General features: G+C 45.4%; 3 protein-coding genes across 6 annotated transcripts; 1 reads left to right on the forward strand and 2 right to left on the reverse strand.

Annotated features, from left to right (window-relative positions):
• Nucleotides 1–264: 264 nt before the first annotated feature.
• TOGARAM1 (TOG array regulator of axonemal microtubules 1) lies at nt 265–84,495 on the reverse strand. 2 transcript variants are annotated; one of them, XM_074956584.1, is made up of 22 exons: nt 82,711–84,495; nt 63,963–64,119; nt 62,171–62,305; nt 60,623–60,913; nt 52,631–52,896; nt 50,222–50,451; nt 48,545–48,648; nt 47,974–48,141; nt 45,493–45,591; nt 44,646–44,821; nt 42,718–42,886; nt 42,257–42,391; nt 39,571–39,724; nt 38,039–38,144; nt 37,433–37,668; nt 29,554–29,712; nt 29,120–29,246; nt 25,087–25,205; nt 13,518–13,707; nt 7,614–7,833; nt 6,048–6,134; nt 265–1,430 (listed from the first exon to the last, which is right to left on the reverse strand). In XM_074956584.1, the coding sequence occupies exons 1-22, from the start codon at nt 84,493–84,495 to the stop codon at nt 1,177–1,179; spliced, it is 5,367 nt and encodes a 1,788-aa protein (XP_074812685.1). In that variant the 3' UTR covers nt 265–1,176. The 2 variants fall into 2 exon arrangements, with proteins under 2 accessions (XP_074812685.1, XP_074812686.1); XM_074956585.1 differs by lacking the exons at nt 265–1,430; nt 6,048–6,134; nt 7,614–7,833 and adding an exon at nt 9,971–10,100.
• A 409-nt stretch (nt 84,496–84,904) lies between these two features.
• KLHL28 (kelch like family member 28) lies at nt 84,905–104,361 on the forward strand. Of its 2 annotated transcripts, XM_074956586.1 has the most exons (6): nt 84,905–85,044; nt 89,168–89,273; nt 91,096–91,994; nt 95,971–96,414; nt 99,324–99,532; nt 100,250–104,361. In XM_074956586.1, the coding sequence occupies exons 2-6, from the start codon at nt 89,232–89,234 to the stop codon at nt 100,411–100,413; spliced, it is 1,758 nt and encodes a 585-aa protein (XP_074812687.1). In that variant the 5' UTR covers nt 84,905–85,044; nt 89,168–89,231; the 3' UTR covers nt 100,414–104,361. The 2 variants fall into 2 exon arrangements, with proteins under 2 accessions (XP_074812687.1, XP_074812688.1); XM_074956587.1 differs by lacking the exons at nt 84,905–85,044; nt 89,168–89,273 and adding an exon at nt 89,660–89,765.
• Nucleotides 104,362–113,241: 8,880 nt separating this feature from the next.
• Nucleotides 113,242–132,827, reverse strand: DORIP1 (dopamine receptor interacting protein 1). Of its 2 annotated transcripts, XM_074957231.1 has the most exons (6): nt 132,703–132,827; nt 130,137–130,240; nt 124,261–124,785; nt 121,483–121,572; nt 117,923–118,057; nt 113,242–113,672 (listed from the first exon to the last, which is right to left on the reverse strand). In XM_074957231.1, the coding sequence occupies exons 2-6, from the start codon at nt 130,175–130,177 to the stop codon at nt 113,477–113,479; spliced, it is 987 nt and encodes a 328-aa protein (XP_074813332.1). In that variant the 5' UTR covers nt 130,178–130,240; nt 132,703–132,827; the 3' UTR covers nt 113,242–113,476. The 2 variants fall into 2 exon arrangements, with proteins under 2 accessions (XP_074813332.1, XP_074813333.1); XM_074957232.1 differs by lacking the exons at nt 130,137–130,240; nt 132,703–132,827 and adding an exon at nt 128,548–128,615.
• Between the last annotated feature and the right edge of the window lie 155,531 nt (nt 132,828–288,358).

Here is a 288,358-nt window from a genome sequence, read left to right on the forward strand (position 1 = left end):
TTGAGCTCACAATTTGAGGCGGAAAATACAGTTTTACACTTTTAACCATCTTACTTTTAGCACTACTGCCCATAAAACAGAACCTTGCTTCATGGTAACATTCATCCTCTCATGATACCCAGTGTAAACCAGAACTTTACAGATAACACTAGTCTTTGTTGTATGTTTAGTTGTCCATAAATGATTTTGTTTTTGCATCCAACAAAGGGAGAGAGTTTTTGAGTGAAACATCATCATGTCACACTTTTACAGAAATAAATCCATTTATTTTTTATAACATTCCTTTTTCTTTTTAAAATGAGTACAGTACCTGTAGCCGGAGAACTCTGAAAAAAGCTATAGAAGACGTGGCACTATGTTGTTGAGAATTACACACCTGGGCTGAGAGATAACACCTTTATAAATATTTGACAGATAAAGATTAAATTTAGTGTTTTTAAACAAAACTACGGAAGTTACATTCACCACCTGGAAATTATTTTTTAAGACAAATGTGTATTTCAAAATCTGTAAAAATTATTTCCTAAATTTTTTTGTCATCATGCTTCATTATAACCTGTTAAAATTTTACATCTGTGCAGCTGATTATGCCCAACTGTCGAACAAATGTTATATCAATGTAACAGGAGCAATAGTAAGCTAATACTGCACAATCATAAGTGGACTGATTTAAGAAATACATATTTTTCACAAATGTCACACAAACCCCTGTGCTTGGTACCATATACATCACTCAAGGATTTTTTTCCACTTACGTAAGTAAGGCTAAGTGAGAAAACATGTCAGAACATGATTACATAATAAAAAGTATATTATTCATTACAAATTTCATATCTATTATTACATACAGGGTACTGTGCTGTAATTTCTAAAGAAGAGTGCAAATGAGCAGGACTGACTTCTCTTTAAAGACCTTAGATACTTCCATGTGGCCTGCAAGCAACACTGGTGAGGACAGTTCATGAGTGTTATACTGATTTGGTGTACATGTGCTGGGTCAGGACAGTGAGGTGCTCTACAGGTTGTCAATAAAGGCAGCCATTCTAGTTTTCTACATGAAAGTGCAGGCACTGTGAAAAGCAACTTTAGAATTGTTTCACTTGTGTTCATGTAAACAGGTATCAGTCTGTCATATAGTGTATGTATTGACTGAGCTACACACACACACCGTTTATTTTAGGTAGCTATATCAAGAAATTCTTCTAAATTCTTTTTGATGTGTGGTGGCTGAGATGCAGCCTGGATTAACAGGCTTTGACCCATTTGTGCAAAAAGTGCTTTTGATAATTTAGCTGTAGCTGTCCGAATATTTCCTCCAGCTCCCGGTAGCGAGCCACTGTTTGTCATGTTTCCTAAGAGATGCCATAGGACAACTAAAACTTTCTGCTCTATAGCATGAGGCTTCCGTGGGTATAGCTCCATAACAAGATCTGAAAGAATTAAGAGAACACAATACAACTGTAATTACCATGTTGTAGGATATTATTTGTATTTTCTTTTCAAATACCATGACCTCTGTGAATCCAATTTAAATAGTATCGCTTGACAATCATCTCCCCCTCAGAGGCTTTTTAAAAGTTATATCCATCTAGCACAAGTTAATAATTGTAACCATTCATTAAAAAATGTCAGATAAACCTAGAAAAGGAGGATACATTTTGAGGTTGGGTTATTATATCTTCCTTTTCTCATCATTATGTATCAGTATTGCAGTTTGTGTGTTAGGATAACTGACAGAGTGCTGGACAACAGCAGCTGTACCAGCACGCTGACCAGTGGATCAGCGATTAAATCACTCCCACGTAAACCTCAGCAGTAAAGTTGGGTCTAATTGATAGATTGGGATGGTCCCAGGAGAGCCCCAACAGATGTTTTACAAGAGGAAGGTCTCTGAGCAGTTTGTGGCTAGAAGACAGAGGAGTGAGGTGATGCTGTCACTCTAACCCACTTGTTCTGTTCTAGGCCTGGGAGGCCTGGCAGGGGTGCTCCAAAACAGCGAGGCTCAAACGCAGCAAAGTGGCGAATTATTGGCTTTATTGAAGGTAAGGGACTCCAAGCGTTGCTGTCATGGAGGCAGAGAGCCCAGTGCACCGGAGCAATGCCTGGGACGGAGTCCCACGAAGGGGTGGATAGCAGGCATTAATATACACTTAACATTATTAGCTCATGTATAATTACTAAGGGGTTGTGCTCCTCTACTGGCAAGGGGCCAACACAAGGCAGTCAAGGCCGGTTGAGGACTGGTTTTGACCGGTTCCTCATGTCCGACACTGACTGATAGTAACTGTCTGCACGAGAAAGCGTTCGTCCCTAGCTAGACGGTCACAGAGTCTTCCGCAGTCCCTTACACCACTCTTCTGAGAAACCTGACACAGTTCCACATGTTCTGCAACACTTGGGCATAACAGATAGAACTAAAAACACTGTGGCAGTACAGAAGCCCTATAATATAAATACCCAGAAATAAAATAATTTCCCTACTTAAGATTTAACAACTTCAAAGCATAAATATTACAGGCATATTTTCATCTCGTCACCAGAATGGAGAGCTATACAGTGCCATTAATTTTACTAGATCACCATCACCACCCTCACGGGGAAAAAAACACACAACCTGATACACAAATGTGCTGGAAATTCAGCTTCATATGTAAAATGTATAAGAAAGGCCATACTGGGTCAGACCAAAGGTCCATCTAGCCCAGTATTCTGTCTTCTGATAGTGGCCAATGCCAGATACTTCAGCGGGAATGAACAGAACAGATAACTATCAAGTGATCCATCCCCTGTCATCCAATCCCAGCTTCTCACAGTCAGAGACTAGGAACACCCAGAGCATGGGGTTGCGTCTGTGACCATCTAAGCTAATAGCAGGGGTCTCAAAGTTCTGACAACAAAAATTACTATATGACCCCAGGAGGGTGGACTGAAGCCTGAGCTCCACTACCCCTAGCAAGGGGGCCAAAGTCCAAGCCAGCCTCCTGGACAGCGGGGCCAAAGCCAAAGACACTTTAGCAAAGCTTTTGACATGGTCTCCCACAGTATTCTTGCCAGCAAGTTAAAGAAGCATGGGCTGGATGAATGGACTATAAGGTGGACAGAAAGCTGGCTAGATTGCTGGGCTCAACAGGTAGTGATCAACGGCTCCATGTCTAGTTGACAGCCAGTATCAAGTGGAGTGCCCCAAAGGCTGGTCCTTGGGCCGGTTTTGTTCAATATCTTTATAAATGACCTGGAGGATGGTGTGGATTGCACCCTCAGCAAGTTTGCAGATGACACTAAACTGGGAGGAGAGGTAGATGTGCTGGAGGGTAGGGATAGGATATAGAGGGCCCTAGACAATTAGAGGATTGGGCCAAAAGAAATCTGATGAGGTTCAACAAGGACAAGTGCAGAGTTCTGCACTTAGAACGGAAGAATCCCATGCACCGCTACAGACTAGGGACCGAATGGCTAGGCAGCAGTTCTGCAGAAAAGACCTAGGGGTTACAGTGGACAAGAAGCTGGATATGAGTCAACAGTGTGCCCTTGTTGCCAAGAAGGCCAATGGCATTTTGGGCTGTATAAGTAGGGGCATTGCCAGCAGATCGAGGGACGTGATCGTTCCCCTCTATTTGACATTGGTGAGGCCTCATCTGGAGTACTGTGTCCAGTTTTGGGCCCCACACTACAAGAAGGATGTGGACAAATTGGAGCGAGTCCAGCGGAGGGCAACAAAAATGATTAGGGGACTGGAACACATGACTTATGAGGAGAGGCTGAGGGAACTGGGATTGTTTAGTCTGCGGAAGAGAAGAGTGAGGGGGGATTTGATAGCCGCTTTCAACTACCTGAAAGGGGGTTCCAAAGAGGATGGATCTAGACTGTTCTCAGCGGTAGCAGATGACAGAACGAGGAGTAATGGTCTCAAGTTGCAGTGGGGGAGGTTTAGGTTGGATATTAGGAAAAACTTTTTCACTAGGAGGGCGGTGAAACACTGGAATGCGTTACCTAGGGAGGTGGTGGAATCTCCTTCCTTAGAAGTCTTTAAGGTCAGGCTTGACAAAGCCCTGGCTGGGATGATTTAGTTGGGGATTGGTCCTGCTTTGAGCAGGGGGTTGGACTAGATGACCTCCTTAGGTCCCTTCCAACCCTGATATTCTACGATTCTGTGAAAAGTCTGAGCCCCATCATTCAGGGCAGAAGTCCTTGGACTTCAGCTTTGATCCCAAGCAGTGGGGCTCAGGCTTTGGTTTCCAGCCAGGGTGGTGGGGCTCAGACCTTGGCTTCAGCCTCAAGCCCTAGCAAGCCTGAGGCCAGCCCTGGCGACCCCATTGAAATGGGGTCCTGACCCACAGTTTGAGAACCATTGGATTAGTCTAATGATCTCCCATCTCCTTTAGAGTACTGATAACAAAAGATAATTCAGCCAGATATTCATGATTATACTTATGCAACACCCATCTCCCCCCTCTCATTTCGTATTAAAGAATATAATCTCAAACTGTAGTACAAGCTTTAGGTGTTTTGTTATAGGTGATAGGAAATGTATAGCCAATGAATTTGAAACTATACTCCTAAACTATTAAACGTGATGTGGGACCACAATGAAGCTACAAGAGACATTATCTGCCCAATTGGTATATGAACACTGGGGGGGCAACTTTTAAATCTGATTTTTGGCCAAGTTGAAAATCTGGTCATTATGGAGAGCATAATTAATGAATCTTAGTTAGGTAACAATTGGCTTGGGTGTTGCTGTTATCGCTGCTATTGTCATTTATCTTCCTAACAATATTTTAATAATGTTAGTGAGAAGATCTAGAAATGTGAATCCAGCCATGCACAAGACAACTGTTTCCAGGGTGAGGTACGCTTACAAGTCTATTCTGTCTAAATCATCATGTCCAGGGCATCTATCTAATACATTCTTTTTAAAACAATAATATGCTACTAGATTAAGATCCAGTAACAGAGTGTGCTGACCGCTTTCAGAGGAAATGCAGCCCACTTTGCCTGTTACTGGGCCTGGGTCTCCTGTAGTGTGAGGCAGTGTGATATCTTTCGTCTTCAAGGACCGTGCAATAACATGCTGAGAGCAAGGCCTGCTGTGAAAACTAGTAAGATATAAAAGCCAAACCACTGTGTCAATGGGAGAAAGACTTGGAAGAGAGAACAGTCTCTCTGCAGGCAAATCTAAAGAGGAACAGCCATGGATGCAGTTTTCTCCTGACAGGGGCCTCAGGAATAAGTCTACAAAGGGCTATGGTCGGAAGCTGGTAAGAGGGCTAGCCATGAGGGGTGGAAGGACTCTTCCCATACCCTAGTGAAAGGACTGTGGAGACCCTCTGCAGCTAAGGGGTAGAAGACTGTTGCAAACCTGATACAAGAGAGGAAGGAAAGTTACTCACCCTGAGCATTAATTGTAGTTCTTTCCCAGCCAATGGGAGTGCAGAGCCAGTGCTTGGGGCATGGGTAGTGCACAGAGTCCCATGGCCTCCCTGCCTAGGAGCCAGACCTGCTGCTGGCTGCTTCCAGGGCACAGCATGGTGTCAGAACGGGTAGGGACTAGCCTGTCTTAGCCGGGCAGCACCACTGACAGGACTTTTAACAGCCCGTCGGTGGTTCTGACCAGAGCCGCCGCAACCCAGTGCCTTACATTCTGCAGTTTCTTGTTGGAGTCTGTTTTTGAAGTTTTTTTGGTGAAGAATTGCCACTTTTAAGTCTGTTATTGAGTGTCCAGGGAGCTTGAAGTGTTCTCCGACTGGTTTTTGAATGTGTTAATTCTAGAATAACCGTTTAGGTTATTATATGGTCCCCTTTGCAGGAGTATCTGACCAACTAATGTGTCTGCTCCTTTGGCTTAAAAATACTATTTCTTCTGACAGACAACATGCGGCATGAGAATCACTGCATGGGCCATGCGCATCATTTCTGTGGCTGCAGGGCATTTGTGCCAAATGCGATACTCTTGTTGTTGTGACAAACATAACCACTTGCATCAAGAAGTGAGTTTGGCGAATGAAAATGGAATACAAGTGAATTTGCAAAGCAATATGTAACTTTACCAGCAAGCTTTTCAGTCATGTCTTGTTTTGCTTTTCCATTCAAAAACTGGGCCTTTGTGCAGAATGGTTGGAGAAGCAAGTAATTATCTAAATTCAAAGAATAAAAAAATGTTAAAAACCATCAGAATAATCACATTTATACAACAGTAAAGTATGTAGGCAAGTTAAAACGACTTTATAAAATAAAATCTTCAGTTCAGAATTTATTAAAATAAAACTGCTGAACCAAAGTGACTTAAGGTAGAAAGTTTCTTTTTTCACTGAAGATCAAAGAATTATTTTAACTTGTGAATTTTTATGAATAACTACAAGAGAACTGATTTCTTGTAAGGACTAACTACTACATTACTGCAGAGTTAGAAATGTACATGACAGCTAAGTCCTCAAAGTTGCTTAACACTTTTAAATGCTATAAAAGCCATTACAGTTAGGGGCACTCAGCCATCTCAGCAGGTGTTCCTCAATTTGCAGGACTGGGCCCTTCCTGACTTATATAAATTGACTTACAGCAACATTGTTGCATCATTTTATGTGCTGTGTAGGACTGATCAGGGCAAACAGCCTAAGTGATGTGAATGTGCAAAGTGAAAAAGGTAATGGATAGCCTCTGTTTTTTCACACTTCTTAACAGTCACCAAAGTCAATCTATGCTTAGCGTATCAATATACTCAGGCCTTGGCTACACTTACAGATGTACAGCGCTGAGAGTTAAACCCACCTTCGTACCGCTGAGTAGGGAAAGCGCTGCAGTCTGTCCACACGGACAGCTGCCAGCGCACTGTGGTGTCCACATTTGCAGCTGCCTTGGGAGCGGTGCATTATGGGCAGCTATCCCAGCATCCAAGTGGCTGCAACGTGCTTTTCAAATGGGGGGGGTGGAGTGTGACAGGGAGCGTGGGGGGAGAGAGAGCGTGGGTTTTTGGGGTGCTGAGAATGCGTCCGCTTGCTGTCCTGTATGTACAGGCCCCGCTCCCTCCCCCGCCTCTCTCTCACTCACTGAAAGCAAACGGCATAGATAGATGAGATAAGCAGCCGCTTTCAGAAACAGAACATCTCCCCCCCCCCCCGCAGCAAACATTAGCTGTCAGCACTTCAAACGGAGCCCCCCTGCCTGCCTCTCACTCATTCAAAGCAAACAGCAGCTGTGTTTGGTTTTTTTGATAAGCAGCCCCCCCCCGAAACTAAGCTTTGAAATGGCACTTCCGCGTCCGGAGTTCACAACAAAACAAGAGAGGACGCTTCAGTTAAAAGGATTATGGGGAGTTTCCAGAGGTCAATCAGTGTGTAATAACGATATTCCCCGTTTACACTGGAGCGTCTCAGCCAATGCGCAACAGTTGTTAATCCTCTCGGAGGTGGAGTACCAGCAGCGCTGTAGCCGCGGAGACACAGCGCTGTATGTGCCTTACCAGTGTGGATGGGGGGTGAGGTACAGCGCTCTGGGTGGCTTTATTGCACTGTAACTCGCAAGTGTAGCCAAGGCCTCAAACCTCCTACCCACCACACATATACAATGGCTTGGTAGGAACAGTTTTATAAAGACTGGCAACTTCAACAGTTAATTACCTAAATGTTGACAAAGAGCTTGAATAACATTTGTGGCAGCAGCATAGATCCCTGGATTCTTGGAGTTCAGGTTGTTGTCTACCATGGCTGGAATCAACATGTTGATAACAGGTGATAAGTTATCTTTCAGCAAAGGAATCATCTTGTACATCGTCTCTAGAGCTACCTGATTTACTTTGCTGTTGGAGTCATGTAAGCGAGACCTGAAAGCGTCAAAGATCTGAAAAAAGCGTACAAATATCACAGAAGTTAGAGAAGTTTCATGTTTTCTCACACATTATATGAGTAACTTGAGTGGTACATTTTACCCACACAAAACTTTGATGTGCAGTCATCTGGGATTTTATCCTTTTTACCAAGGTAAAATGGAGTTTGATATTTTTATACTGTATATAGTTCAATTTTCTCTCAGTTCATATGTATTCTAGTCATTCCCAGACAACACAATAAGGTTAAACTAGCCTTCTGTAACTTTTGATCTGATAGCCGTATTTTCTGTGCTACTGTTGTTTTTAAACAAGGCTACCCATTGAAATAGACTGAATCCCTAGATTCTGCATGAGAAGAATAGAGCATCCCCCTCCCATAGCATTTCAGAGACATGTCTGTGCAGTGTTAACACCATGGGGCCTTGATCTATGATTTCAACCCCTACGTGCTACCACAACACAAATGATAAAGAATAAGTACGCCAAAGGGGTTTTTGCCTTCCTGAAGCAAAGACAAAACAGAAACAATAACTATTTCTATTTATAGACTTTTAAGGCCAGAAGAGACTATTATGATCATCTAGTCCAGTGGTTCTCAACAAGGGATGTGTGTACCCCTCGGAGTACACCAAGGGCTTCCTCATCTAGATATTTGCTTAATTTTACAACAGGCTACATAAAAAGCACTAGCGAAGTCAATACAAACTAAAATTTCACACAGACACTGACTTGTTTATACTGCTTTATATACCGTACACTGAAATGTAAGTACAATATGTATATTCCAATTGATTTATTTTATAATTATATGGTAAAAATGAGAAAGCACGCAATTTTTCAGTAATGTGTGCTGTGACGCATTTGTATTGTTATGGCTGATTTTGTAAGCAAGTGGTTTTTAAGTGAAACTTGCGGGTACACAAGACAAATTACACTCCTGAAAGGTGTACAGTAGTCTGGAAAGGTTGAGAGCCACTGTTCTAGTCTGACCTCCTGTATAACACAGGCCATACACAGAACCTCACTTAGTAATTTCTGTATCAAACCCACAATTTTTGTTTGAGCTAAAACATCTCTGAGACACTGACAGAACAGCCAACCTGTGGGTGACCCATAACAACTTAACAAGAGGCACTGAAATGTAATCAAGACAGTCTACTTGTATGTGGATTTCAAAGAGATGTGCTAGACCAGAATCGTTAACCCATTTATTTGTAGTAATAGAAATCAAGGGTAGATGCTAAATGTATGTGTCTGTGTTTACCTGTATCTTGTTAGAAGCTCAACAATGTGATCTAATTAGCTTTAGATGCTAAATCCTGTTCCTGTCTTATAATTAGGGCTGTCAAGCGATTACAAAAATTAATTGTGATTAATCGCACTGTTAAACAATAGAATACCATTTATTTAAATATTTTTGGATGTTTTCTACATTTTCAAATATATTCATTTCAATTACAACACAGAACACAAAGTGTACAGTGCTCACTTTATATTTATTTTTTATTACAAATATTTGTGCTATAAAAAACAAAATAAATAGTATTTTTCAAAAAAAAATAACAGGAGTACTTGTGGCACCTTAGAGGCTAATAAATTATTTTTCAATTCACCCCATACAAGTACTGTAATACAATCTCTTTATGATGAAAGTTGAATGTACAAATGTAGAATTATGTACAAAAAAACCTACATTCAAAAATAAAACAATGTAAAACTTTAGAGCCTACTAGTTCACTCAGTCATACTTCTTGTTCAGTCAGTCACCCAGACAAACAAGTTTGTTTACATTTTCAGGAGATAATGCTGCCTGCTTCTTGTTTACAATGTCACCTGAAAGAGACAGGCATTACAAGATATTTACGTGCCAGATGCGTTAAAGATTCATATGTTCCTTCATGCTTCAGCCACCATTCTAGAGGACGTGTCCATGCTAATGAGGGGTTCTGCTCGATAACTATCCAAAGCAGCGCAGACCGATGCATGTTCACTTTCATCATCTGAGTCAGATGCCACCAGCAGAAGGCTGATTTTCTTTTTTGGTGGTTCGGGTTCTGTAGTTTCCGCATCAAAGTGCTGCTCTTTTAAGACTTCTGAAAGTATGCTCCACACCTCATCCCTCTCAGATTTTGGAAGGCACTTCAGATTCTTAACTTTGGGTCGAGTGCTGTAGCCATCTTTAGAAATCTCACATTGGTGCCTTGTTTGTGTTTTGTGAAATCTGCAGTGAAAGCGTTCTTAAAATGAGCACCATGTGCTGGGTCACCATCCAAGACTGCTATAACATGAAATATAGGCAGAAAGTGGGTAAAACAGAGCAGGAGACATACTATTCTCTCCCAAGGAGTTCAGTCACAAATTTAATGAACACATTTTTTTAACAAGCATCATCAGCATGGAAGCATGTCCTCTGGAATGGTGGCCGAAGCATGAAGGGGCATACGAATATTTAGCATATCTGGCACGTAAATATCTTGCAATGCTGGCTACAAAAGTGCCATGCGAATGCCTGTTCTCACTTTCAGGTGACACTGTAAATAAGAAGCTGGCAGCACTATCTCCCATAAATGTAAACAAATGTATTTGTCTTAGTGATTGGCTGAACAAGAAGTAGGACTGACTGGACTTGTAGGCTCTAAAGTTTTACATTGTTTTGGTTTTGAGTGCAGTTACATAAGAAAAAAAATCTACATTTGTAAGTTGTACTTTCAAGATAAAGAGATTGCATTATGGTATTGTATGAGGTGAACTGAAAAATACTATTTCTTTTGTTTATCTTTTTACAGTGCAAATATTTGTAATAAAAATATAAAGTGAGCACTGTACACTTTGTAGTCTATGTTGTAATTGAAATCAACATTTGAAAATGTAGAAAAACATCCAAAAATATTTAATAAATTTCAATTGGTATTCTATTGTTTAACAGTGCGATTAAAACTGCGATTAATTACGATTAATTTTTTGAGTTAATCGTGCGAGTTAACTGCGATTAATTGACAGCCCTACTTATAATGCTTCATTACTGTATTCTATTGACTCCAAGATCAGAAGGGGATATTAGCATTTAGATGGAACTTGTGGTATAGTAATATTATTGTCCTAATCTCTCCTTGAAACCTGTAATTCCACATAGTAAACCACTTGTGATCTGTCTTGTTAGTTTGAATGGCTAATTGCCTTATGTGAATGAATGCAACTAGTTTCCCTGTGTATGCACAGGAAATACAAGATTAGCATCATAGTAACAATCTGCACTGCTTTTTCTTCCTTGGGAAAGGTCCTGCTATGATAAAGGTCATGCTTGTCAGCTTGGTAGGGAGTTATAAAGAAAACTCATGTTCAACTGGTTTTCTACCTTAACCCCCCAAGTCCTTTTCAGAGTCACTGCATTCCAAGATACAGTCCCCATTCCTTGTTCCTAGATGCTTTACATTCTTACAACTAGCTGTATTAAAATCCATATTGTACAAATGCATACTGTACAAATGAACTGTGGGAATGAAGAAAAATATGTGCTTTGTAGTTTAAGTAACAAAGGGTTAAATTAGTTTAAAAAAACAAACGTGTTTATGTAGGTCATGTAAAGTGCAGTTGTGGGAAAGCCTTGAAAGTACGCAGCTTAATTGAAAAATAGGACCTGAGAGTTAACTGATAAGATAGAAGGAAGAAGAGGCCCAAATTATCAGGAATAGTTAATAATAAGGAAAGATTGGTTTCAGAGTAACAGCCATGTTAGTCTGTATTCGTAAAAAGAAAAAAGAAAAGGAGTACTTGTGGCACCTTAGAGACTAACCAGTTTATTTGAGCATGAGCTTTCGTGAGCTACAGCTCACTTCATCAGATGCATACTGTGGAAACTGCAGAAGACATTATATACACACAGAGACCATGAAACAATACCTCCTCCCACCCCACTCTCCTGCTAATTGTGTGAGTTGAACCAGCAATGACCCCAAACCACCAAAACCTGGGTTTTAGCTAGTTAGCCGTTAGCAGTGACCTCACTTATTTGTTAATGGCTATAAAAGGATAAGCTCTTGAAGGGTTCACTGCTAATACTTGACCAAGTTGAAGCTGGCCATGGCTTAGCTCTTTTGTAAGTATTTCGATCAAATGTTATAAATGTTTTGTTACAGTTTGAATGCAGTAGTTGCCTACTATTTAGGCTATTAGATGTGTTTAGAACAATTGTATAAATATCATTCAGACTTTGGATTTAACAGAGGAATTTATGGTTCAGATAGTAATACAGGGTACCACCAGACACTAATATCTATAATGATAAATTCCAACGAGAACCCACCTTACCAAGCAATCCAGAATGATCTGTATAACTGACCTAACCCCATCATTATTTACCATTCTAACCATTTTTATGTCATTTGCAAATTTTACCAGCAATGGTTCTGTATTTTCTTCTAGATCACTGATCAGGATACTGAATAGCATTGGGCCAAGAACGGATCCATGTAGGACTCCATTAAAAGTAAAGGGATTCTGCTAGGGTTTTAACCTAATCTATTCTAGGCTGCTATTTTCCCCCTAAAAAATGGCATTCCTGAGAAAGTAGACTGGATGCAGCTACCGCATTGATACTAACAAATTAACTCTTGGAAAAAAACAGAAATAGACCTCTTCTCCTTTAAGTCCCCAAACAAGAGTGAGTGAGACTTTCCAGAACTATGCTGAACAGATAGTACAGAGGAAAGCTGAGGGAAGTCTGGCAGTTGCTGATGTGGAGGAATCTGGGGGAAAGGGGTGGTGGATGGCTGACATCTTTACTGAGACAGATTAAGGTTGTGGAGTGGTGTCTTGTTTGGTGATTGTTCTAGTGATGAGGTGGGCGTCTTTGGGGGGGGATGTAATAAATGGTGTGGCATATCAGATGCATTAACTTTTCATTTCCTTGCTTTTTGCATTTTGTATAAATTATGCTCTGTACAGAGCAACCTTAATTCACACACAACACAGGGTTTTTGGGGTACTAATTTTGATTGTATGTCTCTCTTTTACCTTTTATGTTTTCCTTACTTTTTAGAGTTAAGATCTTCAGGCAGGTATCATGTCTTCCTTTATACAATGCCTAGCACAATTATGCCCTGATCCAAACTACCACAATCGAAATAAGCAAGCCACTGCAAAGATTGCTTAAGCTACTCAGGAGTTCTTTAGACTGATGCAGTCTATGGCTTCCTAAAATAAGATTTGGTAAAAGGCTCACACAGTGGTGGTAGAATTGTAATAAAAAGAAAACAAGAGAAAATCCAAACTGGGCAATAGATTTTTGTTTAACTCAAACAAAGATTTAACATGGAATTAAGATAAGAATAAAACTGTAATAATTGGAAAAAATACTCCAGGATTAATTCTGCAATCAGGTCTTTGGCCTTCCCCAGTCTTTCCAATCCCTTCTTTTTCAACCTCTACCTAAGACATAGCTCTAAGTCTCTCTCTTTTCCATCTGTTTCCAACTATTTTTGGACCTCGCCATCTCCTCGTTAGCAAGGCCTGACCTACTCCCCACTTGCTCTGGGACTCTCCTGTTTGTCAGATTTTCATAATAAAAGACCAGACCAATGTTTTTAGTAGTGAGAATCTCTGAAGCAGTACATTCTTATTATCAAGGCTTTTCCTACAGAGAATCAGGATGAAGCTTAATGGGCCTTTGAAAGAGAATGTTTTTATATACAGTTACCTTCACAATGTTCGCAACAACGAGGTCTTGATTGTTCTCCGTGTCTGATAACAGTTGTTTAATTCCATTAATTCTGTCCCGAAAGTCTTTTGCATTCAGTAAGCTTGTAATGACCTTAACATATTCTGCACTTTCTAGTGAATTACGAGCAACTGGTTTTCTTGTCATTTCACGTACTTCTGTAATCTCTCTGTTGGGGGGGAAAAAAGGATTACTGTTATCTGGTTAACATTCAGACCAGCTGGAACAATAGCCTGATGTTAACGGGTAGTCAACTTTCTCAGCTATACAAACATCAAAAACTAAATAGAAAAACTTCCTATCAAAGGCATTTGGGCATTTTAAAGTAGGTTATTTAAAATGAACCATTTCTTACCCTACCCGAACTGTGGCTCTTCAAGATGATGTCAGGGTGGATCCAACTGTAAATGCACATGCAAGCAAGATCAGCGTCTGCTGGGGCTGTGCATGCACCCTGTGCTTCCTCGTGCTCCTGTACGAGGGCATAAAGGTCAGAGCACCCAGGGACCTCTGCTCAGTTCCCCCACAACTCATAGCCTGTGTTTGCAGAGGAGTGGGAATGGAGAGCCAATCATGGGATCTGCACTTACGACACCTCTTCAAAGAACCAGAGTTATTGTAGGGTTAGGAACTGTTCATTCTTCGAGTATATGTCATTGCTGATCCCACTGTAGGCAACTGGCAAGCAGTGCCTCTTCTGGGTGGTGGAATGAGGAACATCAGCTGCAGCAGGCAAACGGGGATTGTAGCACTGTTCTTTCAAACTTGCCTGGCAGCTAAGTCTAATGCATAATGATTGACAAAAGTCAGTGGATTACTCCACATTGCCGCCATGCCGATCTCAGAAACTTAGCATATTTCTGAAGTAGGCAGAGGATGTTGCTGGAGCTCTGGTGGAGTGAGCCTTGATCTTCACTGGGAAAGATGTCCTAGCTAATTGGTAACACAGTAAAATACATCATGTTACCCACTTAGATATTCTTTTGAACATCAAATGAAAGTGAGGTGCCTCAGGTAAAAACTTCATATGAATTCATTTGCCAGTAGAAACCAGAGCCAAAGCCAAGGTAGATTTTATGCTTATTTAAATACCACCACAGACAAAAGAACTGATAATGGAGCTCAATGACTCCTTGCTGGCAATGGCAGTGAAATACCCCTAATGTGTCATCCTGGAAGATTTCAATACTCGTATTGGCAAGGCTGCAGATGCAAAAATCCCAAAACTCATCTCCTCACTAACTCACACTCAGACTGTCACAGGTCATCTCTGGTTCAACAACCCTCACAGCCATTCATAACCTGGATATGATCTGCAGCCTAGATATCAAGATGGAAGACATTATAACCCAGCCACAGTCTTGGACAGACCCTCACCTCATTAAGGCAGTGATCAGAGACCTAGAATCCATGTAACAAGAAAGACCAATGATCTTAATTCAACCATGAAGACTTATGGAGTCCAAGAAATTCCAAAGCCTATTATAGAAGACCAGCACCCCACTCACAGGACAAGGAGTTGAAGGGTTCCCCACTCCAGCCTGTTGGCTCTTGCTGCTTGCAGATTTGCTGTGGCAGGCTCCTTTGAATGGGGGGTGGGGTGAGGAAGGGCTCGCTATCTGACCATCCATGACTACAAGGGTTGGGGAGTGGAAGGGGAAACGGTTCACCAGCCCTGCAAAACAATCCATAATAAATATGGGATGCTGATGCCAGGGCAAAGGGGGTGAGGGGCAGTGTGGGGGGTGGTTCCTGGGTGAACCATAAGGGACTAGAGCAACAGAAGGAAGAGGAGGTTTGGGGCAACCAGCAGCTGGCGGCATACGGGCTGATCTATTGGGCAGATGGACTTGGGTGTTGACAGCAGCAGAAGGGCACTGGTGGGAGCAAAGGGTGGTGGAGCAGCAGGAGAAGGGGTGAAGAGGGAGTTTGAGGGGAGGCGATGGCGAGTAGGGAAGGTTTTATTGGGGAATGGGGCTCGAGGGGATGGGGAGAAGTGGTGGGGAGGGTTGGCAGGGTGATGTTTTACAGGTATTTATTTGAGGGTTGTGTGATGGTGTGGGTTTATTTCAGGAGATGGGGGTTGGTGTGGCAGGGAAGAGGGATGAGAGGGGGCTATGGCAGGAGGTTTTGTGGGGTTTGGATTTATCTGGGGGGATCAGAGAGGTTGGATGTTTATTTTGGGATGGAGCAGCAGCGGGTTGGATGAGTTTAAGCAGGAGCTGGGTGGGGAGTTGGAGGTTATAGGGGGGCTATAGGACAGTGGTTGAGGAGAGATGGTGGGATTTGAGGAGAGATGGGCTGGTGGGCTACAGTAGTATAGTATAGTAGTAGGGGATGGGCTTTGGGAGGGACAGGTTGGGGGGCTACAGCTGGGAGCACAAGGAGCTGTGGGGCAGTGTTGGTGTCCTCAGCTGGCTGTGTCTGGCTCCCTCCACTGCAGACCACCCCCACTTTCTCCCCTCCCTGTCTCTCTCATTCCTTCCATCCCTCCCTTGCTGGCACCAGCCCCAGCTCCATGCCAAAGTGCAGGGAGGGATGGACTTGCCGCCACCACCACACCAGGGATGGAGCTGGCTCACACGGCGTGGGCTGCACTTAGGATGGAATCTACCCCTCTAGCCCTACTACCCAGCGCCTATACCCCTTGGATCCCTCCCACCCACTCTCTCCTCCAGGGCAACTAAGCAGTTGATGCTTCAGGGAGGAGCGCAAGCCTCAAAGGAAACCAATGGAAGAGGGGAGAGGAAATGCTAGAATGCTGGAGCGTTGCCCCATCCTGGATTCCAGGTGCCAGAGTGACACTCCAGACTGCTCCGGCAGCACTACACACCTGAAGATGAGGAATCATTACCATTCTGCACTGGCCTCGACCACTGACATGCTGGTCCCCAAACAGCCCCTTCTTCCCCATCACCCATACAGGGCTCCTTAGTTTTCTGACAGCCTGTGCCAGATGGAGAGAGAAGGGTAGAAACTCAAGCATCAATGGCAGAAAAAAATTCATTCAGATAGGATGAAACGTAACGAATACCTCAAAGCCTATCCTGAGGTTGTCTTACAGGCCAAGAGAACCTTCCTATCAGCCTCCACCAAGGCTGCCAAATCCTGCTCCAAGGAGCAATCAGTGGTGGTAAATCACTTCATCAATCCTCAATGCCTGCATTACAGCCAAGCACCCAGCTCTGTGAAGAGTTATCATCCTATTTCACTGAAAAGATCACGCACATTTGGGAAGCCTTCTCAAACAGCATGGATCTCTCCGCTTGTACCCAACAACCAACAGCCCATCTGTATTCCCAGAGTTCAGTACATTCACTCATCAAGAAGTTCTGGATACCCTAAAAGAGTCCCAACCCAAGACCTGTGAATCTGACTCATGCCCTTCCTGGCTTCTGAGTCACGAACAAGTGATGCCACTCCTGACCAATATAGCCAATGCCTCATTCAGAGAAGGAATCTTCCTCTTTCAACCATTGAATAGTCTGAACAACAAAAAAAAAAACCCACCATGGATACTTTAGTCCTAGCCAACTACTGCCCAGTGTCAAACCTCTCATTCCTAAGCAAGCAACCAAGCAAGCAAAAGGTAAACTATAAGCTCATCTAATGGAAGCCAACATTCTAAACCCAGCACAATCTGGATGCAGGCCAGGACAGGGAATTGGAACTGCTTTAGTTGCATTGACAGGAGGAGATCATCCATCAATGAGTAAAGAACAGACATCCATTCTCATCCTCCTGGACACCTCTGCACCAATTAACATTGTTGACCACAAAGGTACTGCTGTCTCTCCTGAGTTAGGTAGCAGGAGTCTGAGGTAAAGTGCTAAATGGTCTGAACTCTTCCTGGAGGGATGCACCTAAAGAGTCATGATGGGAAACTGCACCTCCACCACTAGACCCCTGTCTTGTGGGGTTCTACAAGGTTCAACTCTTTCTCCAGTTCTTCTCAACATCTAACCACTAGGTCAGACAACATGAACTCAAATGCCAGCAATATACAGATGACACAGAGCTTTCTCTATCCTTCACCACATACGGACACAACTGTACTACAAAGACGACCCAGCGCTTGGGTGAGATCCAGAGCCATAACTAGACATTTTAGTGCCCAGGGCAAGCAAGCATATTTGCGGCCCCACCGTTTTTCATCATGTTTCCACCCCTGCAGCTTTGCACTCTGGGTGGCTTACCTGCTGGGGCCACCCTGGTTACAGCCCTGTAACTCTGCCACTTGCCTCCTTTGTGAGCTTGGGCAGATCATATGTTTTGGTGCCTCAGTTTTCCCTTATACAAAAGAGGGATAAAGATACCTACAGAAGGATGGTGGGAGGTAGAATTCACTGGTGAAATGAAAGGGATTATAAGAGTTCGAACTATAGTTCATCTCTCCAGAACGTGTATATGGGAAAAAAGGGGAAGCTTCCCCCGTAAACCAGAGATCACAAGTTAGGAGCCCTTTCAGAAAGCAATACTGCAGTGCATTGCAATCAAGATCTCTAAGGCTAGAGTTTACAGTGGAGTCACTACAGCCTTTGGGACCAGTGTTGTAGTATCTATTTTATAAAGAAAAGGAGGACTTGTGGCACCTTAGAGACTAACCAATTTATTTGAGCATAAGCTTTCGTGAGCTACAGCTCACTTCATCAGATGCATACTGTGGAAAGTGTAGAAGATCTTTTTATATACACACAAAGCATGAAAAAATACCTCCTCCCACCCCACTCTCCTGCTGGTAATAGCTTATCTAAAGTGACCACTCTCCTTACAATGTGTATGATAATCAAGGTGGGCCATTTCCAGCACAAATCCAGGGTTTAACAAGAACGTCTTGAGGGTGGGGGGGGTAGGAAAAAACAAGGGGAAATAGGTTACCTTGCATAATGACTTAGCCACTCCCAGTCTCTATTCAAGCCTAAGTTAATTGTATCCAATTTGCAAATGAATTCCAATTCAACAGTTTCTCGCTGGAGTCTGGATTTGAAGTTTTTTTGTTGTAATATAGCAACTTTCATGTCTGTAATTGTGTAACCAGAAAGATTGAAGTGTTCTCCGACTGGTTTATGAATGTTAGAATTCTTGACATCTGATTTGTGTCCATTTATTCTTTTACGTAGAGACTGTCCAGTTTGACCAATGTACATGGCAGAGGGGCATTGCTGGCACAGATCACATTGGTGGATGTGCAGGTGAACGAGCCTCTGATAGTGTGGCTGATGTTATTAGGCCCTGTGATGGTGTTCCCTGAATAGATATGTGGGCACAGTTGGCAACGGGCTTTGTTGCAAGGATAGGTTCCTGGGTTAGTGGTTCTGTTGTGTGGTATGTGGTTGCTGGTGAGTATTTGCTTCAGGTTGGGGGGCTGTCTGTAGGCAAGGACTGGCCTGTCTCCCAAGATTTGTGAGAGTGTTGGGTCATCCTTCAGGATAGGTTGTAGATCCTTAATAATGCGTTGGAGGGGTTTTAGTTGGGGGCTGAAGGTGACGGCTAGTGGCGTTCTGTTGTTTTCTTTGTTAGGCCTGTCCTGTAGTAGGTGACTTCTGGGAACTCTTCTGGCTCTATCAATCTGTTTCTTCACTTCCGCAGGTGAGTACTGTAGTTGTAAGAATGCTTGATAGAGATCTTGTAGGTGTTTGTCTCTGTCTGAGGGGTTGGACATTGACATTGGTCAAACTGGACAGTCTCTACGTAAAAGAATAAATGGACGCAAATCAGATGTCAAGAATTCTAACATTCATAAACCAGTCGGAGAACACTTCAATCTCTCTGGTCACGCGATTACAGACGTGAAAGTTGCTATATTACAACAAAAAAACTTCAAATCCAGACTCCAGCGAGAAACTGTTGAATTGGAATTCATTTGCAAATTGGATACAATTAACTTAAGCTTGAATAGAGACTGGGAGTGGCTAAGTCATTATGCAAGGTAACCTATTTCCCCGTGTTTTTTCCTACCCCCCCCCCCGCCCCCCAGACGTTCTTGTTAAACCCTGGATTTGTGCTGGAAATGGCCCACCTTGATTATCATACACATTGTAAGGAGAGTGGTCACTTTAGATAAGCTATTACCAGCAGAAGAGTGGGTTTGTGGGGGGGGAGGGGACGGGGGGTGAGAAAACCTGGATTTGTGCTGGAAATGGCCCAACTTGATTATCACACACACTGTAAGGAGAGTGGTCACTTTAGATAAGCTATTACCAGCAGGAGAGTGGGGTGGGAGGAGGTATTTTTTCATACTTTGTGTGTATATAAAAAGATCTTCTACACTTTCCACAGTATGCATCCGATGAAGTGAGCTGTAGCTCACGAAAGCTTATGCTCAGATAAATTGGTTAGTCTCTAAGGTGCCACAAGTACTCCTTTTCTTTTTGCGAATACAGACTAACACGGCTGTTACTCTGAAACCTATTGTATAAAGATTTCAAATATACTTCTCTGGAATTTAATCCTCCCCAACACTAAACTCCATGGCCATGTGTGGCTTCCAGAGAGAGAATCTTGCCTGCTAACATGTCCCAGTGAATGGGATCCACCACTGCAGCTGGACCCCTCCTTGTCGGTCAATAATCTGCCTGTCTTTCCCTAGCCCACAGGAGCTGTGTTAAACTGCTCTCTTCTGGGAAGCATTCCCGTATTCATGTCCAGCAGGCATAAACATCTCTTCCATCAGGCAAAATTAGATCAGTGTTTTGTTTCCAGCAAATAAAGTCCAAATTTTATGGTAAAAGCAATTTCCCTGTTTCCTGATTAATAACAACAAACAAAGGCCCACAGGCTAGGGAGGAGAACAGAGTTTAACTGACACTGAGTTTTGAAATGGGGTCTTAATGACCAGGTTCAAATTAGCCATCATCACCTTTTCATCCTGGGGAATGGAAATGAAATATGATTCTCTATAGCAGGATATGGCTAGTCCAACTCCCACCACACTCACAGCCCTTTAAAAACATGTCTCAGATAAAGTAGGTATCTTGCTCTTTCACAGGCTCTGTTATTTTCCTCCTTCTGTTGTCTGAAGCACAGATTTTAACACACACACCCCCCCACACACCTATCTAAGCCACCTGTGTTCCACCTGCAAATCAAGAGGACGACGTGATCTGGGGAAAGGACAACAAAAAAATGGCTTTGTGCTGTTTTGTTTGTCCAAATACTAATAAATGCACAAGTGGGTATGATCCTGTGCTGGCAGGGATGACTGGATGGTCTAACTGGCCTTTTTAATCTCCAGAGTCTGTGATTTACAAACACTGACTCATGAATCCACAAGTGTCCAGTGTCAGTAGATGTCTGGCGTTTGAGGGACATCATCCTAGTGCAGACTCATTTACTAAAAAGCTTGGGTACTGCAGGAGTAGGCAGTGTGGCTGCACAGATTGGCCCGGGAGTCAGCAGTGGTGAGCTCAGTTCCTGGTCTATCACTGACCCACCATATAATCTTGAGCAAATCCCTTAAAACATCGTGCCGCAGTTTCCTCATCAGAAATTACACTTACCCATGTTTGTGAAGGGCTCAGAGATCTTTCAGAGACAAGTGTGATCTCAGGGCTGAGTATATCTAGGTAGATAAAAGAAGACGGGAGCGCTGCCCCGAGGAGCTTACAGAGTCAGTCTAAATCAGAAGCACAATAAAGATGCCAGTGGGGGATGGCCTAGGGAGGAGGAGGAGGACAGCAAGAGGCTGACACAGAGAACAAACCATGCTTGTTGCACTTACTCCTTGCATATTACCTCTGTTGCACTAGATTCCTGTTAGCCTGGGTGTGCTTAGCAGGTGAATTCACAGCAGCCCGGCACCTCACCAAGGAAAGAGCCTCTTAGCTGTGGTGTCCCCGGGCAGCACTTTCCCTATGTCTGAGACAAACAACAGCCCTGTGCTGATCAAAATGTTACATACAAATCCGCTGATTCTGGTGATTTCACAACCAAGACATCAATCCTTGCTGCTTTTAACCTCACTCGAGGACATGCAGGTATCAGTCCATTGCAAAGTCCACAAGTAATGTTTTCTACCATCTCCACCTGGCTAGGAGACTCCATGCCATTCCTGGCAGAAAAAGACCTGGCCTCAGTTATTCAGGCCTTCGTCACTTCTCACCTGGACGACAGCAATGTGATATCCCTATGCACAAAACTTTCAATACTTAGGAAACTCCAATTAATACAAAATGCTGCGGCGCATCTCCTAGGCAACATGGATTACCGTGAGCTCATGACACCTCTCTTCTGCTCTCTACTACGGCTTCCCATAGAATTTTGAATCAAGTTCAAGGTGTTGGTCCTTATTTTCAAATCACTCCATGGCTTGGGCCCAGGAGATCTAGAAGACTGTCTAAAGCTCCATTGTAAAGACCGTGGTTGACAGCTTCACTCCTTTGGTACAATGGAACTCTTAACAATAAGACTAAAGCTCGTCTGTGTGGGAGACAAAATCTTCTCCAGGGATGGTCCGAGACTAGGGAATGAACTTTGTCAAGAACTAAGGACCATCACAAACCTCACCACTTTCTGATCCAAGGTTCATTTCTCTGACCTGCCTTCTCTAATAATCACGTAGCAACAGGTATATTTATTTAATAAATACATTTTAATAGAAGAACAAAATCCCACCAAAACAAGACATTACACTGCACGTGCTTCTCACTCTGGAGAGAGGAAAAACACCACATGACAGATGCATAATCACTTTGCATATTGCTTTAATAGAGGACGCTCAAATACTATGGTGACGAGTTTGGTATAAAAACCTATACAGAACAGAATTTGTGATGAGATGACCTATCCCTTGGACCATCCAACTATAGCTAGGAATAAATGGGGACACTGCCCGAATGGTTTGGTTCTATCAACATACTAAACAAAGCTCTGGAAATGTCCAGTAGGTGCAATTTCTCCCCCAGTGAAGAGTGGGGAAAAACAGGAGACTCATGAGATCTTCTTTGTAGCCCCTTTCAGAATGCTCCTTACTTCATCTCACTCTGAAGACAGTCTTCCTTCATTTCAGCCAGAAGAGTGAGTGTGTTGAGCACTTAAGGCTGACCCTCCTTACTGACTTTCAATAGGGTCATGGTGGCGTGGAAAACTCAGGCCAAATTCTGAAACTGACACATTCGCCAAATTCTGTGACTGAGACGAAAGTATTAGCTGTGGTATTGAGGCTGTAAGTGCCGAGGCTACGAGTGCAAAAAGCATCATGTCAGAGTTGGTGCAAGTTTTGACAGCGTCCTCTTTGTTGCCTTTCTTCTGCTGCCTGACCCCAGAGCATGGTGCCTGTTCGAGGGAGTGCTGGCCAATGCCAACTCTTTCATAGCCACTTGGGTGGTTGTTTCCTCTGGATCCAAAGTGACCAGTATGAATTGTTCAACCAGATGTAACTTGAGCCAGGCATCCCTGGACTGCGGGTCCTGGAGGAAAACTATGAGCACACCACGCACTTTGGGATACAGCACTCCCACAGGAGAATAGGCAATGGCTGTGTCTGTCCGTGAGGAGAATGATGCCAACGCACAGTTTGAACCCTGATGGCTTAGAGCCTGTCATGTTAGCACAAAGAGGCTCACCCCCACCGTACGGGTGTGGGGAACTACTCTTTTCTTCCTGCAACATCCAAAGTAAAGAAAATAGGGGATAAGAGTGAAGATAAATTCTCTACACCAAAGTAATCAAGAAAACGATGAGTCTGAAGCTCTACAGTAATGAATTAGACACTTGCTGGGCTCTATCTCGCTGCCACAGGCAGTTCAAGGGAACAGAGATGTCTTCAGCCACTCCACCCTTTATGACCTTGCACTTGTGGCTCCAACGGACAACGCTATTCAAAAGACTCCAACCTTGTGCACATGAGGTGCATGCGCACCTACAGGGGGATCCACACTGACACATACTCAAAGAAGAACTATATTTAACAAAGGAACAATAAAACGTTACAAATTCATGTGCAATTCCTTTTACTCGGTATACTTTTAATATTGCTTCTTGGATCTCTACCTTTCTTCTCTTTTTTCAAAATAGTTTCTAATGGTATGTCTACCAAGCAAGTGAAGGTGTGATGGGTCTGCACTCAGGTTCTAGCCTACGCTGAAGGCCACACTGTCACATCTTTAAAACTATTGCTACCCACATGGCTAGACTAAAGCTAGCGTAAGTATGCCTACCTGTGCTACAATCACACCTTCATCTGCTGTGTAGACGTATCCTAAAAGAGACAATTAAAACAGGAAGGAAAACTATTGTACTTTCCACACGAGTATCCAAAGTATCAAACATCACATTTCAATCCAATGTGGAGTCCATGCTCTGTGTATTATATAAAATCTATTTACATTTCAAATGGTTATTCTTCTACATGGCCATGTTTACAATTAGGAAACATAGATTAAAGGCAAAACAGCTGTTGAATATTTGATACACAGATAACTTTGCTGTATCCAAAACATGTGCTATCTATCTAGAGTATGTAATGCAATTTTCCATAAATAATTTAGTACACTGTATGTGTGTATTAGCTCAGGATCTATACTGCTTTACTAGGTGCTCAAGAGTATGGAGTAATTGGTTTGCTGCAGCTCATATGCTCTCAAAAGTCCAGAAATTGTTTGCTTCTACTTGCAATTTGTTTTACGCCTGTAGTTTTAAAATTTATTTAGCCACACCTTCAATATAAGCTTGTTTGTGACACATTTCCTAACAACTATCAGTATTTTGAATAAGTATCTGTCTTCTCAATGCTTGGGGTAGTAGCTCCCAGAATGTAGCATTCCCATTTGAATCTAAATAGTTTATACCAATGACAAATCTGGATTGTCAAAAAAACAAGGGTCAGTATTATGATGATTAATATAACAGTTGTGTAAACTTGAGACATACTCCTCTATTTTTATCGTATGACAATACTGCCATTTAGTGATTTTTATCAGACAAGTTATCCACTGACCAGCTCCATTACTTGGTCTAGTAGGGTATAATCAGAATGCTGTTGAAAAGATTTCAAAGAGCCCATTGTAGAATTTATATGCAACTTATTTTAATTATTTTGTATTAGTCTCCCAGCCAATAATTTAATTTTTCCAGTGGAGTTTAGTCATTATCAAATTAACGATTAAACACTATAAAACATATGTACTGATATTCTTACTGATATGGTCCAGCACTGAGTAAGAACTTCAGTTACTCCAATATCATGCACAGAAAAAGTAAAACCTTTAAACTACATTTACAGTAATAGTGAAGCACTGTACATGAACAAAAGGCACTACAAATGCTCCTTCATAAGATACATGTGTGTTCATAGGCAATCGGTGAGTTAATTTACACCTAACTGCACAAAGCAGTAAGCTAGTTATTAGTAAGGAGTGACAGCCTAATTAAAAGTATTTACTTGAGATATCTCAAGTTCCACCAACTTTTTTTTTTTTTTTTTAAGTTCCATTTAAATCTGACAAATATTGCTATGAACATTGTACAATCTCTCCCCAGCGGTACTGCAAAGAATATTCCCCAGAGATGAATTACTAACAGAGTCTGCAGTTTAGCAAGACAATTCTACCTTTCAGTGATATTGAGCACATCTCTCGAAGTAGATGATGACCTGGAATGTCCAATGCTGCCAGTATGAGAACGTCTTCCTTTGGCTGACTGTGTGTCTAGAGGCATCTCTCCTAGGCCCTGCAAATATATGACCATAAATAAGAGGTTATCCAGTACTGTGCTGTGGCGTTGGAAGCTCTTTAATAGCAGCCTAACGGTTGATCAAACTACAGTAGCAAATAGTTCACTTGTTGCAACCGAAGCAATTACAGATTAGATTCACTTTGTGTCTTTTCATAGGCGCAATCTGTTCACAATGCAATTGTATTCCAAAGCAATACAATAAAATGACCATTTATCCCTAGTATTAACATTATTCACCATAGCCAAGATGCAAGACTGTAAACTCACTATTTGTTTATATTAAATTTACATAAGTAGGAAAGATACTTAAAAACACTGCCATTTCACCTCTTCATTTCCTTTACGTTATCCCCTCCTCCTCCAGCCTTCCTGATTTATATGCCAAAGCTACATCCATTGGTGACAGCCAAAACTACCCAAAGCTAAACTCCATCAACTGCCACTGCTCGATCCCTGTCCAGGTTTAAGTCTTCAAAGGAGAAAGTCACAACAGACTTTTCCCCTATGCAATTTATTGAAAGTGATGAGTCAAACTGCCATCTTCACATTTAGAAGCTCCTAATGATTCTGCAATTATTGGGTTAAATGTCTGAGTTGTGCAAATACCTAGAATACGGAGTTGTTTCTATCCCATTAAATATGTTAGTTACAAGTTTCGGCGCCAATTATCAAATTTCTAATTCTTCCTTTTGGGAAGTTGTTAACTACTTGGTTTTATGGGGCAATTTTAAATTAATCCGCTTGTCTTAAGAATACCTGTTGTATTCTTTGAAACCCTTTCGAAATAGTAAGTACAGTACAGTCATGTCTGGTTGCTGAAAGGGATGGACTAATGTTGGCTGTAAAACTAGGTTCTCAATGCTGAGCTTAAAACTCTCAGTGATTTAGTTTGTTCTCTCAGCGTGTGACCACACTGGCAAAAACTGGACATGCCATTCACCACTGCTGCAGCTGCTCAAATGTTGACAATGGCGAAAACTGTAGTGTAAACATTATTTAGGACTTTTTATTCCCTGTCATTTAATCTTGCTCCATAGTACTGAAACAAGTACTTACACCAAAACACTGAGGGACAGTTACATCTCTTGCAATCTTATTGTAAGTCACTTTATGCTCCTCCCTGTAAATTATTCATTTGTTTTACATGTAACTTCGCTTTTCAAGTCATCACACAAGGTACAGAACATTGGGCAGTCACAGGAACTGACTACCACAAGTCCCTTAAAAGCAGCAACCTACCAGTGGTTGCACCCCCCAGGGTGCATCAGCAAGAACAAATGTTTTAATAATAAATTATAAAAGATTTAACTACATATTTTTCTAGCTAATAATTTATTATTGAATATTAAAGTGCTAGCCATGTGCTAGGAGCCATAGAAGACAAAGATAAGCCCCTGAACACTAGTAATCAGAAATGTGAAATACAACATCTCTCAAGGAAGTTGCCTAACATGCTGAGACACCTCTTGGCAGCAGTATTTCTGAACATAGTAAAGGGTTTTCAGTGCGCTGGATGATGGACAATGGTAGCTCTTGGGTCCCACAGATTTGGTCTTCACCCTGGACAGTGTCTGGGTAATAAAGCCAGCTAATTGTGCTGAACCTACCTTATCTTAAACCCTGGCAAAATGAAACCTGTCCTGTTCGGTGGAGGCTGTTGGTAGGAGGTTTCAACTGCCTGTTTGTTGAGGAAACTTGTTCAGAAGTTGTGGACCAGATTAAGGAACCTGGAGAATGTCTAAACCGCAATTAAAACCATGTGGCTGACCCATGCCAGCTGACTCAGCCTCACGGGATTCAGGGTTCGGGGCCATTTAATTGAGATGTAGATATTCAGGCGTGGGCTGGAGCCTGGGCTTGAAGACCCTGCAAGGTGAGAGGATCCCAGAGCTCGAGCTCCAGCTCAAGCCTGAATATCTACACCTCAATTAAACAGCCCCTTAGCCTGAGCCCTGTGAGCCTGAGTCAGTTGTGGGTTTTTAGCTGAAGTGTAGACATACCCCAATGTCCTTTTTGATCAGGTCCTTTCCAATGAAAGCCATGGGTCAGAGGTGATTTCCAAGTGCCTATTCTGGTTGTGTAATCTGTGCAACCTACACCCTTACTTATTCTGACGTGCCCTCGGCAAAGTAACACGCTCCTTCCTAACCATGAGGCATGATTATTGTAATTCCATTTTAGCAGGTCTCCTCTGTCATTTGTTCCTGGTTCAGAGGCAGCAACACATCGACTCAGGTTTAAGCAACGTGAGCATATTATGCTGTCTCTGTATTCTTTACACTGGCTGCTAAAGTGTCAGACTGACGATAAAGATAACTGGTTTTAAAGGTTGTCCTCAAAACTTTGAGCCTCATCTTGCCCATCACTTAAGGGTCCCAACACTGTCTGAAGCCAACAATCATGCCTTAGCTGCAGTGGATATTATGGTGTGGGACTCGTCCCAACCACAGATCCAACTCAATCCATCTCTTTCCTACTTATAAAAAAGCACCTAAAAATTACTTCCATCCCAAATGTCCTCTATTGGCCCCTTATTAACTATTTTATTACATTATACCCATATGTTTGCTCTTTGAATTTAAAGAGGATTATAATTTTGTTTGTGTATTTTAACTTACTTTTATGTTGTACAGAACTATGTCTTGCTAAAAGTGGCATTTAATAAATAATGATGAAAGTATTTCATGGTCTTTTCCTTTGTAAAAATTGGTATGCACATTAGCTGTTTTTGAAGTCTGTCAGACTGACACCATTGGATACTGAAGTCTTACGAACTTCCCCAAGACTGCACTGTGAAATGTATGCCTCCGTTCTCTTCAGAAGGGAGTATCTCTTGCAGAGAGAGGACACAGCAATTTTTAGGATCAGTCTTTGGCCTTGCCACTGAATCAGCCAACAAGCAATTACTCGGTACCAACTGCCATGGTGCTTTGTGTGATGTGGACTACTCTCCACAAGGAAAATGGCTATTCATTAGGCTACGCAGCAGTAGAGATTGCTGTGTACTACTGACCTTGGCCAGATTAGAAACAATGACCGGCAGGTTCACAGATTTTTAAAGCCAGAAGAGACCATCATGATAATTTAATATGACCTGCTGCATAACGCAGGCCACAGAACTTCATTCAGTTATTCCTGCACTGTGCCCAATAACTTGTGTTTGAACTAGAACATATCCTTTAGAAAGATATCCAACCCTGACTGAAGGCATTAAGTGATGCATAATCTATCGTCTCGCAATCTCTTCCAATGGTTAAATACTATCACTGTTAAATTTTTCCAGCGGTTGGATTTGTTACTCATTTGTCTGCTCAATTATATAACCCTCTAGTACGAGATTACCTGCACAGAGTGAGGGTCTTTTTAGACCACGATCAAGTCTTCTTTCAACTTTCTCTTCAATAAGCAAAGAAGACTGAGCACCTGAAATCTCCCATTGCAAAGTGTTTTCCAGACCTTAAATAATTTTTGGAAGCTCTTTCATGAACCCCTTCCTGTTTTTCAGTATCTTTTTTCAAGCGCAGATACCAGAACTGAACACTGTATCATGTAATGGTCTCACTAATGCCATATACAGAGGTAATACCACCTCCTTACTGCTATATCCCCATTTATACATCCAAGGACTGCATTCACCCTCTTAGCCACAGCACTGCTTTAGGAGCTTATGTTCCGTTGGTTATCCAGCATGAACCCCAAGTCCTTTTCAGAACCACTGCTTTACAGGAGCGGCTCTATCTGGAAAGTATGGCTTACACCCTTTGTTCCCAGAGGAATGGCTGTATTCAAAAGTACATCTGACCAGTGGCTTACCAGTGGCCTTGTATCACCTTACAGATCCCGTAAGCCATTTAGTCTCCCTACATTTATTTTTTTCTAACCTGTTAGACAAAAGCTTTTCCATATACCTTTTGACGTAGACTGCTGACAGACTCCTTAATGTAAGGTAAATCCTTAGACGGCACATACTTTTCAAGCATTTTGTCAAAGTCTGGATGAGTCATCATACTGAAGAGCATCTTTCGACCATAGTACCTAAAATCGTAGCAAACCATTTCATATTAACCTAGAAATATTAGGGAAATTTGGCCCATTACCACCTGTCTAATTGATCACAATAGAACATATCTTAAAATGAAATTTTCTAAGTGCAGAAAGACCTTCAGATATTCATATGCCCTCACCACCTCCTCCAAAGAAACCACACTCAAGAGAAGCTAATTTAGGCACATGAAAAGGTGAAAAAAAAGCTAGTTTAGCAAGTTAAAGAATGAAAATCATCTTTAGTTTCCACCTGGAACAGTTATTTGCTATATATAACGTAATACTACTACCTACTGACCTTGTTTCTTGTGAGCCATCCTGTGCAAACTTGGCTACGGCAGGTAAAATCCTGTCAGTAACATCCTTAATTCCAGATAATATCCGTCCTGGTCCCATTCGTTCCACCACATCTGATAAGTGCTGGGCTGTGCATCTTCTCACTGCAGTGTGCAAATGACTAGAGAAAAAACAGTAAGATACAAATGGTCACTAACAACCCATGGAAAGGGCTAACCTATATTTTCTCACTCTTTCAATGTTTATTGAAAGCCAAGTGTTTTAAATTCTTCCACTCAAGCTGCAACTCTGCTCTACTGACCAACTGCTGAAATTCGGATACTTATTTTAACTTTGTACAAAGAGATGTCCATTTCACTCCATGGCACCAAACGTTTTAAAGGGAGACTGTTGGATTAAAAACTTCATTTTATTCTTACTCATATACATACCACATACACACTAGAATGCACAATTAAAATAGAAGAATAAATTTTGCTTTTGTTTCAAGTTATTTTTACTTTCTAGCCCTCCTATATTGGCACAGCGCTACAACAACCAGGTTGCAAATGCTGATGGAAAACATTACTTTTAAAAGTATCCTTTTTGAGCTAAGTGAATATTAATTTAAAAATAACCTATTTTAAAGATGAATAGTAAGAAACCTACCTTCCAACATATAGTCACTAATTTTATTAGCAACAAATTATTGTGCTCTGAAACATTCTACACAAGGACACCAATCTATAGAGTCATTTAAAACAAAACAAATCAGCATCTTTATTATCCTTTAAAAACTCCACTCAAAACTACCAAGTATATACGTGGAAGTGCAACCGCAAATTAGACGCATGCAATTCTGAATATTCAAACCGCTCTTCCCCATTTTGTTATTTTAGCCTCCAAATAGAAATTTGATATTGGGGCTAGTACAGCACTTACAAACCTTAGCTGTGAACAGAGCAGTGCGACATTCTAACAATACATATATAACTTGTCAGTCACATGCTAAAGAGAAAAAGAACGTTTAGAAGAGAGACTTAAAGGAAAGAAGTGACTTGTGGGCTTGGCGGAAGTAAAGCACAAGTAGAAGAGCAATTCCTATTGCTTGGACTGGAGGGGAAAGACAAAGACTAGATCCAGGCTGGAGAAACTTAGCGAGCAGGTAGGAAAGGGAACAGATCAAGTGACAGATTGGAGAGAATCTATGGAATGCTATCAAGATTAAGAGGGCAATTTTTAAGTGGATTTGGCACTTGATAGGAGTCTCTAAGTGACAGAGAGTTGCAGGGGATGATGCAATATGTAAGAGCAAGAGCAATGTCGCAGCACCAGCAAGCAAAAAGTCCTATGGTCTGGAAGACCAGGCTAAACAGAAGTGCTCCTAGACAAGTAAAAGCATCATTCTGCCTGTCAGACAATGTAGCAATGGAAGAGATGGGCTAAGTGATATTAGGCACAGCAGCTGAGCTGCCCATCATCAGAGAGGAGAGTGGGAGTGGTGCAAAGGGCGGGGCGGACTGGCACAAAAGGACGAGAAGTGGCTGAGCAAAGCAGTAGAACAGAGCCCCCAGTCAGAGTGAAGGTAATGGACCTAGTTGATGGCAGTTACACAAGAAATGCCCTGGGGCCTGACTGAGGCTGAAGCAGTTTGAAGGCCCGGTCTGTTAGTGCTTGGATCAGTGGTCTGTGGTGACTGAGGTGAGCTTTTCAGATAGCCAGATGGTTCAAAAGCGAGCAACAGTTTAATTTTCCAGCAACAGTAGTCTGTGTAGCAAGTTTTCAGGTATATTTACATTGCAATAAAAACCTGCAGCTGTCCCGTGCCCAGTGACTTGGGCTTGCAGGGCTTAGGGGCTACTGAATTGCAGTGTAGACATTTGATGGGCCAGCCACAGGTGTCTAATTGCAGTGTAGAGTCTTGCAAACTTGGCAGCAATGCAGCTGCTGCAAGACAGAGTTTCTTTGATTTTATGAGGAAGCGCAAAGACTGTAAGCTGCAGTCACATAGTTCAAAGATCATTATGTTTGCCAAAAATGTAAACAATAGTGTAAACTGCCTAACCCAGACAAAACATACTACAACTTGATTACTTACTGAAACTGCAAAAATACAATTTGATTTGATCTTAAGTGGGAGATGGCCTCCTCTAAATTAAGCAGGTAACCCTACAATCTTGTAATTCCAAATTTAACTGCTGATGCCAGAGCCAACCAAGATTAACAAATATATCCTTGATTTACACACTATTTAAAACACGTTTTTATAAAATTATGTAGACAGACTTCATTTTTTAAAATTGGCAATATTTGGATCAATTGCTCTTTCTGGGGGGCGGCGGGATGGGGTGTTCAAAATTCCATCTGAAAGCCTGGCCAACTAAATGTAAAGCACATGTTACAGAAGAGTATAAAGAACATGAGAAACTTAGACCTAAAACGCTTCCCCAGCAGACATGGTTTTCATGTCAAAAGATTTAATGTTTTGTTTTAATTTGCAGAAAGCATGAAAAGGTTTGTGATAATGGCAATGCTCTTGCAAGGAGATGTAAAGCCTTTCTAGATTCCCCTGTATGTTCACAACTGCTCTGCTGCTTGGGTGAAATGCATGGTAGCAGAAAACATCACTCTGTTCTCAAGAAGCTCCAATTACTCTCTATAAAATGTAGCACAAGGAGATTCCAAGGGTGGCTCTTGTTTAACCCTGTTTACACAGATGCTAGACATGATTTTAAAATCTCCAAAATTGAAATACTCCAACTCGCAAGGCACAAGTGGTCTAACCATGGATAAACACCCACTCACAGAGGTACCCACAATGTCTTTTGGCAAAAAATGTCTCAGAAAAAGTATACCAAAAAGTAGATTTTATTACTGTGCTTGTTGATATACTGTGCTGAAAGCTGTCACTGAGAAAGCGTCAGCATATATCAAATTTGCTCAGGATAGGGAACCTTATACTCTCTTTGCTGACATAACAGACTTGGAATGTGGGCAGCTAATAGCATCATACAGGGAATAAAAACAGCCTTCCGAGTTGTGGATCAATTGTAACTTGACCTAAACTTAGATGGTGCAGTAGTGAATATGTACTGTTCAGACAGTTCAGAGGCCAAATTTAGACAAGATATTCATATTACTGTGCAATGCATCATCCACAACCATGAGCTACCTACTCTGGATGTTAAAGAATTCTTGTCCTTATCTTAAAAGTGCTGAAGATTACGTTGAAGGTTATATTGAAAGACATTTTGTGAAATTTTACTGTGTAAGTCTTGAGGGGATGACAACTCCAAGTTTTATTTGATGCCTTGAGGCTAATGATTTATCTGGGAAGTATGCACCATGTAGACTGGGTTGCCATTCAGGTCAGAACACATTGAAAGCAATGATAAAAATAGGGACTATTACTCATATTGCAAAAACTCTGTCACAGCAGAAGTCAGAGTCGGAGTTCAAGGCCAGAAGGGACCACCAGATCATCCAGTCTAACCTCCTGTACAACACAGGTCACCGTCACCACCATCATCCCCCCAGTCCCTCCCCCCACACATTAAATCCAACAACTGAAATTAGACCAATTTATTACAGCCCACAGGAGACTAGACTATTCTGTGCCACAAGCAGGCAGGGAATAGGAGGGACTGAGGTCCTCGCAATGGCCCGGAATTGAGATATAGCCAGATAATCCTGGAAAGTGACCTGCACCCACATGCTTCAGAGGAAAACAAAACAAAACAAAGCAAAGAAACCTAATGTCACTGACAATCTGACTTGGAAGAAAATTCCTTCCCAACTCCACACGTGGTGATCAGTTATACCCCGAGCATGTGAGCAAGAACCAGCCAGCCAAGCACCTGAGAGAGAAAATGCACAGTACCACCTCAGAGCCCTGGCCTTCCCTATCCAATCTCCCATCTCCAGCTATGGCTATCCCTGATGATTTAGAGGAAAGAGATAATATAATGCCAAACAAACCCAGAATACATTTGGGGAATGGGGAGGGGCCAAAAAAAATCCCTTCTGACCCCTGCATGTGGCTGGTTGAAACCCTGAAGCACATGGGCTTTTAGGAACTTAAGTTATAAACCAGCACTGAGTCTCAGGGATGTTGAGCCCTACGCCACCCCATTACAAGCAATCCTATCATACAATAGCACTCAGGTTTGTCCAGCTCTCTCTTAAAACTAATTAAGTTGTTTCCCCCCCGACAACTACTATTTGGAGGCTGTTCCAGAACCTCATTCCTCTGATGATTAGAAACCTTCTAATTTCCGGCCTGAATTTGTTCATAGCCAGTTTATGCCCATTTGTTCTTGTGTCATCATTGTCCTTTAGCTTAAATAGCTCATCTTCATCTCCCTGGCGTTCGGCCGCTAACGTGTTTATAGAGAGCAATCAGATCCCTTCTCAACCTTCTTTTTTGCTGAACTAAAGAAGTCAAGCTTTACTAGTCTCCTCTCATCAGACAGGCCCTACGTTCCCTGATCATCCTAGTAACTCTTCGCTGCAGCTTTTCCAGCTGGAATTCATCTTTATTGCACATGGGTGACCAGAATTTTACCCAGTATTCCAAATGAGTGTTACACCAGTACCTTGTACAATGACATTAATACTTCTCTATCTACTGGAAATGCCTTGCCCGATACATCCTAGAATTGCCTATGCCTTTTTCACAGTTGCATCACATTGATGGCTCATAGTTATCCTATGATCGACCCACACACCCAGGCTTCTCTCCTCTTCTGTTGCTTCCATCTGATGAGCCCCCAGGCTTGTTGCAGAATTCATCCAATCTTACATGACCTTGTACTACTGAATTTCATCCTGTTTCTGCCTCTCCACATTTTCCTATACAATATTCCAATCCCCTTCTGTTCTGACAATAACTCCAAATTGTGTAGCAGCAAATTTCATTAGCACACTACTACTTCTTGTGCCAAAGTCATTTAATACAAATATTGAATAAGACTGATCCCAAAACCAATCCATTAGTAACCTCCCTCCACTCTGATAACACCTTTCAGCACAACCCATTGCTTTCTCCTCTTGAGCCATTTCTTCATCTGCCTTACAGTTCTTGTACTGATTCCCATCTTCCCTAATTTAACTATGGATTTCCCATGTGGTTCCATGTCAAATGCTTTACTGAAGTCCAAGTACATTAGAGCTCCTGCAATTTCCTTATCTAAAAAAAAAAAACAATCAGTTATTTTCTCAAAGACAGCAGTCAGGTTAATCTGGCAGGATCTACCTTTGCTAAACCCATATTGCATCATATCCCCTTTACCGCCATTAATTTAATTATTCTTTCCTTCACAATTTGTTCTAAAGCTTTGCAAACTACTGACGTCAGATTAATGGGTCTTTAATTGCCCAGACCAACTTTTCCCCCTTTCTTAAACATAGGTACAACATTACCTATTCTCCACCATATGGTACTCCTCCGGATACACTTATTAAAAATTCTTGTTACCAGAGTAGCAAGTATTTCACGATGAGTTTAATCATCACTGTGACTGAAGTCTCCTTTAACTTCTGAAGAACTCGATCTCTAGTTTAAGATGCTATGCTGGAACTCTCAGCACAAACAGACAATTCTGACTTAAGGATCTGAAAATGTATCAGGGATGGGCAAATTTGATGGGGAAGCCTTTACAGGCCTCTAAAAGCAAAGCTGTAGAATGGTCATTCTATATTCTTGAAATTGCAATTTTACATATGGATGCCAGATTTACCAAGCTATGGCAACAACCAGTGACATAATTTCAATGCCTGGACTGAGACAGCAGCCTAGTGTTTTTGGTTCTTTTTAAAGGCTCATTATGTCAGTGTGTAAACTGACAATCTGCCGCATTAGTCTGTAAAGGTACTAAGCAAAAGCAAAGTGACCTATATCAATGGTTGCCCTCTAAAATTAAAATTATAATGAATGACAGTTTAGAGGTATGCAGTAGAGTTGTAGCCATGTTAGTCCCAGGATATTAGAGAGACAAGGTGGATGAGGAGGTATTTTTTATTGGATCAACTTCTGTTGGAGAGAGAGACAAGCTCTCAAGCCACACAGAGCTCTTCTTCAGGTCATGGTCCTTCCTCTAATCAAAACAAGCCCATGCACATATATGCAGCGCAGTATATTCCAAGACTTGACATAGGCAAGGAAACCACTCAAGTGAAAATGCTTTCCAGAGCCTGCAATCTATTTTCTACTGGCCTGATGGATGACCAGGAACAAAACATACCTGTGACTCTGTCCACCAGTATCACTCAACAACAGGCAGCACTACTGCAAGACTAATCTAGGGCTATTCTGTATGCTCAGACCTAGCTTTCAAACTAAAATGATTTTCTTTTTTTGGGGGGGGGGGGTGGGGGGGGGTGGGGGTGGGGGGGGTTGTATTATAAACTTTATCTGAATCTGAAATGCCTGATTGCACAGTCTCAGTTCCAAGTAACAGTAGGAAACAGATGGTGCAGGGGCATTTTCTAATTACATTAAAGCAAGGATACAACTAAAAATAAGATCAAGCGAAAGTCAAAGAGACACTAAAAACAAGAGAACAGAAATGAGAAACTGTCACAGTAGCCCAGATCAGGGGAAGCAATGCAGAGCAATGTCTTTAGGCAATCACAGCAGATACCGTGTGTTATTTTAATTTACCAGAGAGAACGAGATCACAGACCAAATTCAGGGACAAACCACATTTTCTTGTTGGACACCAAATTACAAGTCTTAGCTTAACTGAGGGATAAGCAATTGGAACATTTTTCCCCACAGCCTGGGAGGCAGTATTTTGTACCCCAGAAGTTTAGTCAGGGAATTACAATAGTCCTATGGGAAGTAATGACACAGAAATAAGGATTCCAGCAGAAAAAGAATCAGATTCTGGCAGCGTTCTGGAGATTGTGACAGACCAACTTGCCAGGAAGAAAAGTAGGGGGGGAAAAGGCTAGAATCACGAATAAAGCCAAGATTTTTAACGCTGGAGACAAAGTTAAAGTTTGAGTTAAGGAGTGTGACTGTCAGAGACACTGGAGAGGGAGGACTTAGCATTGAAAAACTCATATATATCCAGAAGCAGGCAGAGAGATCACAGAATGAGACGAAAAAGGTATACATCACTAGCAGGGATGTCTAAGACTGAAGCTAACTATTAGAAGTCCTACAGATGGAAGATGCATAGAGGATATAAAAGGTCAGAAGATAATATGCTTAATGAAAAAAGGAACGAGTAAACTTTCTACCAAAAATGTGGGGGGGGGGGGTTGGGGGTGGAGGGGAGGAAGTAGGATTCAAATCATGAAAAAAGAGATGGAGAGAAGTTGTCTTGTTTAAGGTACTCAAGAAAGAATGACTGATAGCATGAAAACTCATGCCAAGACCAAGCAGGAAGTCAAAATTCATGTGCAGAGACAAAGAGCTGCTTGTCAGCCACTCGGAGAAGTGTAGTCTTAGTACTGTGAAATCAATCAAGACACATGTGTTCAGAAGTAGAAAAAGAAAACCACTTTCCCAAAACTGCTGAAGAAAAAGGTTTATGACAGCAAAATAAGTGACAGAGGAGGATGAATTAAATAAGCTCTGCCAAAAGACAATGAGTGTTATCAGGCTTCTCAAGAATATGGCAATGAACACTACTACAGATTACTGCAGTCTTACAAAACTATCATAAGATGTACCAACTAGGCACAAATTTTACTAATCTACCTTTTACCATGATAATGGAAAAAAATCTTACATTTCACTTGACTGCCAAAAAACATTACTCTGGATAAGCAGGGTTTTGCAAGGCTGGAGTATTTCATTTTGAATGTTCTGCTTTGATAAGAAAAATTAAGTGCCTTATGTGATGCACTGAATTTGTTCTTAGTTATTTTATTACAAGCTCTTTATGAATTACCTTTGACCTCCATTTATAAGAGAACAAAGTGCTCGTGCTGGAGTCACATTATTAACCATAGCCTTCAATGCTTTGTCTACGTCTTCCCTTATAAAGGTGTTGGATTCTCCGGCTTTGTGCAACAGGACTTTTACAGTACTGTCTAGTTCTTGATCCATGCTCTTTTTCAGGTAGGTGAACAAATCCCCTAAACAGACCACAGCAGCTCGGGAAACACCAGAGCGTAAATTCTTCACCTGCAAACAAGAAAAACCCAAACAAACAATGCGTAAGTAGTAAAACTTAATTTTATTTTCCTGTTTGTAAACTTTTAGTCATTTAGAAAAAGAGAAATTCTCATTTTGATTCCTGATGTGTGGGAGTTAATATGCATAAAATATCAAAATGATATCAGATTAGATCTTAACTTTCACAGCTTTCAAGCAAATTTAAAACTACTGAATATCCCAAATACAGGCTGCTTTACAAAACTGCACCCATCCTTTCAAAGCTGGCCAACATAAAGAAAATAGCAGCAACTGAACGTAACACCTCGCCACTCAAATGTTTACCTCACTCCTATCAAAACAATATTTTTGGCATAAGATTGTTATATCAAAATTTAACCTCTTGAACTACAGCCAGACTTGTTTCATGCAGCTTTCCAGTCAACACATCAGCATGGTAAGCAGACAAACATCGAACAAAGTTCAGTCCTTCAATCTTCTTCTCCCTATATAAAATAAATAAATAAATTAAAAGCAGTATCTCACAAAAACCACAGAGAAGGGAGATAACTAGAATGTCTGGGGTGACAGTGGATCACAAACTGAATATAAGTCAACAATGTGCTGCAGTTGCAAAAAAGGCTAATATCCATATGGGGTGTATTAACAGGACCGTTGTATGTCCTGCTCTACTCAGCATGGTCAGGCCTCTGCTGGAGCACTGTGTCCAATTCTAGCGGCCACACTTTAGAAAAGACATGGACAGACTGGCGAGAGCCCAGAGAATTTTATAAAAATTATAGAAGGTTTAGAAAACTTGACCTATGAAGACGGGTTAAAAAACCTGGGCATATTTAGTCTTGAGAAAAGACGACTAAGGGGGGGACCTGATAACCGTCTTCCAATACTTTAAGGGTTGTTATGAAGAGGATAGTGATCAACTGCTCTCCATGTCCACTGAAGGTAGGAGAAGCAGTAATGGGCTTAATCTGCAGCAAGGGAGATTTAGAAAGTTTCCTGATATCTAACCTAACTATAAAGACAGTTAAACTCTGGAACCTTCCTAGCGAGGTTGTAGAGTGCCTGTCATTGGAGGGTTTTAAGAGTAGATCAGACAGGGATGGTCGAGGTTTACTTGGTCCTGCCTCAGCATAGCGGGATGAACTAGAGCAGTGTTTCTCAACAACTGGTCCTTGGACCAGTACCAGTCCCTGAGATTTCCCTGACACAGTTTAGGAAGGCAGAAAGCCGGTCCCTGCTATCAAAAAGGTTGAGAAACACTGGACTAGATGACCTCTTGAGGTCCCTTCCAGCCCTGCCTTTGATTCTGTGTCTAAGTAGCACAACCATTGGGATCATTAAGGAAACAAATAGTGAATACAAACTTTGTTTCCAAAAACAGCAATAATTTAAACTAGAAGCTCTCGCAAAAATATTCCGTGGTACAGACGGTAGCAGGGCTGGATTAAGACAAGACAGGGCTGCAGGTACATCACAATGTGCCCTCCCTCCCCCGACTCCAAGAGAGGCAAGAAAGGGGCCAATACGCCAGTGCCGCTACTCATCTCTGGAGTGTCAGCAGGGGCCCATCCTCACATCTGGAACAGTACAATGATGTTGGTTGGGAGCTCCGCAGCACACTGTGTCTTGGAATTAACAACCCACTGAGAGGCCTGTCCCACCTCACAGAGCTGTTGTCTCAGGCTGTCTGCAAACTCAGGCAGGCATCACTCCGATGGTTATGCCTGGTTCACTTTTTCAATATTTTCTTTGCAACCATGAGGACTTGCCCTCTTTTCTTATGTTTTACTAAACAGACTTAACTTTTTTTAACCAAAAAGCTATGTTCATTTCATTTTTTTAAAATAAGTATTAACATAAATGCTGCAAATTATAATCAATCAGACTCCATATATATGTGTATATACACACCAGTCATCATCAGCTAAAAGTCGCAATGCTTCTGTCAGTGCTGTTTCAGGTTTTGAAAAGGGTTGCAACTCTGATGGATCCATTATCTCTGGACTATGTGTGACTGATGGGGTCCGATCCTTATACTGCCCTCTCAGTCCAGGAGATGTTTCATCTGTCAAGTCATGAAGTGTTTAAGCAATAATCAGTGACTAATCTTCAGAACATGAAGAAAAATGACTAGCAGTAAGACATGAATGTAGTTAGCTACACTAAAGCTGGTGTCTGGACAGATTACTATTGCTAAAGGGCTGATTTTTCAAAAAGATCACCACAATTACACCCACAACATTTGCAAGTGCACCATTTGGTGCATGTAAATGAAAATTTGTGCACACAGGCACTCCTTTGAAGACCGTAACTTGAACTGCACACACAAATGCAGGGTTTTACAAGGAGAAACAGATGCATTCAAAGATAATGTGGGCAAACCTAAGAAGGCTACTGCCTGCATTTGAATTTATTTAGAAGTCTAATTTGAAAATTATTTATATACCTGTAGCTCAGAATTTTTCCGGAGTTCAGAAGAAATGATGTGCTGTTTCTCAATTACACACTTTTCTGATATAAACAGGTATTTGGTTCTATAGTTTGGAGAGGCAACAAAATCTTGGCCTAAGGATTGAATAGCTCCCCAGAAATCTCTAATGTTCCAAGCTATGCTTTCATAAAAATACATGAATTCCCCAATTAAATGTTCCCAGCAGATATAATTAACACCACTGAATCATTCCTTTAAATTTTACTGTTAGTGAATCATTATTTTAAATTTTAATGAGCTATTGCTCAAATTCAATTTATCTGTATCACACTACCTATAATTGCAAAGACAGCTGTAGATTTTCAATATGTTTTACTAGCAAACTAGAAAGAAGAATTTCTAAATTATTTCATAATCCGAAATGCATTTGTTTGTTAGTTTCTGTGTTGCTACTGTTGTAGCCGACTGATAATGTCTAAAGAACTAACAGCATAACAACTATAAGCCTCCAGTTTGAAGGGCTTTCTATCAGACATTTTAACTGTATCAGAGTTAAACTTTCCTTAAACTGACATAGTATCTAGGGTTTTTTTTTTAACTTTGTTTTTACTCCATTAAATATTTTTTGAGTCACTGGGAGGGGCGGGGGGGAGTGAAATGCCAGTAGTGTTTTAAATGTCACTATTTGCCAAACTCTAGATGAAAAACATTTCAAGGGAGCAGCGACCAATTTAGTGACCCAAAAATAACTTGCCTAAAATTTTATTTTCCTTGCAGGTCAGACATCTAATCATCTTCAACTCTTGCTCCTTCGGTAAGGTAATCAAAAACTAGTGACCCTGCACACTCCCTGAATTAGAGCCTCAGCACCACTCTGCTCACATTGCAGTGCAAACGGAACAAACTGCAAACGGAACAAACTGTAGTCGGGATAGTCGGTTCCCATGCCACCTCTCCTGCAGTCCACTGTGCACCGCACTCTGACTATCCATACTTACTGGAGGGTCCCTGGGGACCACTGACAGTTGGCAAACACTATAGAATCTCCCAGCTTGTTGTAACCCCCAACTGGGCTGGACTGGGGCAGAATTTTGCAGAAATTTAGGGAGCTGACAGCAGCAGAATTGAGTTGCAGCTGCACCATTGCTCTGTCTTCATCGTGGCATGTTAGGAATGAGATAATATATGAAGAGCTAAAAACGTCAGGATGGCAGGCCTGCCCTGCTCAGGAACAAACACAATAAACTTTAGGAGAAAATGGCGGTGTGCTGTTCTGGAAGAAGTTACTCAGACTGAGCTTTGCCATGGAAGTCCTATCACAAAAAAAAAATCCTAGAACCCTCCACCCAATAATGATTCTTACAACCTCTGTGCAGCTTCTCAGGTATCTTGAGTAAAGAGAGTCAGGGACTAGGGAGCTAAAGTGGCGGTTATGTTTTTAGGTATATTTATTCTACACTCATAAGTATAGCATCTAAGGCTTCAGTCGCATGTGCTTAATTTTTACTGATTACATGGGATTACTCATGTACTTAAGTATAAGCAGATGTGTAAGTCTTTGTAGGAGCAGGACCTGAGTGCCTTAGCTGGTGTCAGGGATGCAACTTTAGCATCTAAGCCTTAGTGCTGTTTTGCTAAATCAGCAATTATCATATGATAAACTTTGGGTGAAATCCTAGCTCTATTTGAGGTCAGTGGGAGTTTTGCCATTCACTTCAATAGGGCCAAACTTTCACGTGATGTGTGTGTCTTTTTCCCTCCATCCGGTTAACACCCACAGCATAAAATTCTGACTCAATGTTATCTCTTTGGGGATAGAGTATTTTAACGTGGGTTTCAATCTTTTAGTAAAAACTGTATTTGTAACTGCTTTCAGTTTTGGGATATGTATCTGCCTCTTCCACAAAGCAAGATGGAGATGTGAAAAATGCATTAGAAGTGTTGTTCTATACCTGCAAAATGTAGGTTTATTCTCTGTAACGTTAGTAATAAGAAGTGGTAGCAAGCACTGAACTAAAATGTAAGGGCATACACAACTTTGCACATTATCCCTTCAGTTTTAAAATAAATCATATTAAGACTGATTACACTATGGGTTTGTCTCATCTGCCAGCATCCGAACACTTTAATACGGTGTTTTACATTTAATTAACTGTAACAGCTTACCTGAATCTAGCAAGACCGAAGACTGTGTCTGCCTTAAACTGGATGTTCTTTTTAGTGGAGTACTGAAGGCAACATCTTCGAAAGATAACAACTCATTCTTGGATGTTATTAACACATCTCCATAAAAACTTAAACCTACAAAACAGAGAAAGAACAGGAAAATCAGAAAAAGGGAAGAGGTCGCTATTTCTTAGTACTATGCTGTACTCTATAAAGATCTCAGAAACAGTCAACTTATCTGTCATAAATTCCTTCCTTATTATTGTTAGTATTTTATACCCAACGACAAATAAATTCACGAAGAAGATTACATTGTAGCCTAAAATTTCAGTAATACCTGATGTCATTTTGGGCAGTCATAACCTTAAATAATTAGTGTTATTATACCAGATTTAGAACATATTTTTTAGTCAACACCATTTAATAGTATGCCATTAAATTGACAAAATACTAAACATTACTTTCTGTTGCCATTTTCTCTGGTTCACTGTGTCTCAGTCGTTCCCAGGGATTTCGTTCCTTTTTTTCCACATCATTGACTTCCTGATGTTCTTTATGACTCTGTTCTTTTTCTTCTTTCTTCTTCTGCCTCATCTTATCCCGGGCAGATTTTGACATGGCAACTTTCATCTGCACAAAACAGGAAAAGTCCCACTGTAAAATGTAATTGAACTGAAATAGTTCAGTCAATAACTTAGCACTGGGAATCTTCTTTGCTAAACAAAGGGGCTCACAATTTCTACTACTACTCCACAGTGCATTTGGGAATTATTTATGCTAATTTGGGACCCAATCCTGCAAAGACTTGTGCATGTGCTTACCTCTATGCACTGTGAGCAGTGTGGGGTACTTATACCATGTAAAATGAGTTCAAGACTCTTTGCAGCACAGAAATAATCCCTCGTGGTAATATGAATAATTAAGTTATTAGGGGGAGCAGGACTGTGAACCCCTAGATTTCATGGTACTACGTGTGAATAACTAGTTACTAATTTGAGTAAAGGGTTTGGAGTCCGGCCCAACTTCAATTTTTTGACTTTTTTTAAACTATCAATTTTTTGATAGAGCAATCTTCAAAACTGTGTGACCTGATTATTTTAAAAATCACTTTAAGGGTTCTTGTGATCCCGTTTTATGTTTAAGGGTAAATGGTGGATTCTCTGTAACTTGAACTCTTTAAATCAAGATCTGAGGACTTCAGTAATTCAGCCAAAGGATATGGGCCTATTGAAGAAGTGGGCAAGTGAGGTTCTGCGATGTGCAGAAGGTCAGACTAGATGATCACTATGGTCCCTTTTGGCCTTAAAGTCTAGGAGTATTTTCAGTTTGTAATTTTCTCCCTTATCTATAAGGAAATAGTGAAACTGATTATTAAAAGTGCAGTCAAGTGCACAGATTAAACAAAGTGAGAAAAATAAATGGTCATTTTTTTTAAATTTTAGCAATCTTAGAGGTTACTTGACATGCATTTTCAGGAAGAAGTGTGATTTTCCTTTTGAAGAAGTATCTTTACTTTGTGTTATTTTATACAAATAAATATTAATGTTCAAAGTCATAGGAAAGTTGAACAAGATATAAGTAGCAGCACAGCTCTTCATAAAATCTCTCCACAGTGCAGACACTGAGACAAGATTATTTACAGAGAATGTATGGTTTATGATGGTGTTGGATTAAAAGTCTGCAAACTGCAGTCCTCTCTTTGTCCACACAACAGATGATGGTCAGTAACAGCAGCTGGTTCCTCACACTGCCTTGCCAAAATATCCTGATCATGAAAGGAAGGGACTACCTTAGGGGCTAGTGGGAAATTCATTCTCCATGTCCCTTCAATCCTTGGTCTCTTTGCTCAGAGTGTTAACAAAAAATGCTAATTAGTAACAATTTTAATGGCTATTTTGTGATGTTGATACATTTCAGTACCTGCTACAGCTGAAAAACAACTGCATTGAATTGAACATTTGCAACAACCAATTGAATTCCTTCACCAAATTTAGCCCTTTAATCTGTTTGAATAGTCATAAAAAGACTGAAGAAATAAAATAAATCTCTATTTCAGGTCTAAAGACAACTTTGTGTGAATATTTGTACAAACAAATCTATTCACATAAATGTTTACTAAAAGCATGCAAACTGACAAAGCAATATCTTGTTCAGAGGTCATCAGGATATTGACAAATGATTCCTCATTATTCACTCAGCTTTAGTCTCCAGCCTGTGCTGGAATTAGACCAGAGACCTAGAAATAAAAAGCTCTGTATTCCATTACCAGCCACCTGAGATATCGATGGCTGTACTTTAATCAAACATTTATTTACCAGAATCTGGAGAACATAAAACTATATTCACTAGTGACACTTGAAAAACAATCAAATCTGTTTTACACTCTTACATCTTTCTCATTTTCAGTATCAAGGAAAGGTGCACTGTTCTGCTGGACAGCTCTCCCATAGATCCCTGATAGAGGCTCAATGCCTTGTTTGAGAGAAAGGACGTCTCCGTTCTCCACACACGATATCATGGACTGGCTGTATGTTAATGGCGCAGATGGGGGGCTTCCAAAAACACCTGAAATGGTTATCATATTGTAACCTCACCAAGAGGTCATTTTCACACAGCAGAAGTCACTCAGTAACACACTAAAGCAAAGCAAAAATAATTCCAGAAAATAAAACTTGGGTTGCTATCACATTAGTGCCAAATTCTACTCGAAGTTACATTATGCATGTCCACTGTCTGCAATGGGACTTTTTCTGTGTGCGGGTATACGTGCAAAATTTGGTCCTCATATGTTCTTACTGTTCTTTGTTATTTAATGCAAATATTGTAGTACAGTGCACTGTTCCCTCTAAGCTGTGAGCGTGTGCGCACGCACACAGATCCTAAACCCTGAGCACACGGCGAAACCGCTCGCGCAAAATTTGCACAGAAGCAGAACAATTTGCACAGAAGAAATTTTTTGCGCACACGGCCTCTCAAAAATTATATGGAACATTGGTACAGTGTATCTTACCTTTCTCATTAAGAATGTAAAAATATACGGTAATTCCAATACTTTTTTTGAACTTTAATACTTTTAATTTATTTTAAAAATTGGGGATTGTTTACTCTTTAAATAATAAACATTTGAATGAACTCATTTCAACTCCCCTTCTCCTGACTGTCAAAAAATACTATACTATTGTTTCTATACTAAAATTTTATTGCATATATAGAGAAAAAAAGTTTTTTTAAAATACCTTTTCCAACAATTACTACAGAATCTTCAGACAGGGCACTCGGTGAAATGAAGTCTAGGTTGTTAATTTGCTGTAAACTAGATGTTGACCCTGTAAATCCTAAAAATTACACACAAAGAAGAGCTAAATCATGTAGTTTACCCATTACTATGTATTGCACTCTTCCAAAGTATCATTTTACCAAACTTAGTTTTACCAAACTGATTAATCACTTTTATGCAGGACTGTACTTCTAATTTACTAGAGTACTGCGAGGCTTACTTAACGCTGAAATTCTCAGAAGTACTATATCACATATACTAAATATCATTACTTTCAAATACACTAAATACCAACTCGCTTTACACAATTATTTCCCACGCACCTAACTATTTTTCCAATAATTCAGCACAATTGTGCCAATTTAGCATCAATTGAAAACTACTGATTTTCTGTTCCAGAGCACTTCATGTTGATTACTGCACAATTTAGCAGTTCGTCAATTTTTCATTTCATTTCAAACATACATTTTATATTTTAATTCCGGTTACACTGTTTGCATATATGGCAATGTCAATCAGTAACAATGGCAGACTGGCATTACATTCTTTAGCATTAAATAATTCCCATGGAGTTAACATTTTCAGCTTGAGGAAAGTCAGATCACTCACTGGAAAAATCACAAATAAGTCAAAAAATGTTATGGCAAATAGATGCTGAGGTGCGGCAAGCCTGACTTTATCTTATTGTTGTGATTATATCTGACAGTCTATAACAAAGACTTTTTAGCACAGAGGACTGAGACCAAGCCAGGACTACACAAACTGGAGAGTCAAAAGAATTCTTAAGCCTTTTAAGACTCTATCCCAGGAGAGCTGTTCTGTTTCCTGACTCAACCTCCATCTAACTCCTTCCCTATGGAAAGTTCACCGGAGGGAGATGGGGCTGATGCTGTTGAAACTGACCAGCAAATGATTGGTTTTTGCTTCTACTCCCTCCCCACCCCCCGCTTTTGTGTGTGTGTGTGTGTGTAACATAATAGAAAGCCTGGAACTGGTTTGTTTTGGGGGAGTGGTTAATGTCTCCTCTGCTCTCTCCATCCCCTACTTCATCCTCCACCCCCACCCCAAAAAAAAGGTTATTAGTTGCTGGTTTTTTTTATACCAAAAAATATCAGGTACATCAAGCCTAGTCTTCTCTGCTTTTACTGAATAACTTCTTGAGGTTCTAAAAAGCTGTTTAGTGCGAGCTTTTATCCCTTAACTGAACAGCCATGGTTCTTTACCCAGAATTGTATCTTTAACCAAATATTACTTATGTTACAGTAGCAGCTACGAACCTAACCAAGGATTGTCCTACATGTTGTACAAAGAAGAAAGAAGCCGGTGTCTGTTCCCGATGGCTTACAGTTAGGGTGACCAGACAGAAAGTGTGAAAAATTGGGACGGGGGTGGGTGTAACAGCAGCCAATATAAGAAAAAGACCCAAAAATCGGGACTGTCCCTATACAGTCGGCACATCTGGTCGCCCTACTTACCGTCATGGTGTTTCATAGGCAACAGGAATTAAACTGGTGTTAACAAACAAAAGTGTTAAACAGTCTGACTAAAATCCCTTTCCCCCACCTTCACTCCAATTGCTCAGATTTCAGTCTCTTGTAATGGCATCATGTCACTATATCTATGCTAACTGGAGAGTTTGCAGGATAGATAAATCCCCATATTTTTAATGTTAAAAAGAAAAAGGAAAAAGAGCAGAAAACCATACTCTTTGGGGACAGATTCTCTTGGAGACTCTCTTTATACATCACACATGTCTATCAGGCTTTGAGATAAGGCCACTACATTTCACATCAGACACTAAAATACTGCCACAGGATATTTACTTTAGCCACTACCAATCAGCCAGATTTTAAGTGATGTAAAAGGTGAAGACTGTATCCCTTAATCTGACTTTCATTTTTAGCTTTCTTGGTCAAAAAGACACACTATCATGGCTGTATGCTAACAATGGCCAGAGACAGAGAAACACATAGAAGACAAAATCCTTTAACCATAGGTAAGCTAGTTATGATGCAGGAAGCAGTAGCTTTTGTATATTACTAATATGTGCCTAGTGCTAAATCAATGCAACTTTTCAAGACCTCATTAGAACTTAAACACAAAAGCTTATGATTTATCTGCCTGAACTTTACCAATAATGATGGCTTAATTAAGAAAATGAAACATATATAGCTATATCCATATTTTGGCCGAGAAAAGTGAGATTCTGATCATTCATTTCAAGTCTTTTCCTATCCCTGAGACTTTAACAGTTATCTAACACTTGTTAATTAACAGCTTGTTAATTTCACAAATATATCTTATTAAGCTAAAAGGAGACTGTAATTATAGGACCAAGTTGAATTCCATGAAATATTTGATTTATAAAAAGCTAACAAATGTTTGGGGGGGGGGGGTTTGCCATAAATAGGAGGTCACAAAACATAGGAAGCTCACTAACCTTTTGTAGGTTTACAATGCCTTTGATGCTCTTTGTTCTGACCTTTAAAAACACAAGGTGACACTTCTCTCTGCTTGTCATCTTCATAATCACCAGATCCATTTCCGTAGTTCAGACGTTGGCCAATTATGCTCACATTAGAGGTTGATTTATCATGAAATGTTATCCCTGCACAACAGAATCCATAGTGAAGTGTTCAGTATGTATCACTGAAATGGTGCATCACTATTTCATAAATAAAAAACCCTCAAATCAACTTTTTGATATCTCTGCAGGGTTGAGGCTAGTTTTAACATGCCCTAGCTGTGTTACAGGAAAAGGGAAAGAAACAATCACAGAAGTTTCCTCTCAAAACCAAACCCACAGTATGATTTCAAAATGGTCAATTAAAATCTAATAGAGTAAAAAAAAAAAAATACTTCTGGGCTAAGATTTAATAGGTCAAATAAGACCAGAGAAAATTAGATACTAAAGTGGGGCTTGTTATGAAAATATTGGACAGAGCCTTAACTAAAATGGTTTCACTTTGACCGAATTAGTTATATCTTTCTTTTTCTGCACAACAAATTACCTGCACTGGAGCTCTGTTCTACTATGTTAGTACTTCTATTCCTTGCTGAAGACAGTCTTGCTGGACATGATTTGCATCCAAGTAGAGGAAAGATGTCTGAGCTGCTGCAATACAAAATCATTTCTATAAATATATTTCTGAATGGCACTAGGAGCCCTGCCTAAGAACATTTTTCACCTAAAGTGAAAACACAAAATGTTGGGTACAAAACATTTCCAGCACATCACCAGAAATGGTCACGTTTACTACAGATTAGAGAAAGAGAATTCATTTGGTAACGATCAGGTTCACCACCCCCTCCATTCTGAGTAGCTCCTTCTAAGAGCAAAAAATTACATGAGGCAGATATATGGGAGAAGTTTCCATTTCTCCTGCCCATGCTGTTATTTGTTCTGTGAACGCAAAATTTCAACCTCCAATGCTGGAAAGCCAGCCGTAGGCCTAACTGGCACCCTAGTACCAGCTCTTGTGGGCATTTGTTTATGAAGTTATTTGAGAACTCTCGGTGTTCTTGTACCATCCTCTCAGGTCATGAATGTGCTAACTTGGTTAGCTGACACCTAGTGTATTACTATTTCACCATGTCCAGGCCTACTTTGGTTCAGCCTGTCAGCTATGCCTAGGGCTCCAGCAAGGCCTACAGCATCTGAACTAAACTCTCTTAAATATATAAAGAAACTTCAAGGTATTTAATGACTCCTGGCATGGCATTCTGTCACTCTTGCACAAATTCAAACTTCCTTATATAGGTCATATCTTCCCTGGTGAACTAGACTTGCATTAGCTGTGAGCACTGTCATACATTAAGGCTGCAATGTCGGGGACTAATGGAAATGTTCTGTATTACAGAATACTGTTCCTATCACTCCTGGTCAGAGTTCATGCTGCAACAACATGGCAAGCCAGAGGTTTTTTCTGTTGAATTTTTACATTACTTTCTTCAGGCCTGAGCTGCAAGCAGCTTGGCCACGTGCCTAGGAAGAAGGTAAGGAGAGGATGTACTTGCAACACTCAGCAAAATATTTCCCACTTCATTTTGCAAAATTAAAAATAAGTACATACTGCAGCTAATTGCTCAACCTTATTGCATCATCAAAACAAATTCCATCAATACACTATTTCTTTGCAAAGGAGCTGAGAGAATAAAGGCATTACATAGAAAACAATTCTCCGCAATTAATATTACAACGGAAATGCTGCATTAGTGGATAATTCAGGTTTAGCAACAATGAAAAAAGTTTAAATTATTTGTTTCATCCCCACCCAAAAATCTGTTTAAGAAAATGCATTCCTGATTAACTTTCCAGGTTGCAATAAGAAAACCTCTTCCTCCTCCTCCTGATTCATTCTGTTTTACTCATTTATTTAGCCTGTGGTTCAGCTTCATTATAAAATATTTAATAGCAACTGCAGGGCTTTAACAGCTACTTGATGTTACTATAGCTAGAGTTTGGCACTGGGTCAAAGAAAAAGCAGGAATGAATTAAAACAATATTAAACCACAGCAGCACAGCACAATGTATTTTAACTGGGAATAACTCTCAGATAAAATCTAGGCACTAAGCAAACCAATGTCATATTAAAAATACAGGTTTCCCACCATTCAATATTTAACTAACCCTAACAGCGATTACATCAGAATTCTCAATGTGGGTTTGACATAGAAATTACACTCACGTTATCTTTCCCTGAGGGGTTGTGGACACTGGCGAAGTCAGAGACTCCTGACTGTAAACTCCACTTTCACTGTAAGAGCTCACATTTGGAGAGGAAGTGCGGGAAGGGGAGTCCATAGTCAGATCAAGTTTAAGCGCAGAATCGGGGCTCTCGAGATCTGAAGTGCTGCCACTCAGTTTTGCCCTCTTCTTAGCTGCACTATTACGGAGAGACCTAAGTGAACTCTGCATCTAAACAGAATCGAAAACAATGTCAGAGTTTACATGCTGCATGTATAATTCACAAACACAGGAACGAGTTGTCAAATACAAGCCTGCTTCTAAAATCTTAATTTTTATTCACTGTACGTTGACAGGGCTGTGTCTATGCCGCCTTTGGGCCAGGTAATCTATATGGACTCAATGTATCAGTATGTTATTTATTTTCTTAATGTCAGAGATCATTATTATTCTTATAAAGTGAAACAAACATGCACAATTTAATAGTACAACCAATGCAAACCCAAATGCTGCATGCACATCATATCTAGTTATGTTCTGCAAAGCTTAAAATGAAAGGTTCCTCACACAAACACACTATCAATCTTTTTAAAAAAAATAATTTTCTTAAATAGGCTCATGTTAAACAGAAGAGTTAACTGGCTCAATGGCAGTCTGTAGAAGGGACCTCTGATTTTTGCTCCCCAAGCTAGCCAGTGCTGGGAGAACTGCAAAGGTGAATCTCACCCCAGTCTACCAGTGAAGGCTGCTACCCAAAGCCATGAAGCTACAGCTACTACAGCCCCATTCCACTGCATCTTCTCCCCTCTCCTTGCGGGAGATACTCAGAGTAGGAAACAACGGCACTGGAAGGTGGTATTATGAGACAGGGTTTTGCAGGGGAGGAGCTGGAAGGAGGTTGGGACAAACTACAATAAAGGGTGGGATGGGAGAAAACAGTATTTCTACCTGGGACCCCCTTACTGTTTTGTCCCATTCACGGTCTCCTTTCTCACATTCCAATCTCTCACTAGTGACTTCCACCAACTCAAGGCCCCCACCCTCATGCACACCAATCCACCATATTCACACCTTCATTTGCCAGCTCACCCCATTCTCCCACAATCAACCCTCCCAACCCACTTCTGGGTCAGAGCTCCCCACGTTCTCTTGAGCTTCCTCCAATCAAACCTCACTGCTCAGAAACCCCTTACTCCCCAACCTACCCACCCCACCCATAGGCTCAAAAGCACCTTCCCATCAAACCCAGCAAGCTCAGAACCCCTCCTCCCTTAGCCCAAAAACACCACCTTTATGGGTTAAACATGGGGACCAACCAGTGGATTTTTCAGAGCCACAGGAAGTTAAGTAGAGAGCTAGGATTAATTTGAATATGGGGTACCTTGGCATGCATCTGTGCCTGTTCACTAGTGACCCTTTGTCTGGGGTGGTTTTTTTTTGTTTTGCTTTGGTTTTTTTGTTTTTTTTTTTAAAAAGATCTTGGGAGTAAAAGATGCAAACTGAGACAGCCGCCCCACTGCCACCCCAGCTTCAGTGACCCCTAGTTTGGTAGGTATATTTATGGATTGCTTTCATCTCTAATTTAATGTACTGCTTTTCTTTCTTTTTATACATGAGTTTGTGATTTTCAGAGGATGAAACCCCACTGGATAAAAATTTAAAAATGATCATTTATTAATATAAAATGAAGCTTTAACTTAACTGTATTGAAGACGCATTACAATTTTCCATACAATGTGTGTTTGTCCATCCCCTTAGGAGAGCCAAATCAGGCATGATCTATACCTACTCTCTTATATGGATTCTGTATTACAGCTGTGTTAACATCATAATGGCTCCACATTATGGAGTGAGAATACAGTGGAACAACTCCAGAGGTGACACCCTAATTCATACGTTAGATCAGGTTTTCTCATTTCACTCCATGGAAACTTAAGCATTAAATAAAAATAAAGGATTAATTATTTAAGTCCTACATTAAGGGTAGCACTGTGGTTTCACCTTGGACAAAACCAAAGAAAAAGTTCAGGCTGCGTAAATGTCTAACTCATGCTATGGTACTATAATGGAGAATGTCAACAGCGTGATTTGAGAACCTCAAAATAGGTAAGTAAAATGAGCCTATGCCCAGAACACGGACAGTGTCCTTCAATACTGACTTTCATTGCTTTAGTTAGTTTCTACCAGACACATAACATCATCTTAATGGAGTCTTTTGGTATCCATGACATGGTCACAGAGTACAGCAGTGAACATATATATATTTTTTTCTTCTACACCTGAGGTTTTAAAGGGGGTTGGGTTTGGTGTGTGTGTTTGGGGTGGGGGGGGGTTGTTTTTTGTTTGTTTGCTTATAAAAAGTATATTCTAGCATCTTTTTAAAGTATGTAAAATCACATTTAAATCCAACCTCTTCCTGGTCTGACTCCTTATCATTGACATTTAATTCTGAAAGATCAACTGCAAGTTTCTTGTCTTTTTCACTCTTCCAAATATCCTCAGACTCTTCATTTTTCTGTCCCGCTGTGTTTAACTCAGATTTATCAGGCAACGGGCTTGCCCCCCTTGGTATTGGGGGGACAGGTTTGGTCCCATTCAATCCTCTCCGTGAAGCTGGCGACCTCACCAAGGCTGGTTTAAGCTGAATTGGAGAATGCTTTTCCTGTGCATTTTCCCCTGGGTAAGATACAGACAGATGTCACCATTTCAGAAGAACAGTGGAACACATCACTCAATAGGATAAAATACATATTCAATTTTCACGAAACACAGCAAAAATATTTTTAGAAAAGGTGATTTTCCCCTCACTGAAGGGGCGCACTTGTGACGCAACGTTTAGTCATGTAAATATTTTAAGGGTACCTTTGGTTGAAGCAGCTCATTTTTCACGAGGAAATTCTACCCTGTAATTTTGTTGCACACGGAATATGCCAATAAATAGCTCATGACACAGGTGAGGTACAGAAACCTAATGACACCAATAAGATGCATACATTTGTTTAGGCCTGTCCTTTGAGATTTCATAATTCTATTTATTGATATACAGTAAACCCTACTAAATCACACTTATTTGTTCACATGCTTTATAACCTTCACATAAAATTGGCCACATCTAACTGCCTCTCTGGGGGGAAAAAAAAAGTCTCACATTACTAAGATGTCATTTCTACAAAATATGCTAAAGTATGTCAGCATACCATGAAGTATCCAATAATTAATACTAAATTATAGTTAACAAAATTAATTGAAGTACATTCTGTGATGCATAATCCTCACTTTTTTATTCCAGGTTTTCAATTACTTGAAAGTTTGCAAAATTCAGTAACTCACAATGGGTTTTGAGTGTGAATTCCTGAATTAAAACTATACACGTGGAGAAAAATAATAATGCTCACATGACTAATTTTTTTTTTTTAAATATAATAGCATGCTGTTCTTTTTCTTCAACTTCTATACAACTTTACCTGGTAAAAGATAGTTCATTGATTATTCAAACACTATTTTTAAAAGATTAACAGTATTAGGTACTTTCTGTTTTTAAAAAATCCAGCCTTCTTCACTTTTCTAGAACAGCTACCAAAAGCAGTTTTTGTTTCAAACAATAGAGAGTGGGAAGAGTGTATGCATACAGAATACCTGGCTGGTGTCTTACAAAATTTGTCTTTACTAATGAGAAGGCTTAATATAACTCAAGAAGATACATGTCAAAGAAACTAGCTTTCTTCAAAACTTACAGATCATCCAATTATCAATTGTTAGGTAAATTACTTATGATTAGGGCACTACCAAATTCACAGCCATGAAAAACATGTCACCGACCGTGAAATCTGGTCTCCCCCGGTGAAATCTGTACCGTATAGGGTAAAAGCACATAAAGGACCAGATTTCACGGGGTGAGACCAGTGTTTCTCAAATTGGGGGTCCAGACCCAAAAGGGAGTTGCACGGGGGTCACAAAGGGGGGGGTCATAGTATTGCCATATTTTAAGGGGGGGTCATAGTATTGTCACCCTTACTTCTGACCTGTCTTCAGAACTGTGTGGCCAGAGAGCGAAGCTGCTGGCCAGGTGCCCAGCTCTGCAGGAAGCAGTGTAAAAGTAAGGGTAGGAGTACCACAACACCCCCCACCCCCAACTCCTTTTTGGGCCAGGACCCTAAAATTACAACACCGTGAAATTTCAGATTTAAATAGCTGAAATCATGAAATTGACCATTTTTAAAATCCTATGACTGTGAAATTGACCAAAATGGACCATGAGTTTGATATGACCCTACTTATATGTGAAAGGTCATAAAGAACGGCCAAAGGTAAGCCTTTGATATTTTAGTTAACAACATCCATGTTTTTCAATATTGTATTTTAGTTTGCTTTACAAAAATATGTTAAGTGATACTATATTGAACATCTTCTGGTTCCTTACTCAGGTATTTTCATTGCTTGCCAACTTTCTAGTATCTCTGCCCTACACTCTGCCATTACAGTAACCTTATTACACTGGCAGCGGCTTACAAAAATGTTTCACCTTTGTCCAGGATACTTTCTCTTAGGAGATGTAAATTGGTCTATTCTACATATGTTTTGAGGGAACAAAATGTACACATTAAATAGTGCTCTAGATTTATCTTTCTGAATCCAGAATAAGTAAAAGTTGTCTGGTTCCATGATAAATGCTGTGGAAACTGCTCCGCTAAGAAGACTATTCTAGTGAAAGAACAAATGGCACAGCTACTGCAAACAACAGGCTAGGCATGCAAAAAGTCAGCTATTAATAGTTGTGCTCCATCAGGACAGTCACTTTAGGGGGAAAACTGCCAAATAACTGACTTAGGGCTTTTCTACAAAAGAAAGCTGCACTGGTTGAACTTAAACGTGTGATTTTAACTTGATTTACTTAAACCTCTGCAAAAAGCTGTGTGGATCACTCTTGGTTCGGTTTTAAGCAGGACCGTTTTGTTTTAGCTTAAATACATTAAGGCTATACCTACACTACACAGCTTTTAGTGACGTGGCTGTGTAGCTACAGCCATGCCGCTAAAAGTCGGGCAGCATAGCTCCTGTTTATCAGCTCTCCTGCCGACAAAAAACTTCTACCCCCAATGAGCGGCATTTGCATCGTCGGCTGGAGAACGCTCCTGCCGACAACGCGCTGTTCATGGTGGTGCTTGCCACTGGCAAAACTCGTGTTTTTCAGAGGGGGCTTAACACTTCACACAGATGTCTACATTGGCAACTGAACAACAAAACTTTTGTCTTTCAGAGGCATTTAAAAAAAAACAAACCTGAAAGATAAAAGTTTTGCCATGTAGCTAAAAGCTGTGTAGCGTAGACATAGCCTAAGAATCAGCGCAAGGGCTTGTCTACACGGGCACTTTACAGCGCTGGAACTTTCTTGCTCAGGGGTGTGAAAAAACACACCCGCGTGCTGCAACTTTCAGCGCTGTAACGCGCCAGTACAGACGGTGCAGCAGCGCTGGGAGCTGCGCCCCTTGTGGAGGTGGTTTTTAGAGCGCTGGGAGAGCGCTCCCAAGCCGTGTTAAAGTGTTGCTGCGGCAGTGCTTTAATGTTGCCAGTGAAGACGTGCCCTAAGAAACTGAAATAAGCTGCCCTTAAACTAAAATAAGCGTGTCTCGACAAAGGTTTAACTAAATCAGTTTAAAAACAATTTCAGTTTAAGCCAGTGCAACTACCTTGCATAGACAGGGTCTTACACCGAGCATTAATGGCAATGACTGATGTTGAAACTGGAATGGAATTAGCATAAAAATTCCCATTATAAGTACATTTGGCCTTAATTAGATTTTAAATAGGTGTGAAAATGTGAGGACTGGTCACTGAATACAGAAGTTTCCAAATAAAGGTTAAAAGGGAAAAAAGACAAAATGCAATGAGTATCATTTTCTCATATATTCATTCATGAAGGTATTTTATTGCATTTAAGTCTTTTAGAGATTGTTTTTCTTTACAAGTGCTATCTTCTTTTAATCAGAAGATAGATGGTACACTAGGGCATGGCTACACTTGCAGATGTAGAGAGCTTTGAGTTAAACCCGCCTTCGGAGAGAGCAGTAGGGAAAGCACTGCTTCTGTCCACACTGACAGGAACAAGCGCACGGGTGTGGCCACATTTGCGGCACTTAAGCGGCACTGGGAGTGGTGCATTATGGGCAGCTATCCCACAGAGCACCTCTTCCCATTCTGGTGCTGTGGCTTGTGGGAAGGGGGTGGGAGGGCAGGGCATTCTGGGTCCTGTCCCAATGCCCTGTGATGCATCGGTTCGCATCCCAGCAATCCCTGTGCTTCCGTCCACATTTGGCGCCATCTTTCAACATTTTTTGTACTGTGCGCTCTGTCTTCCCTTTCGGTCTGCGGGAATGGAGCCCGAACTGCTGAGGAATATGCTGACGAGTCTCGCCAGCACGTCACGTTTGGCAATCAAGTTATTCCTTATGATTTGATTGGGGATTGGTCCTGCTTTGAGCAGGGGGTTGGACTAGATGACCTCCTGAGGTCCCTTCCAACCCTGATATTCTATGATTCTATGATCCAAAGTGACAGTGAGGGCTCCAACGGTTATATCGACTCGAGTAACGCATATGACGCAAGTTTGTTTGGGGGCATTCACGGACTTGCTCACCACCGTGGAACACCGCTCTTGGGCTTGGGAAACAAGCACTGAGCGGTGGGATCACATCGTCAGGCACGTCTGGGATGACGAGCAGTGGCTGCAGAACTTTCGGATGAGAAAAGCCACTTTCATGGGACTGTGTGAGGAGCTCGCCCCCACCCTGCGGCGCAAGGACACGAGATTGAGAGCTGCCCTGATGGTGGAGAAGCGGGTGGCTATTGCAATCTGGAAGCTAGCAACTCCAGACAGCTACCGATCAGTCACTAACCAGTTTGGAGTGGGGAAGTCAACCGTTGGAATCGTGTTGATGTAAGTTTGCAGGGCCATTAAGCGTATCCTGCTCAGAAGAACCGTGATTCTGGGTAACGTGCATGACATTGTGGCTGGCTTTGCACAAATGGGTTTCCCTAACTGCAGAGGGGCAATAGATGGTATGCATATTCCAATTCTGGCACCAGCCCACCTCACCTCCGAGTATGTTAATCGGAAGGGGTATTTCTTGATGGTGCTCCAGGCGCTTGTGGATCACCGTGGGCATTTCATTGACATTAACACAGGCTGGCCCGGAAAGGTGCATGATGCACGCATCTTTCGGAACACTGGCCTCTTCAGGGAGCTGCAAGCCAGGACTTTTCTCTCAGACCAGAAGATCACCGTAGGGGAAGTCAAAATGCCCACTGTGATCCTTGGAGACCCTGCTTACCCTTTAATGCTGTGGCTCATGAAACCCTACACAGGGAGCTTTCACAGCAGCAAGGAGCAGTCAAACAGGCTGAGCCGGCGCAGAATGACTGTGGAGTGTGTTTCTGGCCGTTTAAAGGGCCGCTGGCGCTCGTGGTATGGGATGCTGGACCTGGCCGATGACAGCATCCCCGCGGTTATATCCGCATGCTGTATCTCCGTAACATTTGTGAAGGGAAGGGTGAATGATTCACTCAGGCATGGAACTCAGAGGTTCAACACCTGGAGGCTGAATTTGAAGAGCCAGAGAGCAGGGCTATTAGAGGGGCCCAGAGCAGGGCTGCAAGGGTTAGGGATGCCTTGTGGGAGCAATTTGAGGCTGAAAGCCACCAGTAATGTTTAGTGCCCTGCCTGAGAGTGAAGTGCAGTGGTTCCAATGTTAGTAGGAATCTGTGTTTGCTACACTGACTTGCGGTGCCTGTTTCTTTCCTGGGCTAAGGTATCTCTTTTACTTTATGCAATAATAAAGAATATTTTCAAAGCCAAAAAATCCATTTATTGAAAACAAACAACTGCTGGGGAAACAGAAAGGGCAAATGGGTGGGGTGGAGAACCGTAAAAATCACAGATTTGTATATGTCCTGTTATCACACTCAGCCTTCCTGTCTGGATTGCTGTGCTGCACTTCAAGATGGCTATACTGCATGGTGATGGGGGTTGAGTGCAGTGGGTAAGGATCGTAGTTTTCAGGGCGGGGCGGTGAAGCTACAGGTGTTGGAGGCAGCTGGTGGCAATAAGAACCCGGATGTTGGGGAAAGTGGGTTAGAGGTGACATGGGGGCACAAGGGAAAGAGTTTTGGGACAAGGGCGCGGGGGGGGGGGGGGGGGGCGTTGGGCACGGTAGTGCTATGCCTGGATGGCTACGAGTGCCTGGGTCGAGTCCGCTTGGCGTGCCATGATGCTTATCAGCTGATCCGTGCTTTGCTGCCAGAGCTCCTCATTCTGCTGGCGGATCCTCCTTGCACTGTCCCACCACTCCTGCACTTTTCAATTTTCATTACTTGAATGCTGCATTAGTTCATGCAACATGTCTTCCTTGCTTCTACGTGGCCTCTTTCTGATTCTTTGGAGTCTTTCGGCCAGTGGTAACACGGACAGCTGAGATCTCAAGGTTTCATCTGTAAAGGCAAAATGCAACACTTAATAGAGTCAGCATTGTTCACACCAGAAGGAGCAATGATTCCCCTGTACTTAAGGGCAAGCACAGTCTACACAAGAGCATAATTTGCCCGTCTGAAAGCGAGCACACACAACCCACAGGAGCCCAAAAATGGTGAGTAAACACAGGGTCAAGCGTGACTGATTGTTTCACAGCTGTACTGTCCTCTGGGTTTCCGTGCCTTAGGGAGAGCCAACAGTGGCAGGGGGCCCCCTATACCGAACACTATCCCCACATTTTCCACAGGAGTTCGTCCTGGAAGATATCTCGCTGCTGAGGGTGACCTGGGAAGCAAAGGAGGGTCTTCTACTGCAATGCAGCTTCCGCCCTGGCCCATATGCAGGTTGCCTGTGTGCAGCAATGGTCCCCACACCCCTCACGGCACAGTGGCGTGGACAAGTTAGCCTTACTGGGACAAGGAACACAGTGGCTCTCCTGAGAAACCTGCGCAAGCGCATTGCCCAAGTTCTGGATGAGACCTTTGAAGAGATCACTGAGGCCGATTACCACGATGTAAAAGAGCACATTAATGCCCTATTCTGCATCTAGGCATGCATGCAGCCCATACTCTCCTCACCCCAAGAGCCCGCACCAAGTAACTTCCTTCCCAAAATAAAAGCCGCTTACCGGGAACCACCTCTGGTGTTTGTCCTTCCCCAAGCACCGGCCGCCGCAACTGGCTACCTTCCTCCTGGCTTGAGAACAGCTCCTGGCTGCATGCATCTAGGGATTCCGGGGTGTCTTCCTCCGCCTCAGCACCCTCGCTCCCGCTTTGCTACTGCTCCTCCTCCTCTTCCCGCCTTGTTGAACTGGGCTCTGAAGTGTCCATGGTGGTACTCGGAGTGGAGGTGGGGTCGGCCCCAAGTATCGCATCCAGCTCTTTATAGAAACGGCAGTTCACAGGGGCAAACCGGAGCGGCTGTTTGCCTCGCGGGCTTTGCGGTAGGCATTCCGCAGCTCCTTCACTTTAACCCTGAACTGCAGTGCGTCTCGGTCATGGCCCCTTTCCAGCATGTCCCTTGATATCTGCCTGAAGGAATCTTCATTCCTACGGCTGGAGCGCAGCTGGGACTGGACAGCTTCCTCCCCACAAACACTGATGAGGTCCAGCACCTCGCCATTGCTCCATACTGGGGATGGCCTGGCGCATGGAGGCATGGTCACCTGGAAAGATTTGCGGAGAGCACTCCATGCCTGGCTGAGCAAACAGGAAGGGGATTTTCAAAATTCCCAGAGAATTTAAAGGGCGGGTCTGATGATTGGTCACCTGAGGGCAGGGTAGTAGAGTTCAAAGTGATGACCAGAGTGGCTAGAACAGGCATTGTGGGACACTTCTGGAGGCCGATCAGAGCGCATGACCAAGGCGTCCACACTGGCGCTGCGGCGCTCCAGCGGAGGTGCACAAAACGTTCTTCCACTCGCCGAGGTGGAGTACTAGGAGGGACCAGCTGCAGAGTCAGAGCGCTGTACGTGCCTTGCCAGTGTGGATGGGTAGTGAGCTAGTGCACCCGGGGCTCCTTTACTGCACTGTAACTCACAAGTATAGCCAAGCTCTTAAGTGTGTTCCAACTGAGACAATTCTTGCCTAGTACATTACATATTTGTGCACTTATCTGGAGTATAAAAGCAAAAACAGTTAGATTAATCTAACTGCAAATATATTTTTTTTAAATGTATAAACAAAAGAGCCGAATTTTCAAAAGCTGGGTCTTGACCATGTGTCCACAACAGTGCATATGCAAAACCCAGTTTACAGACGCAAGCAGGATAAGTGCACATTTCCCAATGCATTCACACAGATGCAGGTTTTGCATACACTTTTTTGAAGGCCACTTTCAAAGTGTGACCATAAACTTATTTTTCTGCAATATTTTTACCTGCATTGTCTCCTGACTTTTGATTGAGAAGCTTCTGAGGACTGGGCTTGGACAACCCTTCAAAGCTTTTAAGAGGCCAGGAATTTGAAAAGTTAACAGCATGATCTTGAGACTTCTTTGGAGATTCAGCAGGAGGGGAGGTGTGCTTTGGACTGTTTCTAGGTGATGAGAGTGGATAAGATGGAAGAATGAAGGCCCCTTGGCTTGTGTTACAACTTGGAAAGGACAAAGTACGCTCTGCTGGACTGCAAAAAGTTCGTTGGGTCTTGGTAAAATTTAGGCTGGCACAAACTGATATTAAAAGGAATGAAAAAATATTATTTATACTAATTAACCTCTTTAACAACCAACAACATTTTAATTTTACTTCTCTTTCTAGCCAACTTGTCCTTCAATTAGGTTTTAGGCTTTAAAATACTCTGAAAAAAACTAATTTTAGGAGGAATCAAGCATTATTTTGTTAAGGACTTGTCTACGCATTAGAGTTAATCCAGAATAAGGTAGGGTGTGAATTTGAAGTGGATTAACTATTCCTGAGTAACTCCACATGTGAATGCGCTTATTCCAAAGTAAGAGTGCTTTATTCCAAATTGGTTTACCCAAAATGGATTAAGCCAATTCAGAATAAAGGCACTTTTATTCCGGAATAAGAGCATCCCCACTTGGAGGTTATCATTAACAGCTATTCCAGAATTATTCTCCATGTAGACAAACCCACAGTTGATAATCAAGTCCATGACAATCACCATCTTTAAAGTATCAGTCTAAAACAGTCAAAACGCTAGATTCAATAGGATACCATTACGAAGACAGTGGCATTTAATTCTGGTTGGGTATACTATTACAGCAATAATTTGTAGCAAAATAATACATTTACCCAAACTATTATAAGTGAAGGTCAGAGCTTTACTTGAGCGAGAGATGCAAGCTAATAGATCAGTGGTTCCCAAACTTGTTCTGCTGCTTGTCCAGGGAAAGCCCCTGCCGGGCGGGGCCAGTTTGTTTACCTGCCACTTCGGCAGGTTCGGCTGATCGCGGCTCCCACTGGCCGCGGTTCTTTGCTCCAGGCCAATGGGAGCTACTGGAAGCGGTGGCCAGTACATCCTCGGCCTGCGCCGCTTCCAGCAGCTCCCATTGGCCTAGAGCAGCGAACCGCAGCCACTGGGAGCCGCGATCAGCCGAACCTGCGGACATGCAGGTAAACAAACTGGCCCGGCCCGGCAGGGGCTTTCCCTGCACAAGCGGCGGAACAAGTTTGGGAACCACTGTAATAGATGAATTGTTCGTACCATCTAATTTCATGTGTTTAGTACAAGCTACCTGGTCTCTCAAAAATTCTACTTCCATGTTTGTGTTTGGTTATACTTTGACTATAAGCTATTTGTTTTTTCATCTCATCTATGTTCTTTTACTAAACACAGAAAATTGCCAGATCATATTTCATCCAAATAAAAATAAAATATTTACTAAGAGACCTGACACAGGACAACATAATAATGCTCTCAAAGGGGTGTGCACAAATGTGGAGTATGATTATAGTCCATGTACCTTTATCTTGCCGATGGTTATTTAATCCTAAAAGTTGTAAATCAGAACCCACACTACCACTCTTTCCACGTATCTGTGAGTATCCAAGTTGTCCACATTTCCCTGAAATATGTGGCTGATGAGAGCCCACAACACCTTACAAAAAGGAAAAAAAAAAGTCAGCAAGTACCTCCATATGCACTTTAAAAACACAATTAAAACTGAAACACAAACTTAAAACCCTTTTTGAATAGTTATAAAAATAATATATTATTAATTAACAGTGATTAAAAACTCTTTTTTAATTTGGATAATAAAACCTAAATGAAAAAAGTTTGAAAGTTTTCAGTGCTGCACTCATGAGTTTCTAAGCAACCTTATAATGTTCTTCATGCACATAAGCTAGAATAATGGCTGGCACTCATGCAAAGAAGCCTGTGGTTCTACCAGGGCATATTACCAACAATGGGATTTGTAGTAGGTGAAACAAAAACCAAACAAGTAATTTCTTCTTGGAATATGGAAAAATAAAGGGGAGAAAAATGCCTTAAAAACAGAAAAATATGAAGTTTTTCTTTAAAATGACATCATTCTTAACAGAATAGTAAAAACGCTTGGAATTCCAAATATGTCAATGCTCCCCAATGGGGGCTGAATATAAACAGTGCACTGCCAAGAAAAGGGAATGAAACAAGTTTGGTCTTGCCCAGCGTCTCCACGTGCCTTTTCACTATTGGAATACAAAAGATAGCTATCGTAAGTTAGGCATTGCACTGAATGCCCAATCTTTTATAGAATTTATCTTTAAAAAGGTTCCCACTTATTTTAAAAGGGAAAAAAAAAATCTCATTCTTCAAAACCGTTCTCAAAAGTCACTTTTCAGCACCAAAAACTATTCAGGCACTTTCTAGTTTTATGTCTATCGCCGATCAATTATTAAAAAACAACAGAAAAGGGAAAATGTGAACATACGCAATAGAAAACCATTTCACTGCTGACAAAAACATATTTCTGAAAAGGATACATTATATAAATGTAGCCATTGCGGCATGTTGCCCAATTTATAGTTCAGTGCTCCATTTATTAAGGTTACTATTCAATAAGGCCTTTGCTAGAACAGTTTCCATGGCAATAAATCACTATTTTCTCAAACTGTTCCCATTGAGACGTTGTCTCAAACTGTTCCATTGCTCTTTCATTCACTATTCAATCTGAAGTTTGAACTGTATTTTACACAATGCACAAGAACTCTGGTCAAAACTGTTTCCTTGCTGATCTACATAGAAATTGTGATACAGCATTTTTTCTACATTTTAAAATCAGGAGAAAGGTCTTGACTCAAGGTCACCCTGAAATTATGTCATTCATTTTAGCTGTTAAAAGACTGAACTATTTCCTATTAATCATTTCTTAAATAGCCAAATTAAATTGCATACTTTGAAACTAAGGGCATGTTTACACACAAAAGCTAAACTGATTCAACAAAAGGTGTGATGTTAAACAAATTTAGTTAAACCAATGCAAATTTCTGTGTAGACCAGGATTAAGAATCTGACTGTAGTTCTTGTAAATCAGCACAGTGCCCATGATTTCAATACAGCTATGCCAATTTACTGCAGCTGAGGAAATAACTCTGCTTTTATCTACTCAATAATGGAGCCTTCCTGTTTAAAAAAACAAAAATCACCAAATGATTAAACATTCTCAAAATGCTGTAAATGAGCATAGATGTCTTACCAAGTTTTCCTAAATGCACCTGATCACTAACAGATCTTCTGCTTATTTAAACACAATTATCTACAATGATACTTACCAGGACAAACAGGAGAATGCTCAGAGTTAAGATCTAGACTATTCTGAAATAAATTCCTTGAAGCTTTTTTTCTGCTAAAAAATAAATCATCACTGACTGGCATTCCTTGAGACGATCTTAATTTTGGAGAATGAAGGAAATCATTGTATGGACAGAACTGTAAGAAAATGGAAATGTAAAGAAACATTTATTCATATCAATAATGTGCCCAATTTTTTTTTCTTTATAAACAGTGGAATCCATAATGAATTACTGTAACACGACATTTAGAAGCCACCCTCAAATAATAACTGTCTTCATTTAGGATCTGCACCATTGCCAAGCTAGACACAGAGGACGTATTTTACTAGAAACTGTGGTGTCAGATGGAGGGGAACAGCACTGAAACCAGCAGCCACTGCTGCAGTTCACAAAGGGGGCAGGATAGGAATAAGAATCTTACCCTGGATACTCTCAATGTACAACTGTGGAACAGTGTTTGCATGCAATTTACAACTCCCTGTACCCACGGAAATTAATCTGGCCCATAATGTGTACATTCAAGAACTAGCTACGCTGAATGAAAAGGGGGGGGGGGGGGGGGGGAGACGACCACCTCTGCTCTGACCCTTATATGCAACTCTGGTGGTGAACAGGACCCACAGGAACAACATAAGGCTGGCATAAACCACTACCCTCACAAGCCCCAGTGAAAGCACTATAATTGTGCATGCCGGGGAAGAGAAGAGAAGGGACGTGTCCACAACATACTGACACTTGAAAATTCTGGGCTCTGAGACAGCTCAGAGAGAGCAGTCAGGAAGCTGTCATATAACAGCAAGCTTTGGGATGCTCTAGTTTACACTATGGGCTGCACCAGCCTCTAGCCAATCCAGAATCTCTGTGCACACCTCTAAGAGGCACACCACAGAATCGGACTCAAAGTCACAGCTGATTTCTCTCATTCTGAAACTTGCAAATGTCATTTTTCCAATTACCTTACATTTAAGATAAGCTTTCCTGAAGTTACCCAGATAAGATGATTCATCAGTATAAAAGCAGGGATGAAGCAGGAATAAAATCTTTTATGCAAGTAAAGGTACTTCAATTTGTTTCAGAGTAGCAGCCGTGTTAGTCTGTATCCGCAAAAAGAACAGGAGTACCTGTGGCACCCTAGAGACTAACAAATTTATTTGAGCATAAGCTTTCGTGGGCTACAGCCCACTTCATCGGATGCATGCAGTGGAAAATACAGGAGGGCGATTTTATATACACAGAGAACAAGAAACAATGGGTGTTGTTATACACACTATAACGAGAGTGATCAGTTAAGGTCCTAATCACATCAGCCACACTATCAGAGGCTCATTCACCTCTACATCTACCAATGTGATATATGCCATCATGTGCCAGCAATGACCCTCTGCCATGTACACTGGCCAAACCGGACAGTCTCTATGTAAAAGAATAAATGGACACAAATCTGACGCCAAGAATTATAACATTCAAAAACCAGTCAGAGAACACTTCAATCTCTCTGGTCACTCAATTACAGACCTAAAAGTTGCAATATTACAACAACAAAAACTTCAAAAACAGACTCCAAAGAGAGACTGCTGAATTGGAATTAATTTGCAAACTAGACACCATTAAATTATGCTTGAATAAAGACTGGGAGTGGATGTGTCATTACACAAAGTAAAACTATTTCCCCATGTTTATTTTCCCCCCCCGTACTGTTCCTCACACGTTCTTGTCAACTGCTGAAAATGGTCCATCTTGATTATCACTGCAAAAGGTTTTCTTCCTCTCCTGCTGGTAATAGCTCACCTTAACTGATCACTTTTGTTATAGCGTGTATAACACCCCCCATTGTTTCATATTCTCTATGTTTATAAAATCGTCCTACTGTATTTTCCACTGCATGCATCCGATGAAGTGGGCTGTAGCCCACGAAAGCTTATGCTCAGATAAATTTGTTAGTCTCTAAGGTGCCACATGTACTCCTGTTCTTTTTTCAAGTTGCTTGTAATTTTAAAATAAAATTTAAATTCTAATAGAAAATCAGAGAGTAGGGATCCAGATGTAATTCCCCACTTTTATTTATTTATTTTTAATATTGATGTTTCAAATCCTGCTTTCCAAGAGTCCTGCTAAACAGAAGAAATCTCAGATAATCATTTACTGGAGGACTAGAAGGCTCAAGGGATTGATAAATGGGATATGGAGCCTTTTGCTGGCCTTAATGCAGCACACACTGGTTGCAATATTGCCAGTCCAAAAGTATTATAAATCATAAATCAGAGCACCACACGCACACAATCATGAACCCCTACAATCTAAAGTTGAGCCTCTATGCATCATATTTTCAAGGTTTCCTCTGCAAGCATAAGGACTAGGTCGGGGTGGCCAACCCGTGGCTCCGGAGCCACATGCGGCTCTTCAGAGGTTAACATGCAGCTGTTTGCATAGGCGCTGACTCCAAGGCTAGAGCTACAGATGCTAACTTTCCAATGTGCTGTGGGGTGCTCACTGCTCAACCCCCTGCTCTGCCCCGGGTCCTGCCACCACTCCACCCCTTCCCCCAAGGCTCCTGCCCCTCCCCTCGAGCCTGCCATGCCCTCAACTCCTCTCCCCTCCCCAACAGATCCTCCTGCACACTGCAAAACAGCTGACTGCGGCGGGCAGGAGGCATGGGGAGGGAGAGGGAGGCACCGATTGGTGGGGCTGCTAGTGGGCATGAGGTGCTGGACAGAGGTAGCAGGTCGGGGGCTGCTGACATATTACTGTGGCTCTTTGGCAATGTTCATTGGTAAATTCTGGCTCCTTCTCAGGCTCAGGTTGGCTACCCCTGGACTAGATTAATTTTTTTAACACAGTATGAGATTCTCATGTAATTTCAGGAGTGGGGGCTTTAGGAAAACACTAAATATGAGAATTGCTATAAAATCACAAGTTGGCAACACTGTGTAGTGACCAAAGGCAGTCATTATGGAGAATAAGGTGGTCTCAATCCAGTTCCCAGTGGACATGTGTGTCACAAAAACTACTATAACTGGCACCTTTGACTTATCTGCTGAGATGTGCGAATATAGAGACTAAATTATTCATTCAGCCCTGAAGTTCACAGCACTGTTTGGGATGAGATATTTATTAGAGGGGTAGGTACCATCAGAAAGCACTCTATTCAATGTTTTTTGGATGGAGGACTTCATTCTCCAAGTCCAACAAGCCAGCACCTTTCTCAAGCAATAAGTTCACTTTAGGAAAATCTTGACTTTTAATTTCACTGCAAGTATCAGTTTACCCTTGGGTTTAAATTCTGAAAGCAGGAATCTCAACTCAAATTTTTTCAAAAAGTCATAGTGAACACATGGAATTTCAATTAGTCTGATAATTCAACTTCTCTGCAATTTACAGCCTAGAGTATACATTATAACAGACACTACCTAATAAAATCTTAAAAGGCATATCACTTTGACTGGATAAATGAGCTCAAAATGAAGCTAAAAATAGAGACCGCAACCAAATAGTGACAATTGCAGTATCAAACTTTTACATGGAGAAACTGATCTACTGAATACCTAACTACATAAGCTGTAAAACCTTACTACAACTGAACAACAAAAGATGCAGCGTAAACCACAAGACAGGGGCCAATAGTAAAGATTATTAAATGTGTTATGTTGCAAGTACTACTGCTGTAATAATTTGACAGGTTGAAAGTTAGACCATCTTGGCCAGCATACACGAGGACACGTATGTGTCTAAATGAGGACAAAACAACTCTACTGAAGGCAAGCGGGGTTCAGAGACATGGCAAAGGGCAGATTTTTCTAACAGATCTGCTCTAGGAATTATTCTGGGGAAGTTCTATGGCCTGTGTAACACAGGCGGTCAGACTAGATTATCACAATGGTCCCTTCTAGCCTTGGAATCTATTAATTTGGCCCATAATCTTTTCACACAGTGGATGACTGTACCTGAAGTGGTGTAATTATGAGATGTACAGTGTGACTGTGAGCATGTCTTGAATTTTAAAGTTAAAATATTTAATTATGTTTCATAAAATGTCCTAAGAAGCGGTTCAGCTTAATTTCTGCAGCTATAGCATGCTATCAAAAGTTATTTAAAAAGTTTAAACAAAAGCTTGAGGGCTGTTTTTGTAGTTCAAGAATATCTGCAACACACTTTAAAAAGCCACAACCCTAACCAAAACAACAAAAACAAAATTATGACACCTCTCTGAAATGGAAAAAATGTTTGAATTCTGAAGTTTATTAAGTTAGCCATTTTAAATTGTGCTGTCTCTAGTAAGCTTCTTTTCCTCAAAATGAAAAATCCGTTACAGCCTGCACGTGGTAAGCTGCCAGCGAATTCTAGTCTCTCTAAATTCCAAAGAGTCACTTACCTATTTTGGTTTAAAATGGAACAAACAAAACAATTTTTTCAACTGGTTTATGGGGGAAGGTTGTTCGCTTTTGTGATACTATTCCACGTGTACACATGCAAGCATAGCAGTTCTGAAACTGACATGGTTTCTACATTTGCTTTTGTCTTTATTAGCCAAAAAACCAAAAGCCCAAATTTCATTTTAATTTTATCTTTTGAATTTTATGCACTGCTGCCACAAAAACTATATTTAAAAGTTAATCCATAGATCAATTCCAAATCTCCATATTCAGGGGCTTAAAACCAGTCCATTGAAAAAACACAACAGCTTAAAACCTGACTTAAGATCTTTGCCCAGGAATGAAAGCTTTATAAATAATTTATAAGAATTAGTTTCTCTTTTGTTTAACTTGTAGATAATCATCTGGTTTGAGATGTACATCACTAAGATTAGTCTGTACAAGCCCAGATGCTTGAGTCTTCCACTGAGACTAGATCCATTTCTAATGAAAGTCTATGGGGAAACAACTTGCTACAAATCTTTCGGAGCCACTGATCCAAAACAGAATTAAAAACAAAGTAAGAGACACCTCAATTTGCTACAGGTCTATTGAAAATAATGGCATGAAACCCTCAATAATGATGTATAATAATGACAACACATAGCATTATATAGTGCTCATCTTCAACATTTTTGTATTAGCATTATTTGACTAATGAGGAAACTAATACAGAGAGGCTAAGTGATTTGCCCAAGGCTACCGAGAGTCTGAGTCAAATCTGGGATGGGAACTCCAGAGCCCTAGTTCCCAGTCCCCTGCTCAGACTACTAGACCAGACTCTTATCTGGATGAATTTACTACTTTTGAAAATTGTTAAACAACTTTGGAGCTTGAAGTTCAGATAGGAAGTACAATAGTGTACAGCACAGGACAAGCAATAAACCTAGAGCTGCCATGGCTGCCAGCTAAACAGAAGACATAGCTTGAAGAACACAACTCAAGGCCTTCAGCTCCAATCACAAAGGCATCCACTCGTAGTGCCAACCACATAAGTAGAGCCCTGCGCGGATAAAAATTTTCATCCGCATCTGATCCTCAAACATGATCTGCAGCTATCTGTATCCACAGATATAGAGTAGATATCAGCAGATTTGCAGAGCTGTAGATAAAATTTTGATCTGCATCCATCTGCAATCCACAAACCTGGTCCATGGATGCAGATATCGGTGGATATAAAGTAGATATCTGCAGGTTTGCAGGGCCCTACACATAAGGATACTGGGTTCCATACTCCATGAGGAAAATTAACAGGGTTAGCAACCCCTTTCAACCACCAGACTGTGAAAGTATCAAACTGACAACTGGAGAACTAGCAGAGAAAAACATATCCTTACTCACATTGTCCAATCTGTATGCCTCAACTCTGACTAGAGGAACAAGTTTTATTATCATAGGGATAGTTCAGCCCTTGTTCCCATTTAATCTGTGCTCTCTTTGTTGAGAAATGGCAACCAGGATGGTGGTTTTAGTGCACAGATGCTTTTTCTTCTGAGAACAAGATACAAGCTTATATCTAAAACTAATTTCAGAGGACACTGAACAGCCATCAGATGATGTGTATCATTACTGCCCTCACAGGACCCAGTCACCAAGACCCCCAAGGAATTCCCCAACTTAAGAAAATCGGAAACGGAGGAGAGTTTCAACTGTATGTATGAACAATGAAGCTACATGAAAATTAAATATGTCTCATGTTTACTTCTCTTCTGAACTGCTGCATAATGTTTAGGGCCCTACCAAATTCATGGCCACAAAAAACGCGTCATGGACCATGAAATCTTATCTTGTGTATGCTTTTACCCTATACTATACAGATTTCACGGGGGGAGACCAGCATTTCTCAAATTGCGGATACTGACCCAAAAGGCAATTGCCGGGGGGGTGTCGCAAGGTTATTTTAGGGAGTTACAGTATTACCACCCTTCCTTCTGCGCTGCCTTCAGAGCTGGGTGGCTGGAGAGCAGCGGCTGTTGGCCAGATGCCCAGCTCTGAAGGCAGCACCCCGCCAGCAACAGTGCGGAAGTAAGGGTGGCAATACCATGCCATGCCACCCTTACTTCTGCATTGCTGCCTTCAAAGCTGGGCAGCCGGAGAGTGGCGGACGCTGACTAAGGGCCCAGCTCTGCAGGCAGCAGCAAGCAGAGCAATACCATACCATGCCACTTTACTTCTGCACTGCTGTTGGCAGTGGCTCTGCCTTCTGAGCTGGGCTCCTGGCCAACAGTCACCACTTTCCAGCCTTGAAGGCAGTGCCGCCGCCAGCAGCAGCTCAGAAATAAGGGTAGCAATACCGCACAATGCCCCCCCGCCCCATACACAATAACTTTGTGATTACCCCACAACTCCTTTTTGGGTCAGGATCCCTACAATTATAATACCATGAAATTTCAGATTTAAATAGCTGAAATCATGAAATTTACAATTTTTAAAATCCTATGACTGTGAAATTGACTAAAATGGACCGAGAATTTGGTAACGCCCTAATAATGCTGCTGTACACTATTCGACAGTTGTTGTCTTCCACCTTCAAGGCAGCTGCTTTTCAGAATTGGGTGAAGTGATCCATATTCTGTCTTTTACAGAGCAAAAGCTATAGTAACTTTATATTATGCAAGGTTCAGTATACATGTTCTCCCACACAACAGATTCTTTAAGCGCAAGTTCAGGTGACAACTACCAAAAATTAATTTTCCGGAAATCCCATAATGTAGTGTTAACCTCTTTAACCGTGACTGTGCAGCTAGAAACAAGGAAAAGCAGATCAACTTGGATCAGTGGGATTTATGAATCAGTAGCAGTTACTCCAGAAACAGTGCTATGCACATCACAGTGGAGGTCTTGGTAAACTATATAAACAGAAGTCCTAATTTGGAATTGCAGTGGGCAAGAAAAATGTGCCAGCTTTTGTTAGGGAAGAATAAGGTACTGTGATGATTCAAGTTTCTCTGAACATCCCTGCAGGGGTTGTTAAGGCTGTGTGGTTGTTCTGTCTGGAAAGTCACCATTTCTACATTTCCTGGTTATGCATGGTGACTTTGGTTAATTCAAGTCTCGCTTTCAGGAAGGATATGGAAAACAGAAGGCGAATGGGCAGGTGCAGCCTTAAGTCCTCCCTTGCCATATTTTGTGTGGTTGAATTTTCTTGGTTTATACAGACAGCGGAATTTCACAGGAATGAGACGAAGAGATTAAGTCGGTAACTGCCCAATGCTTTATTAAATGACAGATTTGTAATATCCTTGCTGTGTTTGCAAGACTTAGTAACATTTGGTTATTTGTAGAAATGCAGTTAATTCAGAGGGATTTCACATGCATAATGGCTATTTCTGACATTCCTCAGGAGCCATGTGATACTTGTTCTAAATGCTCCTTCTCATGCCCAAAAGCTTCCCCACCTTTACTGAAAGGTGCACTATGCAAAGATTAATTCCCCAAGACCAGGAACACATTTTTGATTTGCATTACTGGGGCTGCCTCTGGCTCTAAGGAAGCCCCATGCCTCCTTCAAAAAGGGTTATTCCACCAAGACAATTGCACCATTAGGCCAGGACTTTTGCTTAGGACAGTTAATTTCTGCTTCCTGCTAGATGGGTAAAATTCATCGGTGGATGTAACTCATTTGTAATCCTTCGTGGATTCCCCCAGGCACGTTGGTTCTGGAGGCGTGCCCATCCCTCCAACAGTGCTTCAGGACCCCAGGACATACTTTCTCTCAGATCCCATCCCCCATCACAGCTTTACTTTCTTCCCCCAACTCTTTTTAATTATGAATGAGCAAAACACAGTTTTCAGACTGAAGGCAAGAGCACCCCACTGGGGATTTTTAGGAAATTACAATTCAAAAATTTCCAACTCATTCCATGCATGAAATCTGGTGGAAAAGTCCATATGGATCCAAAGGCATGTTACTAATTTTCAGCCTCTAAACAGGGGTAGCATTTACTTAGTATTTGTATTATCTTAGCACCTAGGAGTCGAAGTCATGGACTAGAACCCCACTGTTCTAGGCACTGTACAAACAGAACAAAAAGATGATCCCTGCCCTGACAGACAACAGATGGACACAGACAGATGGCGAATACAAGGAAACAATGAAACAATGTTGGCCAGTATATTAGAAGCTGATGGCTAGACATCAATGAAATGTCTTCAGAGACAGGCCAAGATTTTAGTTTGGACAGAAGGAGACATGTCTGGAGTAGAGAGGTAGATATGTATATCAACCTATTGACTGTAGTCAAATTTGTGTTTGCTGATGGGATTACGTAGAGAAAAAAGTGCAGCGGGCGAAGGAGAGGATGGAGAACAGAGCCCCCACGAAAAGTTGGGGCGGGGGGGAAGCAGATGAGGAAGATCCACTGAAGGAGCAATTAGAAAAAGGAGAGAGGACAGGACAGTCACAGATGCTAAGGGAAGTCAAGATTCCAAGAAGAGCATGGTTGACTGTACCAAAGACAACTGCAGGTTGAGTGTGTTTCTGAACTTTGGCTCGGCAGAGGTCAGAGACTTTGGCAAGAGTGGTTTCGGTGAAATGCATGGGGCAGAAGCTAGATTGGAGAAGACAAAGTTGAGAAAAATTGTAAACAGTTCATTCACTGAAATGAAGAGGCGGTAGCTGGACAAGCAAGTTGGGTCACGGGTAGGTAGTTTTTTTGGTTTGGTTTATTTTTTAAATGGGAGAAGCTAAATCCTGCTTGTATTGTGAAGGAAGAGAGTCAGAAGAGTGAAAGAACAAGGAGACTAATAAGGGAGGAGATGACAGTGGGCATGAGAGTGATCAGGAAACGCGTTAGGATGGGGCCACTGTGGCAAGTGGAGGGGTTACAGAAGGAAAGCAGACTTCTGTATTTGACAGACAAGGAGGAAGAGGAGAAGGAGAGAGCTGTAGGAGGGCAAGGAAAGGCAAGCCTTTAAATCAAGACTGGATTGGTCTACAACAGAACTCTAGGCTAGCTCAAACAGAATGTATAGGCTTAAGTCAAGAATTATTGGGTAATGTTCTCTGGTCTGTATTATGCAGGAGACCAGACCAGATGATCATAACGGTCCCTTCTAGCCTTAAAATCTATTTATAGGCCTTGCAATGGGAACTGGATTGCAACCTTAACTATGGAGCAGCTGACAATGCTCTACAGCAGTTAAGATATTTTATATTCTTGGTGAAGAGTTTTGGTGAAACTGTGTCTCCTTGCTTCATGCCTTTTTTGGCTGGAATGCAAAGGAGAATGTCAGAGTTAATCCGTCATGCAGTCAGAGTTTGCTTCCTTTAGTAGTCTCATGTAGTTTGTGTCAATGCCCTGCTCTGCAAGAGCTTTCAGCACTGCATTGATCTCCACTCTGTCGAATGATTTTTCTTAGTCAATGAAGGCAATACATAAAGGGAATTTGTATTCCCTCGAGTGATCCAATAGCTGGTTTATAGTGAAGATATGGTCTATTATGCTGAAATTCCTTCAAAAACCTGCCTGCTCTTCACAGCCTGCCTCAAAATGGTAATGAGGTAGATGAACCGGAAGGGTGGAATCAGAGTCAACAGAGAGCAGTTACAACACCTTAGATTCGTGGCATGCATCCAATGAAGTGAGCTGTAGCTCACGAAAGCTTATGCTCAAATAAATTTGTTAGTCTCTAAGGTGCCACAAGTACTCCTTTTCTTTTTGCGGACAATGCTGTGTTGATTGCCGAAAAATCCAAACTACAGAAAATGCTGCAAGACCTCAACACAAAAAGCAGCCAAGTTGGACTGAAAATGACCAGCTCTAAAACGAAATGTATGTGATCTGATGCCTTGCCAAAAGCCCAAGTAATAGTCAAGGGAGAACAGACAGAAGAAGCTGAACAATAAGTCTATTTGGGCCAAGAAATTAACATGCGTCGTGATCAGGAAGGTCAACTCTTGCGAAGAAAGCAAGCTGGTTGGTGTGTATTCAATTCTATCAAGGATGTCTTCCAAGGAAAAAACAACAAGGCAACCTCTTTAACTCAACAGTACTACCGGAAATGTTGTACATCAGCGAAACATGGTGCTGACAAAGATAGAGGAGCAACAACTGTCTGTCACAGAAACAGTGATGGAAAAAAGAATTCTGGGGATTTCAATCTGCGACAGAGTCCCCAGTGAAGTGATCAGACAGCAGAGTGGAGTGCAGGATGTCGCTGTCGAAAGCAGGTACAGTAAAATGCGATGGGCATATAGGTAGGCTCACTGACAATCAATGGACTGCAGCTGTCCACGAGTGGTCCCCAGGGGAACTGAAACAACCACTCAGCTGACCTCCAAAGAGATGGGAAGATTTTATCGTGAAAAGGCATGGTCACACATGGAGAAGGAAGGCCAGGATAAGACAAGAATTGAAGACGTGTTGTGACTGGAGCAATCTATATGAGTGCTGAAGGACTGATCGATCAAGGTGATATTCTTGGTGTAAAATATTTTAATGGCATCCACCTAAATAAAGCAGCATATGGTCTTGGATATCTTCTAGAAATAGGCAACATCCTTGGTTATTCTAAAAATAAATTAACACCGTTTGCAGCTTTAAAACCAAAATATTTTGGCTGAGTTTCTCCTTTTTTACTTGATTGTTCTATGCTGTGTGGCTCCGCATATTTGAAATAACTGATTAGAAGAGGTATTTGTTCTTGAAAACATGGTCAGTACTGTACCAAAGAGAAGAAGCTATAGTAATAGAATATTAAGTTTATCTAGAGTCCAAAAGTGTGCTTGGCACTTTGCAACAATCAAAACTAAGTTGACAAAAGCGCAGATGGCTCCCCTATACAGTAATGTCACACAAAGACACAGCAGTTGGTTTTGTTATCTTAAGGGCAGTAGGGTAAATTTCCCTTCCAGACCCTGCTCCTAACACCAAGTGTGCTGCTGCACTCAGCCTGGTACAGGGCCTGGATAAAAGATGCTGTTAGAGTGTTAGCAAACACGTTCTAACTAGTATGTTTGTAGAGTCATGTAGACAGGTCAATAAGCTCCCCTGTAGGCTTTAACTCAACCAGCTTCAAATGTGTTAGACCTGTGCTGCTCACAAATTTGTATTCATGTAATTAGAGGTGTAATTTTATACTGATTTAGTTTAAATGTTGTAACTCATGTTACCCTTCTTAGCAGTTTGAACCTGACTTACAAGAATTTAGCTTGAATCTGTATATTTACAGCTGCAAGTTGAACCCAACAAAAGTTTTAAAGTGATATAAGTAATCCACAAAGAAAACCTGCACTGGTTTAAGTAAAATGATTTATCAAACTGTGGCAACTTGTGCGCAGGCAAGCGCTTTAACACAGCCTACACAACATGCCCTGGTCTACACCTAAAACGCTGAACGACCTAGCTACATCACTCAGGGCTGTGAGAAATTTCACACCCTGAGGGATGTAGTTAAGCCAACCTAAGCCAAATGTAGACACTGACACATCTATGAAAGAATTCTTCTGTTGACCTAGCTGCCAACACTTGTAGATGTGCAGGTTTACTTCAGCAACAGAAAAAACCGTTCTGTGGCTGCACTAAGTGTCTATGTTACAGCAGTACAGCTGCAGCCCTACAGCTGTGTCAGTGTAGCATTTGTAGAGCAGACATACCCTGAGAACACATTGATTTACACATTCCAGAATCACATCTTTTATCCTAATCTACACAAGTCTTGGGGGTTAGTAAACACCAAAAACGATGTAATGTCTCCTAAAAACTTTACCAGAGAGCTATGTATATTAAACATTAAACTGATTTCGTAAGTTTTCAGCTACTAAATGGCTCCGAAAGTTAATTTTTAAATGAGCTCACCTCAAAGGAATGTCCCCACATTAATAGTTAAACATTATATTTACACAAGAGGTCAGATACTCTAAATATTTTTCTATGATTTTTGTAGTTTGCAGTTTTATTTTTTATAAAATCAAAACCTAAGAATTAAGATTTATCCAAACCTTTTTTCTTTTTGGTTTTCCAAGTCCTGAGAGAGTCACATCATAAAGAGCTGATCATCTCTTTCAGTTAGCAGACGATGTCCCCAAGTACAGAAAACAAATGGTCAATTCAGCAATGGCATGAGCACATGCCTCTTCACTGAAAAGCATGGAGTTCATGTACTTCCATCAAAACTGAATTTTCCCAAAGGGCATGAACTCCCCCCCCCCCCCCAAGCATTTAGGACCTCATTGTGTCAGGTACCAGAAAGCAAGTAATAAAAAGAGTCCCTGCCCTAGGTTTCAGATAAAATGCAATTCAGACAAGAACAGGGGGTTGGGATATGAAGATGAGCTAACAATAAAATTAACAGTTTAGAGCAGCAGAATTCTTAGTTTATCTAAGCAGCCTAATATCTCAATGCTTAAAAGCAGCCTAGCAAAACTGGCAGTGTGTCAAAAGGTAAAGGTCCATCTACATTAGGAAACACTTTTTAATGGCAGTGGTTATAAAGAGGTTAAGACCCATCAGGTTTGAGTGAAATTAAGCACGGCTGTACTGATCCGCTCCTAAAAGTAACCATTACATAGTCTAACAGGAAAGAGGAGCTCATGGATCTCTCAGTGAGTGGTCTTCCTAGTTCTCTCTCCTCTAAAGACCTGCCCTCCTCTCTCTCTCTCTAGGCTTCTCCCTCAAGGGGAGACTTGTTATTTTCTTGCACTGGAAGTCCAAGGAAGAGGGGTGGGGAGTACACAGCTACCCTTCACAATAAACATAAAGGTTAAAAATAAAATTCTACATTCTTTACCTATTCCAAAGGAAAACTGATACCGCCCACACTTTGTCTTTAGGAGTATTCAGATACAAAGGATTTATAGGACAAGTTTAAAGAGGAATGGCACACTTCTAATGCATCAGACATTGATACCTTCTGTCACCAAGTGAAGCAATGGTTAGGTGGGAAGGGGTATGATTAATGACTATAAACACAAGCCTGGGCTGAGTTAGTCTAATAGTGGACAAGTAAGACGGCTACTCCCAGAATCAGGGCCTAGTCACATTTTGCTTTAGGTCTATCCTGAGAAAGTCTGTCTAGTTTTTGTCAACAGGCGAGTTGGGAGTTTGTTTCAACAATTAAAACATACTAAATACTAGGTACAGAGTACAGTGTTAGTCTGTATCCATAAAAAGAGCTACAGCTTAGGCGCTAATAAATTTGTTAGTCTCTAAGGTGCCACAAGTACTCCTTTTCTTTTTACTAAGTATAAGCATGTAAATAACGTTTAAAAACAGTAACCGTGTAACCGATTAAAATTCTATTCGTTACACGGTTAAACGTTTACCCAGGGAACTAGGCACGCGGGGGGTGCTGCAGCACCCCCCATGTTTTACGCAGGGCTCCTGTGCTGCCCCCACGCCCAGGGATCCCAGCTGCCAGCCCCACATCTGGGTCTCTGCTGCTACCCAGCACCCGAGCTTTGGGCCCCTCGGCCGTGGCTCTGCTGCTACCCAGCATCCCCGCGCGCCTGGGGTCTCAGCAGCCAGGACAAACCACGGGTGCAACAGGATGCCAGGCAGCAGCAGGGTGGCAACCAGGACCTCGGGTGCGGGGCCAGCAACCAGGATGGACCTTGGCGGCCCAGAGGGACACCGGGCACACGGGGCGGAGTTTAACCATTAACAGAAACCAATAAGCATCAGGATTATCGGTTAACCATTTAATACAGTTCTTAGTAGAGATGTGAGAGTTTAATAATGGGCACTTTCCACAGACGACAATTCCAAAATCTCACAAGTATCAACATACTCCCCTTAACCCGCACAAATAGTGTTGGAAACTATTTGCCTTTTAGTGCAGACTGAGACAAACCCTTTTCAAAACCATTACAAGACACACACAAGACATCAAGCTCTATCAATTCTAGCACAGTTTCTGTAATTGTGTGGAGAACAATATGAAACTTTCTATACTAGTGGTTGCACTGTACCCAGCACTTCACTCAGAAAGTGGCTAAATGAAGCAGATCTGGCTTGCATGTTGTGATTACGTGTATCTAGTTTAGAAATAGACTTTTTAGAATAACCAGAATTTGGATGCTAACTTTTATTCTGGCAAGTACTTAGCAGTGTATGGGTAGAATGTTATGTGGGGAAGAGTTACATTTTAATGTAAAGGTTATGATTAAGGAATTTTCTGGTTATTCAGCCACCCTTCAAGTAAGAGTGGACAAGGGGCACATGGGGTTACCAGAGGCAGAGTGCGACTGACAAAATCTTCAAATTCAAACACCTCAAAGTCATCACTCTGCCTTACAGACAACTAAAAAATAAGAATAGACAAGACTATAAAATGGAAGTGAGGCAGACAGTTCTAAGTCACAGGTAGGGGAAAGACAGGAACAGAAAACACTTCCAGAGGGGACTGGGTGTCTCTGAGAAAAGTTTAAAACAAAAATGGAGTTCAAATACAGTCCTACAGGCTGCATCTTCACTCCGGAAGATAATCCTGTCACACTAACCACAGAAATCTGAACAGCAATAGTGAAGGCAAGTAGAGTCTTTTTATTTTCACTGAACGGCTCCTTGGCAAAGCCTTGAATAGCAAAGGTAATGGAGCTGTCTGCAAGCTCATGAAAGAGATATAGAGCAATGTAATATCATGTTCAGATTTTGCAACCCAAAGGCTAGAATTTGGATGCCTAAATCGCATTATGGATCTAGCCCCAACTGCCACTTAGCAACTAAGTCCAAAATTCAGATCCTCAAAACCCCCACTCAGCTTCCAGCTAACCCTTGTAGGTACCTGAAGTCCCCAGGCACCCATGTTTCCTTTAGGCATCTAAAAATCTGCCACTGGCCACGCACAAAGCGACCTCAGTCCTGATGCCCACGTGCCTCGCTCACACCCAAGCCCCGACAGGACCTCCAACTAGGCATTCCTCTGCCTATTTCACCTGCAGGGCCCAATGCAGAAGGTATTCTCAGAAGCTACCTAACAGATCAGGCCCTAAACCAAGTGACAGCACTGGAGGAGGAAAAGGTGGCCTCCTGATAACCTTTAGCCCAGCATTGAGAGTGTTCATCCAGAATATGGAAGTCCTGGATTCAAATACCCCCTTTGCCCAATTTGGAGCTGGGATGTGAACATACCTGTCTGGAGAGTGCACTAACAACTGGGCTATGAGATATGCTGGGGTGGGTCCCTCAATATTCTGTTGAAGCCATTCCACTCCATGTAAAACACTTAAATACTCACTGGAACAGAGAACTGAAGGTGGATCTCCCACTGGCCAGGTGAGGGTCCTGACCACCCAGCTAGCTACTGAGTCAGTCTCACTCTGTCTCTGGATCAGTGAACATATATGAAAAGTGAAATGGCTTCAGCAGGAGAGAGAGAGACCTCCCCACACCAGAATATTCCATAGGTAGGCTTGGCAGAATGTTTTGGTTTTTTTTAATAATTTCAACAAATATTGATATTTTATAAGCACATTTTCTATTTGTACCATTGAAATTTTCAGTTGGGCAAAATCATGGGGCTTAAGTATTTTTTATGTTTATCAATTTACATTTTCACTGTTGTGGGAAATTATAAGGGTCAGACAATTATTTAATGACAGCAGACGTTGAGATTAAAAAAGTTACAGCTTTATAACCATTAAAACAAACTGACAACATCACATGTCCAAATATACAGAGTAAATATAATTAAAATCAAACTCAAGTGCTCGCAGTTATTACTGATAGAAATATTTTTAACGAGTCTGTATGTGTCCGACAAAATTGACATTTACAATAACCAATAAAAATCTAATCCTTCCAAGCCTATCCATAAGCTAGTGGTTAAGACACTCTCCAAAGATGCGGGTTCAAATCCCTGTCCACATTAGACGGGGGGTGGAGGGTATTTGAATCCAAGTCTCCCACATCTTGGGTGAGTGATCTGAATGCTTGGGTGAATGTGCTAAAAGGAAGAAGGGGGCATCACCTGTCTTTTTTCTTCTCCCTAGCAAGAAAGGTCTTAGGCACATAACTCCAGGAGATGTGAATTCCAGATGGAGGCAGGCCCCTAAGTCCCTTTAAGAGACCAAGCTTAGGCCACATCTCACCCCAGTATTTCCTATTAGCTACCTTAGGCAGCTCAGTCTCCACTCAGCTTGCTAGCTTTTGTTGATCCCATTCTTAGGCACCTAACCCCGCCACCTCCCCCATGCATTACACAGAGAAGCTGGGCAGCTAACTCAGGGCTGAGGAGTCCATTGGCAGAAGGGTGCCTAAAATTACACACTGCAACACTGAGCCTAAGCCTCTTTGTCAATCCAGCCCATTGAGTTTTACATAAAAACTTATGTTCTGCAAAGATTGTTGGTGCAGCTGTAGGTTCCTCATCTGACACACACTTTTTCAAGTTCTAGTCTACACATATTTTAGGTGTGCCAACACCAAGAGGAAAACAGTGCATTTAGCATGGTACAAGATGACATTATTGAGAAGGGTGGGATAAATATAAGAGGAAAGTTTGTGCTAAAAAATTAAAGGTTTCCTGCGCAAGTTCTGTGTAGAAGAAGAAATTGTAGTGAACAATTCGCTACCATCCGAGGCTGTTTCTCCAGGTCAAAGCAAGCACACTGATGGGGTGGTTTGCGAAAATTTTACACCATTCCCGCCCATACTTTATTGATTCTGTGGTTAAATGGAAGTCTCAAGTGTTGTCAATATAGCCACTTTTGCCCATTGTTTTTGTGAGTGGACCTCCCCTTTGAGGTCTCCCCCCAATCTACAGGCATCAAATATGTCCACTTTTGAAAGCACATTCACTTGAAAAAAATTGGAACCATTTCACAGCAACCAGTTGTGATGTCACGGAGAGGATTGTCTTTTCAAGCAGTGAACAAGAGGTAATTTCTGAAGTTCCATATTCATAAAAAGTTTCCTAATGTTAAAAAAAGGTGAAAGATTTGTGACACTAATGCATACCACAGTATACAACTTGATTCAGTTTACAAATAGTACACTGTCAATTAGTAATTACCTACACAATTAGCATTAATATAATTGTTAGTCTCAGAAATGAGGAAAAGAACTGAGTGAAATCTCTTCTAACCCACAGAGATGGCAGGCCAGCATCGAAACCCTTACCTAGACTATCTGTTCTGTGGATAAATATATGCCAGTAGTGCCCAGGACTGCCAATCTGAAAGTTTCATCACTTCAGATATTAGCACAAATATATACACACTGATTAAGGAATGTGCTTGTGCATAATCAATCTCCCCCTTTTTCAATTTCTCAGTGGTTCTATATCCATTATGTGGGGCAAATTAGTTCAGGGGAAAGCTCAAGGTACTGAAACATATGAGCAAAATATGGAGCTTAGAATAGCTCCATGACTGAAAATTAACTTTTAAATGGAAAACATATTCAGTGGGGAAAATTGTTTCAGTAAGACTGATTTTCTAACCAGCATTCATTATGAGTTAGCTTTCTAGATAGCAACCCATGCTAAAATCAAAACAACCTGTTTAAGAAGTTTTAGCAGAAATGCAGACTTCTGCAGTTTCCACGATATGCTATGCATCCGATGAAGTGAGCTGTAGCTCACGAAAGCTCATGCTCAAATAAACTGGTTAGTCTCTAAGGTGCCACAAGTACTCCTTTTCTTTTTACGAATACAGACCAACACGGCTGTTACTCTGAAACCAGACTTTTCATGAACATTCAACAAATCATGAGAATGGAGGGCTGCCTAGTGCAGAACTAGAGGGGACTTCAGATGACCTTGGATAGGTCACTAATTTATGGATAAGCTCACATTCAGGGTTTGTCTGACAAGGAAAAGTGGTCAAATTTAGACTATGATTAGTGGGAATGTATTAGCTATGTCTGACCTAAAACCTTTTCTACTCAATGCAGGCTCTCATAGGGTCAAATGCAACTCAGGTAACTACTGACGTGACCTACACATTTAAATATTCTGTGGTTGAGCCTACTGACAAAAGCATTGACTATAAGAGCACTCCAGAGCTCTGTATAAAGAGCCAGAAGCGAAGTAGTTTATTTTGCACTGTAGGATCACAGTCATGTTCCCTTTTCAGTTTATATGTGAAGAGCTTTTGCACTTAGAAGGAAACTGACCAGTTTCCTCTTGAGGAAAAAAACAATTGGTTTTTAATGACAGGAAATCTGTTTTTTACTACTCCTAACTCTACCATAGACTGTACTTGACTTTGGCAACTCACTTGGCTTCTGCATGCCAGCTTCCTTATCTGACACAGAAGCAATATCACCTAGATCAAAACATTCAACTTCTTTCATTAAATGTTTACAAAGAGCTCTGAGATCGTTGTATGGAAGGACCTTTAGGGAAAAAAGTGTTAAGTGAAGTAGTGTACATACCTGTTCTATGCCCTTTGTAAAGGGTGTCTGGTTTCCTGAACAGCCTCCTGTGCCTCCAGCTCGCTCATTTTCCCAAGGCAGTTTGTTTTTTCCTTTACCTGCACTTAAAACCCTTCTGGGACATATCCCTTGATCAGTATAGGGGCTGTGAGAGCCATAGTTTTGGGTAGCATTCCTTGTATGATCCCCACAGTAACTGTGTGCACTCTGAGTCCTGTTGCCTGCCAGCAACCAATCTGTGTCTGCTCCATGGGGCAGATGGACCCCCCTGCCATGGGCAGAGGATGGCATGGGCACAGCATACTCCACAAACCCCTGGTCTGTTAACTTAGGCAAGGTTTTCCTGGCCAGCCTGGCCTGTACAGCGTGCATCACCCCATCCCCGTTGTCCTGCAATTCAACAGCATCCACAGCCTTAAAGAGGAGACTGGTTTTGCCTGAGCCCATGGAAGAGGCCAACACCGCAAAGGCCTCCAAGGCAGCATGGCGGACCCGCCGCTTACTGTCCACCAGGGCTGGTGCTAACCCAAACGCCAGCTTGGGCAAGTCAAAGTCCTCACTAGGGTATGTGAGCAAGGATCCAATGCAGATGTTCACCACCTCCTCCCTGACCTTGGAGTTCTTGTGCTGAAGATGCTCTGGCTGCAGTAGCAGGCACAATATCTGTTGGGGACCCACAGCCTTCATCAAGCACCAGAAGAGCTGACTGTACTCCTGCCGGATGGCCAGCTTGTTGTCACCCAGCACCTTGGCAGCGGCCGACACAAGGGGTCCCAGGTAGGCCTGAACCCGCTCGCCCAGGCGCAGGGCCAGCAGGTGCAGCACCTCCAAGGTGCCATGTACCACCTTGAAATTGGAGTCGTCCAGAAGGGTGTAGAGGAAGCTGATGAGCCCCAGCAGGCTAGGGGCCGGCGTGGAGGCCAGGCTGGCGGAGGCGGCATCTGTCAGCACCTGCTTGAGCTCCTCCACGGCCTGGGTGCGGTTCTTGTAATCCTCCTGGTCCAGCAGGCGGCCGTGCAGCTCCTGAGGGATCAGCCCGAACTTGAGGTTGGTGCTCAGGGGATCCTGCTCCGCGGGCCGGGCCCCCGCGGTGTCCCCGCCGCCGCACAGGTCCTCGCCGAGCCGGGCCTCCAGCAGCCGGTTGTAGTGGGCGCGCAGGGCGGAGGGCAGGCGGCCCAGGTAGCCGTGGAAGCGCTCGGGCCCCAGGGTCTCGCCCAGCTGCCGCAGGCTGCTGAAGGCGGCGGCCGCCTCCTCCCCCGGGCCGCCCCCGGGCCGGGCCGGCGCGCCCAGCTTGCGGGCCAGGCTGAGGGTGAGGTCGCCCAGGTCCAGGCCGCGGGGCAGCGGCGGCCCGAGCAGCGCGGGCAGCAGCAGGGCGGTGGCGGTGCGCAGCGCCGGCTCGGCGCTCTCCAGCCCGTGCTCCACCAGCGCCCGCAGCGCCTGGGCGCCGGGCCCCGGGCGGGCGAGGCGGCGGCGCAGGCCCCGCAGCGCCTCCCCGCGCAGCGCCGGGCTCTCCCCGCGCAGGCCGCGCACCAGTTCGGCCAGCGGCAGCTCGCCCGGCCCCGGCCCCGGCCCCTCCCCCTCCTCGCCGCCGGCCGCCGGCAGCGCGGGCAGGGCCGGGCCGGGCTCGGGGCCCCGGCGGCGGAGCAGCTGCTGCAGCAGGGCGGCCTCCCGCTCCCGCTCGGCCGGCGAGCCCCGGCCCTGGGGCGCGCGCGTGTCCCCGCCGGCCCCGCGCTCACTGGCCTCCATGCTGCCCGCCTGCGGGGGAAGGGCGAGGGCCGCGGCCATGGGGCGGCGGCGGCGGCGTCCCCGGGCAGCGGCTGGAACCGGCCTGAGAGGAAAACATCGCGGTCTCCAGGGGCCGCCCTGCGCCTGCGCGGCCTCAACCAAGCGCGGCCGCAGGTGGAGTGGGCGGAGCGGACGGAACCAACGCGTCTCCCCCCATCCCCCCGCAGCGCGTGGCAAAATGGCCGCCTGCCAGGGGAGGGCGTCACGTGACCGTCCCAAGGCACGTCTCGACGCCGCTTGTTGCCGGAAAGGGCAGTGTAGAGCACTATGGGATTTGTAGGCTCCGGGAGCTCGAGGGTGAGGCGCCACTGTCCCTCCTCGGGGGCGGGGCGGCGGGCTAGTGTCACGTGACCCACAAGATGGCGGCTGTACCGAAATGGCCGTTGGGAAGGCAAAGCTCCGGAGCCGTGGGTTTGGGTGCCCGGAAGTGACGCAAGGCCGCTGTGTGTTGGTGTCTGACAGGAGGCGACGGGGCCTACTGCTGCTGCCGCCGCCGCCGCCGCCGCGGGCTTCGGTCTCGTCCTGGCCTCTGCCGCCCTCATGACTCAGGTGAGCCGAGCCTGCGGCGGAGCGGCCCCCGGGCCCCGGGGCGGGGAGGAAGAGCCCCGTCTGCAACCGAGCCCCGTGTGCGGCGAACAGCGCCCCCCGGTGGCCGGGCCGGGCTGCGGCCCCCCACCGCCCGCCGGCCCCGAGAGCCCAGCTCTCCACACGGGCGGGGGGCCGCTCCCGGAGAGGAGCGGGCCGGTACGCGGCTCCGGCCCGCCAGAGCCCCCCGGCTTCGGGCCCTGCCGCGGCTCCCCTCGCCCGTCCCGGGAGCGCCCCTGTCGCCCCTCGGGTCAGGGACCGTCCCCCGGACCTCTGGGCCGCCCCAGCTTCGCAGCGCCTCATGCCGCTGGGCGTCAGCCTGACGCCGCCGCCGCCCTCGGAGGCGCCCGAGCGAGCCGGGGTCCCAGGCAGGCGCTGCCCGCCGAGCGCGCCCTGGGCCAGTCCTCGGGTTTGCAGACCTGCCCTGCCTCGGCTCCCAGAAGACACCCAACTGATGGGTAGTAAGAAGGCAACCTATAAACCAAAGCTAGATCCCGGGTCCCAAACCAAATTCCTTTGCCGTGGGACATTCCAAAATAAATGAAACTTCCTGCAGAATGGAAAGGCCGAAACTTTATTAAGAAAAGTCAAAACGGTGCTTCAGTTTGACTTGCTTGAAACGTTTCCAAGGCTCCCCCAGCCCCCTGGAGTTGCGGCAGCCGGCCAGGCTGGGACCCCAGTTCTGGGGCAAGGCCCCTGGCAGACTGTGCTGGGAGCCCCTGCTCCCAAGGAGCCAGGAGGGTGAGCTGGCGGAAAATGAGGCAGGATTCCACTGAAAACCTTTCTGGTTTCTAGCTGTTTTGTCAAAATTGTCTCATTCTCATGGAACATTTTGATGAATCGGTGTTTTCTGATGAAAAATGTTCCATGGGAAAATTGCCACGTTACCAGTGAGGCTTTTTAGACCAAACCCAGCATTTTGTATTATACCCAAAAGTAGATGGGGAAGCAATGCGGAGGTGGCAAAACAAGTACACTTCACCAAGTAGGTAGGCCTTCTGTTATAATTGAATTTTCAGAGTTGTCTTTAAGAATAGCCCTAAGTAGAGAATATTCAGTAATCCAGTCTGGAGGGGACAAACATAGTTCTGTCTTTAGTGTCCTATGATTTGTTCATAGAACCTAGAAATGGAACAGGCCTGTCAGGTCTCAACTAATCCATAGTTTGAGGAGATTACAATACAAATAATATCTCTGTATTGACAGTGGTACCCAAAGGCCACGTGTGTCCTTCTAGCATATTTTCCAAAGCTGTGCCTCTGGAGAGAGTTAAATAAGAGGCTAACCCAGCCTGTTAATTTCTTCAGCAGTAAACTTGTGTGAAATGGTGGCTTATTTATTGCATATTCCCTTTTTTATATTATGGTCTATATCAGAGTTAGAATAAAATTAAGAAGCACAAACAAGAAGGTTTATGCTACACAGTGTTGGGGATGGCATTTTTTTTCATTGTAATTTGACACACAACTTGTGGTTGCTTAAGAAATTTAAAATTAAACTTGGTGAAGCTCTTGAATGTGCCAATAGGGAACAAGCCTCTACTGGACAGGAGAAGGCCTTGATGGTCATGTGCTGTGATTCTAGGGTTTTATGGTACAAATGAGGATGTGGGGGAGGCATTTCAAAGCTCCCTTGATCTGGAATAAGCACCTGAGCCCTTACTTCCTATTATTCCCATGTAAAGAAAATTGTATATAGATAATGGGGATCATTATATAATATTGTTTGTGAAAAGGGGATAATTTATAGGTCAAACAAATTTAATATAACTTTTCCAAGATAATCATGACATTCCTAACAATAATTCTGTTGGTATTTATTGTACTCCCGTTTTAATTTTTGTCATTAGAAGGGACTAGAACTCAACAGTTCATCTAAGTGTTTTATAGGAACAGTACCACGCTTTGCTAAGTGCAAGTTATTTGAATAGGCACATTTCTCTGACTAGTGTATTTACCTTGTTCTCAAGTAGCAGGGGTAGCCGTGTTAGTCTGTATCCACAAAAATAACAAGGAGTCCGGTGGCACCTTAAAGAGTAACAGATTTATTTGGGCATAAGCTTTCGTGGGATGCAAGTGGGTTCTAGCCCACGAAAGCTTATGCCCAAACCAAATAAATCTGTTAGTCTTCAAGGTGCCACCAGACTCCTTGTTTTTTTGTACCCAGGGCTTTGGAGCGGAGCCTGTGGAGGTCCGGAGCAGTGGAGCTGCAGGTTTTGCCTGGAGCTGGATCGGAGCCGGAGCACAGCTCCAAAGCCCTGTCTGTACCTTGTTCTGACTTCATGGCTAACAAACTAAGTAAAGATGTGCACAGAATCTGCATTGTTGTTTATTTGAAGATCACTGGTTTTGTTATGTGTGGTAAACACAAATGTGAGTAGTCACATTTAATTCTGTGGGACTGCTCGCACGCAAAGTTACGTGCACACGTTTTTGCAGGATCTGGGACTTATTCCATATCACACTAATGATTCTGGTTCTCTAGCCATAGTCTTTCAGGATGTTGTTAGCTTCGTGTGTCTGTTGGATTCTGTATACTCGTAGAGTAAAATTAGGAAGTGAGGCAAAGAAATATAATCTCTGTAAACAAATACACTTAACTAAAGGAAGTAAAAAGAAAAGAAGCAGGGGTTTTAGCTGCTAGATTGCATCACTAAGCTTGTGAATACTGCAAATTCAGTGACCAGTTGTCACAATCTTGTTTTCAGAGAATTGTGATGAAGGGTTTTCTTAAAAACTTTATACAATATTATAATAGGAAAGGGGTAAACTTGTGTATTTTCCTGCACAAAATTGTTTTTACTTTGGTTGTAATTCTTCACCTCTTTGCTAGCGACTGCTATGTTCTATATTTAAACATTGTCAGATAATTGTCTCCCTCCAGATTCAGCACTTCATCGGTGCTCTACTGTGCAAATTAGGTGTCAGGGAGTTATAAAAGTGATGAAGAGAAACTTGCCAGTGACCACAAGTCCTTACTTTTTAGTACCAGTTTACAAGAAGTAAAATGATAATGCATTGTAGTCAGTTTAACAGATGAAAAGCTGATTTATTTAAAATTCAGAAATCTGATGGGCACAAGGTTCATATGTATTTTATCTGGGGTCATGAACAAGAGCGGATCTGTCAGTTGTAGTCTCTGCCATTGTATTTAAACAAGCTGAACAAGCAAGAGGTGAAAATGTGTAGTATAACAATGGGGACACGTTAATGGAATGCTTGAAAAGTTTACAATTTAAAATGTTGTTTCCCTCTAGTTTATTTATCATCCTTTCTTTTGCACAATATCTAGGTTTAGAAGTCTGTTCTTTCCTCTGTGCATAACCCCTATGGCTGATGCTGGGGGCAGCTGTGCATGAATAAGTGGATAATGATGGCGAAATCAGAATTTAAAATGATTTGGCCAAATTTTGCCTCACAACCCATTGATTTCAGTGGGCTTTCAGAGTGCAGGGCTAGGTCTGCACTACAGGTTTCTGCCCGAAGAGCTGTATTGGTCAGGGGTACAAAGATGTGTGATTCCTGACTGACCTAGCTTGTGCAACCAGAAACCCTTAGCATGCATGCAGCTGTGCCAGGATATGTGCACTTTTACCAGTTTCTTTCATTTGTAGGGGATGGATTTATTATACTGGTATAAAGCTTGTATAGTTGCATCCTCAGTAGGAGCACTTTGCTGGTAGATAGTGCTAGTATTCCTAGACTGGTAAAGCACATCTGGATGTAGCCTAAAAGGGTAGAATCTGTCGAATCATTATCTGAGAAGGAAATTCCGTTGCCTCAGTTTTTAGCAGCCTGACACTTTTTCCCCACCACAAATTTAATAATTCTGGTTGCGATACAAAAGTAAACAAAAGAATTACTTCTGTGGTTTATGAACCAATAACTATAAAAACAACAAACAGAATTATACTCAAGATAGAGTCTAGGGGTGTTATATTTATTTAATAAATAATAAGTGTCACAGTTCAGTGCAACTGCAGCTGTATTTCCCCTCAATGGTTCAGCCTGGGCACCCACTCTCAGGCTTCCAACTCCCCAGCCATTGCCTTTCTCTGTGGAAACGTGTCTCTTTGCCTTCTGACCAGGGTTTTGCCAGGCTGAGCGGTTCCCTGCCTACACCGTGTTATCCCCAGCACAGACAGGCTGCTGATGGACACCTGCTTACTTCCTATTCAGAGACGGTTAACACAGGTACATTTGCTACAGTTATAAGGTACCACAAAGCACTTCCTATGCAAGCCTTCTTTATTCTTAAGGTAAAAGGCACTACCAAGAAAACATATGACAAACAATAAAAGAACCTACACACAGCTAATAAGCTTACCAGACATCATCCTAACATGGATTCTGGCAGGAGCAGTCCTCCAACCTCCCACCCAAGGGGGGATGTCTGGTGGTTACAAATTCATTACAACTTCAGCTCAGAAAAAGCACCCAGTCCTTTCAACACTACGCTAAGGATTGAGGTTCTTTGTAGAACGGGGTCCCATCCATTTGTTGATTCAGGAAGAAAGCCCATGAGCCAGTTTAAAATTAAGCTAATTATTCAAAACCCGTTTCTTTGGCCTTTGGTCCCAGGAGAATCCAATCTGAGCTAATATATGTGAGCCTTTCCAAGGTGGTGGCTTCAAGTGGTTGATAACAGAGGAAGTACATTAGCATCCCCTCTCCCTTCTAGAGAAGGTATGTACAATGCCAAAATAACACACAACTGCATTTTTAATACACAGTACCTCAGAGGTATTAACCCTAATTCAATAAGGTTTAATTTAATTCAGTAAAGTTTATCTTAATTCCATAAGGTTTGTTCAAGATATTGTCAGTCTGTCACAATAAGAAAAATAGTTTTGCAGGCAGAATGGCCCCTTATAATTGTTTGTTAGAAATGATTTTGAAATAAGAGATTCTGGAATAAGCACTCCCGTTCTTTTCTAAAACTACAATAATTTAATTTAGTAATGTTTGAGAACTTTTCAAAGCACGTTCGAAATGTTAAATAATGAATCCTCCCAAGTGCTCCTGGGAAAGGAGGAGGAAGATATTGAACCTCCTTGCAGAATATTAAATTTTGAAGAGCTCATGGCACCTGCTTTCCTCCAAGGACATGTGTAGTAATTGTTTCCTCTTCACAAGGTTTGCTCAGTACAGTAGGACCTCAGAGCTATGAACTGACCAATCAACCACACACCTCATTTGGAACCAGAAGTGCACAGTCAGGCAGCAGCAGAGACCAAAAAAAAAAAAAAAGCAAATACAGTCTAGTATTGTGTTAAACGTAAACTACTAAAAAATAAAGAGAGAGCAGCATTTTTCTTCTGCATAGTAAAGTTTCAAAGCTATATTAAGACAATATTCAGTTGTAAACCATAATGTTTTCTTCAAAGTTATGAACATTTCCGAGTTATGAACAACCTCCATTCTTGAAGTTATCATAACTCTGAGGTTCTACTGTATTCACTAAAGAGAATTATCAGTTCAGCTCATTGACTTTGAAGCGTTCAACTGGACATTAGGCAGGTTTCTTCCAACGAGGGCATTTGTGCATCAACCTGACCGAAAAGGGCAGTGATCTGCATCTCATATTACTTTGATAAGTTCTGTCCAAAATGAACATGGTCTCTTAATTGTTTTTATTCCACCACTGTGGTTGTGTTGAGGGTATATTTGATGCAAAATCCCAGTTTAAACACATTATCAGGTACGTAAGGCCCAAAATATAAGTTCTGTAAAGGAAAGACTTTTTTAAAAATATAATAAGAATACCTTTGACATTAAATTAATGTGCATAAAAAAAGCACGTTGCTAGTTTGTGAAAATCAGAAAGAAAAACATTTGTTTTATTTGTCCAATTGGAGCATAATGCAATAATTAAAATAACAGCATGAATGATGAAAAATAAATTTGATTTTTTTAAATGTTGTCTGTTTAATGATTTGAGGCCTAAGTAAAATGGATAACGAAACCCTTTAAAATAAAAGGCTGAGTAACATATTTAAAATTTTGTTTGTCACAGATGGACCAGTCGTCTCCAACCTACATGCTTGCCAACTTAACCCACTTACATTCTGAACAGCTTCTGCAGGGCTTGAACCTCCTTCGCCAACATCACGAGCTGTGTGACATTGTCCTTAGAGTTGGCGATGTCAAGATCCATGCACACAAAGTGGTACTTGCTAGCATCAGCCCGTATTTCAAAGCCATGTTCACTGGAAATCTGTCAAAGAAAGAGAACTCCGAGGTAGAGTTCCAGTGCATTGACGAGGCAGCACTGCAGGCTATAGTGGAATATGCGTACACAGGGACTGTATTCATCTCGCAGGACACTGTAGAGTCACTTCTTCCAGCTGCAAATCTTCTTCAGATCAAACTTGTACTAAAGGAATGTTGCACATTTCTTGAAAGCCAGCTAGATCCTGGCAATTGCATTGGGATTTCTCGTTTCGCGGAGACGTATGGCTGCCATGACCTCTACTTGGCTGCGAACAAATACATTTGTCAGAATTTTGAAGATGTTTGTCAGACTGAAGAATTTTTTGAGCTTACACATGCTGAATTAGATGAAATTGTTTCAAATGACTGTTTGAATGTTGTCACAGAAGAGACGGTTTTTTATGCACTGGAGTCTTGGATCAAGTACGATGTGCAGGAGCGACAGAAGTACTTAGCACAGCTGCTACACTGTGTCCGGTTGCCACTGCTGAGCGTTAAGTTTCTTACTAGGTTGTATGAGGCAAACCATCTTATTCGTGATGACCATACTTGTAAACATCTGCTGAATGAAGCTCTGAAATACCATTTTATGCCTGAGCATAGACTTTCCCATCAGACTGTGTTGATGACACGACCACGTTGTGCTCCCAAAGTACTTTGTGCTGTAGGAGGAAAAGCTGGACTGTTTGCTTGTTTGGAAAGGTAAGGAGTATTGGTGACACTAAGTGGTGTTAAGAAGCCATGCATTAACATGTCCTCCAGGTCAGGGTTGAGACAGTCTTTGGGTTGTAACTGTTTACTTTGTAATTAAAGGGCTTCAGTCTTGAGGTTGTCAGTGTATCAGCTCCTTTCATGAGCACCCAAATGACTAAAAATCAAATTTAAAAAATGTCAGAGAAACAGGGTTGAGCATACCGTGCTCTTTATTTTTATATATGATCTTCCTTGATACGTGTTCTTTATTTGTGCTGAGAACTTTTCTACAATGTAAAATATTGCAAAGCCTTAGTAGATCATTTGGGTTGCATGTATTTAAATATGAAATTTGTTAACCGTACAGTTATTTTCACTCTGTTTTTGCCTTGGTAGCCTTTCATGTTTTTACTGTGTATACGATTTTTGTTACTCTCCCCAATCACCATTCTAGACTGCCAAATAGTAAAAACTGTAGCTTAGGTATCATAGATGTGTGCCCCACAAAACCTTATTGATAAAACAGACCTTGCACTTAACCAGAATGTATCATTGGGACTGGTAACTCTCTTATTTTTCAAATGATGTTTGAGATGGTATAACTTTTTAAGTTACATTTTTCGTGCTTTGAATCCTTGATTGTAAGTAGTATGGCTACACCTTTAGTTAAAGTTGCTTTATACTTATAATCCTCTGTTTTCAGTTGCTTAAAACCACTTAATCTGAAATTTTCCAAACTTCGTGTGCATTAGCAAAAACAGTTCTGTTTTTTCTAAGAATGAGATGGTGTGGGGGGAGGGAAATTAGGCTTGCTAAATTCAGATAAATGGTTGGATAATCTAAGAGCTGTAGTCCCTCAAATGGTTGGAATAAGAACTTGAAATTTCGCAGTGGGATGATCTTGGGGCCAGAAATGTGCCTTTTGCTGTCCCCATGAAAATCCAACAAGATTTAGGATCAATGTTAGCCTCTGAAGTATAGCTTATTAGAAGCATGTTGCTACGATATAACGTTCTATCTGCCCTGAACATGCTCCAAAGCACAGTGCTAGAATTGGATGAGAGTGAATGCTTGGAAGAGGGAGGGGAAGATTATTCAGCACTAATAGCAACAGCTGCTGTCACCCCCCTGGCCTAGGAGAAGCCAGATGTGCTAGTCTCACTTGTAAATGATTGATTATGTACACTACACAGCCTTTCTTTTGAACAAGGGCTCATATCCTTACCTAAGGAGGGAGACAAATGTAATTTCCCACCACTTTAGAGACAGGGTAATTGAGAGCTTGCACAGGTCCTTTGTTATGAATAGACCCCAATGGTCATATTCAATATACATCTCTGAGTTGTGTCAGATGCCGAAAGCAAATTGTATTTAAAAAAAAAAAAGAGAGAGAAACATGACTTCTTTTGGGGTGTTTTCCAGTTCTGGTATTGTTCGGGGTTGCTTATAACAGTGGTTCTCAAAGCCGGTCCACTGCTTCTTCAGGGAAAGCCCCTGGCGGGCCGGATCGGTTTGTTTACCTGCTGCGTCCGCAGGTTCAGCCGATCGCAGCTCCCACTGGCCGCGGTTTGCTGCTCCAGGCCAATGGGGGCTGCGGGAAGCGGCGCGGGCCAAGGGACGTGCCAGGGGCTTTCCCTGAAGAAGCAGTGGACCGGCTTTGAGAACCACTGGCTTATAACATTTTCAGACAAATGTAATGTGGTGTTTTGTTTTGTGGTTCACAGTATACCTTTAACACTAAACATTAAGCCTTATTATACTGTTGACTGATAGAGTATTCATGTCACAGTTTATTGGTAACTGCACCTGTATTCCCCCTCCATGGTCCCTTGAGGATACCCACATATGGCTTCCAGCTCCCAACTGTCACCTGTCTTTAATGGAGACCCATGTCACTGTCATTCCTGACTGGGGTTTTAAGGCTGCACAGCTCCCTGCCCACGCTGTGATATCCCAGCAAGCCAGTCTGCCCAAAGGCTGGTCCTGTGCTTTGCTTTCTTTCCCAGGGCTATGAACAGTGTGTTGTCAGTTACTGCACAGCTCACTCTGTGCAAAACATGTGTATTCTTAAGGTAAAAGCATTACAGAGAAAACAAAAACAACCAAAATTCTGATAAGCATGCTAAAATCTTACCAGAGGTTACTCTTCAGTCTTCTGGGATCTCTAGTAGACCAAAGTCTTTCCAGCCCTTCCTCAAGGATTGGGGCCCTTGGTCAGGAGGTCCTGTCCATTTTCTGGATCAGAGAGAAGGTCCTGTAGCTCAGTTCCAGGTCATCCTTTTATACCAAAAGCCCCTTCTTTGTCTTGTCTTTGGAAAACTCAGCTTCAGCCAGCATATGCAAACCTCTCTAGAATTGTTTAGTCTTAGTGACTGGCCTTAATCACCCCCCCACTGTTTTTATTTCCTGTATGAGCTCTGGTAACCCTCCCCCATGGAGTAGAATGCAATCATACATAAATCATTTATAAATTTAATACAATGGCACTTAAAGATACTGGATGGGGTTGTAATATCTGTCACAATTCAGACCATCTCTTAGAGTAGAAAGGTTCGGTTAGTATCCTGTTAAATAACTTGAAACCAAACTCCTACAATTACATGACTTAAAGAAAAGTTTAGCATGTCATTTGAAGTTTTTAATTTTTGAGGTAATTATTTTTTCTTGATATATAATCTGTAAATCTACATATGATTTACTGAAGATACAACTGTATTTCTTAACTTTCCCAAATTTGATCTGAAAACATAGCTTTCCTGAAGCAAAGTGATGATTGAAAACCACTATTGGCACAGAAGATAGTCGGGGGTGGGAAATTGTCAGTTCCTCAGATTTAAGGATCAGAGGTATTTTAATTGAGACTTTGTGGCTTTCTATTAAATCAAATAGTGTACTTTTCTGATATTCTCTCTGGAGCTGTTCTTCTGCAAACTCCCACATTGAAGTACGGACTGTAAGACTATCCCTTCCCAATATTTTTGTCGGAAATCCATTGCTTTCAGCTGTTCTCAAGCCTTTAGCAAATGCAGTGGAATAAGGAGCTTTTCCTCTTCCCTACTGTAATTGACTAAACTGAAGTCCTTGAGTTTAAACAATCCATCTGGACATAGAGCTATTTGTTTATCTATTTATTTTAACTTTTCTAATAAATTCAAGGTGAAATGTAGCTGGGGGAAGAGCAAATGCAGATATCTGCTCCACAAGCAGCTAGTTGAAAATGGGCCACACCACTCTGCAGCATGGAATGCTTTCTCCTGCAGGACAGCAGAGTTGTAATATTTGCTGTTGTATCTGTATCAGCCTCTGCCTTGAACCCTTCTGAGAAGACTGAGGTTGCTGGACTCTGTAACTGTCAAGGAAATAAAGGTCTAGGAAAAATCCAGCTGTGATCACTGAGGTCTCATTTGGGGTCTGAAGCTGTCCCAGAGACTGTTGAAGCTGGATTTCCCATGGCAACTTTAATGCCAATTGCCAGCAGATTTCTGGTCTTGGTGACCATACAGTGATTGGGGGGGGAGGGATAGCTCAGTGGTTTGAGCATTGTCCTGCTAAACCCAGGGTTGTGAGTTCAGTTCTTGAGGGAGCCATTTGGGATCTGGGGCAAACATTGGGGATTGGTCCTGCTCTGGGCAGGGGGTTGGACTAGATGACCTCCTGAGGTCCCTTCCAACCCTGATATTCTATGATAATATATTTCATGGTGACTTTTGGGAATTTTCTCTTCCTACCTGTGTATATACAGAGGAAGAGTTACCTCACCAAATAACTCTCTCATACACATTAATCAACGAGTGTGAAATACCCCATATTCTTGGATCTGGATCACTTAAGGCCTGATCCAACTCCCATTAAAGCCACTGGAAGGTACATGGGTATGGAACATACATTTCAGTCTTTAACAAATAAATACTACTTGGTGGGACTTAGCAAAGCTTTAAAGAGTAAAGTCTGTTCACCTAATCCAATTTCTCTATTTCCTCTCCAGTGTTGAGATGTATTTTCCCCAGAAAGACTCCTGGATAGGTCTGGCGCCTCTTAGCATTCCCCGTTATGAATTTGGAATATGTGTCCTGGACCAGAAAATATATGTTGTAGGAGGGATTGCAACCCACATGTGTCAAGGCATCAATTACCGAAAACATGAAAGTTCAGTGGAATGCTGGGATCCTGATACAAATACCTGGACATCTCTTGAAAGAATGAATGAGAGCCGAAGTACTCTTGGAGTCGTGGTTCTAGCAGGAGAACTGTATGCCTTAGGTGGCTATGATGGGCAGTCTTATTTACAGTCAGTGGAGAAATACATTCCAAAGGTCAAGGAATGGCAACCAGTGGCCCCAATGAGTAAAACAAGAAGTTGTTTTGCTGCGGCTGTCTTGGATGGGATGATATACGCCATCGGCGGCTACGGCCCTGCCCATATGGACAGGTACGTACTCGTGAGGTCTGCCGGATGAAAACAATGTGAACTTGGAAAACCAGTGATAATATTTACCTTGTGATCAGCAGCCATCTGTAAGTTTCTAAGCAAGATCAGTGGTAATCCACGGTGGGCCTCATTAGTTATTGTTCTGCTGCATCAACATGAGAATTCATTTGGGGAATCTTTTTTCAGTATACAACTGAAGTGTTCTAACTAAGAGCTCAGCTCTTCTTTTATACAAATCTTAAGAGAAAAATATGCTTAAACTTCTGATGCTAACAATATGAAAATGTAAGTCTATATAAAGGCTTGTACTTAAGTATCTTGCTGAACTGGAGCCTTAGACTAGTTTAACAATAAAGTTCCAGTACAAGGGGATGAGCACAAAACCACACACAGTCACAGGCCCTAGTCCTGCATTCAGATCCCCGTGGATGGAATCTTGCACCCATAAGGAGTTCCATTGAAGTCGTCAGTGCTCCATTCAGTTGCCAGCTTCTCACCACATGGATCTTGGTCCATGATCCCTTCTGTCCGTGAATCCCCGCATACATTCCCTTATTTCCTGGGCCATGGCAAGAACAGGATTGCCTGCATTGCCCTCACCATGCTCATAACACTTGTAGTTCAGTGTTAACACACTGACTATAATCAAATTTCGTGCTTCAGCCAGTCACCTGCAGGGTCAGGAAGATTTTTTTTTTTTTTTCCTGATGCACAATTGACCAGATGTGTGTTGGTTTGTTTTGCCTTCCTCTGAAGTATCAGATTGGTCAACTGGAGGCCGGACAGCAGATTGGGTGGATCAGTGCTCTGATATGATAGAGAGAATCTCCTTTCTAGATGCCTGGTGTGTCTTACTCATATGCTCAGGCTCTAACTGATCACCAGATTTGGGCTCAAGAATAAATTTTACCCCAGGTCATGTTGCCAGGGACCTTGCGGGTTTTTTACCTTTATCAACAGCATGGAGCAGGGATCACCTGCTGCTGGGCATCTCCCGTCAGATCAGTTCCCAACCATTGCAACAGTATTGTTGACACCTCAGTGTCCCCTGTTCCCTGCCTGTGACACATGACAGTTTAATCTCCTTTGGACTAACATCATTGGGCTCAATTTAGGGGTGTCTGGTTGAAATTTAATGGTTTGTGTTATGCAGGAGGTCAAGACTCTGTGATCTAATTGTCCCTTTTGGTCTTAAATTTTTTGAAATCTGTGATCTGGCTGCAGGATTAGGGCCATAGGATGCAGCTTACACAAACTTTCCTTCATTAACAATGGCAGCAGAACAGCTGGGCATTTCTCTTCAAAAGGCAAGCTAGCAAAAGAAGACTCACTTAAAACAGCAGGATAATCAGCAAAAAGATGGAGAATCTGGCCATTTGTGAACTACCAATATTTAAAATTATTGAATGTAATATATATAAATAGACTAGTTGGGCAGTGCTGACCTGGCATTTGGTTCTACTGCTGTTGATGTTCTTGGCACTGAATTAAATGGTGAAAGGATCAGACCCCTAGTTTGTGACAAAGGAGGTGCTGTTCAGCTGATGAACAAATGAGACATGCATAAGTTTCTTAGAGGTGAGTTCTGTTAAACGTTGTTGGGCGGGGGGGGAGGAGACTACTACATTCATTGCTGGAGTAATGTGAAGTATACTTATTTAATTACTTATGTAATTGATAACTACCTTTATTTAAGTATTAAACCAATGTAAATTTTAAAGAAAAAACACTAAGAACAGACCTCAATATTGAACGGTTATGATAGTCTTACTCTTCTCTTATATTCGTAGCTTGAACAGCTCTTCCTTTGTCACAAAGGAATTGTTAGTATCACTCACAGTTGTGGTGTTACTGAAATTGTGACAGATATTTCTAGATTCCCTTTTTTAAAGCTTTTTATTGAGTGGCTTTGTTTTTCGCTATTTATGGACCCTGTTTATGACATGGTCATCAGGCTCATACAAGCCCTGGAAGATCAAGTAAGCTGGCTGATGTTTAAATAAGCTCCTTGCCTTCAGTGCACTACTACTCCTGGATCCCTGTTCCTCTCTTTCCTTCCCCCCCCATGCCACGGGCGCGGCACATCTGGTAAGGGATGGCTGCATTCCTATGTCTGTAGTAACTACTGTCTTCTGTACAGCTCCAGTGCTGGAGAGGTATGTTTCGTGGGGCTGCATGTTACTTTCAAATTTACCCTGAAGTGAGGACATGTCCCATCCTCCGTTACTGTTCAGTTCCAACCCCTGTGTTGCCATTCTTGACGAATACTCCTTTCCCGTTTCCATCCCCACCCCCTTCCAGTCTCAGATGGTGGTGTGGCAAGATGGGGAAATCTTGAGCCTGGTAGACTTTTCGGTTAAATTCCATTGCAGAGTTGTGAAATGTTCAGATTACCTGTTGGTGGTGGTGGTGGTGGTTACTTGAATTATAGTTGCACTTGTCCTTCACAAGAACCCTCAGCCCCGCACTCTGTCTTGTTTCATGTCAAAATGTATCCTGTGGTTATGACCGTAATCTGATAACCTCAGAACTATACAGGCAGAACTATATTATTTGGCCATGAGGGAATATTTTTAAATTGTTTTTGGCAAAGTTGTGGGCTGAATCTTCAGTTATGCCAATTCTTCTTTGCTGGAGGATCCTAAGAGGGGCTGATCCTTCTGTTGTTGAGTATGTTGGCTTCAGAGCTTCTTTGTGCCAGCCTTGGTGAAAAGAAGCTATACTGCAGAATTTTTCCATTACCCTAAACATTTTTTCTTGTTGCCTTACATAATTGAGCAAACTTTTTAGTAGACAGAAGCAAGCTAGGAATCCCTGATGAATGCAGATAAGTCTCCTGTGGTATAAAACTCGGTGCAAACAAATGTCATTAAACCCAAGACTTACAAGTTGTTTGTTTGTATCTGCAGCATGGAACGTTATGATCCAAGTAAAGACTCCTGGGAGACAGTAGCTTCAATGGCAGACAAAAGGATAAACTTTGGTGTTGCTGTCATGCTGGGGTTCATTTTTGTAGTGGGCGGACACAATGGGGTGTCTCACTTGTCAAGCATTGAGAGATATGACCCACATCAAAATCAGTGGACGGTGTGTAGACCTATGAAGGAACCCAGAACAGGTAGGAATGTGTAAAGTGCTGAGAATGTCAAGGTTTTCCTGGTGTCCTGAGAGACACAATTGCCATTTGACTTTATAGAAGAATGCAGGACCTGGCAGTCAGAGTGTTGTCTCTTTTCCCTGAGTAGACTAAAGATCGCTGAAATAATGTAATGTCATGTGAAAAAATGACTGACTAAATATTGGATTTAACTTTTGTGTGAATACATTACAAGAGCATTTATTTTCCTAATCTAATTATAATAAAAGGCCCAATTCTACTACTTTTACTCACATTGAGTAGTACCTTATTCACAAGTAGACCGTTTGAAGTCAGTGTGGACTATCTGGGGACTCAGATACTTTTCAACCAAAGGAAGGCAGAATCTTGACCAAGATTTATAAAAACAATAACTACTACTGATATGTAGAAAATGTCATTTTTTAATATCTTTATGAACGAGGCTAAAAATGGGAGTAGAACTATCCTAAGCAGCTGGTTGTGGACAGGCATTTCAGTTTCAGCAGTGCATATCCCTTCCTCCTGGTCTGACTGGGAAAAGGGGGTCAAGTGTTGAGGGAGGGTGCAGGGTGATTCAGGAAAGGAGACACAGATCTGAAGGGGCACAGATTTTTCACCCACATGCAGCCTTTTTTAAAAACACCATTTTAGATGGTTAAAAATAAAAATATTATTCAGCAAAAATTAATTAATTTTGCATCTTTTTCCCTTTAATAGGAGTTGGTGCAGCTGTAATTGATAACTACCTTTATGTAGTTGGAGGTCACTCAGGGTCATCCTATCTGAACACCGTACAGAAATATGACCCTATCTCAGATACTTGGCTGGACTCTGCTGGAATGATGTACTGTCGATGCAATTTTGGTTTGACTGCACTTTGATGAAAAGTGTGAACTCATGGACCTAATGTGAAGATGGAACTTTTTCCACTTGAAAAGATGCCCAATTCATGGAGACCATAAGCTGCATTTTCTGGAGTTGGAGGAGTGGGATGAATATTTGATTGACAGAGTTGGATTTTTTTCTCTTTTCAAAAATTGGCCTTGGTTATTGTTAATTACACAAAACAAAACAAATGGAAACTTGTTGCCAATCTAGGGTATGGACTGCATCCTGTGACTGGCATGAAGTGGTTATCTTAACATTAGGGTACCTGGGATAGGGTTAGAAAACCTAGTGTATCCTTTCACTTTTTAGAGCTTTTACCTCTTCCTACTATGAAACATGCAGTTTACTGTGCGAGGGATGAGAGGCCTTTGAGTGTGTCGTATGAGTGGGTTGTTCGTTAATAGTTGTCTGGCTGTGTCTTCATATTGAGAAAATGCCAGTGCTTCACGATCTTTTTTATGAATAGTAACTAAAGGGCTGCCTTGTTTCTGAATCTCAAGGTTTGTAAATAATAAATGCCATAGTATGTTGCCTGTAAACTCCTTCGTTACCTGCTTAATGTGTTTTGGGCTGGGGATAATTATCATGGGTGACTATTTAAATTAATACATTTGCAAGGTAAGTTTAATGCCTTTTATTATAATTTTGAACCTATTAAAACAAATTGCAATCAACTGACTTGTTTTAACCTTCCCCTATATTTTTGTTGTGGACGGACTAATGCTAGATGAAATTACTTACCTGGTCTGCAAAGTGCTTGTAATCATAATACAAAGACAATTTTAAATGGTTAATTCATCAACAATGTCTTGGTTTTCTTAAGTAGCACAGCAGAGTTCACAGTGTAGGTGTAAATATTTAGAAAGATGTGTCCATCCCATCCTTGGTCCTAGCAGACTTGTGTTCATATTTCCTTGTAACTTTTATTTTTTTAAGAATGTGTGATTGCTTTTACAGAGTGTTCAGGTATCAAAATGGTGCTAAATGTAGGATTTACCACAAGGCTGTTACCAATCTAGTGCAGTATGCATAAAGCATGATTTGTTTTGATTGTTCTCTAGTGTATTTGTTTCTCTCTATCTGCTTTATTAATTTGTGCCTATGAAAAATGTCAGTAATAACACAACATACTCTAATTTTTTTCAATTGATCTAGTTTAATATTCCTATTTTCACAAAGTTTCTAAATATGGACTGGATGAAGAGTGAATCTCTGCCTCTTTAGACAAGTTTTGCCTTTAAAAGTATCACATTGAATAAAAAGCACTAGGCATGGTTATTTATACTATGCACATATCTTTGTAACTGAACCCTGAAGGTTGTTTCTTCTGATAAACCAGAATCTGAAGAAGTCTACTTCAGTGATGGCCCTACAGTTAGTTAAGCTTTGGGTGGATAAATAAAAAATTGAGGTGGTTATGTGATGACCATTTATTTAAAATAAATAACTGAATAAATATTTATTTTGGGTTGCAAGAGTATGTTTTACAAAATGTTTCTTTCTGTTTTAAACAAGGAATCACGTTTATCTTGCATTCTGTTCTAATATTTGTACTTATACTTGCCAATTCTGGTACTTGATACATTTTTCTGCTTCTGGGATTATTTCCATCCACCCCCCCCTTCCCAATTTTAACATAATAATCCAATGTATGTTTCCCCTCGCTCTTAAAATCCACATACTATTATTCTTGAAAGTGCAATAATGTTAGACAAAGTTGTTTAAAAAGCCATTTATAAGTACATAAAATAAGGTGTCCTGGATATACTTAAATTTATTTTTCTGTAAAACTAATTGCAACCAGGCAAACTGCAGTTTTCCTTGTTCTTCCATAAGCTAGCATTCGGATTTAAACAATGAGAGAACTGTCTTTTAACCATAAAAAAAAATCATGTTTTACCAATGTTTGCACAAATTATGACATCCTGCAAATAGTCTTCATGCTTTACTAACTTGGTAGAATTCAGCAGGATTTGTAAGCAAATACAGTGGACAAATTTTAGCATTTTATGTGTTGCTTATTTGAATGACCTATTGCTTATTCTAGTTACATAGCAATAATGCATAATTGAATGATTCCAGTTGATCTGTTGATAGAAGACAGGTAGCTCTATTGTTGTACATGGAGAGTTTGTGCGGAGAAAAGCAATTTTAGGAACAAGTCACAACCAAAATCATGTTAGTCTGCTGTCTAGGCTGCCTTTTCATTTTGTTCAAGTAAGTACCCAAGCTGAATGTTTACATATGCTGTTTTGGTTTCCAGTTACAAGTTCATAGCGATACCATTCATTTTTGTGAATTAAGGAGTATCTTATCCCCCATCTAAACAAGGAGATAAAAATGCTCAAGAACCTAGTTTGCAAAACAGTGTTTGTTTGAGTTTATGCCTTGAAGTGGCTACAAGTTTTTTCTGTAATTCAGTATGTACTGAATTTTTTTAGGAGTTTGATTAATTACAAGAGTACTCCATGAATGCAGCTTTTTAAAATATAGACTTAAGTCTCATTTTGATTCATTAGTAAACAAAGTTCATGTGTAGAAAGTGGCACAAGATACAGACATAAGTGGTCTGGCATCAATAAAAAGACAACAGTGCATACCTAACAGGTATGGTGATGGTTTGTCAATATTTAGCTAGCGCCTTTCGTTTAGTGATCTCAAAGCATTTTACAAGTGCAATGTACATTATTCCCTTTATTTAGGCTATAGTGAAATTAATTTGTTAAATAGACTTACCACTTTACATGACACTGAGGTTAATGCAGCCTATTGCTAAATTTAGAGTACTACTAACCTAAGTAACGTTTCAGTATGCAGGTTTGATGTTACGAACGGAAGAAGTAATAGTTAATGAAAAATCCTGCTGTTTCTAGATGCAGATCTGTTTAGATTGGATATTCATAGAAGTGGATCAATGTAAGATGCAGAATACTCACATATGCTGTACGTCTATCAAGATTAGAGATCATATAAACTAATAAATATGGCATATTCATTTTCTGTTTTGGGCGCTGCTTGTGCTCTTCACCGAAGTGCTCCATTTTAGGGAGATCTGATGCAACAATCAGTTTAGCAGTTAAAAGAAATAAACCTATTGCAGCCTGTACCATCTTTCATGCAATCTAAAAGTTAAGACCTTCAAATAAGATGTCATACAACTTTAAATTATCATCCAGTTCTATTTCTTAATCACTCAAAATTATTTTTTTAGAAGCACTTTGAAATAGGTGTGAGTTTGTATATGCATAAGTCATTGGATTTTCATTCACATGTTTAGAAGAAACTTAATAAAATGCCATATGCAAGTTTCCTGACAGTCATTGCTATCAGACATGCTTTGATTTTGGAATATCCTGTTTGAATCTCTGAGGGGACAAATGTGTCCAATATACATCTCTGATGTTCTAAATAGCTAACTGTTTTACGGAGGTAGTTAAGTGTTGCTTTTGTGAATTTGTCATCTGTAAGTCCTCATTTATTTATATGAAACAATGCAAAAATTTCCAAGTTTGCCTTAAATTCCTGATGTTTAATTAAAACTCAAAGAACTGGATGATAATTCCTACATTTTGCCTTATGTCCTGTGCTGTACTTTAAACCCAAGGAGAATTTTAACTTTTAGCAGGATTTGGAACCATTGTAGCGTGAGTACTGTATTGTACTCTGACTTGTGAGGAGTGATTTGGTTGTGAGTTTCAGATGAGAAATGTAATTCTGTGTATGTACAGTGTTTTTATGTGTACACCTTTTTTAGCAGCAGGATTTTGTTTTCATTATTGTTTACATAAGTGGCATTTGAGTTCAAGAAAAAACTGCTGAATAACTTGCAATCTTGTTCTTAATAGTGTTCTCAATATGTGTTCGCTATTGTGATAATGCTCTGTAACAATTTGTTGTAACAGTATTTCATTTAATGTGAAATGTTTACTAAATAAATCTGAGGGAAAAAGGATTTTATTTTTACATTTTGGCTGGATGGTGGATGGTGAATGCAAATGCACGCTGGCTTTAATCCTACTTTTAAATACGACATCCATGTGATTTGGTCCGTTAAGGGGGTTTGAGACTTAATTTAGGTCTGAGGTCCCAGTTCCCAGTCATGGATTAAGCTGAGAGAGAGAATAATTTTCAGAAATCTGCTTCCTGACCTTTGTCTGCTGGGCTACTTTTTGAGTCCTTTCTCAAAAGCCACTTCAGAGGGGGCTTTTATACTATAGTCTTAAAACTGTAACCCCTCCTAACACATATGCATCACTCACTCAAATGACACTGTGATCTCTGTGTGTGTACATATGCACATAAAATACAATATTTGATATGTCGTGTGAATAACCAGGCATCCACACAAGGCAGCAGAGTTAAAAAGTTGTGCATTTTCTTTGTATGTGTAAACCTTACAATTAACATGCTCAGTTGACATTTTTAAAATATGAAAGTTTTTTTAATCAGAGAAAAATTCTACAGTCTCTGCTTGTCTTGTCCCATTGTAATGCCCTGTCCCACACACTTCACAAGGTGCGTAGGAGTAAGCCCCACTCCTGTTCTGTGTAGCAAGCACACACCCACCTGTGAATGTGTCAAGAAGTACAAGAGAGGGATTTTCCCTCCTGTGCTCCATAGCAAGGCTGCAGACGTGAAGACTCCTACCTGAAACCTAGTTTCAGGAAGAACTTTACGTATCCTGATAAAGCTTTCTGTGATGCAAAGTTCATGCTCTGACAGGGTGGATAAAAATCAATGATTTTTTTTTTAAAAAAAAAATTGATTTTTTTATTTCAATCTGATTTTTTTGATAAAATGCTTTTTTTGAGGAAAAAACCTATCTAAAATTAGTTTTAATTAAGATACATTATAGCTCAAAGATATCTCATCATGGAATAGGGATTATAAATTCTAATTCTATAATATGAGACAATATATTCATGTAATGGTTAAGAAAGTTTTGTAAATGAGTTCCAATGTTTCATGGATTAGGGACCCAATTTTATGGGGTTCCAGGGGCTTCTGTATGGATTATTTCGGTTAATCTTTCTGTCTATGCAATGGGACTCAGTGCTCAGTCTAGAAGATACCATCAGAGATGCTTAGTTCTGCAGTTCTCAAACTGTGGATTTGTGTCTCCAGAGATAACATGCTTGTTAACAGCAAAAATGTTTTTAAATAAATAATATATAGAGGTGAGAAATAAGACTTCAACCCTATCGTCCCTCTGCAAATTTGTGTACTTGAAGATGATGAAAGGAACATGTCTGAACATGCAGGATCTTCAGGTTGGTAAACTTTTTTATTTCATACTTCTTTCTTACGGACTGCCTGTCTTCTGGACTATTCTTGAATTCTCATGTTTGAGCAAAAAATATAGTTGTTACTCTATGGTACTGTCATTTTAGATGCAGTTGTGATAAAAAATAAACAGCCAAAATAGGCAGAGCTTCCTTTTACAATTTCACCTTTAAAGTAAAAAGAAAAGGAGGACTTGTGGCACCTTAGAGACTAACCAATTTATTTGAGCATAAGCTTTCGTGAGCTACAGCGAGCTGTAGCTCACAAAAACTTATACTCAAATAAATTGGTTAGTCTCTAAGGTGCCACAAGTCCTCCTTTTTGCGGATACAGACTAACACAGCTGCTACTCTGAAATCTTTAAAGTAGTACTGCGTGTCAGTGAATGTAATGACTAATACTAAATGAGGAGTATGGTAATAATGAAATAACTGCATTGACTTACTTTGTTTAGGAAAATCCATCCTCAACATACAGGATTCTGAAGACTATCCACCTTCAAGATCACCATCATTTTCTATAGTTTCAGAGTTATCTGCCAATGATAGTGTTTCAGTCACATCATGTATGTCACATAGCAACAGTATATATCACCTGTAGCAAAAAGAAGAAAAAAAAATCTCCATCGTCCAGAAACAACCTTAGTTTGTGATAAGAACCAGCAGATTATAAAAAGAGGTAACTGATGAAAAAATTGCCCAGTTTGTTTATGCAACAAACTCTCCTTTCTGTATGATTGAGAACCCACACTTTATTAACATGGTTCAGTCATTAAGACCAGGATACAGTCCACCCAACAGAGGGGATGTTGCAGGCAAATTGCTGGATAAAGTGTATGAAAGCGAAACTGAGCAGTGTGCAAAGGATTTAGAGGATAAAATTGTTAACCTGAGTCTTCGTGGGTGGAGCAATGTCCACAATGATGCTGTTGTGTGTGCTTGTGTGATAACAGAAGAAAGGAATGTCTTCCTTACAGAAACAATTGCTACATCAGGAAATGCACACACAGCAGAATACTTACAAGAAGTAGCAGTAAAAGCTATGACAAACTGAAAAAAATTTCAAATGTTTAGTACGCAGCTTGGTCACAGACAATGCTGCAAATGTATCCAAGATGAGAAGAAATTATTTAGAAGAGAGTGAAGAGAGTCCCAAGCCAATAACATACAGTTGCAGTGCTCATTTGATGCACTTCCTAGCCAAAGACTTCAGTGTTCCAGAAATAAAAGCTTATGTTGTTGAAATTGCAAAATACTTCCCGTAACAATCACTTTGCAGCAGCTGCTCTGAAAAAAGTGGGAGGAACCAAGCTAACTCTCCTACAAGACATGCGAAGGAACTCAGTAGTGGACTGTTTTGAGCACTGTATCAAGAACTGGCCTAATCTGATGACAGTTTGTGAACAAAATTGTGAAAAAATAGATGGCACTGTCACAGCCTAAGTTCTCAACATTGGGCTTAAGAGAAAGGTTGAACACATGCTGAGTACCCTGAAGCCTATTTCCGTAGCCTTGCACAAAATGCAGGGAAATAGCTGTTTTATTGCTGATGCTGTTGAAATTTGGAAGGAACTGAGTGCGATCTGAAAAAGAGAAATATGTAATGACAGAGTTAAATTACAAGCATTAAAAAAACGAACGGGACAAGCACTATCTCCAGCTCATTTTCTTGTAGATATTGTCAATACTCGGAACCAAGGTCAAACCTTAACTGCTGAAGAGGAGTTGGCTATGATATGGACATCCAGCAATCATCCCTCCATAATGCCAGCTATATAAACTTCAGAGCTAAGGGTGAACCATTCAAGAAATATGTTTGCTGCTGATGTTTTAAAGAAAGTCACAGCAGTGAACTGGTGGAAGTCACTTAAGCACTTGGATTCAGAGACTGTTGAAGTGATGATCTCACTTCTAACAGCAGTAGCTTCTGCTGGTGTAGAAAGAATATTTTCTTCCTTTTGGACTAATTCATTCCAAATTGAGAAATCGTTTGGGACCTGAAAAAGCAGGAAAGCTTGTTTTCCTTAGCCAGATTATGAACAAACAGAAAAATGAAGGTGAAGATGACTGAGTTAGCTGCAGAAGCCAATATTTTAAGTTTCTGATGTTGACCTGGTTGACAGTCTATTTAATTTTTGTTTTAAAAAAAAAATATATTTCATTTAACTATTTTAGTTTAAAACAATTGTAACAAAAACAAACCTGATTTTAAAAAACGTGAATGTTTAAGTTCAAAAATTCATATGCTTGTTTTGTTAAAATATTATGTTTGCTGTTAAAGAAAAAAATCCAGAATACATAATGTTGTTGTTTTAGTTAACTAAAACAATTGAAATGTTTGTCTGGTGATGTCCTCATAATACAGCATGGCAAGAAAATCCTCCAAATATTAATGATTAACCTGTTGAATTGGAGATAGTTCACCTCTCAACGACTTCATAAATATCTGCTTCAGTTACCTTTGTTAAATGAATAACCAATCAGTCATTTTCTGATATAGTGTAAAACTAATCTGAAAAGTTTTCAAAATAAATCACTTAAAAATGTACAGTGTGTACCTTCTAAAAATGAAACCTACATCTATCTCGGAGTTGTGAAGAATATGTATTAAAGTTACAACAACCAACAAGAATGCACTTTTATGTAGAAATCCATGATTAAATCGAGTCTTCCTGACTAGTGATTTAAATAGATTTGATTTAAATCAAATCCACCCTGGTATCCTGCCTTCCAGCAATAGCCAGTGCCAGATGCTTCAGAGGGAATGACCAGAACAGGGAAATTTTTGAGTGATACATCTGCAGTCATCCAGTAGCAGTTTCTTGCAGTCACAGGTTTAGGGACACCCAGACCAGTGGTGAGCTGGAGCCGGTTCACGCGAACCGGTCATTAAAAATTGTTACAGCTCCCTGAGCTCCCGGCTGGGGAGGCTCCCCCACCTTCCCCTCTCTCACAGAGCCTCAGCATGCCACGCCGCCGGCTCCAGCGCTCTGGACTGCTTCTGGGCAGCTCGGCAGCTCCTGCCGCTTTGAGCAGCATGGTAAGGGGGTGGGCCTGCGAGCTCCAGCAGGCTGCGCAGCATCCATACATGCTGCCCTGAGCAACATGGTAAGGGGGCTGGGAGGAGGGGTTGGATAAGGGGCAGGGAGCAGTTGGAGGGGGCGGAGGTTCAGAGGGGGGGCGGTCAGGGGATGGGGAACGGGGGGAGGTCGGGTAGGCATGGGAGTTCTGGAGGGTCTGCTGGGCAGAGCCAGTGCAACCACTAGGCGCCCTAGGCGGCTGCCTAGTCCGCCAAGTGGTTGGGGGCACCAAAAAGCAGTGCCCCCCAAACATTTTTTGAACAGCTGAGCACAAGGCTGCCGCTGCTCTCTGCCTCCCGGTTCCAGAGGAGCCACCCTCTGCGCGGCCAGTCCCTCCCGCAGGGAAGCAGCCCGCAGCGGAGCGGGGAAGGGGAGGGTCTAGCACTAGCAGTTGCACCTTCTTCCCCGCGCCGTGAGCTGGGATCCCTGTGGCTCTCAGCGGCAGCTGCCACTGCTGAGAGCCTCAGGGGTGGCAGGGAGCCTGGCTCGGGCAGGGGGGGAGTGGCGTTGGCTGCCTGCGCTGCCCCTGAGAGCCCCGGGGGCGGCAGGGAGCCCAGCTCGGGGACGGGGGGCTGGCTGCCACCACCGCCGCTGAGAGCCCTGGGGGCGGCAGGGAGCCCAGCTCGGCCCGCGGCATGGGGAAGAAGATGCAGCTCCGCTCTGCTCTTCGGGCGGAGAAGCTGGGTGTCTACTCTGCCAGCAAGGTACCTAACCGGGCCGCAGGGAGCTGCACGGGCCCGCGGAGCACCAGGGGGTGGGCAGGTCCAGTCCCTGGCCTGGGGAATGGTGTATGTGGGAGCAATCCGGGCATCCCTCCCCCTTGCCAGTGCCACCCCCTCCAATACCCACTGACCAGCTACCTTCTCCCCTGTGCACCCCGTACCCCAACAACCCACCCTGTCCTGCCACTTTTGCCTTTGGACAACTTCCACCTGGCACCCCACCCCCCCAGCTAGCCACCGTCACCTTCACCCCTGCATCAACCTTGCGGACCCCCCCCCCCACCTGCCATCTCCCTCCTGCCCACTCCTCCCTTGTGCAAACCCCTCCCTGCCACCTTCACCCCCCTGCAACAACCCTGGGCGCATACACACCTCCACCTGCCAGCCCCTTGCAACAACCCCCTCCTGCCCATTTCTCCCTTGTGCCACTGCACCCCCTGCAACAAGCCCCTTTTGCCTCTGTGCAATCTTTTCCCTGCCACTACACCCCCATCCCATCCACCTCTTGGCACATCCCTTAAATCAGAACCTTTTATAGGGAACCGATTAAGATTTTGGCAGCTCATCACTGACCCAGACCATGGAGGTGTGCCCCTGACCATCTTGGCTAATAGGCATTGATGGACCTGTCCTCCATGAACTTATCACATTCTTTTTTGAATCCAGTTATACTTTTGGCCTTCACAACATCCCCTGGCAATGAGTTTCACAACTTGACTGTATGTTGTGTAAAGAAATACTTCCTTATGTTTGTTTTAAACCTGCTGCCTCTTAATTTCATTGGGTGAGGACCTGATTCTTGTGTTATGTGAAGGGGTAAATAACACTTCCCCTCCTCACTGTCTCCACACCAGTCATGATTTTATAGACCTCTGTCATCTCCCCCCTTAGTCGTCTCTTTTCTAAGCTGAACAGTCCCAGTCTTATTAATCTCTCCTCCTATGGAAGCTGTTCCATACCCCCCATCATTTTTCTTGCCCTTCTCTGTACTTTATTCCAATTCTAATCTACCTTTTTTGAGATGGTGCAACCAGAATTGCATGCAGTATTCAAGGTGTGAGGGTACCATGGATTTATATGGTGGCAATATGATATTTTCTGTCTTATCTATCCCTTTCCTAGTGGTTCTTAACATTGTGTTCGCTTTTCTGACTGCTGCTGCGCATTGAGTGGATGTTTTCAGAGAACTATCCACAGTGACCCCAGATCTCTTTCTTGAGTGGTAACAGCTCATTTAGACCCCATCATTTTGTATGTATAGTTGGGATTATGTTTTTCAGTATGTATCATTTTGCATTTATCAACATTGTATTTCATTTGCCTTTTTGTTACTCAGTCCTCCAGTTTTGTGAGATCCCTTTGTAACTCTTTGCTGTCAACTTTGGACTTAACCATCTTGAGTAATTTTGTATCATCTGCAGACTTTGCTACCTCACTGGGAGTGTGTGGCAGATCTAGGAATTGAATCCAGATCTTTTGAGCCCCAGCCATATTTAAACAAGAACATCTTTCCTTTCCATCTTCCATGTCTTGACATTTGTATCTAGTGACCTTGTGACAATTAAATTGGAAAAGGAAATGTGGTCACTTTCTAACCCCACTCAAGGCTGTGAATATGTAGGACTGATTGGGAGAGGTCAGCTCTGGGCACACAGTTTTCAGCAGTCTCAGGCTCCGACCACTGCATGTTTGAGAACACTGTGCCCCAACCCAACCTCACCTCAGCAGTATGGGAAACTTTGTGTACTCTAGCTGTACAATTTTTCATGTAAGCCACATTTCAATTTCAGAGTTTTTCTTCCAGGATCCCAAATTCTCAGATGTCTTGTAGCCCTTGCAACGTTTTTAGGAGAGTAGCTCTGCTGTAGTTACTTGTATCACAGCAACAACTAGGGACCTCAACTAAGATCCAAGCTCAGTTGTACAGAGTAAAACAATGCTTGCCAGTATTTGACTGAGGTGGGTCACCAGCTTTCTGGCTGTGCCATTCATTCCACTGCAAACCCGAGGGATGTGGCAGAGCCAAAAAGCGGATGAATGACATTGCTCTTATTTCCTTTGCATGTGTAGAACACAGAAAGCAGCTTGTATTGTGGCATTCTTTTGGTGAAGGTTCAGCACATGCATTAAAGGGGCTTTGACCTTCTCGAATGGTTTGTGTTTTTGCAAAATATTTTATTGGAAAAGCTACTGTGGAAGAAACGTATGTCCTTGGTCCTTCAGCACAAATAGTCCCAGTTATACTGATGAGAGAGTGAGTGCATGAGAGGTAGAATTCAGGTAGAGGTGAGAAGGTCAGGGAGCAGGGAGATTAGTTTAGGTAACTAAAAGTGTCCCATTAAACCAGTACAAGTTTAAAACTTAGCCCCAGATACACAGTATGGCTAACTACAACCGTAAAGAGTTAAGGACAGAGGAGTCTATTCTTGCAACCACCATCTGACATAAGTGTTCCAGACCCAGGAACCTTCAGAATGATTTCGGCTGCCCTCTCCTGGAGAATCAGGAGACTACCAGCAACCTTTCCCCCGTAGTAAAATGTATTTCTTAGTGTTCGGTTGTTTGATAATTCTGCCTCTACCTTGAAAATCTGTTTTTGAGGCTTACATTTGTTTGGTTTTTAAATGATCTAGCCGTTACTTTTACTGACTTCCCAGTAAAGAGCAAAGTACAGAGTCTGAGTTAGACACTGTGGAAGTGAATAGGTAAAATTTTGCAAAGGCCACTTAATTCTCATATAGTTTCTTAATCAGCATATTCAAAGCGGACCGTGCAAAACTTGAGGTTTTATGTACAGTGTCTCTCAACCTTAGTGCTATACTATGTCATTTACTGGCCTTTTTTCCAGAATTCCATGACTTGCAACGGGACTTTAAATTTTGGCAGAGAGCTAGTCCTTTTGCCACAAACTGCTGTTTACTGGGTAAGTTATTCGCGCTTCGAAATCCCCATGTCCTCTGTATTTTGCTAACATCTCATTTGTGGCATGCTGCCAGAAAACAGTGACCATTGAGTTAGCCTGGCACATGCACTGCCCTGTTTTTGTGCACCTCCCCCAGCCCCAGTCAGGCCAGGCACAGCCAGGTAACATAGATCCCACTCCCCACATCGGCACACTTTTTGGCATATAACATGGTGCACTGGGCAAGGAACCAGCCGTTCAAGTCTGTCTCATGCTGATGTGGTGTTAATTCAGTACCCTTTCAAAATGTTTATTTTTTTTAAGCAAGAGTCCTACCCCACTGAAAGGTTACACAAACTGGAAGGAGAATCCAGATCTCATATGGCAGATCCCACTCAATCATTTAGCCACACTATGGTTCAGAAATAATCTGCCAAATTTAACTGCTCAGCCATGCTGTCTGTAAAGTGGGGATACTCATGCATATAGAATCCACCCTTTCAGTGAGTGACGGGTGTTGCTCTAGAGGGCTCAGATGCTACTGACGACAGGTAGATTGGCATTCAATAACTGATATTTATTTCTGTTGTAAAAACTTAGCTTTGCTTAGCTTTTTTTAAAATGTATTTCCTATGTTAAAATGTTTTTAGGCCATGAAGTCAAGCACTCATGAAATGCCACAAGTAAGATTGTCTGAGCAACCTTAATTCTACCTGCCTTGTTTGTGCATTATGATAGGTAATCCATGTAAATGAAAGACTGATTTTTCTATCACCTACTTTGAAATATTAATAAAGAAACAAAGGATACAGCCATTCTTGGTTTTTTGCCTGTTTATTTTAGCATAAAAATTTGCCTGTATAAAAATAGCTCAAATGTTTTAAAAAATTGCATAGTGTTTCCAATTTCAAATTTTTACCTAGAGTAAGCATTGGATGATACAATACCAGAACTACTGTAGTTCTACTCTTTCCTTGGATACCAAGTATACATAAAATATAGACCTCCATTTGGGATGGGCCAGCTTTGGTGGCAGAGAAGGGAACGTGATTTAACTTTGTCTCCATAGTCTAGATATGCCATTTATTCTCTGCTGCTCTAATATAAACTAGAGATGACAAAAGAAGAAATTCTGGAGGTTTATTTAACAAAATTAAGTTGACATTTCTGAGGCCATCATAGTGCATCCAATACCCATCAATCTGGAAAGCTGCAGAATAATGATGCTCCTCTTTATTGAACAACGTGGCACCTTCCAGTAAGTACCTGCAAATTAAGGCAAACAAAGATGTAACCATCACAAACATGCTCTTTCTGGAAGTAAATGCTAAAGAAGAATGTTACTACAATGGCAGGCATTTAGTTTTCTTATAAATCGTTGTAGAGAGGAGCCAGCATTGCCCTTGACTCCTGTAAGTGAGCTGCTTTCTTGCCCTAGTTGACTGATGTCCATCTGAGCAATTCCTGGAGCAAGGGTGACAGGCTGTGGCAAGATAACATCATATTGCTAGTCCGACCTTTCTTCAGAAAAGGCTTATCTTCTGTCCCCTTCACTCCAAATTAGTATAAGAAAAAGCATTAAAATAACTTTCAAAATCAATCTGGAGCGTGTTGCTGCTGAATGATGTGGCAGAGGAAAGTTGTGCATTGGCAGGGAAGAAGGAAAGAATGAGCTAATAGAAATGGGGCAGTCTAACACCTATGACTCCACTGAGCATGGCATTTTAATACAGGCCGGCAACAAAAGTTAGTGCTTTGGTCCCAGGTGGCCTTTAAGTGATGCTTACTCCAAAACTCAGGGAAAGTTTACGATATGCTGTGACAGGGCGGCCTGCTTCTTTGGGGCCTGGAGCCAGCCAGCCCTGTTCAATTATCAGATTCAGCTGACAAGGGATCAAGGCTGAGAAAACTCAATTGCGAGGAGATGTGCTTCTGCAGTAGGCCCTGAAGCATAAGGATGGGAGGAGAGGTAGGGTAGTGTGGGGGTATTCTCTTTTCAGCACCGAGAAAGACAAGGAAGAAAAGCCTTTGGGCACTGTAGCCCAGGGTCAGCAGAAGAACTTATGATGTTTTTGATATTTTTATATTTGAATAAAACTGTGCCCAGAAAAAGACTTGGGTGTGGCAGTAAATCCTGCCTGGGAGGGTCTTGAGATCCCACCTGAGTGAGGGGAAACTGAGGAGTGACTAGCCCACAAGCGGCCTGAGTAGGTGGTGCTGTGACAGCTATGCACACAGGAAACTCTCAGCAGGACCATGACCTCGCAGCAATTAGTTCTACGTCTTCTATTAGAGATCAGTCTGGCTAGCAATCTGCCTGACTTGTGCCCCAGTCAGAGAACCTTTCCTTGGCCCACAGGCGAGCTGTCTGGGGTTTTGTTATCAATGTTTCTAGAGCTATTTTTATGTTTCTTTTAAGCTCTTGATATAAAGCTGCACTATTAGTCATGTTAGGTTGCTTCTGCAAACTGTCAATTTGCTCCTATAAGCCAGCCTGGTTTTTGTCTGTGTGTCTCTTTTTCCAGTAACTGTCCCCTTATTACTGCTTTAAAGTACTCCCTGGGATGTATCGTACAAGGGATTTTTCTTCATTATAATCAACAGTTTTGCATTTTATTCACAAAATATGTCTTAATAAATTTCTAAAACTCCAGCTTCTTTCTGAGTTGTGCTTTCTTTTCACAAAGACAGACATATGGTTAAGAGATATTCTAACACTAAGGATTATAATAACTTCATTAATGTTTAAGATTTCATTCAATCTATTTAGCATGTTATAGCAATTTCTGAATCAAAAGTAAAGTCCCTGAGGGTGTAAAAACCCCAAACATTCATCATGTCCTGTTCTTTAGATCCTGGTGATGCTATTATTTGATATTGTTTTTAAATGGATCTTATTGCCTACTTGGCAATCTATCCCCCACTGGGTTAAGACAAGAGTTAGTTGCATGCCACTATTGCACACAGGGTTACCAACCCTTCAGGATTGTCCTGGTGTCTCTAGGAATGGAAGATGAACCTTTAATTAAAGATAATCATGTGATGAGACCTCCAGGGATACATCCACTCAAAACCTAATTGCCCATGACTTCTGACCCACTGCAATAATTCAAGTGTTACTGAAGAAGGGAGTAGCCTCCTCATTTAGGGTATGCTACATATTGTAACATGTTTACCCCTCAATACACCTCTGTAACAAACCCATCTTGCACATCCACCTCAATGCTGATCATTCTTAAGTCCACATCTAATGGCTGCTGCTGGTTCATTTGACTATCCACAGTGTCCAGTTTGTGTTAATTTTTCTTCAAACTTGCTGATATAGGTTTCCAGCACCACAGCTAAGCTGGAATTAATCTGTGCCACTGTTGTACTTGTCGTCCCCATAGCTGCTGATTCTCCTTCGGACTCAGATTCCTTCGTTTGCACGTTGCCCTGTTCCCCCTTCTGGGTAGTTTTTGTCCAGTGACCATCCATCACCAGTGTTTGAGACAGAAACTGCAAGGCCTGCTGCTGTTCCCCTCTGTGCTGCACTCTAACTCTAGCTGCTTCCAGGCTAGCTTGACCCAACCTTATACAAGGCCAGGGAGAAGAACACCCTCTACTCCTTTCACCACTGCCTAGGATCAGAGATTGGGGGGGGGGGGGGAAGCAGGAGATGGGGAAAAACACCTATCCCTTCCACTCCCCTCAGCTGTATTGCTATCCTTATGCCCAGTGCTGCTCCCTCCACTTGCTAGGACTTCCACACAGAGGGAAGGGGATGAGGCTCTAATTGGCACAGCTGCTGCTCTGTGATCCTCCAAGGTCCAATGTTCACTTGATTTCTTAGCTTCCCAGCAGGTCTCCCACTACTGCACTGCCAGTGAGTTCAGAGGGCAAGAGGGGGGAGCAGCAGCCCACAGTTCAGCTGACTCTTGCAGTCTTCTGGGGAGGGATGGGGGCATGGATCACCCCTTAGCTGCTTAATGTCAGAAGAGGAAAGCTAGTCCCCTCCTGCTGTATCAACAGTGCCTTTGGGGGGTGGCCCAGCCCACAGCTCCACCACTCTTCACAATCCTCTGGGAAGGGAAGCATGATCTGCTGCTGGTTTGCTTCTATTCTCCTCGCTTGCCAGGAAAGATGCACTTATCTCCTGCTACCACATCATCAGGGAGGGGGTGAATCCACCATTACAGACACACAGTACCTTGTGGGGGTGGGGCTGAGGCCCTCAGTCTATCCCCATAGTGTTGGCTACTAACCCATCTTACTCCCACCTGTCTTCTGGGCTCCCCCCACAATCTGAAGGTAGGAAATGGGGCCTACCTGGGGGCTCTGTTGTGAATCTTATGGGTAAACAGGTTTCAGAGTAACAGCCGTGTTAGTCTGTATTCGCAAAAAGAAAAGGGAGTACTTGTGGCACCGTAGAGGCTAACCAATTTATTTGAGCATGAGCTTTCATGAGCTACAGCTCACTTCATCTGATGCATACTGTGGAAAGTATAGAAGATCTTTTTATACACACAAAGCATGAAAAAATGGGTGTTTACCACTACAAAAGGTTCTCTCTCCCCCAACCCCACTCTCCTGCTGGTAATAGCTTATCTAAAGTGATCACTCTCCTTACACTGTGTATGATAATCAAGGTGGGCTATTTCCAGCACAAATCTAGGGTTTAACAAGAACGTCTGAGGGGGTGGGGGGGGTAGGAAAAAACAAGGGGAAATAGGCTTGAATAGGGACTGGGAGTGGCTAAGTCATTATGCAAGGTAACCTATTTCCCCTTGTTTTTTCCTACCCCCCCACCCCCTCAGACGTTCTTGTTAAACCCTAGATTTGTGCTGGAAATAGCCCACCTTGATTATCATACACAGTGTAAGGAGAGTGATCACTTTAGATAAGCTATTACCAGCAGGAGAGTGGGGTTGGGGGAGAGAGAACCTTTTGTAGTGGTAAACACCCATTTTTTCATGCTTTGTGTGTATAAAAAGATCTTCTATACTTTCCACAGTATGCATCAGATGAAGTGAGCTGTAGCTCATGCTCAAATAAATTGGTTAGTCTCTAAGGTGCCACAAGTACTCCTTTTCTTTTTATGGGTAAACAGTTTCCTTCTTTGCTCCTCTATGACAGTCACATCACCCTTCACTGTCTCCTTGTCAGGGAAGCTAAGGAAGTAAAATTTGGATTCAAAGTTCTCTGATGCTTAACTGGGTCTCAGCTAGAGCCCTGTATACCAAAATGCTAAGTCCTATAATAATACATTTGAAATATCTGCAGTTAGATGTATTTACAATAATTTATTAATAGAAAATAGGAAGGTGGGTTCCAAAACAACTGCTCTAAAAGGGCTTTGACAATAAGTTAGCAGAAACGGACAGTGAGCATGACTCTGTCAATACTGCTTCATGATTATTGACTCTAAAAACACCCTTTTCTTTACAGATTATTCAAAAGGATTGTTGGACTCCTCCTGAGAACATGAAGTGAAGAGAAGTTGTTTGCCTCATTAAATATAGTTTTAAAATACTTACTTGTGATCAGATAAATCCAAATGATATGGTACATATGCCAGTTCTTCTGGCTTCCATTGCTGCATATTTAAAACAACAAAAGGCGGTGCCCCATGGCAGAAAACTCTCTGGGTGAACTCTCTTAACCCATTACATCTGCAAGTAGAGAAGCAGAAATGGCAAATATTTCACTTGGCACGCAGTACAATTAAACAGTTTTTATTTCACATCCAGACATGATTGTAAGTTTACACTTTATTAGGGCAGGTTTTGTCTTGTTGTAGAATTTGGTTTGTTTATATTATGCAGGAAGGTGTTAATGGCTGTCATCCGATGTGTCTTTGATCCACAGGTTTCAGAGTAGCAGATCTGTTAGTCTGTATCTGCAAAAAGAACAGGAGGACTTGTGGCACCTTAGAGACTAACACATTTATTTGAGCATATGATCCACAGGCAATCACAGACCTGTGAAAGCTGATAGATGTGCTTGCTATCCCTCATTCAGGCTACAGGGAAGCAGCAACTCACCTCCTTTATGGAGTATGACAACTGGACCCAACAGAAGCTGCTGCCCAAGGCACCGGGACACAAAAGGCCAATCAGCAGCCACTTCATGCAGCCCAAGAAGTTTCCTAGGGGACTGATTGGCTTTCTGCCTCTGACAGTTGTGAGCATGGCTCAGAGGGGAGAGAGGCAGAGCTCCTTTGGGCACAAGACTGGATGGAGAGGCAGCCTTGGAAATAGTGAGCAAGGAAATTGGTGGCCATTTGTTCCTGCTCTGCTCAGGAAAACAGGACTTTGGGTACATTCTTTGTGAATAAAGACTGCACCAAAAAGATACCAAACTCATGTCAACACACTCTCCTAAGAGAAACAACCCAGCTATGTCCAGAAGAATGGCTAACTGCTCAGTCCAAGGAGCAACAATAATTCGCAGTAAATTTAGAGGACACTAGCCAGTTTACTCTTTGCTTACCAACTTACTGCTTGAACCAAGCAGTCCTTTGGTGGAGGGACTTTCAGGTGCCCAGGGGAACGAGGTGCCACATCTCACTGAAAGTCAGCAGGAGCTGGTCACCTTACTCTCTTAGGCACCTTTGCAAATGCCACTGTAAGGGTCCAGAGCGTCTCTTTTTGGTAATCTGAGGCGATACTGCTGTTAAATGCAACGGTGACACTTGGGGCAGCAGGGGCCCAGATCCTTCACCGTTGCTAGTTACCCCCTTCAGCTGGAATTTTTAAATGGTCCTCTGGTACTGGTCAGCAGTGATGTATGCAAAATACACAGCAGACACTACCCCAAATTGGAGGTGTCTCAGTGGAGGAAGACAAGGGAGGACTATGGCCTGGGTCTACAAAGGGACTCAAGCATTACAGTGACGTATCTCCTGTACTGGGGTGATCTGTCCCCTAAAAGGTAGTGGTGTGAGGGATCAGCTCCCCACCATCACATCATGGTCCTTAAGATTTTTGGGAGGCTGGATGTGCAAAGGCCTCAGATACTGGAAGAGAGGACATGGTCCCGTAATAAGTAGTGTTTGGGAGGAAATCCCCATTATTGTTTCATCACAGGCCTGGCCCAGAAGCCTTGAAGAGTGGGCAGGGCAAGGCTCTGCTCTCTCCCACCCAACAGGCACGACCTCTAGCAGGGGAGCCAGTTTATATGCTGCCTCTTCCTTCATAACAAGGGAGTCATCAGCAGGGCACGACTGCTAAGCCATCGGAGCCTAGGGACTAACTGGGGACAAGGGGGAGCTGAAAGAAGGTGCCTAAGGCTCTACAGCTGGCCTAAGTTACAACCCTGGCTCCAGGAGCGTGTGTGTGGAGGGCAGGGGAGGCAGCTGTGTCATCTCCTGTTTCGGGGAGGAAATTACCAACCTGAACCATAGTCCCAGATCCAGAAGCAGAGTTGAGGGGACTCCTCTCTGAAGGAGGGAGATACTGACTGCTTTAAGGGGACAGAGGGACTGTCAAACACAGCCCCAGCTCCGGAAAAGGTGGTGGTGGTGGGGGGAACCTCTTGTCTTAAGGAGGGAAACCAGAAGGATGGTTTGAAACCCAGCTCAGTGGCTGCTAGAGAGATGGGGAAGCCACTGAGAGCAGGCGCCTATAGAAACACACTGGGGACAAACTGCTCAGGAAACCAGATCCTCTAAAAGAGAAGACCCCTCTCTCTGACTCAGAGGCCCCATAGGAAACAGGCCAGAGAAACAGTGAGAAGGTGAGAGAGCAGTGCCAACCACTTCATGCCATGGCCCTGGCCTGGAACCCTGAGGAGTGTGCAGACCTCACTTCCCCTTCAAACCCAGCAAGATGATTTAGTAAGGCCTTCAACATGCTCAGAGAGGCCAGGGACCATGCGCCCCTCATCTAGGGCAATGGGCCGCTTGAGGTATATAACTAACACTCAGAGTGGAAAGGACTACTACTAACCTGGTCAGAGCGCTGAGGTCATAAAGAATCAACAAGTGGCTAGATGGCGATGGGTCTAGCAGAGGGAAACCGGGGCAGAATTATAGACTTGAAGACCAGAAAAAATCACCAGCTCATCTAGTCTGATCTTCTGTATATCACAGGCCACCAGCACCACTCAGCACCCGTACACTAAACCCAACCACTGAAATTAGACTCAAGTCTTACAACCCACAGGAAACTAGCCTATTACATGCTGCAGGCAGAGACCAGAAGGAACCAAGGGACACCAGTGCTTCAGGCCTCCCCGCTGGCAGGGATAGGATTGAGATATACCCAGATAATTCTGACAAGTGTCTGGCCTGAGATGTCTGGTTTTGCTATAAGGAGGCATTCTGGTGGTGAGTGTACACTATAAGTACACTCTGAGTACCAACTCAGAGAACAGTATTGTGAATCTGGCTTGGCATGCTTCTTCCTAGCCCACATCCCACCCCATCCTGGGCTCTTGGACCAATTTACCTGAACCAAGTTGTAAGAATATCATAGAATATCAGGGTTGGAAGGGACCTCAGGAGGTCATCTAGTCCAACCCCCTGCTCAAAGCAGGGCCAATTCCCAACTAAATCATCCCAGCCAGGGCTTTGTCAAGCTGGACCTTAAAAATATGACAATGTCTCTAGCATTCTGCTGACTCAATCCCCCACTGTCTGTTTTGCTCTTCCCATTCTGCAACCTCTTCCCTCCCCGCAACTTAGTCCAAAAATTTCCCCCAGATGTTGCCCCTGGATTTTTCCCTTCCACACAAGCCTCTCAGATTTGGAACCTCAGATTTTCTTTTGCCAACTAATCCTTACACCATCATTGTTTCTCCTCACCCCCCCCCCCCCCCAGATTGTTCGGCCCCCTATATTGTACAGGGATAGATCAGTGTGTTTGGTAGGCAGGAGCAGCAGGTGTGGATATAGCTGCTGGTTCTGGGTTTATGAAAGGCAGCCCCCCTGCAGGAACCCATGGAAAATAGTGCGCTGTTTGAGAGGTCCAATGTCATCTTTGGGCTGAGACCAAGCACAGAACATTTCAATCCAAGGGAAAGGTTTTGTTTAGCTGTGAGCAAGTGCACCCTCTGGGATAGCAAATACACACTTTAATATCTATTATGCACTTACCCATACTGTTCACACAGCTCTATCTTGGAACAGAATAATTCATCTACTGCCCGCTGAATCAAGTCTCCATGAGGAATTTCTTGGGGAGGACTGAAATAGTTAGGGACATTTGATCAGATTTATTCTGTACTTACACAGTATCATTTAACCACAATGCTATATAAAAGAGTAATGCCTAAACTCAATACAAAAAAAAAAATCCATCATCCCATGAAAAAAGTCTTTTGAAGGCTGTTTCTCGTCCAAGAACCCAGCTACTTTAACTCAAATAGTGAAAACATTTTGTCTAAAACTCTAAACCAACTTTTCTTGAACATGACTGTCATATTGAGAACTCTGCTACTGAGAGTCAAGTCTTTCAGCTCTGCAAACAGTCAGCTAAACCTGATCTCATCTTGTCAGTGTTACGATACATTTGTTCATGGCATGTATTCCATAATAAAGCCAAAAGGCTCTGTCCTATTCTGTACTCTAGGATCACCCACAAGATTTTCCATCAGACCTTCCTTTCCCTTCCTCCCTGGTGTTTGTGTAGAGTCAGGTAGTCCAAATACCTCACTCAGAAGAAATGTATGAAATACAGAACAGAGTATAGACAGGAGGGCTGGTGCTTGGTTGATACATCACATATTTCAAATATAGACCTCAAAAGATGTCTCTACATACTGTTCAGCACCATGTTCATTTTCACAGTACAACCATTGAGCACAGGGATTTCTATGTTTTTAAACCAGTCTGAGAAAACCACCTTAAACCCACTCAGAAAGGCTTCATTGATTAGCTGGCATGCCTCACTGGAGAAGCAGTGTATATTTAGAAGGTAGTGGTCTGTTAGGTTGCAGCATTAATGTTTTAAGAGTCCCCTGTTAAAGAGTCCATGTTAAACAGCAAGCCCCTGAAAGTCTCTCGTATGGAAGGTATTAAACCTAAACTGCTGTTACCTCGGCGCACAGACCCAGCCCTTAAAAGCTCATACGTGACATGAGGGATTAAACAAATTTCTCTTCTACCTCTAAAAAAAAAAGTTTAGAGCACCTGTTTTGGAATGTGATTTCTCATCCAACTATTAAATCAGACAAAGAATGGTTGAAACAAAGCCTTAATTGCTACACTTATTGCTGTATGAAATTAACATCTTGAGGGTACAGCGCTGTAATTCAAGCACAGGACAATTACATAGCATTGGGGTCACCATTAAGCAGAGTAAGGTTGACCTGACCAGCTAAGAAACTGAACACTACAAGTTGGAAAAATGCTTTCATTGATGCACAATGCCTGTAGTGAAAGGGTAAAAATTCAAAATCTGAAGTATTAAGTCCAGCAGATTTTCAAGCCCATGAAAGCAAACACCACAATCTGCAAGAGAGAACTTACAAAGTTGTAGCAGAGAGCCCTGTGCCTTACCATGTGGTCAATATGCTGCAGTTGTAACTTTAACTCATCTGCATCAGCTGCTAGTATAAAAACCTCATGGCAGAAGTAGACAGGATTCCAGTAGAGGAGGGTGAAGAATCACTGATCATGATTCATACTGGTACCACTGACGCAGCAAGAGCTCTCAAAGTTTCTGCTAGACAGATTTGAGAGTCAGGTAGTAAAACTACATTTCTAGCTCTTTCAGTGATCATTCTGAGCAGGTCAACAGAATTCATAACCCCAGAGATGTGTGTTTTGGCCTAATGTACTTCATTTAAGAAATGTAGGCCTTCCTGCATCTTCACTTCTTAGCCCCCCTCTTGTCAGACTTTGTATGTGTTTTAGTGTAATACACTCTGGACTTGGGTACAAGCTGAGACTACTAAGAAACTAGAGTAGAGAGTGCAACAACTTGCTTAATAATGTAATTTAGAGTTTCAACACAGAAGCACATTACTCCAGCATCTGAAGTATCCTCAGTGGTTTGGGAACTTGCTGCCTGAGAAAGTAGCTCTCCCCCAGCAACCTATTGCCCCAGTTCCAATCAGAGGTGCTAGAGCCCCTCCATCTGAGAGCTGGAGCTGCCAACAGAAATTTTTCTGTTAAGGATGCTCAACTTTGAGACTCCCTCTCCCTGCTGCTTTTGTCGATTTGAACCTCCCTCTGTTAATTTCTAGGTATAACTTCAAAGGTCAACTCCACCAAGCCACTGGGGACACATTTACTAGGGTTAGTATTGGGACAGGGCAAAACTACTATACTGTTGCTCTTCTACTTTTATTCTTTACTGTGGAAAAACCAATCCATTTTAGGCAGGTAATTTATTTTGCAAGTGTTAATCTGTAGCGAGGACCCCGCATGAATGACAGGCACCTCTGGAGAGTTCTTAGTCACAATAAGTCAACAGCTATGAATGCAAGAGAGCAATTCTCATATCACATGCTCCAAGCAGAGAGGGAAGAAAGCCCAACCCAGCAGTATTTGTTGAACAGCTCTCCAAGCCAGCACGCTCACTGATTCAGTGAGCATCAAAAACAATTAAAAACTTTAGCACTGCCGTGTAGAATATTAGAGACATGCTCTGCTGCAATTAATGCAATATTCTTTAAAAAAAAAAAAAAAAAGAAAATCACACTGTTAGCCAACCCTAGGCCAGAAGGGCTCGTTTCTAAGTCTCCTACAGCAAGATCTTAAGAGGAATGATTTGAGTACACAGGATGTACGCATTTGCTACAGTTACATACAACCAGAGTTGTATTCTAGCACTTTGACAAATACAGATCTTTTTAAAAGGTGAGTTGCAGCCCCCTTTGAAGAAGTTTATTTTATCACAGTTGCATGCCAGTATGTACAGCAACTTACTTTATGTTAATTGTTCTCTGTGGATCTTCCTGCGTACGAGTTGGACACCTCGAATTTGAACAGTAGCTCTCTTGAATGGTAGACATGAGACTTTCTAGATTCTTTGTAAAGTTATCATGCTCATTTCCAAATAAATCGATTTCCAGTGAAGCTTTGTGAACTTCAGATTTGTACTGTCGCTTCTCCATCTTGTCCCAAATCCAAAGCAGCTTCACCGTTGTAAAATTATAGGTGTCCATTAAGTAAAGAAAGTAGTCGACAAACTCTCTACCTAAATGAAGGGAGAGCTCCTTGGGGAAGTGTTCATTTTCATGCAGAATGACATACAACAACATCAAGAATCCATCTATAGTGCAAGTATTTTTCAGATTTATTTCAACATAAAGTGGTGTGCAAGATACAGCTTTACGGCCAGCTTTGATAGTAAAAACCCCTCCCCAAGGGAGCACAGGCCTCCAAAATGAGCGGTCTGGATCATAATTATTTTTAATTGATGCTTTGATCTCCTCAAACAGTGTCTTCATCCTGCAATTAAGAGAAAAAGTATGACTATATTGTACCAAAAGCATTCAGTTTTGGAACAGGCACACACTTAGAATATACAGCGAGTGGACCAGAACTTAAACAATTCAAGGGCTATCAGTATACAAGGCTTCCATGAACTGTCAGGAGCAGCCCCTGCTAAGAATCAAATGGCTCTGAGATTTCCTAGTTTAGATATAGGTTTCTTCTCATTTGACCCAGCTAATTACTGGTCTTTAAAATTAATCACTAAGACTTTCTTTAGTAAAGCATGAGTGGGCATTGGAGGCATTAAGCTGTACCTTGAGAGATTAAGTCTGCAAGAAGGGATGAGTCACTCACATATCAAGGATGCTGTTATCTCCCCTAGAGTCCAGGCGGGCTGACTGGCTGGCACAAGACGTGTTTTCTTGCTGAATATAATCTGTGGTTAGCCACTGCCCACTGTTTGTCACCCAGCTATATAGGTTTCAGAGTGGCAGCCGTGTTAGTCTGTATTTGCAAAAAGAAAAGGAGTACTTGTGGCACCTTAGAGACTAACAAATTTATTTGAGCATAAGCTCTCATGAGCTACACCTTACTTCATCGGATGCATTCAGTGGAAAATACAGTGGGGAGATTTATATACACAGAGAACATGCAACAATGGGTGTTACCATACACACTGTAACGAGAGTGATGGTAACACCCATTGTTTCATGTTCTCTGTGTATATAAATCTCCCTGCTGTATTTTCCACTGAATACATCCGATGAAGTGGGCTGTAGCTCACGAAAGCTTATGCTCAAATAAATTTGTTAGTCTCTAAGGTGCCACAAGTCCTCCTTTTCTTTCTTCCGACTATATAGGTTACTTTAGAGGACAGTTACCATAGAGAAACGTGAGGCAGTTATACTCAGTTTAGCTTAGTTAAGCTGAACGTAACTTGAAATCAAGGAATCCCTGAATACTGTGACATATCAGTCTTAACCACTACAGAAAGGGTCTTTTTGGCCCAATGTCCGATTTTTACAACATGCTAGGTAATGCTGCATTTGAATTCTGAACCATTCAGTGCTCTACACAGTGAAATGACAATACATTATTGATAAAGTATTAGTCCAGAATGAGCTGTGTTTAGGGTTTTGTTACTCTAGTGCTGCAGGAAGTGTTTAGGCCCCCTAGTTTTAGGAAGCACTAGCATTCGCAGGAGAACCTCAGTGTTATGAGCACTTCGGGAATGGACATTGTTCATAATTCTGAACAAAACATTGTTTGTTTCTTCAAAAGTTTACAATTGAACATTGACTTAGTACAGCTTTGAAACTTTACTGTGCAGAAAAAAGCGGATTTCCCTTAATTTTTTCAGTTTACGTTTAAACACAGTACTGTACTGTATTTGCCTTTTTTGTCTCTGCTGCTGCCCGATTGCATACCTCCATTTCCAAATGAAGTGTGCGGTTGACTGGTCAGTTTGTAACTCTGCTGTTCGTAATTCTGAGGTTCTACTATACTACATCAGTATTCAGATATAAGGCTCTCTCTCCGGGGAAGAAAAGTAGTTAATATTTAGGCAATAACTACTGTAAAACCTAAGGCTTTTTGTGGCTCCTTGCAAGTTAAAACTTAAGACTTCCAATCTCAAAAGCATTTTAGTCTTGTGGACTGTGTTCAGAGACCTCTATTTTTCATATGGGAAGAAGTTGAGCCCCTATGCCACCATATACAGTTTCTAGCAAAGTCATTTTCTTTGGGCTTTTATTTCAAGTTATGGCCCTATAAAGACAAGAGAAATATAGATCATAATTTCTGGCTTCAGCATAGGAAAAGAATGCGGACTAAAACTACAGACTACTTAAACAGTAAGGCATCAGTTAATTATAACCAAGAAACTCAGCACAAGTCCATTACTCTTCAGTCCATGAACTTTGCTTGGTTATTTAGACCCTACGTTCTCTGCCATTACAGCTTGAATAGGGTAGAAAGTACAGGCCAAAAGATGACAAAGCAAAAGACATGAAGGAGAAACGGGGGGTTGGGGATAGAAAACAGAGAGAACACAGGGACTTGAGACAGTTCAAAAGCTCAGACACAGTGACAGAAACACTCCTAAGTGTCACATCATCTCCCCTATCACTACTGCTCAGGAGCAACTGCTTGTTTCTGCCAGAAGAAAATCTGCAGCATTAGCTCTTTGGGTCCCAAAGGGCAGGGGAAGCTGCTGCTCTCTCTCCCTGGGGTTCTGCTCAGGGCCCACCACCTCACTTGGGCACAAGCACCATGCTGCTCAAGGGGTGCTAACAATGCCAGGAGGGAGCAAGCAACCCGCCTGCCTCCACCTTGCCCAGCTCTCACCACCAGTGCCCTTCGGCAACAGGTGCACACCCAGCGCTCCTCCCACTCGTGGGGCACTGCCAGGCCAGGCTGCGACTCGAATGAGAGGAGCTCTGCAGAGCTGGGCCCATGGGATGGCCCTGGGCTCTGCCCCAGGGCCAGGGCCGGGTCACCTATTGTGGTGGCCTGGGGAGAGGATTAGGCACAGCGGAGGGTCCATCAGGGTAGCAGCCACCTGGCCCAATGGAGGCAGCGCAGGGGGAAGGATCACAAGGCTCTCCCCACAACAACCCCTGTGGTAACCCCACCCACCACCAGCAATTGTCCCCCCACAGCCCTCATGGATCCCCCACACAAGCCATCTGCACCCCACCAGGTGCCACCAGCACCCCCCCCCCAACCCCTACGGGTCCTCCTTCTCCTCCCCCCGCCGACCCTCTGCTCCCGCAGCAGATTCCCCCGCACCAGCCCCCTGGGTCCTCCTCTTCCCACCCCAGACCCTCTGCTCCCCCAGGAGGTCCCACCCACCACTAGCCCCCCAGAACCCCCATGGGTCCTCTTCCTCCTCCTTGATCCTCACCCCCCCCCACCTCCATGGGTAGCTCACAGAACCTCCCCCACCACACAGGCCCTCCACCCTCCCCAGCAGGTCCCACCCACCAGCACCCCCATGGGTCATCAGCCGCCATGGGTCCCCCACAGATCCAACCTCCCCCCCCATGGGTCCCCCACAGGCCCCACCCACGACCAGCTCCCCCATGAGTCCCCCACAGATCCAACCTCCCCCCGCCCCTCTGCCCTCTGGCAGGTCCCCATGGGCCCCCCCCACAGATCCAACCTCCCCCCCGCCGCCCCCCGGCAGGTCCCCATGGGCCCCCCACAGATCCAACCTCCCCCCCCCGCCCCCCGGCAGGTCCCCATGGGCCCCCCACAGATCCAACCTCCCCCCCCCGCCCCCCGGCAGGTCCCCATGGGCCCCCCACAGATCCAACCTCCCCCCCCCGCCCCCCGGCAGGTCCCCATGGGCCCCCCACAGATCCAACCTCCCCCCCCCGCCCCCCGGCAGGTCCCCATGGGCCCCCCACAGATCCAACCTCCCCCCCCCGCCCCCCGGCAGGTCCCCATGGGCCCCCCACAGATCCAACCTCCCCCCCCCGCCCCCCGGCAGGTCCCCATGGGCCCCCCCACAGATCCAACCTCCCCCCCCGCCCCCCGGCAGGTCCCCATGGGCCCCCCCACAGATCCAACCTCCCCCCCCGCCCCCCGGCAGGTCCCCATGGGCCCCCCACAGATCCAACCTCCCCCCCGCCGCCCCTCTGCCCCCCGGCAGGTTCCCATGGGCCCCCCACAGATCCAACCTCCCCCCCCGCCCCTCTGCCCCCCGGCAGGTCCCCCCCTCGACCAGCCCCCCACACTCTCCTGCCCCACGCCGGCCTAGGCCGCTCCCCGTACCTGTGCCGGCCGCGCCGAGCGCCCCCCCGGCCGCCACATCGACCCCGCGGCCCGAGCGCGCCGCGCCACGGCCCGGCCGTGCCCGGCCGCCGCTTGTTATTACGGAAGGGCCCCGCCTCCGGCGTCACGGGGCCCGCCTCCCGGCGTCACGGGCCCCGCCTCCCGGCCCCGCCTCTGGCGTCACGGGCCCCGCCTCCCGGACTCACCAGCCCCGCCTCCGGCGTCACGGGCCCCGCCCCGGAACGGGCTGCGGGGCGGGGCGAGAGGGGCGGGGCGGGGCTGCAGGCTGAGGGGTCCGACTCTGGGACCAAGGGGCAGAACATAGCAGGGCCGGGCGGGGCTGTGGGGACGGGGGGCTGGAGAGACATGGGCGGGGCTAAAGGGTGAGGGGCGGGGCTGTGGGGATGGGGGGCTGGAGAGACGTGGGCGGGGCTAAAGGGTGAGGGGCGGGGCTGTGGGGATGGGGGGCTGGAGAGACGTGGGCGGGGCTAAAGGGTGAGGGGCGGGGCTGTGGGGATGGGGGGCTGGAGAGACGTGGGCGGGGCTAAAGGGTGAGGGGCGGGGCTGTGGGGACGGGGGGGCTGGAGAGACATGGGCGGGGCTAAAGGGTGAGGGGCGGGGCTTTAGGAGGGTGTGGGGCGGGGCTGTGGGGACGGGGGGGCTGGAGAGATGTGGGAGGGGCTAAAGGGTGTGGGGCGGGGCTGTGGGACAGGAGCAGTGGAGAGACATGGGCGGGGCTAAAGAGGGAGGGGCGGGGCTGTGGGGAGGAGGGGCTGGAGAGACATGGGCGGGGCTAAAGGGTGAGGGGCGGGGCTGTGGGAGGAGGGGCTGGATAGATGTGGGTGGGGCTAAAGGATGTGGGGCGGGGCTGTGGGGACCGGGGGCAGGACAGACGTGAGCGGGGCTAAAGGGTGAGGGGCGGGGCTGTGGGGACGGGGGGGTGCTGGAGAGACGTGGGCGGGGCTAAAGGGTGAGGGGCGGCGCTTTAGGAGGGGGTGGGGCGTGCCAATATGGGAGGAGCTGAAGAGCCAGGGCATCACAGGGGTGTCTGTTTCCCATAGGGGTGTTTATTATTATCATTATTCCCCCTCCAGGGGTGTGGAGCCTGTCATTTATTTTTTGCATTCTCATCTGTCTCAGAGGACAGGCCGTAAATCTGTGGCAGCCTGCTCATAATACCCACTGCATGTGAGAGGCCTGGTCATCTGCAGAATCCTGACACGGGGCAGGTGATTGGGACCAGGCAATATGTTTATTACGAGCAGACAAGAATATTTTGTGCTTCGGTTGGTGAATTCTCTTGAGAGCCAGCTTTCCCTAATTGGGCAGCTACAGGATAAAATGAGTCTGCTCTACAGCCTTAGCTAACAGCTGGTTGGCTTTTAGCTCAGGCAGTAGAGGCTCATGCGTTAAGCTCCAGAGGTCCCACCGATGACTGGGGTCTGTCTGCGTTACACTTGCAGCATGCACAGTTCCTCTAAAATCCTATACAGAGAACCTAAGGAGGAGGAGAAGTTGTATCCATTCATTTTTCCCGTGAGAATAAACCAAAGCCATTTCACTGCTGGCATCAGGCTGGAACAACATACCCCAAAATAAACATGGCCAAAACTCCCACTTCCAGTTCCATCGCTGCCGACCTCTCATGTCCTCTCTCCGGTATCAGCCCTCAGGTCCCCAAGGCTGCCCAGCTCTGAGAGATGGAAGAATTAAGATTTTATCCCCTCTCTCAAAACATGAGACAAGGGAAGGGATACAAAACCCTCTCACTGCCAAGAGAGAGGGAAAAACAGGGACAACCCCCCCACTGTTCCTCAGACATTCTTGTCAACTGCTGGAAATGGCCCACCTTGATTATCACTACAAAAGGTCCCCCCTCCCCGCCCCCTGCTCTCCTGCTGGTAATAGCTCACCTTACCTGATCACTCTCCTTACAGTGTGTATGGTAACACCCATTGTTTCATGTTCTCTGTGGAAATAAATCTCCCCACTGTATTTTCCACTGAATGCATCCGACGAAGTGAGCTGTAGCTCACGAGAGCTTATGCTCAAATAAATGTGTTAGTCTCTAAGGTGCCACAAGTACTCCTTTTCTTTTTGCAAATACAGACTAACACGGCTGCTACTCTGAAACTAGTAGTTGACATAGATCCAGTTGTTTCTTATGGACGCTGTCTTCCAGATAACCTACTGAATGGACAGTAACCAATTTATCAAATATTGCTGTGTCAGGATGGAGGACTGGTATCCAGACACTGAACAAGATTGTTTTGAATAACATGTGCCTTAGTTAGGATGCAGTGTCAGTAACCCAAATTCTGACTGGTACTAACAGGGAATTTGTTTAACCAATTTGTAGTTACTGTGTAACTTAATTTCTTTACCAGTTTGTTTTTAACTGCCTTCATGTTGTTTGCTGCCCTTCGTTTGTTCATTTTTACCTGGGTGTTGGTTAAACAGTTTAGCAAGGTTGTGCACATTGTAAATGTTGTACTGCAATAATACAACAGTACCGTGATAATACAGTAGCACAGCGATACGACAGTTGTTTTTACACAGTAACCGAGTTGAAATTAAATGACAGTTTATCCTGGTCCCGCTAATGGTTTTTAGCTGATTGTTAATTGTCCACATATGGTAGACAGAGGTGTATTTGACCAGTCTCTTATTTATAAAGCACTTCATTTTTCTTTTCTTGATGCTTGGGGCTTTCTTCGCTGTATACTGATATTTTCTGGTGTCTTTGGTCTGTGGGACGCAACTTAAACAACGTTTGTTAGTTAACATAGTAAAGTTTTTTGTTTGTTTTCCTTTTTTGTTTTTGTTTACTACAAAGTTTAAATTATTTTTTTTACAATGTAACAGGGACCGAGTCTTTGATAACACAAGCTATACTTTGGCAATTGTTGTACAGACATTCATTTTCATTTGAGGTGCATTACAAATATTTTATACTAAATGTGATGCTTAATTGCTGAAATAGATGCTCACACTCTTCTATGAGAAGGTGTATTGCTTCCCCTTGCTGAGCACTCTTTTTTTGCAAAAGAGTTAATAACAGAATTTTTACCAAGCTTTTTAGATTTAATTTGCTTGTAATACCAATTTCACTCTTGTTAACTGTTTAGAAGCACAAACTTTAACAACTACTGCTTCCCATTAAGATAACATAACAAAAGAAAAGCCTATCAAATTAAACCAAAATAAATTTTAAATACAGGTCCATGCAAATACTTTGAGGGTATTAAACTTTCATGATGCTTTGTTGTGTTTGGGATCCAAAGGTGGAAATCTGTGGAAAACATGGAAACCTGTTGAAATTGTTTGGTTATCTTTATGCATAAATTATTATTTTTAAACATTTTTGCTATCACGTTCTTATAACTCTATTTAAAAGTGGAAACAAGTTTATAAAAACCCAAACAAGTAATTGACATTTTGTTAATATTATCTTTACCTTAATGTTGAGGTTTCCCCTTACATTTTTTCTTTGAATAACAAATAAAAAAACTTAAAAAACAAACCAGTGATTAATAAAAGAGAATTCTTTTTGTTTGCCATTGCGTTATTTGTTGAGGCAGAAATATATATACCCCAACCATAATATTAAAATAGCGTGGTACCATTTATATCTATTTAAAAGGGTATACAATCGATTTTTGTTGCAACAAAATAAAAATAATAAAAAATAGTCACGTGACACACACAACATACAACACAGGACACCACACATGACATACAGGACAAACTTACAATTAAAAACAAATGGCGCCAGAATTCTATATATAGAATATATATAAAGGCAAACAAAAATAAAAAGGGTCAAACATTTAAATAAACAAGTTATTACCTTATTTACAGCTTTTAACGTACATTGATAAAAATATATTAATATTTGCCACATGTATTGTATTAATTTGCTAACAAGGCATTTTGCATTACTTTATATTTAACATGATTTTTAAACTCTGCTATATGGAAATAAGAAAAGCCCATGTTCCAAATATTAGTGAGTGGTTAGGATTAGAAGCAGAGTGTACATTTCTGTTGCTTGGCAACCATATCTTCAAGAAAGTTAGGAATAATTCCATCGGTTGCATTCCTGAAGGGTTAAAATAATGAATTTACTGGATTTATTTAAAGTAAAGTTTTTACCTTTTCTTTTTGTTTCTTGTTTTGTTCTGTTTTCAATTGCTTTTATCTTTTAGAGGTTTCTGTAAAAACTATAACTTTTAACACAGAGAGAGAGAGAGCGAGAGCCAAAGTGAGGCGAGGCAGGGTAAAGGGGGGGGTGAAGAGCAACCTAGGAAGGTAGCGAGACCTGAGCCAAGAGGGATTAACTCTGTCAAGTTTCAGAGTAACAGCCGTGTTAGTCTGTATTCACAAAAAGAAAAGGAGTACTTGTGGCACCTTAGAGACTAACCAATTTATTTGAGCATAAGCTTTCGTGAGCTACAGCTCACTTCATCGGATGCATACTGTGGAAAGTGTAGAAGATCTTTTTATACACACAAAGCATGAAAAAATACCTCCTCCCACCCCACTCTCCTGCTGGTAATAGCTTATCTAAAGTGATCACTCTCCTTACAATGTGTATGATAATCAAGGTGGGCCATTTCCAGCACAAATCCAGGGTTTAACAAGAATGTCGGGGGGGGGGCAGGAAAAAACAAGGGGAAATAGGTTACCTTGCATAATGACTTAGCCACTCCCAGTCTCTATTCAAGCCTAAGTTAATTGTATCCAATTTGCAAATGAATTCCAATTCAACAGTTTCTTGCTGGAGTCTGGATTTGAAGTTTTTTTGTTGTAATATAGCAACTTTCATGTCTGTAATCGCGTGACCAGAGAGATTGAAGTGTTCTCCGACTGGTTTATGAATGTTATAATTCTTAACATCTGATTTGTGTCCATTTATTCTTTTACGTAGAGACTGTCCAGTTTGACCAATGTACATGGCAGAGGGGCATTGCTGGCACATGATGGCATAGATCACATTGGTGGATGTGCAGGTGAACGAGCCTCTGATAGTGTGGCTGATGTTATTAGGCCCTGTGATGGTGTCCCCTGAATAGATATGTGGGCACAGTTGGCAATGGGCTTTGTTGCAAGGATAGGTTCCTGGGTTAGTGGTTCTGTTGTGTGCTATGTGGTTGCTGGTGAGTATTCGCTTCAGGTTGGGGGGCTGTCTGTAGGCAAGGACTGGCCTGTCTCCCAAGATTTGTGAGAGTGATGGGTCATCCTTCAGGATAGGTTGTAGATCCTTAATAATGCGTTGGAGGGGTTTTAGTTGGGGGCTGAAGGTGACGGCTAGTGGCGTTCTGTTATTTTCTGTGTTAGGCCTGTCCTGTAGTAGGTGACTTCTGGGAACTCTTCTGGCTCTATCAATCTGTTTCTTCACTTCCGCAGGTGGGTATTGTAGTTGTAAGAATGCTTGATAGAGATCTTGTAGGTGTTTGTCTCTGTCTGAGGGGTTGGAGCAAATGCGGTTGTATCGCAGAGCTTGGCTGTAGACGATGGATCGTGTGGTGTGGTCTGGGTGAAAGCTGGAGGCATGTAGGTAGGAATAGCGGTCAGTAGGTTTCCGGTATAGGGAAAATATGGTGTTTATGTGACCATCGTTTATTAGCACTGTAGTGTCCAGGAAGTGGATCTCTTGTGTGGACTGGACCAGGCTGAGGTTGATGGTGGGATGGAAATTGTTGAAATCATGGTGGAATTCCTCAAGGGCTTCTTTTCCATGGGTCCAGATGATGAAGATGTCATCAATATAGCGCAAGTAGAGTAGGGGTGTTAGAGGACGAGAGCTGAGGAAGCGTTGTTCTAAGTCAGCCATAAAAATGTTGGCATACTGTGGGGCCATCTGAGTACCCATAGCAGTGCCGCTGATCTGAAGGTATACATTGTCCCCAAATGTAAAATAGTTATGGGTAAGGACAAAGGAGAAAACCTGGATTTGTGCTGGAAATGGCCCAACTTGATTATCATACACATTGTAAGGAGAGTGATCACTTTAGATAAGCTATTACCAGCAGGAGAGTGGGGTGGGAGGAGGTATTTTTTCATGCTTTGTGTGTATAAAAAGATCTTCTACACTTTCCACAGTATGCATCCGATGAAGTGAGCTGTAGCTCACGAAAGCTTATGCTCAAATAAATTAGTTAGTCTCTAAGGTGCCACAAGTACTCCTTTTCTTTTAACTCTGTCAATGTATTTGAAAGTACAGGCAGCAGCAGCGAGTTTAGCCAACTGGGAAAGCCTAGAAAGGGAAAAACTTAATCGGTATGTGAAAATATTTGAGAAAGAAGGTTCTATTTTTAGATATGAGCGCAGAGTGTGGTTCCGTGGGTCAAAGTAGTTGGGAACCCGAATAGCTGTGAACCGCACCCCTGGTTTTTATCCTGGCTTTGAGAGGAGAGTGCGGGTAGTTACCTCCTCTTGTAAAACCTGAATTTGTTCCCACAGTGTCTGTTGCTTTTGTGCGCATGCCAGACGGATGGCGGGAGTGCCCTTTTTTGCTGCAGTTAACTGTTTTGGGGCAACTCCATGTGTTAATGCATCAATTCTAGGTGTTAACCTGCTCAGTTTTAGTTTTTGACTTTGAAATTCCTTTTTATTCACTCCCCTGTGATCGAGTCGGAGCTCCTGTCTCCTAATGTGCTCTGTGAACTGCTCCATTTTTTCCTTCATTTGATTTACCAATTCAGTGAAAGCATTGTGTGCTTCTTCTTCCACCTGTGCACTTACTTGTCCCGTTCTGACAGGCACAGTCTAGGTCCTGGGTTAGGTTTTACCAGAACCTGGCTTTTATCATGAGGTAGTGGTTGCACTGCAGTGGGCCCTGTTTCATCTTTTAATTTTACTAGGGCCACCTTTTTCCACTTCTGTCCCCATTCTTCAGGCACAGGGGAGCTACCTGAAGCCTGCTCTTTGCCACCAATATTTATAACAGGGGACGGTGCATGTATTTTTTGGAGGTTTCTTGTAGCTGTTTCCAAGGTTTTATTCGGTTCCTGTGCCGGTTGTCTCTGGGCTGCTTGCTGCCTGCGAGGGAGGTGGGAGCATTCCAGGGCTGTGTAGCTCCTTTTGATTCTTTTAACTCTTTCTTTGTTTCTGTTACATCCCCCGCCAATTTTGTGGCGGGCTGTTTTAACCATTTAACAGCCATGGTTATAGTTTGCAATATTTTACATTTTAAGGCTTCGATCTCTACCCTAGCTTGACAAAAAACATTACATGTTTCTTCCCCATTATATTTTTTAAACTCTGTGGGGATTTGCAGGAAGGGGTTAAGGGGGTTCCCTAGCTCGTGGTTTTCTGTCATGTTAGATCGCGATTCCTACAGCGGACAGCTCGCTTACTCACCAGATCAGCGGTCGGGGTCACCAGTGTCGCCAGACGCCACTGGTGTGGTGCTGTGCTCTATCCAATGTTGATAACAGTCAGCTGCGTGCATGTGTTCCCTCTGTGTGCTGCCCTGGCTCTGCACAGATCGCTGACACAGCAGACCCAAAGAGAACCCCCAATGACCACAGACCCCGATAAGGTACGAAGGCACCCGGCCAGGTTTATTGCCAAACGAAACACAGTCTCTAGCTCCCCGGATCAGATGTCTACAGTTCTGCAGTACATACGTGCTCCCTGACAATGGACACAGCTCCGTCAGTGGCGGGACTTTCCACTGCCCCCTAGGCCGGACAAAGACACCTCCCCAGGGACCATCACTCCTGAGGTATTGAGGTGCAACTCCTCTACGTAGCAAGGTACAACCCCTCTATGCAGTGAGGTGCCGCCTCTCACCTTGTACATGTTGGTTCGAACAAAACAACTCTATCCCTCATGTTACCCTTTTGCCCCCGTCTTTAGGATGGGTCGGCCTGTCCTTGGTTATCTGCGTGTAATGTGCAAGTATCGGAGTGTTCTGGTATCTCTAATGTCCAGGACCTTTCAGGTGGGTGTATTTTTGCAACATCAGCCCTTTCCTTGCTAGCTTCTGTGAGCAGGGCCTGCCTCTGGCTCACAGCTTACCTTTGCTTTATGTCAGCAAAGTCTTGACCATTCCTTTAGCCCAGGCCTTAGGCCTCATACCGGGCCTCTGATACAAGGGTTTATGTTCCAGGGCCTCATCTCACTACACCGAGCAGGTCAGAAGAGGACACCCAGCATCCTGCGGATAGAGCTAGGGAGAGATGGAAGACAAGGGGATAGAAAAGAAGGGTGGGGGGTGAAGGATGGAGGGGATGAGGGGTTGAAGGGTGAAGAGGAACATAATGGGCAGAAAGGGTGAGGCTGGCCGATGGGGTAGTGTGGAAATAAGAGAGGGATGGGAGGAGATTAGAAGAAACATCCAAGCAATGACTGTACAGGCATCTATCCAGAGAGGGGTCTAGTCATAAGGGAAAGCTGTTGCGATGGAGAAATCTGCCCCTCATGCTGCTGTCCCCGCTGTTGAGGTGGAGCTCCTCCTGCGAAGGCCATGTGGAGAGGTGGTGAGGACACTGGTGGGACCTGTTGCGTCTGGGCAGCTTTTAGCTGGTCCACTCAGGAGTGGAGCTGTTGTATCCTGACTTCACCCCGTGCTCTCTGTCCTATGGCTGCTGCTGGAGCGAGGGAGAGGCTGTGGGGGCCAGTCTGAAATGCTACGTGACATTCTGCGCAGAGGATTTATTATTATTGTTACAGCACCAGGAATGTGCATGGTGAATGTGAATGCTGTAGCATGGCATGTGGGTTCTTTTGCTGCTGTGTATGCTCTCTTCCTTCCCAGCCCCAGAGGGTCTGATGGGTTAATGGGACAAGCTGGAGTGGATAAACAAACACAAACCTTTGGCATGGGAGTGGTTTGTCTGAACATTTGGCACCATGTCGGCACTTAGAAATGGAACCGCCCTGGATATCAATTGATGAAGCTGCTATTCACAACAAAGGCAAGGTTGCACTGTTGTAAGAACCTTTCAAATAACACTTGCAAGTCGCAGAGCAGCAGCCGTGTTAGTCTGTATTTGCAAAAAGAAAAGGAGGACTTGTGGCACTTTAGAGACGAACAAATTTATTTGAGCATAAGCTTTCGTGAGCTACAGCTCAATTCATCAGACTTGCAAGTCGGTTGCCCAATCATTCATTGAGTTACGTGGATTGTAGCAGATACCTCTCAGATAGCTTGCCTACCTTGTCAGTCAGAAGCAAGTTCCTCTTGAAGTGGATCTTGATAATGAGCGCACTGCCATGGCAAAAGGAAAAGTCCCAAAATACATACTTAGCCTTTACTCACTGAGATCTTATGAAACCACTTCACTCTGGTGAGAAAGAGGCATTGAAAAAGCGAAAACTTCCTCTCCACTTAAAAAAAAAAAGTACAAAAAAACCCATTAACCTCCTATGTACTGCAAACTGTTTAATAAAATAATTACCATAATAAATCACATCCTTTAATGTACCTACCCACAAATAGCAATCCCTGCATCAGAATAGCCAGCCAGTTACTAAAGCTACATTTCCCCAAAGACCATGGGATGGGATTTTAATCCCTGTGTTGGGGACACTGGGGCATGGCCACTAGGTAACTCGAGGGGATGGAAGACCATGAGTGTTGATGAAGCCCCCTCGCACTAGGCCCAGGGGTTCTTGCCCCCCCCCCCCCCCCCGCCTGGAGGCACTCGCAGCAGCTCTGCGAACTAGGCCCAAGTGTCCTTGGCCCCCCCGACTGGAGGCACACACAGCAGTTATGCTGAGAATCTGCAACAATATGTTGCAGAGTCAGACTGCCTGAAACTAAGCAAGGCCACACAGGGCAGATATGGAAGAACAATGCTGAATAAAGCAGCTTTATGTATAGTTTAACAAATAATACAAAGAACCAGGGAACTAGCTGGGAACTGGATTGACTGGCTATATGGATATTTAGGGCAGCTTGCTATTGAATAAGTATGCTAAAAAAAATGTATAAAAGCCTGTGTAACTTCCTGCTCTGGGTACAGGATTTGAGATTCAAATCTCCCTGTACCTTTTTGAAGCTTCAAATAAACTTTTCTGCTTCTCCACCCCGTTGTAATTATTGGGTTTAGCACACCGGGTAGCGAACCAACTCAAGCTGTTGTTCAGCCTCTCGGCACTGGGTGCCGGCAACAGCTTTTGGCGTCCCTGGGTGGGCAGAGGCTGCAATTTAGCCTTGCCTGGACCCCTCCTGGAGGTCGAGGATTGCGGCGAGAACCGACGCCCAGCGCGCACTGGTGAGTTCATCGGGGGCCTCGGAGGAGACGCAATTTGATTGACCCCGGAGGGCACAACGGTGCAACGCACTCATATAGTGGAGAAGCAGCTGTGGTGGACGACGGTGAAGAACTGGTCCCTTGCAGTTGTGGACGATGGTGAAGAACTGGTCCCTTAAATAAGGTAGGAACCTTTTGAAATCCGGATTGTATGCTCTGTTAAAACCTGGGGACACCCAGAGTTACCCTGTAGGTATGGGACAGGGACAGAGCTCAGGGGTTAGGGCACGGTGTATGCCCCTAAAGTGCATTCTAGCAAACTGAAAGGTATTTGGTGCGGATCCAATGACTAGGAGCCAATTAAAACAATTCTGTACAGTTGACTGGCCTCAATATCAACTAAAGAACCAGGAGTGGTGGCCACCAGGAGAGTCAATTAATTACAACACGATCCTTCAGTTACTCCTATTCTGTCAGAGAACAAGGAAATGGAATGAACATATGTATGCGCATTTGTTTCTGACTTTATGTACTCAACCAGATATTTTACAACACTGTAATCTGACTCCGACTGGTTCGGTAGCAGCTAATGTTAGTCCCCAGACCCCCACCCCCACTGTAATGGCAGAGCCGGTGTCCCCTTCGGCCCCTATACCCACACCTTGTAAGTCCCCAATGGTTGGCCTATACCCCTTAATCACCAAAACTAAAGTCGCCCTGTCTGGATTGGACAGGCGTCCGGCCACGACTATGCAGGTTTATAATCATGTGCCCTTTAATCCTGTGGATTTGGCTGCTTTCAAAGCACAGGCAGGAGAGTTTTCCACCAACCCAAGCAGGTTTATATCAGTCTTTGAGGGGTGCCTCAGTAGTCACAAGCCGGACTGGAATGATTGTAACATCCTCCTGCGAACCCTATTGTCTAAGGTTAAAAGAAAACAGGTTGTGTCCAAGGCAAGGGAGGAGGCGCAGTGACGGTACGACCAGGATCGTATTAATGTCCCTGACCCGGATGCACAAGTCCCCCGAGCAGACCCCAGGTGGAATCCAAATGATCATGGGGATATAACCCGCCTTACCTCCTATAAGGAGTTGCTTTTGCATGGACTCCGTCACTCGGCTGTCTGACATAATAATTGGGCAAAGCCATATAAAGTAATGCAGGATTTAAAAGAAAGCCCAGGGGCCTTTCTACAGCGTATTCGGGACACCATTCGACAGAATACTAATGCAGACCCCAATAATCAGGCAACTGAGTCAATTATTAAGGGAATTTTTACAAGCAGAGCAGTCCCTAATATTAAAAAAAAGTTACAAAAAAAAAATTAATGGGCATGACCATGGCACAAATCTTAGAGACTGCAAACCGAGCTTATAGTCTAAAAAACCCAAAACAAAACAAAAAAGCAAGTAAAATTAATGGTAACAGCGGTACAGGCTGGCACTAAGAGAAGTGGCCGGGGAGAAAGGGGCCGTGGACGCGACTGTCCGGGCCCGCAGAAAAGACGACTGGGTCGCAACCAGTGTGCCCTGTGTCGACAGGAGGGACACTGAAAAAAAAAGTGCCCAAAAAGAAAAGAAAAGGGGGGTGCCCCTATGATGGCGATGGCGGAGCAGGAATAGGGGTGTCAGGGGAGACGGACCACCCTATCCCCGGAACCCCGAGTAAAAATGCGGGTAAAAAGCTCAGAAATAAATTTTTTAGTGGACTCTGGAGCGGCCCGAACAGCCGTAAATCAACCTCTTCAGTTGCCAGTAGCAGATTCCCTTAGTGTGGTGGGAGCCACAGGCAGGGACACCAAGTGCCCAGTGTATGCCCCAGCGGAATGCGCTTTGGGAAACAGGACTATATCCCACAAGCTGGTATACCTCCCTGAGTGTCCAACGCCTCTGCTGGGACGGGATCTGCTTTGTCGCCTTGGTGCCACCCTCCATTTTACTGAGGACAAAATAACCCTTACCTTACCCCCTGAGAATGCATGGATCATGACCCTTGCAGTTGAGCCCTCAGCCATGCAAGTCCCAGAACGGAGCCCGTGGGAAGACCAGGTGTACCCCCCTGTGTGGGCATCAGGGATTCCAGGAAAGGCCACCCACCAGACCCCCATTACTATTCAGCTCATACCAGGAAAAGGCCCAGTGCAAGTAAAACAATATCCAATAAAAAAAAAGCCAAAAAAGGTTTACAGGAAACTACAAATCAATTCCTAATGTATGGTATTCTCCGAGAATGTCAGTCAGCCTGAAACACTCCCATTCTACCCGTACAAAAGCCTGATGGCACGTATTGGCTGGTACAGGACCTAAGGGCAGTCAATGAACGGGTTAAGACTCTGCACCCTCTTGTCCCTAACCCGTATACCTTATTGGCTTCTATAAGGGGACAGTATACCCATTTTTCAGTTCTTGATCTGAAAGATGCTTTCTTTACCATCCCAGTTGCCACCCCGTCACAGGAGATCTTCTCCTTCGAGTGGGAGGACCAAAAAAGGGTTAAAAAGCAACTTTGCTGGACAGTGTTGGCCCAGGGATTTAAAAACTCCCCCACCCTCTTTGGCCAGGCTCTGGCCAGGGACCTAGAGGAGTGGGATAATGAGAAGGCCCTCCTTCTGCAGTATGTAAATGATTTGTTAAATTGCCACTGTGGCCCAAACCCCCTGCCTTAAAGCCACCGTGAGCCTCCTGAATTTTATTGGACTCCGGGGATATCGGGTAGCACGGAGTAAGGCTCAAATTGCCCTCCCAGAGGTACGGTACCTTGGGTTTCATATACGGCAAGAGGAGCGTCAGCTTTCAAGCAAAAAAAAGAAAGCTATCTGTCAAGTTCCTACTCCAAGTAATCGTAAGCGGCTCAGGGCATTTCTGGGTATGGCAGGCTTTTGCAGGATCTGGATCCCAGAGTTTGGACTGTGGGCTAAACCCCTGTACGACTGTGTAAAAGGAGCAGATCATGACCCCTTCTATTGGACCCCAGAGGCTGACAGGGCATTTAAAATCCTAAAAAAAAAAATTAATGGAAGCCCCAGCTCTGGGCCTGCCGGATCTCTCTAAGCCGTTTCAGTTGTATATACATGAACAAAGGGGGGTGGCCCTAGGAGTGCTTACACAGCTGTTAAAAGCATGGAAATGTCCCGTGGCTTATTTTTCTAAGCAATTAAATCAGGTTGCAAAAGGTTGGCCGGCATGTTTACGGGCGGTCGCAGCTACTGCCCTAGTGCTTGAGGAAGCCAAGAAGCTAACATTGGGAGGAGTTATGCAAATCTATACTCCCCATATGGTCCGAGCCTTATTGAATGCAAAGAAAGGGCTTTGGCTCACCCAGGCTCGGATTGCTCGGTACCAGGCTAAGCTGTTAAAGAACTCTGAAGTCACCTTACAGCCTTGCCCCTCCCTTAACCCAGCCACTCTCTTGCCAAAAACAAGGAAACAGAAACATAACTGTTTAAAAATCATAGATGTCCAGTACTCCAGCCGTCCGGATTTAAAAAATGTACCCCTCCCAAATGCAAATTATAAGTGGTACACTAATGATAGCAGTACTGTAATAAATGGACAAAGGAGGGCCGGTTATGCTGTTGTGACCCTCCATGACACTGTGGAAGCTGAAGGTTTGCCTGCTGGGACCTCTGCCCAGCTTGCCGAACTAATAGCCCTGACCCGTGCACTTGAACTGTCAAAAGAAAAGCGGGTCAACATTTTTACTGATTCAAAGTATGCTTTTGGTGTGCTGCATGCTCATGCTGGCCTATGGAAGCAAAGGGGAATGCTGACAGCCCAAGGCTCCCCAGTCAAGTACGGGCCCCAAATCCTCCGGCTCCTAGAAGCCATACAACTTCCCTCGGAAGTGGCGGTGGTACACTGTGAAGCCCATCAAAGGGAGAATCAAGATGTGGCCAGAGGTAATGCTCGGGCAAATAAAAAGTCTAAGCATGCTGCCAGCCTGCCATCCCCTCAGACTGAGAACGCCCATATGCATGCCCTTATCCCATCAGTAGGGGAGCTTCCGACCCCTCAGTACTCTGAAAAAAAAAAAAACCAGCTAACTGACAAACTCGGTCTCCGGAAAAAAAAGGAATGGCTCCATTCCCCAGAAGGGAAGGTCCTCTTACCAAAGGGCCTAATCCGGCCAGTGCTGCAGAAACTACATCAAACCACTCATGCTGGCAGGAAAGCACTTATCCAGCTAATGGGAAAATACTTTATCACTTCCGGACTCCGACCCCTGGCTGCCCAGGTACAAGCGGACTGCTTAGTCTGCCAAAAGAATAACCCTCGACCGGGACATCCTGTGCCACCAGCTGCCCTAGAACCCACTCCGGGCCCCGGACGAGTGTGGCAAATAAACTTTACTAAGTTTCCCCGGACCCAAGGGTTCAAATATCTCCTTGTCATAGTGAATCGGTTCAGCAGATGGCCAGAAGCCTTCCCATGCCGTAACTGCACTGCCAGAACAGTGGCCCTCAAGTTTGTTAAGGAGATCATTCCTCGCTTTGGACTCCCCCTGTGGATGGAATCTGACAACGGGACACACTTCATGTCAAAAATTATTCAAAGCATCTCACATGCCTTACAGATCCCCTGGAAACTCCATACGCTCTGGAGACCGCAAGCCAGTGGGGTAGTGGAGCGTACCAATCAGACCCTTAAACGGCATCTCTCAGAAGTGTGCCAAGAAGCCTCACTGCAATGGCCTGATGCTTTGCCCCTCGTCCTGCTCCGTGTCCGCGTTCTCCCAAAGAGTAAATTAGGGTTCAGTCCCTTTAAAATTATGTTTAAAAGGGCATGGCCTATAAATGGCACCCCGGTTCTGTCAGGGGAATGGGAGTTGAATAATGTTTTTTTGTCACAGTATATGTGTTCCCTGTCTGCTGTTCTCTTGTCTCTTCACAGGTATACCAAGGATTCCCAGCCTCTCCCCTTGGACACTCCCGTCCACTCCTTACAGCCCGGTGACTCCGTGCTTGTTTGTACCTGAAAAAACAAGCCTCTCCAAAAAAAGTGGAAAGGACCTATACCGTCCTGCTGATCTCCCAGACAGCGGCAAAAATCAAGGGACACAAGAACTAAATCCATCACTCTCATCTGAAGGCAGTACCCGCCCCCTCGTCAGCAGAACAGTGGACCGTCCAACCTGCTGACTCCTCATCTAGTAACAATCTCGGGCTAAAGCTACTGTTTACAAAACACAGATAGCGGGCACCTTAATGCTAAAATGGGCCAACCCAGGTACTGAAGGCCCTAAATTAAAAAAACTCTAGTAATAATTAATTGGGTAACATTGTTATTCTCTGTATTGGTATTTCCAAACTGTGCATATCGGGAGCATAACTCCTTTGTTTCGCTTGCGCACCATGTTGCTACTTTAACAAACCAGACTGATTGCTGGGTATGTGCTCCGACTCCACTGTCCCCCCAAACGGGAATGCCCCTTGACATGCTGCCCCGACCCTAGCAGAATTAGCCGCCACCAAAGAGCAGGAAGGAACGGACTTGCCGTTCTGGAATAAGACCTCTTTACAGCAGGCCACCTATCAGGACCAGGAGTATTCAGTTGCAGTAATCACTGAGGGAGTGTTATGTTTTACCCGAAACCAATCTAATCACTATAGGCATCCTGTAAAAAAAAGCTCCTGTGTTATTACACAGTGGGCTAATAAGTATTAAATGAAGACCAACAGGAAAGGCCAACAGTATGGGTGTAATGGTTCCTCCCCTTTTAAAAAAACTCTTACAAATAATCTTACCACAAAAAAAAAATTTAAAAATATAACTTGCCGTCCAGTTAATATCTCCAATGTAGCAAACCAATGGTGGGTTTGTAGTAGTCCCTATAGCAAGTGTAATTTAAACAGCACAATTAGAAACGCCCCCACTTGTACCCAATCAAAAAAATAGGATGCCCCCTTAGGGGCATATAAACTGTTTAAAAAAGCAGCCAAAGCAGCCTTAAATATCCCAGGAATCCCCTTAAAAAACAGTCCTTACTGGGCCCTACAGGGCCACTATTTTGTATGTGGCCAAAAGGCTTACAAGGTGCTGCCAGCCAACTGGACAGGTAGCTGTTATATAGCTCATGAAGTTCCTCATCTGTCAAGAACTGCCACACTGCCCCCCCAAAAAATTAAAAATGCCCAAAACACCTCTGTTAAGTCACAAAAAAAAAAAAAAACCCCTGCGGCAACTGACTACAGCATTAAAAAGCAATATAAAAAATTCCCTCACAACCGAGAAGCTTGTAGGGTGCTCTGTACTGGAAATAGCGCCACTGTTTTCCTGGCCAGCCATGGCATGCATAGGCTGCTGTACTGTAAGGCTGCAAATGGTACTTAAAAAAGTGGCCTTAAAATTAAAAAACTCAGTTAATAATTTAAAATCGGCAATAAAAACATTAAATAAAAAGGTACAGCAGCTCAGAACGTTTTCCCTCCAAAACAGGCTGGCTTTAAACTATCTCTTGGCATCCCAAGAAGGGGTTTGTGCCCTCGTCGGGCCCCAATGTTATATATATGTAAATAATAGCAGTTATAAAATCTATAAAAAAATAGTACAGGTTAAGGCCCATGCCCGAGCCAGAGCACAGGTTGCCTATACTGCCCTTGAGAGCAATTGGTTGCAAACCTTGTTTTCAGGCTGGGGTTTGTCGTCTTGGCTTGGTGGTTTATTTAGCCTGCTATCAAAACTTCTCTTTCCTGTATTGCTTGTATTACTGGTATTATGCTGTGCAATATCATGTGTTAGGGCCCTTTTGCAAAAATTAATAAGTCATTCTCTTCAGGGCTATCACAAAGTGCTTATGCAAAATCCTATTATAAAAAAAAAAAATAGCCCAAGTAAAAAAACTCAAAGCCAAGGTTGTTAAGTGTTCTCAAAGGGGGGAGTTGTTGGGGACACTGGGGCATGGCCACTAGGTAACTCGAGGGGATGGAAGACCACGAGTGTCGATGAAGCCCCCTCGCACTAGGCCCAGGTGTCCTTGGCCTCCCCCCCCCCCCTGCCTGGAGGCACTCGCAGCAGATCTGCGTACCTGGCCCAAGTGTCCTTGGCCCCCCCCGCCTGGAGGCACACACAGCAGTTATGCTGAGAATCTGCAACAATACGTTGCAGAGTGTCAAGGTTCCTCCCCCACTCCGAACTCTAGGGTACAGATGTGGGGACCTGCATGAAAAACCTCCTAAGCTTATCTTTACCAGCTTAGGTCAAAACTTCCCCAAGGTACAAAATATTCCACCCTTTTGTCCTTGGATTGGCCGCTACCACCACTAAACAAATACTGGTTACTGGGGAAGAGCTGTTTGGACACGTCTTTCCCCCCAAAATACTTCCCAAAAACCTTGCACCCTACTTCCTGAACAAGGTTTGGTAAAAAGCCTCACCAATTTGCCTAGGTGACTACAGACCCAGACCCTTGGATCTTAAGAACAATGAACAATCCTCCCAACACTTGCACCCTCCCTTTCCTGGGAAATGTTGGATAAAAAGCCTCACCAATTTGCATAGGTGACCACAGACCCAAACCCCTGGATCTGAGAACAATGAAAAAGCATTCAGTTTTCTTACAAGAAGACTTTTAATAAAAATAGAAGTAATTAGAAATAAGAAATCCCCCCTGTAAAATCAGGATGGTAAATACCTTACAGGGTAATTAGATTCAAAACATAGAGAACCCCTCTAGGCAAAAACCTTAAGTTACAAAAAAGATACACAGACAGAAATAGTTATTCTATTCAGCACAATTCTTTTCTCAGCCATTTAAAGAAATCATAATCTAACACGTACCTAGCTAGATTACTTACTAAAAGTTCTAAGGCTTCATTCCTGGTCTATCTCCGGCAAAGACAAAATATAGACAGACACACATACACTTTGTTTCTCTCCCTCCTCCCAGCTTTTGAAAGTATCTTGTCTCCTCATTGGTCATTTTGGTCAGGTGCCAGCGAGGTTACCTTTAGCTTCTTAACCCTTTACAGGTGAGAGGATTTTTCCTCTGGCCAGGAGGGATTTTAAAGGGGTTTACCCTTCCCTTTATATTTATGACACAGAGTCAGACTGCCTGAAACTAAGCAAGGCCAAACAGGGCAGATATGGAAGAACAATGCTGAATAAAGCAGCTTTATGTATAGTTTAACAAATAATACAAAGAACCAGGGAACTAGCTGGGAACTGGATTGGCTGGCTATATGGATACTTAGGGCAGCTTGCTATTGAATAAGTATGCTAAAAAAAAAAATGTATAAAAGCCTGTGTAACTTCCTGCTCTGGGTACAGGATTTGAGATTCAAATCTCCCTGTACCTTTTTAAAGCTTCAAATAAACTTTTCTGCTTCTCCACCCCGTTGTAATTATTGGGTGTAGCACACCGGGTAGCGAACCAACTCATAGGGCAAACATAGGAGCATGAAACCCTACAACCCTCAGGGAGAAGGAAAGACTGGGCCCTTGGTACTATGGGAATTCTCAGAGGCATCCCCAGCCATGGGGTAGCAAAGAGAGACTGCCATAATCCCTGAGCTGCCTGAATTATGCTGGGGCTGGAGTTGGGAGAGCGCAAAGGTGGCATAAAGCTCCTTTTACCCACCTTCCCTTTGGGCTGCAAATTCTGTGCTGCGCCCAGAATCTCACCCCACGGGCGGAAAAATCAAAGTTCACATTGCCCAGGTAGGTGAGGCCCCGAGTCCTCGCTGCATCTCTCTCCCAGGGAGAGCCAGACCTAGCCTGAGGAGAGCGTCCAGGGGAATTACCACCTCCCCACTTCACCGGCCATATCGTTTATAAAATACAGTTCAGCATTTACAGCAGCCAGTGGAGAAAATTGTAACCACACAATCCAAGACATACGGCCCTCTATGCTTTGCACAGAACACTGGTCATCAGCCTCTTCTTTCTCCTCCGCCAAAAGAACAACTCTCCCTTCCTAGCTCAAACGGCCTTTTAAATATCCTTTTTCATGCTCCCATTGACGGGGAAAGACGTGTGTGTTTTGGGATTGCCCAGGGCACACCAAGCATAAAAGTAAAAGCCTGTCAGCAAGCAAAGCTAACACCCAAAGGCCTTTCACACCCACTTAGCCACACACTCCCATGCTACTGGCTGCAATTTGCATAACATTTCCATCCCCTCCTGCAGGCAGTTGTTACTCTCTGTATATAAGAACAGAAGAACGGCCACTTTGGGTCAGATCAATGGTCCATCCAGCCCAGTATCCTGTCTTCCAACAGTGGCCAGTGCCAGTTGCTTCAGAGGCAATGAGCAGATGAGACAATTTTCGAGTGATCTATCTCCCTGTTGTATAGTCCCAGCATCAGAGCCTTAGGGATACCCAGAGCATGGGGTTGCATCCCTGACCATCTTGGCTAATAGCCATTGATGGACCTATCCTCCATGAATTTTATCTAATTCTTTTTTGAACCCTGTTATACTTTTTGCCTTCCCAACATCCCCCCGCAATCAGTTCCACAGGTTGACTGTGTGTTGTATGAAGAAGTACTTCCTTTTGTTTCTTTTAAACCTGCTGCCTGTTAATTTCATTGGGCAACCCCCTGGTTCTTGTGCTATGTGAAGTGGTAAATAACACTTCCTAATTCATTTGGGGGGAGGGATAGCTCAGTGGTTTGAGCATTGGCCTGCTAAACCCAGGGTTGTGAGTTCCATCCTTGAGGGGGCCATTTAGGGATGTGGGGCAAAAATTGGGGATTGGCCCTGCTTTGAGCAGGGGGTTGGACTAGATGACCTCCTGAGGTCCCTTCCAACCCTGATATTCTATGACCATCTATTTTCTCCACACCATTCATGACTGTATAGATCACGATCATCTCCCCCCTTAGTTGTCTCTTTTCAAAGTTGAACAGTTCCAGTCTTTTTAATCTCTCCTCATATGGAAGCTGTTCCATACCCCCAATAATTTTTTTGCCCTTCTCTGTATCTTTTCCGATTCGAATATATTGTTTTTAAGATGGGGTGATCAGAACTGCACGCAGTATTCAAGGTGTGGGTGGACCGTCGATTTACATATTGGCATTCTGATATTTTCTATATTATTATCTACCCCTTTCCTAAGGGTTCCCAACATTCTGTTCGCTTTTTTGACTGCCGCTGCACATTGAGTGGATGTTTTCAGAGAACTGTCCACAATGACTCCAAGATCTCTCTCTTGAGTGGTAACAGCTAATTCAGACCCCATCATTTTATATGTATAGTTGGGATTATGTTTGCCAATGTGCATTTCTTTGCATTCATCAACACTGAATTTCATCTGCCATGTTATTGCCTAGTCATGCAGTTTAGTGAGATCCCTTTGTAACTCTTCTGTCTGCTTTGGACTTAACTATGTTGAGTAATTTCTATCATCTGCAAACTTTGCCACCTCACTGTTTACCCCTTTTTCCAGATCATGTATGAGTATGCTGAACAGTACTGGTCCCAGTACAGACCTCTGGGGACATCACTATTTACCTCTCTCCATTCTGAAAAGTGACCATTTATTCCTACCCTTTGTTTCCTGTCTTTTAACCCGTTACTGATTCAGAAGAGGACCTTCCCTCTTATGCCATGACATCTTACTTTGCCTACTTAAGAGCCTCTGATGAGGGACCTTGTCAAAGGCTTTCTGAAAGTCCAAGTGCACTATATCTACTGAATCACCCCGTCCACATGTTTGTTGATCCCCTCAGAGAATTCTAATGGATTGGTGAGGCATGATTTCCCTTTACAAAAGCTATGTTGACTCTTCCCCAACAAGTCATGTTCATCTATGTGTCTAATAATTCTGTTCTTTAATATAGTTGCAACCAGTTTGCCTGGTACTGAAGTTAGATTTACTGGCCTGCAATTGCCAGGATCGCCTCGGGAGCCTTTTTGAAAAATTGGCATCACATTAGTTATCCTCCAGTCATCTGGGACAGAGGCTGATTTAAGTGATCGGTTACATACCACAGTTAGCAGTTCTGCAAATTCATATCTGAATCCTTCAGAACTCTTGGATGAATCCCATCTGGTCCTGGTGACGTATTGCTGTTTAATTAATCAATTGGTTCCAAAACCTCCTCTAATGACACCTCAATCTGGGACAGTTCCTCAGATTTGTCACCTAAAGAGCTCAGGTGAGGGAATCTCCCTCCATCCCCTGCAGGGAAGACCAAAGCAAAGAATCCATTTATCTCCTCTGTAATAGCCCTGTCTTCTGTGCGTGCTCCTTTAGCCCCTGGATTCTCCAGGGGCCCCCCTGATTGTTTGGCAGCTTCCTGCTTCTGAGGTACTGAAAAAAAATGGGCTGCTAGTTTTTGTGTCTTCTGCTAGTTGCTCTTAAATCTCTTTCTTTTTGGCCTGCCTGATGATACGCTCACACTTGCCTTGCCGCGCCCGCTCCGTGCGACGCTCGTTACGTCGGCTTCTCAGTTCAAATCCCCCCAAAGCAAGGCTTGATGGGTTTAATGTTTATTTATTTATCTATGTATCTTGATTTACACAGAAAAGGGAGAAAGGAACAACTCCCATAGATCTAGGACAATAGTCAAAACTAAAATGACTAAAACGTCCCCATAAGGTATTATTGCATGTTCATCTGCTCCAGCTAAACCCTCGCCCAGGCCTCGTGATATCCAGGCAAAAAATAACCCTCCAGCCCCAGTCCTCTTTCACCACTTCCCACCTTCCCCATCTTACTTTCTCTCTAAAGGGCTGGGAGAATCGATGGACTTTGTAGTGAGACCTACAGGACAACAGATTTGGGGCACTTTGGACCAAGAGGGAAGACAATTCCAAAGTCAAGGGACCCTCACAGAGAACTCCCTGCCAGCAGTCTCTTTGTTTATACAGTGCCTCCAGCCTTGCAGTTGTGGCAGTATGACACAGGTAGACAGCAGGGCTGGATTAAGGCTCAGGCACGATAGGTCTGTGCCTCCCTAGGTCCCCAGCTACTGGAGGCATTTGATGCCGTCAGCTTCTCTGCCTTGTTTCCAGCCTACGGTTGTGAAGATAAGCTTGAAAACATGAACTGAGTGTAATATCTACCTGAGTCTGCAGGCAGCCTGAAATCATAGATCATATTGTGACCTGGCCCATTCATCGTTCTGAGCGATCACTCTGAAACCCACAGCTCTTGGGCTCTGTGTGAGGGAAACCCTTGCTGCCACCACCCATCATGGCTCCCGTCACCACAACAGCCTGCCTGAGGGAGAGGGGTGGTGAACTGGGGAGGCTGGAGGCCGCAGCTAGTCCAAAGAGGAGTGGTAGCCCCCACCAGCACCGCAGACAGCATTTGTGAGGGTGGCTCTTACAACTCTGAAGGGGAGTAGAGCCATGGTGCAGGGCTCATGGACATGGCATGAGGGTGTGCTGAGGGCCTTGGATTGCCAGCCCTGGGAGAGAGACAGTCTCTCAGTGAGGCAGGTCCCACGTTGTTCCCCTCCTCCCCCCAGTGTGGTACCTCCCATTGAAAATCCTGATTCTGAAGGACTTTGATTCAGCTTGTTACTTGACACAAACTGGACCAATCTCGTTAGCACAGTTATTCAGAGAAGACACTCATTCAGATATACAGAAAGGCAGCTTCTCTATTGTACTGTTGGCTCTTGCCTCCTGGGACTGCACTGCCTACACAGTACGTAGGAATTGCCAAACTGCATCAAACCCAAGCTCCACCTTGCTCCAAATCCTGCCTGCAAGAGAGGCCAGCACCAGATACTGCAGAGGATGGTGTAAGAACCCCACAATCAGCAGATGTGGGCTAATCTGCCCAACACACTAGGTCCTGGTCTCTAATATTTAGAGACTGGTTTAAGCCCTGATACATGAGGTTTAATATCCCTTCCAAAATTGTTATCGTCATTAATTTTAACACTGGATATTCTTGTTATCCATATAAATGTCCAATCCCGTTTTGAATCTTGTTACATTCTTGGCCTCAATGACTTCCTGTGGCAGTGAGTTCCGCAGTTTCATTGCATGTTCTCTGAAAGAGTATTTCCTTTGATTGGTTTTGAATGTCCCACTTTTTTATTCCATTGAACCTTGTTCTTGTGTTATGAGACTGGAAGAACAGAAGCTCCTGCTCTATCTTCCCTAGACTATTCAGTATTTTTATATTCTTTTATTATGTCCATTTTCATTCAGCTCCTCTCTAAGGTAACAATCCCAATCTTTTTCATTTATCTTAATTGGAGAGGCTTAGGCCTTGTCTATGCTACAGAGTTTTGTCGACAAGAGTTATGTCGACATCAAAAAGTGTTACAATAAAAATCAGTATTGCGTGTTCACACTCACTCCCCCTGTCAGCATAGTGCGTCCACACTTGGGTACCTATCCAGCTCAACATGTTCTGCCACTAGGTCTTGTGGGAAGGTGGAGCCGATCGCAGCACATCTTGGGACTGGGCTCAATGTCCCATGATGCATTGCTTTCTGTTCCAGCAGTCCATGGGCTTCCGGCTTTCTTTCTCAGCATTTTTCAAGGGCCTTGTTTGCTGTGCACCACGGCATCTTTGTGAGAAAGGATGGATCCCGCCCTGCTCTCCTATGCTCTGATAACTGTCATGAAGACATCATGGATGGCAGTGCAGTCAATTGCAAAGTTCCTAACTGAAGAAGATTCCCAGTTGCTTGACATGCTGTGTGATGTGGATAGGAGCAACTTTAGATTGCTTTTGGCATTCACAGAGCAGCTGCAGAGGGTGGACCATCGCTTCTGGGCTCAGGAAACACGCACTGAATGATGGGATCATATCATAATGCAAGTGTGGGACGATGAGCAGTGGCTACAGAACTTACAGATGCAGAAAGCCACCTTCCTGGAACTGTGTGCGGAGCTCGCCCCAGTACTGCGCGCAAAGACACCAGAGTGATAGCTGCCCTATCGTTAGAGAAGCATGTGGCAATCGCTGTGTGGAAGCTGGCGACTCCAGACTGCTACTGGTTGGCTGCGAAGCAATTTGGAGTTGGGAAGTCGACTGGTGAGGCTGTGTTACAGCAAGTGTGCATAGCAATTGACTGCATCCTGCTACAAAGGACCATGATTCTGGAAAACGTGTGTGAAATAGTGGACAGCTTTGCAGAAATGGGTTTCCCTAACTGGAGGGGTGATAGATGGCACACATATTCCTATTTTGGCACCAGACCACTTTGCAACGGAGTACATCAATAAGAAGGGGTACTTCTCCATGGTGTTGCAGGCACTTGTGGATCACCATGGGCATTTCACTGACATCAACACGGGGTGGTCCGGGAAGATGCATGACTCATGCATCTTCAGGAACACCAGCCTGTATAGAAAACTAGGGGCAGGGACTTTCTTTCCAGACCAGAAGATTACAATGGGGGATGTTGAAATGCCCATAGTGATCCTGGGAGACCCGGCATACCCCTTACAGCTGTGGCTCATGAAACCTTATATGGGAAACCTGGACAGCAGTAAGGAGCGGTTCAAGAACAGGCTGAGTAGGTGCCAGATGACAGTGGAATACGCCTTTGGCAGATGAAAGGTGCTCTGGTGATGCCTTTATGGCAGGTTAGACCTCAGTAAGGATATTATTCCCATGGTCATAACCACATGTTATACATTGCATAATCTCTGTGAAGTTTAGGGTGAAAGGTTTGCTCAGCGGTGGAGTGCTGAGGCAGACGGCTTGGCTGCTGATTTTGGACAGCCAGATACCAGGGCTGTCAGAGGGGCCCAGAAGGGGGTAATTCGAATCAGGGAGGCTTTGAGACAACACTTTGAGAGAAAATGAGAACCGGTAATGTATATCTCTGTGATTGGTGCTGCAATGTTACATTTCATGTAGTTTTCCGAGGAAGCAATGGTGACTTTTGGGGCCTTACATTCCCGTGGTTACACGAGCACATGGTTACACTCCCTGTGCATGCATTGGTCGTGCCTGCTATCTCAGTTTGTAGGAAACAAATAAAGATGAGTTACCATTCGAAAACTGCTTTTATTGCACAAGAAACAACACAAACATATACAAAAATAGTTGGTGGGAAAGGAGGTCCCGGGGAAGGGCAGACTTTCAGAGCTGTGCATAGGTCCAGCTATCATTCTGAAAGTTATCCCAGGGGGTGGAGTGAAGGCAAACTCCAGAAGTCCCAGCAAGTGGAAAGGACTGTGTGGGCAGATTGGGGTAGGGGGGAATGGAAAAGAGTTTTGAATGTGCTGCAGGGGAGGGCGGGCACACATCTGCTCAGTCTGCAGCATTATTAAGGACTTCAGCACCTGCATTTTCTCCTCCATGACTTTAATCATCCGCTCAGTAGCGTCCTTAAACTCCTGATTTTCTTTTTTGTCCTGCTTTCGGCTTCCCTCCACTCCTTGTGTGCCCTTTTCTCTGCATTGGAGCAGTGCAGGACCTCCCGGAACATGTCTTCTTTGCTCTGTCTTGGGTGCTTTCTTACCTGGCGGAGACACTCGGCTGGTGTGTGTGGGGTGTTCCTCAAGGCCACATCTGCTGAAGCAAAAGGAACAATGCACAGAAGCATGATTGTTAAATTCATGCACAGCACTGAAACATTTCAGTAAAACACACCTTTTGCAACACGACAATCACTTTCTCACTGACCCTTGGCAAGCACACATCTCTGCAAACCACCCAAAGTATGGTAAGCCTTGGCTAGGGGGAAGAGGATACTCTACATGGGGAAAAGAGCACAAGGGTTGTGGTGCAGCTGACAAGGCAAGAAATTCTAAAATTCTCCCACACTTTTCCACAGGCAGAGGTCATTCTAGCAGACATCTCAGTGCTGAGGGTAAGCAGAGAAGCGAGGCTGCATCTACTAAACGCTTGTGGCTTCCGCCCTGCTCCCTGTGCTGCTCGCCCGGGTGCCGCTTTTGTCCCTGCACAAGTGATTGCTGAATGGCGCGGGAAAGTTTCCTATAATGGGGGAAGGACCAAAGCAGCTCTGCCAAGGAACGTTCGGCAGAGGATTGTGAGTACCTCCAGGAAACTTTCTTGGAGATCTCTCTGGAGGATTCCCATGAGATCTCGGCACGAATCAACACCCTGTTCTGCTGTACCGATTAGCTACACAGGGAAATGTCCAGCACACAGAAACACAGCCAGCCATGTACATTTCTATACCCTGAACCCACCTCCGCACTACATAGGCTACAGCCACTTACCAGGCATCTCCTCTCCTGCTTCTTGCTCGCCAGAGAGCAATTGCAGAGCCAAGCTAGACAATTCCGGAGTGGTGAACAGTTCCTGGGTGCCTGCCCTACCGGGCGACATTGCCAGGAGCAGCCCATCCTCATCTAACTCCAACTCTTCATCAATGACTTCATCCTCTGGGTCCGAAGTATCCATGGGGCTCTTGGCAGCAGAGGTGGGGTCACCACCGAGGATAGCGTCCAGCTTCTTATAGAACTGGCAGGTCATAGGTGTAGCACCAGAGCGATGGTTTGCCTCCCTCGCCTTATGGTACGCCTGCCTCAGCTCCTTTATCCTCACTCTGCACTGCAGCGTGTCTTGATCACAGCCCTTTTTGCACAAGCCTTGAGAAATCTGCCCATCGGTATCCCAATTCCTACGTCTCAAGCACTGTTGGGACTGCACAGCTTCCTCTCCCCATATCCTGAGCAGATCCAGCAGCTCTGCAGTGGTCCAAGTGGGAAAGCGTTTGCTGCGATAACCTGCCATGGTCACCTGGGAAGATGAGATGAGACCTCTCCATGCCAAGCAAACAGGAAATGGAATTTTAAAAATTCCTGGGGCTTCTAAGGGGGAGGGGTGGATGGTGGTTTACCTGGCTGTAGGGCAGTGGAGTTCAAACTGCTGACCAGAGCGGTCAGGATGGGCATTGTGGGACACCTCCTGGAGGCCAATTAAAACGATAAAATCAAGTGTGGTGTCTACACTGGCACTTTGTCAACAAAAATTTTGCGCAAAGTGCCGTATGTCTCTCCTCGGGGTGGTTTTATTTTGTGGCCAAAACAGGGCATTTTGGCCGCCAAAAGTCGCATCGCAGTGTGTACGCATCCACTGTTTTGTCAGCAAAAACTGCCCTTTGTTGACAAAACTTGGGAGCATAGACAAAGCCAAAGTGTATGTTTTGGTTTATGAAATAGATAAGATATCAGTTAATAACTGTAGAAAGACTTTGGAAATCTGATGTGCTATATAGAGGATATGTACTCTTGCTGAATTTCTATTTCTTTAACAGCTCTGCTACTCCCTACAATTGAAGAGCATCTTAACAACCCCTAATCTGAATAAATCAGCTGGTCATTGAAACAATTGCCACTATATTGTTCCAAAGAGGGGTTGATTTTTTGGGGGAGGAGGGTGCTTAGAGATGGGCTTGAGTGGAAGATATTTACTAAATATATTATTTACTACGTGGTTTGAGCAGGCTCCTTTGCATCTGTGGCATGTGGCTTGACCTCAAGAGGGCAGCAAAAGGCAACAGGCTCTTTCCCTAAAATGAACCCACACAAGTGCTGTTGCATTTCTAAACGTATTAGTCACAAAGCCATATATGTTTCTTTCCCTTTTCTCTTCCCATCGTTCTGCGACAAAGCATTTGGTTTTGGATGCTGCTGAGGGAGTGAATGACCTTAGCAACCCATCATCCCTGAAATTACACAGTAACGCTGCAGAAACATGGGGCAAAACTTGATCTTGTTCGTGAGCCAAAGCTTTAAATGTCCAAGGTGTTCAGCAGTGCAAAAAAATAGTTCTTGAAATGAGAAAGTTCTGTAGTTGGGTGTCAGTACCAGTCTTAGGACCACTGAAGACAACTTTAAAACTCCCAGGCACTAAGGGTGTGGTAGGTAAGGAGGGGATCCCAGCCTAAACGTATGAACTGCTCTCCTGGAGGTGTAGAAGAAATGCAAAGAAATCAGTTCTTGTAAAACAGAACTTTTCCAACTGAACAACCTCCATAGAATTGTAGACGTGTCAGACTCGAAGAGACCTCGAGACATCATCTAGGCAGTCCCCTGCACTCAAGGCTGGACTAAGAAATGACTAGACCATAATATGGCCAAAAGAATGTGAGGGCTTTATTCAGCTTTCCATTGGTGTCTATGGCCCTGTCTTCACTGTAACTATTAGCTAAGTTTGTAACCTGGCCTGGCTACACACAACATGGTTAAAGCTCAGTCAGTAACCCTGGCTACCAGCATAGGCAATCACCTGGTTGTCATCCTGTTACTGGTTCAGCTTGCTCCTTTTTTTGCAGTGTAGACAGAGTGTTGTAGCTATAGACCTGATCCAAAGCCCAGCTGAAGTCACTGCAAATCTTTCCATTGAGTTCCATGGGCTTCCGCTCAGGTTCTCTGATTGCGGAGCTTATTTGCACGGTGTCCTCTTCCTAGTCCCTTTGTGGTTGGGCATCTTAGAAGGCTTTGCCCCATATACTGCTAGTCCTAATGCTGCTCTGTGTGTATCTGTTCGTGCTGCTCATGCACAATTTGACAAGTGTGGACGCAAACCAAATGGTGTAGTGAAAGTGAGGGTGGCTTTAACTTGTTATAAAACCCAGGTTAAAAACTGCAGAATGAAAAGTGCCAAAGGGTGTCTGACCTGATCCTGTAAACGCTCACTACTGGGTGTAGTGCAGCCAATGGCACTACTCAGTGTAGTAAGCACTACTCCTGATGAAAGAAAAGGAGTACTTGTGGCACCTTAGAGACTAAGATAGTGTCTGCAGGGTTGGGCGCCGTAAGGAATGGTGATCAGAATCTAAAATTAGCAGAAGGTGGAGGGAATTGAAATCAAGCCGATGACAATCTAAACACGGTGGGTAGCGCTGACTGAGCAGCAAGCAAGCCTGAACTCTTGCTTAAAATGCTACTGTGTAAAAGTTCGCTCTGTGACTATTTTGTTTGGGGGTCTCTGTTAAATTACTGGAAAATGCCCAAGCTAAGTGTTTTCTACTCTGGGTTCTGCATGCCCTAAAATGGAGTTTAGTGCTATTGAGCTCAGGAGCTTCTAAGGAATGATCAGAAATCAAAACTATTTTGGGTCCTTACAGGAGATGAACAAATGGACAGAGTCCTTTGAGCTGTCTCGCTCACCCCACGCACTCTTTGGGATTGCTTTCATCATTATCACAAAGCGCATTCAGAATTTACATCTGCTTTCATATAGCCCCAAAGCCTTTTCTTTCTAAGTAGCTGGAGTTTAAAAAAATACCAACATAATTTCCACCAGCCTCTTTAAGCTAAAAAGTGTCCTCGGCACAGAGATGGCTACTGCCCCCAATTACAGCTCTTTGTGCAGCTTCAGCGATGCCACGTGTGGCTAGAAAAGTTCATCCCGCTTGCTAAAGCCCCTGTTGTGACCCTGTGTATGGTGCAGCTATACGCTTCAGTGGGTGGCTCTGTGAGAAAAGCACATGGGCGTCCTCTGGTGCAGAGGTTGGTGAGGGATCGGTAACAACACTGGGGCTGTGGCATGACTTTTCTTGTAGCACGCATACACTGGGCCTAGTCCTGCATCCTCACACAGTCAGAATTCTCACTTCGTGGGAATTATGACCGAGCACTGAGCTATGCATGGGTCTTGGCTCAAAGAGCCGAGGAAGGGAGGGAGGACAGACCTCTCCTGGGCACAGCAGCGTGTGAAAGGAGAGCTGCAAAGAAGTCAACTGTAGCTCACTGATCCCATGGGGAGCTGGGGACACGTGGATACGTTTCCCCCCCACCCTAATTTAGAGTGACCTCAGGGCTGCTGTAAACTAACCTGACAGCAGCAGCCCCGGGGGGTCACCCACTAGATGTGGATATTGCTGAAACACAGCACACTCTGGCCACATCCCCTCCCTCCTTTGGCATGGCCCAATGCTGGGAGCCAGGAGGAGGGATGGCGTACTGCTGGCTACATCATCTGGGGTTACTCCCCACTCCCTGGCTGGCTCTTTGAGTCGGCTATACAGCTCCTTTGTGCCACCAGAGCAGTGCTCACGGGCCGGGGCAGGGCTCAGAACCAAGTCCAGGATGTTTAGCTTGCAAACTCAGATGGTGTATTAGTCACCACAGACGCAGATACGGGTGCACAGAGCAAAGACTCCGGCAACGCATGGGAGTATGATTGTGGCTTCGTTCAGGCCAGCTCTCCTTGGGGGTCCTGCCTTCCCACAGGAAAGCTGCCACCGTAGCTAGGCACTCTTCCCCCACATGGACTCCATCTCCGCCTCACCAGCTTATGGGGCAGCAAGCTTTGAGCTGGCTAATGAGAGGACAATTCCCTCCCTCAGGGTGAGCCTCCTTCTGGTTCTCTCTTTCCACTTGTTCGCTAAGGACTCAGTGGCTCCTCCGAAGGTAAGTGTCTACTTCACGTCCTTCCTGCACAGGTGCATGGTACGCTGCTAGTGTAGCTGCGGGGAGTGGGGCAAAGGGAGCCTCAGTCAGGCCCCACACCTTTATAGACTGAGCTGGTGTTGGGGGTTTTTTAGTTTTTGCATGTGCCATTTGCCTTAGACCTATGAAAGCCTACAACTACATTCGATCTGGGATAGTTAAGGGTGGGGGGTGTTGGAGCAGCAGGGGTGTTATGTGGAAAAGTATAGTGAACCAGGTAATTCTGATATCCACAAATATTTAAAAGGCTGTCATAATAGCACTAGATACTAGAGCCTGGTCCCGCAGTGAGCCCCACATGGGCAACTCCCTGCACTTGTGTGGAGATCAGTGCAAACTGGGGCCCTAGATCAGCAGGGGCTGCCTTGGTGAGTCAATCTGGAAAGCACAGTTTAAAAGGGCATGCTGGAAATGGCAGTACTGTCAACCCCAGAAGTTCAAAAACCATGTGACATGCCCCCAACAGTCATGAAATTGGCTTAAATATCATGAGTTTTTTAAAAATCACAACTCTGTGGTTCTTTGCCCTGTGGTGTTTTAGCTTTTGGGGGTCACATTTTCAGGCTTTGCTTTGTAACCGTGAAGGCTAGAAACTTTTTCAGAAGTGGAAGCTGAGATTTTCACATAATCTATGGCTCCAAGAGCTGGGACTTGAAGAAAAGCACCAAGAGACTTGGGATACAATTGCAAGAGTTGGCACTAATGAAATGTTTTTGCACAACTAGGAAAAGTATGTCAAGCTTTCCTTCACACAGTTGTCTCCTCCCTTATCAGAGGCTCAGGAGAGTTACATGTGTAATTCCCATTTATGCCTGTAGGAATTACCTGCCTGGAATACAATCTTAGCTGTGTGTTTTGACTGACTGTACTGCAGTTCTAAGGCAGACAGTTGGGACAGTACCAGGTCATTTTTGTTTTAATCCTCTATCCCACGGTCTGGTCTCCTTGCCTTCCTTTTGTCTTGTGTACATTGTTGTTCCTTCATATTGCTTCCAGTACTATAAAAATCACTGAATACAGCTAGCTCCTCTCAGGGGACTTCGTGTGTCCTGACAAAACCAGCGTAGCCATGCAAAGCAAATTTCTTTATATAACCTGACAGGGAATTATGGAGGAAACATTATGATGGCTTACAACGCTGCTGTAGAATATTAAACATGAAAAGGTTTGACTAATGGAAACTGCTGAAAACTTTTATTAATGTCACTTTTGTTTCCTACCCTAGTTTTTTCTGAATCCTCCCCTGTGCATTTGATACCCATCTTAGCCTTGCTTTCCTTTAGCCAGGGGAAAGAGTATGATATCTGATGGAGGACAATAACACAGCAATAGAAGAAATGCCGAGAGGAAAGGATATATATTGGGATTGTCCAGTGGGCAGAGAACCTGAGAGTCATCTAGTAAATCTGGGGGTAGATAACTGTGATACTGGCTCATGCTTGGACACTCTGCCAGTTGGGAAATTAATTGATTGTCTGGGGGTGTGTACATTCCCCAATGGTCATTACAGAGCATAGGCACTAGCTAACAAACACGTGATTTACCCTTCCTGAAAATCATATGGAGCAGAGCCCTAAGTCTGAATTCAGTTCAGGGCTGGCTCCAGTGTCTCACAAGAACATTAGAACGGCCATACTGGGTCAGACCATAGGTCCATCCAGCCCAGTATCCTGTCTACCAACAGTGGTCAATGCCAGGTGCCCCAGAGGGAATGAACCTAACAGGTAATGATCAGTGATCTCTCTCCTGCCATCCATCTCCACCCTCTGACAAACAGGGGCTAGGGACACCAGTCCTTACCCATCCTGGCTAATAGCCATTAATGGACTTAGCCTCCATGAATTTATCCAGTTCTCTTTTAAACCTTGTTATAGTCCTAGCCTTCACAACCTCCTCAGGCAAGGAGTTCCACAGGTTGACTGTGCGCTGTGTGAAGAACTTCCTTTTATTTGTTTTAAACCTGCTGCCCATTAATTTCATTTGGTGGCCCCTAGTTCTTATATTATGGGAACATTAAATAACTTTTCCTTATTCACTTTCTCCACACCACTCATGATTTTATAGACCTCTATCATCTCCCCCCTTAGTCTCCTCTTTTCCAAGCTGAAAAGTCCGAGTCTCTTTAATCTCTCCTCATATGGGACCCGTTCCAAACCCCGAATCATTTTAGTTGCCTTTTTCTGAACCTTTTCTAATGCCAGTATATCTTTTTTGAGATGAGGGGACCACATCTGTACGCAGTATTCAAGAGATGGGCGTACCATGAATTTATATAAGGGCAATAAGATTTCTCTGTCTTATTCTCTATCCCTTGTTTAATGATTCCTAACATCCTGTTTGCTTTTTTGACTGCCGCTGCACACTGTGTGGACGTCTTCAGAGAACTATCCACGATGACTCCAAGATCTTTCTCCTGATTAGTTGTAGCTAAATTAGCCCCCATCATATTGTCTGTATAGTTGGGGTTATTTTTTCCAATGTGCATTACTTTACACTTATTCACATTAAATTTCATTTGCCATTTTGTTGCCCAATCACTGAGTTTTGTGAGATCTTTTTGAAGTTCTTTACAGTCTGCTTTGGTCTTAACTTTCTTGAGCAGTTTAATATCATCTGCAAACTTTGCCACCTCACTGTTTACCCCTTTCTCCAGATCATTTATAAATAAGTTGAATAGGATTGGTCCTAGGACTGACCCTTGGGGAACACCACTAGTTACCCCTCTCCATTCTGAAAATTTACCATTTATTCCTACCCTTTGTTCCCTGTCTTTTAACCAGTTCCAATCCATGAAAGGATCTTCCTGCTTATTCCATGACAACTTAATTTACATAAGAGCCTTTGGTAAGGGACCTTGTCAAAGGCTTTCTGGAAATCTAAGGTCAAAGGCTTTCTGAAAATCTTGAAGTCTCAGAGTAAAGAGAATCCCCTCCACAGGAGGAAACCCCACGCCTCAGCTTAAGCCCCTGATATTCCCTCAGGACTCCCTGATCATGACAGCCCCTAAAATGGAGCCAGCTGCTCTGCCTAAGGAAGTAGGGGAGGACTCCAGCCATAAGGATGGGGTTTGGGGACAGTGAGAGAGAGTTAAGGGGTAGCAGGTTTGCTCCCCTGAAAGCAAATGGCCTATCCGAGATTAGGGCAAGATCCTATGGAACCCCTAGTGGGCTGGTTCAGAGGGGACAGTTGTTAAAGTGCCCAAACATTAATAAACTTTTCAAAGAAGCTGAGCACTGATAACTCCCTTTTAGGCCTCTAAACAAGTGGCCAGAGTTTCAAAAGAGCTCCGCTCCCACTGAGGCACCTAAATGGGGAGATGCTGGGAGCTAAATCAGCCTATACCTCAATTTCCCAATGACCAAGTTTGTTTCAATTTAATAAATTAACTTTTTTTAAAAAAGAAAAAAAAATCCACCATTAGAAATGCAGACAATTGTCACACCTCAGTAAATACCTGATGTTTTCCCCTGTATCCCTTTGCTCAGTAGAGACGAGCAAACCTCGTGGAGTGGGAAGATTTCTGGCTTTGCAGAACTTGTGTGAATTTGCAAATCATTTACCCCTGTGTTGTAAACCCATGTTTTTTTACCCCCCAAATAATGCCCCCAAACAACCTGATTCTGGTTTTGTTTCTTACCTGTGGTTGGCTTAGTCTGCTTTTCATCCCCTAGGGTTTGCCGAATCACAAGGCTCAACACCTTTGGCAAGGTGAGCACACCACAGTCTTCCCCATCTCTCATTTACCCAGGAACAAGCGTGGCTCCCCTTTTCGTCAGACCCATTAACCCGGGTTACTTACATCCAGCAATAAGGAGAGCAGGTCATCCCTACAGAATGGAGACTGTATCCTGGGGAGCAGTGATGCTGAAAAGGATTAAGCGACTGTAACCGTGCCTCAGTGGGTCACAACTGAGAATGTCAAACTCAGGACAAAATGCTGAGAAACGGGGCAAACAACCCAAAACCGGTGATAAACTCACTAGATAAAAGGTTAAAGGTACTCTCTTTCCCTTTGCAACTTTCCTCATTGGCAACATGCAGGTTACCAGGCTCAACAGGCTTAGGAATCATTTCCTCCTTGTTACAAGTTTTCACTGTTAGTGGGTAACACAGTTTAAATCACCTTCATGTTCTTCTTGTGCCCTGGCTAGGATAGCGACCTGATCAGACAAGGTTGTCATATCTTTACCCAGCAACACACCAGCAACAAGCAAAATAGCAGCCCCAGAATTGCCGGGTCTCTGGGAATCTTGTTATGATACTAACTGGATGCAACCTAGTTACAATGTCATTCTCCCTAGCAGACACAAACTTAGGAACACTTCCATCCTGGGCTTTAGTTGTATCCAGAACCAACTCTGGGACAACTGACAAATTCTCAAGTAGCATAGACTGAGAAGCGCTTTCTGTCTGCTTCACAGACAAATAACTGGAGCTAATTCCTTACAGTGAGAGATTTAAAGCTTTAGCTTATCAAAAAGAATATGGAGAAAATACTGGGTGTGACAGGGCTCTTTAACCTGCTTGAGAAATGCAGAACAAGAGCCAGTTGCTGGAAGCTCAAACCAGACAAACTGAAATTAGGAATACGGCACACATTTTTAATGTGTGGGTGATTAGTCATTGGAAAATATTACCTAGCAAAGTGGTGGATTCACCATCTCTTGATGTCTTCAGGTTAAGACTGGATGCCTTTTTGGAAGATGTACTTTAGACAAACACAAGTTACTGGGTTCAATGCAGGGGTAAGTGGGTGAGATTTAATGGTCGGGCTAGATGATCTAATGGGCCGTTCTGGCCTTAAAAATGTATAAATCTATGAAATCAGCCAATCACTGAGGGCTAGAGTAAAGGGCAGATGGGGAAAGATGACACTTCCTTTACCTATTTAAAATTATCTTTTAAAAATGCAAATGTATATTATGACGGGGTGTACCTACCACGCACTGGGCTGGAGGGGGTTAATCCCATACTCTGGGTTGAGGAAACCATGCCCCCTCGCCCCTGCTGGGCATAGTCCAGCTGGAACCACCATATAAGAGGGAGCAGCTCAGCTCAGTCTGGGCTGGCAGCTGATGAGAGCAGATGTGCACTGCAGGCTCCTGCTGGGAAAGTGCCAGAACTCCCAGACTCTGACGCCAGCCGGGTTAGGAGCCCAACAGAACCCCAGCCACCAGACAAGGCTGATGGAGATGAGGCAGTGGGTGCTGAGGAAACCTCCACGTTGGAACAAGGGGTAGGAAGTGACACAGGGAATGAGGCAGTAAGGACAGGTGACCGAGACTGAGCAGCAAGGTATCCGTACCCTAGGGCCCTGCATCAGGACCAGGTGGACCAGGGTGGGCTTTTGTCCCCCTACCTTGTCCAACTCACCATGAACACTGCTGATGGTCAGGGAAGGGAATTGGGCTGCTGTAGACTGTTACCTAGACTTTGGCCACTAGGGCTTACTGTCCTGAGACCTGGGACAGCCCTATTGACTCTGGCCATTGGGACATACTGCCCTGGGGAGAAGTTTGGCTACTTAGATTTTGGCTACTAGCCCTTACTGTCCTGAAGCCCAGGCCTACCTTAGGGCAGTATGGGCCCATGAACTTAGTCTCTAAGGGGTTAATGGTGCATACTTATCCAACAACTGTGTATTTCCCCCCTCCCCAATCATCCTAGATTGCACTGACATCCTACATTGTGAACTGTCTGGGACAGGGACTATGTGTTTGTGTCACATCCAGCGCACAATGGGGTCATGATCCTGAATGGGCTCAAGGAGTACTTCTGCAATATTTAACAGGTATTTTTAATCTTCTTGAGTTACAAGGAGAGGCAGTTCTAAGCACCACCTTAGCTATAAAACCAATGAAGTGTTAGTTACTGTATCTTTGACCTTTAAAAGAAAAAGAGACCCCATGGATGGTTTAGAAAAATTATCCAGAGTTGTGGGAGGCCCACAGATGTGGTAACCCTCGTCTTTGTGGAACTGTCCTCCCTGCTGGTCTGTGGATCATCTCCAGATATGCATGTCTTCTGAATCCCCATGTGGGCCAAACAATGTAAGGGACCAGGATGTAGGTGGTCCGGCCTAGTGGTCACAGCTGGGCTGGAGTTTGCACATCAGGGATGGTAGTCAGTGAGCAGGGATTGGAGGAATCACTAGATCAATAAGCAAGAGTCAGGGTCAGAATCAGAGACGGGAGATCAGAGGTACCACCAGACTGGAATCAGGAAGGAAGAATCAGGGTCAGAGCCATGTTGGATCTAGAGACTGGAAACATAGGCGCAGACTCCATGGGTGCTCCAGGGCTGGAGCACCCATGGAAAAAAATTAGCGGGTTGCTAGCACCCACCGGCAGCCAAGCTCCCCTGCCCCCCCAGCACCTCCCACCTGCCAGTGGCTCTGCCAGTCAACTCCTGCCCCTCACCCCCACGCCTCCTGCCCGCCACAATCAGCTGTTGCGTGGCATGCAGGAGGTGCTGGGGGGGAGGGGCAGGAGCGGGGATGGGGTGCGCTTGGGGGAGGGCTCAGAACTGGGCGGGAAGAGGCAGGGCGGGGGTGGGTTATTGGGGGAAGGGGTGCAGTGGGGGCGGGGCTCGGGGCTGAGTGGCGGTTGAGCACCCCTGGGGAAAGGAGGAAGCCAGCGCCTCTGACTGGAGATCAGAAGCAAGAATCAGGGTCAGACTCTGGCTGGGATCGGAGGCCAGAGATCTGGAGACAAGGTGAGGTCTGGAATCACAGCAGGCCTAATATCTGTGTTGCTGCTCAAACAACTTCCTGGGGCACCCTCCAGGGTTAAATAGGGTGGTTAGCCAATGAGAGGTCGGTGGTACTTGGGTGGTACTTGGGTGGCTCCCTTGGGTGGCTCCCTTGGGTGGTACTTCCTGCTGCGCCTGTTCGCCACAGTGCTCCCTAGGTATGGTGCTGCATAGCCTCCTGGGGGCATTGTGGGAGCATCTGCCATCCCAGGCTCTACAGGCCCGGCTTCTGGTCCCCACATCCTTACAGTCAAATCCCAATACTGTGATTTGCTCATCATCCGAGGTGCCATATGTTACAAGGCCTTGTTCCTATGGGTTGCCAGGAGAGCCCTTCGAAGGGATGCTGGCAATGTAAAACTCACCCTTCTTGCCAACATTTTACCTACTATTGTAAACTTACAAGTAACACAATTATACAGCTGAAAAGTTTGAGGAAAAAACATCTATTCCTCCCCATTTTCAGTCTGGTTACTGTGCATGTGTTAGCTCTGTGTATAGTCAGTTCCACCGCTTCCCCTATCTAATTATTATTCACTTTCCCTAGTTTGTGTGTGTGCAACTTGGCACCAGGGGAGAGAAGAATGTGTAAAAGGTAGGAGAAGGTGATGATAAAACCAAAACCGTTGGCCAGAGGGCTCAGGGGCGGGGCAATGCTTGACACTCCTTTGAAAGGAACAAGATTTCCGGTTGAATCAATCCCTCAAACAGATGGTAGATTTCTTCTCTCACTGATATAGAGTCTCCAAAAATCTACACTTTTTGTTGAGAATAAAAAGCTTTTTAGTTCCTTTGTTTATGAACTAAGGCCCTGATCATACAAAGACAAACTCATGCTTAACCTAGCTTCACAAGGAGACTACTTGCACGTATAAGCACTCGTGAGTTTTTCCAGGACCTTCACCTTTGATGTATACATTAAAGTCCTGCTGTCTTTTTGATTCTGCAGTTGAACAATAGCACCAAACCGAGGTGTGAATGTCTCCTCCTTATTTTAATGGCATGTTAGCTTCACTTGTGAATATTTAATTGCTAACACTTTTTAAACTCAAGCCAAAACTCAAACTCCCAGCTTGAGCCTTTGAAATTTAATTACAGGAGACAGCTGGGTCCAGCTTTGCCTTGGATTCTAGACCACATGCACACACACACACGCACACAAACATACCCCAGACACACCAAGCCGTCTGGAGGCATCTTAGTAATTTTAAATAAAAATAAAGTGTGTACACTTAGGGTTCTAACAGTCCCAATGTTTACTTGGTATATTACTGCAGGTAGGGTCAGTGCAGATAGCCTGCATCGGCTTACTAGTGCTGCCAGCCTTTGGGATTCTACTTCCTATGCAAGAGAGAGCTCGGAAAGAGAAATCCTGACAGGCTTTCCCCCCAGTTAGGGTTGCCAACCCTCCAGGGTTGTCCTGGAGTCTCCTGGAATTAAAGATTAATCTTTAATTAAATATTATGTCATATGAAGAAACCGCCAAGAATACATCCAGCCAAAATTGGCAACCCTACATCTGGATTCCTCTTGCTCTAAATAGTGCTTATAAAATGCTTGGGATGAAAGTTCTTACCTTATCTTACTGGCAGAGAAGAGTTCCAGTCTAAACGCATACAATTAGACAGTCTAAAGCCTTGGAATCCCTTCTCCATCTCCTTTGGGGACAGGGAGAGCTACAGTCTTGCAGTCATCCCTCTCCAGACCTCCAAGCCTCTTTCTTAACTCCTCCAGCCAAGAGAGGGACAAGAGGAGTTAGCAGTTTAAAGGGAGAGGAAAAGCAGAAGCAATGGTTTGAGCTTGGGATTTGGTATTTTTTCCAGTTCACCTTTAATTTAAAATACTTTATGAAAGCTGTAAATATCCAGGTCAGCTGCCTCTCTTTTCCCAAGGCCCTATCTGCTGGCGCTGTTAGGCCAGGGGAGGATCTGGGCTTGATCCTATTAATTAAAGATGGGGCCTTCTGGCAGTCTAGACTTCTTCAGCTCTTCTATTGCACCCTTGCTCTGTACTTCCCCCACAAGGGTGCCTCTTTTGTGTGTGCCCCACACCACCTGCTTTGCTTCGTCTCCTCTCCCCTTTGTCCCCAGGGGCCCTTTAATATTGATGTGGCAGAAGGGCAGCAGCATTGCTGGAGAAACATGTCTTATTTTAAGAAGCATCTCCATCCATCTCCTCAATTTTAAAACAACCCTCCCTGTATGTTACCCAAGGTTTTCAGAACCCAAAGCCATGGTAACTTCACTGTTTCACTCCAGGCACTGTCAGGAATAAATCAATGGGGAAAAAAAGTTACCTACCTTCTAGTAACTGTTGTTCTTTGAGATGTGCTGCTCATGGCCATTCCAAGTAGGTGTCTGCGCCACGTACACAGTCGTCGGAAGGTTTTTCCCCAGTGGTACCTGTTGGGTTGGCTTGGGCGCTCCCTTGAGTTGCGCCTTCATGGTGCCGCATATAGGTCCCTGCCATTCCGCCCCTCCTCAGTTCCTTCTTGCCGGAGGCTCTAACAGAGGGGAAGGTGGATGGGTCTTGGAATGGACATGAGCCACACATCTCAAAGAACAACAGTTACGAGAAGGTAGGTAACCTTTTTTTTCTTCGAGTGCTTGCTTATGTCAATTCCCAGTAGGTGACTCCCAAGCAGACCGTCGGAGGAGGGTCGGCGCTCACGGATTTACTGATTGAAGCAATTCTCTGCCGAAAGCTGCATCGTCCCTCGCATGCTGGATGACGGCATAATGCAAGGTGAACGTGTGGATTGAGGACCAGGTCACTGCCCTGCAAATCTGTACAGGGACTTGTGCCAGGAAAGCAGCCGAGGAGGCCTGAGCCCTTGTAGAATGCGCTATTAGTGTTGGGGCTGGCACTTTCACCAGGTCATAACAAGCCATAATGAAGAGTCATTATAAACTGAGCCACAACCACAGCATTATAAACTGTGGTTGGTTGTCGGTTGTGGCTCAGCATTATGACTCTTCACAACAAGCTCGAATGCAGGACGATGAAATTCTTTGGGACGGTATATGGAGGCCTTTCACCCAGTCTGCTATAGCGACGAATAGCTGGTTAGACTTCTGGAATGGTTTTGTCTTTTAAAAATGGAAGGCCAAAGCCCACCTCATGTCCAGGGAATGGAGTCTTTTTTCCCGGCTGTTGGTGAGTGGCTTAGGATAAAACCCTGGGAGGAAGAAGTCCTGACTTGTGTGAAACTGAGATATCACTTTTGGCAGGAAGGCTGGATGAGGCTGCAACTGGACCTTGACTTTGTAGAATACCATGTATGGAGGTTCAGATGTCAAGGCTTTGATCTCAGACATCCTCCTAGCCGAAGTTATCACCACCAGTGGAAATGCTACTTTCCACAAGAGGTAGAGGAGGAAGCATGTTACTAAGGGCTTGAAGGGAGATCCTGTTAACCTGGAGAGCACCAGGTTAAGATCCCATGCTGGTATTGGACGGGCAGACTGGAAGGTATAACCTGTCCAGGCCCTTGAGAAAACAACCTACCATTGGCCTAGCAAAGACTGATCGACTGTCCACCCATGGGTGGAATGCCGACATGGGTGCTAGGTGAACCTTTAAGGATGACACCGCTAGACCTGACTGCTTCAAGTGCAACAGATAGTCTAAGATGAAGGGTATTGATACCTGCAATGGAGACATGTCCCTTTGTGTTGCCCAGATCAAAAATCTCTTCCACTTGGCTAAGTAAGTGACTCAAGTGGACGGCTTTCGGCTGCTGAGGAGGGCCTCTCTGACAGGTTCAGAGCACACCAATTCCATGGGGTTTAACCATGAAGTGTCCATGCTGTGAGGTGGAGAGACTCGAGGTTGGGGTGCTGGAGGCGACTGTGGTCTTGGGTGATGAGGTCTGGCACCAATGACAGGGTGATCGGAGTGGCCACTGGCAGTTCCAGGAGCAATGTGTGCCAGTGTTGGCAGGGCCAGGCATGTGCTTTCAGAATGACTGATGCTCTGTCCCTTCCGATCTTGAGCAGGACCTTGTGAATGAGTGGAAAGGGTGGGAACGCATAGAGCAGAAGGTCCTTCTGGGGCAGGAGAAATGTGTTTGTAGTCAAGCCCGGGCTGTGATTCAGGAAGGAGCAAAACTGCTGACACTTCCTATTCATTTTCATTGCGAACAGGTCCACCTGGGGAACTCCCCACCTTTGGAAGATGCTGCTCACGAGGTCTGGGTGGATCGACTAGTTGTGGCCATTGAAGGATCTGCTGAGATGGTCTGCCAGCTCATTCTGGGATCCTGGAAGGTAAGATGCCCCTAGGTGTATTGAGTAAGCTATGTAGAAGTCCCACAGCTTGAGGGCTTCCTGGCACAGGGGAGAGGAGCGTGCTCCACCCTGTCTGTTTATATAAAACATCACTGTTGTATTGTCCATCATGACGGATACACACCTGGTGGGATTGGAAGGTTTGACTGGCTAAGCGAACTGCTCTCAACTCTCTGACATTGATATGGAGCAAGAGTTCTCCTTGGGACCAGAGGCCTGACGTCCTGAGGTCCTCTAGATGCGCACCCCACCCCAACACCTAAGTGTCCATGACAAGCGACATCAATGGTTGCGGTCTGGAGAAACAAACTGCCTGAGGATTGAGCCACCACTAGAGGGATAACCCGAGGAGGAAGTGAGACTACGTTGCTTAAGCTGTCTCCGCTTGGGCAGTATACTGAGGCTAGCCAGGCCTGAGCGGCTCTGAACCGCAGCCTTGCATAGAATCATAGAATCATAGAATATCAGGGTTGGAAGGGACCTCAGGGGGTCATCTAGTCCAACCCCGTGCTCAAAGCAGGACCAATCCCCAATTAAATCATCCCAGCCAGGGCTTTATCAAGCCTGACCTTAAAAACTTCTAAGGAAGGAGATTCTACCACCTCCCTAGGTAACGCATTCCAGTGTTTCACCACCCTCCTAGTGAAAAAGTTTTTCCTAATATCCAATCTAAACCTCCCCCACTGCAACTTGAGACCATTACTCCTTGTCCTGTCCTCTTCTACCACTGAGAATAGTCTAGAACCATCCTCTTTGGAACCACCTCTCAGGTAGTTGAAAGCAGCTATCAAATCTCCCCTCATTCTTCTCTTCTGCAGACTAAACAATCCCAGTTCCCTCAGCCTCTCCTCATAAGTCATGTGTTCCAGACCCCTAATCATTTTTGTTGCCCTTTGCTGGACTCTCTCCAATTTATCCACATCCTTCTTGTAGTGTGGGGCCCAAAACTGGACACAGGACTCCAGATGAGGCCTCACCAATGTCGAATAGAGAGGAATGATCACGTCCCTCGATCTGCTGGCTATGCCCCTACTTATACATCCCAAAATGCCATTGGCCTTCTTGGCAACAAGGGCACACTGTTGACTCACATCCAGCTTCTCGTCCACTGTCACCCCTAGGTCCTTTTCCGCAGAACTGCTGCCTAGCCATTCGGTCCCTAGTCTGTAGCGGTGCATTGGGTTCTTCCGTCCTAAGTGCAGGACCCTGCACTTATCCTTGTTGAACCTCATCAGGTTTCTTTTGGCCCAATCCTCCAATTTGTCTAGGTCCCTCTGTATCCTATCCCTACCTGCCACCGTATCTACCACTCCTCCTAGTTTAGTATCATCCGCAAATTTGCTGAGAGTGCAATCCACACCATCCTCCAGATCATTTATGAAGATATTGAACAAAACCGGCCCCAGGACCGACCCTTGGGGCACTCCACTTGACACTGGCTGCTAACTAGACATGGAGCCATTGATCACTACCCGTTGAGCCCGACAATCTAGCCAACTTTCTACTCACCTTATAGTGCATTCATCCAGTCCAACGCATGCTGGACTACACATGTGCAAGAGGCCATGTGACTCAGCAGCTTCAAGCAGCTCTGTGCCATCGTCGTGGGGAAAAGTTGAAAGTCTTCTATGATGGAGCACATGGTTTGAAAGTGCGACTCTGGTAGGAATGTCCTGGCCTGGATGGAGCTGAGCATTGCCCCTATAAACTACCTTCTGGGTGGGGATAGGGTGGGGAAGAGATGGCCAGCCCTCTGTGGAGATAGAGGTGGTTAGGGACTATTTAGAAAAGCTGGACGTGCACAAGTCCATGGGGCCGGACGAGTTACATCCGAGAGTGCTGAAGGAATTGGCGGCTGTGATTGCAGAGCCCTTGGCCATTATCTTTGAAAACTCGTGGCGAACGGGGGAAGTCCCGGATGACTGGAAAAAGGCTAATGTAGTGCCAATCTTTAAAAAAGGGAAGAAGGAGGATCCTGGGAACTACAGGCCAGTCAGCCTCACCTCAGTCCCTGGAAAAATCATGGAGCAGGTCCTCAAAGAATCAATCCTGAAGCACTTACATGAGAGGAAAGTGATCAGGAACAGTCAGCATGGATTCACCAAGGGAAGGTCATGCCTGACTAATCTAATCGCCTTTTATGATGAGATTACTGGTTCTGTGAATGAAGGGAAAGCAGTGGATGTATTGTTTCTTGACTTTAGCAAAGCTTTTGACACGGTCTCCCACAGTATTCTTGTCAGCAAGTTAAGGAAGTATGGGCTAGATGAATGCACTATAAGGTGGGTAGAAAGCTGGCTAGATTGTCGGGCTCAACGGGTAGTGATCAATGGCTCCATGTCTAGTTGGCAGCCGGTGTCAAGTGGAGTGCCCCAGGGGTCGGTCCTGGGGCCGGTTTTGTTCAATATCTTCATAAATGATCTGGAGGATGGTGTGGATTGCACTCTCAGCAAATTTGCAGATGATACTAAACTGGGAGGAGTGGTAGATACGCTGGAGGGGAGGGATAGGATACAGAAGGACCTAGACAAATTGGAGGATTGGGCCAAAAGAAATCTGATGAGGTTCAATAAGGATAAGTGCAGGGTCCTGCACTTAGGATGGAAGAATCCAATGCACCGCTACAGACTAGGGACCGAATGGCTAGGCAGCAGTTCTGCGGAAAAGGACCTAGGGGTGACAGTGGACGAGAAGCTGGATATGAGTCAACAGTGTGCCCTTGTTGCCAAGAAGGCCAATGGCATTTTGGGATGTATAAGTAGGGGCATAGCGAGCAGATCGAGGGATGTGATCGTTCCCCTCTATTCAACACTGGTGAGGCCTCATCTGGAGTACTGTGTCCAGTTTTGGGCCCCACACTACAAGAAGGATGTGGATAAATTGGAGAGGGTCCAGCGAAGGGCAACAAAAATGATTAGGGGTCTAGAGCACATGACTTATGAAGAGAGGCTGAGGGAGCTGGGATTGTTTAGTCTGCAGAAGAGAAGAATGAGGGGGGATTTGATAGCTGCTTTCAACTACCTGAAAGGGGGTTCCAAAGAGGATGGCTCTAGACTGTTCTCAATGGTAGCAGATGACAGAACGAGGAGTAATGGTCTCAAGTTGCAATGGGGGAGGTTTAGATTGGATATTAGGAAAAACTTTTTCACTAAGAGGGTGGTGAAACACTGGAATGCGTTACCTAGGGAGGTGGTAGAATCTCCTTCCTTAGAGGTTTTTAAGGTCAGGCTTGACAAAGCCCTGGCTGGGATGATTTAACTGGGAATTGGTCCTGCTTTGAGCAGGGGGTTGGACTAGATGACCTTCTGGGGTCCCTTCCAACCCTGATATTCTATGATTCTATGATTCTATGACTTGGGCACATTCAGCAATAGCCCCAGACTGTCGAAAGTTGCTTGTATCAGATGTAAGTGTGCCGCTCCCTGAGCCCTGGAGCGGCTCTTGACAAGTCAGTTGTTGAGATGCGGGAATTCCTGCACCTGCCGTCTGCTTAGGAAGGCGGCCATGACTGTCATGCACTTGGTGAACACCTGAGGGGCCACTGACAAGCCAAAGGGAAGGATTGTAAACTGGCAATGGTTGTGATTCACTATGAACCTGAGAAACCGTCTGTGGGACGGGACTATCAATGTGTGGACGTACTCGTCCTTCAAGTTGAGGGTGGTGCACCAGTCCCCCAGATCCAGGGAGAGGATTATGGTGGCCAAGGAGACCCTGCGGAACTTCAGTTTCTTTATGAATCTGTTGAGGCCTTGCAGGTCGAGAATGGGTCTGACTCCCCCTGTGGTTTTGGGAATTAGGAAATACTGGGAGTACTGTACCTCCTGCATGAGAAGTTGCTTGTGAGAAGGATCCCTGAAGAGGGACGGGGAAGGGGGATGGGAGGAGCACAATTGGAGAGAATATCCCACATCTACTGTGTGGAGAACCCAGCGGTCTGAGATTATCTGGGCCCACCCACAATAGAAGTGGGACAGACAGTTTAGACAGTTTAGAAAACAGGGAGAAGGATCCGGTGACGAGACTGGTGTGTTGCCCCTGGGTGCACCCTCAAAAGGCAGCAGATGGGGAGGCTTGCGTCTGTTATTTCTGCCCCGCTTCCTGGAGAAGTCCTGTGCAGGCTGAGGAGGGTAGAAATGTGGAGGAGGTTGGGGCTTAAAATGCTTTCTCTGGGTAGCAGGAGTGTGCAGGCCCAGGGACTTCAAGTATCTGGCAAGAACAGAAGTCGCCGATTAATTTTTTATTCTTTAGGTTTTGAAAGTTTGCAGCTTTCAAAGGGTAAACTTGAAAACACTGAGAACAAAATGTATTAGTTTAAAATGTGAACACCACTTCCAGGATAATTCAGCTTGAGGACAACTTGAGTTCCTTACTGAAACCTTAGGCTGCACAATAAATGTATCTTGAAACCTACGTGGCTTACTAAATGGATTGCGTGTTTCACATTGGTCCAAATCAGGAGCTACTGACAATGGAAATACTGCTTTCTTTTAATTCTGGAAGGATTTATGAATGAGTCTTGTCCTCCTGAGACCAGGATGGGATGGTCACCTCTTGTGACACTAATTCAGTAGTTTCCCAGATTTAAAATTTTTTACTGAGAGAAAAAGGAATAATGAATGCTCTGTATCCCTTCCCATGCCAGAGCGACGTGCGCTGCCATTATCCCCTGTAGAAAGGCAGTAGTACAGCTAGCCACTGGCTGCACTGAAATGTGTATTTACTTTTAGAGGCAAGAATCTGCTCATGTTGTGGCAGCTGGGAGAGCATGTACCCAGTGCTGAAAACATATCGTACCGCATAGCCCCAGGTTGAACAGATGGACATATTTCTCCAAATAATGATCTGAAGATATTTTTCAAAATGTGCATTGCCCTGGGAAAATAATTTCCCTAAGTGTATTAGCTTATTTGGAAGTTTTTGCCTCCCCTCACCTCCAACACAGTTGTGTTAAGTCCGTCAGCATTAAATTGAAAGCACTGATTCATTGGTTACAAATTGTCTTTTGTATAAAATCCTACACACTTGGATTTACAAATATCAGATGTGTAAAGTCAAAGGAAGGATGGTTCTTACACACAGGGCTAGGAACCAGGTGGCTTGGGAAATATTTTCAGTTCTGCTACAGACTTCTTGTGGGATCTTGGGCAAGTCCCCTAGCTTCACCTTGAACATCCACTGCCCTGTACCTTGTGAAGTCATTTACACCCGTACAAAGTTGGTGTCAAAGGCTGCTCCCAGGAGAAGAGACTGTGGAGCATTTCAGACTGTGGAGCATTTTGTACTATGTTTGCGCATATAGAAACAGTGACATTGGGTCAAGGCAATGAAGAATCAGGCTGTTAATGTCTCATTTTCCCAAGCTGTACAAGGGGAATAATATCCCTGTGAAGTAGATAAGAAGTGGTATTATGAGGTTTAGTTCATTATGGACCTGATCCTGCAGTTGGAGCCATGCAGGCAGACCTCTTTGACTTCAGTGGGTCTCTGGCCAGGTGACTGATCTGATGACAGGCTTGTGATGGACATGGAGCTGCTCTGTAAGAACCCAAGGATACGGAGATTAGTAATGGTATAAATACTGTGTGTAACCTGGCCAGTGAAGTAAAGTTACAACGTAGCTGTGTTTGGTTATAAGAATTTCCTGAAAGAATGTACTGATCTTACCTGACAGGGATCTGTTGGAAAAACAAGCAGGGAAGCACCCCAATAAGTCTAGATAAGCAAACCTCCCAATAAACATCGGAGGGGGGCAGCACTTTGCAGCCCAATAGGTTGTTCAGGTAGAAGTTACACAGTTTTGTCAGGCTGTAAACTGATAGATCAAAGGGTTATAAACAGTTAAATCTCTGTCAAGGGAGAAAAGGTTGAGGTCAGGTGCAGTACCTGGTGAGAACAGACTGCGATGGGACTCTGACAATCTGTCCCCTCATGTTCATCCTTTCTACAAAAGTGTGATAAATCGTGTACCAAGTATGCCTTGTGAGGTATCATTTGAAAACTCATAATTTTCTAATCATTATTGTCCTAGTAAAATATCGCCTATCACCTGAGCCCCCGCTGGAGATGAGTCTCAAAGAGGAGGAAAAGATATAAAAATGAGGAACAGAGGCCCCAAATCACCTCTCCCCCGTCATCTCTACTCACGGCATCAACAATGTTTGAAAGACAAAAGAAACATCACTGAACTGGCGGAGGGATCCTGGTACAAGGCATCCAGCCAGATTGCTGTGAGCATGTGGTGAGAGAAATCCTTTGGCTTTAAGTTCACTTTGCTTGTTAAGTTAGGGATTAGTTTGTGTTTTACCTTTTATTTCCTTGTAACCAATTCTGACTTTTAGGCCTTGTTACCTGTAATCATTTTAAATCTATCTTTCTGTAGTTAATGAACTTGTTTTATTGTTTTATCTAGACCAGTGATGTTTTTGGGACCCTCCATTTGAGATAACAGGGTTTGTGCATATAATTTTCTATTAATGAAATGACGGGCTGGCTGGTGCTTACCTCAGGTGGCTCCCGGTCGGTGGCGCAGCGGGGCTAAGGCAGGCCCCCTGCCTGCCCTGGCTCCATGCGGCTCCCGAAAATGGTGGCATGTACCTGCGACTCTTAGGTTGCTGCGGTTCCCAGCCAATGGGAGCTGCGGAGCTGGTGCTTGGGGTGGGGCAGCGCATGGAGCTCCCATGGCAGCCTCTTCACCTAGGGGCCGCAAGGAGATGCCAGCAGCTTCCAGGAGACAGGAAGAGCCTTAGCTCTGCTGCACCGCCGACCAGACTTTAAATGTCCTGGTCAGTGGGGCTGACCGGGGCCACCAGGGTTCCTTTTCAACCAGGTGCTCCGGTCAAAAACCAGATCCCTTAGATCACAAGGGACTGCAGCCTTAGGACAAGTCTGAGAGTGGGAGAATATTGTGATTCCACTTGGAGTGAGGTATTAGCTGGCGGCCTGAAACCTGAGTGGGGGCATGCTCGGTGAGAGCAGGAGGGGTCAGAGGTGCAGTTAGCCTGGGAACTGTGGCAAGGATTATGGCCTTATTTGCAAACTGCCTAGAGATTCTTGGACGAAAGGCACTTCTGAAGTGGAAATCCTACATGAAATCCAGGGGTGAGGTGGTCAGTGCTGAATATCTTAAGTATATGATTTGTTTTCCTTCATTGGGTTTTGACTTTTTTAATTGACTTTAAAATTGACTTTAAAATTTCCCTTAAGAAAGAAATGTTGCTGTGCTCTAAATATAACTTTTAAGGTAATCAAATATTACATTTCTAATGAGAATTCATTGTATTATCTTGCTGATATCTTTTACAAGCAACAAGGCCTGGAGAGATCTTCTGAAATGTTGTAGGGAACAGGCTAATGGCAGGTTTTTATCTTGTCACTGGATGTCAGTATTGTTCCATTTAAGGGCAGCTGAAATGAAACTGATGGCTAACTAGCCAGTAAATATGTGTGTCTGCCCTTCTCAATTGGGTTTCACTGACTGCCAGGCTGTGGGAACATAGATTCTATTCCCATTTTCTTAAAAAAAAAAACATTTTTATTAGTTGGGTGAAAGAATGGGAGCCAATATAACTGTCACACTGGACCAAATTCATCGCCGCCCATTTGAGATTTCAATTAAGTTAGAAGGATGAATGTTGCCAACAATGCATGGTTTTCCCCCCTGCTAAATCCAAACGAAACCTTGTCCAGAGATCACTGCAATTCGTATAGTGATCTACATCACACAAAATTACTTATAAAGAGTTACTGGTGTTATTGCCTGTGGGACCATTTTTCAGGCAAGCTGATTATTGTCAATAAACATAAGCTACAGGACCTCTTGGCAAAGAGCAAGTACAATATTAATTTAATATCTGATAGTCCCCCCCAAAAAGGCATATCTCCTGCCCTTGGTCTGAAGGAGATAATAGCTACAACTGTCTTAGCTTATTGGTCATCCTGGTAGAAGCTCCATCTCTTGAGCCCTGTTATTTATGTCCATCAATGTGCAGATTTTTAAGGCAGAAGTATCAGCTGAAGAGCTTTGTTTACTCACCCCTGTTCATTCTTTTTTTCTACACAGCCACAGAAGGATTAGGGAATCCACTGCTATGCTGCAGGCACCTGTGATCCTGCACTGCAGAAAAGTCCTCAGGGCCTTGCTCCCTGGGACCAGAGCTGCTCAGAAGGGGCAGACAAAAGGGGCCATTTGTCCCTATTTGAGAGGGCCCAAAACCGAGGGATGTTGCAGTCTGGTGTGTGGGGTCACAGCACCACTTAGGTTTGACCAGCATCCTTCTGATGGAGGGCTGCCAGGCCGAACCTGAGTGGTACTGCAGTCCTGCGTGCCCGGTCATAATGCCACTCATTCACATTTGGCCTGGCCACTCCCGTCATAATTGGTGCTGTGACCCAGTGCACCATAGAATATTAGGGTTGGAAGAGACCTCAGGAGGTCACCTAGTCCAAGCCCCTGCTCAAAGCAGGACCAACACCAACTAAATTATCCCAGCCAGGGCTTTGTCAAGCCTGACCTTAAAAACCTCTAAGGATGGAGATTCCACCACCTCCCTAGATAACCCATTCCAGTGCTTCACCATCCTCCTAGTGAAAAAGTTTTTCCTAATATCCAGTCTAGATCTCCCCCACTGCAACTTGAGACCATTACTCCTCGTTCTGTCATCTGCCACCACTGAGAACAGCCTAGCTCCATCCCCGTTGGAACCCCCTTTCAGGTAGTTGAAAGCAGCTATCAAATCCCCCCTCATTCTTCTCTTCTGCAGACTAAACAATCCCAGTTCCCTCAGCCTCGCCTCATAAGTCATGTGTTCCAGTCCCCTAATCATTTTTGTTGCCCTCTGCTGGACGCTTTCCAATTTTTCCACATCATTCTTGTAGTGTGGGGCCCAAAACTGGACACAGTACTCCAGATGAGGCCTCACCAATGTCAAATGGAGGGGAATGATCACGTCCCTCAATCTGCTGGCAGTGCTCCTACTAATACAGCCCAATATGCCGTTGGCCTTCTTGGCAACAAGGGCACACTGCTGACTCATATCCAGCTTCTCGTCCACTGTAATCCCCAGGTCCTTTTCTGTAGAACTGCCGCTTAGCCAGTAGGTTCCCAGCCTGCAGCGGTGCAGGGGATTCTTCCATCCTAAGTGCAGGACTCTGCACTTGTCCTTGTTGAACCTCATCAGATTTCTTTTGGCCCAATCCTCCAATTTGTCTAGGTCACTCTGGACCCTATCCCTACCCTCCAGTGTATCTACCTCTCCCCTCAGTTTAGTGTCACCTGCGAACTTGCTGAGGGTGCAATTAATCCCATCATCCAGATCATTAATAAAGATGTTGAACAAAACCAGCCCCAGACCCAACCTCTGGGGCACTCCACTTGATACTGGCTGCCAACTAGACATTGAGCCGTTGATCACTATCTGTTGAGCCCGATGATCTAGCCAGCTTTCTAGCCACCTTATAGTCCATTCATCCAGCCCATACTTTAACTTTCTGGCAAGAATACTGTGGGAGACCGTATCAAAAGCTTTGCTAAAGTCAAAATATATCACATCCACTGCTTCCTCCATATCCACAGAGCCAGTTATCTCATCATAGAAGGCAATCAGGTTGGCCAGGCATCAGGTCACAATACCCGGAGCAGAGAGCCAGGCCCATCCTTGTGGGACAGAAGCCCCCACTGCAGCATGAGTGCAGGGCAGGGTCACGCTCCCATCCCCACCTCAGGGCCTCCCCCCCATTGATAATTTTTTAGCAGCGTAGTGGGGGTGGAGGGGGGCTCAGTTTCAGATTTTTCCCCATCCACCCAAAAATCCTCTCTACAGCTCTGCCTGAGACAGAATATTCTGTTCCCATTTGCATTGGTCTCTATAGCTTATTTGACTTACTCCCTCCTGAACCGCCACCTGCAGAGAAACTGGCCGTGTGTTAGTTTCGATGAGTTAGCCTACAGTCAGAAGGAGAGGGCAGGAATGGGACCTTCTTATTGTCTGTCTGTACTGGGCCCTGACCCTTTGTGCTTTCGCAACACAAAAATAAAATAGTAATAACAGCTTTCTATCTTTCTCAGGTCGTTACTAGGCACCTCACAATCTTTATTGTATTTAGCCTGTTGTGGTAATTGGGCTTATAAATTTACTCTGACTGTGAGTTTCATTGTAAGGAGTGAGCAAAAGTTTATAAAATGTTACAATAACCTATCATGTTGATGGGAAAAGGTACGAAAGGGGAGACCTACTGATATAATTCAAGGACTGTGTTACGACCATGCCTGGTAAACAAGAACAGTGTGAGACTGAGAATCAGAGGTGAAAGTAAGCCGGTATGGGCTGGTACAGCGTACCGGCAAGAGCTGGTGCACCGTACCAGACCAGCTTCCCCAGGCAGGCGATTTAAAGAGCCTGGGGCTCCCGGCAGTGGCTGGAGCCCTGGGCTCTTTAAATTGCCGCCAGAACCCCGCTGCCGGAACCCCTGGGTAGCAGAGGTGGCCGGGAGCTCCGGGGCTCGGGCGGTGATTTTAAGGGCTCGGGGGTCCCAGCCGCCACTCCCTCAGTGGAGCCCCGGGCCCTTTTAATCTCCGCCAGAGCCCCACTGCTGGAGCCCCGGGGTAGCGGCAGCAGCTGGGGGCGCCGGTGGCGATTTAAAAGGTCCGGGGCTCTGCTGTGGTAGTGGCTGCCAGAGCCCCAGGCCCTTTAAATCACCCCCGAACCCCAGGGCTTCCAGCCACCTTTGCAGCTGGTAGCTCTGGTGGTGATTTAAAGGGCTCGGGTTCCCAGCCCCCGCTACTGCAGCCAGAGCCCCGGGCCCTTTAAATCAAGCCGGGCCCTTTAAATCTTGATTTAAAGGGCCCAGGGATTTAAAGGCCCACCTCTTCCAGTCGAGGCCATGCCCCTTCCAGTTGAGGCCATGCCCCCTGCTCAGGACTCTGGCCTACCGGTAAGTCCTTTAAGTTACTTTCACCCCTGCTGAGAATCAATGAACTGAAATTGGTGTGTTAGAAATTAGGTCTAATTGGTGGACACAATAATGAAGGAATGGGCTATTTCACCCACCACTGCCTTTTGTGGTCCTTCTCCTAAAGTCCTCCTTTAAAATTGGCTACTGGTGCAAGCTTCACCATCATGGCTGCTATCCCCACTGTCTCCCTGGAACCCAGACCTTCTTTATCCTAGTTCCGAAAGATGTCCTGACCAAACTGGGGCAGAGAGAGGGAGCCAGATGACTGACATCAATGCCTCCACCAGCTTCGGCTGAATCCTGAACACTCTCTGGGATGTAAGACTTCGTCTCTTCCCCCACGCCCAGGATGTCCCTTTCTTTCCCTACCTTACTTCCTCTCTTTCCTATCTCGCTTCCCCTTTTTCCTTCTGTCTAATAAGAGTCAGGCTTAGCCGTCCAACACTGCATATTTTGCAACATGGTTGTGAGCTTGTGACCAGGAAGAGGCAGCTAAAAGCAATGCCCTAAACAGCACAAGTTTGCCATGCCTTGGCGAAGTTGATAAGACTATGTGCTGAGCTTGTGTTTCTCCGACAATCAGGTTGCAAGAGAGAGTCAACACCAGAGACAGAAGCTGCATGTTCTCTCTTTGCTGTTTGTTTCTCTTCCCTCTTATGTGTATTTGTCTTGTTTTGTCTTCTAGGAAATGGGGCTGGACTTTAAGAAAAACAGCAACAGCTCCAGTCCATCTCTACTAACTTCTTCACTCCCCGCAAAAGGACAGTGAGTGCAACCTTTGACAGTGTCTAAACAACTGCCAAACAACGGTTTTTCCTTATAAAAACTCTCTCCAGCTAAAGGGACGGGAACAAGGGATGTTAAAAGGAAAGCCTTAGTGAATAGATTACATTTCAAATGCTTTAACTGCTTTTCCTTTTCTTCTGTATCTTTAAGAACAGGTTAAAAGGATTGTTCATGGAATGTTTGCCATGGCACTAAGCAGGCTGAGGTCTCTAGGCCAAACGTGATCGTCTTTGACACTGTTTAATGTTGGACAGTGACTGGGTGATAACAGCTTTGGCCCATATGCCATCTAAATTAATACAACAATCCTCACATTCCCCTTGTGGGGCAGGGCAGTGCTATGCTCCGTGTTGCGCAGAGGGGGAATTGAGGCACAAAGAAACTAAGGCCCAGCTCCTCAGCAGTATGACCAACTTCAGTGGAAGTGAGGAGCCTAAACACTTCAGAAGGCATGACCAGGGCCACCCAGGAAATGTGTGGAAGAGCAGGAAATTGGACCAGGGCATTTTCAGTCCTGGGCTAAAACCCTCACCACTGGACCATCTTTTATTTTTGATAGGATACTGCCTCCTTGTCATGTGGCTACAAAGGACACACAGCATTAGTGTCAGAACAAGAGCAGTGCATTGGATGTGTTTGTTTTAGCAAAATCTCATAGGAACTCAGTATCCCCTAAATATAAGAGGCCAGACTGAGATTTGTGGGGAGGAGGGGGCAGATTGTCCCACATTTGTCTACTGTGGGAGTTCCTATGGTTTGCCTGACTGGCTCAGATCCATGGTCCATCTAGTCCAGTATCCTTTCTCTGTCACTGTCTCGGACAGTGGTCAGTACCAGATGCTGCAGAGGAAGGTGCAAGAGACCCTGCAGTGGGCACTTGTGGGACACTCTTTCCCTGGGGAATTTTCCTACTGACCCCCAACCATCAGTGGTAGGCTTAAGCCCTGATTGTTGAATTTTTTGTTTTGTTTTTTTTTGTTTTGTTACATGGACAAAGCCTGGATGCCTCCTAGATTTGGATCCACAGTCTAGAGGAATATGGAATGTTTTACATTTTCCAAGTTTCTCCTGCTCACATTTTGCAGTGAATTGTTGGCTCATAGTAATGTAATAACCAGCAATCAAAGGAAAAGAAGGGCTGTAGAGATGAGACTAAAGAACAGAATTCCATTTGGGTTTTGGTTTGACTTGGCTGTATATTTTGCAATGGGCCTGTGACGCGGTCCTTCCAACTCTTGCACACTGTGGCCAGTGAATTCTTGCAAGAACTTGGCAAATTCAGTGCCAGTCACCTAGGCAGCCTATTGGCAAACACACTACTGCCCTGCTCTTGGCTTGGAGTGTGTGTGTGTGCCCAGTAAGGCTAATCCATCACTGCTGGATCCTTACATGTGTGGCACAATGCGGTGTGAACTTCATATGGAACCTGATTAAATACAGTACTTGCTGTCAGGTTTGTGGCATATAATCCTGCCTTCCCTGGTCTATAGATGCACATTTTGCCATTGAATAGCATCAGAAAGATGAGCTGTTGCAAAGAAGGGCTTTCAAGAAAGTTACTTTCAGAAGATAGAAGCACTGTAGCCGCAGTCACACAAATTAATAGATTCATAGATTCCCAGGCCAGAAGGGACCATTGTGATATCTAGTCTGACCTCCTGTATAACACGGGCCAGAGAACTTCTCCGAAATAATTCCTAGAGCAGAACTTTTAGAAAAACATCCAGTCTTGATTTAAAAATCCACAGTGATGGAAAATCCACCACAACTCTTGGTAAATTGTTCCGATGGTTATTCTCACTGTTAAAAACTTATGCCTTATTTCTAGTCTGAATTTGTCTAGCTTCAAGTTTCAGCCATTGGATTGTGTTATACTTCTTTCTGCCCACCCGAGCTGCAGGGCTCGCCTTTTATACTGCCACTTCCTGTCCCACCCCTCAGCTTCCAGTGGGGAGGGTGTGGCTTCCCTGGCCCTACAACCCAGGGGGCAGGTTGTGGTCCCTCCTGGTCTGTCTCTGAGGGAGGTTACACCTCCTCGCTACAGTCACACTAACAGCTCATGTTCAGCTGATTATCTACCACAACCTCCAAATCTCTTTCAGGGTCACTCCTTCCCAGGATAGAGTCCCCCATCCTGGAAATATGGCCTGCATTCTTTATTCCTAGATGAATACATTTATGTTTAGCCCTGTTAAAATTCATATTTTTGCTTTCTGCCCAATTTACCAGGCTATCCATAATGGACTGTATCAGTGTCCTGTCCTCTTCATTATTTATCACTGTCCCAATTTTTGTGTCATCTGCAAACTTTATCAGTGATGATTTTAGGTTTTCTTCCAGGACACTGATAAAAATGTTTAAATAGCATGGGGGCTAATTCCTGAGGGATCCCACTAGAAACACACCCGTTCAATGATGATTTTTCCATGTAAACTTACATTTTGAGACATATCAGTTAGTGAGCTTTTAATCCATTCTTTGTGGGCCCTGTTAACCTTATATTTTTCTAGTTTTTCAAAATGCACAAAATGTTGTGCAGTACCAAGTCAAATGCATTATAGAAGTCCAAGTATATTACATAAACGCTATTACCTTTATCAACCAAACTTGATGTCTCATAAAAAAAAGATATCAAGATAGTTCAGCAGAATCTATTTTCCATAAACCCGTGTGTGGCATTCATTACATTTTCCTTCTTTAATTCTTTATTGTTGGGATTCCCTCTGAGACCTTTTCCACTCGGCTTCCCAGAACTCAGTTTGACTCCAGACTTTGTCACTCAGGTATCTTTACTTGGCATACTACAATGCTACACTGCGTTGCCATGAGAGGGTTGGTGTGTGTGTAGATGCAGGTAAATCACAGCTCCAAAGTTACATAGAAACCCTGTCACTTTATATACATTACACATCTTTGGAGAGCTAGTAAAATGTTCTTCAACAACTCCAAGACATCATTTAAATTTTTCTAATAAAATTCTTCCTCCCAGCTGATCTGGCTCTTAATTGCTTTCAGCTTTGTGAAATTGGCACTTTTAAAGCACCAAGTGTGTGTGTGTATGTGTGATAAAAATCTATAAAATCTGGACTGGAGGTGGACATGGATCAGCATTCATGTCACACTCCCTGTGAGTACCCAGCCCGAGCCAGGGAAGCTAATGATCCAACCAGCAGACCACATTTGGTCTAAGGCATGTTGCACATACACTAAGAAGACTGGACTGGATCTTATGCTGTTTACATATTACAAATGGGATCAAGTTATGTTCACTTGTACCTAAGCTACCATTAATTTTTAATTCTGTGACCAGTTCCTCTTTAACTGCCAAGATGAGTTTAATATAGAATTCCCTCATGTTGGTTGCCACACTTTCTGAGTTAGGAAATTGTTATCTATAATAATTAGAAATTCCAAGGATGTTGGCAGCATGAGGCCTCCAGCATATATCTTCCAAACTGAAGTCCCCCATGATCATGTAGATTTCTTGCCTACCATTATAAATAGGTATGTAAGGAGCTGCTCATCCTATTCCCTCAGTGATTTGGTGGTCTGTAGCAGACACCAATGAATATCCCATCTTGTGCTTTATCTATTAGGACAGTGATCCATAAGCATTCCAGATCATTTTCTTCTGAGTTACTGACTCAGAAACAGGTAATGCTGTTTTTCACATAGAATGCCCCTCCCCCTGCTGTCTAGCCCACTCCATTCTTCCTAAATAGTTTATAACCATTGACTGTAACATACCAATTGAATGAATAATTCCACCAGTTTTCAATAATAACAACTAAAACCAATATATACTCATAAATGAGCAATTCCAGTTCCTCTTGTTTGTTACCCAGGCTGCTAGTACTGGTGTAGAGGAAATTCAAGAATTACTTCTCTTCATGTCCTCTGGTTCCTTGATTAATTCTGTTCTCAGCAGCTTGATTTTTGTGCATAGTGCTCAAATCTTCTCTCTTTTTACCCTCCCTTTTATTAGTTCAATGCCCTCCTGACTATTTTAGCCATTCTTTCCCTGAAGAGATTGGTTCCCTTTCTACTGCGGTGGAAGCCATCCAAACTTTGCAGCCGCCCTCTCTTCACAGAAGGTGGACCAGTGTTCCACAAAACCAAAACCCTCCGCCACTTACCTAACCAGTGATTCACTTCTGGAGTCTTCTGCCTTATGTATTCGTTCACTTTTGGGGCACAAAGAATCTCAGAGAGGATCGCTCGGACATTATTCTTCTTCAGCATGCTTCTGAGTTCCCTGAAGTCATCTACTATCTGCAAGACATCCCACGGTGCAGTGTCGGTAGTGCGGATATGAACCATTACCATTGAATTCTTGCCCATCGATCTCAGAAGCCTATACAATTTTAGAGTGATGTCTTGTGTCTTCGTTCTGGGAAGACAGCACACTGTCCTGTTGTCTGCTGTCCATTGCAGAATGGTCTTTTGATTCTTCTGAGTATTGAACCCATGCAGGGATTGTCTGTCTGCCTTGGGAGCTTGGAGAACTCTTTGTGGGCAAAGCTTCTTTTTCTACAGGTTGGGCCAAGCCGCCTTCCACAGGCGTGTCCCTTACATCTCTCCATTCCCTTGGACAAGCCGGAAACTTCAGTTGTATCAATTGGAAACTTCTAGCTGAGTGGAATTCCTCCCGATCCTCTTCTCTCTGGTGGCCACAGCCTGCCCACCCTTTTCTATCTCAAGTTGCAGTGGGGGAGATTTAGGTTGGATATTGGGAAAAACTTTTTCACTAGGAGGATGGTGAATCAGTGGAATGGGTTACCTAGGGAGGTGGTGGAATCCCCTTCCTTAGAAGTTTTTAAGGTCAGGCTTGACAAAGCCTTGGCTGGGATGATGTAGTTGGGATTGGTCCTGCTCTGGGCAGGGGGTTGTTTCCGAGCAGGAGCGTCCTGTGGTTAGGGTGGGGAATTGACCACTTCCTTCCCTTCTCCCCTCCCCCCTGCCCTCCATCCCTTTGCTCTCCTGTCAGCATGTCCCGGTCTCCCCTATGGGTCACGGGGTCAGTCACATGCATGAGCATGGGGCAATCTACTTCTGGGGTAGTGTGATGGGGTGTCCACCCCACCCTGGACTGGAAAGGGTTAAGGTGGCCAGGTAGGCCTATTAACTCCACAGGCTGCACCTGGTATGGGAGCCAGGGAGCAGGGAATGGACTGCAAGCAGGTTCAGCTGCGCAGGAATGGGCAGGACCTAGAACACCAGGAAGTTGGCAACAGACAGGGGCTGCTGCTGGGATATGACAGTCACTCCCTGGGAAGAGGGAGGAGGGTTTGGAGCTAGTACACCCAGAGTGAGGCAGGGAACCAGGAGTGGTAGGAAGCAGTTCAGGGTCGGTGCAGTGAGTGCTGGGAGGGGAAATTGCAGAACTGCTGGGTTTCAGGGTCACTGGACTGGAACCTGAAGAAGAGGGCAGGCCTGGGTTCCCCAACCAGCCACCAAGGGCGTGGCATAGACCAGCGGGGCAGTGAACAGGAAGACCGCATGTGGTAGTGACAGAGAACTGAAGGACTGTACCCCGAAATGGGAGATGCTGAGTGACCTGGGCGGAGGGCTGAGTCAAGAAGAGGACACTACAGCTCCTGGATGAGCGAGGAGCTACAGACCTGAGAGAGAGATGAGGTGACGACCTGTAAACCATGGAAGGGGGGTGTTGACCTTGAGAACTAATCCCCAGCTTGACCAGGAGGAGGTGCCAGAGAAGCGTGAGTGGAGCACCCTGGGACAGGTAGGATTTGCACCATGCTCTGTAGCTCTCTGCTGTGATGGCCCTTTGACAGCCAGGGCTAAGTTAGAGCAAAAATGGCCTCTCAGGCATTAGTGTGCAGTACAAAATTCCAGCAGTGGAGGAGGGGAGAGGATGTTCAGTTAAGGAGGGGGAGGTTAGGGGAGAGTATGGGCATTAATTCTGCATTCCTCTGAGGAGTGAGGCATTCCCAAAATGCGCCCAGCCTAGAAGAAGAAGTAGTGACACGGAGCAGAACAGAAGGCAAAGCCACACTGACACCTATCCGCAGACGCATATTAACAGCTCTGCTCCCTCACTGGTTCCCTTTGCTCTGACAGGCCCTTTTGCAAATTGCTCTCAGTAGTCCCCTACAATATACAAATCCTCCCTCTCCCAGGAGATCAATAAGAAAACAACAGAAGGGGGGTTAGCAAGTGGTGGTAGTAAAGCAATTAGTAATGATTAATGGAGTGTACGCAGTCTAGGAAGCAGTTGGTGCAGGATCCCAGGGGGACCAGTTCTGGAGCCACTGCTGTTCAATGCATGGAACAGCTTGCCTGTGTGTCAGTCCTTCGGGCTTTTGGTAGCTTTCTCTTTTTTAGATGCAAAGTGCTGTCTTTATTGAAATCCTGCTTCTTCTTCACGTTGCTTCACTAGGCTGGCAAATAAAGCAGCGTGCGAAGAATTGTTTGCAAGCTGCACCTTGGTAAAACACCAGCCTTCTACTGTGCTGACAAAGACCAGAGCACTTTCCTTGCAGAACTCTGCCACTGATGTCCCTCTGCATGTCCTCCAAAGGAGGAAAAATGGCTCAACAAGAGCAGAGATGAGTCAGGGTTAGAATTATTCATCCTACAGCACCTGTCCCAGATTAAATGGCAATCAAGAAGCAAACAGCCCCCTGCTCTTGAGGTTTCTTGTGCCTGTGGCACATAACAGTTAGATCTCTGGAAAGCTGAGAGATCTTGATCTAATTTCAGTTGTTGGGTTGAATGTGCAGGTGCTGGGTGGTGCAGCTGGCCTGTGACACACAGGAGACCAGATTAGATGATCCGGTGGTTCCTTCTGGCGTAGAATTCTATGACTCTGAGATGATCTTGTGCCCATGCAGAGTCCCACGAACATAAGAACAGCCAGACTGGGTCAGAACAAAGGTCCATCTAGCCCAGTATCCTGTCTTTTGACATTGGCCAGTGGTCTTCAAGGGTTCACCTGCATGGCTGTGATGCAGGATCAGGGCTAAATATCGAGCCCTGCTTTTGCCCATCTTTATGGTTGTGTGTGTGTGTGTGTATACATATATTGATGTGCATGCACACACACACACAAGCTCCATCCATCCATCATAATTATGGTCAGCTGGTGTTTCGTATCCTTCCCAATGTTGTCCTCTGAGTGTTCTGCTTATCATGACACTGTGTGTGGGGGGTCACTTGCAGGATGGGACTTTGCAGTCAGTTGTTTATGTACGTACTTTTGATTTGAGTTATTTCTTTTACTGGGATTTTCACTTCAAAAAAATCAACTCCTGTGCGATCAATGGGGCAATTAAGCAGCACCTTGCACAATGGGGCCAGCCTGGCTGTGGCCTTTGGATAATACCACACTAACAATGTTAAAGGATAATAGTTTAGATGTAACAATTGTTATGGCTTTAAAGGGTCTCTTTTGTTGCCAAACTTAATAGGGCTCCTGCCTTGCACTGCTGTGGTCCAGGATGGATCATTAATTAGTGTGTGGTATGGGTAACTAATACACCAGAGGTTTAAAAAAAACAAACGCCGAAGTTCTGCATTCTGGCGCCAGTGGAGGAATAAAGGTTCTTTGCCTGTGTTGAATGAAAGGGAGAAATAAATAATAATGGAGCCCTCCTGAAGTCCTCTTTTGGGCAAACTCTTGTTGGCTTCATTGGGACTTTGCCAGTGTAGGGCCTGAGGCCTCAACCCTGCAATGAAAGTCCTGTGCCTACACCAAACCCCAGTAAGATCAGTGGGGCTCCATGTGGGTTCAGAGACCTCTCCATAGGGAGCTCGTTGCAGGATCAGAGCTTAGGAAAGCTCTTTCCAAGCAGAGAGCATCCCTGTGAGGCTGTGGTCTTGTGTCTGCCGTGATCTTGGTGCGGAGCCTGTAGCGGGGCAGTCACCCCGCTCTGGCTTGGAAAGGGTTAAAAGCCAGCCCTTGGAGAGGGCTGGGGCTGAATGGGTTGGCAGCTGCAGGTGTAGCCACACCCAATTAGGGTCCAACTGGCCCTGATAAAAGGGCTGGGAGCTAGGCAGGGGTGTCTCACTTCAGTGGTGGAGTGGGAAGGACTTGGCTAGAGAAGGGTATCTCAAACAGAGCAGTGATGGGGAACTCTGGCCAGGCGAATCCTCAGGCTAAAAGGGCCTGTGGGGGTACTGAGGCTGCAGCGGTGCAGCCAGGCCAGGAAAAGGCAGCGGGTCCAAACCCCCTTGCCAACGATGAGCGGCCATTGCAGACTGCAGTTTGCCCCTGAGAAAAGGGGCTAGATGAAGACTGGCAGTTGGTCACTGAGGCAAGGTGGGCTTCAGGGAATTGGGGTTCCCTAGTGAGGGGAGGACCCCTGAGTGTGGGGTACCACCACGGGGCAGTGCCCGAGCAAAGGGGCACCACGGGCCAGGAGGGACGTGGGGCCTGAACTAAAGTGTGGTGGAGAAAAGGGAGAAGCAGGCGGCAGCAAGGGAGACACTGGCCAGCAGGAGGCGCTTCGAAGCTGGAAGAGCTAATTCCCAGACCAACCAGCAGGAGGCGCCATGCCGGTGAGTGCTCCGCCTTGCTACAGAGACACTGTCTTCACTTGGTCCCTTGCAGTCAGTGGGAGCTGGATTAGGCCCTGGTGTAAGGAGGCAGTAGCGATATGTACCCCATCGGTCAGGGTGTGGTATGGGTCCATCTCTGTGTCCAAGCCACTGTTGCTTTATGTCGCAGCACCAGCTGGAGAGCGTGGCTCTGGAGTTCAAGCTGTGGAGACTCATGTTTTAGCTCCAGAATTCCTTGATTCAGTCCCCGCTGCGTCAGCCCGAACGGTGGCCATGGCAGAAGCGGGGGCTTCTCAGGATTCACCGGGGGTGCATATAGCCAGGGCTGCTTAGTCGGGTGAAGGGGTTGAGACTGGCTTGATTTTATTTTGCGCTGGGTTCATGCGCTGTTGTTACCCGATGGGTTTAGAAATGCTAGATGATGGTTTATATTTGATTTTTGTAATGGGAGATGTTATCTGCTTGTTGAGAAATGTCAGGCTTTGTAGTGGGGCTGGCACCGTAATGGGTTTCGGATCGAATTAAGGGTATTAATGCACTATCTATCTCTCGCTGTAGAAACCTTCCACTGTGGGGAGCAGATTAGAACGAGGTTTTGCTTTCTGCCTTCTCTTCGTTAACTGTAGAATGTACTTTAATGAACTAGATTTCCCCACCTCTCCATGTGAATCACAGCTCCTTCCTGACAGCCTTGTGATTAGCTCTCCAGCCTCTCATCACCGGGACCCTGCATTTGGCGGTGTTTGTGTGGGTGGGGGTGACTCACTTTGTACAGATGAACAGGTTTTTATAACGGACTCCTTTGACTCTTGCATCAGTTAGTGCTGTAGCTGGGGAGCCCCCGCGGCTTGCATCTTCTTTCCTGAATGAAAGAGGATGCATGTGCATCCAAAAGCATTCCATGTCTGCGCTACTGCTCACATGAGTAACCAGAGGGCTTCCACCTGGGGTGAATGCAGTGAGTAACAGTAGGAGTCGTATGAAGTGTGTTTCAGGATCAGAGGAGCAACGTGGTGGTGCTAACCGGCCACTGATCTCAAACCTACTCAGGAAAAGCTCTTCCAAGCAGGTCCCAACCCCCCCAAGTGAGATTAGAGAAATGGTGCTGAACTCTGTCTGCACCTCTCCGCCTTTGTAGCGAAATGGTTATTGACGCCAGATCGGCTGCATCCATCGCTGACCGTGGCTGCCAGCAGCGTGGAGACAAACTGCAAGGAAAAGAAGGGAAATTGGACACTTCTAGGAGGTGTTTCCTTCTCCCTCAGTGCGGCCTGTTCTATTCGGGACCCCGGATGAGGCAGCATGTGAGAGATCCAGCCTCTGGTCTCCGAGTAGCTGTCTTCCCTGCTTACCTGACCCTCAGCACAGTTACACACTTCAGGTTACTTAGATGTGCCTGGCTCATTATTACCTCCCTCACACACAAAGGTGCCAATCCAGCTGACTGTGCAGATGGGGATATTACAATCTCCCTCCATCATCCGCTGTTGTATTTGTTGCCTTTACGTAAACAGGTTTGGGTTCCTGGTTTTATTCCTCTATCCATTTTACATTGAATTTCCAAGAAAGCATCTCGCTCCTTCTGGGACCTTCAGCTCTTTCATATTAGTTGTCCTTGCTGGAGGTCCAACTTGCATCTGAATTTAAAGACCCAGGAATCTCCTACCGTTCCCTCTTCTCTGTGTCCAATATGAATTATTGATTGATTAAAGTCACTGTCAGGGTCCCTTCCCCACTCTGAACTCTAGGGTACAGATGTGGGGCCCCACATGAAAGACCCCCTAAGCTGCTTATTACCAGCTTAGGTTAAAAACTTCCCCCAGGTACAAACTTTGCCTTGTCCTTGAACCCTATGCTGCCACCACCAAGCGTTTTAAACAAAGGAGAGGGAAAGAGCCCACTTGGAGACGTCTTCCCCCAAAATATCCCCCCAAGCCCTACACCCCCTTTCCTGGGGAAGGCTTGATAAAAATCCTCACCAATCTGTACAGGTGAATACAGACCCAAACCCTTGGATCTTAAGAACAATGAAAAATTAATCAGGTTCTTAAAAGAATAATTTTAATTAAAGAAAAGGTAAAAGAATCGCCTCTGTAAAATCAGGATGGAAAATTCTTTACAGGGTAATCAGATTCAAAAACACAGAGGATCCCCCTTTGGGCAAAACCTTAAAGTTACAGAAAACAGGAATAAACCTCCCTCTTAGCACAGGGAAAATTCACATAAAACAAAAGTTAAACTAATCCGCCTTGCCTGGCTTACCTCTACTGGTTACAATATTGGAGACTTGGATCAGGATGGGTTGGAGAAGATGGATTTCTGTCTGACCTCTCTCAGTCCCAAGAGAGAATCAACAGGTAAACAAAGAGCACAAACAAAATGCTTCCCCCTTCGCCCCCCCAAGATTTGAAAGTATCTTGTATCCTTATTGGTCCTTTGGGTCAGGTGTCAGCCAGGTTAGCTGAGCTTCTTAACCCTTTACAGGTAACAGGATGTTGCCTCTGGCCAGGAGGGATTTTATAGCACTGTATACAGAAAGGTGGTTACCCTTCCCTTTATATTTATGACAGTCACTGTCACAGTATCATTCAAATCTCTCCTTATGACCCATTCCTGTAGCCCCAACTTCCATGGCTGCTTGAGTCAGTCTCCATCTTGTCCCTCTGTGAGTGCCTGGGCCCAGATCCGAGAGTGCTCGATGTGGGCAGAACACTCTGGACAGTTTCTCCTATCTATGGGTCAGGCTTTTCAACCTTGTCTCCCTGCTGTTGGGAGAAGGAGGAAGGTGTGCTCCTGGGAAAGAAGGTGGTTGGGCCAGAGTTTGCTCTCAGTTTCACTGGAGCGATTCATGGAACTGAGATCGGTGTCACGGAATGCTAACCTGTATTACACTCTTCAGCTACTAGGTGGCTCTGTGTGTAAACTACCTTATTTAAAGGAACCTCAGCCATACCTGGCAGAGCGTTAAAGGATTTTATGGTGAACACCTCTTGTGTATATAAGCAGTCTCTGTAGCCAGGCCATATCTGGTACAGGGACGTGACATGCTGTTAGTTTACTCCTAAGAACAGAAACAAAGCGTGAAGCACCTGAGGTTGCAGACAGAAGGAACAAAGCACTAAAAGTCACAGGATCTCATCAACATGCCACTCTCCAATGCCCCAGAGAACTTCAGCTTTGACAAACCTTCACAGTGGACAGACTGGAAGCAGGATTTTGCAGGATTTCAAATGGCAAACAAATTCCCGAAAGCAACGGATGTTGTTCTGCAGGTGTCGTCTTTAATGTATACTGTGGTGAAACAAGCCGCACCTATCTTTAAATCCTCTGACTTTCCTGGAGACCGTCACAGAGATGTTTGTGAAAGGGTTCTGGCTATGTCTGATGCATGCTTTATACCTCAGAGAAACGGGGTTTATGAAAAAGCATGTGTCTCACCCGAGCATTCAAGCACCAGGGGAAAATGTTGAATGTTTTATAAAAGCTCTGCATACGTTGGATGAAGACTGAAGATTTTTGGGACTGCAAAACATAAAAATATCAGCCAGGCTGGATACTGTGATAATAGATAAAACCTTTCCAGCAGCTACAACTGAAGAGAGATTGAACCCAGGTCACAGCTGTACAGATAGGAAAGAAATCAGAATCCGCAACATGCACGGTGGGGGGGGGGCGGCAAGGAGGGGCATGCCCCCCACCATAATCGGCAGGGGCACAGAACTGCTCTGCCATGGGGGGAGAGCAAACTCCTCTGGCCCCCAGGGCCACAGCAGGAGCTGACAGCTCCTCCAGCCCCGGGGCAGGGTTGTCATTTGGGGGGGGCAGGCCCCCCCGTTTCGTACCGGAGGTCTGCTAACAGTGCACACCCAGGCAGAGCTCTTGGGTTCAGCGCTGGGCAGCCAGATCCTCTTCTCCAGGAGCCGGCATTCTCCAGAGCTCACCCACCCTTCCCCCTTTTCTGTCTCTACCAATAAGCAGCTGAAATGATGAGGAGTGACAATCCTCCTAGCCAATAGTAACGGGGCAGTGAGCAGAGCCTCTGGGTGTGGAAGGGGTCCGTTGAAGGCAAGGAAGGGGTCCGTTGAAGGGGAAGCACAGGGTCCTCAGTGGGGCCCCGGAAGGACAGTGAGCTCCTCCTGCCTTGGGGCTGCAGTAGGAGCACAGAACATGCCCCCACCCCAGAAGGGGTCAAACTTTTATTCCTGTGGAACACCCCGGTCAGAATTAGTCAAACAACAAAACGAAAGGCTGGAGCAAGTTGGAAAAACCTGAAACTAGTTTGTAAACAGACAACAGATGAAAACTCATTATCATAAAACCCCTGAGGCAAGGAGAGAATCCCAGACTAAGAGGGACAAATTCCAGCCTCACATGCACAAGATGTGGAAAAAGTCATATCCCAAGAGATGATGCATGTCCAGCCAGAGGCACATGGTGTAATAATTACACGAAATAGGGCATCCTGCTGCTGTTTGCCTCACCAAAGCTGTCAGGGAGTTGACTCGTATTACAGACGATCAAGAGTCATTGTTTCTGGGATCTATCACTTGTGATGACATAAAGCCTGCCTGGAGAGTGAAATTGAATATTCATGGCAAGATTACTGACTTTAAAATTGACTCAGGTGCAGGACTTCCAGTCATCTTCCCACAGCTGATGTCACCGGACACAGCTCTGAGTAGCCCTGGCGGTACTCCGAACTGCACGGGCCACAGCAACAATTTACACTCTGAATGCACAGCTTTTGTCTTTGTATGAGATCAAAGGGCCACGGACCAACAGCCTTCTCAGCCACCGCGTGGCAGCCATGATGGGCCAAGTGAGAAAGGTGGAAGAAGTGGATGGAATATTTGGTGATAGTCGACTTTTAAAAGGAGATCCAGTATAAATAACCTTAAGAGACAATGCTGAATGCTATATTGTACATACACCTTGCAGGATTCCTGTCCCATTACTTCATAAAGTAGAAACAGAGTTAGAGAATGGAATGGATTGGCATACTTGAGGAAAATCTCTGAGCCTGCAGCATGGTATGCCCCAATGGTACCAGTTATTAAAAAAAAAATGGAAAAATACTAAACTGTGTAAAAAGAAAAGGAGGACTTGTGGCACCTTAGAGACTAACCAATTTATTTGAGCATGAGCTTTCGTGAGCTACAGCTCACTTCATCGGATCCGATGAAGTGAGCTGTAGCTCACGAAAGCTCATGCTCAAATAAATTGGTTAGTCTCTAAGGTGCCACAAGTCCTCCTTTTCTTTTTGCGAATACAGACTAACACGGCTGTTACTCTGAAACTAAACTGTGTGTATCTTAAAAGACTTACTGAAGCAGTTGTGCGAGAAAAATATATTCTCCCAACACGGATGACTTCCTCCTCAAAGTGAAAGGAGCTACAGTATTCTCCAAGCCAGCTCTCTCAAGCGGATTCTGGCAAATTCCTACATTTATCACACTCTTTGGGAGATTTTGCTTTTGAAGTCTTTTGGGCTTACCAATGCACCTGAAATTTTCCAAAGAAAGATGGCAGAACTGTTAATGAACACAAATGGAATTGTAGTTCCCATGGACAGTATTCTGATATGTGGATCTTCAGTGGCAGAACAGTGTGGACTGACTGAAGCTAGACAAAAAATGTGTTTTCTGCCTGCCCCAAATAGGTGGGTTTTTTGCAGGGGGGATAGACAATAGACAAAGACGGAATCAGTCCTAAGCCTGAGAAAGTAAAAGCAGCCTGAGAATTGAATGCACCAACTAATGTACTAGAAGTGAGGTGTATATATTGGGGATGGTAAATTACTTTGATCAATATCTAGAAGACGTCTCTACAGTGACAAAACCACTGAATTGCTAAAGTCCAACACATCTTGGCCATGGGGGCCAAACCAAGAAATTGCCTTCAAAAAGGTAAAATAAATTATCTCAACCACTCCAGTTCTCCAGAACTACGATGTGAGCAAATCCACCATGGTCCATGCGGATGCCAGCAGCAATGGCCTAAGTGGTGTATTGTTGTAATAACATGGCTTGGCGTGAAAGCTAGTTATAGTTTGCTTTTGCACACTTGCAGAAGCAGAAAAACGATCTGCACAGATTGAAAAGGATATCTGTGTGGACTGGATTAGTTTACACTGATAACAGACCATAAACCACTTGTAACTCTCATCAGTAGAAAAGACCTGGATCAAGCACCGCTGAGATACCAACCTCTATTTTTAAGGTTAATGTGATTTAACTCAATTGCTAAATATGTTCCTGGGAAAAATCTGTAGCAGACACTGTCACGGAGCCTGGCATCGCACTTAACTACTCTTGAACTTGAAGATGATGTAAAGGCATAAATGGATGTTGTGGCCACATACAGACCAGTTTCAGAAAAGAGACTACTCCAGCTACAAAAAGCAACCTCGACAGACACATAACTTCAGGAAATTTTAAATTACATTAGAAGCAGCTGGCCCAAGTATCTAAAGGACACACGAAAGTGACAAAAGACTACTTTGCATGTGGACAATTAAGTGAGTCAAATGGACTCATGATTAAAGGCAATTCCACTGGAATTCCATATGAAATGAGGAGAACTCCTAAATCTCTCCATGAAAGACATCAAGGATTAAATAAATGCCATGAATGGACCAACCAGTCCATGTGATGGCCAGGCATCAGCAAGGACATAAAGTATCAGCATGTGAACATTGCAGAACTAACAGACCCAACACAAAGCCTTTAATAACAATGCCTCCAGCAGACAGCCCTTGCATTATTGCCTTCAGGACTCATGTGTGATGTATGGTTGGACTTGCTTGGCCCAACTATGGGTTCACAGTTGTTGGCTAATATAATGACTGTCACCGTTGGTTACTCACAGCGATTGAACCCAAGACCTCCAAAGCTGAAACAGCTCTGAGCTACCTACATTAAAGGACTAAATGCTCTAGCTGGGAGCTATAGAAGACTTGTATCCACTCTGGACACAAATCGGAGGGGGATGTGAAATGCATGCTGAACAGTGGGTTATGCTAATACAGTTGGAAAGAAAATGATTTGGCCTTTTAGGTCATGTGTATGAGGGACTAACAGATAATGCAGGAGCACTGGTGTGGGACTGGGTGTTTATTGTTATGGCAGATCAGGAAGGTTACTCTGCCATATTCTGGACTATAGTAAGATTAAAATACAGACTACGCGGAGAAAGGGAGTCTGTAGGTGGAAGCAGTGGGGAAGAAGTGGCAGCCTAGCATGTGGAATGGAAGAGCTGATCTGTTTTTTTTTCCTGAGAAACCTCCCTTTCCACCCATCCACCTTGTTGTATGTACTTCCAATGGGTTCTGAGAGGGAAGTAAAAGGCAGAGAGGTGGTTAGCTGCCAATACGAGATGATGTGACAGATATTGCAATGTCTTTGGTGCCCATATTGTATCAAGGCTTATGAATGGTTTATGTAACACTGTGGGAAGTGATTGTAACTCCAGAGGGAGAGGGTTGCCACAGCTCCACCAGGCACCAAAACCGGAGATGATTAAGGAGGTGAATCGCTGAAGTTCCAAACACATCTGGAGAGGTACCACTCCCTGAGGATACTTGCCTGTACCAGTCAAATTGCTTTCCCCCTCCCAGAAATCAACAGACAAAGAATAGGCTTTTGATACAAAAAGGCTGGTTTTAAATTGATTCAGGGCCTGCTTTCTGATTCAGTAAAGACAGGAAGTTCTGTCCAAGGGGGCCCATAGGCGCCGACTCCGTGAGTGCTCCGGGGCTGGAGCACCCACGGGGAAAAATTAGTGGGTGCCATGCACCCACTGGCAGCCAAGCTCCCCGCGCCTCACCCCACCTCACCTCACCTCCTCCCCTGAGCGCACCACATCTCCACTCCTCCACCTACCTCCCAGCCCTTGCCGCCGCCAAACAGCTGTAGCAAGTGCTGCGAGGAGCGGGAACGTGGCATGCTCAGGGGAGGAGGTGGTGCGGGGATTTTGGGAAGGAGTTTGAATGGGGGTGGAGTAGGGGCAGAGGGGGTCGAGCACCCACCGGCGCCAGAAGAAGTCGGCGCCTATGAGGGGGCCCCAACCCTTGTGGAGGGGTTGGAAAGACTTTGGCCTGCCAGTGCCCTATACGACTGAGGGGTGACCTCTGGCGCGTGTCTTGCATTCATCCAGGAATGTCTATTATGGTTTTCTTTGTTGTGGTTTTACCTTAAGAATAAATGTGTTTTGCACCGAAGGAGCTGGGTGGTGACTGGTAAGTGATGGCAATGCACTATTCATAGCCCTCGGAGGGAAAACAAAGCACAGACGCTGTCCCTTAGACAGATGGGCTCACTGGGGATATGGCAGAATAAGGCAGGGAGTTCTGCAACCTGAAAACCCCCCGTCAAAAGGGAGTGAGACAAGGGTCCCTGCCCAGAGACAGGCAGAGGCTGGAGACCGGAGTCATTGATGCAGGACGGGGGCATCGATACAGGTGCAGTTACCCTGAAACTGTGATGCTCGCTGCATTGCTTACATCCATGTAAATCTGATTTCTGAGTCCTTAAGTCGGGGTCCCCAAACTTTTGAGGGTTGCACATCCCCGCCCACACCCCATGCCCAGAACCAGGGCCAGGAGCAGGGCTGTGGCTCTTGGGGGCTGGCGGGGGAGACAGGGGTAAGGGGCAGCTGGGGCTGAGTCTGGGGTTGGGAACGGAGCCGAGGCCAGGGGCTGAGGCTGGGGGTGCGAGTGGAGCTGCAGCCAGGCAGCTGTGGGGGCTGGCAGCCGGGCCTGCTGCCAGGTGTGGCTCCGCTCCCGTCCTCGTCCTCGTCCTCGCCCCCACCCCCAGCCCCGGGCGGGAATGGAGACGCGCCAAGCTGGAGATGGGGCCCAGTGCGAGGCTCGGAGCTGGGGGGGAGGGGCTGGATAGCGCTCCCTCCCTGCCCCCTGAGGGGGCTGACCCAGGCTCTGCTGCACCCCCCATAGGTTCCTCTGCGCCCCCTAGAGAGGTGTGCCCCACAGTCTTAAGTGGTGCCAAGGCTCTGTGCTGGTTCTCAGCACCGGCGTGAATTTCACCCGAAGCACGTAACTGTCGCCACAAAACTGCCAGCGTCGGTGGCCTGTCGCCCCCTCCTGTGTGAGGCAGAAGCAGGCTGAGTGGAGATGGCGATTTCCCTCGGAGTCCGGGTTGGAATGGGAACGGTGCCTTCTGATGACCTTCAGACTGGGGTGAGACGGCGCTGAGTGCCCCTTTCCCGGTAGGAGGCATGAAGGGGAACGGAATTGTCCAACGTGCCATTTATATGGGACAGATACATTCAGCTTCCGATTATGAATGCATCAGGCCTCTGTTCTCTTATCGCCATTGCAGTGTGACAGTTTGGCTGGGATAAGTCTATCAAAATCCAATTTCCACTTTGCTACACATTACAAACCCCAATCTGCTATGTGTGACCCCTCGGAATGTAAGCCTTTTAAGAAATACGTTTTCAGACCTGCTCCCAAATTGAGTCAGCAGCTTAATTTTCTTCACTCAAGCAATACTCTCAGAAAATTACTCTTCTAACAGGAGAAAAGTCTTGGGGCTGATAGCACCAGTACTCAATATGTGGAGCACATTGCTTTCAAAGGGACCATTTTAATAGCAGCAGATAGGTTTGACTCATGCTTTTCTGTGTATGGTAACTCTTTCAGAAGATAGTTTCTTACAAAGAAGTGCCTTAAGTTACATTTAAGCTACTTATATTTTCCTTGTGGTGTAGCATCTTTTAGCCTCATATTTAAGTTTTTAAATACTGATAAATGCTTTGATTGTGTGTGTGTGTGTGTGTGTGTGTGTGTGTGTTGCTTTTGCTCCAAATACTTTGATCCTCCCCCAAGCCCTCACTCCTACTCCCCCACCCCCCCAAAATCTTTATTCAAGCAGCAGGAGTATTTTAAAGCACGTTGGTCCTGATCCTGCCATAAGCCCTGTCTGGTGGGAACCCTACCTGGAACTGATCCCAGTGCATTTCCATATGGACTCAGGGTTCTGCTCTTCCAGTGCTCATTGCAGGATTGGGACCTATATCGGTACTTTCAATACAGCCTTTGCATCTGGGGTGGATATAATTTTGTCTGGGAGCGGTTCTGATGAGCAGGATTCTTACCTTCTGAGCTGATGTGAACAGAAGTCAGGACAGTGGATTTCTGCCTGCCATGGGTGAGCTGGTTATTTCACAGCTGAGCATCATTAAGATCAATTAAGATAAATCAGACTCAAGGTCTGTTGAAACAATCCAACACCTCCTTTGCCAAATTCTTACAGTGTGTCTTCTGCCTGGAAAAGGCTCAACCAAGTCACCTTTAAATTAGACCTGGAATATTCTCAGACCCAGAGTCATAGACACTTCTCCCATATTGCTTTAATGGCACAGTTTAGTTCTAAAGTCCAACTGCACCAATCTATCTTCCCTCAATATTAAACAGTTTAGTTTTATTTTGTCCCTTGCTGCTTCAAGAATTGGAGAGTAGGCATAGGTATCTTAAACATACACTATGGTGGCTTTTAATATATTACTATGTTCTTTCATAAATTGGTTTCAATATTTGAATACATTTATGCCAATATATTAAATATTAGCCGTTTTCTATGCCTGAGCATATTTTTCTAACTTGAAAATGTCCTAAATGAGAAAGTAGCTAAGTTACTTGCCCAGATCAATTGTAAGTGCTAGTGACCATAATCCCCTTGATTGGTCCATTAGCCCTCACAGAGAGAGCATCGATCCCAACACATCATTCATGGTCTAGCCAGTCATTCAGCCACCTGCTGGCGAGGCTGTCAGTGGCCCCAGACACCAGATCAGCATAGCACACCGCAGCCCAGAACCTCTGAGCGATCCACCAGCCTCCGCCTCCCAAGTAGCTGGGAATACAGGCACGTGCCACCGTGCCCAACAGTGACCATCATAATTATAACATTTAAAAATGAATTTCTCAGTTGCCTCAGTAAACGGATTCATTTTGGGCTGAAAACCAACTTGGAAACAACAATAGTACTTTTGTCACAGTCTCCAACAAGCTTATCGGGACTGCTGTGAAAACAAGTGAAATGGCAGGGCTGTGAAATCCCTAAAGAGGGAAAGCGCATTGTATTTTAATATAGTCTGATCTGCAGGGAAAATGTTTGAATCCTCATCTTTGTTAATAATAATAATAATAAAAAAAGATGACAGCCCTGCAAGCTTAGGGCAGGCATGTGAGTAATCGAGTGCTTTGAAACACCATTGTCTCTGTGGTCCCTCATCTCAGCCATTGTGCAAAGTGGAATTGGGTGCTCTGTATCTTGCTTGGTAGGAGGGTATGTGATTTTTTTTTTTATGGCACATTAGATTTATTCTTTGGCTTTTGAACCCCCATATTGTATAAAATGAAGCCCCTATTTTTCCATCTATTCTAGAGGGGTCAGCCTAGCGTATTCGGAAGGCAGGGCTGTGGCTGCTAAGTTAACCTGTATGGTTGTATTTTTTGCTCAAAGAAAAGGAGGACTTGTGGCACCTTAGTTCCATAACATGACTGCTACTCTGAAACCTGTCATTTTTTGCTCAGTGTGTCAGCAGTTGGCAGACAGCTGAAGACCAGGGTTTGGTGCTCGGTGTGTTCATAGCTTTCAGATTGTCAAAACAAGTACAGAGCCGCAATGGCAATGGATGCCCTTCCACATCCCTGGGCCATTTTGCCCCACGGATCTCTAGGCACTATAATATTGCATAATCCGAAGTATTCGAGGCACCGTCCAGACATGTGCTACAATTCAGCAAAGCACTTAAGCATGCAAGTAGAGCCTTCCATCAGGCTGCTCATGTGCTTAAAGATAAGCAGGTGCTTAGGGGCTTTGGTGAATTGGGATCACGAGTCCCTGACCATGCCCCAAAAAGCTCACAAGCAGAGGTGGCAAGCAACATACAAAGGGTGCAGGAAACATGGTTAAACCGGATTTATAAAAATCAGCAGTTCCAGCTGGCTCTTGCTTTAGCCATTATTAACTAGTTAATTTCTTGTAGGGATCTAATTAGAAGTGGATCTTGAGGAGAAAAGAGTGATATGGAATTTGGGAAGCATTCCAGGTGGGAGGGGTGACTTAGCAGAATATGCAAAGGCATGTGAGAGAGAAGCAGGCCTAGCAGAGCCAAGGGGTCTCTGATGTGATAACAGATGTGTAGTAGGGAAAGGCAGAGTCAGAGGGAGTCTTCTCATCCTTCTTTAGATAGGGAAACGGAGGCACTGAGCCAGCAAGTCTATGGCAGAGCCAAGAAAAGGACACCGGTTTCCTGACTTACAGGCCTATTCTGGACCAAAATTTCTCTCCTTCCTCCTCCTGAAATGTGCAGAAAGGCAGACTCAATCATGAGATTGGCTATCTCATGCTAAGCCAATTCTCCGCTATCTGAACTCCCTTCTGCTGCAGGCAGTGGGGACTTCTGTGACCCGGTGATACCCATTAGGAATTTGATCCCAGACATTTATTTCACACACAGCACTGAACAGCCATCAGCCAGCACCTTGGACTGGGTATGAACCAGTCATCTAAAAGCAAAAGGCTCCATATCCCATAAAATATATATGTTCTCTAGCAGGTACTTGCATGTTGGTTTGTATGTACTTGAAGGGCCACGTTTTGCATTCCAAAAAGGCACTTTAGAAGTATAATATCTGCATTAGAAGGACTCCCATGCCTCATTCTGAATCCTGCCTGAGCAGTGAGGAAAATACATGAATCTGGGACTGCCATGTTTTGTTCCTGGTAGTCACCAGGTGCATATCTGATAGGGAACACGTTCTCTCATCTTTAGCTATCACCCTTACCGTAACAGCTTATTCCCATGTAGATCCTCTCTGTTATCCATGTAGTTACATCTTTATTGTCCTGTCTGGCTGTAACTAGCCCACAATTGAAACACTAGTAACATTTCAGTTTAAAGGAGGGAAGGAGGGTCCCCAGGAATGTCCTTCTGGGAGAGAGGATTAGAGCAGTCCCGTTAGCCACTCCGTTTCTGAGAAGAGAGGTCTTAATTTTTTCTGACTTTCCCTATGAAGCTTTCTCTATGTCAGCTTTGCCTCAGCTGGCAAAGCCATGATGGAAGTGGCGCCCCATTGGGGAATGATCAGGGGAGGTGAGGAAGAAACCAGATGGCTGATGAACGAGTCTTATGTTATCCATTTGCAGACACTGGTGATCTTATTCCATAATCACATGTTCCCCAGCTGCTGGCACATGGTACTAATGTCGATGTAGGGATGTGGTGGGCAGATGAGTCTGTTATTCGTGAACATACTCCTACAAGGTGAAAACCTCCCAACTTAAACCTTCACCCCCAGTACATAACAGTCACTAAATAACATAACGGATCCTGCTCTTGAAGAGCTGTTCCTGGGGAAACCAGCATGGCCTGTTAATTGGTTGGTCCCTGTCTTCTGTCTTCCTTCCCATGGTAGTGGCCGGGAAGGTCAGTGAGCAATGGCTGCAGTTTGGAGAAGGGAAGCAGGCAATAATCTAGAACAAAAGGGCAGAGGCCCATGTCTCACTAGCCGCATGAGCAGGGACGGAGGAGGGGCAGTGCTGGGAGTTGTTACAGAGGGGGGCGCTCTATGTCACTTTGCACTGGTGAATAAAAGAGCTTCGTGCTGCTGCAGGTTCATCCCAGTCACTGGCCCCAGCTGTCCACAGGCCCTCAGCCAGGGCGCCAGCACAGTGTAGGCCACCCCGCTTTCGCAGCTTGGCCCTCGGCTCCCAGCACCAGTCAGGGTCAGTGCAATGACATCTACTGTGCACAAAGAGAGTCAGCTCAGAAGATCTGAAGGCCCTTTGACGCCTCTGGAGGAAACCGGGGCAGCCACCATGTCCCTGCTCTGCTTTCTGGGGAGGCAGGCTGCCCGTTCTCTGCATTTTGTGTCTGGAGGAAGGGAGCTGGCAGTCCTATCCATGCACGTGAGATGGGGAAACTGAGGCGGGGGTATTACGTGGCAACACCTCCCTAAGGGTGCTGCTCATCCCAGTACAAGACCTACAGTGTTGCCAAGCCCAAGCCTTACAAATATAATGAGCTAGGCCACCCAAAATCATAAGATTGGTTTAAAAATCATGAGGTTTTAAAATAGAATGCACCTTAACTTTTCTTTTCCCTGCTGGCTTCTGTGCTTTTGGCCAGCAGGCGGTTCATGTCTTCAAGCTTTTCTCTGCAGCCAGGAGGGTTAAAAAGTTACTTTCCTCTTTAATGCAAGCTGAGATTCTCAGACTCACTTCACTCCAGGAACTGGGGCTAGAAAAAAGCACGCAATGTTGGGAGACTCAAGATAAAATTGCAAGAGTTGACCATGCTGCCTGTGCCCCGCTTCAGTCCCAGTTACATCTTTCGGGGTACTGGCAAGGGCTGCAGGTTAAAGAGGATTGCAGCACATGTCGACATACCCACGCTGAAGCCTGCGCTGCCCCAGCTTCCCTGCTATTGGTACCCATGGTAGCTCGGTGAAAGCTAGTTTGGGTATGCCTACCTGGGCTGCAATCACACCCTCTCCCGTCCTTCCTCCAATTGCAGTGTAGACGCTTACCGTGTGGTCACTGAACAGCCCTATCTCAGTTTCCTCAGCTGTAATATGGGGATACTACTGGCTCTCTTGCTTGTTGGCTTTAATATGACAATTATAGTAAACCCTCATTCCTCCACCCCTTCCTCTCCTCTGAGCAGCCTTGTTTGTTCTAGGCAAGCCATCCACCCTGGCTGTGCTTCAAGGCAGCCTGGTGTGGTTTTTGAACAAATTTTATAGTTCATAAAGAACAGAAAATACATGTTCCAGTGCTGTTCCTATCATTATAACCTGTGAATACTTTATAGTTAAATATAAGCATGGGGAGGGGGCAGAGAATGGAATTTTGCAATAGTTTCTCTAATGAATATGAATCACTGTAGCATTTTAAACACTTCTCCTGCCTTTGATAAGATGAATAATATGCCACACTCAAGTGTTTAGCATTCTGGCTATGTAGCTGGGCTCGAAGGGTTTAGGCTGTGGGAATAAAGCAGAAGACAGCATGTTCTGACAGCTGTGAAGAACACAGAAAATATTAATGGTGGCAGTTAGAGACAGACAGAGAATGGCAATTCACAGGTGCATTTTCCCTAGTGACCATATTGCCTCTTCTGTATTCATGATAAAACTTCAATACTTCATTCTTTACATATGAACTAGAAAACAGTTTAGACTTATTTCTGTTCTACAGTGGCCTGGGACAGCTATCAGTGTCCCCAAATGGGTTATGTATATTAGTGATGAACTGGGCTGCTAATACAATTCTTAAACATCACAGTAAAGCAGCTTCCCTCTGTCTTGTAATAAGGACGTTACATACAATAAAGCTTTGTAAGACCTCTCTGCTGGCTTTTCTCCCCCTACCCTCCCATCTTACCTCTGCTGTTCAGGGAGAAATCGATGTTAAGCTGATGAGCTCACTTGCATTAGTTTGCCAAGATGTTCTTAGATAAATATTCAGGCTCCCAAGAAACAACTTTCTGGCTCCCTGCAGTCCAAACTGTTGAGTCAAAACATTACTTGTGTCACTGTCAGTGTAGGATAAAGCCATGAACCTTCTTGGCCTGGTCTGCCAACTTGTGCATGGACATGCAGGGTCTGTCAGGAGCAGCTGTTGCTTCTGCAGCTGAAAATGTGGCTCCTCACAAGGCCACATCAGTGCAGCATGCTTTGAATGATGGAGGAAATGAGCGCTCACGGCACCTGGAGAGCAGACAGAGATGGTGATGGCAAGAAAGTGTCTACTCCTCCTCCTCCACTGAGGAAGTTGATCGTGGGAATGCACCCACCAGTCCTGCTGGATGATCCCTGTGGAGGAAGGCAAACTCTCGCTGTTTGCCTCAATCTAGAATATGAACCATTAACACTTAACATTAATTTGAAAACAATTCTTTGTATTGTAGATTCATAGATTCTGAGGCCTGAAGGGACCATTGTGATCCTCTAGACTGACCCCCTGTATAACACAGGCCAGAGAACTGCCCCAAAGCAATTCCTAGAGCAGAGCTTTTAGAATAACATCCAGTCTTGATTTTAAAATGGCCAGTGACGGTGAATGCTCCACAACCCTTGATAAATTGTTCCACTGGTTAATGACTCTCACCATTAAAAATTGAGGCCTTATTTCCAGTTTGAATTTGTCTAGCTTCAACTTCCAGCCATTGGATGGTATTAGACCTTTCTCTGCTCAACTGAAGTGCCCATCATTAAATATTTTGTTCCCCATGTAGGTACTTACAGACTGTGATCAAGTCACCCCTTAACCTTCTCTGTGTTAAGCTAAATAGATTGAGCTCCTCGAGTCTATCACCATGTTTTCTAATCCTTTGATCATTTTCATGGCTCTTCTCTGAACCCTCTCCAATTTATCAATGTCCTTCTTGAATTGTGGGCACCAGAACAGGCCCAGAATTGCAGCAGCGGATACATGAGTGCCAAGTACGGAGTAAAATAAACTCTACTAGGGCTGTCAATTAATCACAGTTAACTCAAGAGATTCACTCAAAACAAACTAACTCAATAAACAAATCAAGATTAATCCGTTTTAATCGCACTTTTAAACAAGTTTGTTTACATTTACGGAAGATAATGCTGCCCACCTCTTATTTACAATGTCACCTGAAAGTGAGACAGGCATTTGCATGGTACTTTTGTAGCTGGCATGGCAAGGTATTTATGTGCCAGATATGCTAAACATTCGTATCCCCCTTCATGCTCCGGCCACCATTCTGGAGGGCCATATTTCCATGCTGATGATGCTTTGGACTGTTATCACGCAGGACCCCATCATCAGCAAGATAATGAGATTGCACTGCAGGACTTGTATGAGGTGAATTGAAAAATACTATTATCTTTTTACAGTGCAAATATTTGTAATGAAAAATAAGATAAAGTGAGCATCGTACACGTTGTATGCTGTGTTGAAACTGAAATCAATATATGTGAAAATGTAGAAAAAGTCTAAAATATTTAATTAAATGGTATTCTATTATTGTTTAACCATGCAATTAATTACAATTATTATTTTGTATGGTTTTAATAGTTTGACAGCCCTACTGTCTACTCCTTCCTGAGATTCCCCTGTGTATTCATCCCAGGATCACATTAGCTGTTTTGGCCACAGCAACATGCTGGGAGCTCATGTTCAGCTGACTATCCACCATGATCTCTAAATCTCTTTCAGTCACTGCTTCCCATCCTGGAAGTATGGCCTATATTCTCTGTTCCTAAATGTGTACTATGACAAAGCTCTGTCCTTGTCTCCATGGGTCCCGCACTTCCTGGTGGATTTTGCTAGCCTCAGAAGATGACTGTGACCCTCCACGCAGCCCTTCTCTCTCTAGAGGCAAGGTTCACAGCCTACTGAGCCATTTTCATCATAAGCCAGCAAGGGAGGTGAGGAGAAGCAACCCTCCCTTGCACAGTCTCTGTTGTCTCCCAGTCTCAGTGATTAATCAGCGATGGGGGAGACCGGGTCCGCCCTCTACTCTGGGGTCCAGCCCAGGGACCCTAATAGTAGCAGCTATGGTACTGACTTTTTGGAAATAGGACGTGTACAATTCCCTGGGCCACTTCCCCACAGTAGCCCCCACTTCCTCAATATCTCCTTCACCGTTACCTCAGGGCCTCCTCCCTTGTCCCTGAAATGGTTTGTACAGCTCAGTTCCTCCAACAGCACGGCTTCCTCCTACAGCTTCTGACATGCACTCCCAACTAACTAACTGGGAGGCTTTTAACTACTTTCAGCCAGCCCCTAATTGGCTTCAGGTGTCCCAGTCAATCTAGCTATCTTCCCTGCCTTCTGGAAAGATCTTAATTGGCCCCAGGTGTCTTAACTGATCAGGAGCAGCTGCCATTTACTTACCCTGGTAACAGGGATTTGTTTAGCCTGAGGCTAATATATCTATCTCCCACTACTTTTCTATAGCCATCTGGCCTTGCCCCGTCACAGTACATTTACAGTTAGCCATATTAAAATGCCTATTGTTTGCTTATGCCCAGTTTACCAGGCAATCCAGAGTGCTCTGAATCAGTGACCTGCCCTCTTCATTGTTTACCACTCCTCCAATTTTTGTATTGTAACTATCAGTGATGATTTTGTTTTCTTGCAGGTCATTGATAAAAATATTAAATACTGTAGAACCAAGCCCTGTGGGACCCCACTTGAAACACACCTGCTCAATGATAGTTCCCTGTTTTCTATTACACTGTGAGACCTATCAGTTAGCCAGTTTTTATTCCATTTAATATATGCCATGTTAATTTTTATATTCTGTTCTTTTAATCAAAATGTTGTGTGGTACCAACTCAAACGCCTTACAGAAGTCTAAGTATATTACATCTGCACTATTAGCTTTATCAACTAATCTTGTAATCTCATCAAAAAAAGATCAAATTCATTTGACAGGATCTATTTTCCATAAACCCAGGCTGATTTGCATTACGTAACATTTCTTTAGTTCATTATTAATTGAGCCCCATATCAGCCGTGCCATTATCTTCCCTGGGATTGATGTCAGACTGACAGGCCTATAATGACCTGGGTCATCCCATTTATCCTTTAGATCAGCGGTTCCCAAACTGGTTCTGCCGCTTGTGCAGGGAAAGCCCCTGGCGGGCAGGGCTGGTTTGTTTACCTGCCGCGTCCACAGGTTCGGCCGATCGCGGCTCCCAGTGGCTGCGGTTCGCTGCTCCAGGCCAATGGGAGCTGCTGGAAGTGGCGTGGGCCGAGGGATGTACTGGCCGCCGCTTTCAGTGTTTGCTTTAATTGCTGTAGATTGGGAAGTATTAGCCCATCCTGTTAAATACCAGCTGCCACTGCCAGCAGCCCCGCGCTCCGCAACGTCAGGCTCCTGCCTCTTAAGGCGCTTTGAAAGTAAGAACTCTTTTTGGAAACAGTCCGATTCCCCAGCCATGGCTCATGCTGAGTAGTTAGGAAGTAGTCTGCTCTCACAATGAGTGCAGCATCTGCCCAAACCTCTGTGGTTTCACTGGACAGTCTGACCAGTCTCATCCTTTACTGGGCAGAAGCAGTTCACACACATGATGGAGCAGCAGCTACTGTTGTATTAATTTAGGTGGAATAAAGGGGCCCAAAGAGTCAAAGGTGGTAACAAGACACTTTCGCTGTCCAACATTAAACGGTGTCCAATGAAGGTTAGGGTTTGGCATGCAGAGACTTTAGTCTGCTTAGTACCATGGCAAATATGTGAGGACATTAATGCCAAAGGTTAGACATTTGGTGCTTGATACATGCAAAAGGAAAAGAATCAAAACAAGACCAAGAGCGCTGAGGCTGAAATTGAGTGATTATGCAAAACAAACTTACTTAAAACTATCAAAGATCCTCTTTGAAGTCAGAGAACATTGGTTAAAGTCCCTTATTAAGTCAAACTGTCCTTCTTGGTGAGGAAACTCAAGTTGGTTCTGTTGTTCAATGCTGAATCGGGAATGGCCATCACTTTCCTGCTTTAGACAAACGGGGACACACGGACGGGAGAGGAGTGATAGGATAGAAAAAGAGGGGAAAATACAGGTTTTGCTGATGTTCTTTGGGCTGGCAGGACAGACATGACAGATGTTGCTCTAAACCTGGCTCACCTCCCTGGTCAGGGCATCATCCGGTTGGTTTGGTGAGGTCCATCTCCTTCACTGGTCCTTCTCAGTCGGAGCAGAGCTGGATGGGCCATTTCATCTCGTCATGCTGGGGCTGTGCAATACAGTTGATTTCAGGATCAGGTGAAAAGCCGACAGAGAGAGAGAGGACAGGAGGAAGACAGGTGAGCCAGAAAACAGTACATCAGGGAAGGGCAGCTAGAGCAGGAACTCCAAGGTCAGGCGGGGGTGCTCGCTGGTGCAGCAATGATGGTCAGGCAGCCCCACTGGAGTATTAAGATCGAGTGTCACAGCGACAATCCTTGCCCCATTGAGTACATTTTCCCCCTCTTCTCCAAAGTCTATCTTTAAGGGCCCCACAAAGGACAATGGGTGGAAGTGTTCATCCTCTCATTATTTTGCCCACTAATTAGGCCTAATTTCCAAAGCATCAATTTTGATTAAGTATCAGAGGGGTAGCCGTGTTAGTCTGGATCTGTAAAAGCGGCAAAGAGTCCTGTGGCACCTTATAGACTAACAGACGTACTAGAGCATAAGCTTTTGCGGGTGAATACCCACTTCGTCGGATGCATGTAGTGGAAATTTCCAGAGGCAGGTATAAATATGCAAGCAAGAATCAGGCTAGGGATAACAAGGTTTGCTCAATCAGGGAGGCTGAGGCCCTCTTCTAGCAGTTGAGGTGTGAACACCAAGGGAGAAGAAACTGCTTTTGTAGTTGGCGAGCCATTCACAGTCTTTGTTTAATCCTGAGCTGATGGTGTCAAGTTTGCAAATGAACTGAAGCTCAGGATTAATTAGTTTCTGGTCCTTTACTGCTGTAGTTTACCAGTCATAATCTTAACCCGGGCCTTGAGTTTAAATTAAATTAAATTTTTCTGTTTACATTAATTTGGTCTGTCTGTCTCCTACTTACACCTTTTCTTCCATAATCTTATGATAGCTTCTTATGACCTTTGATAAACGTTTGTTCTTTCTGTACAGGTAAAAATCTCGCAATTAGAGTAAACTTGTAGGCTCCATTAACCCAACACTCCTTCAAGGCTGTGATGCAAATGAGGGCCAGATCCTGATCTCTGGGTGAGCAGTGCTCCTGGGGGCAGGAAGGTCAATTTCAACTTTCTGTCCCCCTGAGCATGGGCTCATCCTGGCCCTAGTCTGGGTGATGGGGTAAAAGGACAGCTGCCTGAAGCTTTCATTGATTCTGGCTGCTTGCGAGTTCACGGGGCTGTTATAGCAGCTGAGGCTCGGCCAGCTGTACCTGGCCATGCCTGCGTTCCCCTGGGCCCTTCCCCTGCTGGGGCTGGGAGATGCATCTGGCATAGGAGCAGGAGGCTCGATAGCCCTTCTATGTATATCCCGTTCTCTGAACTAGTTCTGTAGGGCGCTGCAGGTCCCAGTGCAGAGTGATAAAGGTTTCCTTGATTTGCTGCAAAAGCTCTTAACTGCCCCAGGCCATGGCCTGTGGGCCTAGGTTAGCGTAGCGGATCACAGCCTTTCCAGGACCCTCACTTCCCTGAGAGCTGAAGACAGGCCTTCAAGCTGACATTCCCCAAGCTGACATTCTACCATACTGGGCATTGCGGAGTTCCCTAGCCCAGCACCCTTAGAGGCTGCCTGGGCCTGCATGGCTTTTCAGCTGGGCACCAAAGGCCTTGTAGGGGCATAAACTGGCCAATTCACATCAGGCTTCCATGAAGACTTGCATCCTACCCAGGGCCAGATACGGAGCAGCTCCAATATTCAGGTATATAAGTAGTCGGGCAAATCCAGCCCTGCGCTCAGGGCATGAATGAGCTATACCAGCCTTCAGGGGAATGGCACTCGGACAGGCCATGTCTGCAGGCAAAGGCATCCTGCAGGAGTTTTGGTCCGGATGGCGCTCTCCTAGCCTTGGCTGGTATATCCGATCCATTCCTCTCAAAGCTGCATGCCCCTGAAGGCAAACGCCTAACTCCTCCTTGCCTGACTGGTCCTAAATGCTGTCTGCCGTGACAGTGTACACTACAGTGAGCTACAGCTAATGTTCTTTACTAGAGAATGGATAATTTCATGGCTCATTTGACTGATAATCCCACTCTGAATTACTGGACCCGTTCAGTGTTTTCTCCTCAGACACTTTCCTCACGTCTTGTCTTCTCCACCGTGAAGCTTTAGTAATTGCATAAAATTCACCCCCTGGGGGCTAAGCATTGCTCAATGGGAGGTAACCAAACAGCAGAAGGCTTTTGTTTCTGAAAGTCAGTTACAGCAGCTTCTTCCCTTCCCATAGAGAAACTTCAGCCTTTGGACCAGCTTCCTCAAAGGCCCTGGTTACGATGTCAGATGAACCACACGCTTCTCCCATGCATTCCTATTATGGGGAAATGGAACGTTGCTGTGGGCTGCGTACGGGAAGACACCACCATTGCCACTTAAACCACGCAGCTGTGGCAGGTGGGGACAAGCTCAGCCAGGACGTTCTCTGTTCACAAACACAAAAAAAGCCAAAGGCCTCTGCCCATAAGCTAATGCAGTTGTTCTCTTAGCTCAAGTCGCCCAGGCCTGTGCTTGATAGTACTTGATGCTTAGTTCCATTCTCAGAGTGCTTCATAAACATTAAATCCACTTGTGACAGGGTGGACTAGGCCCAACGGGCCCTGATTGGAGGCCTTGGGGTTCTGCCACAACCATGTTAGGAAAGGAGCAGTAGAGAGCTCCCCCAAGGAGGCTAGAGTGGCTGTAGGGGAAGCAGCCAATCAGAGGGGCTGCAGGGAGCAGCCAATCAGGCCCCAGTAGGCTCATACAAAAGGAGTTGCAGGGCCAACATGAGTTCAGTAACTTCAGGGGGACCAAGAGGTGCTCCTGGCTGGCTGCAGGGACTGCAAAGACTAAGGCAGGTCATTGCTGCTGTCAGGGGACAGGGGAAACTAGGGAATGGCTTCTGACTGGCTGCCAGGACTCAGTTAAGACATGCTATGGGGAAGTGGCCCAGGGAAATGCAGTTAGTTAAAGGGACAGGGCATGTGGCTGCTACTTAGAGGGTCCCTGGACTGGACCAGGAATAGTGGGTGGGCCCAGGTTCCCCCACCCCAACAGCCACTGGGGAGTGGTTGTGCCCTGAGAGAAGGGAGTGTAGACAGGCTCAGGGAAGGGACTGGATGTGGAACTGTTACCCCCCCAGAAGGGGGCTGAACTGAGCCTGACCCTGCTGGAGAGCTGGGGTCAGAGGACTAACGGGCACCTGGGGAGGGGCTGCTCCACTGCACAGCAGGAACCTTTGCACATAAGCTGGCCAACTAGGGTATCGTGATGGGTCCTGTTGGACTGCGAAGGGACTGAGCCCGGGGAAAGCTACAGGACATTACTGAGGGCTTTAAGACAGGCCCAGTGGAACAGTGTACTCCAGAAGGGGTTTGTTTGCACATGAGCTGGGGATGACTTGGCCAGAGGGCTGAAGTCACCAAAGACCCACCTGACAAATGCAGTGGCCGACAGGGGACACTGTGAGCCGAGGAATTGAGAAAGTTGCAGGTACGCACTCACTTGACCAGGGGGCACTCATGAGAGGTGGGTGCTGCCTCGTTACACCATAGAAATGATAGGCCAGTTCTACAGAGCAGCCTGGATATCGTGGTAAACTGGACTCCCTTGAACAAGGTATGTTAAGCCAGCTAAAATGCAAGGTTATACAAGCAAAGAATGTAGGTCTCTCCTTACAGTGTGCAACTGTGTTCTGGTAAGAAGTGACACAGAAAAGGACTTAAGTGTCATGGTGGAACCCAGCTGAACACAATCTCCCAATGTGATGTGGTGGCTAAAAGAGCAAATGTGAGCACTGGATTTACTGGAGGAGGAATATGGAGTAGAAGAAGGGAGGCGGGGTTACTTCTGTATTCAGCATTAGTGAGACCATTACTGGAGACTGTGTTCAGTTCTGGTGTCCACAGTTTAAAAGGGATGGTGACAAACTGGGAAGGGTTCTGGAAAGAGCTACAAGAATGATCTGAACTCTGGAAAACCTGCCTTCTAGTGAGAGATTTGAGAAACTCTCTAGATATTTAGTTTAACAAAGAGAACATTGAGGGGTGATTTGAACATGGTCTACAAGCACCTATATGGGGAGAAGATTTCTGGCAGCAGATGGCTCTTTAATCTGAAGACGAGCTCTGTGTGGCTCGGAAGCTTGTGTCTGTCACTGACAGAAGTTGGTCCAGTACAAGATATTCCCTCGTTAATCTAGAAGACAATGGCATAACAAGATCAGTGTGGCTAGAAGCTGGAGCTGGATAGGTTCAGACTAGAAATGAAGCACAACTTTTTAACAGTGAGGGGAGTTAATCACTGGACTATCTTACCTAGGTGGGGTGGATTCTCCAACAGCTGGAGTATTTATATCAAGTCACATGTCTTTTTAAAAAGAGATGGATTAGCTGACACAGAAGTTATGGGTTTGATGGGAGAATCACTCACCAGGAGAAATTCTCTGGCCTGTGTTCTATAGGCAGATAGATGAGATGATTATGATGGCCCCTAGGCCACAAGAGAGCCAGGCAGTCCTGGCCTGCCTTTTGTGTGGGCAAGCAAGGAGTGAAAAGCAGCAACGCTGCTCAGCTGTGAAGCACAGCGCTCAGCCCAGGACTAGATTGATGCTTAGATGCCATTCTGCTGTGCTGTACCCAGTGGGGCAAGTAGAATTCATTTCTTACCGGTATGCTGCACCAGCTAAAGGTGGGGGGCACATGACCTCCCCACATGACTCCTCATGTGACCCCGTCCTGCCCCCAGCCCAGGGCCCCACGCTCTCCCCCTCCCCTCCCCGCGATCCATCCCATGTTACCTGGGTGGGGGGCTCTGTCCTCCTCCCGCTGCGCCGGAGACTTCTGAACTGCGGGGCTCTCCTGGGAACCGCAGCAGTGAAAGGAGCAGAACGTCGGGCGGCCCCAGGCTGGCAGCTCCTCCGGTGCAGCTGTACTGCCCCCAGCCCTGTCCTCCGGCGGGGGGGCTGCCTACCGGCCCCAGACTGGAGATGCTAGATGCAGCTGCATGGAAGAGCAGGGGGTGGGGCTGGGGGCGATACAGCTGCACTGGAGGAACTGCTGGTGTGGGGTCGCCCAGCAGCCCTACCTCCTGCTCCTCCTGTGTCTTTCCGGTACGGCATACCAGCTATAAATAGCTCACTGGTATGGCGTACCGTGCCACCGAACATGCACCGCTGGCTGTACCGGACTGTGTTCTGTTCCCAGTGTCTCTATGAAAGGTGGCTGAAAAGATTTGTCCAGACCTATCGGGTAAAATTTTCCCTTAAGTTATATTGGTGTAAACTCAGAGTAACTCCACTGAAACACACAGAGTTATTCTGAATTTGTGGCTGAACAGATAAAGGCAAATTGTGACCTGCTGTTTTTCTTTCTCTTGCATGTACCTCTGTGCATACCAGCCTGGCGACTCTGTGGGTGTGGTTCCAATATATCGCTCTGTAAGACCTGAAGCCGTTAGCATCATTGTCATTGGTCTTTATTCCTGGGTAGAACACTGTGAAGGTCTCTAAATCCAGCCTTCTGGCCGGGGTATGTCTTCGAGAGCCATAGCCAACAGTTTTGTTCATTATGGCTCTGCTCCCAGAGCCATCATGAGGATGAAGCTGGAAACTGGTCTGAGCATCCGACGCAGTGGGTATTCACCCATGAAAGCTTACGTTCCAGTACGTCTGTTAGTCTATAAGGTGCCACCGGACTCTTTGCCGCTTGGCCTGAGCCGGAATCTCCCCATGAGGCGCACAACCCATACGCAACTGCTGTCTGAAAAGAGCCCGTTTTATATGCAGTGACGGACTTCCGGGAGATCACCTCTGCCCTAATCCGAAAGTCTCCCCTCCTTTCTATGGCAGCCCACACATACGTAACAAGCGATAGAGGTGGGACACGTATGTTCTCGCCAGGTGGGCTCCGTGTCCGGATTTGTCTGTTCTCGTCCCTGTTTCCCTGACGCTCTGTGCCGCTCTCTAGACAGCTGCAGGGTGTCGGTGAAACTGACTGACCTGCTCTCCGAGGCACTGGCGCAGAGCACTTTAGGGATCAGGATGTTCCTCGGTTGTACTGATGCTCTGCTGCTGCTAATGCCCAGAGTGGGGAGCCCACACAGCCGGGCAATCAGAAGCAGTTTAGAGGGAAGGGGGAAGAGGACTTTGAATTTCCCATGGTTCAAACGGGGTAGTGGGGTGGCAGAGGCATCTCATGACAATAATGGTCCTCCACTTGGGCCAGTGGTTCAGTGCAACCATCTGGCCCCAAAACAAGAAGGTGTTCAAAGGAGAAGCCCGCAGGAGCTATTTCTCTCTCTCATCACTTGGCAATGTGCATCTGTAGCTCACTACGTTAAGTATTTAGTCCTTTTCTTAGTAGGTGAGCTCTGGCTTCGTTTTTAAGGTGTGTGTTGTATGGAACCTCTGGTCACTCGACTAAACTCTCCCTGTGGTTTTGGCTCAGCCTTGCTGTGGGTTTTCTTCGCTGCCACCTTTTATTCTTTCCCCGGTTGAGTGTTTCAGATTCAGGCTCTTGCACAAGATCGTGTCACCCTTCTGCCACTGCCTTCCTTGTGTTTCTCTTGCACCTTGTTTCACAGAATCCTGGGTAAATATCCTGCCACCCTTCTGTTGCCAGAGCTCCTTCTTATGTCAATAGGAGTTTGTCTATTGTACTGTAAAGGCAGACAGACAAACAATTGTCCCTACCCCCTAGATGTCTAGGACACCAAGTCAGCAAATCACCAGCCCTGCCCTGGTTCAGGAGTGTGTCCTTTACACTAATCTAGTCAGTGTTTTTAAGTGACCTACTTTTGAACACGTCGTCTGGGCTGTTGCCTCAACAATCTCCTGTCTTGTCACCAGGCTTAGAGCAACTGTGGGGACTATATGTACAAAAGGAAAACGCAGTGGGGAAGAGAATGCTTTATTTGTGGACTTCCAGCCCTGGTTTTTGTGGCTCCAGACAGACATGCATTTGTCGCAACATGCTCAGCGTGCATCTACTTTGCATGTACATGAGTTCCCAGTTGCATTTGCTTGGGACGAAACACCCAACTACCCAACCATCTACTAGATATCTATGCACCTTATAATCTTTAATGCATTTATCCTCTCCCCGTGACGTTAGGCAGTGCTATTGTCCTCTTTACAGATGAGTAACTTGGACACGCAGAGACTAAAGAACTTGAGCAAGGTCACACAAGAAGTTTGTGGCAGAGCAGGGCATAGAACTCAGGTCTCCAAAAAGGCAGCCTGGCACCCAAACTGCTGGACCAGCCTCCTACTTAGGCAGCTAAATGTGTGTGTATGAACAAGGGAGCTGAAAATCAGGCCTGATGGACTCATGCAAGTCCCAAACTCTCTTCCTTTTATTCTTCCTATTGCCCTGGTCTGGATTCCGTCTGGTTATCTCAATGTCTGGATGTTTTGGGGTGTTTTATGTGAACCCCAAAAAGTGTGTGTGATGCAAAAGTATAGCATAAGTAATGTTCGGTCAGAAGATGCTACCCCGCATTAATATATAATTCTCCATCAGGTGCCAGTGTACTGGGACAGCAGTGCGTACTCTGGGTCTCTCGATGCAAAAGTTGAAATGGAAGTTGTGCCACGGCCATCCTTCAGGGCAGCGGTTCTCAACCTTCCTTCTGAAATCAAATTACTACACGCCCCCAGGAGGGGGGACCAAAGGCCAAGCCTGACCGAGCCCCGCTGCCCTGGGCGGGGGCCAACGCTGAAGCCCTGGGGCTTCTGCCCTGGATGGGGGGCATGTAACTTTAGCCCTGGGCGATGGGGGCTTGGGCTTGGGCTTCAGACTTGCTCGGGCCCAGGGCCAACACCAGCCTTGGTGACCCCATTACAATGGGGTCATGACCCACTTTGGGGTCCTGACCCACAGTTTGAGAACCCCTGCTTTATAGCAATGGTGTGGGTGTGTTAGGAATAACATGGTCTTCCACAGTCAGTAAGTGCCCTTTTAAGTGAAGGGAAGATTGTTACCAGGTGGCCAAATTTTTGTGCTGGAAAAGTGCGGAGGCAAATCCAGGGTATTTTGTCAGCAATAAACACTGAGAAACTGGCAAGCGGTTTATGTTGAAAGAGAGGCACTTGCTGTCTGACAGCATCCTGTGACCTTAGCTCCGTCGCTCCTAGAGATAAATGATGCACGGTAGGTGCTGTCTGTCTCTTTGATGGACAGTGATGTAATCCTCTGCCAGCTGCTGATGGACATTCGTGGCAAACTGCCTTTTAACTGGTCTAGTGGCTTATTCTGGATGTCGGCTGACCAGCACCCCCCTTTCTTTGTGGCAGTGCTGGTGTTAAGACTTCATTATATTTTTTTCTAAATACGTCTTTTTCTGATAGGGCAAAGTTCTGTTTCATTTGCATTTCTCAGTTTAAATAACCACCCTAGCCAAAACTACCACGCTGTGGAGCGGAGTGTTGCAGCCCCTGCTAGCTGGGTCTGCCCTCGCACAACGGGGAACAGATCCCTGTTTAACTTGATGTTCTGGAAAATGCAGTGGTGACAGGTGTGAGAACCTGAAAGAGTCATGTTTTCCTGGTCTAGGCATATGTGCTCAGATGAGTTTTCATCCATTTGGATTAAAGCTTTAGTTGTGTAACTGGCTATTCAGGTGTGCAACAGCCTGATTTGCATATGTGATCACTATGCAAATAAGGCCCGGAGAGCAGTCTTTCTGCTGTCCAGGGCATACAGTTCTGCCTGTGCAAGAGGCAGAATGGGCAAGGATCTTTGCACCCTCTTTCGCTCCTTGTGCACCCGTGCAAGGGGTCAGTCACAATCTGGCCTATCAGTGGAAAGTCCCCAGGGCTCTGGGGCTAACCCCCCAGGCCCCACCCTACCCTTTTTGTGACAAGTGCCTGGGGTCTTGCCGTTACACCTCTGCTGAAATGGCACTTCCAGCACTGTTCTGTGCTGCAGCATTGATGTAGTAATGCCTCAGAGGGAGAGGTGTCAAATGCTGACCCACCAGTATACCAGCTGGGCTGCTTTTAGCCCTAGGTGGCCCAGCCCAGCTCATCTTGTGATAGCTGATGAGATCTGAATAACACCAGGCTTGCTGGCAGAGCTGCATAGGAAACCCTAGGCAGTCCCTGTCCTCAGCACACCTGGCTCCAGCCAGGATTGCAGTATTATTCCTCCAAGTGCTACATTTACCCACTTCTATTCTCCAAGAGACTCTCTGGGTTTCCTCTCAGCATAGGAGCACTTAGGGCTAGATTTGCAGCTAAATTCTTGCAACCACTGAGAGGCATAGGGCCTGATTCTTAGCGGTACTGAGCAGAGACACCCTGGGGGTTCAGCGCCTGCACTCCCTCTCCATCCCAGCCGGTGGGGCTGCTGTGGCTCAGGGTGCCGGCTGTGTGAGGAGGGATAAGGAAGGGTGGAATGCAGAGGATTGGGCAAGTCCCTAGCCAAAACTGCCGCTCTGTGGAGCTGTGTTGAAGCCCCTGCTAGCTGGGTCTGCCATCACACAATGGGGAACAGATCCCTGCGGGCGTGTACTCTGAATGCACAGCTCCCACGGGAGAGACGCAAGGCTGTCTCCCCCATCCAGCCTGTCGATTTGCTGCCTGCTTCCCTGGTACAGGGAACGGCTTCTCACAGATGTTCAGAAGCCCTGGTTTACCATCATTCATAAATGCACCAGCCTCCCGTCCCAGCTCGAACGTCTGCACTGCAATTAAACTGCCCCTTGGCCCGAGCCCCAGAGCCCAGGTCAGCGGGCATGGGCCAGCTGCAGCTGTTTCATTGCAGTGCAGACACGTCCTATGTTACTGCCGGGCCAGAGCCAGCTGCTCTCCCGGGGCACTGGAGCACTGCTCAGGCACCCACGTTCTTCCCACAGAGCTAAATTGGTGTCCTGGTAGGCAGGGAACTAGGAGCAGGGCTCCTGTCAGCTCTGTTCCTTCTCCTGCGGTGATAGCGCTGAACAGAATCTCTTCATTTACTGCAGAATGAAACAACCTTCCTCCTAGATTCATAGATTCATAGATATTTAGGTCAGAAGGGACCATTATGATCATCTAGTCTGACCTCCTGCACAACGCAGGCCACAGAATTTCACCCACCCACTCCTGCGATAAACCTCTCACCTATATCTGTGCTATTGAAGTCCTCAAATCGTAGTTGAAAGACTTCAAGGAGCAGAGAATCCTCCAGCAAGTGACCCATGCCCCATGCTACAGAGGAAGGCGAAAAACCTCCAGGGCCTCTTCCAATCTGCCCTGGAAGAAAATTCCTTCCTGACCCCAAATATGGCGATCAGCTGAACCCTGAGCATATGGGCAAGATTCATCAGCCAGATACTACAGAAAATTCTTTCCTGGGTAGATGCACTCTGAGCTTGGGGAAAATTGGGCTGAGTGCGCCTTTCCGCCTGGGCCTTGGGGCGAAGTCCGAGCAGACAGCTCCGGCAAGGTGGGAAGGCTTGGGAGGATCTGGAGCCATTTGTAGTGAATAGTAGAGTTACTGGTGAGTTGGGGGGTGTGCACAGGGAGTCGGGGGCACTGGGGCTCGCGCCCAGGCTCTGTGGTCTATTCTGTGAGCCTTGGTGGGATTGTGCTGTGAAGGCCCCAGCCTGAGCTGGGGCAGTGCAGAACCAAAGTGCCCCAGCTTGGCACAAGCCCTCCCCGAGCTTCCCGGTGCCCAGGGCTGTGTGCACGCTCTGCAGCCCCGTGGAAAGGGCAGGCTGCTCCCCAGCCTGGCCCATGGGGCGCGTGGGCTGCAGGGACGAGCTGTTTCCTCCGGGGTGCTGGGACTGAGCAGCCCCACGAGCGCAGGCCGTGCTGTTGGTGCTGGCACTCTCCCCGGCTGCACAAGGGAAGGAGTAGGCTCTGTGTGCCCATTGCTGGGGCCTGGCACACTCTGACCTTGCCCTTTCCATGCCCCAGCTGCCCTGCTTGCCAGGTGCTCATTTACCTGGCGGGGCTGTTGTGGGCCAGATCCTGCGTCCATTCTGAACCCTGCCCCACAGTGCCCTCATCAGCTGCCGTGCAGTTAGGGGGCGTTTGGAAACAGAGGCCTGGGCCCAGTATCTGTCCAAGAAATGCAGAGCGGTCAGCGACTGAGCCGTCTGGCTCTGCTGTGGGCATGGGGCACTTTACAGCGGCGCTCCCGGCAGCCGTGGGCTGGCTCTCTTCCTCAGGGCATCCCCGTCCCTCCCGGCTTCCTGCCTGAGCTTGGTAACGTCCTATAACCCCGGTGGGGTGCAGCCTGCTTCTGTCCAAGCAGGTGCCCAGCCAGCCCCACGGGCAGTGATGGGCATAGCCGAGGTCTGACTCGTTGACAGAGGGATCAGGCGCACCGCCCCTGCTCCTCACCCTGTGCCAGCTGGAGCCATGCTGGTTGCCTGGCAGAGCAGGATACGGGCCTCACTTGGTGCACCAGATAGGACCAGGCAGGTCTCCCTCCGGCCCTTGCCCTTGAGGCCCTGACTTCCCCTGTTGCCGGGGCTGGCTGCGTGTACCGTGAGGAGCGACACACGGGGGGGTTTGTCTTGGAAGCTGGGAACACGCTGAGTGAAAACAGTCTGGCTGCACAGGAGAAGCTGCCATTCGCTTTGTGGTGAGTGGCATAGAAAGTGGGGAGCAGGGGTGTGAACGGGGAGGTGAGTTGGGGGCATAGTGAAGTGAGGGTGATAGGGGGAGGACACGAGGCAGGCAAAGCTGGGGTGGGGTGTGTGTGTGTGGGCGGGGATGTGGGCAGGGCGAGGGGTGGCGTGTGGACTGGGGGCATGGGCTTACGAGATGGGAGGAGGCGTATGTGATGTAGGGGATGGAGTGTGAGGTGGGTGGAGCAGGGGATGGTGTGCCAAGCAGGGGTGTGAACGGGGCAAGATGAGTGCATGGGGGGCGGGTGATGTGTGAAATGGGGGTGGCGTGCAAGGTAGGGGTGTGGAGCTTGCGAGGTGGATGTGTGGGGTTTGTGAATGGGGGAGGTGTATGAGGCAGGGGTGTGAAGCAGGGTACACAGCCTTCTTTTGTGTTTTAATTCCATGCAGTTTGTCACACTTTCACTGAGTGCTACTTTATTCTCACCATTGAAGTTGTTAGTAGCTGGTTTGTTGGGTACGAGACTCTCTGCTGCATGGGACCTGATTCTTAATGCACGTGCCGCCTGAATCGATCTCCACTGCTGTGCAAGGCCCCAGCTGTTTCCAGGGGCACGGGTTTGAATGACCCCCTGCCTGGGGACCGCCTGGTGCCGCGTGCTGTCCAGAAACATTGGGAGAGATCGTCTTGGGAGGGGCAGGTCCAAGTGCTGACAGCTGGAATAGACCAGACAGACAAAGGATGGGGAATTGGGAAACTGAGGCACAGAAGCGAAGTGACTTGCCCAAGGTCAGTGAGTGTTGTTAAGCTGAACACAAGAAGCCTGATGCTTTATTTATTAGATCTGGTTATTTTGATTTTTTTTGTAGTTTTTGCTGTCTGAGAAACATCTTTCGTTTGAACTGTGTCTAGAGTATGTCTCGGACTATACCCTCTTGCTATAGGACTACAAGGCATCTTATTTCATATTAGCTAGTTAGTTACTAGTATATTGTGTAGATACAGACTTTTGTCTAACGACTAGTCAAGATGATTTGAGGAGAACCACTTCTTGTGGTGTAGTTTTACATAAACCAGAAATACCGATTCTCCATAGCTGTGCAGGGGGGCTGGAACACTGTTTATAGTGGGGGTACTGAGAGCCTTTGGACCAAACTGTAAACCCTGGATATGATGGAAACCTCTTCAAGCCAGGGGGTGTGGCAGCCCCCCCCCAGTATTCCTAGTTCCAGCCCCTATGTAGCTCTGAAACGTGGAGAAGTTGCCCGATAACTGTATTATGTCTTTGCAGTGATTAGAGTGGGGAAGGGTTGCGCTTTCCCATTTGAACAGGAATTCAGTTACCCCTGTAACAGTGAAGTGATCAGGAGGGAAGCTTGAAATATACATCAAAGTGAATTTAATCAAGGCAATGCTAAAAATAAAAAGGCCTCCTCACAGAGCTAATAATACTAAAAAAAAATCCCAGCAGGATAAAAAGAGTTCTCTGGAACCCCCCAGCACTAACACGCTGAGCTGGCCACAGATACCATCCTCAAAGGCTCCTTAGGAATTGGAAGAGAACTTTTCAAGCTGGAGAAGGGTTTGGTAGTTTCATCTATTCCTTTGCTGGTTAATTATTTTTTTTGGAGCTGTCCATTGCCAGTGGTGGCTGGGGGTAAAAGGAGTCAACATGCCAGGAGGTGGCTCACTGGGCCGGGTAGCTCCACCATGTCACATGCCGCTGGCACCAGTGACTAGTTGTTCTTTGTGAAATCACAGTTGACTTCGCTTTATGAGTGTCGCAGCCCTTGGGTGTAGATTCGTGGAACCAAACCACATCAAAAGCCAGGTCCTCTCCTGGATTATAACTGGCTTTATGTTAATATGGCACAGCAGGACTTGCACATAAACGTGCTAAAAACTGCATGTCTTGTTGGGACCATTACATTTATCTAGCGTCCTTCTGTGGCTTTGTTGCCCTTGTATCTGAGCACGTCATGCTGTTGAATGTATTTCTCCTCACAATGTCACCGAAGCGGAAGGGACCTCGAGAGATCATCTAGTCCAGTCCCTGGCATGCAAGGCAGGACTAAGGATTATCTAGACCATCCCTGACAGGTGTTCGTCTAATCTGCTCTTGTCCTTGTGAAGAATTGTCCCCATTGTACAGGTGGGGAAGGAAGCCACAGAGAGGCTAAGGGACTCCCCAAGGTCACATAGACAGTTGCTAGCAGAGCAGGGAATTGCACTCGTGTTTCCCAAGTCCCACCTTAGCACCTGACCCACTGCACCACCCTGCCTCTTTAACCCTGGGCAGCAGGCAACGAGAGCTTTCCCAGGGCAGGGCCAAATCCCCTCCTGTCCTGCGGATGTTGATCGGCTGTTGAAGCCGACAGGACTACTTGTCCAAGTGAGGTGAATAGGAGTGTGGCCCAGCAGTGATCATTCTCGCCTGGGTCCTGTGTTCAGGAGTGGGTTGTAAATGCAGCTCTGAGGTGGATAGCACTTGGCTTCATTTGCATCCCTTTAAATCTTGTCACCCTGGTCTGCTGGGGGAACAGCCTCCATTGCTCTGCTGTGTAGTGGGTGGGGGGCAGTGAATTTTGGTGCTTGTGAAGATGAGAGACAGCGGTAGGGCTGCTGCATGCCTGGCAGTTGCTCCCATCGCACCTGACAAGTGCGTGGCAGCACCGCCCTCCTTGCTGAGTGGGGGCTGCAGAAGGGCGGCCCTCTCTTGTGGACAAATGCCCAGTAGAGACTAGACTGCAACCACCACCACCACCACATTGCTGGTAATCTTGAATGGTCTCCACGGGGGAAAGGTTTCTGCCTGCTCTCCTCACCACCTGTGGCAGCCATGATCCAGTGGACTCAGAGACATTCCCAACTACTCCTGACTCACTGCGTCTCCGTCTCATTTACCCCTTCTGCAAGGTGAGGCCCTGCTCTGCAGTCCCCTGTGCAGAGAGCTTTGCGTCCAGGTGGTGCCGTGTGCTCCCTCTGATTAGCAGCTCCTGTGATGGGGAAGGCTGGCTTGCGATTGGCTCTGGCTGTAGCGTCTTGGGGCAGGACTGTCCCTTAGTTCTGTGTCAGTACAGCACCCAGAGCAGTGGGGTCCTCATCCGTGAGCAGGGCTTCTACGTGCTGCGGTAACGCAGGATAATTGCGGGGGTGCAGCATGCTCCCCGACCGCGCACACATGCTCCTCGAGCAGGGCCAGTTACATAGCTCAGCAGCAGCCATTCTGAAGGGCCCGGGTTGCTGTGATGCACGGAGCCTTTCCTGTCCATTGCAGCGATTCGAGACGGTACACCTTGAAATGGAAGGCCGCACAGCCAGAGCTCGCTGGCGGCAGGACCTTCCTTCAGGAAAGGGATGGAAACACAGTTGCTCTAATGCCAGCATTGCCAGGGTAACTGCCCAGGTGCTTGCCTCCCCCCCGCCAGCGTCCAGTGGGGTGTTTAGACAATGCACATGCCTGCTAGGGTGCATTGTCAGCTGGTTACCGAGGGGGGAATATTAGGAAAGCATTAAAACCTCCCACTAAAATCGTGAGAACTCAGCACAGTCGCACTCAGGCTTTGTAGGGTAACCAATATTAATGGTACCCGGGGGAATGGGGTTGGGAGGCAGCAAAAGCAGGGGCAGGAGGTTTTCTGCGTGGCTAGATACTCTAGTGGAACCTCTGTTGCCACAGGCCTTTGTTTCCATTCCACCAGCTCTGGCAGCTCCAGGACTGCCTGCGAGAGAGTTGGTGACTCGCTGAGTTTCCTGTGCTCCCAGCCCAGCCAACAGCTACCCCGAATGCTTGCAGGGCGGACCCTTCAGAGAGTCACGCTCCGGAGGGAGGCGCCAGGCTTCTGGCAGAAATGGGAAAGGGGGGTCCCAGGCATGCAGCCCGAGGAAGGGATGGGCTGCCCCCGTTCTGCACCAGGAGCCTGTTAGGAAAAGCTGCTTCAGAAGGGGAGGGGCAGGGGACTTGGTGACTCTGGGGAGCCCTGGAGCGAGGAGGCCCCCTGTATCCATGAGAATGGGGGGGGGGTTTCCAGGCACAGTGAGCGGGTGCAATGGAGCTCAAGGGAGAGAGGGAGGCGAAGGGAGCAGTCAGGTGTGAAGGTCAGGCAGAGCATGGGGCCAATCTCCACCGCTCAGCTCTGGAGTGCTGCCCAGGAACTGCTGAGCTGCGGGTCAAGCCCTCAGCTGGCGGGAATTGGCACAGCGCTGCGGGGATGCTGGAAAGCTTGATGCTACTGCCCCAGTGTTGCCAGCTTGTGTGTGTGTTTGATCAGAAGTCTCTGCATAGTTGGTGTTTTTCATAAAGCCCCAGTTCATGGATGCATGTGAATATGAGAGGCTCAACTTTCATTAAATCAAGGACATGCCTAGCCCTCCTGGTTGTAGAGGAATGATTGACAACATGACCCCAGAAGGCAAATGAAAAGAACCCCACATTTATTATTTTTAAAATCTCATGATTTGTGGGGTCCACCTCCTGGTGGTTTGGGGATGGCAGTACTGCAGCTCTGAGAACTGGACCCGTGGCTGGAGACCTGTTGTAAGGAGCATGGGCCACAGCTAGCATCAGCCTTTCAGGAAAAGTGGCTTCCTCCTATCGTGACTTCAGCAGAGCTACACCTCTTTACTCTAGCTGAGGATCAGGCTTTTTGTCTGAGTCTCTTTCACTGAACTTGTATACCTGGGGTATTCACCAAGCTGCTCCCAGGGGGTGGCGTCCTTTCTTTATATTCTCATGGCGGCTCGGATCCCTGGTCATGGACCCAAACACGGAACAAAAGGCTGGTCACTGCTCCAAGGAACTTACAATCTAAGTGTAAAACAAGAGAGCGGCTGGCTACAAACAGACAGGGGAATCCAAGTAGACGGTATTGCTCAGGCGGTGGTGTCTGCACATTAACAGCCTAAACGTTGCTTACAAAACACAATAACTTGACATCGTGACAAAGGAGAGTTGTGTGACCTTACTCTGGAACAGCTGTTTTCTTACCGATCTGAGTCGTTGGAGCACTGTCGTGGGGCCGATGCACCTCGTGGGGGCTGAGGAGAGGTGTGTCACAGCCCCGCGATAGAGTTTGAAGGGGAGCCCCGGGTCTCAGGGCTGCGTGGCTCAGGGGCCTCAGTCCTTAATGTGGCTCTTGATAGCAGGGCGGTGTGGCCTATCGGCCAAAATCAATACTAACGCCCCTGCTGTCAGGGCAGTGCAGCCCACTGGCCAGAGTCAATGATTTAGCCCCTGCTGTCACGGCAGTGTGGCCCAATGGCTGGAGTCAATATTACTGGGGAGCGGGGCCACCACCCCGTGGTGGGTAGTGGCCAGGATAGGGGGAACCAGGCCCACCCTCTCCACTGGGTCCTGACCCAGGGCCCTGTTGGTGGTGGGTTTGCTCACCACCAACTCAGCGTGGGTCCAACTGAAACACACCGAGCCTTGGTCCGGTTCTGTCACCGTTTCCCTGCAAAACCTCCCTGGGTCACTTCCTACCCGAGTCTCTGGAGTCCTCCATCTCTGGGATTCTCTGGTCTCTCCCCTCGCCGCGGCATCCCCTGCCGGTATGGCAGGGTCCATCTCCGACTGGCTGGCCTCTGCCTTGGAGTGCAGGCCGTCCTCTCCCAGGAGCTGGTGACACACCTCCTTCCCTGCCGGCAGTCAGCCCAGACTGAGCTGCTCTGCTGGCTTTTATATAATGCCTCCAGCTGGAGCATGCCCAGCAGAGCCGGGTGGCAGTGGCCTCCTCGGCTAAGTACCAGTGTGGGGCTGATACACCCCGTCACAACCACATCTATTCATTTGTGCCATTATCCCAGGAAGTCCAGGTACAGGGCTATTGGTTTATGGTCACACTGAGAAGTCTATAAATGGTTGAAGACAGTAATGCCAGCTCTCTGTTCTGGCAATGAAAAGACCTGCAGACATTACAGAGTTAAAAAATAAATAATAAAGCTTGTGAAACATGAGAGATGATTCTTCAGCCTTCCCCCCCCCCGCCATTTACCCCAGTCCCATATTGTTTCTTTCTGCCTTGGGATATCACATCTGATCTGCATTCAGATTATTGTGGGATAAAAAAGTCTCTCTGGTCTAAGTTGAAGTGACAGACCGTGTCACATTCTGTCACCCTCTATTTCCAAGAGGCAAAGGAGAAATAGAGTGAGAAAATGGAATAATCATTTTAATGCTCCCCCCAGAAATTGGAACGTGAGCTGGGACATGTGGGTAATTTGTGAGATGTGGAGCCGGTGTCGGGGTGTGTTCAGCTTCAGCAGCTCTTCTCCATGCTGTCGAGTTCAGAGCGGTCGCATGGCGTGTGCTTGGAATCCGAACGCTGGTGAACAAGCCTCTACGCGAACCTGCTCCTGTTCTCTTGGGAGCCAAATGTGGCCCAAACGGAGTGTTACTAGCGCGCTCTGTCTGTACACATGTACATAGTTGTTAGCAGCTAAGGAGCCTGGAGATGGTGCTCAGGAATACATAGCATAGTTTCTGGGCTGTCTAGGACCAATAAAACGTCTTGTTGTGAATGGCAAATGGGTTCCTGTGGCAGCGCCAACCAACCACTCTTTCAAGGGAGTCCTTTTGAGTCCCATTATCTTTTCTGAGAGAGGGAGAACCTCCTCCTTGTCTCCGAACACACACACTTTCCAGATGACTTGGAAGTGCTTGGGGCAAAATGCTCCTCTCAGTTATGTCACTATGACACCATGAATCTTCATGGAGATAAACCAGCCCCAAACTGCTTTAGTCGGGCCCCATACCTTTGATATGAGCACATACGCTGGCCAAACTTCGATGGTTTGGATAAAGCAGAACTTGGATTCAAACTCAGAACATGTGTGCTGTCTTTTAAATCTGTAGCAGGAAGAGTGCATGGGGAAGGATCGAGGTAAGTCTTCTGACTTTTGGTTTCAGTGGATAAATGCTAGAAATTATTACTTGTATCTAAGGTCTTGTCTAAGGAACAGTAATGTGGCGGGAGAGGGGGTGGGACGTGATTTCTAAAGCACACTAATCTGTTGCACATTAATTGGCCTGTGTAGGCCCTGCTGGTGTGTACTAATATCTTTAGTGTGCCTTAAGGTAGTGCTGTTTGAAAAAGTACTATGTTAAAGTGCACCAGGGAACATTACAGAGAGCTTACTCATTACAATGTATAGTACGATACAATATACATTACTCATTTTAACATATACAGAGGGAAAACCCCCCCCCCAAAAACCCAATTTTTGGACATCTACGTGTAACCCTTCTGCCCGTCAGAGTTGGCAGCAACAAGGGCCGGGTTCAGCATCTAGGGGTTCCATTCCAATAACACAATGCAAAACCGGCTCGAGCCCCCACACAGTGACCTGGGACAAATATATACCACCCCCGCTGGGCGCCTCCAAGAGGCAATACTTCCCCTCTCGCAAGTACAGAGTCTGAGTGTAGCAAAGCCTTTTAATAACAGAGAGTAACAATGTGGCATTATGTTGGGGAAACACCACCAACAGGATTCCTAACACAACCCATGAGCAAAAAACCCACCCCAAGCAAATTGGGCTGTATCCTTTCCCTTTGGTTCTTGAGTCCAGCAACCTAAAATCCCAAAAGTCCAACACCCCAAAAGTCTCTGTCCCTGGTCAGTGCAGCCCCAGAGTTCAAAAATTTATCTGCAGAGTTTTACCTCCCAACCTGGGTGGAGATGGGTGGGGGGAGTTAAGGGACACCTTACATGGTCCAAAGCCAATTGCCCCACCTCTCCATGGGGCTCTGCTCGACCAGCCGTCCCACAAATTGCTCCGCTCTGCCAGCCGCCCCCACGATGCTCCAGGCATCCCACAAACTGCTCCACTCCACCAACTGCTCTGCCAGCCATCCCATGCGTCGCTCCAGCCACCCCGCAAACTGCTCTGCACTGTATCTTCAGGCTCCCCCACTACTTAACACAACACTCAGTGATTTCAGCTCTTAGTAAGTTTAGCTGTTTTGTGATTTCAGCTTGTAGTAGAGGAGCCTCCATGCTGGCGTACCATTGGCCCAAAGTGAATTCAGCTCAGCAACCTGTAATTAGATTCCTAATAGAATCAAAATTAGCTCTGATATTCCACAGTCAAGAAAGGGGGAAGATGCAATTAGCATCTAAAGCCCTCAGCATGGGGCCTATACCACCAGGTATTAATACTCATCTCCAGTCTTTCTCTAGTCACTGGGTTTTGGAACCCATGACCCTTGCCTAGTGAGTGCTGCTTAGGTGATGGTGAATCCCTCCATCATAACAAAAGGCCAAGTACAGTTCCACTGTCCTTGATTCACATAATCAGGATAATAACAGTTTATTCCTGCCCCTATAACAGAGAAACTGGGGCTCCTACAGCAGCCAAAGTGACCATCTAGGTGGGGTGGGTGTGCCTATGCAAATGAGATCAGCCCCTGAAGTTCTTTTCCACAACCCACCATGACGTCAGGGTAGAGCTCATCCTGACCCTGCTTATATCCATAAAACTCAAATTTCTAAAAATAACCCCTGAAGCCTAATTTAATGGTGTCCAGTTTGCAAATTAATTCCAATTCAACAGTCTCTCGTTGGAATCTATGTTTGAAGTTTTTGTTGTTGAAGAATTGCGACTTTTAGGTCTGTAATTGAGTGACCAGAGAGATTGATGTGTTCTCTGACTGGTTTTTGAATGTTATAATTCTTGATGTCTGATTTGTGTCCATTTATTCTTTTACGTAGATACTGTCCAGTTTGGCCAATGTACATGGCAGAGGGGCATTGCTGGCACATGATGGCATAGATCACATTGGTAGATGTGCAGGTGAACGAGCCTGTGATAGTGTGGCTGATGTGATTAGGCCCTACGATGGTGTCCCCTGAAACCTCTCCAGAGCATCATCAAGGATCTACAACCTATCCTGAAGGATGACCCAACACTCTCACAGATCTTGGGAGACAGGCCAGTCCTTGCTTACAGACAGCCCCCCAACCTGAAGCAAATACTAACCAGCAACCACACACCACACAACAGAACCCCTAACCCAGGAACCTATCCTTGCAACAAAGCCCATTGCCAACTGTGTCCACATATCTATTCAGGGGATAGGTATTAGTACCTGGTGGTATGGTCCCCCTGGTCAGTGCCCTATATGCCAGTTGTACTTCTTTTTCTATCTACTGTGGAATGTCAGAGCTAATTTTGATTCCATTAGGAGTTTAGTTACAGGCTGCTGAACTGAATTCACTTTGGGCTGATGGTGCATCAGCACTGAGGCTCCCCTACTACAAGCCGAAATTGCAGAAGAGCTAAAATTACTAAGAGCTGAAATCGCTGAGTGTTGTGTTAAGTATAGGGGGAGCCTGAAGATATATTGTGGAGCAGTTTGCGGGACAGCTGGCAGAGTGGAGTGGCTGGTGGAGTGGAGCTGTTTGTGGGATGGCTGGAGCAGCTTATGGGGGGGCTGGCAGAGCAGAGCGATTTGTGGAGAGGTGGGGCAATCGGCTTTGGACCACGTAAGGTGCCCTTTAACCCTCCCACCTCCACCCAGGTTGGGAGGTAAAACTCTGCAGATAAATTTTTGAACTCTGGGGCTGCACTGACTAGGGGCAGAGACTTTTGGGGTGTTGGACTTTTGGGACTTTGTGTGACCTTTGGGTTGCTGGACTCAAGAACCAAAGGGAAAGGACATGGCCCAATTTGCTTGGGATGGGTTTTTGCTCATGGGTTGTGTTATGAATCCTGTTGGTGGTGTTCCCACAACATAATGCCATATTGTTTCTCTCTGTTATTAAAAGGCTTTTGCTACACTCAGACTCGGTGCTTGTGAGAGGGGAAGTATTGTCTCTTAGAGGCGTCCAGCGGGAGGTGGTATATATATTTGTCCCAGGTCACTGTGTGGGGGCTCGAGCCGGTTTTGCATTGTGTTATTGGAATGGAACCCCTAGATGCTGAATCCGGCCCTTGTTGCTGCCAACTCTGATGGGCAGAAGGGTTACATAACATTCAAAAACCAGTCAGAGAACAGTTCAGTCTCTCTGGTCACTCGATTACAGATCTAAAGTCGCAATTCTTCAATAAAAAATCTTCAAAAACAGATTCCAAAGAGAGACTGTTGAATTGGAATTAATTTGCAACCTGGACATCATCAAATTAGGCTTGAATAAAGACTGGGAGTGGATGTGTCATTACACAAAGTAAAACTATTTCCCTATGTTTATTCCCCCCCCCCACATCTTCTTGTCAACTGCTGGAAATGGCCCACCTTGATTATCACTACAAAAGTTTTTTTTTTTTTCCCCTCTCCTGCTGGTAATAGCTCACCTTAAGTGATCACTCTTCTTACAGTGTGTATGGTAACACCCATTGTTTGATGTTCTCTGTGTATATAAAATCTCCCCACTGTATTTTCCACTGCATGCATCCGATGAAGTGAGCTGTAGCTCACGAAAGCTCATGCTCAAATAAATTTGTTAGTCTCTAAGGTGCCACAAGTCCTCCTGTTCTTTTTGAAGATAATCAGACTGTTCAGAGTTTAAGACAGCAGTGAATCGGGCTCTGTATTTTAGGAACTGACAATGCCAGTGGCCGATGGGAAATCGTTATCTCCAGTTGTTTGGTGCAGAAAGTGCCTCTTGCATTACTTAAAAATCAGTTTGCTGGTTAAGCAAATAGAAATGAAAGAGGAATATTTGGTCTGAACAGGTGATGAATTGAGTGTAGCTCTGAAAAGAAGTGGAAAAAAATCAGAAAAACGCATCTCAGTGGAATAAATGCTCTCTATGAACTGGCTTTCACAGAGCTGTGGCATTTCTGTTTTTGAAGAACGTGTGAGCGTATGGGTTTTTTTTTTCTTTTTAAAAAAAAAACCTTTGCAGAGACAGGCATTCAGAATGACTTTGAAAAAGTCACTTCACTGAGTGAGTTAAGGGATTTCACTGGAGCTTTATCCTCCAAAGATGAACGTACTTAATATTTTCAGTGTCCTTGAGCAGCCCTGCCTAGTTTTGTAGCAGGTACCAAGGGATCTAAACCTTAAGGAAGTATGGTGTCAGAGACAAGTTTTATTGATAACTCTGAATTATACCCTCCTTGTGGAAAGTCCCCTCCAGTGAATTGTATTTGTACATACTTGTGATGTGATATTAATGATAAAACATTTAATTTTAATTCTGTGAGAGCTTGGGGAAAGAACCCCTCCCTCTTCCCCCCCCCCCAAAAAAAACCAAACAACAACCTTTATTTGGGGAATTAGTTTTCTCATTATTTAAAGAGACAGCACCTGGTCCTACAGAAAACTTAAAGACATGAAAATATTACAATGAAAGATGGAAACTAGATCTAGAATATATTTGCTCTTTCTCACGGATCTGACAAAAGTGTAAAGGCTCAGAAGAAAACTGCAGGTATCTGACGGCCACTTGGAGACGAGAGTAATAATACATCACATTTCCATAGTGACTTTCACCCCAAGATCTCAAAGGCCTTTACAACCAGTAATTAGCTAACACCCCTTCTTTGTAAGCTAGGGAAGTGTTACTCAGTAAACTGAGGCCCAGAGAGGCTCACAGTGGATTAGTGGCAGGCCCAAGTTGAACCTACGCATCCCGGTTCTCTCTTCGGCATAATCTCTTCTGATGATAACTGCATCGTCCCTATAGTATGTCTCGGGAGTCGCAGCGGAGCTGCTGAGGAGTCAATAATCCCCGCCCCCCCGAGCCACCGTGGATGGATGATTGTATGACACTGATCTGGCTCTGCCTAACAGGTGCAGGAAAGTGCTGTCAGATGGGATGGATTTGGGCAAGAACATCCTTCCGGGCTTGGAGCAGAAGTGCAGAGAGCTCAGCGAAGCTCTGTCTGCCAGTGGGTGAAGGAGGAGAAGGCTAGTTCTACCCCTGCAAATGACCTGTCAGAGGAAGAATCTTTTTGCTGTTTTCCTTTAAAGCTTTTTGTGCCATCTGTGTCAATGGCTGTGTGGTTCATGCAGAGCCGGCGTTTGTGGGGGTGTGCGGGGGAGACCCTGTCAGGAGGAGCGTTTAAAGCGGCCCATGGTGTTTATTCAAGCCAGCTGCAATGGGTCTGCCCAAGAGAAACCTGAAAAGGACGTTAAACTGTGGCGTAAAAGGAGCATCCCCTTTTGCTCCGCACCGCCGGACCTCATCCTTCCCTTTGGGAAAGCTTGTGCTGCCCACCCCTGGCACAGCCCAGCCGGTCCCCAGGAAAAGGGAAACCGGGGGCTCTTTGAGCAGGTGAAATATTTAAAAGTTGTGTAATAAAATATTAAAATTCTGTGACTTGTGTTTTTCCTTTTGATTAGTTACCAGCTTGTACGACTGCAGCTTTTTAAGGGCTGCAGATCCTGGCAAGGAAACCCCGAAAGCCCCTGTAAGTGCTCTGTGTTTTTATTTAACATCAAAAGAGACTTTGAAATGCGGAGTGCTGCAGAGGAACCACAGTATTTATGAATCCCCAAGGTGGATCACCTCAAAGACCGCAGCTACCTAGGAAACAATGGGCTGCAATGTATAAATTACAACAGGGACTGAATGTCAGGAACTCAGAGTTCTTTTAACCCCTGGCATATTCTTTCTTAGGAGATTCAGGGTTTGTCTTGTGAAGGGAGCTCTCAACACCCTAGCAGCTCTCTCTATGGTCTTGTTCACTCTTGCTTTGTCATTTCAAGGTATTTTCCCAGCTTGAAAGGGGGCAGCTGAGCCATGCATGAAGGCTGCCAGTGTTATTCAATAAAAGAGAAGTTATGGGATGTTTTGCAGAACTGAGGAAGGTGCTACAGCTGGCAGGAGAGAGTCAATTCAAAATGTGTTTGGCATCTACGGTCTCAAGTAGGTGTTTGCTATGAGGGTTCGAGAGGGGAGTGGACAGAATTCCAGTGGAGAAGCAAGGCCACCAGGCATGCGAGTCTGAGATGTGACCGACCACCTAGAGTCCAGGCTGGCACTGCCGGCAGTTGCAGAGGAGTCTGGCAGGTTTGGCACATCCCTGCTGCCATTCCACGGACACGTGGCTCTGGAGCCCAGTGGCTTTGGAACGTCACTGATCGAGCCCCGCGTTGGAGCTAGGACCACGTCCAGTGGCTGGTCGCAGCGAGTTCTCCTGAGGGCCCTGGAGGGAGAGCAATGGCTGCAGCACTATGGAAGGAAGGGGATCTCTTTCTGTCTCTGTGGGGGAACTTGTCTCAATGCTGGGGCTCTAGTCTGCTTGGATGAGGGTTGCTCTTGGTGTGGATGAAAGTGGGCTTTGCGCTGAGGATGCTGGTGACCCAAGGCAATTACTACTCGCTGAGCAGCTCTTTGGTGCTGGCAAGTCCAAACTGGGGACTGTGATGCTTTCAGCGCAGATGTCTGGGGAGAAGACAGAGTTCTCCCTCCAGCAGGAGAAGGACTGGCTGTAGTCAGAGTTGAGCACTATTCTGGTCGAGCTGGTGAGCACTCAGAGGTGGGAGAGCCTTTGGATAAGGGGAATGCTGACGTGGTGAGAGATGGTGGTTATTACTGGGCCAGGCACTCCATTCCACCAGATGGGGTTGTCAAAATGATGGAGGGGTTACTCTAAAGACCTACTGGTGGGAACATTCAAGCTGTGCTATTCACTGTGTCTGAGTCCCTCTGCAGCAACAAGATTATAGGGCCGATCAGTCTGTGGGGCATGAATCTGACCCTGTCAAAATGGCTGCAAATCACACCAGCAGGGGACTCATTGTGGTTGCACAGATGCAACAGCAGGAAAATTTGGCCCAAATCCAGATAGGAAGGGTGTCTTTATGAATGTGTGGGGAGGGTCAGTGTCCATTAGCTCCTGATAATGAGGTGACCAAACCTGATAAGGTGGCTTCATTGGAAATATTGCTCAGATTTCCTGCAATGGGGTCACTTGTGGGTTTGGTTTGGTTTCTCTTAGAAAAGTTTCCATCTATGTTGTGAGTGAGGTTTAGGTCTGTAGGTCCCTTACTTTTCTTGAGTCAGCATCTTGTTTCTTTATTCCCCTGCTCAGCAACTTCAGTAGTAAGGAATGACTTATTGGAGCTTCATAGGAAGAAAGTTAGGGGCCTGTGACTTGATCAGAAGTGAAGGAAGAGCCAGGCAGTCTCGCAGCAGTCTAAAGAAACAGCAGAAAGTTGGATGAAAGAAAGAAAGAAAGACCTTGCACTGCCTACACATACAATATTTTTTATCTACACAGTCTCGGAAGATTGTAGCTCCTGGGTTTTATACTCCATGTCAAAGACAGACTCGTACTTAAAAATCCCCCACAACTTCCTATAGCTTTTCTTTTCTTTTCTTTTATGCGGGGTCAGTGGAGGGGTGGAAAAGGTTCGTGATTATACTGATTCTCCCAAGCTTCAGGAGACAGAGCTGGGTTTGAAATGATTTAGGGGCAAAACGACACAGTGCCTCATTACTTAGGAAACTGACCCTTCTCACATCTGGTGTAAACGAGCTCTGAAAACACTCTCCATTCCATTACCTTGTTAGTTCCTAATATCAGATGCTAATAAGAGTTGAAATGCAATACAGCTTGGGCTGCTGGCAATGAATGAAAGTTCTCCCACTGCGGTGTACTGTAACTTCACAGCATACACAATCACTGCTTAGAGTCTACTAGTGGTTTCCTGGTGTGGTGCCTGACCAGCACAGTCAATCTGACAGGCGTCTTTCCTGTTATTTAAATGAGCTTTTCAGTATGAGCTCAGGGCAGTAGAATGAGTAATAGATCAACTCTTCGGAACCACCCCTATTCTGGACAAGCACAAATATTTCAGTAGGAGCATGGTTCCTGGGAGACAGCAGCAAATCGAAGGAGAAACAGGAAGAAGTTGACACATACTGGGCCAAAGCTTCGTTCGTTCCAGACACTTTTTTAAATGGACGCTGAAATATTTTTATGTACTACTTCTGTTTGTTTGTTTCTCTTTGTTCGTGGGGTTTTTTATTATTTTCTCTGGAGTTTGGACCTTGTCTATACCTTGACTAAGAAATCTGGACCTTGACTAAAATAATTGGCTATCCCTGTGATGATGGGTGATGCTGGAAAGATGATAAATTGTGGAGTCATGTGATAAACAAATGGTATCACATGTTTGGTATCATGTGATACCTGTCACCTTCATATGTGTGGAATGTGTTTTGTGCAGGAGAGATCTCTGGATGTATTTCACAATTAATTGACAAGATGGATAGGCCCCTAACCCAGCTCTTTGCTGACAGGCGTCTATGCCATGAATTTCTGCCAAGCTCCACTCTCTGTTTGAAATTATAGATACCAGGGAGGTGGCGAGGTGCAGTAGTTGGTTCTTTGGCCTGGATTTGCTTCAGAACGGTCACATAACAATAATCCAGCTTTGCATTATGGGCCTGTGTAGAAGAGCAAAGATTGACTCATCTGGATGTCAGTGTGGGGATCTGTTTTGCAATTCATGTCAGGCTGTTTACTTGCTGGTGAGACTTTTCTGATTTTAATGGAAATCAGACAAAAGGATTTTAAGCTGCAAAGGAATGTGACATGTATCCCTGTGACATTTGACATGCTAATCTTATGGAAATAGATTAATTACAAGTGCCATTTCTGTAGGCTTAATTTACTATCATAAGGTCATTGCTAAAGCATAAAAAGGCCGAGGAGATTGTGCAGAATAATAATGCAACCACAGGAACGCTCAAGCAGCGAATCGCAAGTTGCACCAGAAAAGGATGGAGTTCAAATGGAAGTTTTCCTGGCTCCAATACTTGAAGCATTTTCAGGCTGTTTGTTGAAGCTGGTGCCTGCACTGAACTCTACAGCTGGGATTTCCAAAGCTGCAATAGGGTCTGGATGTTCAGTCCCAATGAAAACTAATAGCTGGGAGTCCACATCCCTTGGGCAGCTTCGACAATCTCAGCCTACGAGTTTTAGATGCATTTGCTGATCCATATTTCAGCAAAACATGGCAGAGTCCAGTTGTGTTCACCTCAGAGTGCACTACAGGGCAAGGATAGCTCTTCTCAGGAGGCAGGCAAACGACTCTCTTTGGAGTCCTATCTCACGGCTTGCACTCGGGCAGAGCTCGCATTTACTTCAGCGTGTATTCGTCTGTTTTCAGCAGTGCTGGGTTCTCTGTCTCTTTGTAAAGAAGGGAGCAATGGACACTGCACGGATTCAACACATATCATTCCTGCTGTTGTTTGAGGGAATTGCTAGGGGAATCAAACAGGAGGGGTGCCTCAGTCACAAGAGGGCGGCATATAGATTCCCTTCTGCATCAGATGTGCACCTATTTAGGGAGTGGTTTAGTCACTTCTCCTGCAGTTGCCCAAACCGGGCCCTGTGTGACAACTGTAGTGTTATCAATGACTCCAATGGAGGTAGCGTTTCTGGTGAAGTCTTATGGCTGAACACATTCCAAGGGAAACAAGTTTTCTTTCTTCTCTGTTAAGTGTGTATTTGGAGGTGTTCTCTCTCGACCTTGGGCCAAGGTCTTGCAGTGTTCGAGAAAGTGATTCCTTCCCTCCTACCATCTGACTTGGTTTGCGGTTTTCAACAGCTGACTTGGTTTCTCATGTGAGAAACAGGTTGTCTCTTTCCTAAATCAAATCTTTACACAACCATCTTTCACCTGTTTGAAAAGTCAGAAACAAGAATCTGAGATTCATCTAATGGAACAAATTTGATAACAAAATGTGTGCCCTGTGATAGCTGCCGTATGCCCTGTGATGACTGGTACTGACACAGGATGGCAAGAATGATGATGGTGATGAGAGAGACAGAATGAAGTGTGGTCTGAGTTCTGTTTCCTAGACTGGAGACTCTAAAATCATTCCGTGAAGCTCACTAAATGTCAGGTCTTTTCTTCCAGGCAACCTTTTAGCCCTTTCCAAGCTCCAGAACCTACCTGTATGTGTCTAACTGCACAAAACAGGACTATCAGTATGTAAAGTTAGAATCTTCTATGTATGTCAATGTAAGTTTACTTTGTAGTTTAATTTTGTTTGGTTTTCGATTCCGGTTACAAAACAAGCAGCCCCCTAGAACCCATCTGTCTAACTGTTTAGGTTTTACTCTTGGCATCCACCAGTGTAGCATCCCCTGGAATTTTCCATTCGTCATTTCCATTTCAGCAGCACTGGAATGGGTTCCCTAGGGAGATGGTAGAACCTCCATCCTTAGAGGTTTTTAAGGCCCAGCTTGACAAAGCCCTGGCTGGGATGATTGAGTTGGGGTTGGCCCTGCTTTGAGAAGGAAGTTGGACTAGATGACCTCCTGAGGTCTCTTCCAACCGTAATATTCTATGTTCATGACATCAGTGTGTTGCCATGGAAATGATGGTGTGATGTCAAGTGGCGGATTGTAGGGCATTTATGCTACATGACTGCAGAGTAGTTGGCATCATCATTTGTACCATGCCCTGGTTGCTCCCCAGGGATAACACACAGACCCTGCCCTGTGGAGCTTGCAGCCTAAGGCCACAGTACAGGAAGGTTCTTAAGTAAAGAAGTAGCCCCACTGAAGTCAATGAGGCTATTCACATGCTTAAAGTGATGTGCACAATTAAGTACCTTGGTAACTGGGGCCCAAACATTCATAACAGAGAGTACCAGACAGCGGGCTGGGTGTCAGGCTGAGGGAAGGCCGGGGGCGACAGTACCTAAAGACTCCCCCTCACAGCCCCAGGACATGCTAGCCCGTAGGAAGGAAAACATCCTTTGGAACTGACTGTGGCCCGGAAGCATCACTGGGGCCATGGGCACGTTGAGCGAACTGTTCCGCAAGACGGGCCTCTCGGAGGCCAGTGCTGGAGTTCGCCTTGCTGCTCCCTCCGTTTCTATCCTCAGCAGAGTCCCTGAGCTCAGGAGCTGATGTTTATTTCGGTTTGATCTTCAGTTCTGGGTTTTGTTTTTTTTGGGGGGGGGGTTGTGGGGGTAAGGGGCTGGCTTTGTTACCACCACACACTGCTTTGCATTGGGCTGCTTTCCACACAATTTGCTTTTACTGAGCCCACTCACAGCCTGGATCCCCCAACGCCTCTTGCATTTGCATGTCTCCCCTATTGCTCCTCACACCTCTGTTTAAAGCCATTAGTTTGCAGATGATCTCCCCAGGACAGTTATTATTAGCAACTGCGAAATCGGGCTGCTGCAGGATTTGCCTTCCACATGCAGTGCATCTGGAAACGTTTCTTTTCCTGCGTAGACAAGCTTGGAGCTCTTAGCCTTCATACAGTGAAGACTCATGTGGCCTCCTATGCTCAGAATCTGAAAGAATGTAAACAAGTCCCACAAAGCATTTGCCTTTGGCCAAAAAGGGGAAGAAGAGATTGCGCCTTCTCCCACCTGCAAAAGCTTCAAGCACCTTCTGGATACCAAAACCCACAATTGCCTTTGTTACCAAAAGCCCCCGGTGCCCCTTCCCCGTGACAACTTTGACAATTGCAGCCCTGCATGGTCAACGCAAAATGATCCAGATCACTGCACAGTGCGAATTGGAGGCCACTGTGAAAAGGAACATTCCTCGATTGAGATTAATTAATATTAGCCAGGTTTATGGTGGTAGCTGAGAATGAGGCCCCATTGTGCAGGGCACAGTGGCCACACATGGACAGTCCCTGGCCAGAAGAGCGGCCAGTCGAGACAGGTAGGGCAGAGAGAATAGGGGTGTGGGACACAAGCAGAGTGACCATTCGGATGGTGGCAAAAGTCATGTCGGTGACAACTTTTTTGCAAGGGGCGGTTAGTGAGGAGGGGAGAAATTAAATGGAAACCCAAGGGCCAGCACAGGGTGAAGGGGCCTGATCTGAGGAGAAGAGGCCAGGGAGGAAGGTGTGAGGAGCAGATGCGGAGTGAGGCTGAGGTGATGAAACTGAGGAAGGGGTGCGAGGAGTTTGGAGCAAACAGCCAATCAGAGTCAAAACTAGAAAATCTTATCAGCGTCTGTCAGTCCCGGCTCGAGCTGCTCCTGCCACTTCAGTCTCTGGCTGGGTCTTCCCTGCAGGGCCTCTTCTCCAGGCCCTGGGGCTGGGGGAGTGGAGCCAGCACATGGGGAGCAGTGACCCGGGAGGATGTGGGGTGTGTTTCTTGCCCAGTTCTCCCTGCTCATCAGGAACATCCATGGAGGTACCACGAGGAACAACCTGCTGTTTCTATGAGCCCTGCTCACATGTGAGTCAGTGCAAACCCCCAATTTCAATGTTACCTGACATGGCTACAGAAATTTCAATATGCTACAGAGTTCAGTATTGCTGGGCTTTAGAGAGCAGGGCCCCTGGACGCCAAACTCCGGTCCTGTGTGCTGCAGAGTAGCACCATGTGGATTTAGCACAAGAAACAGCCACAGCAAAGACTGTATGAAACGTGGGCGTCTCAGACCCTTCCTTCCGGCTTTCCCCCCTTCCCAGACACAGGGTGAGACTGGGGAGAGAGGGTCCTGCCTCTCTTTTAACACTCCCCAGATGAGGAGCCGAATGGTCTGTTTAGTGGTTTGATCACCTACCCATTGCTCCTCAGTGTGGCCCAAATGGGGGATGCTTACAAAGTGTACAGATCGATCAGCCAGCTTTAGCCTACTTGCTCTGTCACTGGTGTCCGCCTTATTTGAGTGTCCCAGCTAAGAGAAGAGGCCTGATTTGAGAAAGTGGCCTCTCCTGGATGAGCTTCCAGTTGTGCTGTGGGATGTCATGGCAGATACCTTTCAGAGGGGACTGGAGATCTCTGCTCAGTTTCACTATTGCTGTATTCCTAGAGAATGTTTACTCCAAAGAAGAGAATTCATGAGACTGAAAGGACCTCGTTACTTGGGAAGGGACCATTCCAAAGCCTATTGGAGTCAGTGTGTCTCTTCCTGTGACTTCATTGGGCTTTACAGGCCTCAGGTGATTGTGTACTGATGTCACTCATTGCCAGGGGTTGAGGGTGGAGTGCAATCCTGATTCCTAGAGACACTGTTTAAATCTCTCCTCACTGGAGTGCAGTTTGAATCGTTGCAGGATTTGATCTGGATATTCTGTTGCAATGCAATTAATCTAAATCTTCTTAATAAAGAGTTAATGATAAAAGAGAGGGAGGCTAGCTGGCAAGAAATTGCTACAATTTGCAAGAGCTTTCACACTGATTTCGAAGACATGTAGGAGTAATCGTGATAAATATTTCAAGTCACCCAATGTGAAAGAATGGTGGTGGAGAGCCTCCGTTTTGACAATTGTTGCAGAATTCCTTTCCTTCAGCTAGTTTGGGCCACATGCTGCCACTGGCTTAATGGCATTGCCAGGGGGCCTTAGCCTGTATGTTTGAGAGAAGTATTCTTGTTTTCTTAGCCTCTTGCTTTTGTTACAGTTAACAAAAACCCCAGTCCTGGGAAGAGTCACTGGGTCTCCCTAATTCTGTCTTTGCTACTGAAAATCTTCACAGCTGTTAAGGTTCAAACTGCCCATCCCTCTGCTCCCTTATTCCTCCCTGTGCCGCACAGCGTGTTCCTGGCTGCCTCTCACTCCTGGCCAGGTCGTGGGAGTCTGAAATGTGCACGCGACATTAGCTCCTTACTTAAATCCACCTGTACAGATTCACTGTATTTCTTTGGAGTTTGCACAGGGATGTAAAGTTGCCAGACTGGAGCAGACCAATGGGCCATCTGGTCCCACATATTGCCTGTGATTGAAACCGTAGGCATGCATTGCTTCCCCACAATGCGCGTATGTTTGCAGTCCCTGTGGGAGGATGCTCTTAGGCCTCCAGTCACCCTATCATATTCTTTTCCCCAAAGCACATTCCCCTGGGATCTCCCCCCACTGTCTTCTCCTCCATGTGGCAGTCTCCAGACCTGATCTCCCAGCCAGTTACCGTTCCCCAAGGGTCAGATTCCCCCGCTATACTTCTGCCCTGCCTAGGGGTTGGAACGAGAATCCACTGTCACAGCTGGCGGCCAGGTGTGGTGGTTGCACAGGGCTTTGTGTGTGCGGAGTGAACGTCACCCCAAGTGCCAGAAGCAGGAGTTAATTATTTTTTCTGCCTTCTTTGTTGGCATTTCCCAAGTGGACTGAAAATGAAGCGTTTGGGAAGGAAAAGCCTCTATGACAGGCTGGCCACGCAGTGCCTGTCGCCTCGTCCCCCCCACACAGCCAGTGATAGCAGCAAAATAGCTGGCTGGGGACTAGTCCCCGGAGCTCTCTGCTCCTGGGTGCTGCTGGTGAAGCAGAGGGTTGATGCAAAGAACACACAGCTGGTCTCTTCAGTCTCTCTTGTTGGGAATGACATGACACCAATTAATTTGCTCACATCCAGACTGAAAGTAGCTAAATGCGCTTTTGCACAAATCAGATTATGCTAACAACTCCGCTACCTTAATTGCAGAACACACCGAAGGTAGAGGAAAGCAGCCCAGCGCTGGAGGAAAATTCATTCCTATGTGATTGGCACAAATACTCACGACATGAGGTTTCACTCAGTCTTCAGAATGGCAGTAGGAGCTGGGCTTGCCTGGCGCCAGTGAAGGTCTGAACCAGAGAGCATTGAACAGCTGGGTGGATGCCTGTCCTGTAAATACAGCGTGATGTCAGGTACCGTGTGCAGCTACACTGACAACAGAAGAGCCGTCTGACCTGTGCAGCGGTTAGCGTGTTGGCTTTATTGTCGCGTGTGTTACCTCCATGCGTTATCCAGCTGCTAAACCCAGGGCACGTCTGCACAGCAAGTAACCGCCTGGGGCCGGGCAGCTCAGAGCCTGGGTCGACAGACTCGGGCGCATGGGGCTGGTGCTCAAAGTAACCGTACAGACTCTGGGGCTTGGGCTCTGACGCCTGAAGGGGGGAATGGGCTCCATCTGAACCCCAACGTGTACCCCGCTGGTTTTAGCTGCGTAGAGCGAGCCTGAGTCTGTTGGCCCCGGCTGTGCGACTCGCTGCTGTGCGGGGCACAGAGGCACCGCCAGACACTAAACACAGAACCTAGGACTGTTCCTGAAGGGGGCTGCCCGGTTCAGGAAGACAGAGAATTTCATCCAGAGTCGAGGAGGCTGGCAAAATACAGCCCAGCTGTATGGAGACTGAAGTAGTTTTAAGATCGAGGTTGATAAGGGCATGAAGGGGAGGCTATGACAGAGTCGCCTGCAGTAGCAGGGGCCTGGACTCAGTGCTTCAGGAGGAGCTCTGCAGTCCTGTGTCCCTAGGTTCCCACTCCGCGTCGTTCTGGAGACGTGGATCTACTGTTCTCTGGGACTGGTTCTCCTGTGTACGGGGTCAGGGCTCTGTCTCCGGAAAGCCACCGTGGTGCTGCAGCCCCAGGCTGCTGGTGCTCTCGGAGAAAATGTTGATTCTTCCCTTACTGGAAGTGTCAGGAGCTGCATCAGAAAGGGAGGTGTCTGAATCATAGAATCATAGAATATCAGGGTTGGAAGGGACCCCAGAAGGTCATCTAGTCCAACCCCCTGCTCAAAGCAGGACCAATTCCCAGTTAAATCATCCCAGCCAGGGCTTTGTCAAGCCTGACCTTAAAAACCTCTAAGGAAGGAGATTCTACCACCTCCCTAGGTAACGCATTCCAGTGTTTCACCACCCTCTTAGTGAAAAAGTTTTTCCTAATATCCAATCTAAACCTCCCCCATTGCAACTTGAGACCATTACTCCTCGTTCTGTCATCTGCTACCATTGAGAACAGTCTAGAGCCATCCTCTTTGGAACCCCCTTTCAGGTAGTTGAAAGCAGCTATCAAATCCCCCCTCATTCTTCTCTTCTGCAGACTAAACAATCCCAGCTCCCTCAGCCTCTCTTCATAAGTCATGTGCTCTAGACCCCTAATCATTTTTGTTGCCCTTCGCTGGACCCTCTCCAATTTATCCACATCCTTCTTGTAGTGTGGGGCCCAAAACTGGACACAGTACTCCAGATGAGGCCTCACCAGTGTCGAATAGAGGGGAACGATCACATCCCTCGATCTGCTCGCTATGCCCCTACTTATACATCCCAAAATGCCATTGGCCTTCTTGGCAACAAGGGCACACTGTTGACTCATATCCAGCTTCTCGTCCACTGTCACCCCTAGGTCCTTTTCCGCAGAACTGCTGCCTAGCCATTCGGTCCCTAGTCTGTAGCGGTGCATTGGATTCTTCCATCCTAAGTGCAGGACCCTGCACTTATCCTTATTGAACCTCATCAGATTTCTTTTGGCCCAATCCTCCAATTTGTCTAGGTCCTTCTGTATCCTATCCCTCCCCTCCAGCGTATCTACCACTCCTCTCAGTTTAGTATCATCTGCAAATTTGCTGAGAGTGCAATCCACACCATCCTCCAGATCATTTATGAAGATATTGAACAAAACCGGCCCCAGGACCGACCCCTGGGGCACTCCACTTGACACCGGCTGCCAACTAGACATGGAGCCATTGATCACTACCCGTTGAGCCCGACAATCTAGCCAGCTTTCTACCCACCTTATAGTGCATTCATCTAGCCCATACTTCCTTAACTTGCTGACAAGAATACTGTGGGAGACCGTGTCAAAAGCTTTGCTAAAGTCAAGAAACAATACATCCACTGCTTTCCCTTCATCCACAGAACCAGTAATCTCATCATAAAAGGCGATTAGATTAGTCAGGCATGACCTTCCCTTGGTGAATCCATGCTGACTGTTCCTGATCACTTTCCTCTCATGTAAGTGCTTCAGGATTGATTCTTTGAGGACCTGCTCCATGATTTTTCCAGGGACTGAGGTGAGGCTGACCGGCCTGTAGTTCCCAGGCTGAGTTCGGGCCTGCTTCCACCACGGGGGTGGCTAGTCCTTATGGAGGGAGGCCTTGGACTCTGGGGGGATAGAAACCAGATCTTGCACTTAGCTAGAAACAAAGCCCCTGCCCCCGGCTAAAGGGGAAGAGCGACTGAGTGGAGATGTACAGCTATTTGGATCCACTGGCCAGAGTGGGATGTTGTTTACTGCAGGGAGCTAGGTTAAGGGGCTTATTTTAGCACATGCCATGCTCTGGCATAGTGCTTCATGCTTCTTTGCATTACTCGTGGGGCATCAGTAAAACAGCGGCCCTTGCATTCCAATACTGCGTTTATGTAAAGTGGGTCAGGAGGGCATTTGGGAACCTGCCAGAGTTAATATAGGAACATGAATTGTCCACCTTGTGATTCTCCACTGGGATTACTGAGTGAAACGAAACTCTAGTTTGAATTTGGGCATGGTGCCAGGGGACATGTAAGCTTCCCTTAATCTTGTTTGGGGCGCTGAGTGCTTGAAAACACTGAAAATAACAACAACTGTGCGGTAGATGGCAGCAAAGGTCTATTGCAAAAGAGTAATGTCTAGACATTACTCATCAGAGGGAAAAGATAAAGCAACTTATACAGCATAACACTGTCTGTGCCTTAAATTAACCCATTTAGCAAGCATTTATTGCATGCCTTTCTGGAAAGAAAAAGCGACTTTTAGAATCTCTCTATAGCTCTAATTCAGAAGAGTGCTCTTAGGCTTTGATTCTGTTACTAGAAACCTGAGTAGGGTTTGTTAACCTCAGAGACTAAACAGTGGGAGTGTCCTGAGTTGTCATATAGGATGTCTAAATTAGGAATTCCCTAGTCCCATATCATTATTGTCGGTGTGCTTCAAGGCACTGGAGCGCTTGGCCCTACAGCGCATATTACCCAACGTGGAGAGAATTTTGAGCCCTGACCAAGCCGGCTTTCGCCGTGGCCGTAGCACGTGCGACCAAGTACTCGCGCTGACCACATTTGTTGAAAATGGCTTCCAGAGAAACTTCAAAACAGGCATTGTTTTCATCGACCTAACAGGGACATGCAATATGGTATGGCACACTGACCTGCTCATGAAGGTATCATGGGTCCTGCTACCTTGGGTCACAGGCATCGTTGAACTGTTCCTCCACGATAGGCAGTTCAGAGTCCATATGAGGGAGAAGACGAATGCTTGGAGACGACAGAGCAATGGGTTACCCCAGGGCTCTGTGCTTTCGCCAACCCTGTTCAACCATTACATCAATGACTTGCCAACAATGAAGTCATGAAAGTTCATTTATGCAGACAACATAGAATCATAGAATCATAGAATAACAGAGTTGGAAGGGACCTCTGGAGGCCATCTAGTCCAACCCCCTGCCCAGAGCAGGACCAGTCCCAACTAAATCATCCCAGCCAGGGCTTTGTCAAGCCTGACCTTAAAAACTTCCAAGGAAGGGGATTCCACCACCTCCCTAGGTAACGCATTCCAGTGTTTCACCACCCTCCGAGTGAAAAAGTTTTTCCTAATATCCAACCTAAATCTCCCCCACTGCAACTTGAAACCATTACTCCTTGTCCTGTCATCTGCTATCACTGAGAATAGTCTAGTTGCGGTACCCAGGCCTGGACGTTTCATGAGCTTGATGCCATCTTAAACTGGGACATGACAAAGTTAGTGGAAGGACCTGCCACTTCGAGGAGGCAGCAAAGCAGGATAGCTCTCCAAAATTTCAGCTAACACTCTTAGCTGCTGAGGAGTCCATTGCAAACAATCCATGGTTACAACTGTGGTAAGGTGGATCATTCTAGCACTACGTGCACTGAGCCACTGGACACTGAGTTAGTACAAAAGAACTTAGTTTCTAGAAGGGGGCAACCAGAACTTCACAAAGCTCCAAAATTTCAGAAGCCAGCTGGAAACTGTAAGATTGGAGCTAAGCTTTGAGGGGCCGACTAAATGGAAGGAGGCGCTAAGTAAACTGGCAGGAGAACCATGTCACACCACTCAATGTTCATTGAGAAAGTGCTTAAAAGATACTGGTTCCCGGGTAACCTCCATACCTCAAGAATTTTACAAAGAATGCTTGGTACATACAGAATTGCATCCAATGGGAGAAGTACTCCAGATAATAGGATCTGGAGGTCAAGAAGTTCCTTATTTGGGATACATTATTGCCTCAGTCCAATGCCTGCAAGAAAGTTATGGAATGGTCAAGAAAGAGATGTTCATCACACTGATATACCCTGATCAGAATCCGCCAGCTTCAGTGTTAGTTATTGTGGGTACCAATGTTCCATGAAAACTTAAGGAAGACTGTGAGCAACTGGCAGGTTCATATTTCCTGCAGAACCTGCATGTTGTTACTGTATGGGATGGGGCATACATTGTGCACAATGCTGTGAAGAGGGCTCAGAAGGGAACTGCAAACTGAACTGTAAGAGTTGCAGGGGGGCGGGTAAACAAGTGACTCACTCCAGGTGAAGTAAAGGAAGTTACTTGAAGTGTAAGGATGTTACCAAAAGAGGAACACCTCAAAGTCATACTAGAAGACGCAAAAAATGGAAGTTTTCCAGGAGGGCCAGTGGTAAAAACTCAGTTCGCCACAGTAGCCACAGTAGCCACAGCGTCCCCTAATAGGATCCTTATATTACTGCAGAATGTAAGTTCCCATGGACTCACGCTACCCAGCAGGATTGCTAAGGGAGAAGTTGTGGACTAGGTCAAGCCAATGCCAGCCATAAAAGGAGATGACAACACCCCTCTTAATTTGGACCTTGGTGATTCCCCTATAAATTCTGATTACAAACAACATCTTGAGAAGAGAATGTTCCAAGAAACAGGAGCAGCTTTCCCCAGACATTATTCAGTTTTGGGGAGTGTCCAGGGACTGACTCATGCTATTCATCTGTGAGACAATGTGCCTTTGAAGGAAAGGACAGGGCTGGTTTCACCAGCTGATTTTGAGGAATTGCAATAGCAGGTCTTTGAACTATTAGCATGCAGAATCATAGAGGAGTCAAATAGTCCTTATGCTTCTCCACTTCTTTTAGTCAGAAGGAAGACTGGTGCCTTAAGGACAGTGGTGGATTTAATAGCATCACCAGGAAGGGTCCATATCCTTTACCAAGGAGAGAGGAAGTTCAGTCTTTGTTTTCTGGATTCAAGCGGTTCACTGTTCTCAATTTTAAAACTGGGTACTACCAAATTGAAGTGGAGAAGGAGGATAGACCCAAAACAGCATTCACTATGCCAGTGGGAAATTGGCAGTTCTATATGATGCCGCAAGGACTGGCCAATGCCCTTGTGACATTCCAATGGATGATGGAACATGTTATGAAGGGCATCAACCTCACAAAGTCATAGCATTCCTGGATGACTTGATGATATTCTCAGCAACCCTTGGAGAACATGAAGCAAGTCTAATGAAGGCTCTTCAATGTTTGGTAGAATGTGGGCTGGAGTTTCCAACCCACATTCCAAGTGCAAGTTTTTTTTTCAAGTGTTTGTTAAGTATTTGGGACATATGATCTGTATAGAACCTAACTCTGACAAGTTGTCTGCTTTAAAGGATCGGCCAAGGCCACGGACTGTAAGAGAAGTAAGGACTTTCCAGGGATTCACACGGTACTGTAGAAGATTTGGGGAGAAATACTTGGCTATTACTAAGCCTTTGATATCACTCCTCGAGGCAGAGTGAAAGGACAGAAGAAGAGATATCATGGTATAGACAAAAGCCAATGGATCAATGGACTGACAGCTGTCAGGAAGCCTTTGAAACCATAAAAGAACTATTAACAACTGTGCTCATCTTGGGGGTTGCTGACTGGAAGTTTCCAAATATATTATGTAGAAATGCCAGCTTGGCAGGACTGACAGAGGTACTGTATCTAGAACAAGAAAGAAGACTCAGAATAATGGCATATGGCAGTTGAGGGATTGCGTGCAAGTGAACAAAGCTGTCTTGTGCATAAACTTGAGTTCCCAGAACTCAAATGCTCTGTATCTGCAAAATTCCACGACTATATATATATATGGAGTAAAGTTTGAGGTGACTGTCAACAAGCCTCTAACATAATTCTTACAAATGCAGAGTTGGATGCCACATCTCATTGATGCTTGGCAGCATTAGAAATTTATTCACCATTGGAGCTAATATGCATAGATTTCTTAGCATTAGAATCTGATGACTGTGATACAAGGAACCTTTGTGTGGTGACTCATTATATTACTGGGAAAGGCCAAGCATGTCCTATTAAAGATCAAACAGCCAAAACTCTTGTTACTACTGCATGGGAAATTTTCCTCTGTCATTATGGTTTTCCAAAAAGAAGACACAGAGATCAAGGAGAAAACTCTGAATCAGAGTTAATAGCTGAGCTACGCACCCTAGTGTGGGTAAAATAAAAAACTACTCCTTATCACCCATGTGGAAACCCTGTAGAGTTATTCAACCGAACGCTGTTGAGCTTGTGAGGGACCTTGGAGGATCAAGAAAAACTCAGTGGAGGAAGTATGTCAAACGATTGGTTCGTGCTTACAATTGCTCCAGAAATGACGGAAGTGGAGAGTCTCCATATTTCTTAATGTTTGGCACAGTCCCTTATTGCCAATTGACTTGTGTTTTGGAATTAAACTGCAAGGCAAATCTGAAATAACTCATCAACAGTATGTGAAAGATCTTAACAGAAAACTGAAGCATGTTTATGAGTTGTCAAGAAAAGAATCTGAGAAAAGTCAGAGAGCTAACAAGAGAAGATGGGACATGGAAGTTAGGCTTTCACACACATCTGAAGGTGACAGGCTCCTAGTTTGCAACCTCGACTTAAGAGGTAAATTTAGTGGATATATGGGAACCCTAGATATATGTTATGGTCCAGCTACTGCAGGATGTCCTTACTGTTTACATTGTGAAACCAGAAGATAGTACTGCACCGGAAAGAACACTGTGCTGTGATTTATTGAGGCCATGTGGTTTTTATTTCTACTACAGGAAAAGATGAACTTCAACTTGAAACAGTTCTGAAAATAACTTCTCAGGAGGGAGCTGGTTTAACTCTTGGGGAGATAAACTCTCTGGATTGGAGGAAGCCAAAACAACTTTTATATTGAATCCTGAAGCATCAGAATTTACATCCGAAGATTCTACTTTTTCATATGCCGTTGATACATGGCAACCAGATGCTGAATGCATTGTATTAATGAACTCAGATGACACTGTACCCTATGAACAAGGGGAGAGATTGTTAGATGTATCAGTAGAGTTCCCTGTGTACAATTAAGATGCTACTTTACCATGTACACCTGGGGAAGAGTTTTCTGATATTCTTATTGACTTTCAAGTAAAAGAAGCAGATACAGAACAAGATGCAACACAGAATCCAGAATCAGCTAGGGAAGTTGTAGCTGAGAATTTGCTTCACAGGTGACAGGGGAAAAAGTCTTATGCGAGTGAAATTTCAGGACTACGTACATGGCCTCTCAAGCCCCACACTTATGGTACAACATGGGCATGAATAGCGGCTTCGTTAGCATTATTAGCTGACTGGTGGAACCTAATGTGATCGGTCAACATTTTACAGGGCTGTGGGAGACGCCAGTGGTCCAGGAGGGGAGAATGGAACCCATGCTTCTGTGTCTGCTCCTTTAAAACAGTAGCAGTCAGTTTTGTTTTGTTTGTTGCCAGAAGAGCGGAGCAGCTGTCCGCTCACTCCAGCTACTCTGGGACTAGCGGGTAAACCGAGGAAAAAGTTCACAAACCCCAGGAGCATGCTCAGTAGAGCATCTCCAAGGGTGGGGGCCAATTCCACTCCCAGACATAAAGCAAAAAGGTGCCACACTCCTCAGTTAGTTCAGTGAGAGCCAGAGGCAGACTGCTGTACTGGAGGACAGGTGAAGATCTCTGCCCTGAGGGCTGATGCTCACAGGCCTGCTGTTAATAATTGCAGGTCTGTGCTGGAGCCAAGCTTAGTTAGCGATTCCCTGTTAGGAATTGCTGTTAGATGTTTCAGAACGTTGTATTGTGTGTGGTTGTGATGTATGGTTTATGTGGGAGAGGGGAGCTGCTGCTCAAATCTCGTCAGTTAGTTCAGCCAGCCCCAGAGCGAGACAGCCATACCTGAGAGCAGGTGAAGGTCTCTGTCCTGAGGGCTGATGCTCACAGGCCTGCTTTCAGTTATTGCAGAAAGAAAATAACTACAAGGAGAAGGATACCAGCCTCTGCAAAGAACTGCACGCTTGCTGCTTGCCCAGCTCAGGGTGATGTGGAGACATTAAAGCCAGATCAATGGTGCATGTGTTAAATGCATAGGATTTGTGGCCTGTGTTCCTTTTGGTTCTGAAGAAATCTGTATGTTTGATACTCTTATTTTTGTTTCCATAGTATTTGCTGTATTGCAGTGATAAGATTGTGTCTAGATTTACGAGGAGTCTAATTTAGGACTAAAATTACCCTCTTATAACTTAAAGGTTTCTTTAGTCTGAGCAGCTTTTCTACATTGTGGTGTAACTTTATTCCGGACTGGAGCAACTCAGGGTGCAGACATCCATGATTGTCCAAATTTGCATATTTGTCTTACATGTTATCGACGGGGGAGGGGAGGGAGTTCTGCTGTCAAAACAGAGTGAACCCGCTCACTATTCCTGTCTGCGAATTGTGTAATCAGAATGCAGTGGGCTACATAAGCATGTCCTAGCAGTGCCTGCAGTCCTATGCAGAGTCCTTGTCTGCACTGCCAGCACTGCTGGGGATGGGCACCCACGTACCTAACTCTGAAATTTGTCCCCGCAGCCTTTCTGAAATGTTGAGTGAGTCTCTCTCATTGGACTCTGAGACATTTGTCCGTTTGGAAAGTGAATCTGTTGCTCCTATACAGTGTGCGATATATGGCTCTATTCCAGTTTTTCTTTACTGTCAGAGCCCTGCTTTTCACTGGCTGCCCATTGCTGTTCTGCAACACTGCATTCTCCAGTGTGCAATTCACACTGCTCAAGGGGAATGGTCCAGCCCCTGGGAAGTGTGGTTGCTCCCACATCTGTTTGGGTCTCTCTGTATGTGTGCCTGTCACCTACATGGCTGGCTGTCGCCTAGTATCGTATTGCATTGTTACAGAGCCACATGTGTGCATCATACTTTACAGGCAAAACCAAGCAGGGAAGTTTACTGCCCCACAGAGCTTGCAGTCTAAGTCGGACCATGTTTGGCCATGGAACCTGGGGGAAAGGAGTGTGAATTGCAGAGATTTTGCATGCACCCTGCAGTCCCAGGATTTATTCAGTAGCATGTTATAAACGCACAAAGGTTATTTCAAATTGCTGCCATTTATTGAAGCCATGGAGTGGGAGAGAACGGTTCGCGGTGGAAGCACAGCGGGAGCAGGGGAAGGTGGACAATAGCGAGTCCTAGGCAGGCTGAGTCAGAGGGATTGTTGTTCCCGCACACGCAGCACGAAGCCATGAGCGTGTGGCTTGTCCGGGAAGAAAAGGGAACTTTCTTGAGAGCCCACCTAAGACTGTGGAACTGTCATGGTGTTGGTATTCTTGTTGTGCTTATTGCCACCTGGTGGCCAGTGTGAGGAAAGATATTTACCACGTGAAGCCCTGAGGCTGGACTGAGCACGCTCCAGGGGGCGGTGTGAAGATGCGAACCCGCGCCACGTGTCACATTGCCCATGAGGATAAGCTGAAAACAACCACCAGCAAGGTCTGCACAGGGTGTGTAAGTGAACACCTTTGTTTTAACTGCAAAGGAAAATGGCTGCATGGGGAAGGCTAGAAGCGCATGATGCCTGGCTTCAGTTCTCATACTCTCTCAGGACTTCATCACTAATGATATACAGGATGATAACTAGAAACGTGCCATTTTATTGAGCATATGTGGAGCAAAAGCATATAGCTTCATTAGAAGCTCGGTGGCTCAGGAAAAGACCAGTGCCAAATCCTTTGATGAGCTGGTTAAAGTTGTCACTCACTGTCATAACCCCATGCCATTAGAGACTGGGCAACATTTTCAATTTCATAGTTTCTCCCACCAAGGTAGAATGTCCCTGGCAGTTTTTGTAGCGGAGCTGCATCGTTTATCGGAGCGTGGTGGTTTCGGAGATGGGTTAACGGCCATACTGCGGGATAGATTTGTCTCTGGTATAAATGATGAAAGATTTCAGAGACATGCATTGGCAGAGTCCACCTGAACAAAGCTCTGGAACCAGCACAAGGCAGGGAAGTAACCTCACAGCACGCTGTGGATTTACAGGGTAGTACTAAGCAAAGAGTTGCAGGCATCTTGCGCCAATTGTCCGGCATTCCAACCTAAGGAAATGAATCTTTAAGTGAACAGAGGTATTGTCAAGCTGTCCTGCAGTGGCTCAAGAGCGTGGGTACCAACCTCAGGGCAGAAGAAGCAGGGCGCAAACCCCAAACTGGTTTTGAGTGCTGTACCTAGATTTCACCAACCAAGTATCAAGTGTGAACTGCTCAAGCACTATAACTTACCATTGAATCACAGAGAGTCCCCCTTGGGTACTCTGGTCTGTCTTGCCACCCAGCTAAGCTTGCCTTTCTGACAGACAGTCCCTTACATCAAAAGTCACAACAATATTCAGGCTTCTTTTCCAGGATCGTGTGACCCCTCAAGCCACAACAGGAAAGTCACCTGCAGAACGTTTAATGGGAAGGAAACGAGGAACTCATCTAAACTCTGAGCACTCTGACGAAGCTGCTACGGTGAGGGGAGAGCACGCAGCACAAAAAGTTATATTATGGTGTATGAGCATCACCAAGAACATGAGGTGGAGGGAATGCAGTATATGCTCTTAATTTTCTCAATTGCCTTTGCTGGTTATGAGGTCACATCATAGCCTGGATGGGTGATTAAGTTACCAAATGTGGGGGGCACATGCGTAGACATCACAATCAGGTTAGTCTGCAATACCATGAGGAAATACCTGTAGAGAATCCTTATTTGGATGTTCAGGTACCAGGTGTACAGACTCATTTGACAATCCAGTTGATACATCCAGAAATAGTGAGATTGCCAAGGACCCTACTATACAGCAGTCTTGAACATTAAACCCATAGAGACATTTTTATTATCAGAAACCCCTTCTGCACTTGCTGCTATCAAGGACCACAGGTGTTTTCACTGCGTTGTTCCAGGAGATGTCCCAAACTAAGAGACAGACTGGATTTGTAGGAGTAATGCAGTTATGCTAGAGAGGGGAAAGTAATCACCTGAAGATTATGGTAGTGTGACGTTATTGACATAATCTGGGACCGTATAGATCATCGTTGCAACCAAGGTCCTGTAGTGGCACCAAATCTTATATAAAAGGGGTCAAATGAGGTGTCTAAGACAAGGTTATGGTTTGCTGGTTATGATTATGCTGTCTATATGTGTGTATCATTTTTGTAGTCAAAGTTATGAATATTGGCTCTATACTGTCTGTAGTTCAAACGTGTGCTGTGCTTCTGGGTGACACCCCAGACAAGTTGGTGTCAGCTCTGCCTAGCCTGCTGGATGGCCCATTAAGGACCACCAGCTATACAACTGACCCATTGAGAGAAGGCAGACACGCCTGGGGACTCAGCCAGGTGTGCAGGGACAGGCCTATGGACAGAACTCTGAGGTGTTTCCAGGCCGTGTGATGGGCAGCTTGTCCTTGGGACAAAGAAAGCAGAGACCACATGTCAAGAGCCTATAAAAAGCTGCTGCAGCTCCTCCATCTTGTCTTCAGTCCTGCTTCTTGCCTCTGGAGGGACTTTGCTACAAACTGAAGGACTGAAGGACGCACCGCAGCTGGGGATGTTCTCCAGAGACTTGATTTGAACCTGCAGTTTATTCCATCATTGCTACAAGCCTGACCCTTTGCCATCACTGTCTGTCACTGATTCCAATTCTAGCTCTCATCTCTATCTTTTTCCTTTTATGCATAAACCTTTAGATTTTAGATTCTAAAGGATTGGCAACAGTGTGATTTGTGGGTAAGATCTGATTTGTGTATTGACCTGGGTCTGGGGCTTCGTCCTTTGGGACTGAGAGAACGTTTTTTCTTTTACTGGGGTATTGGTTTTCATAACCATTTGTCCCCATAACGAGTGGCACTGGTGGTGATACTGGGAAACTGGAGTGTTTAAGGGAATTGCTTGTGTGACTTGTGGTTAGCCAGTGAGATAAAACCAAAGTCTCTTCTGTTTGGCTGGTTTGGTTCGCCTTGGTGTGCATAGAAACCCTAGCCTGGGGCTGTAACTGCCCTGCTCTAAGCAATTTGTCCTGAATTGGCACTCTCAGTGGGGTCCCGCCAGAACCAGCCTCGTTACAGGTAGTCTATCCCTAACTGTGAGTTAGGGCGTTTTGTTTTGTTGTCATCATATTAATGTTTTAAGTGTATTATTACTAATAATTTAAAGGGGGGAGGAGTGTAATGTTGTAGCTATTTTTGTTATGCTTATTGCTGCCTGGTGGCTAATCTAAGCATAGCTATTTACTGTTAGAAGCCCTAAGGCTGGACTGAGCACTCTCCAGGGGGTTGTGGGAGGAAGCTTTCCAAAGATGAAGGTGAACCTGCACCAGAATAAAAGATCTCCTGTTGTCAGTTTGAGTGTGTTTTGGGTCTCCATGTACGACAGGAACGAACTCCCCTGGGAGCGAACGCCCATCACAAACCTGAGTGTGAGGTGTTCTTCTCTGACCGCCTTTCTCACACATAAACAAGAACAGCATGTAACCAACCCTATCCAAACAAAACACTTCCATGCCATTGGCCTAGAGCCGTCTACACTGGCTCTACATCACCGAAGGATTCTCTGGTGGAAGGAGAATTGTTATCCTGGCATAATAGGGGTGTGTGCATAGTGCCTTGTTAATACTTTTGAGGGTTACTTATACAAAACCACTCGGGTCAACATGAGAATCTGAGAAAATGAGAATCAGAAGCTGGGAATGGGTGACAGGGGATGGATCACTTGATGATTCCCGGTTTTGTTCATTCCCTCTGGGGCACCTGGCTCTGGTCACTGTCCAAAGACTGGATACTGGGCTAGATGGACCATTGGTCTGACCCAGTCTGGTCATTCATATGTTCTTATGTGCTGCAAGATCTAGGCACAACAGAGTGGGCTAAAGGCAGGGATTCTGACCTAATTCTGAATTGCCTAGAGAGGTTCATTTTAACCATGACATTTAGCACCATGTGACTGTTTTACTATTATTTAAAGCTTACGAGCTCAGTTATCAGGCCGTGGATGTATTCCGAACTGATCAGTGCATGTGAGTTTATTAGTCAGTAATTTATTCTTTGAGACACTGGTTAAAAAATGTCTTACTAATAATGGCTGGTCCGTTTTACCAATAGCACTGCTGCCTGGACCCTGCGATGAATATTTCCGGTGCAGAGGGTGTAAACACCAAAAACGCTCCTCAAACCTGCAGCTCACTGTCGCAGCCAGCCTGCAGTTTGACAAGAATAGGCTGGAAAGGCGAATAAATTAATAAAAAATCCATCATAGCCTGCAGTGCTGCGTGTCTCTGCTTTGATCTCAAACAGCATGGTTCAGGGGCTGCCATGCTAATGCCATTTAGCTTTCAGACCGATATTGTTACACACAGTCAGGCAGCTGAGGCTTTCTGAAACGATCCCTGTTTGCCTTTCCGTCCCAACCATATTTGTTGCTTTTAGCTGAACTTAGTCTTGCTGGTGGCAGATTGCAAATGAATCCAAATGCACCTTCATCTTCTGTTCCTTGTTTAAAAGAAAAACACAACCATTCTGTGTTGTCCCCTTTTGCCGGACTTGGTATCACTCCCCTTTACAGCACTCCATCACTTTTGCAGACAATGATTTAAGAATCAATAGACTCTTCTGTTTTCTCAGGTTTTGGCTGCTTTTGGTAATTACTTGCCAGCAGTAAGAGCTCTCGCTCATCTGTCAGAGCACTGATTTGACAGGTAGTGCAATGGGCCCGATTCCCCTCTGCCTTGTATCTTATGGAGTCATTGATGTTTTCACAAAGTGGCTGGAAAATGCCACTGGCAGTGTGAGCATGGGGAGACTTCTGAGGTGGTAGCATTTTATACTCACTTGTGCAAGGGGCACCAGGCAAAGTGCAAGGCAGCTAAGAATCAGACCCACTGAGTGGAGTTTGAACCACTGTAACTTCTGGAGCTCTCCCTTCTTCCATCCCAATTTGCCCCATTCTGCCTCTGGCTTCCTTTTTGGCATTCCATGGACTAAATTTCTGTCAAAGAAATGATCCTATCAAGCAAGGCGTTTAAAAAAATACTAATACGCGTTCTGCTTCTAAAGGAAAGGGTACAGTACCAGTGAGGATGTGAAGAACCACAACAAAGCTAGTCTTCTTCATCTGAGCCACACTGGCTCCACAGCAGAGACTCCTAAAAGACGCTGCGTAGCCCTCAGAGGCAAAACAGCGGCTTTCTGTTACAGACAATGAAATATTGGCTAGCGCCCTGAGCATGGCAGGAGATGGGCTTGTGCTGCCAAATGCAATTTTTAAGAGACGTTATTTAGAAATAACGGCATCTGTTTAAAAATTGGACCATAAGACAAGTGGTTCTGGGGCCTATGTGCTGTGCAGGGGCAGTAGCGTGGCAGTCCATACCAGCGCACCCTCTGTGCAGCATTCTTACAGTACATGTTGACAAGGGGGAGTCACCAGGTGACGCGGTTGCACAGTCTTAGAAGTTCTTTTTAACAACATGGGGGAGCTGTTTGATGGTGCTATTGTTTTATGATGCTCCTCGCCTTGGCGGGAGCTGTGGCAAGCAAAAAGAGAGTATTCGCTCTGCCTTAATCTCTCTAACTGGACTCCGTTCTTGCAGCAGAGTTGCTCTGTGGAAACCAGGCACAGGTGTCTGAGATGAGCTCTCTCTGGGAGGGGGTTGTCTGGGTGCCGTCTGAGTGCCCCTTGATCCCAGGACTGGCGTGTATAGTGTAGAATTAACAAGTTGCATTAGGAATATACCCACACCCTGTGTCGCTGACTTCTCTGCCACTGGACAGCCGAGCGGCAGGGCCCTGACCTCCGCCGCTGCGATGGAGCGTTCAGGCACAGTATCAATGCATTTATCAAGGGTAATGAACAAGTGGACACTGCACATGGGTACTAGACTATGACCCCCCTTTCCCCCCCCCCCATGTCTGAGATCTGATCTATTGTCCTACTTCCTTTCCATGACAAGTGCAGGAACTCTCATTGAACCAGTCCTTGCTGGCCTTAGTTACCTGAATTCTTCCATAGATGGAGACAGTGGCAAAGGGCTTCTGCATCCTCTCTTCCTCTGGACAGGATGGATAGCTGTTAGGACACAGCTCTTCCTGGAGCAGAGGGGTGGTGGATATGGGACTCCACGCTGGGAGACCTCTTTCCCCATCAGATGCCACTCCTATCCCACTTACTTGTAGGACATCAGTGAGCCAGAAGTGTGTAGAAAGGAATTTGTGAATGGGGGGGTTAAAATATAATAGTGATTGTAAACATCTGAATCAATGAAGGGCTGTCCTTGAAAAGTAAATTGCTGGATCTTGAACTGAAAAAGCGTTGCAATTTCGGGAGCAAAGTTATTTTTTTGCATGAGAGTGGTAGTGTCATAAGACACATTTGTGAAAGAAACCCAACAGTAAAGTAACAAAATGAGCGCAGGGCAAAAAAAAGAGGAGAGAATCAGTCTTTTAAATCAGAGACCAAACAAGCACACGATGACTGAAAAGACCACATAGGAAGAGCGCTCCAATTCTGCATCATAAGAAGACCTGTATAGAAATGCAATACCTTTCTGGAGTCAGCAGCTGCATAGTTACAATATCTCAGGAAATGTGACAATAGGCTCTGCAAATACAGTATACAGACGTATTGCTGGGTGATTTGATTATATTTACCTTCCCTGCAATTAAGAGTAAACGTGACATGATAACATTGAGCAGACTGCGATCCAGTAAGACAGTTGTTACTACACCTGATAGAGATGGATAAACAATTATTATGGGTAAAAAGGTTTAGGAAAGGCAATGGAGCACCTTAATGCGAGGAAACAGATGTGTCCGAAGAACAATCTTATGAACTGAATGAGTCAATGTCAAAACTCTTTCACTTGGCAGGAGGAAATATTGTCTTTGATGGTTTTGATGGACTCCCTACATTCCATTGGCAGGATCACTCATTAGCCCCTATTATTGCAGACATTTTTCTCTCCTGAAGCACTTCAGTGATAGCCTACTGCAGAAAGAAGCATTGTTAAAAATCAAACCAAAAATTCCGAGCTCACCGCTTTGAGTCTGACATTCATCTGGTCATCCAGGCTCTGAGTTCCCAGCCTAAAGACGCTCATCACCATGGAACTTTAGAGTGGACAAAGACAGCCTCTTCCTCTATGTTAAGCACTCTGCTAATGGTAAGCAAGAGGATGGGGGTTCTTTGTATGATGTATCTCCAGATTTAATGGGGTATGATGTGCCTGCCTGTGCTTGAGAAACAACCAACCAAACCCAATGCACTCAAAGTCCCGTAAAGAGAAATATGGCCTGACAGTCAATTGCAGTCAATAGGAACATCAGGTGCTGAGCACCTTAGAAGTCAGGCCCTAAATAACGAGTAGATGCTTTTAGATGGATTATGGCTGATGGAAAGGTGAGATGCCCAACTAGGATGCTGAGGCACTTTAGATATCCATACCCATTGATCAGGCCCTGTGTGCTGTACAATGCTATCAGTGGAAGGAGGCACAAATATGAATATGAAGAAACAAATAATGTACAATCTTAAATTAGTATGTTTCAAGATAATTTAGGATCAAGGTTTAAGGATAATAGTTTTTCGTATCCTTTTGAAGCCAGAGCTGTGGTTTTGTTGAATCTTATATGGGTCATATCCCGTAGTATGGGAATAGAGGGCACTTTGCAAGACCAGGCCCTAACTGTGCAATGTTTACTAACCAAGAAAAATGAGCGTGAATATTTTCCCAGGAACACTGATGAAATGGCTCAAGATCTTTTGCAATATTCATTGTAATAATAATGTATTGGGGTCTTCTCAGAACAAGAGCATAAATCAAAGGGCATTTTCAATATTAATGGTTTCAAGATATCTAGTGCTGGGGAAAAAACAACCCCCCAAATCCTGCTGTCTACCATACTCTGTAATCCAACACTCAGTTACAGACCCAGCCCAGACAGTGGCCTGTTATGTTGTGGTACATGGTGGAGAAACCCTGCCATGCCTCTTGCTTGGAGAATCATGGAGAAGACTGGTCACTCCCTCGTTCAGCGAACTCTGTTCAGATCACTCAGCCAGTCACATCAGCACTTCTTCATGCAGGCGCTGGCATTGGAAATCAAATTTTCCAGCTCAAACTGGAGATTCTGCTCTCCTCAGGCACGAGTAAACTCCACTTCCTGTGAGTCAGGTGGCAGGATATGACCCTGTGTCTGTGACTTGGAAGGCCTGACAAAGTGGTGATAGCTTGAAGTGTCGAAAGATTTCCATTAACTTCATCAAGCTTTGGATCAGGCTGTAACATGGAAGGTGTGAGTCACAAGCTCTCTCTCCTGCTCCTCCTGCTGGGTGTTCTGCACTCCCAATGTGGGCTGAAGTCCTGGTGTTGCTGGTGTCTGGGCCTGATACATCTCCCCCTGACAAACTGCAGCAAAACACAGTGAGATAACGACGGGAACTTTTTGCTTAGCAGTTTTTCTCTGACCTCCTGTTTGCTTTACCACCAACCCAAACCTGTAGATTATTACAGGCCTAACAAGTCTTTTGGGAGGTTCAGTTCCTCCGTTTTAATTGGCATTGATATTCTACTTCAAGTGGCCAGGACCTCGGTTTTTAGGCTTAATTGGTGCAACTGATCTGTGGGACATGATCATGCAATTCTTGTAGATTCTCTCTCAATCTTCCTCTTTGTCTACTTTTTCTTCTTACCTGCCCTCTCCTTTCTCCTCTCATGAGTGGCTGCTCTGTTTCTGTGTGTTAATGTCAGATCTATTGTTCCTAGGAGATTTATTCCATTCACTTTTATCGACCATTTCCTTTTCCACCTGGGAAGTGTTTATTTTCTGTTTTATCTGGGCTGGTCTAGCTCCCAGATGGCTCTCACTCAGCTGCTCAGTAACACGTAGGACCTCTCCATATATCTCATGCCCAGAGGACCAGATGTGCTGCTGTTGTGTGACTTTTTGCAGGGGTTTTCTGGCCCTATATTGTTTTTGTTCTCATTCTGTCACACTGCTTGGCTTTTATGTACAGTCAGTAGCCAGTTCTTTCACCATTACCAGGGAGATTGATGCAGGTAACTCCCATTAGTATAAAAGAAATCCCCGCCACACACACGGATGGGAGAACACACCCGTGAACCTTCGCTGTACTCTATGTCAGAAACACCAGTAGGGACCTACTGATGAAGAGTATTAGTGTGAGTTATTCGTGTTAGTGTTTCGCCTCGGAGCCCCAGTCACAGACCAGCACCCCATTGCGTTAGGTGCTGTATAAACGCAGAACACACAGATAGAACACCAAGGGCTGCTTCGTAGCCACTGTCAGCGCGCTCCGAGTACAGATACATTTAAAGGGCCTTGGCCAAACCCCCACGGGCTTGGATCAGGTCTAAAGTGAGCTGCTGGTTGTTGCTTGAACCGTCTGTTATGCTTTTCACCAGCTGTGCTGCTCAGAACAGAAGTGTCCAGCCGAGACAAGGGCGTACACTGAACTCACATTAAGTTCTGTACTAAAGCTTGGCACACGAGCTGGCTGAATCCCGTCGGCCCATCAGTCAGCAGTTTGTTCAGTGACTCTCTACTGCGTGAATGACCACGGCTTGCAGGCAGCGGTGGGCACTGGGTATTGTTGCAGTTTGCCTGAAGGAAGGGTGATCATGTAGATACCGTAGTTTCCACTTCTCTTGTGTCACATTTCTCCGGCAGCTAGTCTGAGTAGGCAGCCTGTGGCTGAGGCAAGCAATTACCCACCTCCATCCAGACAGAATAGGTATTTCTAGTGCATTGTTGTTATTTACTATTTGTAATAATAGAGGTCTTAGCCCCATTGTGCTGGGCACTGTATAGACCTATAGCAAAATGTGGGTCCCTCTGTAGGAGTTCTTTGCTTAGCTAACGGTCACTGCATACGCCCTCCTTATTAATTAGTTTGTAAGCTACTTGCAGCAGGGGCCAGTCTTTTTGTTCTGTTTGTACAGCCCCTAGCACAATGCAGACCTGGCCTATGACGAGGGTGCCTCAGTAATCGGGTGTGACAGGGTGTAGTAGGCTGAGAGGCCCCCTGCTGGAGGCCTCGTGGTCCTAGCCTACCCTGCCCCAGAAACGGAGCAGTGGAGATGAGACCTGCAGGCTGCCTAGAGTGGCTGCAGGGGAAGCAGCTAATAAGAGAGAGGCTGCAGGGAGCAGCCAATCAGACTCCAGCAGGCTCATATAAAAGGAATTGCTGGAGAGAGCAGAGTAAGTTGCTGGCTGGAGCTAGAGAAGCAGGAAAGGTGCCCGCGGCTGGCTGCAGGGACTAAAGCGAGTGGGACTTCAGGCCTGAGCTAAGGGGGAAGGGGCTGCAGGGAAGTGGCCTGGGGACCCATAGGCACCGAACCCGGGAGTGTTCCGAGGCTAGAGCACCCACAGGGAAAAATGAGCACCGACCGGCAGTCCCCCATCAGAGCCTCCCCTTCCCCCCAGCGCCTGCAGCTGGCCCTGCCAAATTAGCACCTCCACCTCCCTCCCAGCGCTTCCCGCCCATCACAAACAGCTGTTTCGCAGTGTGCAGGAGGCTGGGAAGGAGGGGGAGGAGCAAGGACACGGTGTGCTCGGGGGAGGTGGTGGGGCGGGAAGAGGCGGGGTGGGGGTGGTGTGGGGCAGGGCCTGAGGCAGAGCCAGGGGTAGAGCACCCCGCGGCACTTTTGAAAGTCGGCACCTGTGCGGGGAACAGTACCATAGAGTTAAAAGGGATGCAGCACATACGTGCTATTTTATAGGGTCCCTGGGCTGGGACTCGGATAGTGGGTGGGCTCGGGTCCCCCACACTGGCCACAGGCGAAGTGGCCAAAAGCCCTGAGGAAGGGGTTTGCATAGGAGTGAGTTAAAGATCCCCAAGAGGGCCAGCATTTGTAGACTTTCATATCCCACCTCCCCCGCAAAGGGACTGAACGGAACTAGTGGCCCAGCTGGGGCCAGTGAGGCTCGCTACCGAGGGAAGAGTCTCCAGGGAGGAAGCCCTGGGCGCACGGCTCCGTTCCAGAGCAGGGATCATTTGAGAGAGAACCCAGAAGGGGCTGAAAGACCGTTTGAACCATGTACTGTGATAGGGCCTGTTGGACTGAGCCCAGGGACAGGGGTACAGATAGAGACCGTACTGAGGGCACTGAGTTAGGGCCTGCTGGACTTGTACCGCGGTCGGGGTTTGTTTTGTTTTGCACATCGAGACACTGAAAACCCGCCTGAGAAGAGTTAACTGCCAGCCAGGGTTACCACAAGCAGCACTAACCTAGAGCGCACAGGCCCACCCGTCCGGCAGGGGCGCTTGCGAGAGGTGAGCGGCACCCCGTGGAAATACAAATAAATAATAATACTCACCCTAGCTTCCTGCTCAGTGCCTGGGACCAAGAACAGATGAGGGACGCATTGGCATGTATCAGGTGGGCACAGCAGTTACTGGACACTGCTGTCTCCTGTGACAGCTGCTTTCTGAAAAGTCCCATGGTTGAGCACTCAGCTGGAGAAGGGACAACCAAATCCAGGGCCAGATTTCCATAGCTCCTGCCTCGCCTGGCCTCGACCTTGAAACTTCCCTGGAGCTGATTGCTCACATTCCTTGCCCCTGTGCAAACACCCCTGCCCACCTCTCCTTCAGCGGGTGTGTTCACCTCTGTCTCGCAGGGAAGTGGAATTCACTAATGTTTGCTAAATGCTTTGAAATCCGCTGCTGGAAGGGGCTATGCAAGTATTTATTACTACGATTATTCTCCACTTTGCCTAGCCCAACAGGGCCCCAAGTCCTGTCACCGCCTTGATTTGCAGATCAAGTGCACTGTTACAAAATTGAGCAGGTGATGCATTATACCGGTCTGCTAATGTTTTATGGACTCTATGCTCCTGTATGCTTGCCAGTCTTAGGCACTATAGTGACTGTACCCTGTGAATACCTCAGAGAGAAGACTATGCTGGGCTGAGGTAATATTCTGGGATGCTGAATGTGCAGCTCTGTGTGTGATTTTAAGGGGTTATTCTTGATATTATGTTAAATTAAGCAAAGGGCACCTTCTCCTCCCCCCTCAACCTCAAACAACTAACATTTACTTGTGAGATTAACAGGGAATGAGAATCAGCTGACTAGAACTGATAGGCAGGCAAGGGAGAGGAACTGGTGTCAGGACAGTGGGGTAAACTGGTTTCCATGGGGCATCTCAGCACCCCCAAGCCTCTGTTGGTACGAAAGTGGTGAGGGTAGAAACGAACAGACATTCAGATACCAGCAATTCTGAATATCCTGTAAGTGATATCCATGTACTTCTTAAACAGCTCGGGCAATGTACATGGATGGCCTTATCATTTCTATTACAAAGCAAATCTACTCAGACGTTGTGCAGGAAAACAAAAATGCAGCCCAAGATGGGACAGAACACCTCTGACTGCTTTCTAATGAAGGACTGATTAAGTGAAAACCCCCATCACACAAGTCACTATGAAAGTGGCATTTAATCCATTAGACAAGAAAGCTTATGCTCAAATAAATTTGTTAGTCTCTAAGGTGCCACAAGTCCTCCTCTTCTTTTTATTGATGAATAAGAGTCCTCCCAAAATGTAGTCCCTACATTTCCTTGTGCTTGTAAACAAACTGCACAGAGCAAAGGGGCTACTGAGGACTGAACATGAAGATGGACGGACATTTAAAATGAGAGTCGTTGATTAGTGATGCTAGAAGAACCTACTCCCTGGAATTATGGGGAAGGGGCAGGCAGAGAGATGAATAGCTGGAGCCATTTTGTGACACTTATTTATTCTACAGACGACAAATCCCTCTCCCCAGCAGAGTAAACCATTCTGAGTTTAAGTAAAGAAGCAACCAATAGATTCAGTCCAGTCTATACATTCATATTAACCCAGGCTCTCTTTGAAGATTACCTGCCAGATTGGAGACCGCCTTTATGTAGCCTTTCCAGGGAAGTGGAGAGGAACAGTGCCCCATGTCACATTTGAAGGGATCATGTCTTCTAGCTCCACCTCTATGAGCTCCCTATCTGCAGCAAGTTTCCTTCTCCTCCCTTCCCGTAAGAAAGAGTTTACCTCAGTTCCCCTGGCCCACACCCCAAATACAGGTCAGCCATACTTCAGGGCCTGCTGAGATGAGTGAAAGCTACAGAGACCTTGCTCAGATCCCTCATCCCAAAGCTGCTGTGCCCGTAAAGATGAAATATCTGCTTAGCTAAGAAGAATCAGTGAGGGTTGTTAGCTGGCAGAAACAGAACAGAAAATAGAAGCTGGCAGCATTGCCAACCTCAGCTGTTCCAAAATCACGTGTCAGGCTCCAGAGAATTATGAGACTGGCTTAAAAACCATGAACTTTATAAAAATACTAAATTTTTGATTCTCTTTATTTGACTTTTGAGCCCTTAGGGTGCCCTTATGTCACATTTTCAAGCAACCATGAGGACTAGAAATTTATTTTTTATTTGAAAGGAATTGGGAAGTCTCACGTAATCACAGGATTCCAGGAGCTGGGCTTTTAAAACCATCAGAGATCATCAGAGGGGCAATGAGATCACAGGAGCTGGCAATGCTGCTAGTATTATTCCCTGCAGCAAGCCATAGCTCTCTACTCTTTCTATTCTTTTTACTGCTTTGCAGACTGGGGGCGGGATTGGTCTCCTGTTTTCTGATGTATTCTCATAACTGTTCTCTATACTCCACTATGGTGACTCAAACAAAACAAAACACGTACTTAGGCACTGTGTGATTCAGTTTGGGTTTGGGGTACTGACTTCCTGTGTGAACCTGGGTAAGTTACTTGAGGGCCTCGTGCCTCAGTTTCCCTAGCTGAGGCTAATAGTGCCCACCCATGTAAAGCATTTTGAAATCCACAGATGAAAAGCACAGTCAGTATTATCATCCAGATATATTTCCATCACCGGGAGCATCAGCTCACGTGTTGCTTCTTATCCATTCTGTAGTTGATGGTGTCAGCAACTTTACCCACTATCATTCAAGGCTTAGAAGTTGTCCCCGACAGGAATTACTTTGCCACTTGCTATTTATGTGGCATCAGACTGGAAAAATAAAATTGACTTGCTCTAGAATTAGGATTGGAGCATGAATAAATTGGTTCCTTCATTCCATTTTCAGTGGGAGCCAGGCTTACATGATGAATAAATTCATCTCTCTCTAAAATGTAATTATAAAAACCTTGTTTGTGACTCATTTCCTGCGGTACGACTTGACATCTTCCAAACAGAAACATTGTCAAGAATTGTGCGTTCTAGGGGAAGTACTTAGATGGAACACTTTGCAAAGCACTTTGGCATTTGCCTGTGTCAGGGTTCCCTCCTGACTCTGAACTCTAGGGTACAGATGTGGGGACCCGTGTAACCCTTTACAGGTAAGAGGTTTTTGTGCCTCTGGCCAGGAGGGATTTTATAGTACTGTATACAGACAGGTGGTTACCCTTCCCTTTATTTTTATGACATGCCCCCCAAATCACAGGTAGTGCTGGACAGCCGGTTCCACACTGGTAACCACCTGTCTGTATACAGTACTATAAAATCTCTCCTGGCCAGAGGCATAAAAACCTCTTACCTGTAAAGGGTTAAGAAGCTCAAGTAACCTGGCTGGCACGTGACCAAAAGGACCAATAAGGAGACAAGACACTTTCAAATCGGGGTGGGGGTGGGGAGAGGCTGTGTCTGTTCTGTGTGCTTGCTGGAGAGAGATCCAGAAAGCAAGCAATCCAACTCCATTAGAATTAGTAAGTACTAGCAAGGAAATAAGTTAGTTTACTTTTGTTTTGGTTTGTGATTTTCTCTGTGACCCGCATGAAAGACCCCCTAAGCTTATTTTTACAAGCTTAGGGTAAAACTTCCCCTAGGCACAAACTCTTTGCCCTTGGAGGGTACGCTGCCACCACCAGGTGATTTAACAAAGAATCAGGGAAAGGACCACTTGGAGTTCCTATTCCCCCAGAATATCCCCCCAAGCTCTTACACCCCCTTTCCTGGGGAGGCTTGAGAATAATATCCTAACCAATTGGTTACAAAGTGATCACAGACCCAAGTCCGCGATGTGACGGAGAGACTGCCGAGACTCATCAAGCCCTCGGATCGCTACCCCTTCCTGCTTCTCCACGTGGGCACCAATGATACTGCCAAGAATGACCTTGAGCGGATCACTGCGGACTACGTGGCTCTGGGAAGAAGGATAAAGGAGTTGGAGGCGCAAGTGGTGTTCTCGTCCATCCTCCCCGTGGAAGGAAAAGGCCTGGGTAGGGACCGTCGAATCGTGGAAGTCAACGAATGGCTACGCAGGTGGTGTCGGAGAGAAGGCTTTGGATTCTTTGACCATGGGATGGTGTTCCATGAAGGAGGAGTGCTGGGCAGAGACGGGCTCCATCTTACGAAGAGAGGGAAGAGCATCTTTGCCAGCAGGCTGGCTAACCTAGTGAGGAGGGCTTTAAACTAGGTTCACCGGGGGAAGGAGACCAAAGCCCTGAGGTAAGTGGGAAAGCGGGATACCGGGAGGAAGCACAGGCAGGAATGTCTGTGAGGGGAGGGCTCCTGCCTCATACTGGGAATGAGGGGCGATCAACAGGTTATCTCAAGTGCTTATATACAAATGCACAAAGCCTTGGAAACAAGCAGGGAGAACTGGAGGTCCTGGTGATGTCAAGGAACTATGACGTGATTGGAATAACAGAGACTTGGTGGGATAACTCACATGACTGGAGTACAGTCATGGATGGTTATAAACTGTTCAGGAAGGACAGGCAGGGCAGAAAAGGTGGGGGAATAGCACTGTATGTAAGGGAGCAGTATGACTGCTCAGAGCTCCGGTACGAAACTGTGGAAAAACCTGAGTGTCTCTGGATTAAGTTTAGAAGTGTGAGTAACAAGAGTGATGTAGTGGTGGGAGTCTGCTATAGACCACCGGACCAGGGGGATGAGGTGGATGAGGCTTTCTTCCAGCAACTCACGGAAGCTACTAGATCGCATGCCCTGATTCTCATGGGTGACTTTAATTTTCCTGATATCTGCTGGGAGAGCAATACAGCGGTGCATAGACAATCCAGGAAGTTTTTGGAAAGCGTAGGGGACAATTTCCTGGCGCAAGTGCTAGGGGAGCCAACTAGGGGGGGCGCTTTTCTTGACCTGCTGCTCACAAACCGGGTAGAATTAGTGGGGGAAGCAAAAGTGGATGGGAATCTGGGAGACAGTGACCATGAGTTGGTTGAGTTCAGGATCCTGATGCAGGGAAGAAAGGTAAGCAGCAGGATACGGACCCTGGACTTCAGGAAAGCAGACTTCGACTCCCTCAGGGAACAGATGGCCAGGATCCCCTGGGGGACTAACATGAAGGGGAAGGGAGTCCAGGAGAGCTGGCTGTATTTCAAGGAATCCCTGTTGAGGTTACAGGGACAAACCATCCCAATGAGTCGAAAGAATAGTAAACATGGCAGGCGACCAGCTTGGCTTAATGGTGAAATCCTAGCGAATCTTAAACATAAAAAAGAAGCTTACGAGAAGTGGAAGGTTGGACATATGACCAGGGAAGAGTATAAAAATATTGCTCGGGCATGTAGGAAAGATATCAGGAGGGCCAAATCGCACCTGGAGCTGCAGCTAGCAAGAGATGTCAAGAGTAACAAGAAGGATTTCTTCAGGTATGTTGGCAACAAGAAGAAAGCCAAGGAAAGTGTGGGCCCCTTACTGAATGAGGGAGGCAACCTAGTGACAGAGGATGTGGAAAAAGCTAATGTACTCAATGCTTTTTTTGCCTCTGTTTTCACTAACAAGGTCAGCTCCCAGACTGCTGCACTGGGCATCACAAAATGGGGAAGAGATGGCCAGCCCTCTGTGGAGATAGAGGTGGTTAGGGACTATTTAGAAAAGCTGGACGTGCACAAGTCCATGGGGCCGGACGAGTTGCATCCGAGAGTGCTGAAGGAATTGGCGGCTGTGATTGCAGAGCCCTTGGCCATTATCTTTGAAAACTCGTGGCGAACGGGGGAAGTCCCGGATGACTGGAAAAAGGCTAATGTAGTGCCAATCTTTAAAAAAGGGAAGAAGGAGGATCCTGGGAACTACAGGCCAGTCAGCCTCACCTCAGTCCCTGGAAAAATCATGGAGCAGGTCCTCAAAGAATCAATCCTGAAGCACTTACATGAGAGGAAAGTGATCAGGAACAGTCAGCATGGATTCACCAAGGGAAGGTCATGCCTGACTAATCTAATCGCCTTTTATGATGAGATTACTGGTTCTGTGGATGAAGGGAAAGCAGTGGATGTATTGTTTCTTGACTTTAGCAAAGCTTTTGACACGGTCTCCCACAGTATTCTTGTCAGCAAGTTAAGGAAGTATGGGCTGGATGAATGCACTATAAGGTGGGTAGAAAGCTGGCTAGATTGTCGGGCTCAACGGGTAGTGATCAATGGCTCCATGTCTAGTTGGCAGCCGGTGTCAAGTGGAGTGCCCCAGAGGTCGGTCCTGGGGCCGGTTTTGTTCAATATCTTCATAAATGATCTGGAGGATGGTGTGGATTGCACTCTCAGCAAATTTGCGGATGATACTAAACTGGGAGGAGTGGTAGATATGCTGGAGGGGAGGGATAGGATACAGAAGGACCTAGACAAATTGGAGGATTGGGCCAAAAGAAATCTGATGAGGTTCAATAAGGATAAGTGCAGGGTCCTACACTTAGGATGGAAGAATCCAATGCACCGCTACAGACTAGGGACCGAATGGCTAGGCAGCAGTTCTGCGGAAAAGGACCTAGGGGTTACAGTGGACGAGAAGCTGGATATGAGTCAGCAGTGTGCCCTTGTTGCCAAGAAGGCCAATGGCATTTTGGGATGTATAAGTAGGGGCATAGCGAGCAGATCGAGGGACGTGATCATTCCCCTCTATTCGACACTGGTGAGGCCTCATCTGGAGTACTGTGTCCAGTTTTGGGCCCCACACTACAAGAAGGATGTGGATAAATTGGAGAGAGTCCAGCGAAGGGCAACAAAAATGATTAGGGGTCTAGAGCACATGACTTATGAGGAGAGGCTGAGGGAGCTGGGATTGTTTAGTCTGCAGAAGAGAAGAATGAGGGGGGATTTGATAGCTGCTTTCAACTACCTGAAAGGGGGTTCCAAAGAGGATGGCTCTAGACTGTTCTCAATAGTAGCAGATGACAGAACGAGGAGTAATGGTCTCAAGTTGCAATGGGGGAGGTTTAGATTGGATATTAGGAAAAACTTTTTCACTAAGAGGGTGGTGAAACACTGGAATGCGTTACCTAGGGAGGTGGTAGAATCTCCTTATTAGAGGTTTTTAAGGTCAGGCTTGACAAAGCCCTGGCTGGGATGATTTAACTGGGAATTGGTCCTGCTTCGAGCAGGGGGTTGGACTAGATGACCTTCTGGGGTCCCTTCCAACCCTGATATTCTATGATTCTATGATTCTATGAAACCCCTGGGTCTTAGAACAATAGAGAAATCAGTCAGGCTCTTAAAAGAAACAGAACTTTATTAGAAAGAAAAAAGGTAAAAGAAGCACCCCTGTAAAATTAGAAGGGAAGCTAATGTCACAGGGCAATCAGATTTAAAACACAGAGGATTTCCCGGGCAAAAACTTCAAAGTTACTAAAAGAAAACCAGGAATACACCTTCCTCTCAGCACAGAGAAAATCACAAGCCAAAACAAAAGTAAACTAACACATTTCCTTGCTAGTACTTACTAATTTTAATGGAGTTGGATTGCTTGCTTTCTTGATCTGTCTCTGGCAAGCACACAGAACAGACAAAGCCTTCCCTCCCGCCCCCCCAGATTTGGAAGTATCTTGTCCCCTTATTGGTCCTTTGGGTCAGGTGCCAGCCAGGTTACTTGAGCTTCTTAACCCTTTACAGGTAAGAGGTTTTTGTGCCTCTGGCCAGGAGGGATTTTATAGTACTGTATACCGACAGGTAGTTACCCTTCCCTTTATTTTTATGACAGCCTGCTACGCCCTGAGAAACAGTTTACAGCTTTGTCATTGGGACACAGGTTGGTATGGGACGTTAATGCTTTCGTAAGTTTAACCCAGCAGCTCTGCAGTGTGGGAAAAGCCAGTAAGGTTGTACTAATGCAGGATAATAAAACGGGCCAAATTCATCCCTACAATGGAATTATACTATCTATTTGGTTTCTTTAATGGAGGCGAGGCCAGTTCATTTGTGGAAATGTCTTTCTTCATGGGTTGCAAAGGCTAGGACAGGAAAGTATAATTCTGGAAAGTGGCTCAAACATCAGTCTATGGGTCAGACTGCCCTCTGACATATTCAGGCCGCTCTTGGTGTAGGTAAAGTGAGCTACACACTTGCACTGGTGGACAGAATTTGGTTTTATTAAGATTTGATTTAATCTATCAAAAGTGACTCCATTATATGCAGCTTCTACTGAAGATGCTATTGCCTCTTAGGCCGGGCGACTCAGCGCACACAACACAACTGGTTCAAGTTTGAACTCAAACCCTGGGTTAGAACTACAATTGGCAAGCCATGGTTGGCCCATGACCACGTGCTTTGCCACGTGTGAGGGAACGTGGCCCTCAAATCCAGGCCTGTGGGTCCTCAGGCATGGCCACTACTCAACAGCTCACCTGAGCCCGTGGAGAAGGGGGCTAAGGAAGCTCTAGCTCACAAAGAGCTCTGCCCACAAAGCTTCTGATTGGAGGATATTTCCAGCCCCACCGATTGGCTGGGATGTACTACTTAAGCCAGAAAGAGGCCCAGGATATTGTCTGAGCAGCTATGGGAATCTCTGGCTGGCAGCTGTTATGAAGCCTGCCTACTTGCCTGACTTCTGGTTCCTGCCCCCCATCCCTGTCCCCTGTCTACTCCCAGTTCCTGCTTTCCTGCCTTGCTCCAGATCCCTGCTCCTGTGCCCTACCTCTGGTGCTGACTCCGGCTCTGACTCTTGGCTTAACACCTAACTCTGACCCTGGCTCCAGTTCCAGGCTCCTGACTCTAACCATTAGGCCTGAGTGCCCACACCCCAGTCCCTACAATGCTTAACTTGAAGCCTGTGCGTAGTCTCATTAAAGTCAGTGTCCTCCCCGCACCCTCCGCGAGGGGACAGTTCAAATGTTGAAGTGCTTTGCTGGAACAGGGCCCCAGTGGTCAGAGCCTGGCACAACTGAGGGTGCTCCCCAGAACCTTCTAGCCCTGGCCCCTGGCGGTCACTCGACGCTGGAGAAGGCCCATTGCATTGCTGGGGGTCATGTCTTGGGCTGGTTTGTTGAGCTCTGAAGCATCCTTTGTGGTTTGCTGGCTTCCCTCCCCAGGCTGCGCCTTGCACCATGCCACTCCATTTCTCTGTCACTCCCTCTGTCTCTCTGTCTCCCCCTCATTCTTTCAGTCCCTGTTCTCTTCCCCCTTTCATTTCTCCATTCTCCCCCTTCCTATTTCCAGTTTCATTTTGGACTCAGTCTTGTTTTCTTTCTCCCTGTCCTCAGAGGGCTACTTGCTGCTCAGGGGAGGGAGGAGGGTGAGGAAGACATCGGTGGCACCGTGGGACCAGGTGAAATGTCTGATACTGCCAGATGCCGCTAGTTTTACACTTGGGCAACTTCACCAAGGTCAACAGAGTTATTCCTGATTGACGCTGGTGTGAACAAGGACCCCATCAGGCCCTACCTGCGTGTGTTCTCCTGGGCAGGTGGAATTGTGGCAGGTGCAGAGGAGAAACACAATCTCAGAGTTACCAGTCTGAGCCTGCAGCTCTGTATTGAGAACTCACTCTCATAGCTAGCTGGAGGAAAGATGAGTGGCTTTCTACAAGCTGCCTCTGCTTTACCCATAGCCACAAAAGCTTTGGAAGTGGGAAAGACCTGGGTTCAAGACACTCTGTGTCCAGGCTACTCCTCTGCGCCATTCCCACCTTCTGAACAAATAATCACCCGGGAGCCTGCCCCTTCACTTTGCCTGATGGTGAGAACTGATGCCTAGACTTGTCTACAGTCGAGATGGTCAGTACTCCTGGGGGAATTCTGTGCAATGCAGAATTTTGCAGAAATTAATGTTTTGTGTGTAGAATTTCCTTTCCCCCACAGAAATGGTCTGCAGTGCTGCTGGCCGTGACTAAGGGCCGCGGGACCCGGCAGAGCCCAGCTTGCACATAGAAGACACTGCCATGGGGAGTGGGTAGCAGCTGGAGGGTTTCCAGCAGCTGCAGTTCCCCGCATGTGCTGATGGAAAGAGATGGTGGCATGCAGGAAACTGCACACAGGCTTGGGACCGAGCATCAAGCTATTTCTCCCTCTGGATCCCTGGCCTCTGAGGGATGGGGGGGCAGGTGTCTGGGCAAGGGGGGGGCCCTGCGGCTGGGCTCTTGGGGAAGAGGAGGTAAAGGTAACTGGGGAAAGGGATTCGGGTACCTGGGCTGGAGGGCCCATGGCTGGGCTCTGGGGTGGAGGGGTTGTGGGTTTCTGGCCCCCAAGTTGGGCTCTGGGGGAGGGAGGGAGCAGAGAAAAAGGAACTGGGTTGTCTTAGGGGTTTCTTTAACTCTCTACTCCTGGGGGGAATTCTCTTCATGTGCCAGTATATTTATGTCTACATCTGTAATTTTCACTCCATGCATCTGAAGAAGTGGGGTTTTTACCCACGAAAGCTTATGCCCAAATAAATCTGTTAGTCTTTAAGGTGCCACCGGACTCCTTGTTGTATTGCTACAGACATACTTGCTGACAGGTATTCTGAGATAAATTATCAAAATAATTGAAACTGGCGTGATTATATAGTGTTATTCTGACAAATAATGTTTGCAGAATTGTAAAATATTGTGTACAGAATTTTTAATTTTTTGGCACAGAATTCCCCCAGGAGTAGGGCAGTGAATGTCTGTAGTACAGAGTGCCTCTTTCTGCCTTCTCCAATGATACAGGCCTGCTGCTTCACCTTGTGCTTCACCTGCTGAGGGGAGCCCTGTGTACACCAACTTGCTGGCTACCCTGCGTGTAGCTTGAGAAGCCAAGATGAGAACATTTCTTTGGTTGAATTTTAAATAGAAAGCTGCTCCATCGCCACCTTGCCCAAGAGACCGTCCTGGCCCGAAATTCGTATTTGGCTCTTTGATTTTCCTCTCCTGGGATGGTTTCTCAAGATCTGCCATGTTCTGCTGTTTAATTTGGTGGTTAGGGAGGTTGACAAAACCCCATCTCTGTAATCAGAAATGGTTTGCAGCACCTTTTGCCGTGTAACACAGCTCGTGTGGAGAGCTTGCAAAAATGGCACAGATCACCTTATCGCTGCAGGTCAGGCTGCCACTGAGGGATGCTGGAGCCTTAATTTTGTTATTGGTTTTCAGCTTTCATGTAGGTTGCAGGTCCACTTCTCTTCAGGTTCCTCTCAGTACAGTAGATAAAAATAGCCTTTCCTGCTTTTCCAGTAAGACTCGTATTGTATTTAGGTGTCAGCAGGCTAGCAAGGATATTGCTAGTCTGGAGATGTTCATTTTTGAACTGCTTGATATTTTCTTCCAGCATTAGTTATCCCAGGGCTGCATTGCTTTTTATGGTTGTGGTGTTATGCCCCACTCTGATGGCCCTCGTGCCGGGGTGGTTGGTAGGGGAGCGCTGCCCAGTGGTTAGGGCTTAGGCCGGTGACATGCAGGGAGGGTTGTTAGTAGGGGAGCCCGGGGCCCTCCCACTCCACTGGGCTCTGACCCAGGGCCCTTTGAGGGCTACCAGTGCTCTGACTGCCAGGGAAGCGTAAGGCGGCCCTCCCTGGGCCACTTCCTACCCCCTGCCTGGACTGTCCCAAGGTCGCCGCCTGGGTAAGGCAGCATGCGGGGTGTCTGCTCACCACAAGGCACCTCCTGGTGGCTGCGTGTAGGGAGGTCGTTCTTCCCTTTCAGGCAGCAACTGCCTTCTCCCGGGGTATGGCCCAGCCTCCCGGGCAGCTCAGTCCAAGGCTTTCCCCCGCCGGGGTAGTCCAAACGAAACTAAAGGGAATCGATCCAGGGCAGACCTCCTCGGAGAGGGAGTGCTTCCCTCTCAGGCTGTCTCTGCAGCAGGCCCTGCCTTCCCTGGGGCAGTTGTGTAGGGAGAGATTCTGCCTTCCCTCCACTCGTCTCTGTGGAGCTGCCGGTTGCAGGTCTGCTCTCCTCCCTGGTCTGCCCCAAATGAGCTGCTCCCCTGCCTTTAACTCTTCCGGCTAGTGATGCATTTGCTACAGGTGTGGAGGAGCGGGGCTGGCTGAGCCCAGCATAGGTCCCTTTGCTGCTCCCTGTGGGGTTTGTACAGCCCATCAGACCCCCTGAGAACAAAAGTCATTTAGTCTCAAGAGTTCTGTTATTGTCTCAGATGGTTTTAGGGGTTTGCTTAGAGGCAGGTCCATTAAGAGGGAGGGATCAAATTGCTGTCTAAGGAGGGTTTGGCATAAATCTGGTAATCTGCATTGAAGCTGAGGTGATGAACCCCAGCAGGTGTTTGGAGGCTGAAAAGAAACTGATTACAAAACAGAATTTATGTAACCTAGGGGGGGAAAATAAAAGGTAATTTCCCCCTCCCCTGCTTCCCCACGATGCAGCAGGCTCCATGAAGCTGAGTTATCAAATACTGAGATTAGAGAATTGCCATTATTGAACTGTACATCTGTTTTGAATAATTAATGATACAAAATATTTCCCCATGGACTGTGTTCTCCAGCTTGGGTCACGACTGGTGAACAAGTCCAGTATTCGCAGGTATCTGTGCCCATCTGCTTTCTGAAGGTTATAGATGGTGTCACGTGAATCCACTCCTGGAGGCAAAAAGCCAGTGTAGACGGTCCTTACTCCTGTTGGGAGGGGTATACAGTCGGCAGTACGGGCATACCACCAGAGTTCAAGTAGCTTGGCTGACAATAGATCCCAAATCTATAGCCTAGAACATGGTGTATTCGTATCTAACAATAGCCCAGGAAAGCTACTTTAGCATTCTGCTCACAAGATTCATTTAAAAACATAATTCTGGCCAACACAGTCCTAATGCTAGTGAACATGAGTCCTAAATCACCACTTCAAAACACCAGGGGGTACTAGAAGAAACTGTAAACGCAAGAGATGTAGTTTATCATTCTTCTGTGGGACTGTTATGTAGCATGATCTTTCTGAGAGTTGCATTGATTTAAAACTCTGGGTTAACCTTGAAGCAACCCTGAGCATTGCTGGCCAGTGTGCATCTAGGAGATTTGGATGGTTCAAAAGAAATTGATATAGATTGAAATTCACCCCACAGCAAAGGACTTTGCACGATTTCACCTGTATGTTCACAGCGTACACACAGAGAAATTAGATAAAAACATAAATACCTCTTCTGGAAGCTTGCAATGGGACCTGGCTTTATTTCTTAGAATTCAGGAGGGTAACACACAAGACCCCCACAGTAGTGAGAAAACAGGCAGCAAGGGCAACTCAACCCTCCTTGTTCAGGCTGGCTCTTTCTGCTCTGACTCCTAATGCATGCACGCTTTGCTGCAGCGCCCCCTCGCCTGCAAGAAGGACCAGGAGATGCTCCTTTTTTCAAAGTGATAGCTTGCAATTCCAACACAGTCTTCACTACAGGAGGGTTACATGGTGAGCATTAAGCAGGGTTTAAAAATGCCTTGGCCTTGTGTTAACCTTTCGCTGGGGTTGTCTCATTGACTTTACTGGTGATTCGTGTGAATGAGGCTGGCAGAATTTGGTCCGTACTTTCCCGACCAAAGAGCCAGTGAATAGCATTGTCTAGTGGCTGCGTGCTACAGTTACATTTCTTCTAAGCTCTTCAGTAAATGTGTAACATAAAAGGGAACAAATAACAATAAACTTCATCTGAAGTTTTTTGTTCCATTTGTAAAAACTGGCAAACGTTTTGTTTTCTAAGCTGGAGTTCAAACAGCTGACTAGGGATCCAACTGATTAGATATTTTTTCTAATTTCCTGCAAAGTTCCTACAGAAAGGACTGAAGCAATGACACTGATTACTTGGTACATCATTAATATTTTAAAGCTTGCCATTATAAAATATTTAAACTCAAATGTATTGATGTTAGTACTTTAATACGGTTGCAGCACAAATAGGATTAGCAGGTCTCATATGCAGTATTCTAATTAAATCCATAAACAACACTTTAATACAAAACTTGCGCATAAACCTTGATTTGAAATAAATATTTAGAAGTGAAGAAGGAGGGTCTTCACGCAGGCCTGGGACTAGGAGGTCAGGGTTTTACTCCTGCCTTTGCTACAGAGTGAGCTTGCTACCCTGTGTGAGCTTGGGTAAGTCATTTAATCTGTCCTGTACCTCAGTTCTCTGTCTCTAACTTGGGGGTAGTGATCCATAGGCCTGGGTCATGTAGGAAGAACCACATGAGTAGACCCCTGTCAAGGTTCCTTCCCGACTCTGAACTCTTAGGGTACAGATGTGGGGACCTGCATGAAAGACCCCCTAAGCTTATTCTTACCAGCTTAGGTTAAAAACTTAACCAAGGTACAAACTTTGCCTTGTCCTTGAACCCTATGCTGCCACCACCAAGCGTGTTAAACAAAGAACAGGGAAAGAGCCCACTTGGAGACGTCTTCCCCCAAAATATCCCCCCAAGCCCTACACCCCCTTTCCTGGGGAAGGCTTGATAAAAATCCTCACCAATTTTTACAGGTGAACACAGACCCAAACCCTTGGATCTTAAGAACAATGAAAAAGCAATCCGGTTCTTAAAAGAAGAATTTTAATTAAAGAAAATGTAAAAGAATCACCTCTGTAAAATCAGGATGATAAATACTTTACAGGGTAATCAGATTCAAAACACAGAGAATCCCTCTAGGCAAAACCTTAAGTTACAAAAAGACACAAAAACAGGAATATACATTCCCTCCAGCACAGCGTATTTTACCAGCCGTTAAACAAAAGGAAATCTAATGCATTTCTAACTAGAGTACTTACTAACTTAACAGAAGTTTCTGAGACTGCGTTCCTGGTCTGGTCCCAGCAAAAGCATCACACAGACAGACAGACCCTTTGTTTCCCCCCCTCCAGCTTTGAAAGTAACTTGTCTCCTCATTGGTCATTTTGGTCAGGTGCCAGCGAGGTTATCCTAGCTTCTTAACCCTCTGCAGGTGAAAGGGTTTTGCCTCTGGCCAGGAGGGATTTTATAGCCCTGTGGACAGACAGGTGGTTACCCCTCCCTTTAGATTTATGACCACCCCTATGCTGGTGTGGAGACCGATAGACGCTGGATTGATTCTTCCTAAAAATGGGGGGGCGGGGCATGCGGCCCTACCCCCTCTGTGACCATGCCCCTCTTCTTCCCCTGAGCCCCCAAACCTCCAGCCAAACCAGAAGCCTGGGGTTCCTGGGCCTCTCCACCTGCCTGTGGTCAGGGGGTGGGGGTGGGGGGTGGCTCAGGGGGAAGAGGAGGGGCAGGGGACCAGGCTTGTGGTGAAAAGTGGACAAGTCAGGCCCCTCCACTTTCAAAAGTGGGAGGGCCAAGGCCTGTTCCGGCACCCCTGCATGGAAGCCAGTGGTGCCATGTGTGGGTAGATGTCTACAATCCTGCATGCCCACATGGAGGGACTTTAGAGAGGGAGGGTGAAAGCCAGGTACACCTACAATTCTCTAATCTTAGACCAATAACCCCCACCCCCAGCTATAATAGTAAAAAGAATGCAGGCAGATGTCCAGCAGCAGACTGGGGGCTATCCAGTTTATTGCACTGAATGCAGCTTGAGGGCAGGTGGGGTATGTGTGCATTCGATGCAAGCAGCTCATGGCCCTCAGAGACTGAGTCCGGGCTCTTGAGATCAGAGTGGCTGAACTGGAGGAGCTAAGGGAGGCAGAGACGTACACAGGGTAGATGGTCAGGGACACAGTAGAGTGGTCCCATCCCAACTCTGACAGTCTCTGTGCTGTTGAGGAGGATGAAAGTCTTGGGGAAGAAGAACATCAAACTGGAATGGAGGGAAATTATCTCATAGTTGGGACCCTGGTTTCTGATGTCATGGTATCCTCTCACACTAAGGATACTGCTGCAGGGGAGGAGACCCCAGTTGTTAGCAAGAGAGAGGTAATAGTGATGGGGGATTCAATTATTAGAACTATAGACAGTTCGGTTTATGATGATCTGGAGAACCCCTGCCTTCATGAACCATGGGGAGAACAGGACTGCTTGCATTGCCCTCAGTGTGCTCATAACACTTGCAGTTTTGCATTAAGACAATAACTATAACCAAATTTCATGCTTCAGGGCTTCAGCTGGTCATCTGCAGGGTCAGGAAGGAATTTTGCCCCCTGATGCACAATTAACCAGACGTGTTCTGCGGTTTTTCCCCACACCTTCTTCTGAAGCATCAGAGATGGGCCATAGCTGGAGACCGGACACTGACAGGCGGTGGAGTGAAAAGTGCTCTGAGGTGACACAGAGAATCCTCTTTCTAGATCTTTCTGACTGATGTGTCTTGCTCACATGCTCAGGGTCTAACTGATCAGCATATTTGGAGTTGAGAAGAAATTTCCACCCAGGTCAGATTGGCAGGACCCTGGGATTTTTTTTTTTCGCCTTTCTCTGCAGCCTGGAGCATGGATCACCTGCTGGGATGATCTGGGCATGTCTCACCTAATCAGTTCCTTGCCATCACAGGGACCTCTGGCACTGGTGACATCTCAAGCTGAAATGCTTTAGTCTAATTAAAGTCATTGGGCTGAATACAGGGGTATGTGGGTGAAATTTAATGGCCTGTATTATAGAGGAGGTAAGACTAGCTGATCACAGTGGTCCTTTCTGGACATGGAATCTACGAATTCTCTGAATCTATCCTTAAAGCTCGTCATATTTGCTATGCCCCTGCCCTGCAGAGTGATTTGGGAAATGCACAAAATAAATGTTTTGAAAGCAGTATGGTTATGTTTTCTGACAGCCATTGTGGCGATGCTCAGAAATGCATAAAATGGATAAGAAATGTTCATTGTTTTGTTATCTTAAGTTGTGCTAGGTTGCTAGGGAAAAAGAAAAAAGATTTTTCTGAAATTAAAATAAGTTTTCAATATGTTAGATAAATATCACCCCTCTTGAAGAGATGTTTGAGAAGGCATAAGAAATATCTCAAGAAGGAAGCAGATAGCTTAATGAAATGTTTATATGCAGGCACTAGCTATGTGTAGACAGGGCTGGTGGGGGGGACCGCTCTCAAATTCCCCTTGTCACTCTCACTTGCTCAGCATCCTCATAAGTAATGCTCCCTTTCTCTGAAGCAGTAGATTGTGGATTAGGGTGGCCACTGTTGCATCCCCAGAATACTAGACATTCCGGGTACTTCTGGGAACAGCACGGGCCCGCCCCCCCCCTCCATGACTCCGCCCCCGCCTCCATGACCTCTTGAAAGTGGCACCCTTGGCGCGTGATACTGGACACAACGCATCCGATTGCACAGCAGTACCAGGTTGGGGATGAACCAGACAAAAGCAGGACTGTCTGGGTTATGGGTGGACGCATGCCTGCCTGCTGTGGGGTGCAGTGTCTCCCTGAGGCCCGGGGTAGGATAACTTGTGTAATTAACGAAGAAGGAGCAAGAAGTTATAAGCCCCTCACTGTTGCTGCTGCGATCTACCCAGACTGTATCCCGTCCCGTCCCCCGTCCCGTCTCTCCTTTGTGTCAGGCTCTGCGGGATGCACGATCAGGGTGTGAGAAACAAGAGGCAGTGTGGAAACGTTAAATAATGCGCTGAAGTTTAAGCCCTTCGGCCCCAGTTCTTGACACTTAGCAATTAGCACTTAAGTATGTTCTTAACTTTAAGCAGGTGCTTAAGTCTCATTGACTTCAATGGGATTTAAGCGTGTGTTTTAACCATACACACGTATCTGGGAGCTTTGCTGGGGTGGGTATGGGTAGGGCAAGGGTCATATAGCTTTTCTACAGCTGCCATATTGCTTTCTTCTTTTACTTCTGCACCAGTCACAGCCTCAGATCCACACTGCCGTGTCCCCTAGCCATTGGGTGGCCACCTCTCAATCTTACCAACGACGGAATTAAATCCACATCCACGCCCCTCCCAGGAAGACACACCGTTTTTGCCATGCCGTGAACCTTCCTTTTGGCCGCTGGAAGGAGAGGGGGCTGCAGCAGCTCTGAGGAAGAGCTCTGCTCTCTGCAGCTGGATGCTCAGGGTGCCCCTCCGCTCTCTTTCCCCTCCTAGCTCGTTGGCATGGAGAGGGACATTCTCCACTCCCTGCTGGCTGCTGAGAGGGACTTTCTCTCTCTCCTCCCCTCCTCCTGAGCTGCTGGAGGGGCGGGAGGAGAGACACAGCGACTCATCTCTCTCTCGCATGTTTGCCAGCACTTGAATCTAGCAAGAGGAAGATTTGGGGAGTAACTACATGGGCCCAGGTTGTAACATCATTGAGACACATTGGACTGGATGGGCAGAGCTTAGCAGTGGCAGACAGTTTGCTAGAAAGGGAGTTGGGGATGGGCACCCTGCCTAAATGGGGCTAATCAGTGTGTGTGTCTCTGGCGTCTGGCTGTGCTTCCCTCTCAGAAGAACATAGGAATTGAGAGACTGGATTATACCCATGGTCCATCTTGTCCAGCATCTTGTCTTTGACAGTGGCTGGGACCAGATGCTTCAGAGGAAGATATAAGAACCTGCAGTAGGCAGCTGTCTGTAAACTGCCCCCACATTCGGTCTCAACCTGGTAGTAGCTAGAGATTGGTTTAAACCCACCTGCACAAGGGATTATCTCCCCTCGTTTGTTAGCGTTAGCTATTATAACACTGGATAATTTTGTTATCCATATAAATGTTGGGTCCCGTGTTGAATCTTGCTGAGTTCTGGGCGTCAGTGACTTTCTGTGACAGTGAGTTCCACGGTCTGTTTGCATGTTTGGTGCAAAAATATTTATTTTGATCAGTTTTGAATTTGCCGTCTTTTAATTTCCTTGACTGCCTCTTGCTGTTGTGTTAGAAGACAGGCAGCTCAGAAGCTCCAGGTCTAACATCTGTAGACCAATTATTTTTTAATATACTTTTCCCATGTCCTCTCTTTATCTCCTTTCTAAAGTGACCGTTCCCAGACTTATCCATCTCTCTTCATAGAAGAGTTTTTCCAGGCCCTGGAATGTTCTTGTCACCCTTCTGTGAATCCCGTCCAGTTCTACACTGCGCTTTTTCTGATGGGGTGACCACTACTGCACGCGTTATCCAAATGAGGCCACACCCCTGATTTATATAAAGGCCTGAAACTATTCTTTATACTATTCACCCTCCTATTCTTAATGCAACCTAACGTCATGTTTGTTTTTTGACTGCAGCAGCACGTTGAGCAGAGATCTTTATTTAACTGTTGTCAGTAACCTCTGGTCCATTTCTTGTTATCTTGAGTTAGTTATATCATCCACAGCTCTTTCTCCCGCTACTTTACTGACACATTCAAAGAATTCTAAGATGTGAGATGTGATTTTCCTTTGCAGAATCCGTGCTGGTTAGACCCTATTGTATCGTGACCTTCCAGGTGTTTTGCTATTCCATTTTTAACTCTTGCCTCAATCAGTTTGCCAGGTGCAGATGTAAGCATCTCTGGTCTTTAAAATCACCCCGAGAGCCTTTTTAAAATATAGGTATAACGTTTGATGCCTTCCAGTCCTGTGGAACAGTGGCTATTTTTAATGAAATTACATGTTAGATCAGCTACTTCATACTTCAGTTCCTTCAGAATTCTTGGACGACCATCTGGGACTCGTGACTTGTATTTTCAGTTATAAATTTGCTCCGGGACCTTTCTTCTCCAAGAAGAGCCTCTGTCTCTGAGAGATAATCATCTTTGTTACCAGGTGTTATAGTGCCCCCTTACCAGAGCACCCCCACCTGGCAGCATGCAGTGCAGCAGCCACTCAGACTCAGTTTCCCAGCTGGTTTTCCGCTGCTCTGCCCAGCCTCCAATGCCTGCTGAACTGCAGAATTTAGCTTTCCAGTGAGGTCACTTACAAGTTCTTCCCCTTTCAGGGCACTCAAAGCCTAAAACAAGGGTGAAGCTACATTACCTCTTCCCTTTCCTCTGGGAGATCTTCTAGGCACCAGTCTCATAGAATCACAGAATATCAGGGTTGGAAGGGACCTCAGGATGTCGTCTAGTCCAACCCCCTGCTCAAAGGGCTCCCCTGGCCCCTCACCAGCCTTCTCTCTCACAGTGAGAGCCACACATCTTTCTCTGTTAGCTCTCTCCAGCTGAGCAGGGATCTTCTCTTTAAGCCCTTCCTGGAAATCTGTGTCCTACTCCTGGGATAAATTTGGGCTAAATGGGCCTTCAGTAACCCATTAAACCCACCCTGCCTTGTGTGGAGGCTTATGTGCCCCTTACACCAGGAAAGGGAATCTCCCCAACATCCACGGTAGAGAAGACTGAAACAAAGAAATCATTTGGCTTCTCAGCAGTGTCCTTATCTTCCTCCATTGCCTCCACTGTCTCCTGGTGGTCTGGCAGGCCCTTCCATTCTTTTACAGGCTTCCGGCTTCTGATGTACTTAAATAATCTCTTGCTCTTTTAGCTATTTGCTTTTCAGAATGCAATTTGGCCTTTCTAATTCCCCTTTTGCATAATATATGCTGCAGTTGATTGGCTTCACTGGGGTCAAATTTCCAAATCCAGCAGGATTTCTGCTCTGTTTGGGTGGCCTTTCAAACCTCAGCCACGGTAGTTTGCTCCATCACATCCTGGTTCTCTTTCTGTTCAGCGGTGGACATGCTTTCAGAGGTGCTAATATTGGTTTTTAAAGTAGGTTAAAAGTAAAACCTCTGAGATTTTACTTCCTTTGCTCTGAATTTTTAGGGCCTTTTTGACTAACTTCATTTTTTTGAGATCTCCCTTCCAAAAGTTTAGTGTCACTGTGTCTCTTTTTGGTACCCCACCTGCCCTTATAATGTGGAACCTAGTTACACTGTGGTCACTATTATTTACTGGCTCAGCTATTGTTTCTTCTTGTATTATGGGTATTTCTCAGGTGCTGCGCACAGCAGCCACTCCCCGGACTGCGTGATTGTCATGTATGGCACTGACGGAGGGTGCTCTGTATGGGTGCAAGAGACAGGACCAGTGAAGATACCCATTTGGTCAGTCAAACTGTAACTTTTCTGAACCAGTGAGCAGAGAGGGTTATTAGGTCTGGTCCAGAACTACGGTTCTGAGCAATCCTGCACTTTAAGGGTGCTTAAGAACCGAACGTAGACCTTAAGCCAAATTTTGCAAATGGCCCTTTCTTTATTATGGGCTGAAGCAAAACTCATATTTCAAATAGCCCCAAACTTTGGGGGTTTGGAAATCTGAGTTCTATGACTAGGGTCTATTCTACCGCTAATGTTAATCACCCTAACCTGCTCTTTCATATACATTCACAGACTTAGACCTCCAGTGCCTGGCCATCCTCAAGGGCAGGGTGCTCTATGTGGATTTGAGTCATGAGGACCTCTGTATCTATCAGAAGACTGCAGACTTTGGGAGTAAAGCTGTGCTGATGTTTCTGACAAAAGATATTTGCCATGCAAGCTCTTGGTTTATACGGGATATTTCTTATCACACAATATTTTTACATTTCTTCTTTTCCCACAGATAGCCTAATCCCAAACCTAGATATACTAAAATTATAAATGAATGTAGATCACAGACCAATATTTTATGTACATTGCTGCATTTTGTGCAATTAGTTTGGCCCAAAGCAGTGATATAGCTCTTTTTTAACCTCACTGGAAATAAGTTAAATAAAAGATAATGCGTGAATTATTTTTCATTCCTGCTGATGGATACTAAACAAATGGCTCTTGTATGGCAGTTTTGTATATCAGAAGAAAAAAATAGAATTGTTCAGGGAGATCAGTGATAAAGTAATGTTTATTTGAGAGAAACCATGGTCTGGTGCTGAGAGTCAGGAGATCACTCATTCGAGCTATCTGTTTTATACTGCCATCCATCATTGTAGTATCAGAGCGTCTTCCACATAAAATCAATAGTAGTAAAGTCCCTCGTGGGTTTCAGGGAGTCTCTGGAACTCTGCCTGGGGTTGGGTTTTGTGCTTGGAAGGGATTTAGGAATGAAAGGGATGTTTGAATTGTGTGCCTGCTGGAACGGCTTTCTTGAAAAGGGAGATTTTGTAATGTTTCTCAAAGCTGGGCAGGGTCTGGATTTGTCTAATCTCCTCAGGAAGGAGGGAAGTTCTAGGAGGCTGGAAGGAAGCTAATGTTGGGCCAGTTTTTCAAAAGGGTAAATGGGATGACCCAGATAATTTTTGGCCTGTCAGCCTGACATAGATCCTGGACAAGATAATGGAACAGCTGATACAAGATTCAATGAATAAAGAACTAAAGGAAGGTAATGTGATTAATGCCAATAAACATGGGTTTATGGAAAATAGATCCTGTCAAATTAACTGGACATCTTTTTCTATGAGATTACAAGATTGGTTGATAAAGGTAATAGTGTCGATGTAATGCACTTAGACTTCTGTAAGGTGTTTGATTTAGTACTGCATCACATTTTGATTAAAAGACTAGAATTGTGATAGACCCAGGCCAGTTGGGTACAGCAGAGTAGCCATATTGGGATCCAGGAAGTGGGCGGGTGAAGCTAAAGGATTCCGCCCCCCCCAGCCTAAGGGGGGCATCCACAGGACCTGGAAAACCAAATAATTACGGGGGACAACTAATGAACAACAGGGCCAGGAATGTGATCAAAGGGTCAAACGAAGGGAACCGGATGGGGACACCGAGCAGAGGACCCCGGACAGCGCCCACTGCTCCTCAAAGGCGTCAAGGGAGTCAGTGGACACCGCCCAGAGGAACTCTGCCCGGAGGCGTGAACGGACGGAGGATCAGAAATAGGCCCCACAGTGACAGGAGACTCCATCGGCCAACCTCCTCACCCTGGTTTTATAGATGGCTACAGCAGAATAGCCTTATTGGGATCCAGGAAGTGGGCGGGCAAAGCCCACCCACTGCTAAAGGATCCCCCCCAGCCTAAGGGGGGGATCCACAGGACCTGGGAAACCAAATAATTACGGGGAACAACTAATGAACAACAGGGACGGGAGTGCGGTCAAAGGGTCAAACGAAGGGAACCGGACGGGGACACCGAGCAGAGAACCCCGGACAGCGCCCACCGTTCCTCAAAGGCATCCAGGGAGTCAGTGGACCCCTCCCAGAAGAACTCTGCCCGGAGGCGTGAACGGACAGAGGATCGGAAATAGGCCCCGCAGTCGCAGGAGACTCCATCGGCCAACCTCCTCACCCTGGTTTTATAGATGGCTACAGCAGAGTAGCAGAAGGCAGATATACTGGCCACTGGATTAACAGTTTTCTGTTTTTTGTTTTTTTTTTTGTTTTTTTTTTGAAACAGAAAAAAAATTTTATTGTGACAATTACAAGAATTATCAAGAACCAAATCAAAGTATGCAACAAAACAACGCAAACAGAAGGTATAACACAGCAGCTTTCAGGAGGGAGAACTGTTCAGGCTAGCCTGAGCCCAGAGCGGGGGGCTTGGTCTTCCACCCTCCTGAGTTACCTGGTGGTCTAGAGCGGGGGGGCTTCCTCGACACTCGTGGTCTTCCACCCCCTCGAGTTACCTAGGGCCGCGCCCAGTGTCACCAATTATCCCCCCCCTGAGAGTGCCCGGCAAGATGGGCACGGCTGCGGGGTGGGCAGTTTGGGGGTGGGGGGTTGACACCCACGTATTATAGGGCCCTCCTAGCAAAGGGTTAGACGGAGGGAACCGGATGGGGTCACCGAGCAGAGAACCCCGGACAGCGCCCACCGCTCTTCAAAGGTGTCAAGGGAGTCAGTGGACCCCTCCCAGAAGAACTCTGCCCGGAGGCGTGAACGGACAGAGGATCGGAAATAGGCCCCGCAGTCGCAGGAGACTCCATCGGCCAACCTCCTCACCCTGGTTTTATAGATGGCTACAGCAGAGTAGCAGAAGGCAGATATACTGGCCACTGGATTAACAGTTTTCTGTTCCCTGACTGACCAGAGCAGGGGCTGCTCCAGGCTAATGAGAACACCTGACTCCAATTAACCTGCAAAGAGTCAGGTGAGGCCATTAAGCTAATGTGACCACCTGACTCTAATTAAGGCCCCTCTGATACTATAAAAGGGCTCACTCCAGTCAGGCAGAGCAGAGCCAGGGGAGAGGAAGTGTGGCTGAGGGGCTGGTAAATGAAGACACCCTCAAGCCCTTGGTAAGGGAGCCCTAAGGTAAGGGTGAAGAAGGGAGAAGCAGGAGAGCTGTGAGGGAGTGGCCCAGGGAAATGTAGCAACTCTGGCAGTGAAAGGTCGGCTGCCAACAGCTGTTACCATTAGGGTCCCTGGGCCGGAACCCAGAGTAGAGGGTGGGCCCAGGTTCCCCCCAACCCACTGCTACAGAAACACCTCCTGGGAGGGGAAAACAGGCCCCTGTCAGGACAGGGGGCTAAACTGTTTTGGCATGAGGCCACAGGAGCAACAGAGACTGTGGGAGTTCTCTCACCAACCTCCATTGCTGGCTTATGATGAAAAGGGCTCAGTGGACTGTAACCCTGGCCCTAGAAGGAGAAGGGCTACGTGGAGGGTTGCAGTGAGCCTCTGAAGCTAGCATAAACCGCCTGGAAGTGTGGGACCCATGGGGACAAGGTCAGAGCTCTGCCACAAATGATATAAAAATTAACATGGCACACATTAAATGTATTGACGACTGGTTAACTGCTAGGACTCAAAATGTAATTGTAAACAGGGATTTGTCTTCTAGTGGGTGTGTTTCTAGTGGGGTCCTGCAGCGATCGATTCTTGGTTATACAATATTTAACATTTTTATCAATGACCTGGAAGAAAACATAAAATCATCCCTGATAAAGTTTGCAGGTGACACACAAATTGGGGGAGTGGTAAATGTGAAGAGGACGGG

Source organism: Natator depressus, chromosome 6, assembly GCF_965152275.1.
Source record: "Natator depressus isolate rNatDep1 chromosome 6, rNatDep2.hap1, whole genome shotgun sequence".
Lineage (NCBI taxonomy): Eukaryota > Metazoa > Chordata > Testudines > Cheloniidae > Natator > Natator depressus.

Excerpts from the sequence above, each read along its gene's own strand:
- TOGARAM1 (XM_074956584.1), bottom strand. The coding sequence starts at position 84,495 with ATGGCCGCGGCCCTCGCCCTTCCCCCGCAGGCGGGCAGCATGGAGGCC. Across the intron at positions 50,452-52,630 it reads AGGAGTCAGACCAGGAAGAG|ATGCAGAGTTCACTTAGGTC; the intron begins GTTGGATTTAAA and ends GATTCTGTTTAG. Across the intron at positions 38,145-39,570 it reads CTTTTAGCTGATGATGACTG|GGAGAAGAAGATTGAAGGAC; the intron begins GTGTGTATATAC and ends TATTTTATATAG.
- KLHL28 (XM_074956586.1), top strand. The coding sequence starts at position 89,232 with ATGGACACCTGCTTACTTCCTATTCAGAGACGGTTAACACAG. Across the intron at positions 89,274-91,095 it reads TTCAGAGACGGTTAACACAG|ATGGACCAGTCGTCTCCAAC; the intron begins GTACATTTGCTA and ends TGTTTGTCACAG. Across the intron at positions 96,415-99,323 it reads GGCCCTGCCCATATGGACAG|CATGGAACGTTATGATCCAA; the intron begins GTACGTACTCGT and ends TTGTATCTGCAG.
- DORIP1 (XM_074957231.1), bottom strand. The coding sequence starts at position 130,177 with ATGGAACTGGAAGTGGGAGTTTTGGCCATGTTTATTTTGGG. Across the intron at positions 124,786-130,136 it reads TTGGCCATGTTTATTTTGGG|GATGAAGACACTGTTTGAGG; the intron begins GTATGTTGTTCC and ends TCTTAATTGCAG. Across the intron at positions 118,058-121,482 it reads GAGCTGTGTGAACAGTATGG|ATGTAATGGGTTAAGAGAGT; the intron begins GTAAGTGCATAA and ends CTCTACTTGCAG.